Here is a 288,358-nt window from a genome sequence, read left to right on the forward strand (position 1 = left end):
TGATCTCATGTCTGATAAAAATACTTTGAAGATACATTAAGGACAAGTTTCGATTGTGATGGCCATCCCTCAGGGCTTCCTGCGCAGCCCAGCCCTATTTTGGTGAGAGTGGTTTCGTGGCATCTTCCTCCAGGCCATTTAATGAGGATCACACCTTCGTGGGTATTGTGACCGCAGGAACCACACCTGTAGGACCTGTTTTGGGACAACCTTCAGGGACAGATATGTACTGAATTTGCAGAGGGTACTTGTAAGCATGTAACTAGGTGGAGTTAATAATTCAAAATATCAATGAAAATACCAGGGGTTAATGCTGTGCAGTTTGTTTGGGGGGGGGGCTCCAATCACCTGGTGAACCCTCCATTCCTACACTGGACACTCTCTCAGTCACTGGATGTCCTTTCACTTCTTCTTGCTTCAACAGCTTTCAACTTTACTGTTCAAGATCTTTATCTAACAATCCTTCATAAACATAGACATCATCCACACCTGCTTCACAACCCCACACTCCGGAAACAATTCTGGAGATAAGGGCCATAAAAACAGTCGGTGTCGGATTCTTCTATGTGTGTGGGCTTGTTCCAAGCCTGAGCCAAACACACAACACACCTCAAAGGGCTTAAATAAGTCAAGGGCAGTCTGCCAAGTAGGTTGTGGGAGGGTTCTCAACAGGAAAGACAAGCGCAATATATGGGCCACGGTTTTGTTTCTCTCAATGCAACAACATGACGGGTAGAGGGAGACCACCAAAAGACACTAAAGGTACCATTGGCCCTTCTAGATCTGCTGAGACAAAACAAAGCTCTCTGGCTGGATGTCAAGGAAAAAAAAATACGCTAAAGTGAAGCGGAATGGAACCACAAAGGAAGACAAACAAAATAAATCGAGCAGAAAAAAAGCAAACCAAAATGAGGAGACACCATCCCCGCGGAGCGCTCAGAATGAAAAGACTACAAAACAGCTGAAAGAGGAGATCGTCAAGATGAAACAAACGCCTGCAAACTACAACAGCCAAATCCTGTGCTAGCAGGGCAAAACCAGAGATGACACATAAGTAGGCAGAGACACCAAACAGCACCGAAAAGGGTATTCTACTCCACAAGCAAAGGTGCGTACTGGCTGAGGTGAATACAAGCAATTACTGGAAGAAACAGGGAAGAGACAACCAGCATCACAAAAGGATTCTGTACCCACCACAAAGGCAAAAGCAACAGAAACGCTTGCAGAGGTGAGAAAGCCAGAAAATGCCACCCCAAAGGATTCTGCACAGGTCAAGAAAGCTTCTGCAGGCAAAGCCTAATCACTGAAGCGTTTCCAAGATGAGACAATGAGAGAGAAACCAGAGATGGTCTGGAATCTGAGTGAATGTTTTTCTATGCTCCTTCAAGATTTTGAAGATCATCTGAAAAATGAAGAGCTTTTCAACTTCTTCATTCCAACACAGAACCTATTCTCTGGTCTTAGCGAGAAATGCTGCAGAATCTGGCTACTCGTATCAGGGAGGAGCAAGAAAATGGCTTTCCAATTTTCAAGTGACCACTTCAAATTCAATATGTGGTGTCCTGTATGAAGAAATCTGGTTACTAAAGAATTACCAAAAACAACAACAAAAAAGGTAAAAGAATGAAAAAGGCGAAATAATGCGAATCTCATCCCCAAGTCGACTTTAATCTGTTGGCGGAAACTGACTGTTTGGAAGGACCTAAATATATTTGAATGAGCCCAAAACAATATAATACAGCAGCTGAAGGAGCTGGGGGGGGGCTCCTCTTAAAAAAATGACCTGACTTAATGTACATTTCGAAACGCAGTTCCCAGTGGGACCCTGGATATGTACCGCTAAGCGGCATCTTACCTGATGCGGAGCTGAACATCGTTCACACACAGCAGAAGCAGACAAAGCAGGAAGCAGCAGCTCAATCTGTAATGTAAATGTGACAGAATTATTTCAGTGTCCTTAAAAATTTGGAATTTGAACTGGTGCCATCAATACCCCCCCCCCCCCCCCAAAAAAAAAGATGCATAAAAGTGTGAACGTCAATGTAAAGTAAATTCAGTCGCTTCACATCTTCAGGCAGCATTCTGCTCCTCAGCTCTGGCTCAGACTTAACAAAACCAGGCTTTCGCCATTAGCGCCCCCCAGGCTTGCCTGAACCCCAAGTGCTGGTTTTTAAAATGTGCTTCAACAATCTAAATCCACGTGGTGTTTTTCATTTGAATTGTATGTATTTTTGGGGCCTTGTCAAAGGAGAATTAATGTCACCTGTAAAAACAGTCTCTTGCAACATTTCCAGGTTCAGGTTTTGCTGATTTTAACATTTTATCAGATTTTGTGTATGATTGCGTTTGCTCAATATATCCTGATGGTTTGTGTGAATATTGCTTCTTTGTAAAGCACTTTACAGCTTTTTAAAAAGGAGCCAAATAAAGAAATATAAATGTGTGAAATGACTGAAAACCAAGGTCAACACCTAGTAGTTGTTTCCACTGCAACTCAGTCCTCACTTAATTTTGCAATCCTTGCTGTCAGTGATGCTGACACACTCAATTCCAACTACAGCCATGGCCACCACAATTAAATAAACTTAATTTTGCAGAAAAAAATAATTTCAAAATGGTTCATGATAAGGAAGCGCACAGTTGTGTGTCTTTGATTTAAAGCTTGTTTTTATTTTCAAGAAACCTTACATGTAAGCAAGTTCCTGTGACGATCTGTGGACTCCTGCAAGGCATCACTTCCTAAAGGAAAACCCAAACACAAAAGCCCGTTTAAGTATTTTTATCTTAAGTGGAATCAAATCTTAAATGATTCAAGGATAAATGCTCTTTTACCTTCCATTCCTAACTGTAACTTGAGTGTAAATTCAATGAAAAAAACAAAAACATTTAATGATGACTACATAATGACACATTTAAAAAGTACCAACTGAGTAAAACATGTACACGTCTCAAAATGAGAATTTATTAGTTTTTTCCTGCCCAAATTAAGACATTACATAAAAGAAACAATATTAAACATAATGGCAGATACAGAACAGTCTAACATCTTCAAAGCAGAGGACAAAGAAGTTAGTCTAACAGCGTCTTAACTATGTTGGATTAGAATCAAGCCCATAAACCAAAAATCCTGTCAATCAAAAAGAGATTCTATACTTAAAAACACAGAAACAAACATACAAACTCAAAACAAAATGAAAAAACAGAGTTTATCAAATTAGAAAATCAAGGCAACAAAGCATCAACATTAGTTCTAGTTATTAAATGAGGGTAACAAACAAGAACCTATAAATCCTATAGACTGTCCTACCGACTTGGGTTAATGTGTGTGTGTGTGCGTGTGTGTGCGCGCGCTGTGGTGGTTTTTGTTTCTGTACATCAGGAGTCCTGGATCAGACCTGTGCAGTGATTATCAAAGTTTAGAATCCCCAATCTTGGCTGTGAGCCCATCCTCCCCTCCCTCCACCATCTCGCCTCCCCCTTCCTCCTCCCCTCCCTCCTCCCGGTCCTCCCCTTGGACCAAACATCTCCTTCTCCCTCTTGTGCTTCTCGTATCTTTCTGCCATCAAAACCAGCTCCTCAGGAACCTCCTGCAACAAGTTAGACGTGTCTTATTATGGTGTGACAAGTAGATGTTCTACAACAATAAGATGGAAAGGGTAGAATTTTCACATACATGGTAGCAGTGTGTGTGTAGCAGCCAGCACCATGTCAATCATTTTTGATGAACTGATTTCTAAGGTTCTTATTGTGTAAGGCGGATATTCCCAAAAATAATGTAGACAAAGACACTGAATACAAAACAAGATCACAGTGAGGAGCGCTGACCTGCCCTGCTCGCTCCAGGATGGGAATCAGCTCTGGGGCCATCCTCCAATTTTCTCTTGTTACCAGGGTAACAGCGGCACCTGTTCGTCTGAACAGCCACATAGTGGTCGTGACTGTCACCATATGATCCCAGATAATAACAAACATATGATTTACAAACACCGTTACCCTGCTCGGCCGGTGCGGCCCACACGATGGACATACTCCTCTATGTTTCTTGGGAAGTCAAAGTTGAAAACGTGTGTGATGTCATGAACGTCCAACCCTCGAGATGCCAAATCTGTAGCAACCAGGATGCGAACTCGACCTGCAGGAATCATACAGTTCTTACATGCTCAAGCAGGGAAATCGCAGCCATTAAAACCCACTAAACTTACTCTCTTTAAAGTCCTTGAGAGCTTCCTCCCGGTCACACTGCTCCCGGTCACCATGAAGGCTTTGCACAGACAGACCCTGAAGACACAAGTCACTGGACAGGTCATCAGCCCTGAGGACGAATGCAAATAGAAACAAACGTTCACAGTGAAATTAGTAAGTAGAGGTAGTACACACTGTCATTTTCAATGTCCAGACACTGTGATTTTCACAGCAGTGAAACAGTTGGTTGTAGATAAATCCACAATTTCCTCCCTTGCTTACAAGCAATGTTTCACTGCCCACTCACATAAGCTTCTTGCCAACAAAGATGAGGACTTTATCCTGGGGCAGCATGTTTCTGATGAAGTTATACACGTAGGACTTTTTCTCCTCTTCCTGGACAATCAAGACTGTCTGATGCACTGTGTTAACTGCCTGCACACCAGAGAGACACGAGCCACTCAATGATTCAACAGGGCCTTCTCAGCATCAGAAATTAACATTCTACAAGACACAACTAGAGTTACTACCCTGCAATTCACATGAAGTCGCAGCAACCTTTAATCGACCAAAGTTCATAACCCAAAAAAACCACACAGCACTGAGGCATAAAACAGAAAGTCTGCAATGATTAATCAATAAGTCTTCAAATGTTTACTGCAGCAGAATGAAGGAATTTCTTAATTTGCCTTAATTGACTGTCTCACAGGTAAATAATCTTCCTTCAGGATACATGCGGGACAGAACCTAACAGTGCATTTAACCGTTTATTTCCACTTACCGCCAAGTCCAGAGTGCCAACATAGACCATCATGGGATTCTTCAGGTAGGATTTGGCCAGTCGTCTCACACCGCTGGGCCAGGTGGCACTGAAGGCCGACAGATGAGTAGATCGAAACGTGGAAGATGGAAAAAAGAAAAAAAAAAGAAAGGCTTAAATATTTCCAAAACATTTCAAAGGCATCTCCTCATCTGTCTGTCACAACAGTTGAGCATAAACAATCAAATCAGGCTGCACTTGAAAATGTTCCTTCATTTCTCTCCTTCATTTGCTTTGTGCAAAAGTAGATCAATCTTACTGTTGTGATGCAGAACATTAAACCTTTCTATTTTTACAAAATACTGGATTTTCATCGAATGACATTGCACACCTATACATTGCTAAACATCCTGGGTGTTCTGGTTTTTCTCTGAGGAATAAATGTGCTGTCATCATCATGTGATGACAAACATATTGACAGGAGGGCTTCTTCTAACTCTATCCATACCTGGTCATGACAGTCTGACGGTCTGGACGGATATCCAGGAGAATCTTCATAATCTGGGGCTCAAATCCCATATCCAGCATTCTGTCTGCCTCATCCAGAACCTATTTGGTCAGGCATGCAGAATTAACATGGATTTATTATCAGAAGGGTCATACACACAGAGTTAAAAAGTGACCAATAAATGACGACACGACTACTGTGAGGAAGTTTGAATAGTATTAAGCATACAAGATGGAAGAGGAGCATTGCAGATGATAAACGCAACTCAGGTTCTCCAAATTCTCAGTCATTTTCACAGAAAAACAACATGCACGAAGTGGCGAACCAAGTAAGTGATGGAGCGAAGACTGATGAGCTCATTCATCTGAAGGTCGTTTAGTCGGCCTGGTGTGGCGATCACAATGTCCACCCCGCCCTTCACCAGATTGATCTGGCCTGTCCTATCCCCTCCGCCGTAGATACAGACACTGAGAGAATGGATAGAGGAAACAGTCATCACTTCGACTCCACACCACAGATGACTACTGCTTTCAATTCAGCCTTTTTTCACTGCTGATAATACGAGCTCAATGACCTTTTGTAGCCCTTGTAGCGATACTTATTGCACTCAGTTTCAATTTGTAGGGCGAGCTCTCTGGTGGGAGTCAGGACCAACATGCCAGGACCTCCCCGCTCAGCTCTTGGCCTTGAGAGAAAGAGCAAAACAACTTGACGAGCATATTGGGACAACAGTCAAAACTTCTCATGCCTGAGAGAAATTAAAGACGCAGCATTAAAACCATTTCATCAAAGTTTTCAAGCACTATGGAGAGTTCAAAAGCAATAAAAGTAATTCTGTGTAATCACACAGGTGAAACTCAGAAATAAGAATTTAAGAAACTGTTCCTGTGCTCACATGGGCTGTCCGTCCATGTGGATGAACCCCGGCAGCAGGTAGGCCAAGGTCTTCCCTGTTCCTGTCTGAGCGATGGCTATGAGGTCCTCGCCCATCAGCAACACTGGCCAAGCCTGAGACTGCGGAGAGCAACTAATTGTATTTTTATACCGACATAAATGCACAATGGCACAACTTGGCAAATGTGCTGAATCAAAAGTTAGATTATGGACAGAAATCATATTGTCATGGAAAACTGTAGCATATTGATATTTCTTTAGTAGCTTTGATTGCTACATGAATAAGACTGGAATAATATCCATTAGCTCAGATGTTATCGCCTGTCCTATTGGTGTTGTGACATATCACATGTAAAGCGCAATATACAGCATCTTGCCCTGTATTGTCTTATTCACATATACATACATGCATCTCAAATCATTATTAGCTGTTTTATATTTTTTGTATTGGGGAGAAGAAAATCTGCATTGACAAAAAGAAATACAACATTTGGGGATATGCACTTTATGAATGTTCTGAACACAAGATCAAAGATTAATGAATCAACCTTGCGTTTATCCAGTCAGGAAAGTTTTAGCATGGAGACCTTCACCATCAGACTTTAGAACATACTTGTAGCCGCAGCTTTGATAGCCTCTGTTATTTGAGAACAAAATCAAATATCTACTAATTCCATCCATGTTCCACTTCTATGCATTTCAAATAAATCTGTCTGATTATTTCAAACAACAGTACATGTCATCATTTCACATTCAAATAATTTGTATTTGACATTCCTCAACTGAAGTTAAAAATAGCAGCATGCTTCAAAACAACAATTCTGGGAAGAACTCTTTATTTACCGGCAGCACATGAACACCACGTTGTGCAAAATAAAACTAGAAGCCAGTAATTACATTGAATTGTACACACCTTTTATTGTGAAATGAAAGAGACACCAGAGAGATGACTAGCTGTTGCTCTATCCCGGTTCAGGGATAGATTGACATCTCTGGTGTCACCCTCCCCTTTAGTGGGCATAAGAACTCACTTCCTTTTGCTGATCTGCACTCCAACTCCGAGTCAGTACAAGGTGATACGAGAGTTGTACCGGATGGAGATGACTCAGTCAAATAGAGCAGGTTACATAAACAAATGCCTCACTGGAAGTCACGTGACAACGGTAAAGCACACACAACGCATAAGAAAGGTCAACTCACAAACACGTGGAACTGTTTTACTCTGAAATTACCTGGTGAAGGAGAGGGCTGTTCAGTGAGAACTAAAAATTTGGAAAATTTAAGTGTCACTCTACAGAGGACTCACTCAGTTGTGTTCACATTTGACATTTGCACACATGTAGCCACACCTAAATGTGAAACCACAATCAGCTTAACTGAGCAAATGGTAACCACTTGGTCTACGACTGGACTTAAACAACTTATTTGCTTTTCTTGTTTGAAACAAATGTGGGATCTTTTGTTTCCAATATATCACTCAGGCAACTTTAAAATATGATTAGACGGATGAAAAAATATAGATATATAACCATAATCTACTCCCCAGGTGCCAGGCTCATACCTGAATGGGGGTTGGTCTGTCGAAGCCAACACGGTCTATATTCTCCATGATCTCTGGATAAAGCTCAAAGGCCTCCAGGAAAGTGCGACATGGATTAGGAAAGGGCCGCTTCTCCCCATCCTCCTTTAGGTCATCAACAAAAATGTTGTTATTTTCCTTCCTGTGGAGAAATGTAACAAAATGAACATTGTGATAGCAGCTTAAAGGGGAGAGGAGCTGATTCTCAACCACACAACTGGGTGTGACATCTTTAGCTTTACTGCATGAGACCATAAAATACCACCACAAAATAACAAGAATTCCAGAAATCAAAAGATTATAAGCAGTTTTGTGTATAAGTCAGACAATGAATATTCTTCAAAGAAAAAAAAATTCAATCAAAACCATCTAAATGGAAAGGATATTACCTGAGCAGGGATTTGTCAGGATGTTATAAAACCTCCCTCTCTCTGTTCACGACGCCATTAGAAAGAGATCTAATGACCCATTGACTATCAGTTCAAACATGTTTACTGACAGTGAGCTTTTTCTCACCGATAGCCAAGGCTGAAACATTAACAATCCTGCTGTAAGTACTTCCCCTCATTAGGATGATAAAATACCGTTTTTATATATAGTAAGGAGGAGTTTATTTCAAAGGTGATTTTGAAGACTTAGAGTGGTACGTAGTGCTGCTGAAAGTACTGGGTTCTACTGTGACATGTTCCAGATATGTTGTCCATCCAATCTATATGAATTAAATTATCAAAATTTTAGGAACAGATCCCAGTGTAAGTCAGAAACATTCAACAGCGCCACATATTACAGACTCTAAAAAAAGATCAACAATTAAATACAAAGTAAACATTATAGTCTTCATGTCTAGTAATCAATACAAACCTGTGAGTGGTTTTAATATTTAGCTGATCGTTTATTTAACTGTACTCTTGATGAATCTTTTAAACACTGGTGTCTACAATGTTAAAATATGAAGGTTTTTAATTATTCTCAAATTTACCTCCATTCACTGACTTCTTCTGATGAGAGCAGAGACACGCTCTTGGCCTCAGTGTAGAATTTCTTCTTCATGGGTAGAAGGTCTGATGAAATATTACAGAAAGTGATTCAAATCATAGGTGAGGCACATTTGCCTTTGCAGATGACGTTTTGGTGTAACATCATTAATAAAAGGATAAACTAATGAGCAAAGACCTGCAAAAACAACAGAAGTAGAGATTAAAAACACAAGTCATGCTTTGACCCTTTTATTTCAATTATACAGTGTAATTTATGCCTCCAAGTTGTTATTAAGGTCAAAGGTCAGTCCTTTGAATTAGACTATCTTTAATCAATTATGCTAAAGTGGGGCCAAAGCTGATAAAACAGTCTGGTATCACATCCTCACCCTTCCACTTCAGCTCGTCATACTTGTCCTTGTTCTCACGAACATCGTTCCAATCTATAGTTGGGCGGGGCGGGGCAAATTTGGAGCCCTCTAGTTCAGAAGAAGACCAGACAGAACCACCCCTTCTTTCTCCAGCGGCTCCACCCCTTGTGAAACCTGAAAAATGGATTAGAAAATAAATAAATGGGGGAAGAAAAGAAAAAAAAAAATCACAAATACATGTTTGGGTTCTGAAAATGAGAAGCCTGTTTACAGTAACTGTAGCCATACTTCATACCATTTCGGAATTGAGAGTTGCCCTCTGCCACCAGGTCTTCAATCATCTCCTTGGCCTTCTGCTGGGCGCCAGAGGACCCAAAGATGACCACCTCCCCTTCACAGTCTCCTTTATTTATCTAAAAGTTTAACAGCAGTTATAACTACAGCAAGACGCTTGCATCCTAAATACACTCAGAAAACAACTCCAGGGGGCTGTGCTACTAAGCATGATTGGGAGTTAGCCAGTTAGCTCCAGGGCCGACCCAGGTTTCTTGGTACTACATAGGTGGTTGGCTTTCAGCTGAGTACATATAACCACAATGCAGACATGACCACTCCGGAGCGAGCCAAGCGGTCCAAATATGAGGTCACAACATATAAAAGCAGCACCCACTGACCGATAAGGTTTCAAAGACAACGTTGTTGCCAGTCAGCTCCGTCAATCTGGGAGGGTCTCATGAGTTCGACAGGCAAAATCCCCTGAGCTTTTCTGACAAAAACCTCCATGAAGCATTCAGATTTTTCTACTAATTAACTTAATTTGGCAGTCAGTGGATCCGTGCATGCCCAGTGAGATGGACTGCAGTCAGATTCTCACAGTCTGTGTCCACTGAATTTCTTCAACTGGCACATTTATGTAAAAAGACCTTTGATTAAGACGCAGCTGAACTAAGGAATTCTGCTGGATCCTCACTGATGAGTCTTTGCACAATACATCCACAATAATACTGAATGTTTTTATTGTGAATTTTAATTCATTTTTTGCATTGAAAACAGCTCTATGACCACTCCTTTTCATGTTTCCACCCCCACACTGGATCACTTGACACTGTTGACCAATAGCTGGAAGAAGCAGCAGGTCTAGGGAGTCCTGGGTAATTGTTATCAGTGTGTATATTTTCACAGAAAAAATACTTTATTGATCATCTAAATGGTACCTTAATATGTATACACAGATACTACAAATGTAAATGTATTAATACACAGGAAAAAGAAGATTAACTTCCATTTGTTACTGCCTCTTCATACCTCTATGGTTCTTTTGGAAGTAAAAATAGATTAGTCAGTATCTAATTATGCTACACTGACAGTAATGTTGCAAAGTAACTAATAAGAGTAACTTTTAATACATTACATTTTGGAAGCAACGAGGCCTAACTTGCTTCTCGGCAGACATTTATGGAAAGTTCCAAGTTCTGTGCACAACTTCCCTTGTCCTCAACACAAGTTTCATTTCAATATAATCACCAAAAGCACAACAGCATTTGCTCACATTTTGCAGTGGCACAAAAACTCTACTCTGTTCGGCACATCGATTTACCTTAATTCTGGCGCCACTGTCCTCTTGGAGTTCACGAATTCTGGCTCCTCCTCGCCCTTCAACCAAATTCATGCTAATTAGAAGAAACTAGTAAATTTCTCCTGTATTTGTTACATTAATTCCGGATGTAACTTACAGTGTAACTTTACAGCCATTTCCTACTCATCTGGTATCATGTAAGGCCGCCATGCATGTTAATTTCAGAAAATCTCAACAGCTACGTGCTTACTTAGCATCGTTAGCCGTTAGCAAGATAGCTGTCACAGCTAGCAGCGAGTAAAAAAAAAAACTACTTTTTTAAAGACCTTAGTGTGGCAATAATGGTCTTTTTTGTGTATTATTTTACCTCTGAGTGAGAAACTAACCTATAATTCTTCCGACCATTCCATTTTCCACGTGGATAATAACAGGCTCCGATTTGTCATCCCTGAAATTTCGGCTCTCCTGGCTCGAGCCTCTGCCATCCGTAGTCCGGGAGAATTTGCGGCCCTCCCAGTCACGTCTCCCGCTGTTGTAGGATGGATCCCCGTAGTCAGCTCTGCCCCTCCTCGAAGCTCCAAACCTGGTTCCATTTCTAACACCGAAGGATACACTCTCGTCTCTACGGTCAGGCAGTTTCCATTCAGGGAGAGGCGGAGTAGCGATGGACTCCTGTGGGGCAGCACCGTTTCCGTTGTACTCATCCTCCCAGTCTTCCATTTTAAATTTGGCTCGCCACCTGCAGCTAGGTGACTAATTACGCAGTAACCGCCGAGCTGTCAATCAACAACATGCCCTTCACTTCCTCTTTGCCGGCTCCTCCTTCCGTTGTGGTTAATTTTTGGCAAAACAGTAAAATAAATAAATAAATAAATAACAATATGGTGGATACAGTGGTAGACAAGTTACTTCCAGAGTGTAATTTATGTTACTGATTACACTACTGTATTATTTTCACCATAATAACTGCAGAAGTACGACAACATATTAAAACAACTGAAGAACAAAATATTTTTTAAAGCAATAACAAATCACAAGAGGTTTAATTTGTGGGTGGTAATGCGTTACTGGACACAGAAACTGTAGTAATAGTACATACGTTTTACCAGAAATGTGTTATATTACTCTGCTACTGCCTAAACTTATAACTGTAGCAGGTTTCGCCCAACAGTGGTAAGATATCATAACAAAAGGCACTCAGTTAAACAGTTCATTTAATCTGTACTTTATTAATGAATAATAAAATCATTTTTGCATTTCTCATCCAGAGAATATAATGTGCACTTTTAATAAATTAATTCAAAAGAAATAACAATGTTAACATTATCAAGCTTTAAGGCCAGTTGTGTAATAAATTACTGTTCAAGCAGTAGGTATTAATAGTTATCAATGCCTTCGAAAGAAAAACTCGGTGGCTAAAGCTAAAGTGAATCAGAAACTATACTGTACGCTAGTCAGGCTGTGGGTAAAACAGACCTTTATAGCCCCCTTGAGGAAAAAAAAACTAATATGCAAGAAAGGCACCATTAAGCAATTTACAGATTGCAAACATGAGCATGTTTTATGAAGGAAATAATTCATCCAGTTTCCCGGATTGGTTGAATCCATTAGCTCTCTGCTACGTGTCCACTGTGTTGCTGTTCAGTAGGCCGACTGACAGTTTTGACTGGTGTCTTTATGGTAGATCTCAAACAACAGGCAACCTAAAACAAATCTATACCAACATTAAGCATCAAACTACCGTGTCACATTTTCAGGCTCCTCTCAGACTCTCCAAAAACAACTGTGCTTTTATGTTGATAATATATTGCATCATACCAGAGGAACTCCTGCATGGATTATAGAATATTAAAAAAAAAAAAAAAATCAATTACAATTGTTAACCATTTCCATTTGCTAGAAAATAAAACTTTTCATATTCTACAACAGAATATTAATTTGCTAAGCAATGCTCTTATTCAATCATCCAAAATCAGGGGAATATCATGAGGAATTAATGTTCTCAGTAACACATGAAAATACATTTAAGACTGCTGTGACCGTGTACCCCTTAAAATGTAAACCTGCGGAAAAAACAAAACAAAACAAAACATTGCGGACAGTTTTGTGCATAATTCTCACCGAAGAGTGTCTGACATATGCAGGAGCAGGGTGGCACTGGCAGCAGAGCGTCTAGCAGGTGGAGTGCGAGGACAGTTTAATCTAAGACACTTCCTATGCACCACTTTTCAAATAAACCTGCATCGTATTTGTTTAATCTTAACATGGGCGCCAAATTATGAACTTGTCTGCTTCCTAATGTGTTTCAAGTTATTACAATCTTCCAAAAGTGGACAAATATTGTAGTTACGATCATGACTTTGAAATCCTGGTTGTAGTGCGAAGGTAATACTTTAGTGGAACAGCCGGAAAGATTAAAAGGGGCTGCACACAAAACTCCATTTTGATCTCGAATGCAGAAGAGATTCAGCTTGGCTTCCTGTCAAAGTTTGAAGCCCTGGATAAGAGCATGCTGCAAATATAGAGATCACTAAAACACTGTTGAGGAATTTGCACCAACTCTTTTTTTTTTTTTTTTGTTCAACAAATTATATTTCCGCGAGGGTCACAGTGCTTTTACGGCACACATTTCTAACAGTAACACCGGTACACCTGCTCAAGAATGGAAGGAGGGAATAATATCCATTCCTGGCCTTTAATCATCATTTAAGCACATGTTGCAACCAGCACCCAGTGGAGGGTTTGTCCAAACGTTAGATGACATTAAAAAGGTTGCATGTTTGTCACTAAATATATTAAATTGGTTATCCTTATAAATTGGCAGCTACAGCTATCAAATTAGTTAAGATTAGGAGATAATATTCTTCATGTTGGCAGACTTTGTTCCTTTTCTGTGTGAATGTTCAGAGCAAACGTGAGCATGCAGACACGAGTGTGTCCTGACTTAAAGTATTGCAACAGCTTAGACATGCAGCATTAAATGCTTGGCTGAGAAAACGCACTCGATTTACTCACTGCAATTCATGAGGGATTAACTCATCAGGCTACTGTGCAAAGCAACTTGGACGTGGTCCAACACAGGATGACGTGCAATTTTGCCTCAGTGGATTTCAATATCCGTATTTAATGACAAATTGCAGCTCTTTCAAACGAAGTAACCCCATTAGTCATCTCTGTAAAAGTAGAAAATGAAGAGACTGAGGTGTTTCTGGTCTGAATACATGCTGATAACTCTTTTTTTTTTTTAAATAAATCTATTCCCATCACATCCATTATTATTCTTTCAGTAATTTGTTTTTGCAAACAGTCCATGCAATGAGTAATGACAACAGAATTAAACACATTTACATTACAAAATACAGGCATTGAATAAGAGAGACCCTCGGCTTTTTTTTCATTTCTTCCCCCAAATAGTTTCTAAATGCAAGAAATTGTATGAAATAATGGGCCATGACTCAGTCTTCGGGTCCAAGTACACCAACTTGTTTTGGGTCGTAAACATCAGTGTGTGTTTCTTGTGTGTGAGAGTGGTCGTACATGTATAACAGAGTGTTTTGGTTTCATGATAGGAGAAGAATCGAAGAGAATTGACTGATTTTAGCAGTCAAATTTTGGAGATAAAATAAATCAATGGCCCACTTCTGAGAAGCCAAAACGAGGTTCTTTGGTTCTGGTTTTAGGTTCGGGTCTAAGTGAAAATATAAGACTCCAGGAAGGAGCATTCTGAGAATATTCTCAAACTGAACGCTCCTGATTTAGTCTGCAAACAATGTAGCACGTATGTGCTTAGGAGATATTTAGGAACATTCTCAAGATCATCTCTGAGCAAAGACGGGACAGAAACATTCAGCCCACTGCAAGGTATGACTCATCCTTTCTCTTTTAAAAGCATGTCACTTGATTGACAAAAATAAAAATAATTTCTGCAATAAAGTCTACATTCACAACAAAAAAAGTGTATAGCATCCTGTAAAAAATATTTTAAAGTGGCTTCCCCAAGAGTATGTGTGCCTGTGTGTGTGTGTGTGTGTGTGTGTGTATGTGTGTGTGTGTTGCTTGGTGTTAGTGTGGTTATGCCAGCTGTATATGTGGCGACTGACTGAGAAACTCTGAGGTTCCCCTGGAGTGAGTCGCGGCCTCCTCCACAGTCTGTAAAAGGTGTGGGGGGGTGCTGTCAGGTCCGTGGGGCAGGAAGTTGAAATGATCCTCCACTGGCTGTAACTTGGACTCGCTAATAAAGAGTTCACTTCCATCCCAGTTGCTAAGGTCACCGTGGGTGTCGCCACGTTCGCTACTGTTGCTGGTATTGTTGAGTGTGGAGGGGAGACCAGGGCCACGGTGATTCAAAGGCTGACTAAGATTGTGCATGGAGAGGGATTTCCCGAGACTGCCCGAAGGCTTCTCATCTGGGTTAGACGAGAGTAGCAGCAGGGGGTTCACCTCCAAGCTCATATGCCTCCTCCAGACCCCATCAGATTTCAGGCCGGGCTTCTCCCGCAGCTGCACCCGTTCATGGGCAAAGCCTGACTCACTGTCCTCTGCCTGGTCAGCCTCTACACTGGATCCAACAACAACTGAGGGGCCCAGGCTCCCTCGGTGTGCAACGACCTCATCCGCTATCTCATCGGGGATGGGGTCAGCGGGGCATTGGAAGTGAGAGGGGTGCATCATGGGGGGCAGCTGGAGGGTAAAACTTCCTGTTGAAGGAGGAGGCGGTGGCAGGTCAGGGAAGTGTGCTCTTTTGGTGGTGCCATTAGGGGTGACCAGGGTTGGGTAGGGGCTGTCAGGAGGCAGGAGGGGCGATGGGGAGAGCGAGGCTGTGGACGGGGGGTAGGATGGAGGAGCGGAATCTGGTGGTCCGTCATCATCGGCAGGAGCCAGGATGAGCCGCAGGCCTCTGGGGTTAGCGCTAAGGGAGTGGCATACGCTGCCAGTGTTATCCCCACTGCCTTCCACCAGATCACCTCCTTGGGGAGAGGGAAGGTCCCTGCCCAGAATGGAAGTCTGGTAGTCCGAGGTGCGGTGCTGGTGGTTGTCCAGCTCGAAAAGGGGCAGAGAGGACAAAGCGAGCGCGGAGGGACCTTTCTGTAGGACCTGGCGGTAAACATCTAGCAAAGAGTCCAACTTTGACTCGATGGAGGTAACCTAGGAAGAAGGGACAGGTGTAAAAACAAAAACAGTCAATAGAGGGAAAGCAAGAATTCCATCACTGGGCTTTATAGTGTTGCAAATCATCTTCTAAGGATTGTTTTTTCCAGTAAAATCAAGTTTTTTACTAACTCACCTGTCTCTCCACCTTACACACTCGACCTAACATGCTCATGCCATCGTGAGAATCACCATCAGGGTGCAGTTTGTCCCTCATCTTCTTATCCACAGGAATCTGGCCTTTTCCTAAGATCTGATCCACCCTGACACACACACACACACACACACACACACACACACACACACACACACACACACACACACACACACACAAATACTAGTGTTAGAAAGTAATAATGCTGTAATAGGAGTTTGTCAGCATCCGAGTTTCTTGCAGGTTATCCAGGTTCCAGCAACAAACCTAAAGCAACAACAGGATGTTTCCCGGGTTAGTAAAACACAGCACACATGGCTGGGCAGTTAGATGAAAAGTCTGCATCCCCGAAAACCTCAGTTCTTCAAGAAATAAAGAAGATAAAAGATTCTGGTTGTCATTCATGTAGTCTTTCATTTGACTTCAGTACATTGCTGTGAGTTAAGATGCGGCGATATGAAGAAATAATGATTTCTTTCTACAAGGTAAAATAAATAAGAAAACAAGGAGGAAATGTTTTCACTATTTTTAGACATCTGGAAATTAAGTGTGATGCTAAATGAGAAATTTTAAATTACAGGAAACTTTCTAGTCAGATTTTTTTAAATACAATAATTATGAATTTGTGAAATTAATTTAAAAAGTATATACAGTTTATATATAACTCTAAATTGAAAGCCATCTATGATAGAACAGCACCCGGGAGATACCACACACAGAATGTTGCTGTATCTATCAACAACACACAAATGCACAACTGCACACGTTAGTAACATACACAACTTTCCCGTCTGCAGGGGAGGTCAAAGGGGTGAAGTACGGATCAACCCGACAGGATCGGGTGCAGTAAGAGGGGTGATATAGTCTGGCTCGTGTGTGAGTGTGTTTGCATGTTAGTATAGACTGCATTTGAATAAAATGCAAATATCAGTGTATTTCAGGTCTAATTATCTAATATGTTAATACCAAGTGGGTGGAGTTAAACACATCAAGATGAACCAACATGTCAACTGACATTCAATGCAGCTCAGATTATTAGATTCAATTTTGAAATCTCCTTTTGGTGATTTGTGATGTAATTTGAAGACGCTCATGTTAACTCCAGCCATCTGGTAGACAGTCAATGCAAATAGTGATTACTTGAGCCCCTGCAAGCACATTTGTTCCAGTGTCAGATTTCAAGGTCAGTTGGATGCTTTTGGCAACTGCAGGGGAGCTACAGGTCACAACAAGGGGAGCTAATGGGATTCTAGTTAAAACTCAAATTAAGTGAAATAAAAGCAACCCTGAGCCAGAGAGCTTCTTCCTGTTGTTGTAATAATAATGCAGGGCGGGAGAGGACATGTTCCTGGAACGGCTACTCAGGCTGGGACCAGAGCCCGGTGCACTGGCCAGTCTAGAGACAGAAGAGAGGCTGGGTCAGATACATTTCTGCGTGCGCGCGCACGCACACACACACACACACACAGACACACACACACACACACACACACACACACACACACACACACACACTCGCAGTTTTAAGCACAAATGAATGCATCAGTGTATGGGCATGTAGATGCACAGAGGTGAAAAATGGCACTTGTTGCATCCCATCATGTTAGTAAAGTTGAGGTCTATCATCCATAAACTGTTACACAAACACGACCATACACCACATTCAAAAAGACAAGGTATGGTTACTCTGTGCATCCACTGCCTCTGCTGATATAAAAAAAACAACCCTTTGTACACAAACTTAAACCTAATCCTTTTATCATTCCTTGTATCATTAATACTGGCTTTACCTGAAGCATTGTCATTCATCAAGCACAACACCCGACAGTCAATACTTAGTAAAATGACGCCCCTGTATGACAAGGTTTGGTCAGTGTAAATGTTCCAATCCATAACTGCATCATAGCACCCCCTGCTGAAACTTAGCTGAACAGGATTTTGAGAAAATACCTGCTGTATTTTAATAAATCGATACCATAATTTCCCGATAATTAACGATGGACGTGTCAAGCATTTACAGAGGTTAGGGGGGGCTTTGTTTGAAATACTGTACATTATGGATTGGAGCTTTCACAAGAGGAGAATATCAGCTGCAGAACCTCGACACGTAGCACCGAGAGGTCCGTGTTAGGTCTACCTACGTTAGCCAACACACTCTTCCACATAGAAGAGGTCTTCAAGGTGCTCGGATTTGGATAATCAACTTTTTTTCTCAGTGTGTGTTAGAATGTGGAAGTTTTATAATGTTTATGAATTAAATTTAAAAAAATGGTGTGATAAACGGACACTTCCTTAGTGGTAAGACCATCGGCACATGATCTATTTGGCCTACATGTAAATACGACGCAATCTACAAATATCTGGACTGAGTTTGAATCATGAAGGTGAGAGGCTACATTTTTTTGGTTGTTCTTGTAAAGTTGTGTCCTTAATCTTTTCTTTGAGCTCACTGAAGACCTCGACAGCCAAACCTGGGTCAAACTATCAAATGTGGTAGATTTCATCAGTGACAGTTTATGCATATTCAATAAACCCCTCCTCCCTGTTCTTATGTTTACTTCTTAGTCAACACATTGTTATACAAAAAAAGACATTGATTGGTTTGGCCTCTTCCTGTTGGAAATGCCTTTAAAGTGTTCAAAAAAGTGTAAGTTGTGTAGACTGCATATACGGAAGAGGACAGCCATTTATTTTTAGCTTGAGGCAAACAGAGACTCGCTACTAACAGCGAAACTGTCCAAAATGTTCATTCATGAACTCTCGCATCATTCAGCGTAATTCAAGTCTTCTTAAATCTGATCCATGCGAATGCTGAGCATACGGCTGGATTATGCTGGATGATGCGTTTGAGTCTTTAAACTCACATTTTGCTGCTGTTTGTAGTCGGTTGCCACTGCAGGAAGTAAAGCAGGAGAGAGCCATTGTGAGTACTTGAAAGGAAGTGTCAATCTTCCACATTGGCTGAAGTTGTGTTTGAAAGGACAGGTTAATACAGAACAGAGGAAGACTGAATTTTGTGTATTTTGCATCGCGCCTTGTCACCGCACACTCAACTAAACAGCCTAACTATGAATATTCGAATGCTGACGGTCATGCGTATGCGTGCATGTGTGGAGAGAATGTTTCTTCCTGATGCACAAGCAGACAACTGCATGCAGTTTGACCCAGGTATAAAGACCTGATTACAGTATCTACTTATGTTAGTGGGAGAGCAGTGAGCGAGCAGAGCAGGAAGGGGCAGGTCTAACCCCGGTGCAGAGTGTTTCCTCCGGGCCTGACTGTAATATAAATGCAGGGAGGGAGAGGAAAAGGTCTTGACCCGGCTGTTGAAGGGCCTCGGAGGCGGACCGACTACAGTGTCTAGTCTGAGAGAGAGAGGACAATACAGGTATGGTGTATACAGACACACTGGGTAAGGAAGCTGTATAAAAGTGTGTTAATCCTGTTTAATGGAATCATCTATGAGAGCTAGTAGAGACTACAGCAACCATGGCAGCAACATCCACCTGTGTAACTTTATCGCAAAAGTCAAAACGCTTACAACAAACAGGAATAGTAGACATGAAGATAAGGACAGTGAATAAATATTTCAGCAAGGAAATGATATTTTAGGATTTATGATCTTGCGCATGTGCTGACCTGGTCTGCAGGCTCTTGATGCGACAGAGCATGTCCAGGTGTCCTGCAGAGTACTGCTCGATGACGTCCTTCACATCGTACGGACGCAACGTCTCTTTGAACTTCTTCTTTGCCACATGGAACTTCATGATTCTACACAAACAACACACACAGGCAAACACATCAGAAATAGAGGCTAAAGTGTAATTACCCTAACTAACCACAAGATGGCAGCAGCAACTTTTGGAAGCTCAGAGAAAGCCTCTTAGTTTGACCTGTCTGTTTTTGAGCGAAATAAAGCAAACATTGTTGAAATATCAGGTAACTTCAGGAGTATCCAACAGGAAACCAAAGCTCCCTGGTACTTTTGCCAACCCATAACAACCAACATGAAGGACTCTGAGAGCTGAGCGTGAGCCTGAGTTTTTGGCCCGCTGAGCCACTGCTGAGTGAAAAATATTGATACAGGTAAGGAGATCTATGTCTTTGATTCGTGAGGAATCCCTGATGGTTCCTGCTTTTCTCCAGCTGCCTGTTTTTCTCGCTGTCTAAATGGACACAAGGTTGACAGATGACCCTCTGTAATAACAGTCCTGACAGGGGAAAGGGTGTCTAACCCTCAACCCGACACCCTGGGAAAGGCCTGGGCTCTGGTTGCCCATGGAGGAGGCCTGCTGGGTGGGCAGGTTGGCCATTGTTGCCTTGTAGTGGGGTGCTGGAGTTGCTGGCGTGTGTGTCAGTGTGGAAAAACCTTATATTTTAAACCTAAATATGACGAAGAACAACGGTTCAGACCAGCTCTGGCTGTGTGACCACTGAAACATTGTTCTACACCGTCAGCCTTTGTCGCATGAAAACCATATTCATCTTTCAAGCCTTTGATTTTAACCATGTAAAGCATAAAGCGCAATATAGATAAATTATTAACATTGTTATTATTGTTAAAAATCAAGAAGAGTTTTAGCACTGAGTGGCTGGATATGACTGTCAATCACTTGGAGAATGCTACTGTGCCCAGATTGGGTTTTTTGAAAATGGATCCCCCAAAGATTCCACTTACAATGTACAATACTTGAGAGAATAAAATGTTCATAAAGTAGCTCTCTTAACTGGATTGATGGAGAATATACAGACTTGTAGTTCAGAAGAAATATAACTAAAAAAAACACTGATGACTAAAATGCACACGTACTGAATGACAACTGACGATAACGGGGATTCCAAATTCACAAAGATGGGGTGTACTGTACGCGAGAACAAGTCTGGAGGCCAGAAACGGATGTAAAAATAGCGTTGGAGAATATCAAACGCTGAGACACATTTATTTATTCCATATATGAATCTGTTCATACTCAAACTTATGTAAATTCGGTTTATGATGAATAAAGTAATAGGGGAAGAATGTGAAGAAAAAAAAATATCCTCAGATGTGGAAAAACTGTCATCAGAGAGAATAGCACAGCAGCAAAGAATTCCGGAGAGGGGGAGCTGAAAAAGACCCCGTCCATCGACTGAGAGGATAAAAAGAATAAGGGAGAAACCTTGTAAATCATACAAATGTAGGCAATTTCGGACAAAAGCTTAGCAAATATAAACATCAGGCGCCACCATATGAACGTGTACTGTGGCTTTAAGAGATGTTAATAGCAGGGTAACACCTTCTGCACTTTTTAATTTTTTTACAAAAAAAAAAATTGACGACTTTGTGGAAAAGGAGGAATGCAAGAAAAGATGTGATTCATCCAGCGTGCACGCTCAAACCTAGAATGCATAAAACATGCGAGCATTATTCGCTGATCGAAAAACGCTAAAAAGTAAAACCATTTGAGTGAAAAATTGACATTTTTTTTTATATTGAAAAATATGAGGAGGGCGAGGAGAAGCGGCGGAGTGAGAGAATCAGTCGGCGCCAGTTGAATAAACATTCATTCACGCCGGGGTGCTGGTGCCAACGCAAGAGAGCAGGGTCTGCTAAAACGCACATTCATTCACACACACGGAACAAAAAAACTGAGCAGCTCGATCCCCCACAAGTAAACCTCACACACAGCAGTAGGTTGAACAGATGAAGAGACAGAAAGGATGAGGGAAAGGTAAAGAAAATGAGGACATCCATTTATTTGGTGTTTTTGCCATCCAGGATTACAGGGACAGACACGGGAAGACAACAAAAAAAAAGGATCCATTAAAAAAATGGAATTGTCTAAAATAACACCAGCTCATGATCTTTACAGCAACTATGGAACGTGTGATAAAATACCTCCTTCAATCAATTAATCCTTGTGGTATTTGGTAGTGTTTTCATACACTGATTGGATTTCAACTCATTACTCCTTCAGAGGCCTGCATACCTAATCATTCATGGGAGATAAAAAAAGATCATGCACACCGAATAAAAAAAGGTGGAGGTTCAATCCATCTACAAGATACCCACTCCCATCAAACGAGAGCTCCGTTTTACAAAACATTGTTTTCCAGATCAAAATTAAAGCCCGACTGGCTCGACTTATCGAACCCACCGCAGGAATCCAATCATCATTTATCATGAAAATGTTATTTTCTTATTGATGTGCCAACAAGCTCCGCAGCTCTGCTTTGTTTTACGTTGATTTATAGCAAACGATTGCTTATAATCTGTTTTTAGATTTTATCATTTGGTTGTTTTAAACTAAACCAGGCAGCCATTATTTGTGAAAAGTTGACCTTTTCTCTAAAAATTGCAGGGAAAAAAAAGGAAAACGGCAACAGCAACATTCCCTGCTCAGCACTAAGTGGCAGCCCTTCCTCCATGAGCTGAGTGACATCCAAAACAGAGCTGAAGGAAAGTTAAGTTACGACGTGGACGTAAACACGAGTCCAGATGAACAGCACTCAACGTGATGTACAGTGAGACTTCCATTTGAGTCCTCGTAGGTCTCCAGGATGTTTGTCTGAGTGCCTCAGCAGCAGGGACTCACCTGACGGCTCTGATGACGGCCTTGAGGGGAGTCGACAGATCCTCCACCGTAACGTCACAATGACAGCCTCGTTCGTCGAGGGACTCCTCTGTGGTCATGCTGGTGTCCACTGGAAGAGACGGACAGCGGCTCCATCAATAAATGAAGCACGGCAAAAACCATTTCCACTCCTGAAACTCATAAAACACTTTCCATAAAGGATCTGACAGCAATTGCCAAGATGGCTTAAAGCTGTACTTTTTTTTTTTTGCCTTTTAGGAGGGAAAATTTATGATCTGCTTGGATGGGTTCTTTGGGAATGGGCAGCTTTTTTGCCAGCTCAGCTAATGTGAGAGATTAGTGTATATTATATATATATATATATATATATATATATATATATATATATATATATATATATATATATATACACACACTTTATGTTGCCAATAATCATGAGAGTGGGATAGAAACACAAAGAGAACAAGAAAGGAGTGTAGGGTAAAAAACAGAAAGAGACTGAGTCATGACATGGTGTGTATTCATTCATAGTAAAGAAATCATTCTAAATAAACAATATTAGGGAATTTGAGGAGAAACAGAAGTGCTGTTAAAACAGTCAGCATTTATTTCATATGCTACAATATGTGTGGAAATTACTCATTCACACCAGGCCGTAGACTATTTTAGTCATAACCATAAATGTGTTCTCCCTAGAAAGCGCCACAGGACAGAATGTTGGAATTTAGATCATGAAAACTGTTAAGGATCGTTACCAAAAGTGTGGTCCCTGCATCTTGACTGAATCATCAGGTGTGCGTTCTCAGTCAGAGGTGGAGTTTGCTGCTTGTCATACTGGATGAGGTCCTACTCGCAGAGATGCCTGGGCTGACTGTTTTCCCTCAACTTTTTCATGTGTGCAGAACAAGAGGGTTCCATCGATTCTGTAGTCCAGCTTACCGTCAGAGACAGTAGTCCGAGTCTGGCTCTTCAGCCTCAGCGATGGCCTAAACCTGGTTCGGTCGTTGAAGCTCCAGCTCTTCTGTACTTTGGCTGGGCTCCCGGTCATCAGCTCAGCCCCGCCCACCACATCGTTACCAGGGGAACAGCGTTGGCGGTCATTGATTGATGTCTGTCTGCTCTTCAGACTCTGTCCACGAGGACTCGCCATGCGGACCCGCTCTTTGAAACTCAACTTCTGACTGCAGAGAGGAATGCAAGAGAGACACGGGAAGAGGAAAGAGGGAGAAGGATGTGGAAAGAGGAAGAGAAAATGATTTGAAGAAGGAGGAGAGATTTTAGATGACGAATAGGAAAAAGAGAAGGAAATGGTGGGGGGGGGTTGAGGAAACCGGGTTTAGACAGAAAGAGAGGGAAAGAGAAAGAGAAAGAAAGGAATACTGTCAATATTGATTCCCCATCAGAGAGGGAGAAGAGTTCAGAGAGCAGACAAAGGGCAAAGTTCTGTCTATTCCTTCAGCCCAAACATCACCCATCTCAGTGACATGCTGCCAGAACACCTGAACAAAGCCAGACTGTCACCAAGCCACCTAAACAAACTCCACCTGGATGGGCTGCAGTCCACACTGATCCGCTTAGAATTCAATCCGTGGTCATGTTTAAAAAAACAAAACAAAACAAACCAAAAACTTTTAAAGCTGTTTTTTTTTTTCCACAGGAATATCTTGCCTTTCTAATAGTACATTAGTCCTGAAAAATTGGGTTTTGGTTTGGATTAGTTCAGGCTGCTGCTTAATTTACATTACTGAAAATAAAGATAAATTGCTGTGGCAAATATAAAACTCAAGGTTGGATTCACAACTGCAAATGAGGATTAAACAGCCCTCGCCTACGACCTCAAACATACGCTGTTAAATAGATCACACGGGATAACTGCCATTAAATGCAGTGATAATATTCAAATATGTGGTTTTACTTCATCAGATTTGTGCTCCTTTCTCTGCGCACAGCTGAAGAAAACTGTTTGTCATGAGTGAAAAAAGATGTGAATCTTTCAAAGTTTGTGGGAATGATGGTAAAACTGCTAAATAAAGTATAATAAATGCCACAGAAAGCAGAATAGTGTAAAGATATATGATCCTAACAGTGCAAACCACAAGTCTGTTATCCAAATAACACAGCAAGCCTGTAATATGTTAATGACTATAATTATAAGTGCAGTATGTAGAAAGTACAATGTAATTCCTCAGTTTCTTTGCTAGCTATCACATGAAGTGCAACATCTGTAGCCGTCTGAACATGGTGGTTACAAGGACTTGAAAAGTGCATGTATCCACAAATTGTTTAGATCTGGTAACCTTCAGGGGGTCGCTGAAGATGCAGAAAATCTTTAATGAGATTCACTGCAGTGCAACATATTATATATATATTATGTTGCTAATGCGAATACACCAACATGCAATGCAGCAGGCCAATGAAAGAAAAATGCAGGGTTCCCGCACATTTTTCATGCCATGATTCAACACAGACACTGCTTTTTCACTTGGATTGGACTCTTTCAAGCTGAAGAGATCAGTCGCTTGTCCTCCTTCAGAAGAGGAGGATCATGGCTCTTGCCTGGTGTTGTTGAACTTGTGATCTTGAGGATGTAGCGCTTAGTGATAAACCCTTCTCAAGTCTATGGATATTGTGTGTGCAAAGATCGCTGTGACAGCTCATTGACTCTATTGGTCCTGCATTGCTTGATTTGATAAATAGCCCCCTCGCTGCTGGCTGTGTTCCTGACTATTTCAAATTGCTAGTTGTGCAGCCTCTGTTGAATAAACCTAACCTGGATGCTTCACAACCCTGCAATTACAGGCTTTAGTCAAAGCTTCCATTTAGAAAGCTGTAGCTAAGCAGCTACTTACGGTATTAAAGCATAATGACATTTTTGAAAAATTTCCGTCATGCTCCAGGCAGCATCAATGCGCTAAAAATACTCTTCTTAGTGTCTGGAACGACCCAATTACAGATGCTGGGGACGTGCTGATTTTAATTTTGCCCTTTGACGTGTAGACCACATTCTTTCAGCTGACAGCCTGAGTCAATAGATGGGAATCACCGGATCTAAATTTAGCCGGCTCACATTTTACCTTAATAGATGATTTAAGGTATCAGAGGGTGGTAAGATATTATCGTCCTACCGGTTGTCCCTCAGAGATCTATTTTAGGACCCTTGCTTTTCACCCTGTACGTGCCAAATCTGAGGTTTTACACCGACAATGTTCAATGTCACATTATTTGGAAAATTTGCATATTGTACAGGAGTGCATAGCTGATGACAATAACTGGATGTCCAGCGATCTCTTTCAAGTCAACTCCTAAAAAAAACTTTTCATTTATCAAGGCCTTTCATCAAACCGGTTCAATCGACCCCTCAGGGATTTGTCTGTCACTCTGAGCAGGTGTCCACAAACAGGTGTGATATTTGACTCGGAGTTCTGTCTGTCAGATCACGTTAACAGCAGTCTTGTTTTTATCAACTCGTAAATATTGCCAAAGTGAGGTCATTTTTAGACCATGGAGATACCAAGAAGTGCACCCATGCATCTACTAATCACTTTGAGTCAAACATGTATGTTCCAAAGACTATGAAGAGTAATTTTCTATTTCTGAAGACCAAGAGATGAATGAATTTGACAAGAGGTTTCCTGTACTTTGACTCTCGAATGGAGAAATCTAAAAATGAAGCCCTCTTCACTGTTCAAGGCAGAAAAAATATCATAAGTATGTCGTAAAGCAGACTCCATTTTCTGCATCTGCTAAATCCTGTACTTTTCACTACTAATAAAACAATGACGTGCTCTTCTTAAATGCTGCAGAAGCAGTACTAAAACTACTAGTATTTGTATTTCTGATGGCAAGAAATAACAGAAAAGAGCAGTGCAGCTACGATGCAGGACACATGCAGTAAAATGAGGAGAAGCTGGAGTTGTATAAATATGCACAAAGGCTATACTGTATGTCGTTGGGGATAATTTATGTCCAGCCCCATGAATTGCTCGTTATCCCTCGTCTGTAGTGTCATGTGACTCCATCCTTTTTGACTCCGTTGAGGGTCAAGTTGAAGATGGTTGTGATGCGAGCAAGAGGGCAGCAAAAGGGGGGTAGAAAGTATGCAAGTGACCAATGCCCCCAATCTATGAATGAATAATAATATAATAGTATAAAAAAACAAGATATTAATGTGGCTGGACGTTTTTAGTGTGCTAAGGGGCCCATATGGATAAAAAGTGAAGTAAAGGGGAATATTAATATTGCAAAATGGATATTCAATTCAAAATTTGGAGTCGTTTTACCAAGAAAGTAAAACATCTCCCATAATCAGCTGACATTTTCTTTGAAAGTCTCCGTGATGCTTGTCTATTCAGTCTTTTCAGAATGGCAGCTGCTCAGCATGCAATTTGCGGATTCCTGCAGTTTCAACAACATTATGCAACTACAGTTGATGGCATTTTTCCTTTATCTAAAAAAAAAACCTTCTATTTTCTTTAAAATGACAGCTTTTTAAAAACACTTCCACAGTTTTAAAAAACAAACAGTTGGAATTCCCCTTTAATTTTTTTTTTACATAGTAACCAGGTCTTGTTCGCATTCGCCAGGCAGCAGGCAGCAGTTTTCTGAGACTAAGCCCTTGGTGGATTTGAGGAGGGAGGTAATAAGGAAGCTAAGTTAAATTTTTTTGTTCTCTTCCATGCTATTAGTCGATCATTCCCACAGGTTATTAAGCAAATGGCTGGGACGATGCTGTGTAGTACCGTAGGTACCTCCTGTATTTCCGAGTACACCTTCTGAAGAATTTCCCATTACCTTGACCCTTACTAGAGTGAAGGAGGGAAGGATGGATGTAGAAGAGGATGAATAGAGGGAGATAAAAGGTGGAAGGAGATTAAAAGGGAGAAGACAAATTCTCTGCTGTCAATATTGGTGCAGAGTAAACACACAGAGAAAAGGATGGGCACATCATTCAGAGAGGGGATGGGATGGAAACAGTGAAGCTGTGGTTTTGACTCATCTTGGAGAGGAAAAAAAAATGTTTACCAGCGTGTGCCTGATATTGTTTTCGACTTGTGTGTATGCATATGTGTCATGCAATGAAATGAGGTGCTAATGGAGCAAGAACTACCACTACTTCAATTTTTACACAAGCAGCAACCTCTGGGGCTGAAGTTAATGTCTGCCTAGATGTTGCAGTTCCTTGAGTGGCCACTGGAGGCTAACTACAAAAACTAGTCTAACGCCACAGACCCCATATGCCCACTTTTACAGTCAGGCACAAAAGGGGCCTGAGAAGTTATGCATAATTAATGGTGCGGTCTCGTGGTGTAGCAGGTGGGGGTGCTGTCACTGCTGTAACTAACTGCCAGCCTAAGCCAGAGCCCCCTTGCCCCTAAAACGGACCACCAGCTCTGACATTTCCTCAGGGCTTCAGGTTTCATCTGTGTGAATGCACCTCTTGAAACTGAAATCACGGTCCTGGCTTCTTGACGTAAAAAGAAGGTGGTCCAGGCAGGTTTCAGTCCTGTCTCCCCTACCTCAGAACCAACAGGTTCATTTAGAGGCAAATTACAGTACCATTCGCATGCAAAAGTGACACTCGCATGTGGGAAACTTCAAGAGGGCGGCTGCTTTGTTCCTCAATTAAGCCTCGTCTAGTCTGCTTGATTGGTGAGAATTCTTTAACTGAGAACAACTGAGAGCTAAACAGTTCTCAACAACACCAACATGTTTGGCATAAATGGGAATGATTTTCTGCGGGGAGAGTGAGAGAAGTTTGAACGGGGTCTTTAAACGAAGAGGGAAAGGGTTAATTACACTTTTTTAAAAAAACATCAGTTTGGATTTATGTTGTTACAGAGCTCCGCTGAAGCAGGAGATAAAAACGCACCGACACTCAGCATGATGTCCACTAGAGTAGTTTGGTGGTGTGCCTAATGTTTACTACTGTTGGTGTTTACAAGTCTGCCATAACAAAAAACACCAGCTGTTTACTATGGCACCTACCGCCGCCGACCAGCCGGCAGTCTGTAAAACCACTAATAACGGGGAGCATTGTTTCCTCACAGTGGAAGATAAGACACAAGGAAGAAATCAGGCCCTAAAAAAAGAGTGCGTAATTATGATTTCACAAGTGCAAATTGGTTGCAAAAAAGTGTCTAAGAAAGGAAAGTTTAATTAAATGCAGCCTTTAAACAGCAGGATTTTGGTGTACGAGCGCTGCTGTGGATGCAACAAGGCCTAATTAAATGCTTTTTCTGTTGAAAGATGAGAAGCGCGTTTGTTTGTGTGTTTGACTGAGGGTATAACCTTATTTTTAAGTGTGTGTGTGTGTGTGTGTCTGACTTAAGTTTAAATGCCTCTGTAAGCTGTTGGCTCACCATGAGGCCCTTGAATGTTGCCAAAGGAGCGCTACACTGTAAAAACTATACAAGCATAATTAAAGTCACAAGTCTCTCTCTTCTTCTACACTCTGAAATCCCCTATCTCTCCCCCACCACCCCTGCCGCCCCCGTTTCAACTGCGCTGTGTCTCTCTTAGACTTGTGTTTGATGAGTTATATAAATACCATCCCAATGGAAAAAGTGCGTCATGGTACAGACATGGTACAGACTCCTGTCTTTGAAGGGTGTGCACACGGATACGTACACACACGCTCGCAAAGAATGGAGACCATCACCCTTCCCCGCATGGGAGTCAAGTGCAGAGAGAAGAGGAAGACAAGTTCAGAGGCAGACCAATAAATGGTGGGAAAATGAGATATATGAGTAGGGAAAGTATATGTAAAGGAGAGGAAGCAGATTTTACACTCACAAGAGATCATTGTTTTATTTGATCTGTGATTCCATTTAAAAAAAAGTCATCCATCCCCCCCAAACATCAGCTGGCTCTGGTAGCCAAGACAGAGGAGGCGACATAGGCAACAAGTGAACTCCTCCACAGTAACTCATCCGACATGTGAATTAATGCGTTGACATTACTCTCGGTGAGTTCACCCTGAGAGGAGGGAAACCCTTGGCTCCAGAAAGTCAGGTCCCTCATAGTCTGTGTCAGTTGCCGTGGTAACAGGCTCGGTGAACATAACCTTCTCATGAGCAGGTTTTCTTCTATAGAGCCAGGCTGTCTTTCTGTCTCTCGTCTGAGCCAGAAACCTGATTTCACTTCCTCATTCATTAAGTCTGGATCAAAAGTGTCGGAATCAAAATCCGGGTTGACAGTTTATCACTTTTATATGCACATCAGTCTGTTATTTGACTGTTTTTGTTTTTGCCTTCACATTCAATTATCATTTAGCATCAAATCCCCCCAGCTCAGAATAAAACCTCTCCATGTGCTTAAGAGGGGAAGTTATTTTTATAACACCTTGACTGTGACAGCTGTCAGACTAGGAAAGTTCTACGGAAATGTTGCTTCCATGTGGTGTATCGTCAGCTAAACTATCAGATTATATTCTCATATTTCTGAGTGCGCAAGACTGCGGCTGCAAAATTAGTTGTTTGTTTTTTTTTCATTTAAAATAGAGCGCACGGCCATAGTTTGCTTGAACAGCGATGACAGTTAGCTACTTCAGTAAATTTAGTTTAGATTTACTGAAGTAGCCAAAATAAATTCACTGCTTGAAGCCGAGACATTAAAGATCTACGGTACATTCGCCTCAATGCCCTCTCAACATTTGTCTCCAATCATCCAACAGAGGCCGACTTTGTAAGAGAGGATGAGGAAGATGACTTCTGGACAAACTAAAACTGATCTATTTGGAACCAGAATACACTGAGGAACTACAGTTTTTGTGAGCTAAGGGGGTAAGATGGAGGTACGCTACAAAGACCAATCTACTCCCACTCACTGTGCTAAGCTACGAGCTGTTAGTGGGTCTTTGCGGGTATCTATGGTTGCTTTTATCTGAATTCTCTTGAAACCAATACACAAAAATCAGATTTTTTCTTTAACCCACAGAAGAGAAACCTGACCAGTGACCTGGGACTTAAATACCTTAAAAGTTAACCTTTTTATTTCATCAGAACACAGCAAGCAGGTTTATTATCTAGCTACAACATCAGGCTTGCATGTTTTGTTTCACAGTACTGCAATACTGTACATTTTTTCTCCTTCCATTCGGAACATCTTACAAGGCCATTCTAGTGAAGCACGACTAGCGCTAATAACGGCCGCAGAAGCCCCAAACGGTACGATAATGAGTGTTTACAACATCAGTCAATAAACCTCGAAACTAACAAACCAGCCGATCAATGCGTGCCAGCCGTTCAACTGCAATCTTTGATAGATTCACTTATCATTTCGGCTCACAGCCCTCCACCAACCTGCTACCTAGTAGGCAAATAAATAGTTGAGAGAATTTAAATAAACCGTGAACCAAACAAGCGTCAACAAACAGCATTTACCTCGTCATAACAAAAGAAAGCATGTTCGTGTTGCAACACATGTTGAGTGTGTGTCTGTTTTGATGAGTTGAATGTGAATCATACAAACCTGTAAGTAGTCTCGCCCTGCTCTTTCCTTCAAAGGTTAGTGCGATGAAAAGGAGACAAAGGGAAAGAAATCAGTATTCCAGCAGATTAAAATAGCATTATAACAGAAGTCTGTACTAATGGATACAGGATGCATCGAAGGCAGCGGAGACGCATGCAAGCCACGGCCGTGCACGAGAAGGCTCTAGATGTTAGCTGAAAGACATGCGGAAAGTTAATGATCTAAATGTGGCGTGTTGTGTGTGTGTGAAAGTCGTGATGGAAAACTAAATACTTCAACAAATATCCTCCAAATATTTAGAGAGCATTTGCTAGCAAACCGCTAAATCAACAAACTGACTTCCAATGTAAAATGTATCTCACAAATATTTGATTTGATCAAAGTGTCCAAAGCCGCTGAGGAGCTCAATGCTTGATCATTTTTTTGTTGAATTTTGCAGCATTTAGTGTATCAACATTGGACATTTTAACACGTACACATGTTCAGTTTCAATGTCCATAGGCGTGAAATGATGCAGAGGTGCGGCGTGTTTGTTTCTACTTACTGGACCTTTGCCCAATCAATTAGAAGTTGCTTAGGCAAAGTCAAAATTTTACACTAAAACAAAAAGTACTGCATGGGGAAACTGATTTCGTTTGACTTTCTTTGGTGGAATCCAACTTTTTGGGGAGCTAAAAAAAAATTACCATGTGAAGATGGAACTGATGTGATGAATTCAGTTTCAATACGACTAAACACTGATTAGCCGACTGAATTGCTTCAATACCATCAGGTGTCAAAAGATGTCGCATCATTTAATACCAAAAGGAGCAAATCTCTAAGTTCTAGTTTACTTTTTCTACAATGTAAAACTGCTTTGAGTGGAAAAATGTGCTGGATCATAAAAATCAAAGAACAGAAACAAAAACTATGATTTGGAAAATTAGCTTTCCCACGCTATGAGAATTTTTCAGGTATGTGAATGTTCCACTGCAGTGGATTTTAAACAAGTAGCATTCAAGAACCAGTATCAAAGTCAAGATATCGGTTCTGGTATTAATCATTTTTGAATGATATCCAGCCTTTGGCTAAAGGTGTTCGATTGATTTATTTTGCAACTATTGTTAATCTTTAATTTGCCTGTGCCAATCTAATTACCTTCCATCCCTCCACCATCACTAATAAAGCCAACATGGTTGACATTATGTGTCTTCCAGGTGTGAGAAACCAGGGTGTTACGTGATGCATGCTAAGCTAAACATCCTTCAGTGTAAAGGATGGTTACAGATACAAGTCACAGTGCAACACAATGGTGAAGTACATGATCGAAAATGAGAGGAGTGGAAGCTACATGGATGGAGCCGAGCAAACAGCGCTGATGGGGAAACAGGAGAAGGGCTGAACAGCAGCGGCCATGTTGTAAGTCTGTAAGTTGTTACCTACTTGGCGGGGCTGCAGGTATGCAATGCCTTCAAATGAGGCGTCCAGGTAGCAATGGAAACCGAGTTCTCATCAGCAGCATAACTACGCCAGACACACTACACGTGCAGAGTCGACAGGATGAATCAAATCATGGTAAATGAAACAATTAACAGGGGTGGGAGGGAAACAGAGGGTGAGGGAGGGGGGAGTTGAAGTTGTGAGGAGAGGAAGTGAGAAAAGGAAAATGAGGAGGGGGAAAAAAGAAATAGCCGATTAGCTTTTTGGGTAGTGTTGATGCATTGAGGGGAGGGGGGGTTGACGGAGGGTGGTGTGGGGAGGAGAGGGGGTGATGGTGGTGCTGGTGGAGGTGGTGCAGGTGGGGATACATGCCTGAGGGGGGGGAGGGCGCTTTGGTAGTGGTACCAGGTGGCTCTGAGGTAGGGACGAGCACCGTCAGTGGAGTACAGACGCCAAGCCGCCTGGGTGGTGGAGGTAACAGAGATGGACAGGACACACACACACACACACACACGCACACACACACACACACACACACACACACACGTTGACATGTATACACACATACAACCACACAGACGTGGCACAAAAAGGCAATGGCACAGGCACGGTGAGTGAAGAGGGAGTGTGATACATGTGATCATGTGACATTCCCAGGCCTTTCATGTTTGTAACCAGCTGGCAGCCAAACTGGAGCTCCTCATCAGATGAGGATGACTAGCAGACACATTTTTTTGCGTGCTTTATTTGTTGCACCAAAAAAGGAAAAAAAGACAAGAGCACGAGAGAAAGAATCAACCATGTTGATGTTTGTTCAGAGTTTCCAAGTGTTTTCAAATGTGTTCACTCTCACAATGTGTTCAGATCAAACGTTCAGATCATTTACACAGAAATGGTTTTGTTTGTTTGGGTTTTTTTACATTCCCTCCCCAATGTATTTATCTCCATCATTGTTCTTCTTAAAGAACCCATGTTGACTATGACAGCTCAGATATATACAGTAAACAAATCCACAAGGATGAGAACTCCAGAACTTGGTGACTAACGGGTGACAGTCCAGTCATGACGATGGACACTAGGCCCCGCGATCACGTTACTTCGTCAGTGTAACAACTCAAATGTACTCCGTTCTTGAAAAACCAACTCATGTACTCACTCATGACTGAACTCCTGTGATGGCCCCTGGTATGGTTACAACATTTTGGACACAACTGGAAGGCTTTTACACGAATAAACACACAAGCAGGGTTGGATATCAACAGCAGCCAGACGCTAGTCAGTTTGGTCTGGAAGCTTCTCTAGAGAGCCCTCCTCTTCCTCCAAATACAGTTAGAGGCTGATTTAGTGAACAAGAAGGTGAAATTTAGACGAAACCAGCTACTGAGGCTTGTGGTAATATCCGTCCCTGCACACTGACGACACACAATAGTGGTTTGAAGCGTGGAGTTGTGTGTGATGGGGGTGTGGGGTGTGTGAAGTGACAGACAGATAGATGGACAGTAAAGACATCTTCTTATGAAATACATAAAAGCTGCTTCCAAGTCCCCCTTTACCTGTTGAGGAAAACGTTATGAGCTTGGAAGATAACACACAGTCATCAAGTGGCACAGAAAACAATATCAACACTCACAGGATTCGTTCTCACACACACACACACACACACACACACACACACACACACACACACACACACACACACACACACACACGTCATCACGGTATTTATACACCCTGACGAAATGATGGAGTCATAACAAGATTTATTAGCGTGCCTAATCTTTGTCATTGAGAACGTGGCCTGGATTATGATTGATAGGAGACGTGAGCTGCCTCTGGCTTTATTCCCGGACTTCACTGATGGAACAATCCATGCGCGGGTGGCGAAGACGTGCCAGGTGAGGTGACTGGAGAGGTGTATGTGGCGGCCGCCGCCGTCTCCGGAGTACTGGGCCACGTTCATCGATGTGATAGAAACTAAAATTCTACACGCACAAGATTAGAAGATATTAAAAACTATTTCCACTCTCTAATGACGTTTTAGGTTGGATTTTTACAAGTAATGATGCTAACTTTATCTCTGGTGGAGGAATGTGATGGTGATGAAATATTCAGCAGACTCATTTGAGTCGGTTGATACCATTTCAAATTAAAAAGGTGCGCATGGAATATTTATGGCGTAATATAAGTGCAAGTACACATAACATCGCCGGTTTGGTTTATGATAGGTGGGTAATTCATGTTTGATAACGTGTGAAATTGAATATCAGGTGCGCCATCTGCGTCAGTGTCTCCAAAGTGTTTATACACATGGATCAGATTTTATTTACAGGTGCAAACATTCGAACGTCACGTTTGTTTTTGTGTGGAAAGCGGGATAGGGCTCAGTGCAATGTGCAAAAAATGTTAAAGTGGAAGACCTGAACCGGGGTGGGCTCATTCAGTGGCTTCTTGCCTCAAGGCTAGACTAGGTCACCGAAGCTCACCGCAGCCAGACGTTGATCGATCGGCCCGGCGTGTTCGGGGTCTGAGAAGCACATATTGTGCAACCTGTAATCACTCCTCCATTATGCTGAATTTTCTATTGGTCTACTTTAAATGGATGCTGCAATAAATGACTTCAACAATAGCTTTTGGCATATTGAGGGCAGACACGTTTCATCGTAATTCTGCAGTCGTTTACAGGGGAGGAAGGTCCAGTCAGCCTGTTGTGATGAATTTAATCTTAATTCAGACTCAGACTTTGACTTAACAGTGGATTTCTCATTACAAATTTTGGGAGATTGATCTGGTTAAATACAATCTCAACTGATTGACAACCCAATTTACAACAATGACTTTTTTTTCCGGAAACTGTCTTTTACTTTAAGGTACCACCGTGTGCGATTTAGGCGGGATCTGCTGGCAGGGATTAAATGAGATATTCCCGATTTTGTCATAAATGTGTCATCACTGTACTCTAAGGATCACTGCATCAGCGAGGCTACGGTGGCGCAGAATGAACAAAGAAAAACACTGCAGATAAATGCGCTTAGGGGTGTCAAGCACAGCTGCAATATGTCTAAAATATTTAAGTGTGTTTGAAGGATTTAAAAATATCCCTGCATATATAGCTACACAGTATATTCAGCAGCATGGCTGACATTTCCCCTGCAAACCCTCCAAGGAAGCAGGGGGATTCAGTTAGCTGCATTATGCAACTTCAGCGCTAGATTCTCCTAAATCCTACACACTGGCGCTTTCAGAATGAAAAAAATGAAGTTGTGCAGCGGGCAGATTTGAAGGTAATCCAAGGTATGCATACATGGCAAAACAGGGGCACGAGGTTGAGACAGTCAACAAGCTGGCTCGTACATGAAACACAGATACGTGAAAACGCCACAGAAAAGGAAAGGTTTTCTCTCGTCTCTGTGGTCGTCTGCTGTTGCTGCAAATATACATATATCTATATATCACTGTATAAATATTCACACACACAGACACACACACACACACACACACACACAGAAATGTGTCTTTTGTCAGCACGTACCTGGATGAGGCTGGCAGCTGGGTTCCTCCTCTTTTCAAAGTGCTTCTGCCGATGCTGCTCCTGCACCTTCAGGGCAAAACCTGACCCGAGGATACCCTGCAGTCAAAAACAGACCCCGGGAGGTTTAGGGAAAACAACCCTGAAGACAATCCTGCCTGGCATAAGCATCAAGGATGGACTGCGGTAAAGAATAGCACTGGTATGCAAGTGTATCTTACAGCTGGCAGGGCAAAGAACGAGATCCCCAGAAGTGCGAACCCAGCTGACAACAGCCGTCCTGTCCAGGTCTGCGGGGTCTTGTCACCGTAGCCGATGGTTGTTAGGGTGATCTGAGGAGTCAAATCAAACCGCTCAGTCTGAAATCTGACTCATTTACTCTGATTCTAAACTGTGAGTTTGGACACCTTTGAGTCAGCATTAATTTGCGTCATCACGGACAGATGTAACATCTCCCACAACTGTGATTAATTAACTGTAATTGTGAACAGAAGAGAGGCCTCCTGGATGCCTCTCTTTTGTCAAGTTACGCCTTATAAGTTGTGCTCTTCACCCAGTGATATGACAGCCTCCGTACGTCTTTGCTGTCGATCAGGGAGGAAGACGCTCCGAGTCCACAGAACGTGCGAACACCGAGTGTCATCCTCACACGACACCAGGCCAATTTCACCTCGCAGCAGCGGAAAATTGAATATATTGATCTGCCTGTTTCTCACTGGTGTGTTTGCTCTCAAAGCGTGATGGGTTTCAGATGTGGGGGGAAACAGTGCAGTGAAACCAGCCAAGTGTGACTTTAAAGGCCATTCCTGTCGGTTTTTGTAGCGCAGGCGTCATTAAGGTCGCTCAGACACTGCAAACGAAAATACATCACACTTGTTAGATTAAAAACAGCATCACTGGGAAGCAGTTTGCACTACATTGGGCGGGGAAGTTTTCTCTGCACTTATTATAATGTGCCAGAAGAAGTCGGGATTCTTTGACTGCTAATAGTGTGTATGGTTCACGCAATTTGAATACACAAATAAAAAGGCATAAATCAAACCACACACGAAGAGGAAATTATTCCGGGTACAGGCTGTTGGACAAGTTAAATGTTTGATGCAGCAAATTTCTGGCTGTTTTCATGATGAATTATAGTTGAACAAAAATGAGTAACTCATCAGATAACACATGTGATTTTGAGGCAGGAGGGGAATTTCAATCATTTTCAGCGAGACATCAGGATATTTTCAAGTGTTTCTAGCAGGATGACAAGGACTTTTTTTTTTTTTTGCTGCCTTTTTGGAGAGTAAAAGAGTTGTGAGAAAACATAAAAATGTTTCATAAGAACAGGTTGAGAGTCACAATCCTCCCTTGCAAACTTTGACTGACCGCACGTGCACTCACCGTCCCCCACCACAGCGCGTCGGCATAGGTGGCAAAGTCCTTGTTGTATTTGTTCTCCACCAGGTAGACCAGGAAGGAGGAAAAGATGAGGACCAGGAAGCCAATGTACCAGGCTGTCACCAGCTCCTACAAGACACACACACCATCATTTTAAACACCTTTATGCAAAGATTATGTTTATGTCACTGACAAACACACAGTTAAAATAGCCATGACTTACTTTAACATATTTCTTCAGCACAGAACTATGAAACCACACACACACACACACACAAACACACACACACACACACACACACACACACACACACACACATATAGACGACACTGTTTTCCATAAAACAAACTGCACAGAGAGGATATAAGCCAGCTTGTATAGAGCACATAAGGCAAGAGCATATGATGCGCCTGTGGCGACGCTGAAATAAAACTAGCAGCAGAGGATGTATTGCATCTAAAATTAGAAATACAGCATGGCGGTTGTATGTCTCTGCGCAACGTGTACGACAGCGGCCTCGACCTTCGGCCGACCGACGCGTCCCGGCTGATGTTTTTGCCCTATTTGAAGATGTTTCCTCGAGGTTTTCTGAGACATTCTCCTCATGCGAGATGACAGTGACCTTTGACTACCAGAATCTTTTCAGCTTATCCTTAAATCCCAGTGGCCAATTTGGAGAACTTCCCACACGGCGTTCCAGTGATATCGTTTTGACGAGGAAAAAAAAAATCTTTTTTTTTTACAGACTTCATGCAACAACAATAACGGCTTTTATATGTGATGTCTTCATCTCCTAACTCCAACTTTTCATCTCAAAATTCTAAATATATCATTGGAACATTTTTACCATAAACACTGTGTTTTGTTTTTGTTTTGTTTTTCATACACTTGTATTAGCTTCCATAACCATCAGTGAATACAGCGACTGAGGTGCTTGGCTGACAGCGGTCCCTGAGGGGTGCTGACTCACTGCGGTACCAAATAACAACCACTCTGGATATGGGGACAACATAATTTTGAGGAGGAGGAGGAGGCGAGAGAGTTCTGATGATCATACCTTACTGTGTGCATAAACTACAGATCCCAGCAGCTTCCAAGTGCCTCCCCTGCGGTCCATACGCACCATGCGCAGGATCTGAAGGAATCGAAGGCTCCGCAGCGCGGAAGTGGCAAAGATGTTTCCCTGGCTCCCAGCTGAAACCACTGCAACTGAGGCGATGAGTACGATAATATCTGGGGAGTAAGAGAGTGGAATAGAAAAGTGACAGGTCTCACAAAACAGGAATTATGGTTGACTCACCCACTTTCTAAATCCACCCACCCGTCCATCCACAACCTCTAAACAACTATTGATTTAATACAAGCCCCCGCCACCTCTATATCTCTGTTACCTTAAAATCCCCCACTTTTACCTCTCCTTTATTTCCCAGCAGGCTGCCTTCCTTCACACTTGACTGATACGAGGGGAGACAGCTGTTTACCATGTATGTGTGTTTTCATTCTCTTTTTAATACCAGCTGCAATCATCTGGAGTCTGATGGCTGATGATGATGATGATGATGATGATGATGATGATGATGATCAAAAAAATCTTGAAAATCACTTTTAATCACACTTTAAGTATTTTTCTATTTGAAGAAATTAATCCAAATTAATTATCCATCCGTTTTCTATTCAGCTTATCCTTTAAGGGTTTCGCGCGGGGGGGGGGGGGGGGGGCGCAGGAGCCTAACCCAGCTGACAGTGGGCAAGAGGCGGTGCTTGAGGATCATACATAGTTGACATGGAGTGATATCATTTGTATTTATCCAAATTTAGCTTCGTTCCTGCTGTGTTTTTTTTTTTTTTTTTTCTGGACAAACTTACCTATGACACAGAACGGTTTTCTGGCGAAGCGGAGGCGTCCCTGCCAGCCCCGGTAGCGGCAGCAGCAGCCGGCGCTCCATATCCTGATGATGTACTCCAGGCCAAACACCACAATCATCACAAACTCCTGCAGGACAGACAGACACAGCCTACATATTTAAATCTAAATAAAAGACACAGCAGTGAGAAGAGAAGTGTGAAGTATTTAGTTAAGTTCGTCCCTCTTGCGCTACACCACATACACAAACTCATACTACCAGTGTGGCACTTGACTACATCTTTGTGATGTGTTCCTACGTCACTAATAAGCCTCTGTCAAGGTAAAACTGTTCCATGAGCTTTCAGCAAAACCATAAGTGTAGTTAATAGTATTTATAATGGAGACGTTCCATTTTGGAGCACCAGTTCCGGGACTGTCCTCCTACGCAAGCTGGTTTACTGGCTTGACCTACTTTGACACTTCCGCGGAGCAGAGCTATCATTAATATTATTGGGATTTTATTTTCCAAGGCTGGGGAGACTCAACATGTCCAATAACAAACACAATCCCAGCTAATAACCACAACAAATATGGACACGATTTGTCAAACAACAGAACTGTCGTTGAAAGTTGAAAGCTGACATGAAAACAAAGAGCCAACAATTCAACAATAGGTGTCCATCCATGCATCGTCATCTTCCGCTTATTCCTACACATTAAGGGTCGCGGGGGGGCAGGAGCCTATCCCAGCGTCAACGGGCGAGAGGCGGGGTTCACCCTGAACAGGTCGCCAGTCCATCGCAGGGCCAACACATAGAGAGACGAACAACCATTCACACTCACATTCATACCTACGGTCAATTTAGAGTATCAATCAGCCTCGTCCCCAAATTGAATGTTTTTGGACTGTGGGAGGAAGCCGGAGTACCAGAGAGAACCCACGCAGGAACAGGGAGAACATGGAGACTCCACACAGAAAGATCCTGTGTCCGAGCTGGGACTTGAACCAGGAACCTTCTTGCTGTGAGGTGACAGTGCTGACCACTGCACCACCGTGTAGCCTCCTTGTTTCAGAGTTCCAAACAAATTCCTCCCCATGTCATTTCCCTCCTTTCTACACTGTATCACTTGGAAAAACACCTGAAATTCCTTTTTCATTTCACAAGTGCAGCTACCGTTCGTTCCAGAAATGATACCCTCACTGTCTGGATTATTCAAAGACCGCACTGCGACCAAGGTCCATTGGATTATTTCCTACCAAAAGAGATATTCCTATGCAAGCAGACAATGTGCTCCACGGACGATTGATTTTGGAAGGAGTTGCAGCCTTTAATTTTTAAAATGTATTTTTTAATGCTTTGAGCAGCATATAATAAATCCATTTTATTAAGGCAGAAGCAGATAACCCAATGCTTGGAAAATGAAAACAAACCTGTCTGCATGACTACTTACAGTAAGTGGCAAAATGGAGAATGCATTTATTTTATGTGCGACTTAGATGAGCCGACTCTGATATTTTCCGTACTTCTCTGAATATAAACAGCGCTCGAGCTGCAGTAAGACATGTTGATGCTCTTTCCACCTCTGCTTCCAGTTTTTTTTCTTTTTTCCTACTCCGAGCGATGATTTCTGCTTAATCACATCGGAGGAACAGACTGTTAATGCAAACTGAATTACAGTAAAGTGATTTTAATCTAGATTAGTAAGAGACAATTAAAGCAATGAGAGAACAGTTCTAAAGCAGAAACACACACATTTAATCACGTCACACAGATGCACGCCTGTACGCACGCGTGCACAATAATTAGCGATAAAAAATAATAACACAGTAGACTCAATAAAGGTCCTCGTGTCACACACTGGCCCCCGGTTCATTAAATTTTGATAAGCACAAATTTGTTCTCAAATATCAGAGGGCCTTTTCAAAGCTTGGCAGGTATTTTCACTGCTTGCTTCTTATATCTATGGTGTACCATTTACAACAATAGAGGCTTTAGGAGCCTGGGTGATTGACAGTTAAAAGAGAGGCAAGGTGTCACAGTAAGCCATCAGGCTTTGCTTCCTGTCTGTAAGACTTAACGGAGGGCTAAAAAGTCCTATAGATTGTAAGAAGAAATGTATGCATGCCAGTTTCATGAGGGAGGCCCATCTTCTGTGTGTGTGTGTGTGTGTGTTTATGTATCTTACCAGGATGAGCAGGCAATGGGAGGAGAATTCCTGGTGAGCAGGAATAGTAGAAAACACAGAGAGAACCAGACATCCAAACACCAGGATGAACCTGTGGAGAGCAAACACACACACAAATGAGCCACGTAATAAGAAATATGATATGATAAAAGGTTACTGGAGTTATGGAATTTGACCACACACTTCATTATCCTTTGACCAGGACTTAAAGTAAAGGGATCAGTCTGCAATAAAACAAAACAAGCCCAAAAACCCCTCAACGACAATAAAACAACTATATGTGAAAACTGAGACTGAATCTCCATATACGTAAGCATGTTTTTGAGCAGAATGCACACACAAATCTGCAGCTCTCTTCCTTTTGGCACATTCAGTCGTCTCCCTCCTCGTTGCCTGGTTGACCCAAAATGCTTCTCCGCTGCTGCCCACAAGGAAATCACTCAGTCTCTTGTATATCATATGGTAAGTTGGTTAATGAGCAAACACAAATTAAAATTCATAAGGAAGCTTCCAGGCAACATATGCACTGGCTAGAAGCCCCAGCTCGCAGTTCTTCAGAGTATCTTGGAAACCCTTTTTTTTTTTCCAAAGATGCCATCTGTCTTTCTGAGATGTTCCGTCTTCTCATCTCCATAGATCTCTGAGTGTTTGCTATTTGTGTACAAAATGTGTTCAAGGCTTGCCTCCTTCTCTTCTACTTTCTCTTTAATCTTTCATGTTATGAGTTTTTCCCCTCCCTCCTTGTGTCTGCCTCTGTTTTTCTTTTCTTTCCCTCCCTCATAATCACTTTGTCTCCGTCTTGGCTCCCCTGCAATGATTGATGCCTTTTGTTTTCAGCGTGATCTACGAGGAATAAGGAAATAAGGAGGTGTACGTGTGCACCTGTACATGAATCGTGTGTGTGTACCTGAGGCCTGCATCTGCAGCTGACATGACCTGAGGAAGAGCAGCTATACAAACTAGATTCGAACAACATCACCCTCCAAAGCAGACATAGTCAGTTTAGCCTCGACTCAATGCTTGATTAGCATTAAAACAAGTACAGTTTGTGGTGATTTTTGAAGTCGGTTCAAATTGCATCACGTTTTGACTTTTGCACTCCTGCACATCCACATCTGACACTTGAAGGGTTCGTGCAGCGTCATAGTTGGACATTAAGAGTCAAAGTAAACAAGTTTGGCTTGAAAACAAAGAACATGCGGGATGTGTATTCGAAACAACAACAAAAGATATTGAATTAAGTAATTTCAATTAATACAAAATAATACAGGGCGGCACAGTTGTGCACTTGTCAGCATTGTGGCCTCACAGCAAGAAGGTTCCGGGTTCGAGTCCCGACTGGAACACGGGATCTTTCTGTGTGAGTCTGCATGTTCTCCCTGTTCCTGCTGGGTTCTCTCTGGTACTCCAGCTTCCTCCACAGTCCAAAGACATCAAGAGGGACCAGGTTAATCCAGACTCTAAATTGACTGTAGGTGTGACTGTGAGAGCCAATGGTTGTCTGCCTCTATGTGTTGGCCCTGCCATGGACTGGTGACCTGTCCAGGCTGAACCCAGCCTCATGCCCGAAGGCTGCTGGGATAGGCTCCACCCCCCGCCACCCTAACAGGATAAGAGGTCGAATGGATGGACAAAGTAATATAAAGATCCGTTGAATGTCACTGTGCAGCTGAAATCCCTGGGGAGGGAACATGCCCGTCTCTCTCTGTCTCTCTCTCTCCACATTACAGTAAAGACTGTACTCCTGGAAAAAAATGGTCCCATTTTAGCCTGAGACCTTAATCACAGTCACACAATCAGCCCATTATATTTAGATGAATAGCTCAGCTCTTCACCATGAGGAACTACATGTGGGATTCAGAAACACACCTTGTTTCATGGAAGCAGCAACACTGACTGCAGTCATTACATCAATTATGAAAAATCACATTCATTATAACAGCAATTATTCCAACTAGGAAGAATGAAATCTGACATTTCGCTTTTATCTTTCCATATTGTGCAATGTTTTGACGAATTAGATCAGGAATTCTGAGAAATGAATGAACAAATGAATGTCTTCTGGATACTTCAGTATCTTAAAATGAAATGTCGTCATCATGTGGTCTCATCTCTTTATTCGGCCAGCCTCGTTGCGTGTTTGGTGATAAAATCAAACAATAAGTGAGGACAGACTCCGTGTTTTGCTCGCCACAGTGTGAGTGTGATGACACACCCAGCCGATCATGCTGATTGATCAGTCTCTGGGTGCATCTTGATCGGTCTCGCTTGAACTGCTGAGAATGTTGCCCGGGTGGTGGTGTTTGGGCGAGACGAGTGTGTGTGGTCACTGCCTGCTCAGCGGATCGATCTGAGGTTTTCTGTTGGGTTTATTTTGCCTTTCTCCAAGAGGAAAAGCACACTTGGATTGATAATAAACGCAACAATCGATCAGGTTGTCAGCTGCTCAAACCTGCATCCTTTGTGCCAAATTTCTTTACATTTTGGTATAAAAGATGAACTGGAAAGATTCTGATTCATCAAAGGTCACGTAACCCGATAATTTAGGAATGCTTACGGTAAAAATCATCACATTTGTTGCAAACATCCACACGACATATATTTATGGCCATCAGACATTGCGTTGTACACAAAATTGCACACATACAACTGCAATGTGGTATTTCTGTTCCAAAGCACGCTCTTACTATATTGCTCAAACTGACATTCATGCGTAGCAGACATCAATAATAAGGCTGCTGCTTAATAATGGTAAGTGCCTGTCAAAAGCAGACATATTATTCCCCACCGGTGACACACACGTGAGCTCACTGCATTCATTTGCATTAAATGCTTCATTCTAAATGCAAATAATCTTTCTTTATGGAATATCTCAGCCTGCATTTGCTGCTGATGGACAGCGTCTGGTGAAGTCGATGGTCGGAGGACAGTGTGACTTTGCTGCGTAGTACGGACAAATAATCTGAGACTTGTTGTTGAACGACTTGCTGATGAGGCAGTGACGAGTTTTCAGAACTCAGAAGCGAGCGAGAAAGTTGAGAAGCCAAAACTTGGAGAGAAAAAAAAATCCTCCATGTAAAGACTTCCATCAGAATAAAAACGCTCCAAATTTGGTTCAATGACAGGGTGAGAATGAAACTTTTTATCATCTGATCACAAGAATTATCGCACCAACTGAGCGGATTAAACTACATCCTCCGTCAGGATGCACATGCATAGCAGTGCTTGGTGTGGTGATTGTTTTTTTTAATGGTTTGTTATTTATTTCCTGATTTATAATTTCTGTTTTTGAGGAGGATTTAATCATCAGAATAAAATAAAAAATAAAATTAATATGGGATTTATGAGGACCCAAGGACAAAAACACAACAAATAACAATTATAATATCACATGTGATCGCGTGTATTTACAGCTTCCCAGATCATTTTTATTATGAGAACGTTGCTTTAAAGGCAAACAAAGAGGAGTTTTATTATACAATAAAAAATGACTTATAACTCACCCATAACTTTTAATGGTGTCTTCAAACATTCACTTTAAATCAAGAAACATTTTTAGCATCTTTAATGGCCTTATCTGTAGTGTTCACCTGTTCGTATTGTGAATGTGTCAGAGTTGTTTCACTGTGGGGGGCGCAGTGTAAAAGAGAAACTCGCCTTTTTACTGTCAGGGATTTTGAGCAGACCTGGGTTCTGTGAGGGCGGCCATCTGCCTCGACCGTCTGGGGTGAAAGAGAGCAGGACAGCGAGGGAAAGGGGATGGGGTGAGCGAGTACTTTCATGATGTCCGTTCCATCTTCAAACTCTGTTTTATGGTGCTGATGTTGTTTGCTTTTGTATTCTGTTTTTATGTGAACCCTCATTAAAAAAAAGTAATTTCCCCTGGTGACAGAATAAAGATAACCTGAACCTGTTGTGAGACAGAAACTTCCCTTTGGGATTATTAAAGTACTCCTGTCATTTATGAGGCTACAGCACTGGATTATTCACTTTCTCGGATCCATCCATCCATCCATCCATTGTCTTCCACTTATTCCTGTTAAGGGTCGCGGGGGGGGGGGGGGGGGCTGGAGCCTATCCCAGCGTCAACGGGCGAGAGGCGGGGTTCACCCTGGACAGGTCGCCAGTCCATCGCAGGGCCAACATAGAGAGACAAACAACCATTCACACTCACATTCATACCTACGGTCAATTTAGAGAATCAATCAGCCTCGTCCCCAATTGCATGTTGGATGGTGGGAAAAAGCCAAGGTACCAGAGAGAACCCACGCAGGCACGGGGAGAACATGGAGACTCCACACAGAAAGATCCCGTGCCTGAGCCAGGACTCGAACCTGGAACCTTCTTGCTGTGAGGCCACAGTGCTGACCACTGCACCACCGTGCAGCCCCACTTTCTCGGATAAGTGATAGATTTGAAATCTTTTATTGTATTGTTTATATATCGGGATGGTATGGTGGTGCAGTGGTCAGCACTGTGGCCTCACAGCAAGAAGGTTCCGGGTTCGAGCCCCAGCTGGAGCGCGGGGTCTTTCTGCTTCCTCCAAAGTCCAAAGACATCAAGAGGGGACCAGGTTAATCCAGACTCTAAATTGACCGTAAGTAGGAATGTGAGTGTGAATGGTTGTCTCTCTCTATGTGTTGGCCCTGTGATGGACTGGTGACCTGTCCAGGGTGAACCCCGCCTCTCGCCTGAAGGCAGCTGAGATAGGCTCCACCCCCCCGCGACCCTCAACAGAATAAGCAGAAGAAAATGGATGGATGTTTATACGTCTTAACATGTAGTTCAGCAAATATTCCTGCTTGTAAAGAACTCCTCGCTCAGGAAGAGGCTTTACTATTATTGTACTAACAGAAGTTGTATGTAAATAATCGCAAAATGCAATACTGGACAGCACCACAGTCATCAACAATTCCTAATCTCCATTTCTATCAGTCTACCAAATCTGATCAAAATCAACCCACAAACTTTTGAGTTATTCTGCTGACAGAAAGACAAACCCATGCACGTCACCCTAAAATAATAAAAGCATGCAAAATTGGTAACGACAGAAATCGTGTCAAGAGTTTTGAGCTCATTGATATACAATAAACACACGCAGCCCTCAAGACCACTTCAGAAAGAGCTATATTTAATGTTGCTTTTTTTCATGAGGGTAATAAATTCCCTCTTAGTCGACACATCTAAGTGGAAGAAGATTTAAAATCAAACAGACTCTCAGCACAGAGAAAGAAAGAAAGAGAGAGAGAGAGAGTGTGTGTGTGTGTGTGTGTGTGTGTGAAAGAGAGAGAGAGAGAGAGAGACTGTAATCTCCTCATGGAGTCATGGATAGGTATCACGCTATGATGGAGTACATGGATGTACTTGTCTATGTAAAACGATATCTTATAGCAGGGGCTTTTAAAAATAAGGGATCATCATCAAGGGAGTGAACGAAGTTTTCCTATATTTATTTATATTTCAATAAGCTGTGTTCTGTGTGTGTGTGTGTGTGTGTGTGTGAAAGAGAGGGAAGGATACGTGAGAGGTCAAGGTTTTCCACGCAGTATGGGCTGCTATCATTATCTATTTCCTTCTTTCTTACTGTGCCAACCAAGCATACCCTTTCAATCAAGGCTGAGGGAGGGAACGGAAATAAGAGTGAAAGATTGAAAGAGAGGAAAGACAGAGAGAAACTGGTTCCTCTGGACCAGAGGAGGCACAGAACAAAAGAAACAGTTGAAGATGTCAGTGAATATAAGCGGGCCATACACAGAGAGGAGGAGCAACACATTAATCCAAACGGCAAAAAAGGAAAAATGCTGAAGTTTTGTTATGTTAACTAGATTTAACGCTGAGTCAGCATGTGTGGCTATTTTATGGCAAAAAAGATATTGTAAAATCCATAAATAGTCTCGAGAGCACTAAGAGAGCGCACATCTCTGCCAGGGTGAACTCTCGGCCCCTGGCACGTCCATACTCGAGCCTAATTACTGCTGCAGGCGGCGATGAGAGGCCCCTCACACTGGGTTTGGCACGAGGGAGAAGACAAATACTGCAACGTGGTGCAGATATCACTTCCTGCCTTCCTCTAGGTGGCCCTAGAGAACACACACTTAAAATATAATAGCTTGCTGTGCATGAGGACATCAATTTCTTGAAATGAAACGATGCTTTTATACATCACGATTACGTCCTGTAACCCCTATGTGGCGCTGTGTCTACGACTTGAATTCGGCTTGTCATCAAATGTGTTTCGACTGATCATGTGGGGTCCAGCAACAACAATTTCCTGTTCTAAGGCTTAAAACTTGATCCCGGTATTGCAGACCGATTGGGTAACCAACACCAGGGCTGCAGGTTGTTTTTTTTTGGGGGGGGGGGTGCATAATCCTCTCACATATTATGTCCTCGTGGTGAAGTTCCTCGCCATCAGATAATGCGATGGACGATGACTTCGCATGTGATGGGGGAAGCAGGACACCTCGGTGAGGTGAATTGATGCAGAATTAGAGTGAAAAAGAAAAAAAAATGAACGAAAAATGAACGAACGTCACCTTGCCGTGGTAACACCGTTTGAGGCAAACAATCATCAAACCAGCGAGAATTAGTCTCACAATTTTTGCGTCATCCGGCTGAAACGCCACCAAAGCCACAACTTTCTCGGTGGAGGTGATCATTCGACATAGTTTGAGATGAAAAACACTTAAATTGTGATGTAACTTTGTGACGTCTCCTTTTTAAAAACATCGACAGAAGTACTTTGTGAATCAACTCGTTGCCTGGATGCCTTTAGCGCAGGAAATGATGAGAAGTGAATCAAAATGAACGGAGAGCTGAGATCAGCAGCTTCTCCTGGACGAGCTCAGCAGAGCGAGCGGAGGATGTGACGGGGAGATAAAGACTGAGCTTGGCGGTGAATAACATTTCTCCTTCGAAGAAAAGGCCTGGATCACCGCTACATCAGGGAGGAGAAAACAAGAAAGAAAAGGGGATGAATAAAGAAATGAGAAACTGCACTGGGCACCTCAGTCACTAAGCCAACTTTTATTGTATTGATCTGGCTTTTATTCTAGTCTGCGCGGCTCACACTGTCACATCTACCTTTTGGTATGATGTACGACAGACTGATAGATGAGAGAGAAGCCTGAAAACACACCGGCAGATAAAGAGAGAAAGAGGAGAAGACAAGGACTGAGGAGAGGAAGCCATGATGAGGTAAAGAGAGAGTGAACGAGTGAGAAAGATGGATGGAGTCAGGCCGACTCCTTGCCAACCGTCTACGAGTTGATCCTTGTGTTTATTCACTCGAGTGCAGTATCTTCCCTGATGATGGCAGCGATAAAACACAAGGTTTTATTTCTAAGCAACTACTTGACCAAACACAGCCGGGCCAAGGACGTGTGGCTGCTCAGGCCAGCTTTCTCTGCACACTTGTGAGACATCTACCTCCAACAAAAGTAAGGTGGAACTGTAACCACGCTCATTCTCGCCTGCTCTTCAGAGAGATGGAGGAGCAGCTGGAGGTGGTGGGAAATCAATGTCTCACTTATGGAAGCTTCAGCAAGACCAGTTTGAAGAGTTGCGGCTCGAAAGATTAGAAAACGTCTTACACTGAGGTGCGCAACCTGAAATTTCAGGTCTGCAAATATTAACAACCTTCTCACTAATCTTTCTACATAAGCGACTAGATTAGTGACTTTAACTACCCGTGATTATGTATCTGCAGTGTCTTCCAGTCACTGGGGATTTATCATTGCGCGTTTTTAGAGTTGTGCAGTGCTCTTCCTTTGCGCCGCAGCGCCCTCTAACGTATGACTATGATAACGCAGCTTACCGAATTTTTCTTTTTGTCTTTTTTTTCTGGGTAAAGAGACAATTTCATGGTTTTTATTCTGATCCCTTATTTGCTAATTCTGGTCAAACCGACCCACCTCAGACGATGCTAACAATCCAGACACACCAGTTGCCTCCAAATGAACCACTCGCCGCTCATAACGTTGAAGCTAACGGCAAGTGACAGCTAAGAAAAGCAGAACTGTCCAAAAATATAATGTTTACCCACTCAGAAGCCCACTGTCCGGTACTATTCATGTCTTCCTTATCGAGCCGTATCCCCAGTGATTCCACAAACACTTTGATTTGAGCTAAAAACAAGAAGAGATGTATCACCGACTCATTTGTGGTGTGCTGCTAGCTTTGTGCTGCTAGCTTTGTCCGCTACATACCAACGGCCCTCGTCTGGTGGAGGTGACCGAAGCTTTTATGAACCAATGTGACCAGAGTTCCCACTGCATGGAAGTGTTGTAAATTACGGCCCAACCATGTTTTAGCAGAAACAGAATGTATTGTTATTTTGTACCAGACTTCTAAAAAAAAAAAAAAAAAAAAGCAAAAAGCAAAAATTCAAAAAACATGTTTGAAAATCTGAAGAAATTCTCATGAAATTAGGACGAATCCTGAAATATCGTGAAGTAAAATACAATGACCGAGTCTGAGGAAAGTTGAACGCAATTAAAAGGTGGATTAAAACCTGAAATGTCTAGACCCAGCGGCATGTCTGAGCATAACTAATCATAAGTAGTACGCTAGCTTAAGAAGCAGCTGTTTGCTGTCTTATTCCACATCTAGAAGCCATGTGATCACAGTGAGGAGAGACAGAGATAATAAAGTTTGGGAGAGCGGTAAAGAGAGAAAGAAACAGCCTGACAGGAGCCAATTTTCCATGATGTGGGATGCACTGAGGATGGGTGAAGGGTGCGAGAAGACTCGGAAAGCTTTTTAGTGCATCTGCATGTGTGTGCGTGTATGTGTGCTCTCACTAACTAGATGCAGACTGACATACTGTTGAGCGAAGCCAACAGCTAACAGGGTTCATAAAAACACTGCAGGCTCCCTCTCTCTCCCTCTCCCTCTCACCCGCACGCACGCCATACATCAGATTCCTATCAGCACCCATCTTTGCACTAATAAGACTCCAAGACTCCTGTTGAGAGTGCTGCACAGCAGATGTCAGCACGACAGAACAAGTGAGAGAGGGAGAGAGAGAGAGGGAGGAAGACAGGGTTGAAATGCATATATCAAAACTGGTATTTCAAACTTAAAATGTTTATTTTTATTGTCTGGATACTTTTGATGAAGTTTTACTGAAAACATCAGGTACGCTTCCCCAAAAGATGACAGTCTGGGGAGGAGGTTCAGCTTCTGTGTCTCTTTTTCCTTGAACCTTATATCAAAGGCTTTTGTTTTTTTTATCATTTCTTTTACAAGAAATGAGAGTGCACATAAACAAGCTTGAATCAAACCTCCGAGCCAAAAGAATAAGAGGCGCAACTCTGATGTTTGCTGCGCAGTTTAAGAGCTGAAGTTATTTAACAGTAAAATATAGCGCACACGCTTCCCTCCTGCTCGCTGTGGTCTCGACTCTTCCATTTCCCACTTAGCTTAGCCAGCATTATCGTGCACATCATAACAAAAGGCGTAGCACTTTTTGTTTTTAAGGAAATCCACTGGGATCAGTGGGCAGTTTTGATTAATGCTTCTCAACTAGTGGCCGTCACTTTGTTCACAAAGACTCACTACTCAGACTAAGCCAGTTGAACTCAGAGAGAGCTGTGACTGAGCAAATGTAAAGCCTGCACAGCTTTATTGAGCTCAGTTAAGCCAGGACTCAAATGTGGTTTGTCAGGAATCCATCCCTGCTTTTTGTACTCCCTATTTTGGCAAGCCGGGCCTTTTCTGACACTAATTTAATTGGCAGGGGTTAGATAAACCAAGTCTTTTTCAAAAGAAGGAAGCTTAACTGTAATTTCCAGACAGAAATCTGTTTAACGTTTCAATTACCGTGCACTTGGTTTATTTGATTCTGTGCGTAGTGCCTTCAGATCAGAGGCAAATGCAGTGTCTGTTGTTGCTGCAAGTGAAGGATCTCAGACTTGTGTTTCAGTAGTGAAACACCTATGATACGCCAGGTGTGATACCGGAAATGCAGGGGAAACTATTTTATGACGTCATAGATCAAGTCTGCGTGTTCTAAGGCTCCCAGCACCAGCGTGAATTTGATGAGGTTGAATGGTTGCACTTTTTTCTGAAAAAATTGACATTGAGATTTGTGACCATTTAAGAAAACCGATCACGACATTTAATCACCTTTCAACCTGTGCAAGAGACAGATTCTTCTGGTCAAGAACAAATAATTGCTGAAGGAAGTCTGGAGAGCTGTAGGATGTTTCAATGACAACAACATCTTCAGGAAATGAGAGACCAGTTGCTTTTTGTCGCCTTCTTTTATCATTTGTTGTTTATTTAACCTGGTGTTGCTTGGCCTCATGCTCTCTAAGAATGGGCTAAAAGCTGCATAGCCAGGAGGAAGTGTGTGTGTGTGTGTGTGTGTGTGTGTGTGTGTGTGTGTGTGTGTGTGTGTTGGAGACAACAATGATTAAACAAAACTCGGCATTAACATTCAGTGCTGATCTACTCTCTTCTCTCTCACTAAAATCACTGCTTCTATCAGACATACATCTGTATAAACAGATGCTGCAATGATTGATTGAAAAACCTCCATACGTCCCGCATCTCCTTGGATACGATTACAATTTTTTTTTCATGAAAAAGAAAACCTATCATAACACAAGCCCAACAAAGAAATTTACGGGATGAATGTGACAGAAATAAATCCTGAGGGCAGAACAAATCTTCTACTTGAGCAGATTGAAAATGCAACATTTAGCATTGGTACTGTACTTTTGCTCAGTGCACGAGTACATAAACTCGATTCGTTACACCAGGGTTGAGTCTGGCGACAGGTTCAGGTGACATAACGCATCTTCACCGAATTAAAGAAGTAAGATATAAAAATAAGAACTTCAACCCTGTGCAGAAGAAGACAAGGGTCTCAAACATGTTGTACAGCCATGGACTTGGAGGGCTGAACCGGCGCTGCTGACTTGCTTTGGCGGAGTCGACTGGGCTCATTAGGCCAACAGATGGTCGACTGGTTCTCCGAGCGCGGAGACGGAGCAACTCAAGAGGCTGACTCTGAACGGCTCATGACACTGCAAGTGCGTGAGAGCATACTATATATACGCGCTGCTCATAGCTTCTAATGCATTGAGTGTGTCTTCATAAATATGCATATCAGCTGTTACTGCACACTCAGTCCAAGCACCTATCGATTGCGTAAATGCATGTCCCGGCCCACACAGCTCCATCTGCTGCCTCTCCTGCCCCGTCGCTCCTGCCGCGACTGCCTAGGTGCATGTTTGAACTTCACACACAGAAGAAGAAATGCTGTTAGGAGTTAGGATGGATTTGATCTGGGGTCTTTTTTTGTAATTTCCTATTCTTCAGTGGATTGGAGCTCTGCGGGATGAGGTGAATGATGCTCCACATACTAAGTGCCCATCATATAAAAAAAGAAATTTTGAAGTAACTGGAAGTTGAACTAAGATAAACTTGATTTTATCTCTCAGACCTCTCAATGTTTGGCGCTTGGCACTCATGGATGTGCTGTTTTTACGCCACACTTCATTAGCGGATCGGTGCGACCTGAGCGATGACGCTTCGTCCTGTAGGTCTCCATCACTGCGGTCAAAAACGATGGATTGCCATCTACCTTCTGCTGGCATCACATCATGTGCTCCAGATGATTTCTCCCCATGAAAACCACATCAATTGGTATTTCATTTGATTTTTATTAGAAACAGTTGCGAGTTCTAAACAAAGGAATGCGCCAAAATCGAAAAAAAGACACGATAGCCAGTAGATTCCAAGCTACTGGATGTTACCTTGATCATTTTGATCCCTAAAAACCTCCAAACCATCTCTGTTCTGTTACTGACGAACCTCTGTTCATGTGAAAATTAGCACACAACAACATAAACAATTAGAACCGACTGACACAAACTACGGATGACTTATTAGTGTGTGTGTGTGTGTGTGTGTGTGTGTGTGTGTGTGTGTGGGCGGGGGGGTTTGAAGCGCCCGACAGAAAAGATGAGAGGACTTAATAAGGAAATAGAGGATGAAAAATAAACAGGCTAAGAAAGACAGAGAGAGGGTCAAAGAGGGAATTAATGTCAGATATAAAACAAACAGAGAGAGAGAGAGAGAGAGAGAGAGAGAAAGAGGAAAGAAGAAATTTTCCCATTTCCAGTCTGGTGGAAATGGGACGCAGTCAGCCTGCAGGCTACAAAGAAATCAGCTGTTATTGTCTCTTTTCTCTCTCCCTCCTTCTGCCCCCCCCTCTTTCCTGAACAAACATAATGAAAAAAACAAAATCTGTGGTGCTGTTTTCTGTTTCATTGTGATCAACGGAGCATGGAAAAATACAAAAAACATTCATATTCAAGGGGGAAAGTCTATAAGTAGTAGAAAGACAGACATTCCAGGAGGAAAAGACGGAATTCTGAGAATGCTCCAATCAGCCAAGTTGATTGTCTCCAGATTAGATGGATAATCAGCAATAGAGAGACAGAGGCCTGCTGCTGATGGAGAGAGATGTGAGAAATTTGTTCATTCATTCATTCATTCATTTATCCAGGTCCAAGTCCTCAGACCAGACTCTCATGTCTGACTGGCTGGTAAATGAAGGGCGAACTCGCGTGTGTGTGTGTGTTTGAAGGCATTTATCACGAAGATGATAAACGTGCGTGTGTGTGTCACACAGAAAGACCCCGTGCTCCAGCCGGGACTCGAACCCGGAACCTTCTTGCTGTGAGGCCACAGTGCTGAAATGAAATGAAACTATCTTTCAACATAAAATATGAACGAAGATAAAACCTTGGTCTTACAGAAAGCAGCGCGGGGACTGGGTCACGTTAGAAAGTCCCTCACAATGTCACTGAGAAGTAGCTTTTTTCTTCTTCTTTGAAACTCAAACTTTCATTTCAGTAACAGCTGAAGCGGTTGAGTATCTCACCAAGAAGTCTGGAAGTGCCATTTCTTCTTCTTTCTTTTGTCATAAATAATCTCAAGAAGGGTCCGAGTGACATCATCAGCTGATTCATGATACATAGAATGAGTACAGTGACACGGTACGACAACTAAAAAAAACACAACACTTTTCACTGTATGCTGCATTCCACAATAATTATTCATTTGATAGAGCCTCATCAGAAGGAAATAAGTGTTTTGGAGGTTTACTCTTGCGCGCTATCGTTGGCATGCACTTACAAACTTGTTTCTTTACCTTTGCAAAGGAAGTCACACGATCATGAGTTTCACTTGTTTGTCAGCAGGTGATCTCAATTAAGAGGAAAGAATGTTAATATTTCAACAAACAAGTGACTGACCTCTGAAGGTGATCTGGATCTGACAGCAGATCCTGAGAACCCTTCTTGGCCATCCACTGGGTTGAACTACTGGCTGGATAAAATTCAAACAAATTTCTTGAGCCCATGCGAGACGGACGAAGACGAGCACTTTCGGAAATCACTTCATCCCTCAGTCTGGACTCGCGATCCAGGAAACCTGATTATGATACAATGCTCACTTTCTCTGAAAAAGTGCGAGTGGCACATTGATGACACTGTGTTCACAGTGTCCTCGGTGGAGGTGTGGGCTCTGGGGGGGCCTCCTCGTCCCTTTACTTTTTAAGGTCTTCATCAAGAAGGGTGGAGGCTGCGTGCTGCTTTGCTTTGCCCCGTTGTGTAGTCCCCAATTTCTTGCCGCGCACACAGGCCCACAGACCTACCTCCCACTCCGTCCCACAGGACTGTGTCACAGCCCAAACATTATTCCAGCTGATTACACGCCAATACCTATCAAGCGCAGCCTGCGAGGCTCTTCCCCGCCCTGATTAACACTAACCGCCACACACTGCAATGTCTCCAGTATGTGTCTTTTTCCATCAATTCCTTCCTTTGCTGCTGTCTTTTGTTAGTGTTTAATCTTTTTCCGTTTATCTATCTTTTAACTTGCATTTTATATATTTTTCTCTCCAGGCACTCAAGGTCTGTTTTTCCTTTCATTTACTCTTTTCCTAATTTCTTTCTTTGTGCTTTTCAATCTTTGTAATGATTTCCATGTAAACCGTATTCTCAGGATTCAAGCCACCAACAGTTCCAAGTATAGAAAACAGACATTGAGTATCCAAAAGGGCTGGAGGAGAGATATATAGTTTAGTATAATTTCCTTTCACAATCTTGTGTTGATTTGAGGAGACAGGTTAAAAACAAGGAGGAGGAGAGAGGCCATTGATACTGATCAATTCAGGAAGGACGACCGTCCTCTAGGAAAGAAAAACTGGACTGTTTTCATCGTAAACAAAAACAACAACAACAAAAAAATCAACCTAAGAGTGATCAGACAGCCTTCATTGAAGGCGATTCGCCATCTGCGTGTGGTTTAATGCCACTTCAAGCCAATTCATGCATATTGTCTCTTCCTATCCTCACCTGCAGCTGCGACAGATGTGCAGCCTCGATGATCAAACAGGACTGATCTAATACCAACCTCTCATCAGTCACAACTCCACCTCGAGATAACGGAAAATGACTGAGAGGGAGCACATCAAACAAGTGGAAGACAACAAGGAGAGAATGCCGCATCGTGCTACACAGTTTCATGATGCTTGTAGAAGAATTTTTTAAAAGAATTGGGAAAAAAAAGGCATATTTGTGCCAATTCTGCTCAAAAAGATGTATTACAGTTTAGCCGTGACGTGCGCCTTCTTGTCTCAGCTGGGACCAAAGCTAAGTTGCTTTTATTTATAAGCTGCATCACCAAACAAACACACGGGTCCTTTTTCTGCGGTGACCCACAACGGTCCTGTCAGTGGGAAGGGATGTGGCAGAGTTGGTGGCTCGACAGGTTTTGTAAGCCAACGTCACTCGGTTTAGGTTCAAATAAGCACTTTACACTGACATAAGTAAGAGGGAGGCAGCATGAGACCACGCGAGCAGCGTCAACTGACAGTTTCTGCTCCCATGAGTGTGGAGAGAGGCTTTACCAACCATGTATCCAGATTTGATCGACTCATTGGGAGCTATGGGCCTCATTTTTTCTGACCTCCATCCTGGGGGAGCATCGCCAGACAACCTGAGGGAGGTCTAATCGTTGGAAGAGGAGATACAGGTCTTCATGGATACGGATGACAAAAACATTAAATATTCATATGTTATTGATGGGGCGGCACGGTGGTGCAGAGGTCAACAGGTGAACCCTGCCTCTCACCCAAAAGCCGCTGGGATAGGCTCCACCCCCCCATGATCCTTTACAGGATAAGCGGAAGAAAATGAATGAATGGATGGATGGATGGATGGATATTATTGATGGAGGACCACAGGTTTTCTTGGAGTATCTCCTGAAGCTATCTAGGAAAGTCCATCGGGTACGTCTGAGGACTTTTCCCTCTGGGAACGAGGGCCAGTAATTTGAGGTTTTCGGTGTACCCAGCGGATATCCGGGCCAGGACTTCCTTGTCGGTCTGATGGTCATTATTTACAGTCCATATAGCAACTTAAGAAATTAGCATTGAGTTGAAAGATGATAAATACAAACAGATTGTGTCAAAAAGATCCGTTTAATCATTAGACTACAGACTCTTTCATGCTCCACACAGACTGACTGCGTGGGCGCAACAGAGGCCGTTCAAACGTGATTGGTCAGCACTACTCTGAAGGAAAACAGAAACCAGAGGCTCCCGTGTCCAGACATTTTTGCCGTTGCCTACAGAATCTGTTTATTGAGATCATTCCAGAGGAAACTGTACGTACCCCGTTTTGGTGATGGTGGCTGTAGGACACGGTAAAAAGGCCTGAGAGATACTGGCCACGTAGCAGAGCATCCTGCTCATAATTATCAGCTCGGACACTCAGTTGGAAACCTAAAACCAGCACCTTGCAAACGACACCTTTAGGGGACAGTGTTACAGTATAACAGTATTGAACAGCAACGGCAGTCTCCTTCTGCAGTGTCTGGTGGTTTGAGAACCCCTCCATCCACCGTGACCTCCCCCTGCTAGACTCTCATGCTATATATAGACGCTATCTGATTTCCTCCTTTGCCCTGTCATATCAAATATGGCCACTAGAGGCCATCTGTCACATAAACCTTCATATGAATTGATTTAGGATGCTTACATCTCTCTTTGTTTTTCTAGGAGGACAGTCTCAGTATAACTGGAGACGTTTGAGATGCAACAACAACAAACAAAGTATATGGGCAGAATTATCTGTGCACGACAACCTCAGAGGACTTGGCTGCCGCTGGTGTGCACGTGTTTACCAAAACACACGCATGCACACAATAGCAATGAGCCTCAAATGCCTTTTACACTTGCGCCTATGACTTAAGCTTCGCCCAGCTGTTGCACATTGACATGAGTGTAGCCAGCAGTCTGTGTGTGAGGCAGATATTCCTCCAGTTGTGGGGACAGATATACACACTCTCACACTGCGTGAACCCACGTGCACACGCGACATTCCCCATCATTTTATTTCGGGTCAAGTCTTAAAGTAAGGTAAGTTTAGGCTTGGTAAGCAATGACAACAGTTCAAGTAAGTCTCCAGGAAATGAACACAACTCAATGGAATGTCCTCTGAAGTGATGAAAATACACCGTGCGTGTGTTAGCGCTTGTGTGCGTGTTTGCGTGTGTGTGCAGGACTGCTTGCTATTTCCTGAGCTGTTTGTTGTGACAGCAAGTGCAGCTGCTTTCCTCTGCGCTTCCATATAATAGACAAGAGATTGAGACAGTGACTCCTGTGCAGTTTTATAGAGTGTGTGTGTGTGTGTGTGTTATCGTGTGTTTGTTTCATTATGTGTTGCTAAAATGTACATTCATGTGAGGTACAGTGTCATCGCTCATTTCCATTCACCCATCATCTTAAAGTTACCCTACAATTGAAGAGGTCTCTATCATAGAGTACAACACCACCTAATGTCAATTTATATCAGTTATGGTGGTTTATTTTTACAGGGGTGCTGCATTTTTAAAGGAACTTTTTGGGAATTAAACTTCTTTGCTGGCCTCCCCAGAGCCAGACGAGAGGATAGAAAGATACTCTTCTTTCCTCGATGCAGGAAGACCCATGGACACCGGTGCTGCTAGTTAGCTTAGCACAATAAATGGAAGTGGATGGGCAGTTAAGCATACCGCCAAAGCCTGTAGTTCCAAATCACTGCACGCAGTCAGGAAAGTAGTTCCAGCTCTGAGTGTGTTGCTCAACGACAGTTTTACTAATGCAGGAAAAGATGGATTTGGAAAGAAGTGCATTTAAGAACTTTTCACTGAGTTATCCACAACCCATCCGCTACCATTCATTGTGCTAAGCTAACTAGCAGTCAGCCGGTGTCCCTGGGTCTCAGCTCTCTAATGCAGCACACAGAAGGGAAGGGTTTCTATCTTCTTGTCTAACTCTGTGGAGGATGACATATAAGCCCCCCTAAAAAAGTTGGCATATCCCTTTAAGAGTTTTACAATTGATTTCCCATCCATCAAGTTTTTATTGCACTCCGTTATATCTGCTTTCAAACAGTATCCTTAAAGTATAAAGCTTGACTTCAATTTAGTCCAGCTATGTTAGCTTAAAAAAACTACAGACGCATTGTAATGAAATGCTGAAACTTTGCTTTGCAAGTGTGACGGATCAGTTAAATCATTTTGACATAACAGGTCAGTGTGTGCACGCTGCTGAAGCCATCACATAGTCTCATTACATCAGCTAATCTAAACTATTTTTATTCTCCTTGTCTTCTGAATGCCAGACATTCTGACTGAGGGGAAAAAAACACTACTAATTTTCTTTATATGAAGTACTTTTGGTTGAAATAACTCAGCAGGACTTGGAGTACGACAGCGTTCTTCGATTCTGCCAAAAGACAAGAAAAGAGATTTGTGTGCGGACGTGTGTGTTGGTCCCATACAGAGAGTAAACAAGAGTGATAGTCAGAGACACGGAGAGCAGCACATCGTGTGCGTGTACTTGTGTATGTGAATATGAGTGTGTGAGTGTGTGCGTGTGTGTGTGTGTAAGGGACGAGTTGATCTTGTGTTGGAGAGTGTAAAGAGATTTTCCATCCATTAGGGTGGACGCACTCCCAGACACACACACACACACACACACACACACACACACACACACACACACACACACACTTTCTCTGAAGGCAAAGTCACACTGAGATCATAACTCAGCTTCGTCAGTAAAATCCTCTGCAAGCTTTATCAACCTCCGGGTGGTTGGTAGATTATATACACGCATCTGCATGAAACGACAAAATAATAGGAGTACAAGAGAGTGGATAAATATATGCAAAACAGCGGTCATGTTTCCATCCTTCCACATCGCCACTTTTGCTGCACATTTATTTTAGTATCTTCAAAGGTCGACGATTGAAGCTGGTGGAATTTCAACTCCTGGCTGTCTGGTTTGCTGTATGAACCTCTGTGAAAACACACGGCTTGCATGTTTTGACAGTGTTAAACATGATTGCATAACAACATCATAACATCATTTTCACTCGCCACATGAAAAATAAACTCTCTGGAGCTGGTTTGCTTCTGCATCTCTCAGACTGCAGGTGTGTTTCCCTCCAACAATTACAACCAGGAGACAATTATTCACAGACCTGAAACATGCAACACTCTTGGTGAACTATCACACATGCTCTTCCTGGATCGTACAGTACGTTTACTTAATGAATCTCAGAGCAACAGAGGAGTTTTTATTGCTACTGAGTGAGATGATAAAATGTCACCATGACGGTTCTAATTTACAAACCTGCGGGCATCACCACCTACATGGTTTCATTTCAGACACGCAGATTTGTTCAGGAGGGATAGCTAAGAGTTTGTAAAGAGAAAATCCTGAAGAAGAAACCATAGATGCTGTCATTAGTACTTCAACACATAACAGCTAAAAGCCCAAACAGAAACGTACTTCATATTTCAACAGTGTTCATCTTTAATTTCGCTTTTTTTTTTTTTTTTTTTTTTTAATTGTACCACCTACTTTAAATACTCTGAGTGCTTTCATAAGCTAGAAAGCGGGTATTTATCTGAGAGCAGCATCGCTCGTAACGTAAAACGCAGGTTGGGAGGAGCAGTCTGAGTTCCTCCGTCAAGAAGGAGGAATGAAGTCTTGCCTCCTGAGCTGGTAACCTCCATGACTTTTTGTCATCAAAGCCACTGACTCATGCAGCAACGCTCTAACATCCTTGAGTCCGGGTTGAGCTTGAAAAACACTCCACAGAAACTCTGCCACTGTCCTCCATGCTGCCTTTACAACAGTCACAAGTCCAACATACGAGCCTGCTGTGTCAGTTTCATAGCATCAAGCACATCTTTCCAGTGTGACTTTTTGTGATGTCAAATGTGACAGACAAGGACCAGAAAGAGAAAGGCAACTCTTTGCTTCATCCCAATAGGAGCAAGATGAATGGGCTTTAATTAGTGCAGTCTGAAAACCCTGCATGGGTGTGTGCAGTGAGGAAGGAGCACTAATAAAGTCACCATCAACAAAAGGAAGCACGTTGATGTGAGAAAATTGCATCACTAAATTATCATGAATTCATGCCTGGCAATGGAAACAACACAAGCCATTTGAAAATCAGCCAAAACCTCAGTGAGCGATGATGATTGTGCTCGTGGAAGGTCCTCCCGCCTCAGTGTGCACAGCTGGAGGCTGAGATGACGCACGAGCTTCACCTGCGTTCTAATGGACTGAACAAACTGCAGCCCAGGACTTGTGAATGTGTTTATTGAGTGGTGGAAGAAAATAAAAGTGCCTGACACCAACTTTGTTTTGAGATAACTTTTGCAAAGTAGGTCGCATGAGACGGTTCCACAGTCACGTTGACGTGTCATCGTGTAGCATTGTGAGCCTGTGTGTGTGTGTGTGTGTGTGAATATAACATTATTTAGACTTACACAGCTTTCCTTTACATTGATACACTGAGGGGTGCCACTTCATGTTTTTGCAGAGGGTTGGACGCCATATTCCCTGATGGAATTTCAAGCCCATGCCTATTTTTTCTGTTTCAAATCAAAGCTCACGATGCATCGTTGCACCATTTGTATTTTAGCGAAACCAGACATCAGATATCGCCCCCCATCCAAAGTGTGGGGATATCTGTATGCTACATAGATGTCTGGATGGCGAGAACCACTGACACCTAGCAAAGCACTTCATAACAAAGAGAAAGCTTTCAATGCATTAAAAATGGACTTCCAGAGCAGTTAACTGATTCATTTGGGCACAAACAAAGTTTTAGGGAGAAATCTTCACGGTGCCGTTCCACAAGGCCCTTGGATACGACTGCTGCCTGTCACCACAGTGCCCCCCTAAAGACTTCTCCCTGCATCTGCAGGATTTGGTCAAATTCTTGACTTTTACTTTCTACAAGAAAGGCCTTTAGAGACCCCCCGTACGGCTGCACCTCTTGCATAGAATTTAAAGAAAGTCTCTCTCTCTCTCCTCTCTCTCTCTATATATGAGAACTACTTGTACTCTCTAAAGCTATTTTGCAGAAATGCTGACTTGTGGCAGACATGTAAGAAATAAAAGGTTGGCCAGACAATGTAGACCACATCAAGTATTTTTTTTTTTTAAATTAAGCCAACATAATCACATATTCTTATTACTTAAACAGAACAGTCTGCTCATCGCAAGAGCAACAATCTCAACAGTAACACAACTATATTTCAAACTGGCTGTAATTCTGAGCTCCATGTCTTTCAAGTGAAGGTGCCAGATTAGAAAATTCCATTTGAACAGAGCCAGGTCCTATTAATCCGATGATCCTGGATAACTGGTTTAATAAAATATCGGACTAACTGAAGCCAGATGAGTCGAGGAGATTGAACCAGTTTTGTGCTCTGTGACAGGTTATAACTGCCATCAACAGTAATCAAACTCACCTGACTCTCGGTTTCTGTAGGTTTTATTAATCTTAGTTCTAGTCTAGACGTCACCATCCACAGTCATGATTTCAGAGTTGGTGTAAATATTTGGCATTAACTTCTCCTGTCGATCACAATCTCAGATCTTCTCTGGTCTCAAATCTGAAACAAATTACAGCTTCTGTTTTATTGTTAAAGTTATAAGTCTCTCTGGAAAAGAATGTCAGCAAAAAGGCTCAAATGTAAAGGACTGTGAATGTAATCACCGTCTCCCTGGAGGCCACTAATCTGCAGAGTAAATGTTTAATCATGGCAGTATGATGCGACTGAAGCCGTGTTGCGGAAAAGAGCACTACGTAATGGAATCTTAGTGGGTCTCGTGTCTGGCTTACTACTGTCGCTGCATTTCATCTCCTGTAGAAACACACATAAACGCACACACACACACACACACACACACACACACACACACACACACAGTAGTGGTGTCTGTGAGCTGCCTGCGGTCTGGAGAGCATCACAGGCTGTGGTCGACACCGCGGTGTCTGGGTTATACACAATTTACACTTGTCTTCAAAGACACACACACACACACACACTGAACTGAGGCCATGTAACATTGTGTGTTTTACAGTCCCGCAACTCAAGAGTCATTCAAGGTGCAAACACACAGAGGATACACAGGTAGATCGTTTACAATGAGCTCTGGCTATTTTCCAACCCTTAAAACCAGATTAGCTACACCACAATCATGGTTGCACATTTCTAACGAGATCAGATGTGAGGAGAAATGTGCGTGAAAGGATCCAGAGGACGCTGCAACTGTGCATCACATGTACACGCATGCATGCAAATCGTCACGATCTGGTATTTTCATGATCAGAAGTATGATTTACGAGGAAACACTGCAGCAGCTGCATTCTCTCTGGCTCAAAGCTAGCAGCTGATCCAACTGGTCTAGATACGTCCATGTTGGTGAAGACTCATCATTTACTGAGTACAGTTCAGCCTTTAAAGCAATTCCATTTTTTAAAAAATGACATTTTTGCCAAAATCTAACTTGGGGCATTACTGAGATGGCCTTGAATATTGGCCAGAAAAGTGTTTGGCACCTCCTCACCAATGACGTCAGCTGTCACGGAAGGTGCCAACGGGCTCGGTGAGGATTCTTAGTCACTTTGACACGGTCGCTGCAGTGCCGGGGGATGGAACCATCAACCCTCCAATTACTAGATTATTAGACACTTCTCGTTTTATTGCCTCCTATATTTTAAAAAAGGAAAAAGCAGGCGGATCCAAGCCGGTGTCAGTCGGTGTTGAGTTGAAAGAAACAGAGGAGTAGAGAGAGAGAGGAGGAAGGAGGAGGCGGAAGGGTGCAGCACAACTGCTGCGTGATCAAGCTTCTCATACATTTCATAGGACTATTTTAGTGCAAAATCCATTGATTTTCATAAAAGTAACTGTTAGCTATAAGGGACGCTTGCATTTTATGGCCTGGGATACGTTATATGAACATTTTGGTGCAAAATCAATTGTTGTTTGTGTTCATTGTTCAGTGTTTCGATGCTTCTGTTCATGCTATAGCCAAGAGACGGGGGGGGGGGGGGGGGGGGGGACACTATCTTCAGGTTGTCTGTCCCCTTCTTTACACTTTCAAGAGAATTCCTTCAAATTTGACAAAAAAAAAAAAAAAACGCCCACTGGGACTCAAAGATGAACTTAGAAGATTTTGGTGGTCAAAGGTCAAGGTCAGCTAATGAATGCGGTACCTCAGGAACGCCTCAGCACACAACTGAGATGCTGTGTTTCTAATTTCTTGAATTTTAAGACATTCATCCACTTCAAGGCTACTGCTGCTCTCCGTGAACCCCCCCCCCTTTTTTTTCCTGCATATTTTCTTTTTCAGTGAGAGACCGTGTCAAGTGATATTAATGTTTTTAATTCTCTGTGTTTACATTTTTGGCATAAGCCATCCTCAATTTACCTCTTGAGGCCACTTCTCTGGCTTCTGTGTAGTAGCCATATACAAATACTACTGCTTTCAGAGGGAAGGGTACCTCCAGCCGCAGCCTTGAGCTGAAACGCATGAGCAAGGATGCATATTCATTCATATTCATATTCATTACAGTGTGAAAAATAGTCTGGGAATCCCCTTCTAGTAATAATTTCCTGCATTCTGGGGGAATTTAGCCATCGTTAAAGCCGAAATAACGAGCCAGTGACTGCTTAGCACAATGCAGTCCTACGTAGTAAACTTTAAAGTGAGGATTCAAGGGGATGACATATTTTCCAAAGTATTGCTACAATTTAAGTAATCACTCTCTAAAAAAACAGAGCCGGAACCCACTCTTCTTTGCGAGGTGCACCATCGACGGTTAACACAGCGCTCTCACCAAAACACACATTAAATAACTAACAAATGTTGGCTGTGAATTGATGAATTCTGGTTTGGAAACATATTTTTAAGTCAGCAACTTAACCTCTAACACATGCTAGGCGTTACTAAGTGGCGAGTTAATTTGTTAAAATGATGATTACTGCGTTTTTTTGGTCTATCTAGTTTAAAAATGCTATCAGATCTTGCTATTTTGCCGCTTAAATTAAAATCGTATGGGATACTTTCATCTTGCCAAATAGTGACGCTACATTGATGTATAGGAAATTAGGCTGTAAGTCATTTTCAACTCTTAATTAATGGTTTATGAAGTGTTTACAATGCAAATAACAAGGCACTTACACCCGTTTACTGACCCCTTAAAAGGGGAGGATTTCATTGTGGTGGTAATTTGATGGATGTGAGCTGCAGTAAAAGCTCAAGATAGAAGAGTTTAACTGAGGATGGGTGGATGGATGGACGTCCTGGTTCAGGACACACGGATTCAACAGGGACCAGACACTTTAACCTCCTAAGTTCCTACTGGGGGTCTGCTACCGCTAGCACACCTTCACTCCACAGACACTCACACCTGGGACAAATGTGTGTGTGTGTGTGTGTGTGTGTGTGTGTGTGTATGATACAGGGATGGCAGACAGGTGGGCCAAACCACAGTGAGGCATATTAAGGGGAGCAGGGGATTGAGCGGGGAATTCTACCCAGGCAGGAAAGTCCGGACCCAGCTGTCCCCCCCACCACCCGTCCACCCATAATTTCCAGCCATGCTCATGAGTATGCGGACGTAAAGACCGACCGTTCAAATTCTTAACATTTAGTTCCAGTACAGAGTGACGCTACTGTCATGTGGTTAAGCAGAAATCCCAATCAAAACTTGAGAAAAGTGAGTATCTGAACTACATGAACTGGATCTTTCCCTGAACCACCGCTCGTTACCCCAGCCAGGGAGCCAGTGCTGTTAAATTGAAGTGTTGGTTTGTCCTCCTGTCTACTGACTCAAAAAGTTGAGGCTGGATTCAGATACAACCACACAAAATGAAAGAATTTAGCATCGATGGATTCGATTTTGGAATTCTGATTTTAGAATTTTAGATCTGATGATGTAATTTGGTCGGGGCGGAGGCGGCAGGCGCTCTCCAAGTGCCCTCTTGTTTTTGAGCGTCAACGCACAGTATTTTAGCCTCCGATAGGTGTGCTTTTACAGTACGTGTGTTAACCTCTTCTATTAGTCATCTGTTAGCAGTATATTAGCTTGTGTTAGCCGTGTTCCAGGCAGCAGCAGCTTGTTTCTTCCGACCGCGCTGAGGTAAAACATCTCACTCCTGCGAATATTAAACAATCTTCCTCACTGACAAGGCGGTGAACGTCTCAGCAGACCAACAGAAAAACAAAGCCAGGTCTAAAGATAGTGACAGTTTGTAAGCATGGGATGACAAACAGCAGAACTAGCCAGGACCAGGATCTGGTGCCTGTGGTGTGAATCCAAGTCAGCTGTGAATTCTTCAGTGATCACTGTAAGTCATTATATGTGTGCGTGCGTGCGTGCGTGTAAAACAGGGCAAGATCAAGAGGTAGAAAGAGAGAGTGCTGGGGGAGAGGGTCTTTATCTGCTCTGTCCGTCTAGATGAGGACAGGCTAGAAACTCTCTTTGTAGATTAGAGTCAGATATCAAACTATATTAAAACATTGGCAGCCTTGTGTGTGGCTTTTTTGTGCCTCTCCTGTTATGAAAATGTCATAATCACCTGCTTGAATAACTGTCTGGGGGCTAACTTGCCTCTCGCGGTATCACAACAGCTGCTTGGGAGGTAGCGGTGTAGCCACAGAGTATCAGACGCTTGCCATTAAGCATATGCAACAGGCAGGGTGTGGTGGTGTAAAAGATACACCTTCCCTTTTTAACTGCCCTACATTCCCTCTATCCCCCCCCCCTCCCACACATACACACACACACACACACACGCACACAATGCTGTCTGTACATGAGTAATGTCCGAACAATCTCATGTGGTCTTTGACCTTTGAACTTTCATCTCCATGCCTCTTCCTCGGGGCCCACACTGGTAGCGTGTGTGTGAGGCTTCGTTTTTCTTCGTGGTTGAAACGTTCATTTCATGTGTGCATTTGTGTGTGTGTGTGTGTGTGTGTGTGTGTGGGAGAGCATCCCCCCCCCCCCCCCACACACACACACACACACACCAGCATCTGGAACCTATTCCCACTTCACCACCGTTTATGGTAGAGCCATCACCGGCAGGATGCATGGACATCTATGGTGCTCCCGGCCCCCAGCTTTCAGCATTTAAGAGCCCCTGGAAGAGAGGCCCTGCTCAGGGGAGCAGTCGGCCAAGTTGTGCCCCACAGATGCATCCATTAACGGGCTCACTAGCCGGGGTCGTGGCCCTATTTACCAGCCTTAATAGCGAGAGAGGTCGCGGAGGGGGTGATGACACCTTGGAGAAATGTGACACGAAGGAACGTTTGGAGTTAGAATCCCGTCCGTGTGGTGCCTGAGTGCTAAACGCAGGTGTCTGATGCAAAGTCGACGTTTGGCTCGACAAACTTGTTAATGAGGTTAAAAAACACTTGTACCTCATCTTTTATTTCCACTGTTTTGTTTGCCATCACCAGCTATAAAGTCACCGAGCCGTAAACACGAGAGGACTTCAGTTTTATTAATGAGGACTCGCTGAGCTTCACGTATGTTTGAAGTAAATAACGTAAAACTACACGCCCCAGAAAAGCCACAAAGTTCATTTGTTGTCACAATAATGTCTCCATACTTGTTAGCACGCCGTGATACACTTTTATGAGACTTGTAATGAGCTGTAGTAATTATTTGGTTACTAGAGGAAAATTAATTTCACATTGTAACAAGTTAGCGAGTAAACAAATGAGCTCTACATCACAGCAGGCGTCTGTACTCGGTAATACTGCATTTGGTTAGTACTGCTTGTACTGCACAGATGTATTCTGTCCAGTTTGTGACTCAGTTTGTATGTTTTACGTCTTGCGTCATCTCAAGAATTTTCCACTGTATTCTGTAACTTTCATAAATCTGCCTCTTACACAAATACTGTGATACATCTACGACAGCAAATACAAACCTGCGCTGGTACTGCGTTCTTTATTACTTATACTTTGGCTGCCGCTAATCCATTACTTTAATTCTGACAAACATTTCAGGAAAAAAAGGCACTTTGCTGAGTTAAAGAGTCTGGAGCTTTTTAGATGTCATCCCAGTGACGCCTCACCGGGATTACAGCGGGATTACGCTACTTAAATCACTATATTACTTACTATACTGGTCAATGGCTTCCTGAAATATTCAATGGACCATCACTAATAAACTCTGTACTCTACTAAGCAGTCGGTGGAAATGTCTGCCATTCCCCTGCTGGATTTAGATTGGCCACCTAGGGATTCCCATGTAATCTAGTATAATTTTACCCCCCCCCCCCCCCCAAAAAAAACAGCTTAAGTGCTCACCGTTTACTGTTCGCTCTCTTCTCCGTGTCAGAGCATTCAGCTGTAGCAGACTTACTGTGATTTCGTTACAGTTTGCAGCAAGTGTGGCATTTGATAAAAACAAAAGACCTGTCATTCTCTGCATTAGTGGATCGGCGCATATTTTACTTCCCACCTGAGTAAAGGAACAAAACACAGTCCAAGCGTCAAAACCGCAGGGAGTAAACTGCCACCTTCAAGTCCACAGCAAAGCAACCACCTCTGCCCATGTGCGGCCTAAAATCAGACGGCAGATGGAAGTTTGATATTATCATTATTGCTATTATTATTGACAAAAGAGAGGTGTTCTCATTAGTGACATTAGTGCTGCTGCAGTTAAGAACTTTCTCTGGCGTAAACTCTTGGATGTGGGAGGAGTTTAAATGCCAGGGAGAGACTTTAAGTGACATGACTTCAGTCTTTTTTGCATCCAATTAAAGGATTCTGAATTGACCGTGGTCTCCAGAAGTTTTTCATCATGCTGCAATACACAGATGGAGATAGGCTTTCTGCTAAATCTGGTGCACACATCTTTTTAACCCCTGTGAATAATTAATAATAAATTACACATTGTCCTTTTCCAAAGAAACTTAACTATTTTGCTAACCTCAAAAACAGCCTGCAAACAACATCAAATCATCAGAGGACCATCCTGCTGGAAAGACTGGTATGGAGTGGCGTTTCTGAGGAATATTGATGATGAGGAGGACATGACGCAAAAAAGTGTTACTGGTTTGTGATGTACAGCCAAGCCTCCAGCCATTCCTCGGATTTATCCAAGGATTTAGTGTCGGCCCTTACTGACATTAAATCACGTCATCCATCCAGTTTGACATTTGTCACAAATGACACTACTTCATTACCCTCTCTTTTCTCCTGGGTTCATCCCAGTCACAAGTTTGAATCATAAACTTCCTCGCGGTAAACTGTCGACCTGTTCTGTCCACTCATGGGCTCGGTCCAACGTTACCTGGACGTTAGAGGACCGGCTGTTTAGCTCTGGGTTCTATTAATCTGGACTCTTTTGGATGCAAGCGTCCGTCTAGATACCTACAGGGTTGCATGTGTGAACGCAGCTCCTGGTGCAACTCTGTGGTTTAACTGCTCCTCAAAAACCTGTAACCAGGGTACAACATCAAGGTTTGAAGTTCGTCTCCTATTCTCTGTCTTTTATTGACTCCATTTCTCCACTGAACTCAAGATAACCCCTCCAAGCAAGCGGAGGGCTAAGTGAATAGCTTTGTCATGTCACTGAGGCAATTTGTTTGGATTTTTTTTTCCTTGCAGAACGGGCTCATTAAACTTTAATGCCAGCAGTGAGGGGAGCGAGGGAGTCTGCCAGGGAAGGAGAGCGAGGAAGGTGGGTCATGGTTGCAGACTGGGCTACATTTTATTATTATTTAGTATAAGTTTGTTAAGGACATGTACTTTGTCCTTCCAGCTGCTGTCAATCAAACACTGACACCTAAATACCTTTCTAGCCTGCTGAAAAAGACAGGAGCATTCATTGACATTTCCCCAAACATCCTTTGAAAAAAAAAAAAAGATCAGCTCATTTCAACACACACAACATAAACAGATAAATCCAGTTGGATTCATGCATGACAACCGCATTTACGTTGACGACAAATCATATTCTCTTCGTACCATCTCAGGCTATGGGGGTAGGATATGAGATCAGGACTAAATTATTAATCTGGCCCAGAGAGGCTAATCGGATTCCAACTGTTCAAAGAAGTGAATGTGGCTCTATGAGTCACAAGCCAAAATGAAAGTGTGACTCATTTTATGAGGGTGTAAATATCATGTGTTTCTTCTCTGAGACAGATGCTGACGCTGGTATTCCAAAACAGAAACCACCCTCCATTGTTTCTGCTGCATAATGCCACAGCCCATCAAAAAAAAAAAAAAAAAGGGGGGGGGGGGGGCAAACTGAGGGAATCCCTGGAGGGAGCTGCATGTGAACAGGGTGCAGCTAGAAGAAAATGATGTCTCACCTGATCTCAGAGAAATAAATGAAACGGCCACGACCTTATCCAGGCTGCAGGCAAATGTGATCTTTTCCTCTCAGCACAGCACAGCGATGAGGCGGCACCATCGCATCACCTCATGAACACGCAGGTTGCCGTGGTAACTCTGCAACTGTCGGTAAGAACGTACGTCGATGACACAGCTTTCAGTTTCAAAGGCGCGACCCACAAAACGTCAACGCCTCTCCCGTCACCAAGTCTGTGGGTCATCATGGCGATCTTCACGAGAGGTGTGCCATCACCGAGGTAGTGAGTGTGTGGAATGTGTCGCCCTCCACACTTGCTGTTGGAATATCCATTCACACACACACACAACATTTTGTGAAGTCCAACTTCCATCACGTATTTTTCTTCACACACTGAGACGCATCAATGGAAATCTGACTGGAATCGTATTCTAATTCCACCCGCAAACATGGTTTGCACTGATTAAAAAAAAAAAAGAGCGTTTTCCGCTGTCCAGACTGTTAAACACCAGTCTGGATAATATTCCAAAAATCATATTTGGCTGGTAATCTGAACAACGCTTTACTGTAACACTCCACTACGCGGTGGTTGCATCTGTTGAAAATTACGTGCCAGCACCAGGAGAACAACACCAACAGAGCAGGAGACAGATTTGGTGGTGGAGATGTGAAATCCCTGGTTTACCAATATAAAGCCATGGAGGTGGTTGTTGTTGGTTGGCAGTTTGGAAAACTTTATGGCATCATTATTCCCTGTCAACAGCATCTTGAAATGAAATCCACTGTGTGAAAATACGGTTTTATGAGGTCAGTTAAGGTCTAGTTAAGTTAAGGCTTAAAAAAAACAACACTTGATTGAGGATAGAAAAATCATCCTGGTTTAGTTTACTATTGTGATATTTTAAGTTGTAAAAAGGATTGAAAAGGTACTTTGTCTCCTACTGTAAAATGTCTGCCTCCAGATGCGGACCCAAGAACCTCTCAGGTCATGTGAAACCCTGACACTGAGTCAGGAAATTCGTGCTGATAATTCATTTACACTGGCATTGTTTCCTTGGTGCCACCGCCTGACTTTAACACATTTTGTGCCGCCACCATCACTTCGAGACGTCACCGTCTTTTAACGGAGAACCTGTAGACTGTAACTGGTGGCGTGTTATCACATAAATGCACTACGCTGCTGCCGTTATATTTTCTGAGTGTGTGAGCTCAGAGCGAAGCAGCGCTGTGTCTGTGTGTTTGCAGAGAGTTGGAGGGACTAAAACATCAGCGGCTGCGGTGCAGCTGGTTGGAGCGGCATTGCGAGCGATGTGGGGGTTGCCTGGCTGTTTACATCAACAAATCATGGTGCTGTGACTCAGATAGTATTTTTAACATCTGTTCATTGCATGTGGAGTTCATGATCGTTGTAATTTATGTAGAACAGGGTGCAACAGGCACGTCACCTTGATCTCAGTACTGCAGTTCTCTTCTACACAGGTTCTACTACAGTATGTGTACTGATGGGCAATAATACTCTTGATTTAACATACAAAAACTACAACAGAGGCATTTTCCATCCCACATGAGCAGTTCCGATTTTACCGTGCAAATAAATTTCAAGTTTTGTTCAAACTTTTGCTCTTATAATAAGAAATGCTCAGCGGTGAAGGTAATAACAATATAATCACCAATAATAATATTGGATCTGTGCAGGAAAACACCCAAACTCAGGTATTGGATCCATCCATCATCAAGCACTTATCCAAAATGGAGTTGCAGAGGTAGCAGCTCAGAGAGGGAACCCCAAACTTCTCTGTCCTTGGCCACATCAACCAGATTTCACTGGTTCCCAGGCCTGGTTCTCCCCAGGGTGGCGCTCAGGCTGCATCTATCTAGACGCTTGAACCACCTAAACTGGCTCCTTTCGATCCCTCAGGGAGACGCCAGCCACCCTTCTAAAGCCGTTTCGGCTGCATGTATTCTTTAATCACAGTGGCGGTCACAACCCATAGTTCACCGCCACTGCGTAAGTTACTGAATAAGAGCGGTAGAAGGTCAAACTTTGTCCTCTATGTCCCGTCGCTACTTGCTGATCTGTGTAGAGCGTTTGGAAGCAGCTGCTCTGATGCTCTGCAGACTCCGAGGACACAATCCCAAATGGAAATGCATGCAAGTATACGTATGAACTATGTGAAGACCAAGGCTGAAAGGCACAGGCTTATGGATTTTACACACACACACACACACACACACACACACACACACACACAAAGATCCATCGGGAAATCGATTCGTTGAATAACCTGAAACATGCCTATTTTCTGTCAGCTGGTTTGTGAAATTAAAGAGTTCTTTCCCATTCAATATTTCAGCAGCTATTTAAGAACCACACACACGCACATGTGCGCGCGCACACACACACACACGCAGGCACACACACTGTCCAAACCCAGTAGAATACAAAGATTCCAAGTGTAACAGATTCTAAATCACTCAGCAGCCAGAACAGTTAAGGTCCATCTGAGTCAACACTTTCTTGATCTAATGAATCAGAAACATGTTACAGGACCAGAGCGACCGAGAGGGAAATTCATTAAAGAGCTCCCTCGTCCTGCATCCAGCTGGACCCCCTCCATCTCCACGGCTCTCACTCATTCATCAACATGGTATAATTAGCATGTTGATGAATGAGCGGAAGTATCGAAACGACATCAAACCCCACTGGTGTCCTGTCACTGCAGCGTGTACAGTGTCTTCCGAATGAAGTTCTATTGAGTCCCGTTGTTTCCCCCTGCAGTTGTTTACAAGGTCCCGGCGACAGATTCATTTGTTTTATGGTTAATTTGTCTGTCAGGCTTCAGCGCTCCAACAATATCTCACCACATTGTTTGTTGACTTATTTTTTAAAAATACAGACTGCAGAAGAACACACTGATCATTTGTTCATCGCAGAGTGATGGAAATACAGTAAATTAGCATGTCGGTGTCTCTGGTTTAAACAAGCTATTGTTACATTTTCAAGTTTTGTTCTATGGCACAAAACATGTCAGAGATACCATACTCTGGACTTAATTTGTTTTAATTTTAAACAGACGCAGCTAAAAAAGTGGCTAAAGAAGACTGCAGGAGCTGTCAAGGTCATTCGATATCATGCTGAACACACAGTAGCATAAGGTTAGCTGTTTAACGGTGATTCCATTTACTCTTCAAAAATCATAGAAGTGGTGTTCATTTATACAAAATTACCTTGGTGAACAAAAAATGTAAATTGCATAAACTTTTACAGCGCTTATTTCCTGCAGTGATTCTTGGGGCGAGGGAACCGATGGCGATGGCGACGTCGGGGTTAAATCTGTCGTCCCCGCCGTGCTCTTGAAATCTTAAGACTAGTTCAAGTACATCCATTCACCCATTTTCTACCTCTTATCCTGTTGAGGGTCACTAGGGGGGTGGAGCCTATCCCAGCGGCTTTCAGGCGAGACGCGGGTTTCCCCCTGGACAGGTCACCAGTCCATGGCAGGGCCAACACATACAGGCAGACAACCATTGGCTCTCACAGCCACGCCTACGGTCAATTTAGAGTCTGGATTAACCTGGTCCCCTCTTGATGTCTTTGGACTGTGGGAGGAAGCTGGAGTACCGGAGAGAACCCAGCAGGAACAGGGAGAACATGCAGACTCACACAGAAAGACCCCATGTTCCAGCCGGGACTCGAACCCGGAACCTTCTTGCTGTGAGGCGACAGTGCTGACCACTGCCCCCCCGACCCTTAACAAACAAGTGGTATAGAAAATGGCTGGATGAATGATTGTTGGCAGGGTGAAGGTCTTGGTTATTTGAGTGAATATATTTGTTCATCAAGTGAATTCAACAATCAAAATCAGTTGTTGATCAAATGTTGATGAAAACCGTTTCTACCTGAGCTTTCATTCTAATTGGTGTGGGATAGAACTGCTGTCGCTCCTTTAGCTCATCCCTCTTTCCTCTTTCCCCTGCTTCTTTCCAACGCCTCCCGTCTCCTTCCTACACATTTTGCCTTCTGCTGATATTTATAGACTGCCTGGGTCTGCTGTCAGTGTGGAGCTGTGGATGTGACAGTCATAGTGGATCTGATCGAGTTACACACAACAGCCTCCTACATACATGTGCGCTGACATGTTTTTCAAGTCTGCTTTTCTAACTTGAGCTGAAAGTTTGCAGGCTCGTGTCTATAATCCAGGTTGTTGTTGATCATCCTCGGGAGGTAAACCGCTGTGATTCACACAAGTTTTCTCCGAGTCTGAAGCCTTATGGCCAGATCGTGTTGAAGGAATCCCTCGAGTGGACTCAGGAAGCCATTAGAAACAGCTGAAAGCTTTTTTCATGACGGAAAACATTCTAAAAACTGAAGTGCGCTGGCAGACCTCCACCAGGCCTAACTGTCCGCACTTCTATGCAGATCCACAGCTATGATTTATACGTCTGGTTACATTTCCAAAACTTTTTTTTCCCCCTAAAGGTCCATGTAATATTTCCTGAAGAACAGGCGTGGACTGGTCCAACTGGTGCTTCTGAAACTGGCCCACACTAAATGGCCAGGAGAGCATCTATTTTTAATATAAATGACAGAATGATTAATAAGAACTGATGAATTGTAGCAACATGAATGCAATGAATCGCACTCTTGCACCTTAAAGTGCAGAGCAGAACGCCTTAGCTGCACCTAATCTGCAGGCATTAAAAGAAGAAGAAGAACCCCATGCATCATTGCACGCGCTCACTGGATTCCCACCTTATTCACTTATTTACCTAAATCGCTATGAACTGTAACAAGGATATGAGATGAATTTCAATAAATTAATTACAAAATAATGCAGTATAATGAATTTCATAATCTTTTTGTAGTCAGAGGGGCAGCCCTAAATATAAATTATTTAAATTAATATTCAAATATACAATAAAGTTGGTTTTGTTTTGTTTTGTTTTTTTTTAAAAAGAAGAAGAATGTGACATTATAAACAGTAAAATACAACATCAGGAGGCCCTGGGAGTTTGTGAAGCACAGATGTGTGTGTGTGGGTATGTGTGTGTGTGTGTGTGGGGGGGGGGGGTGCCACAAGCTGGTTCCTTGAAAGTAAAAAAGATTTTAAAATATTTTTCCAAAGGCCCTTATTGTTTTATAGCAGCTTAATTTCAAATTCTTTCTAATTGAACACTTCATCCACCTCAGAGAACCATGGGGTTGGGTTGGGGGGGGGGGGGGTCGCAAGCCTGTGACACCTTCATCGTGTGTGTAAAAGCTCCATTCTGTGAAACCCTCGCACAGATTCCGAAGTCCAGAGGTCCTTCGGCAACAGATCACGACATTAAAAAAACTGAAAAGTCTCGTAAAGTCCATCTGCCATGACTCATTGTTTTAGCACAACCAGCATCGATTTATAAGAATAACCTGTAGCAGTTTTGCCTCCAGAGCCTCATGTTCAGAAACACCTGGAGATGTTTGGCATCTCCAAAGTGCTCAGAACCTCCTAAATACTCGATTAAATGAACCTTCTCTTTTACCAAGGAAAGGAATTTGAGTGTCTGCAGCACAGAGCACAGCTCAAGTGTTGCTCGCCCATCGGTCGACCCTGAAGACAGTTTCAGCTCATCAAGCCAAACAGGGCGTCAGTGTTCTACATGAACAGAGGTGCTGGTCGGCCGCATCAAACACTCATCACGGATGGATTTGTATGTTTCATTTCTGCACGTTTTTTTTTTTTTTTTTTTTTAGGCAAACACCTGAAAAACATCAATTGTGGCATTAAAAACATAAGCATGTATAAACCGGTATTGATGAGCGTCCCAATCGATAAGACACACTAGCCCTCTGCATGCTTATGTATTTTTGAACTGGTGATTTGGAAGCATCATGTGCTACTTACATTATTATAGAGTACAACTGGAGGGTAATTGTGTGACAAATGTCAAAAGGCCAAGAAAGAAAACAAACATTGTATGGTGCGTGTGGAGGAGACGTCTTATGACTAAAACATGATGAGCCTTGTGTCGGAGGAGCAACAGCATCAGCTTTGTTCGCCTCGTAGACGCCGCATTTCTGAGGTGTTCTGTGTTTCCAGGCAGTCGTGAATGGAGGTGGGAGACCAGAACACTTGGGTACCTACAGGTGCAGTTCAGAGGACCGTTCAGTCGACTCACGGAAAGGGTGCCAAGTGGACTGGGGTGCACATCTGGATCCAGACTTCAAGGGTTAAAGCGGGTTTACAAGTTTGGATGAACACATGAAGCGATGAGAAACTGACCACTGGAATTCACGCCGACGGTTTACTGTCAGTGTTTTCAATCAATCATTCTTTACAACTTCCTTTGCATGCCGATTGTTGAGCGAAGCAGAGAATGTTCTAAATATAGCCTGCACGTGTGCAGACACTGATTCTTCAACGCGGACAAAACATGTTCTTTTTTTGGGGTTTTTGACGGCAGTTCAGTGCTGCCGTTGTTGTCTCTGCACCCAAGACACACCGACCCACATCTACCTCAGTTATGACCCTAACTAAGTTTAAATACTTCATGCAACCCCTCTTCAAACAAGGCAGAGATTCCCAAACTTTCCTGCTCAGGACCCCCAAAATAAAGCCCCCAGAGACTTACGACCCCGAAGCGTACACATGCTGCACACACCAACTAATAATCCTGTCTGAACTGCCATCTCTGTAGTATACTTTAATTTCTTTAGGTTAGAAGCAATTGAAGGCTTTTTAAAATATTTCTAATTTCATTTTATTTCTGGGGCTCATCTTGTAACACATCCCATTTGTGTCTCGTAAGGTGTTTTACCCCTGCTTCAAGATCGGGCACCAAAATGGTTGGTATGAGAAAAAAGCAGAAATTTGGGCCGTAATGTTCTTTATTTTCAGGGGAAGGACCACATGTGTGTTGCTCTACTCCACACCCCTCATGGAATTCAGTTTTGCATGACAACCTAGCTCAATCCCTTCGTGTGTGTGTGTGTGTGTGTGTGTGTGTTTTTGGAGCTGCTGACAGTTTCTCTGGCTCAGTTATGTGTCCATTCAGCAAGAGGTCTTATATCAGCGATGCAGTTACACACACTTACCATATAGGTCACTCACAAACCCTGGGAACTACACACACACACACACACACACACACACACACACACACACACACACACACACACACACACACACACACACACACACTGAGAGCAACAAGTTATTACAAACACAGGGCACCCGTACAGTAGGGAGTAGAAGATGAACCACTGTTTCAAGGCTGGATCAGGCGTGATGAAGTGCCCGCTCCAAACACAACCGAATGACATCAATCAAAGGTCACGGTTAAACATGCTTGTTCATGTCTGATACATTTATAAACATCCGTAATCCTGCTTGGATTAGGAGAGGATTAGTGAGGCTGGACAGAGACATCAATCTCGACTCAGAGACTTCTTTTTCTGATCTTTCTCATCCATCTTCAGCTCAGAAGCTCAGGGCCAAAGATGGAAACATTAAATGTCCGGAAACCTCTCCTACATATCCTATGTTTCCCATGTCGGTGGTGTTTGACCATCAGCAGAACATAAAATATGAGGCTAACTTTCATCAAAACTTACTGGAAGGGTTTACTATTGACCAAGAAAGGATCTATTCATTTTTAAGGCAGATAAGTCATAGCACCGCCTAGTGAGAACAGGGAATAGTGTGTTTCTTTAAACTTTGTTGCAGTGGGTTGACCAAGTCCACTGCCTGAAGCTTTGATCGGGGACCAAACACAGCAGTGGCGGGGGCCCACAGCTCACCTGAGCTCAGGTATGTGCTCTCTGAGTGCTTTCTAAGTCCTTCTGGGACAGTTTTCACAACCTGAAACTTTTCTCAATCCAGGTCTCACTGTCCTGGTGTTGTTTTCTTTTGAGATATGATCTACCTCATATCTTTGCCCTTCACTAAGTCCGGTTTGTCTTGTATAACAAAGTGAGCGTGTGTGTGTGTGTGTGTGTGATGCCATGTGACAGGTAATGTCCCCAGGCTAATAAAGGATTAGGTCCCCTCACCGGTCTGCTATCATAAGCCTGAGACCACACCAGTCTGACCTCTAAACCCAACCCATTCACACACATTAATCCTGTCTGTGAGACCCAGAGTGTGTGAGTCAGTCTTTGCGATGTGTGTACATCTGTGTGTATCTGTGTATTCACCATCAATGTTGCATAATCAGAGAAACAGGAGAAATTAAAAAGAAGACAGCGATGCATTCACTTAAAGCTGCTGGAGCCAAAAACGAACGGATTCTAATGAATAAAGAGTGAAATACCAACTACGACCTCAGCTTTTTTTTTTTTTTTTGCCATCCTCCTGTTAAATTACACTACAATACCCACAATCCCAAGCTGTCGTATGAATCAGCATGAGGGAGACCGTCTGGCCGTTAGTTTGAAGAGCAGTAAAAATCCCGTAAAAGAAATTTACAAGCCCTAAGAATTTTTATACACTCCTGACTAGATTTTGTTTCTAGAGAAGAGCATGTAGTGAAATTAGAGAGATTAATTAAGCAAATTTAGATTTGTGAACGATTTGTGGACACAGTGAAAGAAACATAAAGACCAAAAGAAAACTGAGTGCAGTGAAAAAGACAAATAGGGTGCAGACGCTTGAATGAGGCAATAAAGGAAGACGGAAAGCAAAGGGTAGTAAATGAGAGTTTCCTCTAGCATCCATTGAAACAAGTGGATCCAAATTTCACCGTTGACACAATTGTTACAATGATATTTACAGATAAACGGCAGTATATGATTTCTGGCATGAAAATACACTCTAGGCCTGCAGGGTATCGATCAATAGCCGGCAGCTTCAGTGTAATGTAGATGGAAAGGGCTGTTGGGAGAAGCAATTGCCGAGTGTGCAACTATTTCTGGACTCTGTATCAATCAGCTCTTTCTCTCTGGCGACCGCAGTGTTAACTGGGGCGGCGGCATGAAATATGTGCAGCATCATTAGGAGGAACCACCGAGCCTTTAATCACGCGTCACAGTCAGGGAGTAGCATCGTATTATCTTTAGTTAATGGTTTAATATAGCAAAAACCGGATGAGGATCCCTTTGTCTTGTATTATTCGACACTGTTGCTGCACAGTGAACACGCTGCACTTGAGGCCACGCCCAAGACGATGATGTCAACGCGAGGAGCTCGTGGAAACCGTATCACTGACCGCACTGCAGCACAGCCAGGAAGTGCAATATCTTTCAATCTACTTATTTTTATTCAATTTTTTTTGACGGGCGCTGCCTTTTCCCCACACAGAAACGGGACATAAAGTGCCTATATATTTTTATTAAACTGCAGCTATGCAGGAAATGACTCCGGCTTACTGACACTCTGAAAGTTGCTCTTTGCTTCCTGCCACCTGCATCCCCGGTAACAGCTGATGACATAAATGCTTTGAAAGGCAGACTGAATGAAAGCAGCTTAAATAGTAAAAGATCCGAGCTTGCTGACCTCAAGTTAACTCCCTGGTGATAATGACAGGCATACAAATTCAGATACAAATGTCCCTGTTTAATGGGTACAGCTGGATAATGTCTCATATTAGGACTTGAGCCTTGTTCTAATCACCTGTTCTCGCTGTGCTAATCAACCAGTCTGCACTTTCCACAGACAGGCAGCGAAAGATCCCGACACTTGGAAAGAGAGAGCGCGGCAGATCTCATCCGGTATGAACCCTGATTTATTCGTGATTGTGAGTTGTTGAATTCAGGGACATCGAATAGAAGAGTAAGAATCGTCCTCTTGTTAAGAAAGTGACTATCAGAAATTAAATAAAACTATCTGCCGGGCAGCCTGCCGCTGATGCAGTAAGAGTCCAAGACCCATAACTCGCCAAACTGAAAGCAATCAAAACCAGAGAACACTTGAAGATCACATCCTGTACCTGCGCCAGGGCACACTCAGCCAAACACAACGTAAAAAAGAAATATACTCATTTTCTGTTACGTTGAAGGGATCTGCCTGACAGTTGAACAGATTTTTCCTTACAACCCTTCACCAGCTTTGGTGAAATTCAGCCTCATTTTTTAACATAATCCTGCTAAAAGCTGAACAAACCGCAATGAAAAAACCCGACATCACAACGGTGATATGACATACAACCACTGTTGCAATTCAATCAACACGCCATTTTCTTCCGTCACACTCTCAGTACAACACACTACCAGTGTGAGACAACCTTGAGATGCTTCGCTGGAACACGTGGCGGCTGCGATGGGGTGCAGGCTGCACTAATGCTTGTAAAAGCACAGCCAGTACTCGTCAGCCGTAACGTCCCACAGACAAGAGTCAAGATAGTAAATTCAGAGACTGGTTAGGAGAGAAGAAGCTCTAAATGTCTGCTGCGTCACGAGAGGCGATGCTTGCTGCTGAAGTGAGGCGCAACAAAACAACTCCATCTTTTTATTAACCTGACCAGATGTTCCACCTTTGCTGTTGTCCTCATTTTTGACAACCTCTTGTGGGATTCCTTATTTCAACTTGTTTTTTGGGACATTTGCTGAAACGACTGACTTCCTTTCCTTGCACTTCCAGTCCAATCTGGGATGTAGTGTGGCGAGGTCAGGTGAGGTAGAACCCACCTATTCTAGACCAGCACAGCTTTATTTTTTTTAACGCTTCAGTGCAGCTGACGACTTGCTGCTGCTGCTGCAAGAACAAAAATGTTGGCACGAAGAAGAGAAAACAGAGCAGATCAGGTTATTACAGAAGCCACATTGAAAAATACCGACGGTTTTGTTTGCGACCAGCCTCTCACTTCTCACTCTATTCCATCGGAGAAAGGAAACTCAGCTCAATAAGCAGGCATATGAGGCCAAGATGCAGAAACCGTGGCAGATTTTAAATATATAATTAACATTTAAAGGACGAACTGTGTGTGAAGGTCAGACAGGCATTCGGCAGAAGATGATGAGTCTGGACTTGATTTAATGACCGACTAACTGGAGCATGGCCAGACATGTCACAGTTCAGACAAAAAATATCTGTCGTAAATAAACTAGAAGGGCACTCCGAGGGCACACACCCCCTAGAAGACAAACAGACCCCACACCTGACCCGATGTACTATATTCCTCTGTCAGAACCAAACTTTCAGAAGACAGATTTTTTCTTAAAACTCAATGGGAAATGAAGGTAAATGGACATAAAAGCCCTTTTCTGGCATTGTTGAAATAAAATTAGAAATCCTGACTCAACATCCACTCTGATAATTAATGACATATTCCTGATAAATCATAAACGCCGAATGTTGCCCAAAGATAAAACTAGGAATTGGAGAGATTTTGATGAAATTTTGTGGAAACTGGTGATGTTGCAAAGAACAAGTGCTTCACTTTCGGGGTCAATCTGGATCACATTGTAGATCTGGATCCTGAAGACTGTTCTAAGCCATTGGCAGAGTATTAGGGGTATTCTGGACTTGTCAGACAAATTCTTTGGCAATGGATTGTCCAAAAGACCTAATTTTTGTGGTTGGGGAGAAAATTTATGAATTGATTCTGACGGCACTGTGTTCGTATTCTGTATCCACGTAGCGTCTTTGGCAGAGGAACAACTGCATAGTAATTAATCAGCTGGTAATCAGTATTTATACTCTGTATTTTTCTTTTTTTAACCATGATTTTGTCCTCCTTTCAACATATCATCGCCATACCCATCAATTCAAATTAAGAAGACTGAAATGTGGACGTGTGGACCGAGGGAAGGTGAAACTACGAAAGCACCCCCGTTTCACCCGCAGGTGATTGAGTTCAGAGCAGAAACATCCGCCCAAACACCAAATATGTTTGTGGGTTTAATGGATAACCCTGACATCCCCAGGTCTTTCTGAGAGATGAGGGAAAAAAACCAACAACAAAAACGAGCTCAGAGATAAAACCTCAGACAAGTTGGGGTTGGATTTTACAATAAAATCTATATTTAACTTTGTGCTTCTCCGTTTAAAAAAAAAAACCAAAACATTTTAGTGACTTAAGCTGCCAAGAATAACAAGTGAAATGGCCAAGATGATATAAAAACTGCAGCAAGAGCCTCTGCTCAAAACCTCCAACACAGACAAGGCTGCTGTATCACCGCTCTCCTCTCAGCAATCGACCCTGCCGCTGTTTATGATTTAACTGCCTTTTACTGGGATGTCAAATGTCTCTCTTTTACTTTCCACGCATGCATTGGGGAAAAAAAAAAATCCAGGTATATGGGAGAGAGATAGAGAGAGAGAGACCCGGCGCACAGAGAAGAGGAGAATTGTATTTTTAAATCAGCTGGAGGGCAGGAAGTGTAACCCAATAAGCAGAGCAGTTAGAGGGAACAAATCACCTCGAACACAATGTAAAACACAGTCTGCCCTGTTATTGAGCCCGCACATCTCTCACTTCGGCTGCTGCTTCTTCACACTGTACAGATATATTGGAAAACAAAAATTGTAGTCTATATTTGTTCCCCTCTCTGGCTGTCAAAACCCTGAATAATATGGCAATAATATGGCATCGCTATACGTTGGAAAAATTCTTCCAATTGGATTTGCTCTACACGAACCATGATACATGTTGTGATGTGAAAATAAAAGTCAGAATTTTGGAACTTAAAAAGTTTATCTGGAGTCCATTACATGAGATAAATCCCATCACCAAACAATAATTGCCAATTTAGCTGGATGTAATCATGTGACCTGCACCAAAGCTGAGAACTCTGTGGTCCGTGTGGAGGAACCCCAAAGCAGGCCACGATGTCATCCAGTGGTCAACTGGGTACCATCACATTGAGCCCACTAAGAGTGCATTTTCTCCCACACTGATACACTGAGATTGTTATCATAATTGCATGTCCACAGCAGGTCTGTCGGAGTAGTGTTTTGCTGTAGGAAAAGGTACTTAGTATTTGTTCTTGTGTTTGACTGGCAGTCGTTATTCCGGTGAAAAATTATTGCTGCAGACCCGAGGGAGGTGAGGAACAGTGTATCAACAGGAGGTGTTAGCATCTAGCACAACTAGCCACAACTTCTGTGTGTTACAGCATAATTTGTTGCAACAATTTGGAAACAAGCACACACAAACATTGTTGTTGTTTTTTAACAACTTTTAGAAAAACACTCTCACGACGCATTCTGTAATCCAACACAATTGCGTGATTTCCTGCAACAACTCCACCGACCATAACAAGCATGGCAGCGTCCAGCCTAAGGTCAAATCTGAGGTCATTTCACCTTATCATTTAGTTGTCAGGAAATTATAAAAACAATCTGAGTGCATAAAAGCGCAACTTTAGAGGGCTTAATTTGACGATAGCCACTTGCCCCATTGGATTACATTATAGTTTGAACATCTGCCCCTGCTACATACTGGAGCCATTTCCAAAATGGTCATTTCCATCACTCACTCAGACTATAAAACGTAGAAAAATAGACTCCGGCGTGAAAAAAAAAGTGCCCCTTTAACAACTTCCTGTATCCATCTGTATGTGATGTCACCCACGCAGGCCTCTGAACATTTTCTCGCTAAACGTCACAGTTTGACTTAAGTTAAAAATTATTCGCACTAAGACTTGGATCTACACCAAATGGGGGTTTTTATGCCTCCCAACAGATAAATGGCACTGACAAGTTATCAAACGCGCAGACACTGCTGGGCTGTGCAGACGATTCCCGCAGCCCTACCTGGCTGAGTCACTGCACAGGCTACAGTAGAGAAAAGGTCAGAGCTGTTTGAAAGCAGTCGCGTTATCGTCTTCACTTTTATTCATTAAAAAAGAGCTCCAATTCTTTGTTTGGTTTTTTTTTTTTTTTTAAATCTGATAAGCACATATACCAGAACCCAACACCTCTCAATTAAACATTTTTTACAATAATCATAACCTTTATTGACACTTTAAAGCGCAAGAAAAGCCTTAACTGCAACTTTTACAGCCTGTGCAGCTCTCAGTGCCGTAGGCTTAGATATGTATGGTGTTGTTATCAGTGCGCCCAGAGCCTGGGCATCGGAACGGTTCGGTCCAACAGGCACTAATTATGGCTTTAAATGAAGAAAACATACGGTTGATTTTTCATCTCGAACCGAACAGAACAAATGTCGACCTTTTTCACCTCAAGTATTTTCTCATCTGCTGTTAACAAGCTTGTCCATCCCAGAACTACCATTGTTTTACCACTTTTCCCATCAATCAAGCTCTTCACGGCCTGTGGTTGTTTTTGGCCAAGCGGTTCGGCTCAGCTGGGACACAGATCAGCAAATTTCCAGTAACAAATCATCTGCTCTCTGAAGCAATTTCACATTTAATTGCCTTTATTGACCTGACAGCTCCGGACTTATGGCTGCCCTTTTTGTTTTTTTGGTTTACAGGGAAAAAGTTATCGGGGCAAAAAAAAAAAAAAAAAAAAAAAAGTGAAGGAGGATGAAAAAATAAAGATGGATTTTCTGGTGTCATTAACTTGTGGCGAGTCGGACTGTCAGGATTTCAGGATTTTCATTTCTGATTGAGTTCAAAATGCTGATTAAGCGTTTAAAGACTTGGCACTTTGGGTCTCAGTTCTCAGAAAATATTGGATCATTTTGGATTGTTCAGAGCATTCAGTTAAGATATTCAATGTAAAGATGCTGACACAATTTCATTCTCTCCACAAAGTTATAAAATATGACAGAACTAAACCAACATTACCGCAACAAATGAAATAATTCTGTGTATGTATTCCAACTATCGAACCGTAGCAGTGAGATATTAAAGAAACTGGTTCAAGTATTGAAGCAGTTGGAACTTAAACATGAGGAACTTTATGAATACTTTATCGTGAAAGCTCAAACAAACTTGAGGACGTAAACAATCGCCCTTGTTGCATTATTCGTTTTTATTTTCATTGATCTATTTCTCTGTTTAGCACAGAGGCAAATCTCACCCTGCAAGCAAAGTGGTAATCAATTGAAACCCCTCTTGAATTAAGAAGAGCATCGGTTTTGAAAGTGTTGGGTGTTGTCATGGAAACAGCCATGGCCTGGAGACATGGATGCTTCAGGTTGGATGAGAGATAGAGAGAGAGAGAGAAAGGTGGGGACATTTTTTTGTGAGTGAATAGATCCACGTTATGACAGCATCTGAGCATGCCATTTACAGACCGGCGCAATATCCCAGTACCTGAGCGTGAGAGTGGGTGACCCCATATGGCCGGCGTAATTAGCCACAGCAGTAATCATCATCAAGGGTCTCTCAGTATCGTTAGAATTAATAATGCATGGAACACAAAGGGCACGGGTAAGCATGCCTGAGATCTCTCTGAGGCAACTTTTTTCAATGGATCTGGGTAATGCCAATCCATTACCGCTAGGAAATCTGAAATCATTCTTCAAACATGGGTCACACACTTGGTTTATGAAACTTAATCCGAATAGAAATACGGCTTGATGTGGTTTTCCAAGGACGGTACAATATTTAAAAGTGTAATTGTGAGTCAGAATTACTATTTTAGAATTAAATGTTGTGGCGCGGTCAACACAGGATTTAATACAGTAATCAGAAAACATATTAGTTAGATAGAAATCTCCATAACGACAACAACAACAACAACAAAAAACACACCGTAATGTTTTTAATGGGGTTTTTCAATGAAAATGAGATTAATGATGCAAAAAAACAACGCTACCTCAAATAATGCAAATCATATCACGATTGCAGTATTAGTCAAAGCTTAATAGAAAAAATATTCATCAGACAACCAGGACAAAATTGAATGAGAACATTTTCATTTCATTATCGTCACGACTAGTTTTTCAATTCCTGCTCTCATTATTGTCACACTGTGAAAACTACACCCACAAGAGGAGGAACCCACCAGCCAAAATGGGATTTTTGCTTTTTATGGAAATAGATTAATGTGCAAAAAAAAAAAAAAAAAAAAATCCAAAAATTACTAAAATGCATCACGGGAAATGGAAACAACTCATGCAAATAAACTCTGACCTTAAAACTCTCATGGCTGACCAGCTGTTTCCACCCAACCGAGCCTTCGAGAGACGCGTCCGATACACGAACCGGCACAAAAAGAACCATCACAACTTGTCCAAATCAAAGTGATTCCTCCAGACTGCTGGCGTCCATTTTTCACCAGTAAACTGCTGTGAATCTCATTCCCTCTTTTGTGGCACTCCTACAATCTGATTAAAATTCCCTTGAAATTTTATGGTAACATTAGTAGAAAATCCCACCTCAGCAGGGGTCCAAGTCGAAATTCCCAGATAGGGACTGTGAAATTCTGACTTCAGAGTTCAAATGAAACGCGTCAAAGTGTGATGACGTGTCTCTCCCCCCCCCCCTGCAGCGGGCCGGACTTAATTGCGCTCTGTCTGTATTACTATTAATGTTGTTGGTATTACTATTACTAACAGCACGAATGATACGTAATGTTATCATTATCTTGCTATGACCATCTGCAACTCTGTGTCGGACCAAAGTTTGTATAAACCAAATTGCTTTGCCAAATACATTATGGAAGAAATGTAATTGCTCCCTCGATGATGCTAACGGTCAACATTTGTTCCAGGACATTAGGCGAAGTCAGACTCCGACACCAGAGACCAACACTAACATCCTGAGAAAAATGGACGTTCTGAATGAAGAAAAACTCTTTTTACTCTTCCAACATTTCGCCAAGACCACAATCTTTCCCTCATCAAGTACTCTGACTTACTTACATGCGAGACACGTAAATCAAGCAGCAAATTCTCAGTGGCCTCTGTTAAGTTTCATTTGTAATTACAGAGATAGAACAGATCTTAAGTCCTAAAAATGCAAAGGAACATTTGTAGCATATGAGTTTAGTTTCAAGCAGACAGGCTTGAATTCAGATTTGTCACAACTTGCGTGCATTTACTACGAACCTCCCAACGCCTCCCTCCACAATCAATATGGATGTTTGATCTCCTTCACTAATCTTCCAATTAGAGAAAGGGATTACTGGCCATCTGAGTAACCCAACGGGGTGTGCGTTTTTGTTTTTCTTTGTAGTATAGCCTCACTGCTTTTCTTAATTATGAATCATAAAAATGATTCATAATGGAAAAACATAACAACCTCACTCTCACAGGAACAAGAGTCAAGTGTCTGCCAGAGATGCTGAGTTAAAAGGGTATTTCTTGGCTGCCAAACATTGTTTTTCATCTATTATTTCAAGACTAATGAAACAAAAATGTTTTTCTTATTTCTGTTAATGCGCCACAACACTACAGTATGTACACGCAGGAGGAGGAGTGATGTGGTGACCAGACACCACAGGATATCAATGAAATTGGGCAACTTGGGAGTGATGACAGCTGTGGGCTGAGAACAACACGACAGAGGCGACTGGAGAGGAGAATTATGGGAGATACCCGAGGGTTACCGCGGCAACCACAGACGGGAGTATTCGTGAGCAACGTCAAAGACAAAGCAATGGCAGATGAGTAAATTGCTTTACACAACAACAAACACACAAGCAAAGTACCTCCCACTCTCTGTCTCTCAGACACACGCACACAGCGAGTTCATCAAAAGGCAACATGGAGCCTGGTAATAGCATGGGGGGGGACATTTGTCGTCATTGTGGTATTCGGTATGATGAGACTTCCATATTCTTCATGCCTGCAAAGGGAAGCGGGGGAACTGGACTCCGTCGGTAGAGTTAGACTGGTGTGTGTCCCCATCCTGCGTTCACCGGCAGACGGCAAATCAGAAAATCACTTTCAGTGAATGAGAGCAGGGCGGTGAGACGAGACGAGGCACAGAAGAGAATATCAGCATGATAAAGTTTCAACTTTTCCCAACCTCCGAAGTGACCTTCGAACTTCTCACACGAGGAGAAAACGTGGCCGAGCTGGGGAACAAGAACCTAAACACTTCGGTGCAACAACGCCCAGAATTGGACGATAAAAAAACCCGAAATCCAACCATGATGTTTAAAGAAGAGCTGGCAAGTCAGGCGGTCAGCGCAGAGCCAGTTGGTGAGTGCAGCATGCAGTTCTCTCTTATTGTTCTCGTTCCTCCACGACCCTCTCACGTTCCTCCACGGAACACCTGGGCCCGCCACACCTTGCTGACATCATGCCTCACAGATGACCCGAGTGTATTTCAGGCATCATTCTTCCACTCAAATGTTTTATTAAGGATTTTTCAATCAATTGAGTCATAAAGAGACAAGAAGCCTGTCATCGATTGAGTCCCTCCAGGTCTCATTTACATCATAATCCACTCAAACAGTGGGCCACAAAGCGGTAAAATCATAAATAATGAAACAATGTAGTTTTTGGTCTGGGAATTTTGTTGCACTCGAAAAAGAAGCCTTCTAGTTCTCTGTATGTTGGCCCATATTCACACAATAACAACGCCTCATTTGGTAGAAGGTAATACGGCTTAGCAAGATGGAGAGCTTCATTCAGAAGTCACTAAATCAAGTTTTGAAAAAGTGTCCTTCCAGGGTTGCGCTGCCAAAATTATTGCGCAGGATGAGAAAACCCAAACTGACAGACCCTACTTATTTCCTGCTAATCTGCTTTAGGACCGGGTGGCGAGGTCCAAGTGTGGTCACAATATACCTCTTGGGATTTAGAGGAGAATGAAATCTGAGAGGATGAGATTATAAAGTCACCTCTGCTGCTGTTGGCTCACCTGAATGAACACAAAATGAAGAGGAAGAGAAGTGAAGTAAGAAGAGCACAGAACATTTTTGGAGCAGAGGAGGGGAAAGGAATGATAAGTGATTGGATAAAATAAACAAAGACGAATTTGACTGCAAGAAGTACACATAATATCCGGTGTTTCAGGTTTTATGGTACAGCGAAGCTGTGACTTCAGTGATGACTTGGACCATCCGCAGCTCTGTTACTGGGCTGTAAACCAGGTCTGGAACAGCTCTTTTGTGAAGAGTCTGTCCTAATGTCTTTAATAAGCTTTAGTCTAGGCCAAGTGCATAATTTCCCCCTGAAATCGTCAACGTATTTTTATCCACCAGCCTCTGACACACAATGCTTCCCCTCCTTCTGTTACCTCACCCAAAAAAAAAATTTTTTTTTTTTAGCCTGTCAAGTATTCACAACCAATGTTCCCTCTAAGCTGTGCGCTTGCGCAATCGCGCACCGCTCGCACATTCTCAGCGCACAAGAAAATCTCTGCAGCGCGTCGAGTCAGTGAGTGACAGGTGTCCAGCCAATGATACGATACAGTTCACTTAGGCTACGCAGCCAATCATAGCATTGGCAGTGCCCGCGTATGTGCCCTGCTCACACGCGGCGTGGATCGTGCAGGTTAGCTAGCTGACAACAGTACGGCAGAGATAAGAGACGGCGACGGGCCAGGGCCGGTAGCTCAGCGGTTGAGAGGTAAACCGTCGAAAATATTAAAAGTAAACTAATAGAAATTGCTGCTGTAATTTGATTCTTTTAATAAGCCCTGTACCTTGCTATACTCACAGGTGTCTAACAGGTGTGTGGCCACAGCCTGCACGACTCATGTTGCTCACCGTGATCCTCAGTGTGCTCAGGGAGCTTGCGTGTGCCCGGACACATGAGACGTCAGAGGGACCATTGTTCACAACTATTCTTGAGCTTATTCTTGCATCACTTCTTTGTGAGTCCATAAAAACAGAGAGAGACAGCCACATACATTTAGCTTGATACTAATGGTGGCTAACAGCTACAGCGAAGAAAAATACAAAAACAACAACAACAAAAAAAACCAGCAACAGCAGCAAAACCATACATTTGTAAACTGTCGACCATAGTGTTCATTGTAGCTGATGCGTTTCCTATCCAGCCATATGCTCAGTAATCCCCAAACAGTAATTTGAATAAAAACCAGCAAAAACCGTTCTGGAACAGTGATTATGGTAGCCCTGTTGGACCAAGTCCTAAGCTACGAGCTTGAACTTTGTTTATTAGCTTAAAGCGAAGTGTTTTAGAATACAACCGGATAGAGAAAATAGGTCCTACACTGTGAAACACATTTCAGAGTTTATGAACAGACATTTTTGGACGTCTATGCTGTTGTTTTGTTGCTACAGCCATTGTTAGCCATAAGTCCCCATTAGCTTCAAGCTAAAAGTACAAGACTGGCACTTTCTGTGTTTTAGAGTCACACAAAAGAAACGCAGGGGTGGAAACATCTGTGTGAGCTCAGTGGACCTAATTGTTAGTACTTGAAAGGCTAAAACACTTTTAGGGTGAAGTATCACTTTAACAATGTCAGGAGACGCACGGTGGGGTGTATCACCGGCCGCCATGGCTCCTCTTTGCTCCCCGTGTTTTTACTGTGCAAGTGGCAAACATGGAAAATAGGAGTTGCAGCTACTGTAAGCTCATTTTAGGCTAGCGATCTTTCTGCTGTTGTGTTATTATTTAAAAAATGAGTCATAATTATAAAGGACCTTTTTTAACTAATGTCATCACCTTCGGGGTGTTTGTTTGTGTTCATGCATACTTGTGTAATTCATTAATTCATAAAGGGTTGAGGCTCAAGGAGAATGAGCTCCGAAGGTTTTCCAAACACACCGTTTTCTCTTACTTCCCTGCAGGCCATAGTCAATAACGGTCTTACTGGATTAGAAACCGAGAACTGAATAAACACTCTATATAAATTCAATGGAGGGTTTTATATCTGGGAGGAAGCGCCAGGAACAGTAACTCCTCTTTAAAAACCAGAACGGAGCCCAAACAAACATAAATTATGTGAGTATATTAGCCCAGTTTCCACAGCTCTGCTCCTCTGCTGCTGCTCGTGTTATTTGGTTATGCTGCAATTGTAGTCAAGGGATCTATTGGTTTGGGTTAAATGTTCCCTACTGTTGTGGTTTCAGGTTTACTTTTATTTCAAGTTAAGAGTCAGAAAGGGGGCATATTTTGTCTTCTTGCTCTGATATTTTGGGGTATTGAGACTTTTTTGGGGGGGGGGGGGGATTGCTTTTGAAATAATATATTTCTATTGTGTATTGGAAAATAAACACTCAGTTTGAACCAGCAAATGTGCTTTAGCCTCTTTCCCACACTTGGAAACTGGCAGGAAGCCTTACAGAAGAGAATGGAGCCATTTTCCTTTTCCTGTCGCCGAAGAGTCCATCTTCTGCTCCACTGGCTGATGACCTTCTCGCCGTATAAATTGAGATGTGGTTCCACCACATCAACTGGTACTTAAGTACAAATTTTAGGTACCTTCTAAAATTTTGTCCTGGTTTTACTCATTCTTTTTCTAGCTTCCGCCACCAATAGACTGGAAACCTGCCCCTCTCTTCATATTTTTCCTACATACTTTATGAACCCTAGACATGTGCGTGAAAATAAATCACTTCAATCACTTTTTCCCCCTTGTCTAAAGTTTGGTTTGAGCAGATGCTCATAGCCACGTCTACATGCCAATGAGCGACACGATTGGATGGCTTTATAGCGTATATGCAATGGCCCGATCGTTGTGTGAGGATTTTATTTTAGAAAAACGGTTTATTTTCTTTGAATTTTATGGTTCTATGGATCCCCGCTGAGCCATGTCCTTCATAAAATCTGAACTGAATTAAACAAAACTCCGCATATTGGTCGTCTATCCAACAATGTACTTACCAAACCAAAACGCCCATGATTATTTGCTTGTGTTTTTTTTTTTTTTTAATTTCCTTCTTAGCAACACAGAGCAACAATTCTTCAGGAGGTCCAGCTGATATGCATTAGCAGCACTCGTGATAAGAGAATACACCTGCACAGAAAAACAGCCTAAATACTGGAGGCATGTCTGATGATGGTATTTGCCTCCTAACCAGCAGACACAAAGGTCGACATGAAATTATGTGTCTAATGGAATGCAAAAATGGTCAGCGCATTTATAAATCCATTAGTTCCTAACCCCGCCGCTTGCTCCGCAGTGTTAAATCTGTTCAATCTCACAAACCACTAATACCAAACACAGCTGTTTTTGTGGTCGGAAATGATTGCGACCGTAATGTCTTTTTAATTTCCAGTTTCATCGCAGAGGTGGTGGTGTTGTGCAACCGTGGGGTGATTTATAGCAAGGAGAGCTGTGTTCTGAAGAATTCAAAATAGTCTGTTGTGTGAGTAAAAGAGAGACAGATTTGAGCCGAGAAGTGAATCAGAATCAGATTTAATAGCCAAGTATGTGTGCACATTCAAGAAATGCGACTCTGGGTTTTCCATTGCTCTCAAAGCAGTTAGACAGAACAGAAGTACAGCTGAAACAAGAAGGCTGGACAAGTAAAAGTACTATGAAGATATAAGCCGTGGGACATTTCATCAATGACAAATTAGTGGCTAATAAATTCAATTTTCTGTAACTAGTTGCTATCTAAATCATTTTTTCGCGGTGGAGATGAACCATTTTACTGGAGTTGAGCGACGGCGTGAGCCATCAAGCTTCTTTTCCATCTTTGATGGAAGGAGCGCAAGTGCACCAGCAAGCGCAAGGTGACGGGTGAACGAAACATAGCAGCGGCGTCGGAAATCTTTCCGAGAATTTCACCGTCAACAGAAGGATTAATTGGGCGGTAAAATCATGATACATTTGGGGACGAAAACACTGTGTCAATACTCCAACCACCAAAGTACTGATATCATCCCGCGATGTATTAAATCATATTTGAAGGTCCTTGTCAATTTTTCAACCCTAAGAAGAACCACTGGATACTTTTTCTATTCAAACCCAGTAGACACACAACTTAGAAACAATGACGACAATCGTGTCGACACTTAGTTTGTGACAGGAGGTCATAGGATGGTATCTTGAGTGTTCGGTCATGGAGTTGACATCAATCCTCCTCTTGCACTCGTGGTTTAATATCATGCCCTGATGAGCAGAAACGAGAGTTTCGTGCAGTTCTATACCCCCCCCCCCACACACACACACACACACCAACCCACGCACAAGCCATACTGACAAAAACACAGCACTCCTCTCTCGCACGCACACGTACACACAAATCTAACCCATTCAGTAGCCACACACAAATCTACACATAACTCTGGTTGCTGGTCAACTGCGTCTATTTTGGATTAATCAGATGTTAAAAGCCCCCCACCCCACACTGACACACACACACACACACACACACACACACAGTGAGAAGGTGTGATGTTATCCAAACAGCCAGCTGTCTTGTTGTGTCAGGCTGCTTGCTCTGTTGGCTGCAGGCCTGGGAGAAGGCTTACTTAGAGAAAACAGAGACTCACTCTACATTAGACTGACTCCCGTCAATGGACTGGGCCTAGCGCCTGCACACACACACCCACACACACACACACCCTCGTGCCAGGGAAAATTTCACACACACACACAAATGATTTCACAGGGACATTCTCGCTCTCCTCTTGGCTCATTCCTCCTCACAGCCTTGCACACACACACACACACACACGTTCATGCACACTAATGTGGGGCTTTTCATGCTGTTTAACATGAGTAGCAGATCAATGCTCTGGTTGCTAGGGGCAACATCTTATTTAGCAACCTCTACAGTGGGGGGGGGGGGGGGGGGCACTCTGTTGGGAGCTTACATCCAGCAAGCGTTGTTCTGTTCAACGGATCTGCCAAAAAGTTTTATGGATCCTCCTTCGGTCCACGCTACATCATCAGACATCTGCCACATAGTCGTCCAACTCCTCTTTAATTACGTCCTTGTTTTTTTATCATGATCATTCACATCGCAGGAACTGCCACAAGACTTCCATCTGAAGTCACATGACAGAAAATAAGTCAATCTGTGACCTCAATCAACCTCTACTGGTTTCCAGTAACAGCATCAAAACAACATCTGATCCTCTTTAACATTTGTGCATTTATTTTTGAGAGCAATAACACAACAAAATACTTACCAAGATGAAACTAAATTAGCCTGTGCAAGGAAAGAAGGAGAGTAGACAGAATAATAAATAAAAACAAACATTGAGTGACTCTTCATGAAAAGGACTTTGAATTTATGTGTGGATTTGCTGGAGAAAGTTCTGGAAAAGAATAAACCCCGTATAACACTCTGAGTAACATTTCAGTCTCCGATTTTATCCTAACCGCTTCAGGTCAGCAGCTCAAGGCGCCAGGCAGCACTGACGGTGAGAACCGTGAAAGAAAACCAATCAAACCATTTCGTGGTTGCTCATTAACAGATCCGCAGAACAACATCTCAGCATTCTAACAGAGTTCACATCACCTCACCTGAGCCTCTCTCCTCATTCTTTGTAGCCCGACTCACAGGCTTGAGTTCGGACATGGCGAGAAGCGCGTAGACGTGCAGAAATAATTGGAAGTGTAGGATACCCAGCAGGTACTTGGCATGTACTAATAAAATGAACTGCTGCATGAATAATTGAATCAGCCTGTACAATTACATTCCCACATACACGATTTTTTTTTTTAACTGTGCTGCATAAATGTTGCAGAAATAGCTTTATTTTTCCAAGATATTTTTTTAAATCCCCTTTCATTTAGTAAAATATTGACTGCACTACTGCACAGTATTTTTTGGCTACTTTCAGTTTGTACATTTAGAGTTGAGAAACAGACATTTCAAAACTATTGGTAATTTTGCCTTCATTTTTCTTGATCTCTTTTGATTCCGTACACATAAAAAAAAAAAAAAACCCAGGCAACCCTGCTTTCTGTTTTCCATGCCTGCAGCTGCACCGCTAACGTGAACGCGTCGCTACCGTTGCTCCTGCTGTTAATGTTACGTGTCATCCTGCTTCCACCTGCACGCTGAAAGTCTCCTGGGGTGAAAATCCTTACTGTCACTCCCTCTGCTCTGCTGGCTTTTGTTTCTATTCTTGTTGAGACCTACCAGGTATAAGAATGCCAGAAAAAAAAAAAAGTAAGTTTGCACAAGAGGGAGTGACTGATTTTTAAAGTGAGAACGAATGTAAATTTCCCCCCTGGCCTCTCTTTTCTGTATTAAGGGAAGAGAGAAGTGAGAGTTGTCTTAAGCGCTACTCTAGCGCCTTTTTGGGGTCACTTTGAGAGTGCTGGAGTGCAACCAAGTGATGCACCAGTCACTCAATTTCAATCAGGATCTGACATTTAATCAAGCAAATGAGAGACCCCTCCATATCACAGTGCTGGGAAATAAACATATTATGGACAGCGCTCGCATTCCACAGGGGGAAAAAAAAGAAAATCCGTGGACAGAATATTTCTCATGATAGCTTTTAACAGAACATATATTCCAAAATCACGGCAGCCACGGTCGAAAGCAACCTGGTCACCAGGAGAAAATGTTGGCATCGAAAGTTTCTGCAAACCACAGATATGTTTAATCTCAGTCTTTCTGAACCAAAACATTTCTGGGTATGTGTGCGACTACACAGTCTAACAGGATGTTTCAGGTGTCGGAGCTGCAGTTGAGGTCCGGTTGGTAAAAGTCACAACAACGAAACACCTTGTTGAGGGAAAAACATGTGGCTCGGGTGCAAAAAATCTGATTTTTTTTGGGATCCATCAACTCCCATAACCTGCCTTGTATATAGCGGATGTATGTCAACATGACGACATGATCGCCTTCGCTCTTGTCATTTACAGGAGTCGACTTGAGTATCAGCGGTGTGCAGAAACCGTACCGTATAAAGCCCATATACTGAAGTGGTTGTTTAAGGTTGTTAAGGTCCTACCGTCGTGAGTTTACAATCTAAACCCAGCAGCACCTACCCGCCAAGGAAAGGGACATAAGAAATCGAATGGGGGGGAGACTACTTTATTTTGAAATTATTTTGTCAAAGTCCATTGCCTCATCTCTCTCTCTCTCACACACACACACACACACACACACACACACACACACACGCATTGTAAAACTCGAGGGATTGCCTAGGACTGCCGTTGTACTTTTTGGATTTCTAACATTGAATGTCATAAATATTTAACTGCACTGTTGACTCCAGCTGTGATCATTTGCACAATTTACTCAAAACATTGCAGAAATATTTTTTTTATGCTCATGACGCAGATGTGACCAAAACAGTAGAATTCCCATGCTGGGTAGGTGAATTCCCGGTGTAGCAGGATTCGTCTGTGGATGCGGCGCTCTTCCATGCTGCTGGTGTATCCCTAGAAAACTACCATCTCTGGGATGAATGATGCATTTGTTTATTTCCCGGAAATTTCAGAAATATCTAAAGATGACGACTTCTAGCTGGATAACTGCTTCACATGAATGGGAGCAGGATGCCGGATGTATGTCAAGAAAGGAAGAGTGGATGCAGTTTTGATGTGAAGCTCCATCCATCCATCCACCTTGAGCTGTTTATCTGAAGTAAGGTAGCAGCTCCAGCAGGGAACCTCAAACCTCCCTTTCTCTGGACACATCAGCAAACTCTAACTAGGAGGTCCAGACGGGACGGCAGGGAGATAGAGTCCTTAAACCTGGTGCTCAGTTTTTCCTGCAACCTCTCCTTATGGGAGACACCTGCCAGCCTCCCGAGGAAGCCAATTTTATCCCCTCTTACTCTCGATCGCATTCTTTCAGTCGCGGTTCATATTTCGTGACCAAATGTGACATTAGGGAACTAATACTGACGGGTACAACAAGCTTTGCCTTCTTTTCCTCACAACGGGGCAGTAAAGCAAAACCACTCACGCAGCTCGGATTTTCCCCTTTACCACGCTTGAACTTATTTTATCCTCCCTTAAAAAATACAAAACTGCTCCTTAATCTTGTGATTAATCACATAATATTTTTGCAACGATCTCAATCACATGCCGAATCAATTCACAGCCCTAATACGTGTACTAAATAAACATATAAACGCACTGTTAATGCAGAGGGTTGTTCGCCAGCTGTCCGTCTTATATTGGGGAGGTAAATACTGCAATATAGACCTTTCCAAGTGAAGCAGCCGGGTTGTTCTGGATCCAGAGTAAGACAGTCAAGTGGTAGCAAGCTCTTTGTTTTGTACAGTCCTGTGGAACAAATTGGGGACTGTGGGAAAATGGCCATCTTGACGTGTCACATTGGCCTGAGAAGCTGCAGCGTGCATTCACTTGGAAGCTCTCTACCATGTCATCTGTAAGTAGTCAAAAATGTCACAAAATATTCTCTATCTGTAATATTTTCTTTGAGCGTGTATCCGCATGGTTCTCATTTATGTCCTCTCATTGCATTGTGTTTTTCCTTTCGAGCAACAATAACTTTTGTGTTCATTCCATGCGTTCTGAAGTTTTCATGAGGCAAAGTGTAAGTAAGCTGTGAGTCCAGGAAACTGAAATCAGAGAGGGGGTTTTCTCAGGCTTAGACTCATGTGTTTGTGTTTTAGGGCAGCAAATAAGTACCATCTTTATTTTTTCTAATCAATTATCAATCGGACACTTTTTATTTAACCTTATATTTTGTCAAAAAAAATTTTTTAAAAAGCACTGAGCATTGTACACGAGTGAACAAATGTGTTGTCCATGAGTGTATTGGGTCTTTAACTGTTAGTATCTTTTGGAGCAGTAATATCACTGCTTGAAAAGCTTGGCTTGCCTCTTGATCATTCGAGGTCAGGGAGGTCACACCAGAAGTATGTTACTGTCTTAAATAAAATGGTCTTTCAAAGTAATGATATTTTATGATGTGTGAACATTAAGCACAAAAACACTTGGTTGGGAAACACTGCGGCCAGGATTTAAGGGTATTACTTCCTCAACAACACAATACGTGGCTTTTGTTTTCATGGTTACTGTAACTCAATATGTGGCTTTCGTTAAGTTTCAGCTGTTTAAACCAAAAAAAAAAAAAAAACAGGCCCATGACACGCAAAAGACCCCTGAACAACAGACACAAATTAATAATTCACTTGTGTTTTCTATTATGTTAACTTATGTTCCTCTTACAAACTTCCACTCTGCTGCCTGACATTCCATTAAACATGGCACTGGGGGGCATATTGATAATTAACAGATATCACTATTCAGTACTCAGTGACCTTACTAAGGTCTCTGTGGTGTGTGTGTGTGTGTTACATGAAAATATATCCTAATATTCAAACCTACATAAATTCTACTTAAGGACGGAGGCACCTTGTCCTAAGTTTTGTAAAAGGGGGAACAGCATCTTGGCCTGCAGCGTAAATTTGGCTTGGGGAGTTACGCCCTCTCATTCCTGGCTGGAGCAAAGGATTCTAAAATATTGGTGCAGGAGCTGTTAAAAACACCGACAAGCTCCTGGATATTGAGGTTAATTCTTTTCAAAAGTTTTAAAAACACCAACTGGAGGCAGTAGAAGCTTGACAACTGCAGTAAACAGAACTTTACTGTGCAGTACTGAGTATAGAGTGAATGACGAAGACGCACAATAAAAAAAACCTGACACTGAAATCTTCCTTGTGGACCACCTTTGTTGATGCTAACATGTCGAGAGGCGGCTCTCCGACTCAACACGAGTAATCGATAACTTTGACGGGATATGAGCACGCGTGCGGATTTCAACATAATCATACACGTACGCTCTCCCTTTTCTGAGAACAGATACACACAACAACCTCAGAGAGGTTCAGTCAGAGCTTGAAAGACACACTCAGATCTGATGACGTCTACTAACAAGGTGGCGTCTGGAAAGATCGGTGATGAGAAACAGGTGATTCAATCCCTTGAGCAGGAAGTTCGGAAGCTCGGGCTCGATAAGCAGGAGCTGTGGGGTGAAGCGATGCAGAAGAAAGCAGAAAAACTGCGTCTGCAGCATCACGTCCCACAGCTTTGACAGTGATAAGGAATTTTATCTGGTATCCACTGTTTGAACTTTCTTGTGCCCCATCCTCATAGTTTGGCTGGAAAGTTAATAACTGGCCTGAACCCAGGGCCTTGACCAGGGTCGGGAGAGAACCTGCGGTGCCTTTTCATAATCGTAAATTTGTAGTTAGAACACCGACTGGTAGTGAAGCTGACACTCACGGCGCCAGCGTTGTCTGCATGCGTAGCTGTGTTTAGACTACGTGAACGTCACATCTGTGCAGAATGTTCTAGTTCGGTATTACTGGGTCGTGCCAGACAGACTGTTTACGGGGGTCGGACACAGATGTTCTGGGGGAGTCAACCTCGTCTCACTGCCAACCTCATACACCTGCCGTGGACGTCCAGTTAAGAGGTCCGGTGTAAGCCATGTCTGAGTCTCCAGCCTGTTTCTTGTGTCTGACGAATTCCCTCTCCACACAGAATTCCTCTACAGACAGCAACCGTACAATGAAGAGCTCCTGAGAAAACACGAGGAACGTTTGGTGTCCAAACTGGAGATGGAGCTGCAACAAAGAGACCTGACGGTGGTTGAGGCCAGAGAAAATATCAAGCAGCTAAAGCAGGTAACATAATCCAGTACATCCACAAACTTGTACACAGTTTGATACAATTACTTATATTTACTGGTGGATACAGTGGCCTGAGTTTACAAGGCAACCAGCTGTGACGCTACACAGATGCGATGCTCCTGAACTGCTCCCTTCACCCCCGGCTGCTGCTGGGACAGATTCCCAGCTCCCTCCGTCATTTTGTGCCTTTTCTATTTTTGTGCATATTTGTAAAGGTATAAAAATGGGCTGAATATCAAGTCCACCTCAGCCCAAACCAAACTGCTGCACTTGATATGCACCGCTTGTTACAGGAAGAACAGGAAATTGTTCAGGTTTATAGTGGGTCTTGTGTGTTGCTACCTGACTTAAGGAACTGGATACTACATGACTGATGGTGATGCATCCTGAGTGAAGCTACACCACTGAGCTTGTGTGTATGCAGTGTGTGTGCTGATATGTGTGTGTGTGTGTGCATCCAGAACTGTGTGAATGTGTCCTTTGAGAAACTGGATGATCTTGTTCACAGCGTTAACAGGGTAACATCCAAGGTGTATGTGGCAGGGTACTGGGGGCTGGCGTGACGCAAGCCCAGCAGTGGTGCCCTCCGTGAGGGGAGGAGGACTGACCAGCTCAGCCTGTCTCCATCCATCAGTGCTCAGTCTGCTCAGCAAGCTGGCACCTACGCTGATGTACGAGAGGGCTGCCGGATGACTAACGAGCACACACACACACACACACACACACACACACACACACACACACACACACACTGTGTCGTTAACTCGCAAAGACCTTGAAGAAGCTTAAAGACACTATATGGGATTAGTTTAACATCAATTATTCTCAAGTGAAATACTTAAAATGGGAGCAAAGAAATCTGTATATTAATCCGGTGTAACGAGGTCCGTTTCTCCTCTTCCCAAAAACCTGTTTCTCAATCGGTTGTCAAACGGTAAACCAGAAGTGGGCGTGGCCTTGCCTGAAAGTGTGTGTTTTTATTTGTTTAATGATTTTATTTTTTTTTAGATGAATGGTCATTGAACAATCAGAAAAACAATCTCTCCCTCTCTGTCTCTTGTTTTGCCTGAAAATCTGAGTAAAACGAAAGAAAGAAAATATTTCTTTCTCTTTATTTAAAAACTCGTTGTTTCCCTTGTTTTTTTGGACAGTTACGGTTTTTGCCGTCCTTTAATGAACCTCCAGGCTTTCTTTAACTCAAAAGTGCTTTGGTAAATGAAAGGAATGCTCACATCTTCTGTATTAGATAAATACAAAGACAGTGCAAACATTTGAGAGGTTGTAGGCTCGTTGGTCCACGCGGCTAAAAACTACAAGTTTTGGGGTTCAGGTGATATATAGATGACGTGGGTCTGAATGAAATGCAGCGGGCAGAACGTCTCACAATCTTCTCATGTCATCAGCTGAAGATGCTCCGCTAATTTCTTCGTGAATGGGGGCGGGGTTTAGATCATGACGACGGCACAAAGATTCAAAGGAATGTCAATATGGTTTCATTTTTTTTTTTGCTGTTGCATTGATTTGTGTTGGTTAGTTTTGGTTCCAAATTAATGCCTGGCTCCATTTTCTAACATTTGTACGCCCGATCTTGTCTGGTTGGTGATTGGATGAGAGACCACATGAGGTGCTACTGGTGTCACGGCCCCAGGAGAGCCACGCTCCCTCATTTCACAACTTACACATTTCACCAACTGCTCTCGCATCACGTTTTTATTGAGATAAGGCTTAACACCTTAGAACACTACCCTTCTTCAACTGTGGTAATATGTCACCCCCTTACATGTACAACCTTCACCCAGTGGTTTGATATATTGACGTGCGTGTGCACACACACACACACAACATATAATTGATCATACATACACAAGCTTATGCACATAAACACATTACTTCTCAAAACCATGCTGGAATTTTCCGCTGACTTACATAGATGTACAAGTATGCACTCAAAAAGGGAACAGACTCTCCCTTTCTCTCTCAAAGCTTTACACCCAGCGCATGTGCAAACACACACACACACACACACACACACACACTTCCTGTGTGACCTCCTCGGATGTCACAGTGTATTTGTCACTGAAGTCAATCTCGCACCTTCTCACCAATAAGCTCTGACTGATGTAGCCGACTGGTTCTTTGATGAAGTTGACATTAAAGCTGATCGTCCAACAAATCTGACACGTATAATTGGGTTTTTTACACTTCAGCAAGTGTATCTGATACAGGAAGTTAGAGAATATGTCATGGGTGCGCACGTGACTTCGAAGAGCGAAACATGCCGTTGAAACGTGCCGAGTTAGGATTAATGGGATTAGGATTCATAGATTTATCCGCAGTGATACAACTATGATAAACCCCTCGCTGCCGAAGTCCTGCTTGGAGCCGGGAGGAACTCCATAAAACTATTTCTGTAGCGAGAATCATTTTTTAAAGTATCAGCTGACTCTTGAAGATGGTCGGCGCTGGCAGGTGCAACCTCATCCTCTAATGGCCTCTCGAATGTTTCTAGTCGCAAAGCTGATTTTAATACTGCGCTCAGATGAAGTCAAACCAGCGGCTGTGTCTTGGAGGTAAGAAGGCAATGCTGACAACTCGTGCCAGGCTTCTGAAAAAGGAACAGATGGTTTGCAGATATGTCACCACATTTCCTGTCATCAGCAGGCTCACGTGATTGGCCTATGTGATCTGAAACAACACATGATTCTCTTGATGTCTATTTCAGATTAAAAAAAAAAACCAAACAAAATAAACAGGCTCTGAGCAACATTCTGTCATTCTGATGGCTTCCACTAACAAGCCGAGGGCTGTGCAGCCGAGTAACCAAGAGAAAGTTGTGGTAGCGTTTGTGTATTTAGTCAACCTGGATGTCACTATTCACCTACTCTCATCTGAACAGCTGAATAATTTATGCTGAAATACACGAGCAAAGTGCTCTGTTGGCTGTTGTAAAAGAGGAAACCTCCGCTGAGACGGAGAAAACAATGTAAAGAGAGGATCTACGTTTGATTAGCAGCCCAGACTGTTCTTGATGTTGGCCAAGTTAGGGACTTTTTTCAGATATAAGAGTTTTTTGTTGTTGTTGTTGTTGTTGTTGTTGTTTTTTAAAGAAAACTGCATCACGTAGAGTTGCATTTCTTGATATTATCTGTTACTTTTTGAAGGGAACCGCACAACACTGGCAGCTGAACTGGCCGGGTTTGTGCAGCCTTCTGCTTCTGTGAGGGAACTGAATACATTTGTTGAGGTTTTATTCCAGATCTTCCCCGGCATGGCTCAGAGGTAGAGTGGCCGTCTAGCAACCAAAGGGTCGCTGGTTCGATCCTCACTTCCCCCGGTGACCATGTCCAAGTATCCTTGAGCGAGATACTGAGCTCCTAACTGCCCCTGATGGCCCTGCGATGGACCCTTAACATGATAACCCGAAGAAAATGGATGGATGAACGGATGGATATCTGGATGAACTTGCTAATCTTGTCTTTCATTTTGTATTTCAGACTGTTAAAGACGCAAGAGCTCATATTTACTTCATGACAGATGTTTCTTTCCCTCCTGAACAGTCGCTTTCTGCGTGATTCTCTTCTCTTGCACAGGATCCTTTGAAAGCCTCAGTCCTCATCTCGACCCCCCCCCCTTTGCCCTCTCTTCTTTTTAAAGTCCCTGTGCTTCTGTTTGCCCTCAGTTGACACAGCTATTGGTGACCTCGACAGACAGACACACACACACACACACACACACACACACACACACACACACACACACACACACACACACACACAGTCTTTGCTGTGTAAGAAGATATCTGACATAAAATACACCCTCTCTTTAATAGGGTACGTCCTCTATACCCATTCATGCCAACACCGGAACACGTTATGACAGTATTTACACACACACACACACACACACACACCTTTCTCATCATCCTATCTAATGGGTTCTTCGCATTTTCCATTAGGTGCCGGCCAACATCCTCCTCCCTACCTGGAAGAAGCACTGAAGCTAAACACAGAGACACTTTTATGTGTCTCTGATGTCTTCATGCTCAGCCTCCGTCAAATGTCTTTGATGTTCTTCAGGGGTCCTGGAGAACTCCAAGTGTGGGGAGTAAATCTTTAGAAGTGAAAGTCATTTCAAGAGATGTGACCTTCACTTACTCACATTTCCACTTCTATCAGTAACACTCGGAAAGAGCCAAAGCACCATGTTACACTGTTTCTCAACTTAAAAAAAAAAAAAAAAAAAAAAAAAACTGCTAATGAAATGCGCTGCCTACCATATCGTTACATAACTCGCTAAGAATAAGATCTGACATTGCCAGCGCTGTAAATCAAAGGCTGCCATCTAAACGTCACATTATCTGCATCAACTCTGAGCGGCGCTGCTGATCCCTGAATGAGTCCAAGCTGCGCAGCTGAGATGAGGACTGACTCTGAAGTGAGGCAGCTTTACATTCCCACATTCGAAAACTTTATTTTACAAAAACACAGTAAGACCTTGAATCACCGTGTAATAAAATATGAGTTCGCAATGGCTGATAGAAATCACTCCACAGGCCACAACAACCGAAACGCTCCGCAGTTTCTCTGCTTTCTACAGTTGGATTAGTGGAACAAACCGTCTGACACACTTGTACCTGAGGAACAAGCTCTTCAAAAATTATCACCTGACATGTAACCATTTAAAAAAATAATAATAAGGAAACGCATGTTTTCTCATCTGCCACCTGCTGCCATGGTTACAGTCTGGTAGTATAGTCTCAGCTTTAATTCATGTGAAGGAACGATCATTTTTATGGTTAAAAAAAAAAAAAAGAAAAATTTAACAACAGCAGGTGGAAATGAAGGGAGTCTTAACATCTGAGTCGGATATTTTTCACAACAAAGGAAGGTTTTGTGGTACTACTTTCACTGAGAGAGAGAGCGACAGACTCACAACCACTAGAAGACACCACTTGGTCGCTTTAAACACGCAGCACAGACTCTCAACACCTCTAAGAATGAAACTGGACTGAGTTGGACCGTTAGAACCCTCATTGATGAGCTACGTGTCGATGAGCCAGAGCACCGCTGGGATCCATGAGGCTCTCAAACCATGTGGTTGAATCAATCAATCAATCAAACACACACACACACACACAAAATTGAGGTTACAAAAGTTTTTGAAAAAAAATAGCTGAGACATCATCTGTGAAAATGCAAAAACGCACATCTCTTTGAGTATAATAATGCAGACTGTGGCTGGAACCCATTTCAGTAAATGTGATTAGCCCAACACACGCCATCTCATTAAGAGATTGGATTTGAATGCCAACAGGGTTCCAGTGTGGGAGCATTATTTGGCAGGAAGCAACTCCAGATGTTTTATCAGTGTCTTGATTTCTATTGCGCCCATCAGCAGATATCAGCAACCCCAACAGGGATTCCTACACACTCACATCCATACCAAGAACATCGACACAAACACACGCACCGCCAAGCTGTTTCCTGACATATTTGCACAGCATGGTTCTGCGCGCGCGCGCACACACACACAATGAAACACAGCAGCATCTGCTTCAAAAGAACTAATTAAACGATCAAAGAGAATGTTTCCTTTGTAAATGGTGTTCTTTCTTTTGTTTGTGTTTGATTATCTCTCACCAAGTGTGATTGTGTGTGCGCCACACGTGTGTTGCATGTGACTCTGTTTGCATATATTGCGTCTAAAAGGATGAGCAATGATGAGCTGAAACCTAGGGTGAGGTTCCAGGTGTGGCCCCGTGTGATCGGCAGGTACCTCGCTCATCTGCAGCTCCAGGGTCTTGCCCATATATGGTCGTCTACAGTTGCACAGGTCAACACCGCTTAAACGCCGAACCCAAAACTGAAGTCTATAAAACAGTCTGCAGAATGAACCTTTGATGGTAGTTTTTCTGAGAGGTGCAACAGTCACCAGATTTTGCTCATCGACGAGTCATTGTGTTTAAAAAAAACAAAAAAACAAAGGCCTAAATATGATTTATATCAACTTTCAGTCTTTATTAGCTCCTCCCTTAAAACCACAGTATGAAGTCCTGAGCTTATCAAGACTTGACAATCCTACAACTAAGTGATGCGTGAGCAGAGAGGATGGAAAGACAATCAACCATTCAGAGAAAGCCTCTTAAATCCAACCCTAACATAACCATAATAATACACTTTGGCTGCTTTTAGCACGGCCCAGGATTACTTAGACCGGACGCGTAGCAAGCTCTTATACGTTTGGAGGCAGCATTTTGTATGCAACTGATCCAGGATCACGCACGACAACACACGCAAACACAGAAAAGATTTTAGGACTTGATCCGTTGTCAGCGGAACGTGTCAGATGTCAGTTCGGCTGACGAATCATTGCTAGCTTTCAAGTTTGAAGCTGGTGCTCGCTCTCCCATAGTACCTCCATGGCGTCTCTGGATGACAGTCAGGACATCCGGGTCGCTCCATTTCACTGTTTTTTGGCACATTTTGCATTTCAAATTTTGCATCAACAAGCCCCATCTTTTTTTACGCACGTATATTATCTGTGATAACTATGCATGTTTGGTGGTGTGACATCAATTCCTTCACCGTCTGTCTGTCAACAGCTTGAGGAAATGAAGGGGGAAGACAGGAGAGAGGGGGAGTGATTGTACTGTTGGAGCCAGGGAGCAGAGATGCAAAGAGAGAGGAAACAAAAAACACAGCGAGGTGAAGCACCAAGAAGTGGAGTTTGTTGATGCCGAGAATAAAAACGCCTAGACGCGCTTCTTCACTTTGACACTGGCTAAACCAATGTAGCTGCAGCTTATGTCGAGGTGCAGCGTCTGTCTTCAGCATAAATGTGCATGGATCTCTGTAAAATTATACATGTTTCTGTTTGCGTGGGTGGGTTCGGATGTGTAGTACCTGCCTTCTCGTGCAGAAAAGCACAAGTAGCCATGTCTGTGCGTGCGTGCGTGTGTGTGTGTGTGTGTGTGTGTGTGTGTGTGTGTGTGTGTCAACAGCTCTCGTGTCTTTGTGGTACTTCTATAAGTTTACCACGTTTGGGGGTTTAACCCTGCTTTTTTTCTCTGCATATGTGGCACATATCAATATGTACGAGAGTGCACACGTGTGCACTCTCAATCCACAGTTACCCAGCGTCTCTGACTCACTGCAAGTGTTCACTGAAGAAATCTTTTTACATTTAATGTCATCTGACAGACTGAAAGAACTCCGTTCATACAGGACATGAAGTCCTGAGTAATTTGCCATCTGTTGACGCTAACATAAATGACATTATATTCACTCTAGAGAGCTTTTGTTTGCAACCTGGAAAAATCAGAACTGTTCAAACGAGTATTACATCAGGTGGGATTCAGCAATGAAATCAAAACTTCAGTCTATATTCGATATAAAGGCTGGGCTACGTAAGTCAACATCAACAGCAAGTGCCAGGATATTTAGAAAATCACTGCAAAGTATGGGAAAGTAAAGGCAACCTACTTTTCCATGATGAGGAACAAGTACCTCCATTATCTTTAAATCACCAAGAACAAAGTCTAACCCTGCTAATCAAAAGGCCATTCAGTGCGAGTGTGGTCTTCTTTTTTTTTTTCCTCTTTCTTGTATGTCTTCGCCTTGATCATCTGTGTAATTTACCGCTTTAAATTTTTACAGCTATCGCTCTCTGCCGCAAGAGGCTTTCGAAGTACAAATGCCCTGAAAACCTTGACATGATTGATTGCTGCGATGCGATTAAATTCCTCCAAAAACAAAAGTTGTTTGATATTTGCCGAATCTGACAAAATAAAAGAATAAAAGAAATAAATAAATAAACCTGAACAACAATTAGAAATAAACTGCATCACAGTTGTATGGATCTGCGATGAGTGACCTTTGACCACCTAAATGTTTTCAGGTCGCCCTCGTGTCCCGGTGGACGTTTATACTCTATATACACAGTATAAATACACTACTAGGAAGTTCTTTAGTTGTGTGACAGTTCATCCTTGAATTCCAGGAAATTTGTGCCATGATGGCGTTTGTGAGACAACGCATTAAGGAGAAAGGGTCGGCTGGACAGCACACAAACGCTTCTGTACTCCCTCCCTCCGTGTTCACTGCTGCTCGGGAGCCGAATCGTGAATTATTGGCGTTTTATTTTTGTCAAACTCTCACAGCCAACACGCTTTTAGTGACAAATCCTCCGAGGAAGTTGTCGGCGTCTAAGGGCGAAGCGTTCCGACTGACCTGCGAGTCCGACACCTGACTTTACTCCAACAAAACTGAACCCAGATCATCATCAACCACTATCATCCACACCGCCTGTCCTGTTCAGGGTCGCGGGGGCTGGAGAAGCAAAAACCCCGATTCAAAGCCAGAACCTCCCTGCTAGTGAGGCGACAGTGCAGGAACCAAGCACTACAAGTCACGCTGGGTAAAATCGTAACAGAAGAATTGACTCAGAAACCTAAAATCTTTCATTCTTCATGACAAAAATGTAAAGAAAAAGGCTTTTGATCTGTAAAAATCATGCAGATATACTTAGAAGCACAATACGGATGATGGATTTGGAACGATATATCGAATACGATATAATACAGCTCAACCCTACTTCCTGTCGTTCCCTCCACCAAAACAAAAGTACAGATTCTTTTTCCTGAACTCACTACGGTTTCTTAAAGAAACAGTTTGAATAAGACTTATTGTTTTATACATGCAGCTGATCCAAACTGTGGGAGGCTGCGGTCGGGAGCAGATGTAACGACTTAACCCCTGCGACCTCAGCTGTCCCGCCTGAGCAAATAAAACTTCTACATCCGGCAGTGCAGCCCCTCCTCTGACAGCTTCACTTCCTCCTTCATTTCTCACACTGCTCCTCTTCCAATAGGAGCAGGGAGGGATGTGGTACATCATCACTCATGCTGCAGTCGGTTGTTGTACTGGTGTGTGTGTGTGTGTGTGTGTGTGTGTGTGTGTGTGTGACAGAGATTCACATATATTCATTTATACATGCTGTATACTGGACACACCACAAAAAAGGGACAAAAAGTGTGGAATAAACCCAGATAAACATCTCTTCCATAAACGCTGGCTACTTCCTCCTCAAAGTACAAGACGCTTTTTTTCCCCCCCCTCTCTTTTTTACATTTCCGAGTGTTTTGAATGAACAGAACAAGTAAATCAATAGTAAACATGAGCGCCGACAACCACAGCAGAGCAAAGCAAACAGCGCCACTTACAGGAACCCAAACTTCATCAGGCAACAGGAGTCCCAGCACCGCCTACACTCAACGTGCAGAGCAGAAAGAGCCCTGATATTTCATGAGGAGAAAAGGAGAGGCCACTTAAGATGTGAAACAATTCAAGTTTTCAGCTGTTTTCAGTGCGTGTGTGACATCCATCAGAATCAGATAATAGAGCGACATCCTTTTACATCGGCTGGGTCTTGACAGGCTAAGACAGAAACGTTCAGTTGAATTTTAGCAATCATCTGCAAAAAGGTTAATGGAAACTGCATGAGAGAGGAAGCTGAATGTTGGGGTTTCTTTCTTTTTCTTTTCTCTTCTTTTTTTTTTTTGAAAGGAGAATTAAAATCAGAAATTTTGGCCTTGAAGGAGCTATTTCACACCAGAAAAAACAAGCTGCGGTCAGCTGAAGGCTGTTTTGAATTTAAGTCATCTTTAAAAGTGTCTCTCCAGGACTTTTCCCAGCGCTACTTTCTGTCCAAACCAGACACGAGAGACTCAAAAATCATGCAAGGGAGTTTAATATTACATTTAGCCTTTTCAGTTGACAGCTCGCTGACCTTCTCTAAGAGCTTCAAATGTCTTACATAAAGGATTAAGAAGAGCTGAACACAGACTTTTGTGTGTTTTGTGTGTGTGTGTGTCTTGAATATGGAGATGAATTACATAAAATCTTAATTGAAAGTGGGGTGTTCATCGTTAACTCATCGGCTGACAGCGACAGGTGGTGGGTTAACAAAAGATCTGGTATGGAAGTGGAGTGATGCGGTTGTAAATCATTGAAAAGGTGACAAGGCTGTGACATCAGCTCAGAAGCAGCAGCAGCAGCAGCACCCCCCCCCCCCCCCCCCACACACACACACACACACCACACCAGTGGAAAACTGAATCAAGTCTCAAAGTGCAGGCTATGGTGTTATTGTGCATGTTGAAGTCAGGGATGTGTGTTGGATGCACATGAGGGAGGAAAAGAAGTTGTACGTCCCATCACCATAAAAGTTTCAAGCTAATAGCAGCAGCTATTAGCCTCACCTGTTATGATTAAAACTTCCTGTTAAAAGAAGTCAAACTAATCTTTACGTGCTGTATGAACAGTTGTGTACTTACACAAAAGCGTGGTAGACAAAAGCCCATTCTCTCGGTCTCTCCAACACGTTGTAGAGGTAATTCTGGAGCCACCGGTACCGCGCGTTCCTGCGGCCGCTCTGCGCGCTGTACGTCAGCGGTTTCCCCAGCAGGCTGAGCCGGGCACCCTGCTTCCTCTCCGCACCTGACACGGCGGGAGACAGGAGACCGTCCCCGACTCGCACCGCGTTATTCATCGTCCTCTGTCCCGATTCCACATCTTTCAGTGTGTAGTCCGACGTATTGCGTCCCGTCGAGGTCTTCAGCCAGAGCCCGGGGCCACCGCTCTCGTCGCCGGTGTGGCTTCGCGGCATGGCATCACCAGCGCGGGCGTGGAGTGCGCTGGAAGACCGGCGGACATTCACATGCACATGCAGCCAAGTGCTCTTGTGCTAGAGGGTGTTTGGATAGTTTGGGTTTTCACTGTGCAATGAAGAGAACAAACCAAGCGGGTGGAGACAACAACCAGATTACTCTGCTTTCATCCTGCCGCCCCTGCAGCAGATTCACACTTCCACTTGGACACTTTGGTCATCTGCGCGCGGCAGGAGAAGAGTTGGGTTATGAAGGGTTGAAACCATCGAGACGTTTGGCTAAGAGAAGGAGGAGGAGGAGGAGGCGGAGGGGTTGGGGGGCTCTCCCACTCTCCCACCCTCCCACACTGTCTGTCTTACCACTCTCAGTTTCTGTAAGAGTGAGAAGCCAGACAGCGCCGCTCCAAACGCGCACCAGAACCGCTGGTAAAGTCGCTCACCTCCACACACGGACGCGCACAGCTCGAGGAGCTACACGTGTGACTTCCCCTCTCCCCGGTGAACGTGAACGACAAAGGCGTCAAAAGTCACCGGCGCGCCGATGACGCAGATTACTACGCAGACACCGAAAGCAGCCAGTATGAATCGAGTTATTTCAGAAATTCGAAATATGCTGCATCTGCCACACAAGTCAGATTTAGAACACAAGCAGACAGAGAGCCGCTGCTGATGTGTCTGAAGACTTGGTTTCCGGGAATTGACTGGACTCTTGATTAAAAAAAAAAAAAAGAAGAAGAAGAAGAAAAAAAAGATACTGAGGTGGTTTGACTCGCTTCCATCGCACGTGCTTCGACATCACGATAGCCTGCGCGTTCGCTCGGCAGCGTGTCCGGTAACAGCACAGGCACCGATCTGATCCGCTTCCCAAACTTTTCCAACCGGAACCGAACATGTTTTTGATTGCAGCTGCCTCACCGTCTTCCCGGCTGACCGATCACGTGACCCACGGAGACGCACTTGATTGTTTGGCTGCTTAAATCATAGACACACACACACATATATACACATATGTATGTATGTGTGTGTGAGAGAGAGAGAATCATGCTGTGATTGATGCCATGTATGTATAAAAAGAGGCTTAACTTGAAGAATGAAATACAAACCTTTCTTGGGTGTTTTGAGAGACACCGGTTCAAAAACCTCGTATCTGAGTTTCTTTCTTGTCTTTTTCTCTTCGGGAGTTTAACACCAACCATCACATGCAGTTTCTTCGATATCCAAATGAGGAGAGTTTTTTTTTTTTTTAAGGGGGAAACGGTTCTCCTGGTAATCTAATCCTGCCCTCTAGTGGTCAAACATTGATATTACACATTGACGCACATGTGAGGCGTTAAAGACGTCCTCGGCTGCTGTGTCAAACTGCAGTTTCCTCTCATATATTTTCTCTAAACCCACCAATTTCTTACCTATAATGACATTCATTATGGGGGGCGGTTAATAGCGGGATTAACAATTTACAGATGTATTTCTTGAATTTAAACGTTTTTTGATGCTCTGGCAGTAGAGAATCAGCTCACCTTTTGTTTCTAGGCAACGCTTGTCATGTAATTAATCTGAGCTTTATTTTGTGCTTCGTTTTGTCTGACAATTGATTGCGTGCTATAATGGTAATTGTCACTCGTTTCTTCTTCTTCTTCTTCTTCAATCTGCTTCGTTATTCCTGACTTTTTCAAGGTCTTGGAGAAATCAGTCAGTTTTAATTAACAGGACTTCAGAACCATGGACAGCGTCAGCCATTTTGGATTGAAAGTTCAATGTGAGTTGATCGTGAGAGAGAGAGAGAGAGAGAGAGAGAGAGAGAGAGAGAGAGAGAGAGAGAGAGAGAGAGAGAGAGAGAGAGGATGGGATTAGGCCTATGCTGCAGGTTGGTTGGGATTATGGAGTGTAGCGCTGCGCAATTCCCTGTCCAGGCTGTGCGCGCTGCCAGGGGTTTCTACTCACAGCATTCCTGCCCCTGAACAAACCTCAACGCCCGCACACACACGCACTCACAGTCACACACACACACGCATCCCGCTCATCCTGGATTTATGGAAAAATGGCCGACGTTCCACAGCTCGTCAAAATTGGGATTTCCTTGAAGATGCTTCCTAATAACACCGCGGTCTACTTCAAATCCGACGGGGCCCGGTTCGGACAAACCCGGACCATCAAGCTGCTGACCGGGTCCAAGTACAAAATCGAAGTGGTTGTGAAACCTGGAGCGGTGGAAGCCACGTAGGTAGCTCCGATTTTTATTTCAGGTGTAGGACAGATTATCCAGATTTGATCGTAAACCATTGATTCCTATTTACATTTCAGTTGATTGTCGCGTGTTATTATTATTATTATTATTATTATATTATCATTATTATTATCATCATTATTTTATGTTGGGAGTGTTTTAGTTGCTTCGTGTTTCTCTTGATTGTTCTGGTCAAGTTTATTTCTCATAAAGTGACATCAGGGCTGGAGGATGCGGGTTTGCCTGCGCGCTGCTGCTGTACGTGTTCTCTCTCTCTCTCTCTCTCTCTCGTTCTCTCTTTTAACGCACACATTATTTACGTCTCCTGCGGTTAATTAAAGAGCCGGAGGATGGAGCTTCTTCCTCGCGTGACTGGTGATTTAACGGGTTCGGTACCTGGACTTTGCAGATGCATTCAGGAGAGAAACTAACTGAGAGAAAAGGTGACGGGGTGTGATGGAAGGTGCTGAAACGATACGTTTTGATTCTACAAGGCTTTGATTCTTAATGTGGATTTTGTTTTTTCTAAATTTGCAAACCTTTTCAAATTATTTTTTTTCATGACAAAAAGATCGACGCGCGCTGTTCTGTGCTATTATTTCTAATCAATATTCCCTCGCTTGAGCTCTGAACAAACCACTTCTTCAATGTGAAACACTCGAAAGTCAGATTTTACGAGGAGCACTAGAAGGCAGCATAAAGCTTAATTGGCCGCATGTCAAATCCACCACAGATTAGGACTCTGGGGGTTTGGGTTTTGCGTCAGCACCGCCCTCGTGTGATTTGCCTGACAATTCACGATTATGTAATGATCGTTGTTGTACGTTCATCTCCAAATAAGGATTAGTCTCCATATCTAAATATCAGGCTGTCAAACACGCCGGCCCGAATCAAGGCCACGGTTTAAAAATAGGTCACACAGGATGATGCATAGGAGATGTTCAGAGAGTTGGGGGCCACAGCTGTAGACCGACTTCCTCCCTGATTTACACCCTGGCAGGAAAACGATGCGTTTCCATTCTGACTCTTTTCTTTTACGTATTGCGAAAAATCACAAGATTTTAAATCTGTGAGCCTCTTTGGTTGCAGGTCAATGAGTGTGGGTGGGGTGACCTTCCCCCTGGAGCAGCAGTCTAAAGACCCGCAGTCGGTGATCTATTCTGGCCAGTATGACACTGAGGGGGTGGCACATACCAAGAGCGGAGAGAGACAACCCGTCCAGATCAGCATACAGGTAGGTGTGATTTCAACAGGACAGGAAGTAGACGTCAATAGCCGCATCAGGCTCAGAGGACAGGATTCTGAGACACTTGTCCCCCTTAAAGGCTCAACCTCTTGTACTTTGTTAATTTTTGTGTATCATGATTATAACTGTGCTACATAATTGATAGATTTCCTAAACACCATATCAAGCAGGGTGTGGCGTATCAATCATCACGACGGTCAGGCAGCACAGGCTTTTTAAACCTACAATTCAACCAAGACGATCTGTGCAACACGTTTTGGTTCCCATATCAAGCGGGAAACACACGTCTCTGCCGTCCAGGGGGGAATCATTTGAATCCCCCAAAAAAACCAGGAAAGATACGTTTCAGTTTAAAATGATGACGCGCTCGACACGCTCACTCGTGTTCTGACAAACCACGTCTGGTGTTTTGGGAGAGAAATATTACGAAGAATGTTGTGAAGAGCCTCTTCCTAGAGTGTACCAACGCGTATGTAGTTTACCCATCTGTCCTGTTCACACCCAGGGGCCTCTGGGAATATAGTGTGTGTGTGTGTGTGTGTGTGTGTGTGTGTGTGTGTGTGTGTGTGTGTGTGTGTATCCAGCTGTACAGCCTCTATGCTTCCTCTTCATTTCTCCTTCACATATAAGATGGCGTCAATGTTCATGAACATCTTCTTTAAACCGAGTGCAACCAGTATCTTATTCGTAACACCGATCAGCTGCTCACACGTGGCGTGAAAGGCGTAGCTCATAGCTGTGAACCACGTTTCCAACCAACCCTGCATGTGTTTCTGTCTCTCAGTTTACGGAAGCGGGGATGTTTGAAACAGTGTGGCAGGTGAAGTACTACAACTACAACAAGAGGGACCACTGCCAGTGGGGAAACAGCTTCAACAGCATCGAGTACGAGTGCAAACCCAACGACACGCGCACACTGATGTGGGTCAACAAGGAGATGTTTGTCTGATGGAGGAGCAGCTTTGCAGTCTGCAAAACAACAACAACCCCCCCCCCAAAAAAAAAACAAACCCAGGAGGTGTGACGTTTCTACTCCCAGTACGTCATGTTTCATTTTCTCTGAGTCTCTGTCGCTGAGAGGATGTTTGTATTTGTCCTCCATCAGCACCTTGCATTTGTTTGCAGCCTTTATATCTTCTATAACATCAGCAGGGGTGGAGGAAGTACATTGTACTCTGGCGAAAGTGTATCTCAAAATTTTACTTAGATGTAGAGATGTATTTGATGTAGGTATCAGAAGTAAAAGTACACATTGTACATGATATGCGTGTAAATCGGGAGTGTCGAATCGTCTTGAAAGTTCGTCATCGCCATCAGATTTTCGACGCAAAATTGTTCCCTTCAAAGCCATGGATGGGGCTGGATACTGAAGCAGACGTAGTGCAGTAAAAGTACAGAGCCATCTTAACCACAAATACTCAAGCGAAGTAGTGATACCTAGACGTTGAACTTAAAGCACAGCACTTGAGTAGAAACGCATGGGACAAGTCGTCAGAATTCCCGTTAAATTGGATCTCGTGGCAGTTGATGTCAAGTGTGAGGTTGCCTTGTCTTTGTAGTGTCGGTAGAAATGAACAGATCAGAGTCACAACCTTAAAATTAGTTTAAACAACGACTGAGAAGTTTAATTACCCCCCCCCCCCCCCAGTACAGTTAATCAGTAACATCTGCTGACCCTCAAGTGTGTTCTGGTGTGTGTACAGGATGTACAGTACTGCGTTAGAGCGTTTGTGATTGCGAGTTTGACCGTGTACACATTCTACAAATGGTGCTAAAACAAATGTCTATATTCATCACAACCAGGGAGGAAACTTCACCAGTTTGTCTGGGAGATTGCGAGCATGAAATGGCTTTTTATGGGGCACAGAGATAAACTGCAGCGCTGATTCAAAGGGCAGCTGGAGGATTTTTCTTTGGTTAACGCTGCAAGTTTGGGGAATCTTATCTGTTTATCAGAGAATATTACTCACAGTTTTATGAAGAAGAATCCTGCATGTGGGTTTGCCGCGCTGCATGAAATGTTGTGGACACACACAGAGTCACACAGTTGTGTTCCGAAGCCTGCGTGTGAGGACGGCAATTCCACATATCCCTTGATTCTTGGGAAATATTGACAGTAGAATATTATAATGCAGTATTCATGACTCAAGTCAGTGCAGATGACCTTTGACCTAATCAGCCGCAAGCAGGATTTGTTTTTACCAGCTTTCCTTGTTCCAGAAACATCGGCAGCTTCATTGAAGTGGTGTTGATTTTACTGGTATTTTCTGCAACAAACAGCTTAATTTTTGCGCAAGAATAAGAAAACAACAGGCAACGATTTTACTTGTTCAGGGATTTTATACCCCGATTAATCACGTTTTTGCACTTCAGTTGTGTAAGGAATAGAAAGCCCCTTTCCGCCTGTGTGCAATGAAGAATCATGAACACACACACACACACACACGCTTGTGCGCAAACACACACACCTGATGAGTGTTTTCATCCTATTTCATTTTACAGCAACACTTAAACACCTCTACTATTTAATTACCCAAATGCTGCTGTGAATTTGAGTGACTTTGGCTTAAAACACTGGGGGGAAAAAGGACTCCTGGTGTTCTGGACTGGGACTCTGTGTAGCTACGCGCGTTCTTTTGTGTCACATTTTCAGTACAATATCATGCAGATTTTGAAATGGACATTTTGTATTTTGGGTGAAGTTTTCGGGGTTAAGTTTAATGTGCAGTGCGTGTTCTCTACCTCTTCCGATGGATTTACCCATGATTTATTAGTGTTCATTTGAGAGAAAAAAAAAATCAAATATTTGTAAGATTCAGAACATGAACTGTCGGTGACAAATGTTTTTCTATTTCTCGTGGTAAATGTTGTGGTAAATATTTGTAAAAAAAAATTTTTAATTGTATTTTTTTGTACAAGTACAACATTTGAAATGTTTTCGTATGATTATGTATATTTTCGTAGAAACAGCTGTAAAATTATTTTACTGAAATATTTAATGGAACTATGCAAGAAATCACAGCAGCATAATAATCATGAAATGATGCAATATAATGGTGACTATTACATTTAATCCCATTCTGACCTTTTTGTGAACATGTTGTATACAATGTTGTTAATAGTAAAATTTAAAGAGCATTTGTGTGTCGAATGTGTTCATTTGACTTTAGCCTAGCGATGAAATACACTATGGGCATGTTACCGAAACACAAGTGAGCGGTTCAGGTAAATTATTATTCCAAAGCGATTTTTTTTAAGTGAGTTAATAATCACATAGTGGAAGCTTTTATACTCCTGATTCCATTTTATGGGTTTGTTTCACAGCAGCAATGGGGACAAGAACAATTACAGCCTCTTGAATTTTTGAAGCTTCGCTTCTTGGACTGGCAAGTCCAGCATTTTCTAATCGGGGGGACGACAGCATGAAAAACAAAGGTTATTAAATTATCGGTCGTTTACACTCTCCGAATAGAAATAAATGCTGTTACATATCACAGTGAAAGCAATGAAAAACTTCTAAGTATGTAGCAATTGTTAGTTGCTCTTTTACAAGGTATTTTACTTGGTAATGACTGTTGACACTGGCTGCTAGCAGCTTATGCTAATTGCTACCGCTAATATTAGCTCACCAGTTGCTATTTCTGCCCATAAGCACCCTTGCATGCGAACCCTGATTGTGTTATTTGTTCCATTTTGTTTGTCGCAATCGAAGTTTCATTTAGATTTCTAAGTGGATGTATAATTGACACTGCAAAGCTTGAGCGCCCTCTACTGACCTTTCTCCATATTAGTGCTAATATGAAATTAGCTATGCAGGCATCAACCAGCCAGCCGACATTAAAGTCTTTTCAGTTTCCTCATTCTTTTTTTTTTCCTCCGACAAGACTGCCACAATCCCGCAAGAACTGGCACAGCTAAAATAATCCTGGGACTTTTTATGAAGATGACAGTGTTGGAGGTCATCGCCATACATCAGCTAGTACTACTACCTGTATTGGCACGTGACCCTGGCATCCAGAGTGAGGATTCATTAGGTTGCACTACAAGGAAAGTGAGCAGATTAGAGGTTTAATTTAAACTGGAGGTGGTGGTGGTGGTGGTGGTGGGGGGGGGGGGGGTCTATGCTCGCTGAATAAGATTATATCTGTTATATACTGGATTAGGTTTCTTTGTTAAGCAGGTCCAATGGGCTACACATGTAACAGAAAAGAGTCATGAAATGCTGCTGTGCATAAAGCAAGACAGATTTTTGATAAAACTTTACGATGCCCCAAAGAACCCATGTCCCGGTGCTAAGTGTGTCATTTACAGAGCAGTGTATTCACTTGTGTACTACTTTTTCAGCACCTAAACAGGCCCTTTCTCATCATATTTATATTGTGCAACTACCTGCTGCAACTGCAAGTTTACCTGGCCCTGCCACAATGCTACAATGCTATTAGTATACTGTATGTGCTGTAGTGTCCATAGCGGTTTCCTTATATGAAAAGTACAGATTTCCTTGTCAGTGTAGCTCTTCTTTATCTTTAAAGCCACTTAAAATCTCACTGTGGCTTACAAACGCTTAGCATGGATTTAGTGTCTGTGCATGAGGCAAAATCTGTACTATTGATGAACTGACTTAGTGCGGTGGGGATTACATAAAATTGAGCCCATCTGCCAATCGTGTACATCGAGGGTCTCAGGGTGCAAAGGCTCACGTGATTCTCTGCTGGCCCGGTCACAACTGACTCTCTCAGATTGGGAAAACATAAATAAACCTTTATGAATTTTAATTTGTACCATTACTATCTGGGATACATATAAACAGGTACACAAAACTGCATGTTGTTAAGAGTTGATTTTTCTTTTTTTAACGGTTACTACAATATGTCCTACCTTTTTCACATCTATTATGTTTTCATATATAAAACTGAAAAACAGGGGTTTTCTTTATTCTGCTAAAATGTCACATGTTGAAACAATTGCTTTAAAAAAAAACTGATGTTAAAAAATGTCAAAGCAGGAAGCAACATGTAGTCGACGTGCGTAACAGCGCAAGTAAATGTATGTACACACACAAGAAAGAGAAAGAAATGGACTAGAAATGGTTTATGTTTGTCAAGTTGAACAATCTCCATTTTTTATACCTTGTTGTACTTCTACAGCTATTTTGGTGGAAGTAAAATGAAAGTTACTTTTATCAGTAACTTAATACTCCACAGGTAGTAATACTGAATCACAACTTATTACCTTCAAATGAAATAAACTAGTATTATCCAATAAATTACATTTTGGAAGCTTGAGCAATCACTAATCAGTACCGCGATACTACCAACAGGGGGCGCACAAACACAAACCAGTTCAAGAGGTGAAACTATAAATAAATAAATAAGCTGGAGTTCCCGGATGTACAGTACAGCTGCACCTCCCCCCCTCTTGTCTCCTCCCCTCTGCCACCGCCTGCTTGTCAAACCGAGCCTCCTCCTCCGCTTACTGTCCCCTCCCAGCGGGTCTCCCTGCCTTTGCCACTGCAGTGGAAGCTTCGGTGAAGGGGAGAGAGAGAGAGAGAGAGAGAGAGAGAGAGAGAGAGAGAGAGAGAGAGAGAGAGAGGCAGAGAAGAAGAAAGCAGAAAGCTGAGTCTATAAAGCCCGGAGGAGACCTCGGAGACACACACAACCGTATTTTCTGGGTGTTCCTCGCCACGCTACGGCGGCATACCGACTCCCCCCTCCCTCCCTCCCCGTTGTACCTCTTTTCCGTTCACATCGTCTGGATTTCGTCATCCGACCTGCAAGATGGTAAGCGGCTCTTATGTTTTGTTTTGTTTTTTTTTTTGTTTTCTTTTCAACCTCCGCCGTCTGGTAAACACACCAGCGGGCAGGCCTGCGCTTGAATATGTCGAATAAACGTGTGGTTTGACAGGTTGTCGGAGCTTTGCTGTGAGTTGTCGGTCGACAGCGTAGAGCTCCGGAGAGGAGGAAACGCGTTCTCACCCACTTTTGGCTCCTTGTGCAATACCCCGAGGCTGACAGTAGCCTGAAGCCTGTGGCCCACATATTTCTCGCCCCCCCCCCCCCCTCCTCTTCCCCTCATAGTTGTAGCGTTCACTCTTACAGCACCCGGGCTGCTCTTTGCAAATTAGTTTTCAAAATGCACGAAAAAAAAAAGAAAGAAAAATCGGTGGCACGTTTTACTCAGCAGACAGGAAAAATGTAACGTACGTGATCTTTGCAACTTAATAAATAAACCCAACCGTGCAGTGGAGGGGTTTTTCTAACAATAAGCCGTGTCCATAGTTGCAGAATTGTTTTATGTTTCCAAAATAAAAAGACTTCCCCCCCCCCCTTACATTTGTGTCCATCTACAACGGCACTATAGTCGCCATAGCAGGCCAGGGGATTGGATCATGCTGTACCCATGAACTGCTCAGTGGACCATAGGTGCTGTGTACGTGTGTACATGTGTGTATAAATACATAAAGTACTATAACCTTCAGATTAGGCAGCAGGCCTGGATCCACATTCGACACAAGCGGGACTGTCATGAGGGTGACCGGTGACAGGGGTGTAGGTAGGAGGGTTCTATGTAGGATTGGAGTCCCCCTTTTACTGTAATACTCGTAGTACTTTTGCTTCCACCCACCAGTTCGGCTGCATTGCCAGTTAATTTCATCGCCGTCAACCCCGTGGAGAGTAAAAATATAAAAGAATGTATTCACACCCCCCCCCCCCCATTTGTCTCAGTTAAAAGTTGTCTTGTATTCAAAATGGTCTTCATTTGGAATTTGATACATGTTTCCGACCTTTGGTACACCCTTCGAATACCAGCAAATATCGTGTCAGAGTATAAGAAGTGATGGTTTACTGTCATGGTGACGTTGTTGTCAGAGCTGGCTTTGAAAAATTCTGACTGGAGTGATTCTTGTGCTCCATTGCTAAGTTAACAACACTTTTGTTTGCACTCTACTCTGTGCAGAGCTCTAGTAGTGTGTTTATAAAGTGTTTACTCGTCCCTCTCCTGTTTTTACTAACATTACCACACACACACACACACACACACACACACACACACACACACACACACCATTACTTATAATAACCTGGTGGTCCTACCAGGGGTGGAACAGTTTCAGCGTGATTCGGTTATTTGGGTCACGGTTTCGCTTTTGAATCCTTTTGAATGAACATTACGGAGAGAGAGAGAGAGAGAGAGAGAGAGAAAAGATCTCCAGCATAAGCAGAAGTGATTAAACATCATAAATAGCCATAACGGCTTTTTTTTTTTTTTTTTTACTGTTCACATGGAGGTTCGAGGTTAAATCAGCTCGCCTTACAAGCTGGATTAAGCTTCAGGTTTGTAATAACCCCAGTTTAGTAAATCGATATTTACATTTGTTTGACACGAACATAGGCTTGTGTCTTAAGGGGAACGACTCCTCTGTAAATGTGTCAGGCGTGTTGACAAGCAAACAGCTGTTGCTGACATCACCCATGGGAAAATAATTAATAATTTGAAATTAATAACTGAAGCATTCACTGTGGAGTTTGACATCCAGCTTAGCCAGACGGATAGATCAGCTGATATTATGTTAGCATGTACCAGCGATGAGAGAAAAGAAACTTTGTAAAACAAACAAAAACAAAGGGGCCTTTATTGTAGTTTTTATACTGTGAAACATCAGTAAGACTGTGTACTGAAGCCTACATTGATTTAATAATAGCAAAAATTCACATTTTGAATTGTCCTTGGTGCGCTTAATGCTAACCGCTCAGAGGAAGACCTTATCATTGCCTGTTCTAACAATCAGGCTGACTGTTTTCTGGACAAGTCTGATGTGCAAAACCACAACCTCCCCTCATACTGGAACATGAACTGATCTGGGAAGACGAGCTCACAGCCGTCCCAGGTTGACCAGGAGCTCCTGCATACAAGGAGACTTTGGTTATAGCCGTCATGCCACCAGATGGGAATCCACCTCCAGCGATTGTGGCGTCTGGAGTTTTCTACAGTAACACACACAAACCAGAGGTGGTTACATTGAAAGTGCTCATGCATGTCAACATTGCTGTCATGCCATCTTTCTGCCAGAGGCTTTTGAAACTCGGGGTGTGCGCATACTACAGACACTCTGACAACTTATAGCCTGTCAAAAAGCATGGCTCTCAGCTGCACTGGGAGGATGGGGGCAGGGATGCACGTTTGCTTAAGCATGTAGTCGAAATGATCTGATGCTAAGGGGACCATATGCTGCCTCGCAATCAAGCACCACCCACATAAGAATCGAGCTGTAGCTAATGTAAAAGAGATAAAAGCCACATCATACCAGCGGCAGGAGTGATGATCAACACTACGTGATCCACACTGCTCGTCCTGCCAGCCCACTCAATCTGGATTTATTCTCCTCACTGATGGTTGCATGGCTGCAGTCTTTGGCAAGCACTGGAGCCAACAGTCCCCAGCACGAGACGAACCCAGATTGCTCAGGTAGCGCATGCTTGCCTGGATTTAGGGTTTAGAGTTACTTTGAAAGGGTAGATTACTTCTGTAGCAAGAGATTGGAAGTTAAGCGTGAATGTAGTGCTCTCAGGTTGGAAGACTTATTCTAGCATGGCGCAGTCTGACTGGGATGAATAGGAGGTTAAGCTGAGTTTAAAGTGCTAAATTTGATATTGGCTGGCAGCTCACTGGGGTCTGACAGCCGGGATGGAGAAGGAACGTAAGCTCTGATATGTACGACTTTGATTCTCAGAGTTAAAGACACATGATCTCAGTCCACATTCGTATTAAGCATTTGGGTAAATTGCACAATTTGTTTTTCAGTTTTAAATGTCCTCTTCAAATCCGATGTTGTTGTTTGGTTTTCTTTCATCGTGTTTGTTATTGTTGTCGAACCCTGAAAAAGACACACGACCTTTCTCGTGGAAACAACAACAGACTATCCGCATCTTTTCTCCTCTCGCTTCCACAGGAATCTGTTCTCCGTGCTGTCTCAGCTCGGCAGTTAATCGCTTACGGCGTGTCAGACAGACAGGAGGCATTAATCTCGTTGTCATATTGTTATTACTGATGCAGTACAAGTTTGATTTGGCACCGTGACGCGGCAGCACAGGTTGATGTTTAATTTGTCATGTGTGTCATCATGACAAATGCCGGTTTGTGTAACCACAGTCATCCCTGCAGTCAGGATGGCTTGGATTGAGTCCAGCCTGATGTATGAAACCACCGTGCTGCCTGTGCTCGTAGGTGACGGCAGCATCCACGAGTCTGAGATGTAAATGTCATCATTGGAATGTCGGGGAATCATCTTGGGATTTCGCTGACAACCAACCAACCACGAGCTGTAAAACCTTTACTCGCTGCTGCAGTGAGTATGAAATTCACAAGCACGTCCGTCATCAGAGAAGGTGGATGTCTGCCTGCAGGCAGCGGTTTTGAACGTCCGATCATATTTGTCATTAAATTTGGTCACATGGATGCGCTTGGGTTGGTGTGGAGTCCGATGCGCTAAGACGGGTGAGGCAGTTCCTGGTTACGACACATTAAGAGTTAGATTCTGGTCACCGGCTGATCAGTTCGTTCTTCTCTACTCTTAATGATGCTCCCCTAAAAGTTAGTTGTCAAGTTCTGTTCTTACGTTCTACTGATCTGCCAAAGAGTAGTTGTGTTCTACTGCCTCCAGGAGACACCCCCCCCCCCCCCCGCAGGTTAGATGTTAGATGTTTTTTGCATGGCTGGCTAACATAGCTTTGTGAGGCCTTCAAAGTCTTTGAAGGTAAGCCGAGGTCAAGGATAAAAATGGCTGAGAGGATTAGGCATGTGCGAGAGTTCTTTCAGGCTGTTGAGATTTGGGTAATTATTTTCATATTTGCACTTGACTTCTTAATCTGGTTCAGATCCTTGAGACACACACACACACACACAAACACACACACACACACACGTGTTTCTGTGTGTGCGCGCAGAAAAACATTTTCTGTGTTTTTCTGCACACGCGCGCACACACACACACACACGCACACGCACACAAAGAAACACGTGCGCACTCTATTTACAGACCATCCTGACAGTGTAGCACTCTGCTGTGACTCCAGAGGCTTGAGTGTGTTGATCATAAGGCTGGGCTATACGGCACACGCCCGACACATTGGAGTGGAGGAGGGGGGTTTTGTAATCCCTGAACCGAGCAAATACAGCCATTATTTCCTTCCTCCTTCTACATAACATGTCAGTATTACGTCGTTACTACAGACAGAGTCAAGAGGGCAGATTTTGATTGATTTTCAATTTATATACACATGGAAGACTTGTGTTTTTTAAGTGGCAAGTGTACCATTTTTGCCCCCTACATGTTGCCACAGCTCATGGGGTCATTACCTAACAGTACCAACAGAGCTGCAACAGTAGTGTTCAATCCATATTGACATAATACGAAAGCAGCAACCCCCAGTGTTTGATGAGCTGAAACGGAAAACCTTGTCGCTTCAAAAATTGAAAAAAAAAAGACAAAGAAAATGTATATCCGGTGATCAACTAATCATTTTAATGTACGGCGTTTTCTTGTAGTTCTTGTTGAAATTTGCAAATCAGCATCTGAAGTTTTGGCTTTTTATATTCAGTCGCAACTTCTATTTTCGTCATTGGATTCTCACAGGCGGCGAGGGTTCAGGAGGTAGAGCAGGTAATTCACGGTTCAATTCCCCACACGTGTCACGACACCATGAGTTGATCCTGGCAGGGGAGGCCGGCACCGTGAATGCTTGTCAGCTGTAGAAGTCCCCTTTTTAGTAGAAAAAGCCATAAACAAATGGCCTTTAAATCAATTATTTAACTACTGGTGGTGTATTTGATTTTAGTTATTAATCTAATTATTTATCCAAGTTACAAATGGGTAATTAATTAACTTAAATGGTGCAGAATTAGTAGATAAGCCATTTCCTTGTCTTCCAGGGGGAGTGCCTGGAGTTGGACTTTATAAAAAATTAGATCTAATCACTTAATAAATTGATCTAGAATAGGATTTTTTTCTTATAGCAAACAAAAAACAAAAAACAAAAACCTCAACAGACTGATAACCAAACTGTCCTAAGTGACCCTTCTCCTTCACCCTCGGATGTTTGCTTTCCTCTGGTTACAAATAACGGATCTCTCAAACACGCCCACTCGCTCGCCATGAATTTTCTAGACAATGACCCGCTCTGTTCACACGTGGGCTCAATCGACATTAAACTATTATACTGCCGTACATATCACTATTATAAGGAGCTGCCTGTTCCACTAATGCAGACATTTGTGCCCTCAGTCCAGCTCCTGGGTTAGTCTCCCGGTACGTTCAGGATACGCTCAGATTTAAAAAGCGTGTGCGTCCATGTGTAAGGCCTGTTCTGTTAGCGGCCTTTCACTGTGCTTCCTGTTTAAAATGAGTCAACGTTTGTTTAGAGATGCAAATACTGGTGTTGCCTCTGTGGTGTTTGCTCTGCAGATTTCGAGCTCTTGCTTACTTTAAAATGCAGGATGGTGAAGATCTGTTCTGCCGACACTGACACAGAGAAATATCGGAAAACACACACACGGAGACTTAAGATACTGCTCATACTAGAGGAGCCGGGCCTCTAAATACAGTTTTCTTAATACAAAAGTCTGATTTGTGAGGCTGAAACTGTTCTCTCTAATGAATCTAGAGAGCCAGTAGATCTGTCCCGTTCCATCCATCACCGTGTTCAATATCTCAGGCACCTCTCATGGGATTCAGGGAGTGACGTGCATCACTCCCTCCCTTAGTATCGCACTCTCTGCACTGCTGCTACGTTGATCGAGCGGATTTATGCAAGTCATTGCTCCAGGTTGCGTCGACTGCGCCGTATTTGAATATCAGCATCATCAGGGATCTTGTTAGATTGGGACTTTACCATACAGGTTTTCATGTCATGATGCTGAAATTAAAAAGCAGTCTTAATACAGCAGTGAAAATGAACAACGGCTAACAACACTGGCGCACACCTGGGGTACCTCGCCACACCGCACCGCACGATGAGGGGTTGAGGGGGACGTGACGCGGCGAAACGTGAAACGGTGCTCACATCAAGCCAGCCGATCATCCTGAAACACCGGCGGCTTTGTGGAAGTTTGCCAGGTTGACCAGAAGTCTGTGATGCTTTGCCTGTGGGATTCCCCGATCCTGGCGGAAATCCAGCTGCAGGCCCTCCCTCTCCCCGCGGTGTTTTAATCTACCAAATGATCGACGGCCTTCAGGTTATTCCAACGTTAAAAGATATTTCAGTAATGGATGGAAAATATACAGTGAATGCCACTTTGCAAGTAGCATCCAGGTGTAGGGACTGTAGCTATGTGAGAACGTGGAAAGAAAATGGTAAGAGATGAAGATGTTTTGATTTCAGTAGAGTGAGCAAGTTATGACTCTCCTCCTCCTCTACTTGGCTTGGCTTGTTTGATATGAAAATGCATTTTGAATGACCTCACAGATGCCTCCAAAACTCCCAAGTCTGCAGCCCTCCGAGCTCTGTGCTCCCCGCTCTTTCATGTGATGACCGGGTTGGTCTATAATTAGCTGTGTTTTCGGGATGGCTGTAGCCTCGCTGCTGAAACAGCAACAACGCCAGACTCTTCAATATGCAAAACGCGTTTTGTGTGCTAAGGCCTAATTGATTCTGAATGAAGCATGAATTATTGATGAGGCAACACAAGTCTCCCTCTCTTTCTGCTTCGATTCCTCTATGTACGCGGGATGCTTTTTGACTCCGTGCATCTCTTGTTTCTATATTAGTTTATAGTAAACCCATCTGTTTGCGTGTGAAAAGGCAGCTGAATAGGAACTGCATGAGGCGTTTTATTGTGGAAGTCATGACACGAGTTACTCCTAACCCTGTAAACCTGTAATCCTCAACACCAAATCTGCTTTGCTGTAAGTCTCCTCTCTTCAAGGTACTGTTGTAACTGACAGGTAATGTCAGGTGTTTTTGTTGAGAGCATTCATCTTTTTTTCACAATGAACACGGGGATTAAATTATCACACCATTACACTATCAGTCTTGTAGTATTCACAACCTCGCGGATATTTTCCATCAGCTCTCCAGCTCGCTGCTTGTGTGCATAACCTCTCGTGTTGTAAACACGAGTTCCACTTGAAGGCGGCCGCTATCACAATCTCTCTCAGCTTCTGTCTGCATGTAGTCGCCATGGCAACAAACAAGGGGAAACACCTCAGCAGAGACAAAATATATCTAAAACTGAAAACTGAAGCGTGGACCATATTTGATGACCTAATGTTAGAAGCATGCCTGGAAATTCCTATATATATATATATATATACAATTGAAATACATGTTTGTTCAAATATAGGTACCAAAAAACAACAACAACAAAAAAAGTACTGCTGTTTGGAGTGAAAGTTTTTTTTTTGTTAGCACGGTTCTCAGGACTGTGTTCTGGTGTTATAATGTCTTTTTATGTACAATTTTAATTTAATTCAGAAAATGCAGTGAAATTCAGTGTTAGATTTACGTTAGTTCAAGGCAATTTAATTTTATAGCAAGTGTTTTTATCAGCCGTGCCACTGTGGAGATGATCAAGCTCAGTTTAGTGGAGCAAACAAAAGGACGTTTCCCTGTAGGGATCAATAAAATACCACACTGTCACTATTACCCACTGAGCCAAACAGGCAATGGGACAGGACACCCAACCCCAGTAATGTGGAGTCATGTGCTACACATTCAGCTGGACTGGAATTCAACCCCTTAAATTAGCAGTCAACTTGTTGTTCCATAGAGGAAAACCACGTATAAGTCAACCTCTATCAGGAGAGCCGAGTCAGCCCCTGGTGCCGTAATCAGTGTCAAATGCTAAGTTGCTCTCCTGGCTAATCCCGTGTCACCTCTGTCTCCTCACTGTTCTTAAAATACCACAGCCTCTCTGAGGTAAGTCTGCTGGTGTACGGCAGCGCTGAGATAAGCCAGATGACATAATTGGCGCTTAACTTTTTTCTCGCCAGGTCAGTGTGTATAGATTATCTGGTTGTTATTTCAGGCAAAGACAAATGTCATAACGAATAATTTATATTCTTTGTGGGAAATTTTTTAATTCTCTCTGGTCTGAACCACAGGGGGAAAGTTGGTTTTGGCAAACGAGTCATGAGTCAGTGACCTCGTTACATAATTTGTTTCACCAAGTACGAATTTGCGAAGAAATGGTGCCCTACGAGAAACATTTCAGCTTGCAGCGTGGCCTAATCTTTGCGCCCTCAAAAATGAAACATTTTATGTATTGCTCTAATTTGTTGATCTGGATCCATTTTTTTGCATTTCGTTGCCTGAGGGTTCTCAGTGTGGTTTTGTGGCTCAAATGTAGTTTCCAGGCATTCACGCTTCGAATGCACTCAGGGCTCAAACTTTTGTGGGATTGGATGGTCGCCCACTGACTAAAATTCCTTCCTACTATCTTTTCTAGTGGTGATCTCAAATAAGCAGCAGACAGTATCGCTTGCTGTAATGCGAGACTGTATTCAAATGAAAACTCCATGTGTAGAGGTTTTGAATCCAGCAGCTTCACTGGAGCGGCTCTTAATCGTGGATGCTCCATCTCAAGGCCTGGCTGCAGGTTGAGATGATTGAAGTTGCTAGTTAGCATGTCCAGTTTACTAAAAACAGTCTCTTTCTCCATGAAGCTGGGGGACAATTCCAGTTGATTTGCTTCCTGGCCTGGAGAGGATCAGCTGTGGGATCTCAGTCCCATCAGCCCCGCCTCTCTGCAACAGGGAGACCCTCCCTGATGCCCATGTGAGCATTCAGCCTCGCTCTGCCAGCAATCATGCTGTGGCTGGGTGGACACTGCAGTGCTGGCTAGGATGTGATGCGGATGTGACTGTTGAACATGAGCCAAACACACACACACACACACACACACACACACACACACACACACACACACACACACACACACACACAAAACCATCCAGTGTCTCTGAATGGTATGGCTCATTTAAAGAGCGTTTGCACTGTAGGAGAAGTTTAGATGCCATGCATGATGCATTGCTGGGCATGTCGAAGGCCTTGGGGTGTTTGAAAGAAACGTTATTTTGAAATCCTCACAGAATTTTTTTTTTTTAAGTACAGGGAGGAGGAGCTGCCATTTACTGCTCACTCACAGGACGAACACGTTTTGACCCTAATCTCATTTAAATCGGTACTTTTTAAAATGTTATCTAATGATTAATTATGAACTGTAGCCGCAGGATTGACCTTCACTAAAGTACAAGTATCATGAGGCCTCCAATTAGGCGATATAACGTCAGTAATCTTGCGCACAGACTGACGTTTAAAGAGATTCTTCCCTGGCCGATGCTGTTCCTCCCCACCAAGTTTGCTGAAAATCTGCCCTCATAGTTTTTAAATAATCCTGAACAGCACTGTCGTCAGAGGTAAAAATAAGTCTGACTCAGGTCAGGTGGAGTGGATTTTTCTGGGTTGTGCCCATAAATCAACTTTGTGGACGATTACGTAATCATTTATAAACGCATCATTAACTTTTAACATTGATATATGTGCCTTTTTTTTTCTTCTCCTTTTCCTTTTTTTGATGCCCAAACTGTGTTTCATAAATAAGCAGAAAGAAACATACAGTGCCTTCAACATCGTTCACAACCAAACTGTGTGCAAGAGCTAAACTTTATCTGTCCTGACATGTGAAATGAATTATGGGGCTGTACTTAGAGGGCACGATTGCATGCAGGCTATCAGAGGAATTCACATACATACACAATGAGGATGTTTAGTTTTGAAAAGCAGCAATTTCTGCATGGATGCTTTTCAAAGGCAGTGTTTAAAAAAGAAAAGAAAAGACGTGGTGATGCATGACTCAGTTGAGTTTTAGTTTTGGAAATACCAGCCACACCAGTGATCCATTTAGAGAGAATCAGAGGACCGTGACTTCATGCCAGAGAGCACAAATGCTACATGTCAACATGGATACACCACAGCAGTTATTGGCTGAAGTTTCAACTGAAACTAGAGCCTCGACATAAAGAGGGAGCCGAGAAGGCGTACTTCACGTTGTTGAGAAAACATCTGGTATGAAAAGCGAATCCTGTGCTCATCACTGATCAGCGGGGAGTTTTGTCGGTTAGCTTTCCCAGCAGGTGCCGTTTTGTGTGTTTGACTTACAAGGACGCGCTTCAGTAATAAGAGCTGATTTTAGATGTTTTGCTGCAATTTGTCATCAATTTGAATGTATTAAGACGGACTGAAGAGCTTTGAATCGTTCCGTTTGTCAGAAACGTCCCAGTTTTACCACAAATAAGAGAAAAAGAAAGAGAAAGGTTGATGTGCAGATTTCCGAGAGTTAAATTGACTTCTTCCTGTCAGTCTCATCATGACGCCAAACAATATTTCCTTATTTTACTCAGAAAGATATTTCATGTATGAACAAGTGAACAAGGAAGCTAATATAGCCACTGCTGCAGCACGGATACTAAACTTAATACCTGAGAAGAGTTCCAATCACAGGATCTCCAGCAGGACTCCAGTTGTTAGTTTCTATCCTCTGTCAGCTTCTCGTCTTCACCAAACTTTTTGAACTGAACTGAAAATTAAATCCTGAATGATCAATTAGAATACCAGCGTTTACCTCGAGACTGCTGCAACCCTGATCATAAAAAGACACCGTGGTTCTGTCAGACTTGAAGTTCGATTGCTCATCTAAGTTTTGCGATGTATAATGTTAATAAACATCTCCTGTATTTCTTTCTTTAGGGAAATGAAGCCAGTTACCCCCTGGAGATGTGCTCACATTGTAAGTATTTTGAGTTTTGTTTAAGGTTTAATATGTTGTTGGTATTTATCAGTAATTTGTTAAGCAGAGGTGGGATTTGTCAAGTTGCTGAGATCCGGACTTGCTGTCTTTTGGGTTCTCGGAAAATTCTTATCATAAGAGAAGGACTTGGGAGTATTTGGGATTTTGAGTGCGTGGTTAAGTAGCATTACTTTATTATCAGGTACTTACATGAACCAAAAGTGTGCACTGCTGTCCTTCTTATTATTTTCTCGTTTGAATTTCCATAAAATGTTCTATATCACAACATGCATATGGCTATCGTGACACAAGATTACAGTGACATGATGAAATGAAAAAGCTCACTCCTGCCAAATCTGATGCCTCTGTGTCATTTCCAGGTTTATCGTATTACTCACAATAGTTTCATGTGGGAGTGACATATTTCTGCAATCGTGTCATTTTTGCCACTATTTGATTACAAAATGTCTGCCTGTCAGACATCTTTAAGCTGCTCAGCTGTCTGAAGGAGGAGGAGAGCCGAGGAAATGATTCAGAATCCTTCTTTGTGCCCCTCCTTCACCTTCTCTTCCTGATGATGATACATCAGCATAAAATTTCTGCCCTGTGGTATTTAAACCGTCCTCAGAGATGCTGATTCCTCACCAGCTCGCTGTGGCGCAAACGGCACGCTTAACACCAGGAAGTTGTAAAGAATCAGGCTAAAATCGGCCCGCTGCTGCACAGATTTAATGAGTGCTGAGACTGTGATGGGTCCCTGTGTAGCGCTGAAGTGCTTCAGGGACCACATCACTGCTGAGCCCGACCTCATCCAGTCCCAGAACCAGTTACACCTGAAACCTGGTGTGTTGTACAGATATTTTTGGCTCTGCAAATGTCTCTCTAGCATTTTATCTTCTGTAATCTCTCTGTAAATTACCGCAGAATGAAAAATGTGCGATTGGCAAAGGTAGACCTTCCCTGCAGAAAACTGATGTTACAGAAGCACTTATAAGCGTTATCTTCAATGGCCAGTAGGGGGCGACTCCACTGGTTTCCATTAAGAATTCAACCCCTCCATTCTATGCCCACTTGTATGAGACTCTGAGACTCAGATATTTAGACATTCCAATGTCATCCATGGCTGATTCTGCATCCATTTGGCTTTTGAAATGCAATGAAAGGCCCCGTCACTGTGCAGCATGTTGGGCGTCCGTCCTGAGACAAGCTGATCTTTGTTCAGGCAAAAAATCGGTATCATATTCCTGGCACCAATAGAACAACTCGAATTGGGTCAAATCAGTATAATTTAGAGACGTATCATATATGCTGAGAAATATATTGATATTGTCTTGATGTTGTGATCGGAGACTAGATATCGTTTCTAGATTTTGGTGATTGTTAGATAGATAGATTACTTTATTCATCCCCGAAGGGAAATGATGTCGTCGTAGCAGAATACAATAAAAAAAAAAAAGTACAATGGAATAAAATAAATATGGAATGAAATACTCATGTAGAAGAAGAGTAGAAACAGAAATAAGAATAGGACAAAAACACTTAAAAAAAACACAATAAAACAAAAGATAAGTTATTTTATGAAACAGCGCGAGTGTTGATGTCTTTTTCTGTTTTAGCTCTTCTAATATTTGCCTCTACCCACTTAGCCATAAAATCCATGTTACTGATGACTATTTGTCAAAAATCTCATTGTGTTAACGTTTAGTGAAAGCACTGATTAGTCATCCTTACAGCAGTTTAACAATATTTATATTGCAATATTTGGACAAAAATAACCCAGACCAAGTTTAAACTCGAAAGAAATAATGATTAAATGTTTATCGTGACATTGTCCTGCAGTATTTATCGTCTTTGGCCCGTTTATCGCCCAGCTCCGGGGTGACAGGTATGACAGCCACAAATGTGGCAACTCTGGGTTGCAAAACTCCAAATGTTGCTCAAAAGATTGCTGGAATCAAGACTTAAATGTCTGGCTGTGTGATTTCATCCAGCCTACAGATCACCTGCACTTACACACTCAGTCCAAACGAAACGCTTGTCGAGTGAGCAGAGCTGTGGACATCGTCTGGCTTGTCTGTACTTAAATTGTATGTTGGTAACATCATGGGGGACAGGACCTTGGCCTGCCAGGCCTTCCAGACATTCCTCCCCAGGATTATGCCACCATGGGGGGGGGGGGGGGGGGGGGGTTTGGATGATGCACGGCCCTGAACTGAACCCTTCGCTGTCGGTGATATTTACAGCCTCTCTTGCTTTCTCTGTCTGTCTCTCACCTCATCTCTTTTACCGTCCCAAAACATTCCCAGACGTTAGATCGCTTTAGTGGCATGGTTCAGATCAAATTAACCAAACCATGGTCCACTTGGAGAGGAAGTCCAGATTTTGTCTGGAGCACCAAGATCTGGTTGTTTGGTTCAGATCCTGGTGCTCGGTGGAGCTTTCACACTCGTCGATTTGGTCATCACCAAATGTCATCACCAAAGTGTAGATGGAACATGCAAATATGCAATCTATGCATACGAACATACGTTTATGTTCCTGCAGATGTTTCCTTCGTTTCCTCAAGTTGGAAACGTTTTCAGTAGTCTAACCCCTTTTGACCCCCCTCTTAGTTTGTCTTTAATTTCTCCCTCTTTCTTAGTCTTCTCCTTTGGCGTTCTCCCCACGTCCCTCTCCCTTCTCGAATGAAGCAGCTGTTCAGCTCATCAAGTGCTGCTTCGGTGGGTGTAGCATTAGCGGTGGAGAAACTGGTCAGATAGATTGACTCTGCTGCAGCTCAGCGTTACCGCCCCCTAAACGAGATACGAACCAGCACAATCTAACACCCACTTGCTTGTATCTGTCATCAGACATTTCAGTTAGTTGATGTACAAAAGAGCAGAATCACAAGTTAGTGGGCTGGTGGATGAGTCTTCTCAAGGCTACAATCCTCCCCTCAGTGCAGCGTCTCACCGCAGTTAGCTTATTCAAGCTCAACTCAGGCGAAAGTTAATGTGTACTTGTGGGAATGTGCATCCCCCCCCCCCCCCCACACACACACACACACACATACACACACACACTCTGTCCCCGCCTAACACCACAACACCCTAAACGCATCATGCTCTCACTGAGAAATTCAGCGGAGAGCTTGAACCCATCGCAGGCCTGTCTGGAGCTTCCGAAAATAAACAGCAGGCAGCTTGCTGGAGTTCCTTGTTGCTAGGGGTTTCCCTGAGGGCGGGAGCCAGAAGCACTGTTGGTGGGGGTGGTGGGGTGAGTTGGGGGTTTTCTGATGATGGCGCGGCTATAAATACACAGCGTGTGTGTGCTGCCCTGCTTTGTCCTGCGTTCAGGCCATGCAGGTGAGCTGTACATTATCTGAACGGCCAGGGCAATCAGCCTAATGCACTAAGTGCCAGCACTCTCCTGTGGAGCGCACACACTCCGGTGTATGGCCTGGTCTTAGCAGTGGCTGCATTCAGATAAAACCAAGGCAGTGTGTGAGGGAAGGGGTGAATATGTGTGCCGCTTTTTTTAGTCCTAGAAATGACCTGATTTTCAAAGCTACGGTTACACCAGAATTTGCTCTGTTTCTGCCGCTTGATAATTACAGCATGAAAACATCTTCAGCTTTTTAAAAATGCAGCTGTAAGCATAATTGTGGCTCACTAAATTTTGCTTTTGCAACATGTTCAGTACAGCTGGACTTTCCTGAATTGAGAAACAAAATTGTTATATACAGTAGGAGTGGGAATTACAGAGTATCTCAGGATGTGATACTTCTCCTGTGATAGTATCCTCATACAGTGAGTTTGTACTAGAATCAATAAATCGCTGGTTGATTGCTGTACAGTACAGTGTACTTCAAGATATCTGTGTAACTGAAGAAAATAGTGTACTGTATCCCTAAAGAGGACACATGGAAAAATTATGCATTTTGTCTTAGTTCCACAGGAGTTGATGACTTTGTGGATTAAGAAGCTTTTATGCAACGTATAAAAGACAACTGCTAACAGACTACAGAGGTCGTTGCCAAATTGAGAACTCACTTTGTTGCAGTGTCGTTGAAGCCATGCGTCTTTGGTGTATTCATTTTGTAGCCTTGCACTTACGTTTAGAAAAAAAATAAAAATCATACAGTTTAATTTGTGGGGATTTTTCTTGCTGAACAAAATGTGCAAGTCTCCTACACGTTTGTTTGCCACAGAACCTACTTTCAGCAGTGATTCTTAAACCCTGTTTGCTTTTTGGTAAGAGAACCGAGTGTACGGCGGTGCTCACATCTGGGTTGGCCTACAAAATATCATGCCTGCAGCACTCAACAATATGACCAAGGTTGGCATTTTCCAGCTGTCCCCATAATCCAATTTGATCGTCTCTTCATTACGCCTCCCTTCCTGGTGAGTGCCCTTGTTTGTAATATTCCATGCTCCAAGCTGGACACACGGTCTCTCTGTAAAATCTTTAGGTGTCCTTGCTCAGCCTGAGCTGTCCTTACATCTCCAGAGGCATTTTTCAGACAAGTGTAAACTCCCTCTGGGCTACAAAGGATGCTAAATATGTGTTGTGCAGCAGTGCCCTCTGGAATGACTGAGACTCAAGTGGACTGTGAGTTCCTGTTTCATGATTGCAATCTGTGTCTTTTTCTGTCATCCAGTATCCATCCATCCGGTGCTTTCAATACCACTCAGCCCTTATTGGCTCAGCGTCACCCCATTATACTAATTGGCACAGTGTCATGTGTCAGACACATGTAATCACTATGTATGTAACCTTCTCGTGTTTGCCCACCCTCACACCTTATCTTGTGTGTTTGGGTGAGCTATATACAGCAGCGGGCCGTAACCATCGGGAACATGCCGGCTGAAATTTGCTCTGTATACGATATCACTCTCCCCTGTCCGTCTGGGTCCAGGCTGGCTGTGTTAATGCAGTCACATGTCTCCATTAATGTGCAGGGTGAGCTGTTAGAGGGCTGTGCATGCTTAAGTGGACACATTCATTAATGACATTTTGGGAACATTGTGTTTTATAGTTTAACAAAAGTGGGAAGGAAAAGCCAGTTGCACTTAGCAGCCTTTTCTGTCGCACAGCTGTGCGGCTGCAGAGCTCCTTTATACTTTTCATAAATTCTGGGTCATCTGTTTTTAATTTGTATTGTTCTATTTTTAAGCACTGCTTGTCAGATGTCTTACTGTGAGGTGGATGAATCACATTAAAGCATTTTAGTACTGAAGTATTCCAAAATGGGTAAGGTTGGATTGGGTTTTTAAAGGAGGTCCAGGCGTAGGAGGAAAATAGCCCAATGATGACATATAGTCTGGTAATTGTTTAATAAAAATCCTCAACAGAACTTGAACATTTTATTGTAGTGTGATATCAAGTCTACTGTTTTAATTCTGATCAGAAAATTGTAGCCTGGCGTTTTTGTCTCCATCTTCTGGCAGTGAGTAGTATGACAAGTCACTCTCCACATGTCTTAAACTGTACTTCATAACCTCCTCAGTTGGCGTCAAGCGGTGGCTACCTTGTTTTGAGTATCAGACAGTCCCTGTGAAATTACAAGTTCCCCAGAAATAGTCTCATTTTGGGGGAGATAACATTTGAAACTGCGGAAGAGCCGCATCAGTCCAAATTCAAGTTAGCGGGGCGCTAACTGGAAGTAGCCTGCCTGTTCGCTGTAGTTTCTGGTGCCCCTGCCCTGCCCATAGAGCCCAGTATGATTTACCTGGCTGTGACGAGCTTAATGAGCATCGTGTGATCTCGTCTGGTGAGGGCGAGCATGGAAGGGACTCTTATGTTATGCACTATAGCTTGACTTCAGAGGGAAGTCACTACTTCATCAGGGAGTTTAAATAACTGAATAATTAAATACAGTCAGAAAATGATTTAAATCTGAGTGGGAGTTTTGTATCCAAATAAAATAATTGGCCTGTAAATGTCCCCTTATATCCATTGGTTATGGAGAAGCACATTATTTGATGCATTAGCATATGTGAACCTGTTTTCATGGATACGCCTCCGGAACAATTGTTTAAATACTCCTCTTCGTTGTGCATGCATGTTCTTTGAGTGTCGATGGGCTACTTTAGGGGGGAGGGGTTGACAGGTTCCAGTTGCCTAGTAACACTGTTGAGGGTGCATACAGTGTTTATGAAAGTGTGTATTGGTGTGTGCGTGCGTGTGTTTGTTGCGCTCTGCTGTGGAGTCTATGAGATTATTACCATAATCATCTCACAGTTACATTGGGTCTCCCTCAAAGCTGCTAATTAGCATAGCAGTGTGAGGAGCCTCTGCTGTGCAGCCCTCAGAAAACCATCCATCACTTGGGAACTTTTTAATTAGAAATTAGATCATTTTCTCCTCAATGTTCAACGAACTGAAAAGGTCCTCGATGTGAAATCCTGCTGCAGCGTTTATCCCTACTCTATAAATGACGTTTATCTATTCCTTCGCATCAGAGTGACATCTTTTTCTCTACTTTGTGAAAGTCGTATGCTGAACCATGCAATAAAGGCCAAAGAAAGGAACAGTTGGAATGCTAGTTTGCTTTCACTGCTGCCAAAAGCTCAAACATGCAGCTACGGCCGGGTTGAAAACACATCCGTCCACCATGACCGTCTCATTTATTGGAGAAATTTCAAACCGAATCCCTCCCAGCATCTTGTTTCATGAAGACACATAGATGATAAATTCGACAAATGCCCCCCCCCCCCCCCCAAAAAAGGGCTGGAAATGTGCAATATTGGATATTTCACGGGATGTCAATCAGGTCTGCTGCATCTGTAAGTCCCTCTCCTGTCTGTAACTGCACAGGTTGTTGTTGGTTTTCTCTCTGACTTTCATATTCATGCCGAGCACTTCAAGCCTGCTCATTTCTGGAGCACAGCCGTCCTTTTATTACAGCGGACATTTATTTGATTCAGCTCTCCTGCTTCATAACTCACCACCGGCTCCTACCTGCAATTGCATCACATTTTTAGATTTGGGCTGCAGGAATAGAGAGTGGCGGTCAATGCTTGTGATGCTGGCGATCGAGGAATTAAAGCTTATTTTACTGCACTCGCAGAAGAGAGTTTGCATAAGAGCATGAGATAATTGAGAGTGAACCAGGGTAATGTCAGTAGTTCAAGGAGACTAAACCGTAGCCGTAAAACTCCAGCCATGATGTTATTCCGGACTCTCCACATTTAGACAATTTCCAGAAAGGAAATTCTGTGTTTGATAATTAAAGTCACAGCGGAGGTTTGTGAGTGAGTAACTTATTCAACATGTCAAAATGCAGCAGGGCGCGAGGGGAAAATATTCCATCGTCTCTGTATCTTCTAACGACCTGACATCGTCTCTGTATCTTATGAGAGCGTGTGATCGTCCTCTGCTTAGGCGCACTGCAGCAAATCTGGAGGGACGACCACTGAATCCACCGACAATGGCGTCGTTCTCACGGCTACACAAAACAGAAATGACTAAAAGGCGTCAGCGCATCAAAAATTTGAGGGTGTTTTTAAAAATTACCGGAACGTGGAGGGAGCCAGTGAGTGTGTGTTGCTGTGGGGTCCTTTTGCTGGCACAGTTTGGACCCCTTTTGCCTTTTAGAGTGAAGGGCTACAGCAAATCAATAGGAAGTCTTCACCTTTGACCTGTGATGAAACACAGGCTGGGATTGATACAGGAGCCGTCTGTGCCAAGTCGATGTCAAACCTGTTTTCTGTCATACAGGAAGCACTGAAGATACTTGACTGGCTAAATGGTACGAAAATGCAGTTGTTTTCTAAGCCAGACTTTAAAAAAAATACAAATAATTTACCAGTTGTACTTTGAGGTCACAGTTTCATAATGAAACAAATCTGTATTGACATAAGATATACTGAGTGTTGTGTTTTGCACATTTGCCCTCGTACAGCATCTCTCACTTCCTCTAAGTCTTACGCATGGACGTGTCCTCACACCTCCCGGAGAATGAGCAGGTGCGGGAGGGGGGATTTGTTGGATTGTGCTAATAAAAGTCAAACGCTACCATGAGCCATCAAATATGCCCGAGTGTGTCTGTACGTAACAGATCTGTAACATGTTTTTTTTTTTTTCCCCTTATCCTCATCCTTACCCTTAGTCTCAGCTTAACTTACCCTCAATTCATACCTTAACCAAAATCTAAGACGTTTCGCCGTGTCAGGACTGGTCTTTGGTCGCCATGAGGACGAGGGGTTCTAATCAGGTTGGTGTTTGTGTGTCGTTCATAATGAAACTGTGGCGGGGCTCCACTAATTAATGAATGAGAAACATTTGGCTCAGCCGGGAGCCACGTTCATGTTTGATGCTGGCAGATGCGGTTCGAGACACAGGGGAGGGGACTGTTGTTCTTGCTGTCGTGAATAATACATGTACCTACTGACTTGGCGGCGAGAGCGGATCTGAGCGCAGAGATGCTTCCCTCTCACTGACTGGACCGCAGTTTGTGTGTTATAAATGTCTAAGTGATTATTCATGTGCGCTACAGCTTATCCCAGTGACCGCTGCGTGCAGCAGCGACCGTGACAAAAATCGGCTTTAATATCCGTCTGAGTCTGGTTTTTAAGTTCAAATTCAGCCTAAAGCAGGCCAAAATATCTAATTACAATTTTGGCTTCCGATGACTATGAAAACAAGATTATGGAGATAAAAAGATTATTGTGCTCTCAGTTTCTTGTGACAGAATGATGTAAAAAGAGCCTTTAGCTAACAGGAAAACCACATTTTGATTTCGAGGAATCTGATGAGGATCAAGCATCAGATCCTTCCGTCTCCCCAAATAATCATCATTGTACAAAGGTCAGAGATAAACCGACAGGTTTCACTTGTCCCCTAACTTAGTTTGTTGATTGATAAACATGGCTTTGATTTGAATGGATTCTACACGGTGTTCAACCCTGTATGGTGATTATGTGTAGCGTGTCATCTGCTGTGAGCAGGAAGCTGCTGATAAGGAGGTGTTTAGTGTCAGAGGACAGCGGCTGCTGATAAATGGCGCGCGGTGGACACAGAAACCCTGAAGCCGACGTCAGATTGTGTATCGGGAGCTGGCAGGAGCACAAAAACAAAGCAAGTAAACAGACAAGTCTCATTAAAAATACATCGATTTGTAAAACGAGTGGAAACGAGGAGATGCAGCGTAACAAACATCCAGCGCATCAAAGTCCTGACCTTTGACCTTGTCAGGCACCAACTGCAACACCTCTGGTTCTGGGCGACCGCACGTTTATTCAAACGACTGAAAAAAGATGCTGCCACTCATACAATGTGTGGATGTGTGTGTAGATACACACACCAGCCAGCCATAACATTACAACCACTGACAGATAAGCACAGTAGCACCAGTCGTTGGGAGGATAGAGGGCTGGGCAGTTGATCAAGATGTCACTGAAATCTGGTTTCTGCCTTTGCCAAAGTCTTGGTGTGTCATAACGAAGCAGCGTAGCTCTGCAGAGACGTTCCAGCCTGCACAGTCAAAGAAAACGTCTCTGCTTGGTACAGATTCCTCATTTCAGGAGGCCTCCAATTCAACTTTGAGTAATGACACAAGGGTCATGACTCTGTCTGACATCGTGACTTGCGTCACAATCACAAAAGGCAATTCGATATTCTTTTGAACACCTAAATAAAAAAATAAAAAAAACAACCCTATTGGGGATGGTTTTATACGGTTATGACTTTCCTTTTAATAGCTCTGCATATTCGCAGTTTCGAGCTTGTCAGAGAACTATCAGGACAGTGTAAAATATAATTGTTAATGATCATAATTCAGGAAAACATATGAAGGTAAAGGGCCAAACTCAAAGTTGATGTTTGTAGCTCATTGGTTTGGAGACCTTCAGTCGATGGAGTGTCTCTCGCTCTCCTGCATATTCAGCCTGAGCACAGAGCCGATCTAGGTGTCCTAACTTCCTCTTTCTCAAGCTCTTTATCTGGCGCTCTGGTTTTCTCCCCTACTCCTCCACCACACTCGCACTCTGATTAGTCATCCAGCTGATGGAGCGCAGCAGCGTGTCCCAGCATTAAAACCCAAAATACAGCCCACACCCCTGGCTCACTCTCTCTCTTTCGGACATAAATCAGGACACTGAATTAACATCCCATTTCTATAGCATGGGACTGTTGACGTCTTGTCGGAAGGTGGAAAGTGAAATAAGAAAATTCAGACTCGACTAATAATACAGGAAGAAAAAGTAATTTGATTAAAAACATCAGTCAGTGATTTTTTTGGGGGGGGGGATGTATTTGCTTTGTCCTCCTCAGTTACCTGAGTTGGCTTCTGTCTTGGAGGTCAATAAACCCTCTCAGAACTGGAGTGAACTGACTTCTCCACCTGATAAACCTTTCACACCCATCCAATGTCCCACGCCTTCCCTTTATTAACTCCCCAGTAGATAAATCTCATTTAGGGCCTCAGAATAAAGCAGGTGTTGGTGTAGTTAGCGGTTGGCCAGCTGGGTCATGTGACTACGCATGAATAAGCTTATATAGTGTTGTTATTGCTGCTGGATTACTCCTTGCCATTGTCGAGTCTGGCCAGGGAGTCAGGGGCCGTTTCTGATGGCAGGGAAACCAAAGATCCAGAACCACTCACTGGACAACAAAGGCCGTAAGTCTGCCAACGCCTCTGCCCCTCCACCTCTTGTATTTTTCACTTGATTTCTTATTTTAGGTGGTTTGTCAGAGGACTAACTGGGCTCTTTGTTGCATCCACTACTGGTGCTGTTGCAGCTTTTTTCAACTGTTTCAGGTCTGTGGAGAAGAGCAGAATGAAAGCAGTGGCTGCCGCGGCTCTGCAGCTCGGAGCAGTTAGCTCAGTCCTGTGCAGGCCGGAAGTTGTGTCCTTGACCCAGTTGCAAGAGTGGGCTGCTAAAATTTATGACTGTAGTTCATGCAGGTGTTAGCAGGGATATTTATATTCTGCAGTATCTACTGCTTTATGGTATGTAAATATCCTTCTTTGGAGAAGCCTGCTGCAGGCGAACCGGGTGCTGCTTTCTTCTTGATGCCCATTTTCTTTTCCTTGTCTGAGCTCAGGTTTAAGAGGAGTGCCAGAGCTCCCTGCATCTCTTGATGTGGTTTAAGTTTCTTGTAATTTTGATGATCCTGAAGACGAACTGATCGTCTCTCAACTTCATCTTCTCCCTCTTTCTCTCCCTGCCCCCCCCCCCCTCTCTGCTCCCCCCCCCCCCAGTCGATGCTGATGAGATTAAGAGGCTAGGCAAGAGATTTAAAAAACTCGACCTAGATAATTCTGGCTCACTCAGCGTGGAAGAGTTCATGTCGCTGCCGGAGCTGCAACAGAACCCGCTGGTGCAAAGGGTCATCGACATATTCGACACGGACGGGAACGGAGAAGTGGACTTCAAAGGTGGGCATTGAACTCTGGTGGAGAGACACAACAGACATTTTAATTTTCTCAATGTACTACAGCACCACTAATATTATTCTAAATTACATAACAGATTTCAGAGCTCCTGTTTAACACAAACAAAGGTGATTTGTAGTCCGACTAGAAGCAAGTTTTTGTAAAGGCTTTGCTTTGATCTGTATTTGTCCTCTGAGGCCTTTATATCTTCAGACCACATCGCCGAGGTATAACGCATTTATGATGTGAACACAGTGCAGTGTATTGAGTTAATATTTGCCCTCGACACTCTCATGCTGTCATTGCTCGGAAGCACATGAGCAGATGAGTTTTTCTGCACGTCTCCAGCGACTGAGACAACAGAAATATTACTTATGTGAGAACCGTGTGTCTGAGGTGGTCTGTGAGAGGGGGCAGCACATTCACCATAGGCACTTAAATTGGTTTAAATAATAAACTCATGCATTAAATTCAGTCCTGGTCTGTTGATTAAGCTCAAACTCATTATATTATCTCACTGAAATGTACTTTAACAACAGGACTAAAGGAAACGGGTTATTTTGGTAGGTAGGTAACGTGCTCACCCAGGGAATTCCTCCTCTACTTGTTATGTTGGTGGGAGATAGTTGACCTCTGATCGTTGTATTTCCGCATATTAGAGTAAATATAGTTGCATTAAATTAAGCTTTCTGACCTTCCCTCCCCTCCTAATGTTCTGATATGACTTGTGGTACACTGATGTGTTAAAAGTAGTTATGAACAGACTTTTTTTCTATGTTTTGTGATATTTGTTGATTCAGATGACTTGCTGCCGTCAGTATACAAGTGCCATGCATCCACCCAGAACATGTGGTTCAAAATCCTACGGGCAATATTGCTGCCTGAACCCAGCGTACTGACTCTTTGTTCTCATGTGTGCTCAGAGTTCATCGAGGGAGTCTCACAGTTCAGCGTCAAGGGGGACAAGGAACAGAAGCTCCGATGTGAGTAGAGCAGTCGCCCGAAGCACCGGTGGACCCGCGCGGTGCCTCAGGTTTATAGAGGAAGACCACTGGGGCTTCGTCTGCTGTTTGTCTCACCTGGTCCTGTGGTTACAGCCAAGAAAAAAAGAAAAAGAAAAAAAAAGCAGTGCTGATTAACTGCTGGGTGCTGGGCCTTAAGTGGATCCCTAGTGGGAATATGATGTTATTCTCAAAACATGATGAAAGTCATCAAGATGCTTGAGTCAAGTCATGTTTATAGAAATTGATGAAGGTTTTTAGAAAAATCCATCTTCATCATCAATCTGAGTTGCTCATTTTGTCAAGCTAGCGGCTAACGTTAACATTCAGTGTGTGTAGATTTGGGATCTGTTCTTGCGAACGTTCTTATGGTATATTCACCCCGCCGCGACCGCAGCCTCCTATCGCAATTAGACAACCAGAGAGCCAAGCCTCCGTCAGCTGATACATTCGGACACAATGTCACTCTGTGAGAAGCTGCTTTCTGTCATTGTTTTGTTACTTAAATTATTCAGTACTTCCAGTATCGTATTTGAATCTCAAAATCCAACAAAAGCAAAAAGGCAACAACTTATATTAGCAGTAGTTTGACTAATAAATCAAGACTTGGTGACTTCTCTACCAGGAGGGTTTCTGTTGACATGTCACCGCAGCACCTTGTGGTGCCGTCAGAAACTCTCAACCAAACCTGAAACAAAAGAGGAGGACAAAAGTCGAGAGGATCAGGAAGCTGAACTGACGCTTGCTGGGGAAGGCGAACAGGGACGGTGTTTACGTACGGGGGTGTGTGTCCAAAGTCCGACTGTCTTGAATCGTTGCTCATCAGGGAGAGAAGCAAACACTGGACATGAATCTGTCAAAGGTAATTTACTCCTAACGCGCTCTCTCTCTCTCTCTCTCCTTCTCTTCTTCTGCTCGTCAACGCCACAGTCGCCTTCAGGATTTACGACATGGACAAGGACGGCTACATCTCCAACGGCGAGCTCTTTCAAGTGCTGAAGATGATGGTAGGCAACAACCTCAAGGACACGCAGCTCCAGCAGATCGTGGACAAGACTATTATCAACGCAGACAAGGACGGAGACGGCAGGATATCCTTTGAAGAGTTCTGTGCAGTGAGTAGAAGCCTGGGGGGGGGGGCTTTTCTGACATTTCTGCTGACGCGGCCTGTTGGCCTGAAGGCAAATGTCAAAGGAGCAAAAACCTCTGAAATTACAAGTTTTTTGTTTTTTTGCTTTGGCTCGACAGCAGCGGGCTCCAGTTCCACGCTTCCTGCATATCTGATCACTACATACGACTGATATTACATCCTGATGTATTCTATTCCAGCCACTTCTAGCTGACACCTTTTACCATGAGTACAACAATAAAACAAGCATGTATTTATAGCAGTAAAGGGCGTTGACATAATTCTTATGTGCCGAAATGGTCTTGTGATTATGAGTTTTACTGCATTGGAAAATGAGGAGTGCACAACCGTCCAGGAAACCTTTGACCCAGTTATAAATTTGGTAAGCCGGTATTATTTATAAAGTGCTCCCATCACAACAAAGCAGACGGATGCATGTGACCGAGGCAGATCCTCGCTTTCACTGAGAGGAGGAAACGTCTGACGCGTCTGAAAAGACTTCAAATGGTTTTTAGTCTCCGGGCCTGATTAGCTGAAGGGTTAGATCACATTCAGAACCAGGTCAGAGATGCCTCCAACTTTCCAGTACTCACACGCTACTGATCTCAGTTCAGGTCAGAGTATTGCAGTGTTACTCCTTTTTCACAGCAGAATCTTTGACATGATATAGTAGTAGTAGTAGTAGTAGTAGCAGTAGTAGTAGCAGCAGCTGCTAGTATTACAGGTGTTCACTTTATAAGACCTCATTCCCAAATTCCCAGTCATCAGACTCTACATCCAGAGGCGGTCAGAGATTAAAGTCACCAGCCATGGCCCCGCCCCTCAAACCTCTTGCATCGCAATCCGATTACCAACATTCCTTTCAACGCCACAAATATTTTTGACACGTTCTCGTCAGATTAAGAAACGTTCCGAGTATACTAGTCATGCATCTGAGGAGTCGGGACGGACAGCAGCGGGACCTGGTGCTGACTGTTATGGTCTATAAATAAGTATGAAAGTATGCTGAAGCGAGCACCGGTCACACACAAGGAGCCACACCCAGGAAAACATATCCACACACTCGCGCTGGTGTTAAACTCTGAGACAGGTGCACACACACACACACACGGCGGCTCAGAAGCAAGGTGCTGCAGCTCGGGGTGGGTCGTGTAGTCACCGGAAGGTTCCTGGTTCGACCAACGTGCCCTTGAGCAGGAACCTGTAACTGCTCCTGATGCCATCAATGTGTGAATGCTTTAGCAGGTTAGCGCCTTCCATCGCAGCCACAGCTAACAGATTATGAACGTGTATGTGGATGGGTGAATGAAAATGTGAAGCGGGTCGTTAGCGCCACACAAACGCAGTTTATTAACATAAATGTAACAGAAGCGGCTCCGTCAATCCACGTCTGTCTCTTATTAGGATGCTAAAGCTAACACTCACATTTAGGAGCGTCAATCCAAGACCGGAAACTAGGATGATCCCGCACGTATCCCTGTCATCCTGAGTTAAACAGCAGCTGAATGAATCCCAATGTTCCTAATGAACTAATTCAAGATCAAAGTGTCTCTCGGCCTGATTAGCTCCTCCCTCGGTGAAGAATATCCACATCGCTTATCCCTCCTCGGACCCAGTGGAACCTTCCTTGCTTCCAGACATTTTCTGAAATGAAAGGCAGCAGATGTAACTCTGACGGACACGAGGCTCGTGCTTGACAACCACCGAGCGTCTCTGGAGGCTTGAACTAAAAAGCCTCCTGCAGAGTTCTGAGGATGTGCAGGAGAACATCAGATCCTGTTTATAAAAAAAGCGGCGCAGCTCAAATGCTGATCTAAGTTTGTGTGAAACAAGGATTTATATAAATAGATCTGTCAAAAGGTTGATAGTAATTGGATGGAATAGTATTTGTACCTCTAGTGTTGCTGCAGCGGCGCAAAACATTCTAGTATTAAAACGTGGAAAGATTAAAGCCGTTCTGCACCCGGTTAACCTTTAAAGTTCAGTTGTCCTTCAATGCAGGAAGCAGTTGAAGCAGTTAGTTGTGTTTCCATTTTCTGATCAAATGAGCTTCGAGGGAAATTTGGAAAAATTGAGTCAACTGAGAAAATAAATGAGGCTACGCAGTATTTACTTCATCAGAAGAAGGCCTCTAGGAGAGGTTATGCGTGGCTGCAATAAACACAGTAGAAGAAGAAGTCCTGAGCCAAGGAACAAACATGCTAATAGCTTGAGCTGTGTTAACTGCACACCACATCCCTTCCATTTATCCCAAAACACACACACACACACACACACACACACACACACACACACACACACACACACACACAGCCTGACGTGCAGGTTGAACAATGCTAACTTCTCTTCATTCCTCTGTCACTGTTCTGAAAATGTATGTTTATTCTTTTTCCTCAGAAGGATAAAAACCCCTTAAGTGAGTGTAAAAACAAACAAACAACCAAACCCACAACTAATTGTAAACCTGACGAGTGAGAACAAGAATCTTCGTGTCAGCGTCGATCCGTGAGCCTGCTGAGAGAAGTCACGGCTTCTGCTGCTGTTTTAGAGACCACAGATGTCAACTTCCTGGGTCGAACAGTGTTGGACTGACGAATTCTCTCCCTCCCTCCCTCCCTCTCTCCCTCCGCTAGGTGGTTGGTGGCCTCGATATACACAAAAAGATGGTGGTGGACGTGTGAGTGCTCCTCCGCTCGCCGAATCTCCCCCTTCCTCCTCGACACTCGCTTCCTCCACCACCTCTGAAGACCTGCTCAAAGACGTCTGGCAAAAACGCTCTCTGTAACTCAATGGAAGTATTCTCTCTCTCTGTTCCTCTCTCTCTCTGTTCTCTCTCTCTCTGTTCCTCTCTCTCTGTTCCTCTCTCTCTCTGTTCCTCTCTCTCGCTCTGTTCCTCTCTCTCTGTTCCTCTCTCTATTGTCTCTCTCTCTCTTTCCGTGAAGCCACTTTTTCTTTGACAAACCAAGGGCCTCGTGCAGCCGACCTTGAAGTGTTATTGAACTGTTAAGTCCTCTCAATAACCAGGTCGTGGCACTTTAAAAGACTGAAGGACATCAGTGTCATTTACAAGAGCATCTCTGATATTTGGAGAGGGAGGGGGGAGAAGGGGGGGCATAGAGAAGAGGCTGGCTGACTTGTTCATATTTCATCTTTTTTTTTTTTGTTAATTGTTTTTTTTTATATTTATTTTTTTTTGTTCTTGTCTTTTATAAAGAAGAAAAACAAGTATATCTACGGTTGTGTCGTGAGGGGAAGTGTGTAGTAAATGAACACTTGACTTACAGTACAACTAGAAAGTAGGGTATGAAGTGCCAACCAGTACATATCCAGAAACCAGTCCCAGTTATTACCTATCATCACAGCCACACACACACACACACACACACACACACACACACACACACACACACACACACACACACACACACAGGCGGGGAACACTTCCAAAATGCAGCAGTGAGTTGTCTGATGTCCCGCTCACACACACGATTAGACCGGTGAAGCTTCCCATCACTCTTTGGAAAGCAAATCCTTTTTTTTTATGTTTTGGTGTGTGTTTGTTACAATGTTGCTAGTTTTATTTATATTTGAAACCATGTTTATACTGTCGGGGGATTAACCCTTGGTGTTCCTGTCATGAGATTAGAGCATTCTAGCTAGAAACATTTATGCCAAGAAAATGTCTTTCAAAAAACAACAAAAAAAACAAACAAAACCAAAAAAAAACAACAACAAAGCAAACAATGTGTGGCTGCGAACTCGGTTTACTCTCAAAGTTTAACATCCATGAGACAATCTGCACTCACGCCGACTGCAAACTAGACTGGGATCAGTTTCTGTGAGGAGCAAACACAGAGCAGACGCCCTGCGCTGGGAGATGGCAAATTAAGAGACTTGTATCTGCCGGCAGCGCTTTTTTTTGTTTTTACCGACATGTGTAGTGAGTGCTCATGGTCTTTAACAGCAGCAGGCGGTGGCGGCGGTGCTGTGGCACGTGCGTATTTCTCCTGACACCGCAGGATGGGTTCGTTTTCTTTAGCGCGACAGGAACACGGAAAATCTTAACATGTCGGCGTGGTGGGTGAAGGATTGACTGTATATTATATTGTTTTACTTGTACATTTCAAAAAAAGTTGGCTTCTTCTCACACTTTCACTCTTATTATTGTTACTTTTCTGTCAGTCACCTCATTTTCTTACGCAGGGATGAATTTGACTTTGAGGGAATCACGCGTCCTCGGACATTAACAGCATTGGGATAGCTTCTTGTTTGCCGCGGAGGCCGACGGCTGGTGTGAACGGGAGTTTTCAGTCAGACGTGAAACTGGAGTGCCCCATCCCCCCCCCCCCCCCCCCCCCCCCCCCCGTCCCAGAGCTCTGCACGGCTTGGGCCTCCCTGTGCTTGCATGACATGGAATTTTATTTTTTAGGTTTTGTTTTTTGTGCATGTAGATCAATTTTTTGAAATAATCCTCGTTTACACATGGATGGTGATGTTAATATATTTAAGACTTTAATGGTATACAATATGGATGTTGCCAAACTTTGGTAAATGTACTCCTATTATGAGAGGTAATCCAAATGAACTGAACTACATGTAACTTTTGTATTTTACCCGGGTCAGCCAGATGCTTCTATTTCAGTGAAAGTTGCATATCTGATCCTGTCTCAAACTGCCACACACTGTACTCAGCTTCAAAGGAGAAGTTCCTTTCTTTTGTATATAGGTCTTTGTAAAATGCAGTTCTGGCTCTCTGTATAGTTCAGACCACGCTTTAGTTTGTAAGTGCTACTTTTTCTCTGAGGGATTTGGGTTCTTTTTAGTTTGTGTGGGGAAATCTGACAAGACTCCAGTTTGAAATCTTTGATTTTCTTTTCTTTTCTGCATGCTGCATCTTATGCTGTGGGACTGTTGGAAACTTGATACTGTATGAAAATTCAATAAAATTTAAATAAACTTTGAAATGTGGAAAATAACTGATTTTATGAGCCCCCCACCCCCAACCTCATTTCAGGAGCTGAGCGATAAACGAGACTACAGAAGTCCATTCTTGTCACAGGAAAATAAATTCCCCACATTTTAGAATTTTTTTTTTTTTTTTTCAAAAAGGGCGCCAGTTCCTCTGGAGTTATTTCAGGACATACACTTCTTATTATTTTAGAGCAAGGTGCCTTTGTTTCTCCCCTGCATGCTGGAACGCTTCAGTTAAAGCCTAAGAGGAAGCACCTACATAAAACAATCATAATTCAACATCCATTTTTATTTTTATTTACACAAACCCATTTCCATTCAGCTGCACCACGTTTCTGATTAAAAACCAGATGACTCACTGTGAGTCCGGTGAAGAACAATGGGCATCTGTCCTAAACCTCCAGCAGCCAATGAGGGGAGAGATAAATAATCCAGGCAACCAATCATCACTCTTCAGAATCTCTCTGCAGCTCTGCTGGCCACCACTCTGATGTTGCCGTAGACCTTTGAAGGTGGACTTCCTGTGGGGGGGGGGGATTTAAAGGTCACTCGTGTGGGTCCAAAAGTTCCTTTACAAACAGAACATCAAGGCTCATCATACGGTCCAAACATGGAGTCGTTCTTACCTAAAATTAAGTTGCAAACGGCCGTCCGGGCCATCTTAATATTCTGGAAAGATCCTAGTATGTGAACCTTCCTGTGAAGACACGGAGGGAGCGGCCATTTAGCAACAACCAGAGCCGTTAACCGACTCATCAAAAACACCCGACGGATCGATGCATCGCAGTTTAACAGGTTTTGAAGCTGTAAACTCAACTTAATGACCACTGAGGCTGCTTCATAAAACGGCTTCACACCAACTCTTCACTCTGGCAGCTTTTGAAGTCAGCGTTGCTGCCGCTGGGTCTTCGTATAGATTACAGATTACAGATTACCTTTGCTTCCAGACAAATCTCTGGCTCACTGGTACTTGGTGAATAAATAATTCAGATTCTAATAGCATCGACATTTCTGAGCAACTTTGTCTCACGGGTTGAAAGCAGCTTGATACGCCACTAGGAAATCTGTTGTGAGCCGCGGGAGCTGGAGAGGCCTGACGCAGCCTGGCGCCGCTCCACCACACTAGCATCCACTTCAGCTGGGTTCATCAGATGAAACTGCTCTTAATTTCAGAAAACCTGCATTACAACGTACGTCTCATAAATGCATCTATTCAATACAGACGGTAGCGTCTGGTTCCAGCGGTGCCGGGAGAGCTGAGCACTCACGTGTCGGCTAAGACGATCCGAGTCTTTGTGACGTTTTCAATGGTGAACTTGGTTTTGCCCCCCTTCCCTGCGATCCTTCCAATGGCTCTGGATAAGTGGTCTCCCTTCAAGGGTTTCACTGCAGACAGGAAACGAGGAGGTAATTAAAGCAGGAAATAAAACCTACAGATCACCTGGCAATTAAAAAAAAAAAAAAAGCTTCAGTGCAGGCGGCGTCAGGGCGGTGCTCTCTTACCATCTGTGACATCAAAGCTTTCTAGAAAGAGTTCATCCAATCTGATGAGAGCCAGGGCGTCCTGGGGGGAGACGGAGGGCCGCAGAACTCAAACAGGGTTTGCAGCATTTAGGAGAAGTCTCACTTTTCTTTATCAGAGAACCCAAAATACCAAAGAGTCCTGATTTTACATGACAACCGTTTCCCCCACATTAGAAGTTGGCGAGGCTTTTAAGGGATGTTTTGCAAACCTTGACAGGAGCAGACACTCACCTCAACCTGGAATCCCAGGACAAAGGCTTTGACAAAATCGGCTGCTTTTGTGAGCGAGGCGATGTCCTGCGTCTCTTTGCACGTCTGAAAGCGAAAAGGCTTATTAAAATTTTTAAAAAAGGCATAGAAACAACTGCGGGTCTGAGCGATGACAACGGCCATTAGTGTTCAAATCCAGGCTGAACAAACTCACCTTGATTTCAACGTTACGAGTTTTGAGGTTGAATCTGACTTGAAGCTGCAGGTTTTCCACGATGGGGGTGAAGATCTTCAGCCAGTTCTCTTTCAGGGGCGTGTACCTGTGAGCCGGGACGGCAATTTTTCGCATCTCATCTGGGCCCTGAAACACACACACACACACACACGGAATAATTACATACAACAATCAACGCACGGTGACGGTCACGTTAGATTCATTCAATCATGTAATGACGCTACAAGTCCAAGTTTGCGATCGTGGGCCAATGGAACGTAGACGGAGTCTGAGCAGAAATGGGAGCTGCATGAGGTCCAACCCTTAGCACCCAGCGTCTGCCTGAGCGCAGTACACGGAGGGTGAGGATGCTTGTACTGGAAGGTAGTATGAAGTATTTTAGTTGAGATTTACTTGAGTCAAGGTTTTTGTCTTTTGACATCAAACATGTATTTCCAGTTCAAACTGCTCACAAATATGAACATGCAAAGGTAGAGATTCTAACAGCACGATTTCAGGGATGAAATCAAAACCCATCATTTTTAAATGGTAAATGGACTCAGTTTTATATCGCGCTTTTCTACCTTGGCGGTACTCAAAGTGCTTTACAGTGTCGTCTCATTCACCCATTCACACACACACGCTCACACACTGATGGTGGAGGCTACCATGCAAGGCGCCAACCTACTCATCAGGAGCAATTATGGGTTCAGTATCTTGCTCAAGGACACTTGGACATGGTCACCAGGGTCGGGGATCGAACTAGCGACCCTTTGGTTGCTAGACGGCCACTCTACCCTGAGGGGTAGAGCTCCCACACTAACATCAAACTAACCACAAATGGAGGTGATTTCACTGCAGGAATGATACTTAAATCTAAAAGTACGCAACGAAAACAATCAACTACACATAAATGCTCAATTTATACTTGGAGAAGTGTAAACACGAACACCCACTTTTACGTAATCACGTACAGACGCTTTGAACTGCCACCTATCGTTTCTTGTCAGTTACTGCCACCATCTCGAATTCTAAAATGTCCTTTTCATGTTCTTCTAGTGAGAAAAGTTGTGTTTAGTGAAGAAAAATTAGCTCCGCGTTGACAAAACCATTTACTTTACTGCCGTAGGACCATTTGCGCAACAAACAAAACAGCGCAGGCGCATTACCTTCAGGGGGTCTTTTAATAACAACCGTGTATTTGGATACTAGATTAAATTAAAATATAATCCATGCCAGTAGTCAGTACTTACCCTTAGTTTGTCTCCAGAAATGGGTGGGAATTGTGGCCTCTTGCTCGCCCCGGGCCCCTCCGTGTCCATATCAGCTGCCTCTTGTTCACGTTTCCGTTTCTGGCTCTTTTTCGATTTAACTTTTGTAAAACTGTCCGTGTCATCTCTGCTCTCCGTAGCCGCTTCTGTGGCTGTATTTGTCTCAGTGTCCATCCCGGAACCAGCTCTAAAAACGATTTGTGCGATTAAATTTTGGGAAACCACGTCCAAAGAGGCGTGAGGGAGTCCTCGTGCGACGGAAAGGACCCAAACAGCATCTTCGCCGTCGCCTGTGGGCAGAAAATAATAAATATAATCGTTTACAATAATATTTTCACAATTTAATTCAGTTGGTGTAGACCATATGTACGTGCATTATTTTTAGGCACCACACAGGTATTAGATTTTAACTTTAAAAAGTAAATATTTTGGTCAGGCACATTCTCAGACAGCCGTACGCTCAACCGTTAAGGTCCCGACGTCGTTTGTTTTGGCAGCGAGCTACGTTCAACACTTTCCCCGATACGTTGAAGGAGGTTTTCCCCAGCCAGTAAAGATGTCATCGCCACTGTCAAAACCACAGATAATCGCGCACCTTCAGAAAAGTTTGAACTACACCGTGTTTGACTGCAAGTGGATTCCTTGTAGCGCCAAGTTCGTCTGTCTCGGGAACTTTCCGAGAGGAACCGGAGTCATGCAAATATACGAAGTGCAACACGGGGAGGCTCAGCTGGTCAGAGAGGTAGATGTTACCCGGTAGCTTACTGTTGCTCCTGTACACAGATGTTTATTCCTCAGCGGGTTAAGTTCCGGGGGGCAAATGTGAGGTGTCTAGAAAGGTCTTGCCAGAAGTCACTGTCTCCATAGCAACGGTCAACGTGAGGATCCCTTTTCGGTGGCAGAAGTTTTTGTACACATCAGTATATTTTTGGGCAGTGTCTATTCTACATAATTGCCTCACGTAAACGTCAGTTAACGTGACAAAATGTACGCTCCCCAAACGTTGCTAAATAATGTAACAGTCGGACAGTGACAGAGTAGAAATCTGACGCCAGGGAACGTCTACGGGATGTGCTGGAGCAGGTGACTGACAGCACGACTGGCCAGATGCTAAATCTACTGACATGCAACGATGCCAAGGTTGATAAGAACACCGGAAAAATAGCTCTATTAACTTCATTCACGCCATTAGTAATTGAGTCGGTTTTGGAAGAATTTTGTTCAAAATTTGTCTCAAATCTCAACTGGAAGTCAAATATGGACAAAGAACATTTCGGTGGTCAGAGGTGAAGCTTGCTGGGACAGGCACAGTTGCTGACATTGTTTACTTTTAGTTTCTTTTTTTTTTAAATTCAAGTTGAATCGAACGATCATGTCTGATCTCTGTATTTCAGGTAGAGAAACCTAAACCAATCAAGTGTGGGACGTTTGGGGCCACATCTCTTCGGCAAAGACACGTAGCAACTGGGGACTTTGATGGAAATCTCAACATATGGTATATAAAGCACATCCAGTGATGCCATCTTTTCTGTGTTTGCTGTGTAGAGCCTAAATTCTAATGCGCTTATTATCGATACAAAAGAATCTTATTCAAGACTCATTGCACTTTTCTGAGATGAATAATCGTGTATTTCTGTCGTTCACAGGGATCTGGAGGAGGTGAAAGTGCCGGTGTACACTGTGAAGGCCCACAAAGAGATAGTGAACTGCATCGATGGTGTTGGAGGGCTTGGGATTGGCGATGGCGCACCTGAGATCGTCACCGGAAGCAGAGATGGTAAATGATTTCAACTTTAACTTGGAGAAAAATGTGCAGAACGAATTTGCCGAAAACATCCGACGTCCTTGGCTGCTGCAGGGACGGTGAAAGTGTGGGATCCTCGACAGAAAGACTCGCCTGTCGCCAACATGGAGCCTGTGGAGGGAGAAACCAAGAGGGACTGCTGGACTGTTGCATTCGGTGTGTGAAATATTGAACTTCTAGATAACTTTGCACTTTCTGATGAGTGACATCAATACTAAGGAAAGACATCTAGAATATCTACTAGTTACTAATGACCCCAAGTTCTTTATGCTTTCTTTTTTTGAAACTTGCCCAAGTCCAGGTTTATCTATGCCATCTGTGTAAAATGGGCTGACGTTTGTTGTGTAAAGGAAAAACTTCCCTCTTCCTTGTCCGGCACCAAATTAGCTGGCACTCTTAAAGGTCAGGAAAATGGCAGCAGGCTGAGGTCCTGATTGCACCGATGAAACGCGCTACTCAAACCACGTCTGAGGTGTTTTGTTTTTTTTCCCTGTGATCTTTTTCCATTTAAAACAAAATTCCGAAACAGCGAGTGTTCCTTTAGCATCGTGAACTAATTTGGAGACTGTGATTACAGGTCACGCCTTCAATGATCAGGATCGCTGTGTGTGTGCTGGCTATGACAACGGGGACATCAAACTCTTTGACCTGAGGAATATGTCTCTACGGTGGGAGACCAACATTAAAAACGGGGTGAGGTGAACACACAAAAACAGAATCAAGAGAGGAGCAGCCTTCGTGCTGCACTGAAACTCTGAAGAATATCAGGATTTAGAGATTGTCGTCACATTAAAAAAAACAAATTTGAATGTCTGCAGCTTGGCAGCACGGATATTTCTTCCTGTCAAGAGTTAGAAGGGACAGAAGTCATCGAGGAAATGTGAATGTTCCTGTGTGCTTCTCTTTATTATTTGGTCCATTTCAACACATTTTGCTGCACGTAAATGAGTGTGTGGTGGAGCAGAGCGCGTGATAAAGGTCCTGACGGGATGGCCTCTCCCCCTCTCAGGTCTGCTGTGTGGAGTTCGACAGGAAAGACATCAACATGAACAAGCTGGTGGCCACCTCGCTGGAGGGGAAATTCCATGTCTTTGACATGAGGACTCAGCACCCTACCAAGGGCTTCGCCTCTGTTTCCGAAAAGGTAATTGACTCGGGTGGAGGGAGCCAGATGGATGATTGGCTCCAACCTACGGGAAAAATGTCAAAAGATTCTTATTATTTTTACGTTTGAAAGGTTCAGCGGGAAAGGGTGGCACACGTCATTTCAACCATTTTCACAGCTGGAAGTGTTTGACTGTGCCTCTGTGTCACCTGCCAAAAATGACAGTGGGCTGGCGAGGTGTGTGTGTGTGTGTGTGTGTGGGGGGGCTCTTGAGGGAAAATACAAGAAAAACACACTTAAATCAGCATTAATGCACAGCAGGACTCGCCAGGAGTTTGCAGGGTCCGAGACATGAAAGGCTTCTGCTTTCTAAGTATTTATCCAGTTCTTCTGAGCGATCAACAGTTGGCACGTCGATGTCTCCGTGAGTCACCACGCTCCAGCATATATTTGGGTCCTTAATCACGCATCTGAGTCGTTGGGGAAAGACGTGTGATGGCAGAGGTGGCACCAGTGACAGAAGCTGAAGCAGGGCTGAAAGTTAATGTCGGTGGCAAGCGAAGAGCCCAGACTTGCACAACCGTGTCAAGATGTGACTTGTTTAAATGCTTTCAGCATGCGTTGACATCATCATTAATGAGAACTACAATATTCCTGGGAAGTAATTGATCTGTTTGACTTCTTTTAGGCTCATAAATCAACCATCTGGCAGGTGAAGCATTTACCTCAGAACAGAGAGGTCTTTATGACTGCAGGGGGAGCCGGAAACCTCCATCTGTGGAAATAGTAAGTCATCCATCTTTAACGGCAACAATGACTGCTGTTACATTCACTCAATATCCCACTATTATTCTGCTTTTTTGCCTTTATTCTGAAATCACGGCTGAGGAAATATTCTACTGTTATTCTTGTTTAAATGCAGCCGCTCAAATTGGACATTGTCACACAAGACGAACTGCGGAACTGAAATGTGCTGTCGTTGTTTCCCTCCTGTCTGGTTAGAGAGTGACACATTATGAGACTCATTCAACATACTTCTGCTAACATGCATTCACAAATATCAAGAGTTTGAATGTATTTCAGGAGGTTCAATGAGTTTTATGGCTTGTTAGCGGTCTACATGTTAGCGTTTAGCTTATACATTTTCCCGTTTCATGGCAGTAAAAATGTCTAGAGAACGCTCCTACGGCATAAATGCTGAAAATTCCAAAAGTCCAGCCAGAATATGCTTTTTACTCAACGCTTGTCAATGAGACTTAAACTTTCTTCATTGATATAATTTTGCGATGTCATTACCAGCGAGTATCCTGCCCAGAGGAGCAAGAAGGACTCTGGTGGCGTGGATGTGGGCGTAGCCGGATCAGTCAACCTCTTACAGAACGTCACTCTATCCACCCAGCCCATCGCCAGTCTGGACTGGAGCCCGGACAAGCAGGGCCTGTGTGTGTGCGCAGGCTTCGACCAGTCTGTGCGCGTGCTCATTGTTACCAAACTCAATTTGCTGTGAAGAGAACGTTCCCAAGTCGGAGATCCAGGCACGTCGAAGTTTAAATGGCTGCCTGCGTGTCATGCTGAACAGTGTCTGCGGTCTCTCTGTACCTGTGAAAAAAGCTCAGCTGAGCCCCGAAACCTCATCATCCAGGGTGCGCCAACCAATGGCGCCTCAGACCAGTGGATCCAGTTAGCGTAGAATCTGTTTAGAAGTCGAATGAATGTTGATAACATGTTTGTTATCTTGCTAATTAGCATAACCTGACCTAGCAGCTTGCACTCATGTGCATGAGAGCCCGCGTCAGCGGCGGTAACCCCACGGTAGAAACCTGTTAGTTTCCTGGCGTTGCTCTTGAGAGCAGGATTAGACGAGTTCAGATCTCTCCACAACACAGCAGCCGAAAACCAGAATGAGATTCTGAGCTGTTCCCTGGATGTACTGGTCTGAGTCGCCAGGCTCTGTGGTGGGAAACCTGCTCCTCTGTAGTCGCTCCTGCTCTGATGGAAAGCCTCTATCAGGGTGCAGACGTTTCCTTTGGCTTGGGATAAAAACAGAAGCTGTGGCTCAGGACCTGAAATAAGATGAAGGATGTTCCATCTTTTGTTGTGTATTTGTTTTACTGCAATTATTAAAATTGTCTCTTTTGATATGATGTTTATATTAGGATTTTTTTTTAAGTTTTCTGATTAAATTTGACTTTATTTAAAAAAAAAACAACAACAACTGAGTGGACTTGAATGTTCTTTTATGACCAAGCGCTGAAATCAGGACAGAAACAGGCGAAAAATGAGTTTGGTATCGAAGAAAATGATGCGTTCATGAGAATAATCACGTCCAGCATTTGAGACGGAAGAAGTCCTGCAGGTCGGGTCGTCCCTCGAGTCACATCGATACACTTCTATACATTTATTTTAAAATAACTGTCAAAATATTTGTTCTGAAGAGCTGCAAATGTTCCTCTGGTACAGCCTGGACTTGATCGATGATGAATACATAGCAGAGCAAAACCGAATCAAGTGCATCCACGGGATATATATAATATATATTATATATTCCAGCGTTTTATATATTAAATATATAAAACGCTGGAAAAGTCCCCAGACAACTGCAAATGCTTTGCTGTCAACAAAACTCACCCGGCAGTTGGAGGACGCGGCTGCTGCCACCCTCCCGAGAGCTCGAGCTCTTTGGTCCTGTCAGCTTTATAGGAGGGAAGCAAAGCAGAAGACATTCATGAGACAGTCACCGTACATGTGCACGGTCACCTGCTCCTGACAGGGGGCGATAGAGGTGAGGGCCCCGACCCCCCTCTGAGACCAAAGACCACATCAGTCCTGTCCCCTTGGGCCCTTGCTCTGTTGAACCAGCTGCAGCAGCAGAGCCAAGTGAGCATCCAGCAGCACTCACACCCACCCTGCCCACGTATGCGCGCTCTCTCTCTCTCTCACAATCACACACACAATCACACACACACACACACACACACTGTTCACTCAAACACAGGACAGTTTCACTATAAAGCTGTACTTTACAAAAGGCACCTTTAAATAAAGGATGAGAGGAGTCGATGGCACCGATTCCAGCAACTCAGAGTGAGGTTTAATCTTTCACACTGACCTTTGCATCTAGCTTCCCTCCGGGCTCCCATGGACAGTCAGGAGGGTGTGACCCCCCCTGGGATTGTTCCATTACATGTCAGGGCCTTTGTTAAAAAAAGAAAGAAAAAAAAAAGATCAAAGACATGATGAATCACAGCAGAAGAGGCGGAGCCTGGCGGTATCTCTCACTCTGTATATGGAGCCATATTTAGAGGCAAATCATGGATGGTCTCACACAGTCCAAGATATGAAAGAAAAAAATCAAATAACATCATATTGAAGTAATATTACATTTAACTATATATTTATAATTGTTTAATTAAATTGAGTGAGCAAGTTACATCCTGTGGGTCCCAAAATATGATTTGTTTTTCCCCTTCTATGACCTCTCCAGGGCTCCGAGGGAGATTCTGATTTAATTCAGTTGGTGTTTATGTTACTGTTGCATCCTACTGAGGACAGAGGTTGACTGCTACTGCTAATGTTTTCTTATATTTGATAGCTGATAGCTGATAGATACAGGCCTATAAAAAGAACTCAGAGGTCGGCGTTCTTTGTCCAGCTGCTGCTTCCCATCAGTGAAGGTCACAGGTCTCCAGTCACCACCGCTGTGAACACCTGACAGAGTTAAAGGGGTGACAGGTTGAAGGTGTTTGTACACATGGAGTCTCTCAGCGCTCAAAACAAACTCAGGCCGATGAGTCAGCATCATATGTCAACACTGCGAGTGAAATAAGATTCTGTAAAGCGAAATAAACTGAGACCGCCTCAGTGAGTTCTCTCAGTTTGGGTTTTAAAAAACTACACTGGGGAAAAAAAAACAAAAACAACCAACACAGCAGCACAGCTCCCCCTCATGAAAGAGAATCATACAAATAAGCCATTCTGGAGGCTTGCCAGTATCTAGGTGCGTGGAAAAAAGAAACCAGTGTGCAAAACTTTAGTAAAATGTCACCAGTTTGGTCACATTAAACATACAAGTACCCAGTTCACCTGGCATCCCATCACCTGTGAATTGCTGCCATCTGCTGGGCAAACACTGATCTACACCACAGGGTCTTCAAAATCCAGAGGAAGAGCTTCTGAATAAATTAAACTATTAACATAGAGGAGAGAAGTACGCGATAAATAGTACAATAGTCACAACAACTACACGTATCTAAATACAAATGTGTTTGATTTATGCTCTGAAACTTGTACTCCACTCCACCTGGTGGCGGTAATGTACTTCTAAGCTAGTTTGGTCACTGACAAACACTAAAGAAGAACAACACTTCTTACTCGCGTTATCAGCGTGGTGTGAGCTTCAAAGGTGAGGCATTTACTGATGTGAATTTTTTTTTGTTTTTGAATGAACTGTTTGTGATTGTTTAACCAGTCAGTTGTTGTTTCCGATGCAAATTGAGACGTTATCGTCAACTCGAGTGAATTGTCGCGACACGCTAGCTACCTTGCTACCATTGCTAATCGTTATGTGCGACACAGCCGCGCAGCACTCAAATGTAACGGCGTTATCTTACAGGAGAATGTCGGGGGAGACGAAAACCGAGGACTACCCTCATGAGATAGACGAACAGCTGACGGGCTTCGACTCCTCCGTCTCCTCAGTCAAGGACATGCTGGATAAGCTGATGTCGGTGCCCAGAAATGACCTGCTTGAAAAAGTAAGACGAAGACCTTCTTCACAATATTCACTTAACGTGTTCACATATGTGTTATATAAATGGTTCTAACGCAAGTAAGTCTGGCTTCTTGACAGCTGGATCCTTTGGATCAAGCCAAGCTGGATCTGATGTCTGCGTACACCCTCAATTCCTTATTCTGGAGTAAGTTATATACTAATTATCTAAGCATTCACAGAGTCGTGAACTGATACATTTTAATTTTGCTTGCAATATATTCAACGCTGCTGAATTTACTCTTGTCTTAGTTTTGAGATAACTTGCAGATGCATTCGAGGAGTCTCAGTAGGAAAGCGAAATGATGTTGGCAGGATAAGTCAGATTATCTCCACACATGGAAGCAATTTGAAACTACATGTGTTCATATCACAATATGAAAGTTTTCTCCTGATGCATTATTTTGGACTGACCATCCCTGGAAAGAAAAGGAGTTTGGGAGGGAATAAACATGCAAGTGCCAGCATTCTGGTCTCTTCTTGATGAAAAAAATCAATGTGGGTCAGAATACAAAGAGGTCAAAAGGAAGGATGGATGTGCCTGAATTCTCCTCTCAGTCATTTAAAGTAAAATCTGCAAAACAATGAAGAGAAACTGATCATAATAGCATAATATATATTTCATATTTTACTTATGCTTTGACTTTTGGGGGATTTATTTTTGCAGTGTTGAATGTTGACAGATTGTTTTAGACATCTGCCTTTCACTGTGGGCCTTTTTCTTCTTGTTAGATTGATTGTCTTTGTCTCGTTTACAGTGTATTTGGTAACACAGGGAATGAATCCCAGAGATCATGGAATCAAACAGGAGCTGGTACGTCTGTTTTCACTGCGCGAGCCATTCATCTGAGCTGTTGATGCTAGTTAGGGTCTAATTCCTCTGGTACCGTTCTGTGTTGCTCAGGAACGAATCCGCTCCTACATGAACAGAGTGAAAGAGATCACAGACAAGAAGAAAGCTGCCCGTCTGGATAAGAAAGCTGCGGCGCGCTTTGTCAGGAATGCCCTTTACGATTCCGAGGAAAGAGATTCTCAGAAAAAAGCAGCATCCAAGAAAGCTTCAAGTACGCCGCCAACAAAGCGTCTAAAGCAGAGCTGAGCTGAGGGGAGGAGCTCGCCACTCTTCAGGACGACTGAAGTAGGAGTACTGGCTCAGGAGGGAGCTTGTGATATGCTGCGGTGGGGAGTCACTTTCTCCAATAAAACTGTCTCACCTGTCATGACCTCAGCCTGAAGTCAGAGGTTCGCCGTTGCCATAGAAACATGAGGCTGATTCCCATCCATGCCAGCGCCAGCAGGTCTGCTGCACATTCTTCTGGGCTCTGCAGGATAGCAAACAGTGTTGTAATATTTTTTTTTTTATAAATCTTTTTTTGTCAGACTGTCGTGTGTGGAAAAGACTTCATTTCAAATGTTGTGTTTTCAAGGTTAAGTGTTTAAATTTGAACGATAAATTCTTCATAATCGGGTTTCATCGGCGTCGCTTTTTGTTTTAAAAAAAGTGTATTTTTTTTGTAGTTGCAGAAAAAATATCAAAACATACAATCAGAGTTCATGTGAGCAGCATTGGGGCAACATACAGTGACAAGCAGGAATTATGTGCACCTAATTGCATTCTCAATCACTTTGAAACCATCAGGTTTGGAAATAGAAGGTTTAGGTACACTGAAAGTGCTGATGTTAGAATCTTCCACCTGAAGCTGTACAAACCTCATCTAACTAAAATGAGACTGTTTCATCCAGAAATATTTTTTTCTCTATTTTGAAAGCGATTCTATGAATCAAGATCTTACTTGTGCTTTACACCAATGCCACATTTCTAAAATGTTATCTTCCATCTTTGTTGTACTTATGAACAATACTAACACTCTAAAAGAAGAGCTTGGCAGGTCATTGAGTTATATTTGCTCAAAGTATACGTGGCTGACTCAGCATCCTGGAGTCACAAAGAAGTGATACAGCAGTGGAAAAAATGTATTTATGAGTTCAACACCAATTCATGAGTACTTGAAAGTCAAAATCCACTTTTATGGTGCAGTATTGCTGTAATAAACATGACTGCAAATTAGCTAAAAGGCTGTAACAGCAGTCAATGGACAACAGATGAAATGCTCAGTCGAAAAAAGTGAGAATATACAATAAAAGTAGCAGAAGCTACAGAACCACACAAGACTACATAGAAGGGGGGGAGTGGAGAAATAAAGGCTGACTTTATGATCTGGTTTCTATCCTGGTGAATACAAATGAAGCAGAACATGACTCCCTGAGAGTCTCACTCATGGTAACAATTTAGACTTGTGCGGGTCAAACACGCGACCTTGTGATTACAAAATAACCTCTTCAACCATCACATACAGTACGTAGTAGAGCTGCACGACTGCTCGGCGTTCTCGTAGGACTTAATGAGACTTCCCTTTATAAAAACCAACGTCACATTTAATAAAGACACTCATATTGCTTCCTTTTTGTAATTCCCTCTGGAAAGGCAAGATCTTAATCCTAATGTACCCACAAGTCACTGCATCCCTCTAATCAAGGCCAGGAAGCAGTGAGGCAGTGAGTTAGATTCTCAGGAATGTATCTTTTCATTCTTTTCATCATCTTTTCCCCTTCTCATCCTCCCTGCAGCAGCCTCCAAAAATGACATTTGTTTAGCCAAACCACTCCACTTCATCCTTTTACTTTATTCTGCCAATTTGTTGTTTCTAACTCTGTTCAAAGATGTGTCAAAGTTTGTCTGATGAACAGCCGTGTCTGCATATTGGAAAAATATGGATGTTTCCAGTACCCCCCCCCCCCCCCCTTCTGTAACGTACGCCTTCCTATGCCCCCGTCTCCACATGTGCTCACTATAACAGTCGGGTCACCGCGCGAGCAAATTTGAACAAACAAACTCACGTTGAAATCGTGCGTCGCAACAACCTCCAAGCCGGCTTTGTCCCGCTGTTGTTTATTTATGCTGTTTGTGAGCAGCTTGTGGTGAGGATGTTTAGATTATGTGGAGCAAAAAGGCATCAGACCAAATGACCCCCTCAGGCCAGAGCGGGTAGCAGACGCCGTCCTCCAGACTTCTCCTGGAAGGATTAGCACACTGGCAACAAGCTGCAGAAACCTGCTGGGATGATGAAATACATCATGAAACGTACTGTGAGGTAGAGTAATCCTTCATTATCGGATGTAAACTGGTGTGATAGTACACTCAGTACATCAATACTGTTAATTACTCACCAAAAACCCACCACATGGAACTCTTTTTTTCTTTCAAGCTGCATGAAGAGGATCTCAAAATCCTCAAGAACTTGCGCTGCTCTGGAAAGGGGAACCCCAGGAGTCCTCAGAAAAACTGTTGTTTACTGAATTCTTTTCATTCTATTAATTTTCAATATTAAAAAATATAATTAACCTTCTTCTTTGAAAAATGCATTTTTTTTGTTTCTAATTTTCGTAACTTGAGACTATTTTTTGGGATAATTTATGAATGTCCTACAAAAAAGGACAAAGGATAATCAAGTTTTTTGGTGATGGGTTTTTTTTTGGAAGAAAAACTTGCTATATTTTAAGGGATAAAAGTTATTGATTGTCTTTACTCTTGACATGGGGAACAGAAGTTAACAAAATAAGTTTGTGACTACGTCTATTTAAGAGAAGCTGACTTTCTATTTCCTTAGAATTCAAACGTTGCGATACATGTAATGACTTGTCTGGACGGCCTGGCTGAACCTGAAAAGCATGCTGGGAAAAGGATCTTTTCCCCTTTAGATATTTGTCTTTTGCAGTAATAATTTAAAAAAACCAACAAAACTTTACAGAGATTTGTGCACCAAAACAAAAACGTGTTGTTTCGTAACACGATGGATGCGAGTCTAGTAGAGAAAGAACAGAATCTTTACACTCCAGAGCCGCTTTCACTCCATCTTTCACTCTTTCTGCCTGTGCAGCCTTCAGCATGTTCAGGCTGGTGTGTCTTAGTCAGGTATCACACACATTTTCATAACCAGGAGTAAGAAAAGCTGACAGTTATGACAGGTAACCCTGTGACTCGCTAATTTTTTTTTTTTCCCCCATTTTTATGATTTACAAACCTACGGACTTAAAAGTGATCTTGGCCTGTTCAGCAGGAAAAGGCGAGGAAGTGCGACGCCCACTGGAACAAGCTTTGCTTTGAATAAATGCAGTGAAATGAAGAGAGAGTGAAGGACGGACATTTCAGCGTTATTCTGTCTGACACGCCAGAAATTCCATGCAGTCATTTGTGCCACTTCCTATTCACCTCGGCGCAGCTGACAGAGCTGCTGATGAATCATGATAACAATGTTTTGCTTTTATTTAGCCCTCACCTCGCAGCGCCGGGACAAATTACTTTCTCAATAGTCAGCAGGTGAGAGTGAATGTGGGACCACCAGGACGTCCAATACAAACTGGCCTCCGATTATTTTTCCTCTCTTTAGTTTTTAGTATGTTTTTGGACGGTCAGACCCGTTCTCGTGAAACACAATATCTCCGTCAGGAAATTTACTTCAAATTGTGCACAAATGTTCACTTGGACTCAACGATGAGCTGATGAGACTGAAGGGGTCAAGGGTCAGGGTCACTGTGACCAACAAATCATACCTATTTTGCTAATTAGGACAACATTTTCACACGACCATGAAACTAAGTGAGGAGCTATGAATCCTGGAGCTCGACTGTTGGTGTCTTTACTGACTTCATTTGTAACTACACTCCTCCACTCTAACTGCTCCAACTCTAGATTTTTTATGATTCAGTATGAAAGGAAACCAAAAACACAAAGAATGGATCGACAGTTATGGCTTTCTGGCTTTTTTTAATGGCCACGTTATTGCTTTTTCCACTCTTGCACGTTTTCTTCCTTATTGTCTCCTTAAACTGTCTTCATTTGATTCCCAGTGATATTGTGCAGAAGCCATTGTTACACATCCCATCTGACACTTTAGTAAAATAGATTTGCCCTCTCTCTTTATATAAGATTTCATTTGTCTGGGATTTTTCCTAAATCCTCAACAATTATTTGAAAGAAAAAAAAAAAGGTGAGCAGCTGTACCTGGACAGTATCATCAGAAAGAATGCAAAGCTCTAAATGCCCCCCCCCCCTCCTTTAAACCCCAGGGGGCTTGGCCTTATGGAATAGTGACGCCATACTGAAAACATGCTCAGACCGAGACCTTGAACCCTCCTCGCTAAATACATCACATCATCATCACACTTCATTGAGTTTCCATCCCTTACGTTACCTTATTCCCGCCAGCGTGTTAAATCTACAGAGAGAAATGGACAGAAATAGCCCAGGGAGACTGTGCAAGGATTGGCCTGCCATCTATCAAGCCTGAGAGAGCTATTAGTAATGAAAACACCCTGTTATTTTTACCAATCAAGCTCGGGCATTGAAGGTATACAGGACGAGGTGTCTCTCATGATTAAATGTTGTCCTTTCTTTCAACGTTGAAACTTGAATGTGAAGTAGGAAATAGCTTTCAATTTTCTTTCCACGGATAAATACAAGACTGGAAATCAAGCACTCTGGGATTACACCCCATCTTTCTGCAGACCACTGAAGAGCTCGTCTGTTACCGTGGCCTGATATTTACCTCTGCTTTTCAGAGGGAAAGTAAATACTCCACAGCCACAATGTGAAATCAGGGCTTTTCTCCTTTAAACTGATGCATAAAACCGCAGGGTAACCATTAACCCATCAAAGAGCTGGGTGCAAAACAATCCTCCACACACACACACACACACACACACACACACACACACACACACACACACTGAAGGCAGCTGTGAGCACATTGTGAATGCAGGGAAATGCTAACCATTACACATGTTGAGAGAAAATGGCTTACATGTGCATATTAGCACACTCAAGAGTTGAGGTGTGTAATGGATTGGATCTCCCTCGTAATCCCGGGACAGTGTTGTCTTCGAGGTCCGTGTAGAGGCGGATGAGACCACAGCTGTCTGGACATAAATTTCCAGAGGAATGTCTTGAGTCCAAGCCTTCCGCATGAAGACTGTAGATTCCTCTCCAGATGACAAAGGATGGCCCTCAGCACCATGCGTGTGTGAGTGTTTCTCATGCAGGCATGTGCAAAAAGTCCCTGCATGCTTCTGTTTGTGTGCTTCTCATGCACAAGTGTGTATTTATACCTTTGCTGATGCACTGAGACTCAACAGCTGGTGGAGGGGATGGGGGCAGCTGGCCAGCTCTCGTAAAAAACTCTGAATCTCACTTTCCTCTCCAAACAGTAGCTAATGCTGGAGTCGTGTTATTTAAGTGTTCAGTTTTACAGGAATATTTGGGATAGATTAGGTTACATGCAGCTTGTAGCATGTGATATTGTTTTTCCAACTAGGAAAAGTGTCAGTTCTCCTCCCATCATATGTCTTCATTCAGAGATACTGCAGGGCTACACCGATATTTGCTGCAGATGTACTGTAAAATATTTAGCTGCTGTTATGGAAATGCCGGGACTGAATTTTAGTTAAAGTTGGTCACTGGGAAAAAAACAATAGCAATGCTGTTGTAGTTAAATAGACCTTTCAGCTTTCTTTTAACACTCATGTATGTATTTTCTACTCTTTTGCATTTTCACTTTAGTTTAAGTTGATTTCAGCAGAATTAACATGCCTGCATCTGCATTAGTTAGGCTTGCACAGAAATAGCTGTGTCAAATAGCTACTTTTGTACTTTGAGTACATGTCAGAGCAGCTGTACTTACACACGTCTTTCTTTGCACAAGTATCAGGACGTCTAATTTCAACAATGTGTACTTGGTACTTGTGAATGTAAAATGTTCAACAGAATATCAATAGTGGCACTAACTGCAAATCAGCATAAAAGCACATTATAAATATACAAGTTTCAGTGTCCTTTACTACCCAGGGTACACTCCATCCCTCCCTTCATACCTGGCTCAAAAGCAGCCAATCACATCTCTCCATCATCGAGCATGCTGAGAGAGAGAGAGAGAGAGAGAGAGAGAGAGAGAGCACGCAGCAAACAGCCAATCAATTGAGAGGCGCATTGGTCAGTTGCACCGTCAACTTGTGACACATTGGAAAGAGCAAATGAAAGGAGACGTGATGATGGCTAATGTAATCAGCTAATCTCACCAGTAGGACGGGTTTGTACGCTTCTGTGCTGCTGACAGAGACAGGACGGAGGCATCATGGTTCCAGCTTCCATCGGCTCGTCCCATTTGTGTTACCGTCGAATCTCTGAAATGCCATGAGGAGGTTTCTTCAAATTTGGCTCCAATATCCACTGGAATTCCAGGATGACCTGAAAACATTTTGGGGGGGGTCACTGTTACGGAGGCATTCAAATACGATGCCATAAGGGGTGATGACATTTTTTAGCTAATGATGTTAATATGGTGTGACAACCAAAGTATTGTTGTTGTTTTTTTAAGCCTTTTGAGGTTTCTTCCTAAGAGAGTTTCACAAGCACACACACACACACACACACACACACACACACACACACACACACACACACACACACACACACACACACACAAAAACACCCTTTAGTGTGCAGATCCACGACCCACTGACAGACGAGGCTGAATTATTATGTTGATATCGTGTTTGTGGATACAATTCAGTCATAAAGTGAAGGTTGGAGGCTGATCTGAATGGAAACCAGGTAACGACCACTGGGAAGATATAAACCAACAAATTACAAATAGAATTCCAGACTTGTTGCACTTCATGCTGCTCTTGAGTAAACACACACACACACACACACACACACACACACACACACACACACACACACACACACACACACACACACACACACACACACACACCATAGCCTTCTTTCTCATCCATGTGGCTCAAAAGAAACACACACCTGCTGAGGATGGCCAGTTAGAGTGCCTCCTCTCCTCACCATACACCTAGTTTCCTCTTTCCCTCGATAAAATAAAGGGGTTTATTGCACATCAATAACTCCTCTCATCCCTCCATCTACACTCAGGGCCGAGTTTTACTTTACTGCTAGTGTGAGGAGGAAGGCTGCAGGCCTTGATGTGAGAGCCCAGGGCTAACGGTAGCGCTGGGTCTTGTAAAGTGATGACGGGCCGGCGCTTTTATGATGATGTGAATGATGTAGCCTGAGAGAGTAAAAGAGCTTGTGAGACTGGACTGCAGAGGAAGAACTGGCTAGATTATATGCTCTGCTACTAAATATTTACTCTGCTATTACCCCCAATGATGTGCAGCAGGCTGGCGGAGCTGGAAAGCTTCAATAAAGGACATGGAATAATCTAGTCACTTAAATCTTACACATTACTGCAAATTCAATAGAATAGAAGGTCACATCCATCTGATTAGGAGGAAAGCTATAAGCTTGGAGCTGCAAATGTATAAGAACACTGACTTAAATACAAAAAACAACTATAAGTTCACTTCCTAAAATGTATGCTCCAAATCAGTGTATCATATTTGGACTATAGCATGTATCACATTTCCTAGCTTGTCTTTAAGTTCGGTGTATTTTATCTGAATATTTGCAAAAATCACAAATGTACAGTTGCTGTTTATGACGCCGAGTCAATAGTAAAAGTGTTTCTAATATTTCATATGTTCAAGATATAACTGGCTTTAAAGGTGAAAACCTGCTTGTTTCTTTGTCTCAAATTTCTCCTACAAGAAACGTGATTTTAATATTGATAATTAAGTGCAAGTGCACGTTAGGGTTTAAACCTGGTCAACAGTTGTAGCTAGCAGCCACTAGGGGGCAGTCCAACACAGCTGAACAGGCCTGCTCTCTGGTCAAGCTTGAGTGGCAAGCTGAGGTTTTTGCTTTTTCCTTCAACACAAAGCAGATCAGAGAAGATTAGCCCTCGCCTGGCCAGTAATCGGCCCTTATCACACAAGAAAACAACAACAATACAGAGAGTTTAATGACACAAGTAATTGTTGTGGAAGTCTCACGTTATGCTGCGGCGGTGTGATGAATGACGGCCACAATGCACGGCGCTGTGAAGAGCTTCCTGCAGCATGGTTGTTATTTAAACCCATTTGTTATCGTTGCAACTCTCCTCTGGGGCTGATTTGCTGAGGGAAGTGACTTGATTTCAAAGAGGAGAATAGAAATGTTGCAAGTTGAAGTGTTTTAGATTTTTTTTGCTTTTTCCCTTCTGTGCGTTTCTCTGTCCTGAAAGATGAGTAGAAACTTCTATACAAAAATATAGAAATGGAAATTCATACTGCACAGCCTACAGAGGGACAACCTGAGAAGACCCCCACACACACACTCACATATATAGGGGGTCTTGTGTGTGCGCTTCTTTTTCTTATCTGTCTATAACTTATTCCCACATGTTGATTAATTTGTGGCCAAAAGACAAAACTTGTTCCCTAAAAATTTTTTAAAAAAAATAAAAATATCTTGTGGCTTCAAATTAGGGCAGCACGGTGGTGCAGTGGTCAGCGCTGTCGCCTCACTGTAAGAAGGTTCCGGGTTGGAGCCCCAGCTCCATCACGGGATCTTTCTGTGTGACTCTGCATGTTCTCCCTGTTCCTGCGTGGGTTCTCTCTGGTACTCCAGCTTCCTCCCACAGTCCAAAGACATCAAGAGGGACCAGGTTAATCCAGACTCTAAATTGACCTTAGGTGTGGCTGGGAGAGCCAATGGTTGTTTGTCTATATGTGTTGGCCCTGCCACGGACTGGCGACCAGTCCAGGGTGAACCCCGCCTCTCAACCGAAAGCTGCTGGGATAGGCTCCACCCCCCGTCACCCTTAACAGGATAAGCAGTATAGAAAATGGATGGAAGGCTTCAAATTACTCAAATTGTGGGCACAAGTTATAGTTCCAGAAATGAAGTGTGGAAAAAACGTATAGCTTGTGGCCACAATCAAAGCTTGGGAACAAGTTACCTCGTAGCCACATGTGAATCAAGTTGTGGCTACTAATTAATCAAAGTGTGGGAACAACCTACATCATGTGGCCTAAAATATATATATATTTTTTTTTTTATCTCCATATGACCACTCCAGGGCTCCTTACCATTGCAACCAGATTTAAACCTGTTTGTACTAATATCCACAGGAGTTTCGCATATAAAATGTGTTTTCATAGCACATGCTTATCTGCTCTGCTGCTCATCTGTGAATCCACATGAAAAGTACAATAAAACCGGGGAAAAAACTGACAACTTCAATGAAAGTTGACATAAGACATTCAAGGAAAGTCTGTGGTGTGATTAACAGTATAAATCCCCGAGCAAAAATCTTAGGAAAAGAAAAGAAATAAAATCTGGATGTGCTGCGCGCTGCACGCTGCAGGCGGTGCGGGCTAATCACGAGCTAATACACAGCCACGGCATGCTTGGATTAACATCAATTGGCTGTTTTCTCTGTGAACATAACTTTGTGCAAATCCATGTAACTGTGTATTTGTAGGTATCAGTGCAGGTGTGTTTCTTCCTGAGTGGTTTTCACATACAGTAATGTATTAATTTGTGTGTGTGTGTGTGTGTGTGTGTGTGTGTGTGTGTGTGTGTGTGTGTGGTGTGAGTGGGAGAGAGAGAGAGATTGCAGTGCTTTTCAGTGAAGGTTTGGAATGCTTCGCACCGAGACAGCTGCAGTCTAGACTGTCATTCTCACATCACTTTATCACTTCAAGCCCACAAGACAAATAAGAAGGAGTGTTCAGATATGCAGCCTCATCAGATAAGAGCGCTGGTAAAAGGATCAACTGATGACTTCTCTACACTAGGAGGAAAAGTCAGCTCTGGAGTCTGATATGGCCGCCAATGTCAGAGGGCCGGGTGGTGACTGAGGAGCAGGAGCTGGTGGACACATGTGGCTGCGAACCAACACTTTTGGAAGAGAATATACATCTTGTAAAAGTGGTTTGCATTGAAAAAAACTGCAGAAGCTGAAGAAAATGGATTTTTGTTCCTAGTGGGAGCTGTGAGAAACTCTTCGATGCAGCCAGAGAAGGAAATGCCAGTCCTAATGTCAGCAGGCTGCTCCATCCTATTACGGCAAATCGAAGCCGAATGTGTCATTAGCTGATGGGGGGGGGGGGGGGGGGGGGTTCTTCCCTTCTTCAAAACACCAGACAGAGGGTAGAGTGTGTCCCTGCTGCTTCAAAGCCCCTGATTATACTTCAGCAGAGGCTAAACAGCGGCTCCCCAAAATGACGGTTTCCTAAGTTTAAAGCAACACACATCACGCGGACAGCTTGTTCAGGTGTGACCCCCACCCGCACTTCAATAAAGTCACCTGGGGAGGTGAGAATTGAACCAGCAACCTTTGGCAAACTTTGGTTAGTAGAAGGCTACTCTACCACTGAGCAATGTTGCCCCACCCTTCTTGCAATTTAGAGGAAATTATACTGTCGGTAAATCAAATCTAATCTACCTTTAACATGACACACATGTCAAATTCTGGCACTTAGAGGGAATATATATATATATGGTGTCTTCTTTAAAGTGTAAATTATACAGTTGATAATCTATTACATTTGCCTTTCCAGTAAATGTTTGACACGAGGACAACTCTTCGGTAGCTGCAGTATTACTCACAGCTCTTCCCACGTTTCCCCAGATGACTTAAGGTTTGAACCGGTAACCTTCCAGTCCCAGTGTGTGTGTGTGTGTGTGTGTGTGTGTGTGTGTGTGTGTGTGTGTGTGTGTAAATGTGTGCTCAAGGCAGCCGGACACAGCTGCTCATCCTGCTGTGTGGCTGTGACAGAGTCTTTATCTGGGAACATGTGTGTTATCAACTGTTTGTCCTCCGTTCGGTTTAATTAACAGGGGTCTTTTGAACCAATGCCGTCAGAGTCAAGGTGATGAAGGCGGCCGTGCAGGTGGAAAATCGATGAGATCGGCTCACATGGAGCGCATCGAACCGGTGGTCAAACATAGCTGCTATTGATTGACACGTCCACAGTGGAAGTGTGTTTAACTGTGCAGTTTGTGTGTTGGGAACACATCGGTTATGGACTGAGAAGTGTTACCAATATAAAATAAATATACAAGAAGTCTACGCTAAACAGTTGTCCTCAGTTACTAGGGATTTTGTTGGATTGGATGATAGAGCTTTTTTAATCATCCTTCCACTTTTTCCTTCAGTCAGATCTTCGAGACACGAGTGTGAAACACGTGAGTGAAAACATGACTGATATGTTGATGATGATAGTTATTAGCATGTTAGGCTGTAAGGCTCAAGGTTATCAGGAGTGAGCGGCGAAAATACCAGTTGACTTGGTTTACAGCTTTATTTGAAAATGATAAAAGAACATTTTTCTTAACCTACGACTAACAATAATGATAACGATTAAATAAGAACAAAATAAAGCCTATTTCAATGTTTAGGCATCATTTCTTCTCAGATAAAACAAATAAATCAGAAGCACATGCAAGCCTCCACGCATGACGTAGAACATTTAGGGACATGACAACACACACATTGATCAGCACTAAGCTCATTCTGGCACAGAGAAAAAATCAAGTGCATAACTCAGTTTGAACTGATATTTGCCATATGTAAATAAGTTGAAGCCAAACTACATGATAAAGCTCCAATAAAACAGGTGAAATGTGAGCAAGCAAACCAACTTAAAAAGAAAAGACTGGTGTCACGTCTTTACTTGAAATGTTTGTGTTACCTGCGCTAAAAACTAAAACTGGCGTTGGCCAGTTGGTGTGACCATCCTATTGCTGAAGTCTTCCCTCTATTCACGGCTGCGCTCCCCTCTGATCCATATGAATACAACATGAATGGCTACAGGCTTTTCCACTACGTCCCTCTGCTCTGATCCTTCGTCAGACCTCAGAATGAAAGGGCAGCTGATGCAAAAACGGTGCCATTTTTCATGATTTTACTTAGTTCTACTGATCAAAAATGTACTGAAGTAAAAACTCCTTGAATACCTGGGTTCTGGGCATTGGGCAAGAGACACAGGAGGGCAGGAAGAGGAGAGAGAGTGTATGGGGGAGATGAGGCTAAGGGAGGGTGAGAAACAGACTCGGGGGTAGATTAAGTAGCCTTGAAAAGGCTGGCTTCCCCACACACACATATAAAGCCCCTATGAAAACACAAGCTAATTATTAAGAAAACAAAGGGGTAACCGCAGTGACGTGCCAACGCACACAGATCCCCGGCGGTGTAATTGTGCGTGAGCTATTTGGGCTGAAAGCAGCATGATTTGGTGCTCTTCCTCAGCTCAGACTGAACATCTGTTCCATGCAATGGTTAGAAAGTCAGCACAACAAAACGCTCTCTCCTATTCTGTTCATTAGCGTCTGATCAAAGACAATAAGCACTGATGTTTGAGTTCACTTTACTTAAATCTATAAAGCCAATATAGCCTTATCAGTTCAAGTCCGTTCAACAACTCATATACATTGTTCACTTGGCGTCTATTTTGATATTTGAGGAACTTGTTGTAAAAATGTTTACTTTTATGTTAATAAGACAAGTAGTCATCTTCCTGTTCAATAGAATAAAACATTAATTTGGCATTAAATTCAAAATACACAACTGTGATGCCAAATTCCGTGTTTTTGCGTTAATTAAGAAATTAAAGCTTGGAGTCACGATATCTGGACAAAAATTGTTGAAGAATGGGTGTTAATTTAGGTTTACAGGGTATCATCATTTACTAATACTAACCAATCAGTTTCTCTTTGTTACAACTAAATATAACATTTTCTACTGAGAATAAAAGAAATTGTTCAACATTTTCCTTCAGAATCTCACTGCAGGCGTTTGCACAAGCGCACTGGTTGCTGTTGTCGCTGGACATTCGCAGGATTACGTGCGAGCACACACACACACACACACACAAAATCACAGGTCCGTTTTTGTAAGATGTATAAAATTTTTCATAGGTGTTCATATATTGGGCTTTTTATTTGCAACATTAGTGGGATAATGTAAGCAGAAGTCATTAGTGAAGACGTGAAGAGCCAAGCTCATAAAGCTAGTCTTAATAACAACGCTGTCACTCCCACTGAGGCGCACTGAGGGATGGCGGGGGCTAAAACATAAACCTTCAGTGTTTTTCAATAGGCACTGACTGGTTTTGTATTGCTCTCTTTCATGCTAGATTAAGTTATACAATCTAAGAGCCTTTTTGCGCGTCCCCTGTGCTTTTCCAATTTTTACACGGCATCAAAATGATCTCTGTCCTGCACTGCTTGAGCATATTACCTCCAATCTCCCTCTGCATTTTAAGCTGTGAAGGAAGTGTTGCTGGGAATTTGATAATACTCAGCCGCTCAGTGGATGCCTTGGTGGAGAGCCATGTTTTGAATTGGGTTTTGAAGCTGCAGCATTAACCTCAGCGAGACGCCAAGAGCACGGTTCCATTTGACTTCTGACGCAGACAAAACAATTGATGTCAGCTCATGAGAAATGGCGGTAAAAGCTCGAAGAGTCCCTGTTTTTCTTTTGTGATCAGGCTCACTTAAGTAAGCATGTGGTGAGCTGTGGACGCTGGGATTAGTGTTAGTGGTTTGTGAAGTGGTCCTTCTTTTTTTACAGTGCGTGTGTTGTTTTGTATCTGTTATTAAGTCACTGGCTGTGTGAAGAGCTATATGGTGAACCTGTTTGAAAAAACACTTAAGAAGAACTTAAAGCACCTCAATGGTAATTGAGGACGACAGAGGCGAAGAATATAGTGAGTCAGTGGGTGGGTGTGGGGGGGGGGTTAAGAGTTATTATCATATCACCCACAAAGTCTTCCTCCATGCATCCTTTGTCCCACAGGGGTCAGCCTGTCCTGGGGTTACTTCATAAGGCTTGCTGGGCATGACTCTGATCAATCAAATTTTATGTATTAAGTCCTAAATGACAATTCAGAATATGGCCTGATGACTTTATAATCTGTAAATAATCCTGAAAAATGCTAATTTTTCACCTATTTTGTTTAGTTTTTGGACGAGACGGTGGATAACACCATGATAGCGGCGGTCACATCCACAGAAACACCTCGGAATGCATTCACTAACTGTAACTGCACCTTTCAGATTCTAACAAGGTTTTTACAGGAGAGGATCGGGTAGATGCTCTACTAGTTACGCTACCCAAACCAAACCAAAAGGTTTTGGGCTTTTAACTTTATTCACTATTTTTCTAAAATGTTACATTGTCTAATTGCAGCTTTGCTTGTCACCTCACCAATTGTGACTGTCTCACCCTCACACACCAGTTAACTCCTCACTGTACACGTCCTAATGGAAACTATGCCAGTTGTGTGTGTGTGTGTTATTGTGAAGCCTATCAGACTGCAGCTGATGAACTATGTTAAGTGCAGCAGCACCAAGTGATCTCAGAGACTTGCAATCTCCAGACACACAACATTCCTCCAAAACATGCTTGTTTGTTAAGGTCACACACTCGCACACGTACACAAATGTCAGTCTATATATATTCATATATACATATACACTCAGATATTTCATAAATATATGTGCATGCCCAGTGGCAAAAATGAGCAGTCAACACACATACACTTAACATACATACACAAGCACATGCGCGCACACACGCTTATGTACACACTTTCTGGCCCTGTATTTCTCTGGTCAGCCATGGCAACAATTAGCTACAATAGCCAAAGATAATAACAGCAATTTTTATACTTACGGGAATGATTAAACGCCTGAGAAATATGCAGCGAATTATGATTTAAGTAGCATGTGGTGGTTTGTTTGTGTGTTTTATGCGAACATGTGTTTTCTTTATCGTCTCAGTGTCAATCAAGGAGTATGCCAATTACTCCCGGATTTCTGGCCAGATAAGAGTAGTTCTGGATGAAATGCTGCAAATTATGTGTAAATCCTGATGGAATAAAAGTACAAAGCACAATGCGCTGATATTCTCCCAACATTAAATTTCATAAGGCAAACATCTGAAGCCGTTCAAGTCAACTTCGTTAGGTAGGAGTCGTCTATCAAAAGAAAAAAAAAGGCAAATAACTGCAACCGACATAAACCTGATAAAGTAAAGCAGAACTCAATCAACAAATGGCTTATTTTAAGATAAACTGATTGTGTATTTTTATGTGAAGTTGAATAGCACAAGTCAGAAGCCTGTGATGTCATAAAAGTAGACAAACATCTTTGACTAATATGCAAGATTTGGCTTTTAATCTAGTTGGATTTCTTGCAAAATCCATGGCACAAAACTAGAATGCATTAAGAAAAAACAGAATTTAAAAAATGGCTACATCCCACCAGATGGTCTGTATTTTGTTACTGTTTATGGTAGTTGGATTACGAGGTGACTTTTTTTTTTTTTTTTTTTTTTTTTTTTTTTTAGAGGTGACCACTTGTGCAAAGTGTGTTAACTTAACCCCGACGCACTTCAAGACCAGCAGCAGGAGAGTCGAGCAATAATTCACGGATGAGGTTGTGAGACCACCCAAAAACTTGGGCCAATTCACAGCTGCTCACCGAGGGGAACACACACACACACACACACACACACACACACACACACACACACACACACACACACACACACACACACACACACGTATTGATACAAATGTATATTTTTAGACATGCAAACACACACACATACACACTTACACACTCACCCTAAAATTTCCACAAAATCATTTTCATCGTGGGAAATGTTTTTTTAACTTCCCCCAAAAAAGAAGGTGAGACCCCACAATGTGACTGTGTAAAAAGATTCATATTCCCATGGCGTGAGTAATAAAAGTTCACACACACACACAAATATGCACCTGTGCTTCAGACACTGAGAAAGTTCAAGTCACGTGGTAATACGTTACCATGCAAATATTCAATTTTCAAAACATTTTTTTGAGCCTTTTCATGTTAATTCTGTTTTTCTTCTTCTTTTTAAATCATACTAGCTGAGAGTGTAAAATGTGCCTTTGTGTGATTTCTTCTTGCTGACAAGTGTCAGGCAACAAATGACACCGATGCTCCATTGATTGGACCTGCACTCTGCTACTTGGGTCAGGATAAAAGCGTATTATCTCTTGTGAGTACCAGTAAAGCAGTACGCTACTTGGCCCGCTCCTCGCGCTTTCACACCATAATGGAGACTCAAAAATGTGTACAAATAAGCTTTGATCAAATGAATAGATGTAAGCCTTGAACAAGCATGCATTTGTCCTCACATCTCACCCTGGCACACACATCAGAGGTACAACCAGTGGTACCTTTCTGATAACCAGACCTGCGCTGCAAACGATAGGTCTGCTGGCCTAGGAGGCAAAAAAAAAAAAGCTCATCTCTTTATTGTGCGATCCAATCGCTCCTGAGACAGAATCCCCAGATAGTTCACCTGCATCTATTCAAGCTGGTGGGCACCTGTAGACAAAGAATCATATCTGCTGGGAGTGGGGCGAGGATTAACTTCTGCAAAAGAAAAGACTGGGACTTGGGTGACTGTTTCCTTGAAAACCAACTCGTTTTGGCTCCAGGCGCCCTTCTCATCCTCTTATCCTCTCGTCTATCGCTCCCATCTTCTGTCCCTCAGGACTGCACCAAGGGAGATAAGTGAAAAAAACGCATGTAATTGGAGGGGTTTTGTGTCTGTGCAGGTGTGTGAGTGAGCAAATCGCTCTGTAATGTAATGTAACATGTTCAGTTACAGTTCCCTATGTCTGATGCATCTTTCGATTTACACACTTATTAAGCCTTGCTGCTCCATTTACAGGTATTGTACTTGTTCTTAAGTGTATTTGTGCATGCATGCAGTATTGCATGTGTGTGTGTTCCAAGTCAAAGGCTTCTTTGATCTTTTAAGACTCCACTGAGACAGGAGCTGTAATATCTACCGGTGCTCTATTCTGTGAAAGGTCACTCGGGGGGTGGGGGTGCAGGGAAGGTCTGGCCTTGTTCCCTGTGGGCCTAACGTCACTCAGTACACTTTTACAAATCCGCTAAGACCCTCTACGCTTGAGGTGGCACACCAGACATGTGCTCTGTAGTGCAGTTGGTCAGCGTTACTTGAAGGAATCAAGCAATAGGTTTGTGCACTCTGGGGTTTGTTTTGTTACATTACAAGATCAGTAGCTTCTGCATGCTGGCAGGAATCGTTGCCTTTGTGTGACTTCAAATATCCATTTAGCACAATCCATGTGCATCCTTGTGCACATTAGGGTGTGTGAAACTGTTAATAGTTGGATTTTGCATGAAGGAGCAGCATGATGATTCACACTTGCCATGTGTGTGACCTCAGGTTTACTTCCTGTAACCACTTGGTGGCACTGTGGCTGAAATTCGATATAGAAATTTAGATTTTTATACTATGACACACACGCACATCAGTATGTGAATATAGGGAGTACCAGCAGTGTTTTCCCACTTCAAGCACTGGTTGTCAAAGCTGTTTAATGTATATATGTGTATGTAGCCTGTGAGCATACATGTATGTGTATTTTCCCACATGCTAAAAGTGATTAATCTTGATACCGTTCCACAGTTTAAAGCATAGCTTATCTCAAGCTCTCTCTTTCACTCATCATGTTAAGGAGGGAGTTTATTTTCTCTTTTCTGTGCTCAGATTAGCCGTAATTCATTCAAGTCCAGGGGAGATTGTGTTGAAGAGTGTAATATTTCAGCCTCTTTGACCTCTGACTGATTTCAGCCAGCAGGGCTCGCGTGTCTCAGTGATCATACACAAAGCAAATGGCTGCTATTAACGGATTTGTTTATGACCGTTGGTTTAGTACTTGAAATATGATTGTATGTGCCAGAATATGTTGACACATTCAACATACCTGAATTTATGGGTTGACAAATGATGAATTTCCCTCCACATCTACTCTGGCGATCTCTGACAAATCTTCTTTATCAGTGCTCATGTAGTACAATGCCTATTCAGTGCTTTGACTTCTTCTAACCTTGGTTTCTGACCTTTTATCTGTGTGTATCTACCAAAGGCTCCAAGTTAAATCATCTTGGAATTTGGGATGTATAGAAATAATATAGCAATAATTAACTTACTGTGATGGGTACTACGTGGGCATCATGGGCCTATGTTCATGAGTGTGACTCTCTCATGTCCTGTTCAACCACAGACCTGTTGTCACACTGACAATATTACGTGCTACACCCTCTATCAGCTGTATAAATAACTAACAAGAACATTTTCACAGTGTGTTTGTCAGATTTTAAGGGGTCAACTCTATGAAAGATACAGTTGCCCGTTAATGTTTTGTTTAGTTGGTTTTCAAATATCCATATTTATTAGAGGAGAAAAGAGGCAAAAACACTTTGGTCCTGTTTGTCTGTGATAAAGTCTAATGTGGAAGTGTTTGATGGCAAGCACACATCATTATGTTGTTTGTGTGTATGTGTGTGTAGTTATATATATGTACGTATATGAGTGTGTGTATGTGTGTGTGTGTGTATGTCCAGTCATTAAATATTCACCAGACAGCGTCATTGTTTTTGGAGGACTACATATGGGGTAATTAGAGCAATAGTTTATATCTACATAAACAACAGCCTGCTGGTGCAGAGGGACTGAGCTTTAATGTCAAACAGACTGAGACAGAGGCATTGTGAGTGTGTGTGTGTGTGTGTGTGTGTGTGTGTGTGTGCGTCTGCATATTTGTCAGTTAGTGGGGGATGAATGTACGAGTTGTACGAATGCATGCATGCATGTGTTTGTAATGTGAAACAGGCAATGTCAGTGTAAGCGTGTGTGTGTGTGTGTGCTTGTGTGTGTGTGTGTGTGTGTGTGTGTGCACGCGTGTGTGTTTTGGGGGCTGGGGATATGGGGGGATGCCATGTTAAATGCGAAACAGACAGTGGCAATGCCTCAGTGGCACATTGGGAACAGCGTGACCATTTAAACGACCCCCTGGAGAACTAAAGAATCCATCCCTAGCCACTGGTTATTGACTGTGAGTGTGAGTGTGAGTGTGTGTGAGTGTGTGTGCAGCTGCAGGAGATCTGAAAGGTCAGGTGATGCATTAGTGTTTGTATGATACCAGTAGGACTTTTAACACTGAAGAACACAGAATAATTGGGCTTCTTTGACCAGGAGATCATGATTGTCATCACTTTAAACTTGAACCCTATTCATTACTAATAAAATAACGATATGAGAGAAAAGTTGAGAATGCAGCTCTCAACCCTTTGTATGCACAGCACGTCAAATACCTTGCTTCACTTGGCTGTCTCCACGAAGGCTTTAGAGAAGGAAAATGTGTGTATTAGACAATGAAACGTTTGAATACGCTACAAGTCAACAGCCATAATAATTTCAGTGAAGTAATTCTGCATGTGGAATGTGTAGGACAAGAAGTTTCACAGTTGAAAATATAGAGACAAAGGGCTGTCTGAAGGCAACATTAACATGCTCAAACATATTACAATAATAGTCTGCGTGTAAATGGATATTGATATATTTTTAATGGATGAGCATACACTGTTACTGCATCCAAATATCCCTCCAAAAATACTCCACCAACCACTCCCTCTACCTCTTTATACAGATTTTCCTCACGTTTCATTCGTCTCATGTGACGTCCTACTTTCATGTGGTCATAACAACTAGACCCACTAGATGGCATCAGTCACTTTTACATCTACGGGTCTGCTGGTTCTTCTAGGAATGAAAGACTGACCTTTCATATACTGCTGTTTTTATGTTACATGTTGATTTCATTGTTATTTTTTACCAAACTCTCGCGCAGGTTAAGATGAATGACATCATTGTGTGATCGCGCTTCTTTACATGCCTGGATTGCAGCATTGTTACGGTCGCTGGTGAAGTGATGTTTGTATCTAAACTGGTGAAGGTCAGCTCTCCTGTGTGCTGTCTTTCAGGTGTCTCCTACACATTTAGTCAGTTGTGTGTTGCATGTTATTTGATAGACGTGGATGCAATTACTTGCATGTTACGTGTGTTCTTGGGGTTGAATGTCTGCAAAATGAGAATTTGTTTAATTGTACACACATGCTGATACAGTGATTACATTAAGGCTTTCTGCTAGTTGCATCAAATTCCTTTCTTGCTGAATTTGGCAGATATAAAGAGGTTGTACTCAGTATGGTCCGTGTGAATGTGTGTGTGTGTGTGTGTGTGTGTGTGTGTGTGTGTTCGACAAATGCATTGACATTTAACTTTTGCCATCACATCTACAAACACCTCCTTTCAATGAGTTCTCAATGCCCTGCATGAAACAAAACCTTTGTCAGCTTGGGAAAATCCCACCACAGCAGCCTCATCGATATAACTCACTGACATTTCATGGCTTTCCAAAACCGTTTGCATCATAGGAAGAAGAGTGTGTGTTTCTTTGTATCATAAATCTTTTTTTTTTTTTTTTTTTGCATACTTTATTTATGGTTGGCAACCTGACCACTACAAATTAGATTAAACCTGGGTGAAACAGAGAGTGGGGTGGGAGCGCTTAAATTCAGACCATAAATCAAAGTGAAACTGGAGTTTCCATTTTGTTGTAAAAGTTGACAGTGCTGTTGTCCTGTGGCGAATATATGGAGTTCGTTTTTATCTCCACCAAGGAGGTTGTGTTTTCACCTGCATCTGGTAGTTTGTCCGTCTCCCTTTCTACCGGATTTTGCAAAAAAAAAAAAGCCTCAATGGAAGGGTGTAGCAGGAGCCAAGAAAGAAGCATTAAAATTTGAAGCAGGTCCATTTAACATATAATGAAAAACAGCGTTTCACTGTATTGGCCTTGGTGGAGACCTGTAATCACTGAGTGTCTTACTGTCAGCAAGATTAGACAAAAACTACCAGGCGGATTTTCAGAAAATTTGGTTGAGGGTTCATGGGGCCGATCTGATGAACATCAACACATCCTTTTTCCACTGGCTTTGGCGGAGACCTCTCTACAGAGTGCCAGTCTAATTTGGGACGCTATGACATTTTCGATCTTCGCTCACAGCATTTACTATCCTGCCTACACCGACATCATTCTTGTTTATTATGGCCCAGGCGCTGACCAGTGTGAAGGCTCTATTCAAACTGAAGGAATTCCTCTTCCAATTGTTCATTTTTTTTAAATGGATTATACAAATGCTTTAAAACTAATGAGACTAATTATTGTGTCTACTGTCTACGTCGCGTCTCTTTCCTTTGCCACTCTTGTCTCATCATACCAGTGTGTCAGGTGAGCAGAGGCATTTATTCTCCAGGCAGACCTGGCTCGCCCAGAGTCAGACCAGAATGAGCCTGCGGCCAGATGCACAAGTGGAAGCGAGGGGAGGGGAGGGCTGGGGGTGACCCTCAGCTGGAAATGTGAGTTGAGACAGAGAAAGCTAAACTGAGAAAAACAGTAGAGTGGTTGTGTATCCACGGCCTTGAGGGCGTACATGCAAATGTGTACTTTAGGTTTCTTTTTAACTTTTGGTGGAAGACCAAACAAGATTAAACCACAGGAATTATACACAGTACTATGGATGAAGTGGTTTTATAAAAAAAAAAAAAATCCAGAAAGTAGAAATATTCACATTAATATGAGAGATCTATCCAAGTAGGAGAAAAATGTTCAAACCTACGAAACTGTTAAACAACATGAATCAAAATCAAAGAAGCTTCAATGACTGCAACAAATCAGGTTTCACTATTTGGTTGTCCAAATTCTGCTTTTCTTAAAATCCACACTGATTATGGATTTAAACAACAGAAGTTTTTGTGTGTCGACATGTTGGAGGCATTGAAGGATGAATTGTTGGGCTTAAAATAAAAAGTAGGAGTACACGTGTTAAATGTAACCAGACAACGCAAACACATCACGCCTCTGGCTTCGGTGAGAAGAGTGGCGGGTAGGAAGTATGAATGTGAATCACAAAACACAAAGAGAGATGGAGTGATGTTAGCTTAGCTGCTAATAAGCTAGCAACAAGGCCTGACTACCAATCAGAATTTTCCATCAACATAAAAAAGTGTTACTGCTTTGATTTTGAAGGCAAACTCACTGCACATGTGATATTGTCTGCATTCTTCTTGAACATGTTGAATAGGCCATGTTGGAAAATAGTTAAGTTAAAAAAGGTTTCAGTCCTCTGCTGTTGACATGGAGAATGCAGTGTCACACCCCTAGCATGTATGCATGTATGTATGCGTGCGTAGTAGTACGTACTTGGTTGCAGTTGTGTGTTCGTCGTATGTGCATAAATCATGAATCAAAGATCCTACTGTGGCTCAATATCATGAAGCTGCCATAGTGACCTGCAAGTATGCGCCTGATTTAGACGTTTATTCTGTTTGGGTTTCTAAAGAAAAACCCAACTGCTGCCGTGCAAATTGGAAAATACTCTTCAATATTCTTGAAATGTATAATGCAATGAAATTTCCTATCTGGAACACACACACAAAATTACAGAAATCATACAACTCGGCATATTTTCATTCAGTCCATTTATGCATCTGTGAGATGTGTGTGTATCTGGCTCCATACGGATATAGTAATAATGTACTTTATGAAAACACCCTACACACACATATGGAGCTCCTTACTGTCGGTTGATTATAATGATGTTGATCCTGGAATTGAAGCTTCACTCAGTGCTGCTCGGGGTAAAAGCGTCAGCAAAAGGCATAAATGTAAGCACTAGAAAATTACTGTTTCTGTGCTCCTGCTGCCACTCTATACACAAACACACTCACATCCCCCGCTCCTGCTTTCCCTGATCATCCAAGCCCGGCGTTTTCATGCCAGAGGAAACACTAGCCCTCACCAGCTGGCCACCCTGACCACCAATCAGGTCATCTGCCTCATCACGCACGCACGCACGCACGCACGCACGCACGCACACTTATATGTAAATATGTGCACTGCAAACACACTGACACACTCACTCACACCCTCAGGCATAAAAACAAGCACGGACATTACAGCGAGCAGACATGTACACATAAACAGTCGACATTGTCAACACTCTGGTATAGAGAAATGCAGTGTGTGTATGTCTGCAAAGGTGCGGTAAAGTATGTAGGTATGCAGGTATACAAATCACATCAGGATAATATGCTTTTTGAGAAGCACCGGTGAAATGAGAAGCTCTCTTTCGGAGTCTAAAGGCCACCAGGGAGCTGGGTATGGCTGCGAGTAACAACAAGCTCCAAGTCAGCATTCCAACCTCAGGGACCTCATTATTTATAACAATGCTGCATTGTAAATATATGAAGTATAAATAGAAGTTTATCCACCTGTGTACTGATAAGTCCACAGAATCTGTGATGGAGCAACATTCTTAAATTACTCAGGATTTACTCTACGTGATAACGTGACTTCACAACTTGTAAGAGTGATAGCGAAAATGTACTGTTGTGTATTTTTTGGTCATAAATAATTAGTTTAAAGAGAAAGTTCAAACTAAGTTGACAGAAATAAATGAATACAAAATAAAATACCTCTTAACACCATATTTTCTCATGACATCTGTTAAAATGAGGTACCAGCACCAGGGAACCAATAAAAGTAAAAAAAAATCCTTTTGTTATGGGTTCCTGGTTCAAAAGCTTCTGGCAGCGTTTTTTGTTTGTTTTTTTGAGCAAACTTTATTTCAGTTTTATTTTTTCATTTACCACAGTGTTACGCTCTCTAACTGCCTAGAACCTTGAGGCAACCCCGCACAACCGGCTGTCTCACTCTGCCCACAGCACAGCAACAACAGTGATAATAACTTTGCAACGAGCTTCCTGGTTCTTTCAGAACTGATTCACGGGCCAGCTTTCAGCTGAGGCTGACAACACACTTAATTAAAATTAGGAAAACAGCACTTGAAAGCCTGGTTCCCACTTCAAAGCCTTGCATTTAATCTTAATACACTGTGTGCCACCACCATGATGTACAGTATTAAGGAAGTTGTGGCAACTTCACATATTTTCTGGGAGAAGTAGGCTATGAATAGTTGGAGCTTCACAACAGAACTTGAACCACTTGAGGTTTTGCTGTTGATGGGGGAAACACTCCTTTATTTTCTCTACCAATGACTGTGTGACTCTCAAATGGTTTACTCCAGATTGTGAAGTATTTAAATTCCAAGTACAGCAAAAAAAACAGGGATACTGGTCTAAGTGACATAGTTTCCACCAGTGACACACATGGTGCAAGAGAAACACAACTCAAGTTTCACATTGGTGAACTGCTCCATAAATTTTACTAACCACTTCTCTCTTCATCCTGAAACACTGTTTTGACTGTGCAAAACAATGGGTGAAATTCAATCACCACACAAGTCACATAAAGCAGAAGAGCTGGTTTTCGCGGCGTGGCTTTTCTCTCTGTTTCGGTTCCAAGTCTGACCAGAGTTCTGGGTCTGATTTCGATCTCCAGATACTTCTGCAGTGGACAGGGCTTTCAGTGTCAGGGGGAAAAGAGCTCAATACTGAGCAAAGAAAAAAAAAAAAAAACATTGCAAGATGTAATCAGATATGCCACATGACATTTTCTTCTTCGGAACTCTCACACACACAAAAATGGAAAAGCACTCACATGCACGCGTATGGATGCAAACACAGAGTACACTCCGGCACTCAACATGAATGTGCACAATAACCCACAACTGCATGCACTGTCTGCAAGAGTACCAGAAAGTCATGGCCTTTTATACGTTTTTTTTTTTTGGGGTGCAGACAATCCTTCACTGTTTCCTCTACTCTCCTAATTGGCTTTACCCAAACCCAGCCCACAGACCCGAGTCAGAAACAATTAAAAACTCCATTTATATTCCTGCAGCAACCACATGAGCTCTCACAGTGTGTTTGACTACTCACATAGGCCTTCATCATCTGTGTGTGATTTTAAACTTCAGGCCGTTTTCCATATTTATTTGAACGCGGCCTGAGTTGAAAGGATTGAGGGTTGAACGGCGAAAAAGCACTTTTTGATCACACAAATCATCTGTAGCTCGTCCAATGTTATCTTTTAAATAAATATCGGATTTGGAAAATATTAGCTTTCTGAGTGGCCCGTTTATTGTTTGACTTTTCTGAGGCTCAAATTGGCAAAGAAAACACTTTGACTGTTACATTGTCATCAATGATTGAAAAGCTTGGGTTTTCTCAAGGGGGCCTGACAGATGTAATAACCACGTTTGACAAATAAATACCACCCCCCCACATCCTAACAAACAGAGTACCTCCAGTATGACTCGGTCCAACCCTGCACACGAGTGCTGCTTTCCAGGCCTTAATAACAATTTCCAGTGTATACCACAAAAGTATAAATGAATGCATACCAAGGAAAAACACTGGAGAACAAAATCAGTGTGTAACCAAATCCAGCATATGGAAATAGATTCTTATCTGAGTCCATTTGGTCTTTGCTTTGAACGTGTGGAGTAGTCGACTAGTTTAATGACAGCAGTGGATCTAAATAGGATGTGGCAGCATCTGAATGTTAAGATTTGAGATCAGACTGTCAGCATTAGAGGAGCGATGACAATCACGACCTTTCCTGCATCGTTTGGATGCAGAGCTTGTAACATGTACCAGCGAACTTCCTGCTGCTGGAACAACAAGAACAAAAAAAAGATATCTATGCCTGATTATATTGTACCTGAATAAAAGCCCCGGGCCAATTCATGTGAGATTACTAACTTATACTACAACTGTACAACCTGATTGTGTCTGACAGCGAATTTCATTCTCTGTAGAGGCCATAAAATTTGTGAAATGACCCCATGCTTTTGTAAATAAATGGTTTAACAACAACACACAACAGTTTTTTTTCCAACAAACACCAGGCTTAACAGCAAGAGGCGTGTTTCATTACACCTGGTTTCATGACATAAGTTTCATCGTTGATATTTTCCTTACTTTACTGAATCAACATGTCATGAAACATCTCTTAATTTCTGTCTCTTTAAGCACCCCCTCCCAAAAAGCCCGCTTTCGTCTGATTGGAAGCCCGCTGAGATGAAGCATTTCTGTACTTAGGTTCTTCGTCAGGCCCTGAGCGTTTAGCTTACAGGGTTTACATTATTATTTGAAACTTTGGTCACGTTTAATATGAACATCTGACACTGTAATATTATACATGTGATAGGACATAAGGAATTGCATAACCACATCCCCTAATAGCCATTTCCTCACCGGACACCCGCTACTTCAGTGTATCACAGCTGCTCTACATTTCAGTCAGTTTTTTTTCCTCAAGGAAATGTTCTGACTTAAAACAAAAACCAGTTGACAGCAATAAAAGTTTTGCTCTTCCAAAGCTTGGAAGCTTCTAAACAAACTGAGCAACTAAGACACTGACGACACAATAAGTAAAGAAACCAAATGATAAACTAGAGCTGGTGTGTACATATGCATGAGGGTGTCTATAATGTATGAGGTGTTTGTGGAGACGAGCTTTGCATGCCAGGGGCCACAGCAGGTGCAGTGAGTCTCTGGAGTGCCGTATCCTGGTGTGTGTCGAGTGGGTAGGTGGTTGGTATCCGTCCCCCTCATCATCTCAGCTTTCTGCACCTCTCCTCACTGTCGATATAAATAAAAGCAGACAGCTCACTGTGGAGCAGCAGGGAACCTTTGGAGAGGAGGCAAGTGGCAGCGCAGTGGTTTTTCTCTGGTTATCTAAGGACACTTGATCTTATTCCTAACTGCAGGTCCTCCTCATTAGACATTTTAACCTGATTAGAATTCAAATGGCTCAGTTTATATGTATGATGTGGGAGAGCAGCGTGTGATTTAATGTCCGTCCATCCATCCATCCATCCATCCATCCATCCATCCATATTCTATACCGCTTATCCGTTAAGGGTTTTAGAGGTGGTTTAATGTGTGGTCATGCATGGAAGGGTGGCATGCATCGTATAGTTATGGTATGGTCAAGGTTACACTAATAGCTTGGTAAAGGTTTGGGAATGTTTAGATCATGATTAAAGGGGACCAACCTTTACTGTTGGCAGGAGACAGCACACAAAATCCAGTTTAAAGTACAAAAAAATGCACTATTTTGTAGCCTACTTATTCATCTAAACCCTTTTTTCAGTTGACAGTATTCCTTATGACCAAAATGCAGGGACTGTTGTGTGACCCTGTGAATATAGACAGAAGATGATAAATTCTAATTAGTGAACTCAACTGAAAAAGAGTGTTTGGTACAGCTCACCACAGAGTTTTCTACTTTAGGAACAACTGGCTTGGCTGGAAGGTTAAAAGGATGGGTATAGATCTTTCGCTTAGTAGGCAGTTGGCAAGAGATCCAGTGAGCAGGTGGTGAAAAATGAAGCAAACAAACATAAATGGTAGACGTAATGAAAACAGCACAGATATTTCAGGCAAGCATAATTTCAACCACAAGGCAATATAAAGTTGTGTCTTTATATTCCGTGTTGAAATAAAACAACTATTTATCAGGAGCAGGAAGTGAGGAGGTGTAGGAGAGACACTCAGTGATGACAACTGCAAAAGTGTTTAAAAAAAGTTGAGAATTTCTTAGATAGAGCCGTGTCTTCCGCGACAGTGCAAGATGAACCTCCAGGATTTGCAGAGTAGTTCTACAGATGTATACATGGTAAATAACCACGCTTACTATCCGCGCATATGCAACTAGTTGGAAGGATGTAATAACGTGCTTCAAAAAGCCTGAATCCCATTACCACAGACACAAGAAGAGACAAATACTGGCACCCTCTTGAAGGTAAGATTATTAAATTGATTTTTGCTCATAAAGATAAGTCATGTCTTACTTTCTTCGTTCTACGAGTACAACAAGCTCTGAGGAAAAAAGGCTAGCAACAGATGCAAACAAAGATGGCGACAAGATGGCCTCGGTTACTCACACTTGACATGATAACAGGTATTTTCCCCCCACTCATATTTGCCACTTCTCGGCTCTGTCTTCTTGACTGTGATGTTTGAGTTGATGCTTTAAGGAGAACTTCTTTTTTGTGACTTGGACCCTATTTTACCAACATTTTTTTGTTGAATTCAGCGATGGAAATAAACTTTATTTGGAATCCCTTGGAACAAGGGCAGAGCTGCTTGCAGCCTCAGAGCACACTATAAGCTCATCTAACGGGGCAACTGACTAGTCAGACATGACCATGAAAGGTTAATTTTTTTCACTCTGACAGGCTCAGATTGTTATTATAATTGTCTGGCAACATAATGGAACATAGTTTGGAAGATGGGCCCAGGTTGTAAAAAATGAACTTCCTCTTCAAATCTGCTGGAGACGCCAAGGACAACCCTACACTCCAAGATGGTACCACACTGGTTGTTGCAGATTCTGGTGTCCTTTCACACTTAAATTACACCTTGGATGACTGACTGTACAACTCCATGTCCCAAGAAACAATTCTTTTAAATAGATGAAGACCTTTCATTCTGCTGCACCCTACCTTACCGCAGCATCCCCACTTGTGGAAATCCTGTTATGAACTGTTAAGAGGCTAGCATACCCCCTCCTCTTCTTCACAAATCTCTTATCCACTCTTCTCCCACCCCCACACCTTCTTTTCCCTTCTACCCTCTTCTGTCTCCCGGAGTAATGGATTACAAGTCTCCACTCAGCCTTTCCTGTCCTCAGTGAATCATGGGCCCCAAGCCACAAGTGGACTTAAGGGGTCTGTGGGAAACCAAGGGGAAACTCCAGATATTGGGTTACTGTGTTCTTAGCTCCAGATATGATGTAGTGAGTGTGAGTATGGGTACATAGCAGGGCCATCCAGTATCCACCCATTCATCACCGGGTGAGGTCGGGAAGATGGAAGGAGAGACAAGAGGGTGATGCTGGAAAGACTCAAGAGAGGAATACTCCAATATTTCCACTATATTTCTTGCAGACTGAGGTGTGCATGAAGTACTTTTGTGTACACAACCTTTATATTGAATTGCACCTCATTTTGCACAAGCATCACTTTTGCCAATAAGGCTTAAGAATCTATCATTAAAAGTGTTGTGATGCTCTCCTTTCGTCTAACTCCAGTTATAAGTCAGTGATTTTTACAGTGAATCCTCTTTAGAGTACCTAAACTAATTAAGAACTGAAACTGCATCAAGGACAACAAGCATCTGTAATATGACATTAATTCAGATGCAGCTGGATATCTGGCATGACTTAAATATAATCAACATCAGAGATCCCTGTCATGTCCGATGTGAATTATTTGCTGGGCCTCCCTGCTGTTAGTTGTGTCTGCAGCGGCTGCCTGTGGTTGTGTGGGACACCAGGACTTCATTGGCTTGATTCTGTCTTTGGCTACAGACTCCTGCAAATGTCAAGCTCAAAGCTAGACGCAGCAGTAGATTTGTTGGGCGGCGGTAAAATACTATTACAGTGAGGACAGCGCTGAAAGCTAGCGTAGCTGTAGTTCATCGTCTAACGTGTTAACTCCCCTTCTTCATCCTTGTAAATCAGACTAGTCAGGGGCTTAAGTGCCTGATTCAGCCAAGGGACACACCGGTCAGACATTGTTGAGGAGGAGGAGGAGGAGGAAGAAGAAGGGAGTACGAGAAGACGGATCGAGTTGTTCCAGCATATGAAATTTCCACAGTGAGTCTAAATGGTGAAATATGAAAAGCCTTTAGTTTTTCCATTCTCAAACTGAGAAATTTATCCTTGAACATCATCAATAAAATGACAACATCCCATAATCTTTGACAGCAGACCAATAATACAACTGATTCAACATAAATCAGTAAACCTGACAGGCATTCATGATACTGAAGAAGGTTAAATAGTGGAAAGATTGTTTAGTTCAATTCCTTCTTCAAGTAAGATTGGAAATATTTCATGTTTTTATTATATATCGTTATTTATTTTATTCTTCTTTATTTTTTCATTAATATTGAATAAAACCACAGTGAAAATAAAATTTGTTGTTTCACAAATATTTTAAGATAAAATAATTCCAAAATAATTAGTTTGTGTTTGTTATGAGATGCAAGTGATGCACTCAGGTACATAGACAGCGACATGACAGGTATACTGACAGGTTCTGATTAAAAAAATAAATTAATTGTAATTTGCCTTGTTCTGAATACAGCCCACACTGAGTTTAAGTGGTGGAAATATGAGAAATAGAAATCTTTTTCTTTATGAAAAATAATGTCAGAATTTGCATCGTAACCCTTTTTCCCCCACACAGAAGCCTGAATAGTCACAATTAGGTTATCTGTTGTCCTAATGATATTCAAGTTAATTACAGCAACATGTATGCTAACACTAGCGGCAGCGCTGTGATGACCCGTCCTGCAGCTAACACGCTCATTTTAATTGGCTGCCTGTGAGAGGAGTCATGCTTAATTCCACACCGGTTTGCTTTGACTCATCCACCTCTATGAAGGTTCTCTGTTCCTCGACTTGGAATTAATGAAACTAACCACGTTCCTTCCCGACATCAAATGGGCAGATACAGTCTGAAGTGCCAAAATCTCTGTACCAGCAAGTCCTTAATGAGCTCAGAGCTGCCGTTTTCACCTGACTCCCCACTATTTATTACCTGTGGAACATGTGAAATAATGAGTTGACTCTCAGATTGGGGGCAGCCACGGTCTTTTCATCAGAGTTATATGAGTTGCATCACTTGATTGTACCCGGCAGCCATATAAACCTCCGCTACTCCCGAAAGATTACTGAACCTGGTAAAGGACATACTGTGTGAGGAGTGGCCAAATAAGACACCACATATGATTATCACTTTCAGGATTATTGGAAGTCTGCAAACATAAACAAAAATGAATGCAGTCAATATTTAAATAAAGGACATGATAAAATGTTATATTTCAGATTTTAAATTAGTTGCAGTTTTTGTCTCTCTTTCTGCTTACCAGAATCATGATCATTACCTCAGAGCACATGCCTTTGTTTTGGAAGGGAGCAAAAAAAATAGGGATGCACATATTTTGAAGGATGCAGTAAGGTCATTTATCGTATTTATGACTGTGTGCCAGATAAATAACTAAGATGATGACATTGAAATGTGTCAGATGGTAGCTGAAAAGGCTGGTTTCATTTTGGCCCTGCAGTTTGGGAGTGTCACTGTGACATACTGTATGTTGTAAACCTTCGCCTGGTGTCAGTGTGAAAACAGGCTAATTTTTCTTCCCCCCGCATACTGTTGGTAGTAATATAATGTTATATTGCATTCAACATCAGAGCACGTAACAGCAGCCTTTTTAATTCTGAAGCCACACAAATGTAGAAAACAAAGATGTACTTAAATATACACTTAAGCTTGATTCTAACATACAACCTTTTTCTCAGTTATTTTGCATTGTTAAAAGAACTCAAGTGCATGCATCATTGCAGCACATGTAATAGCAGTAGAGCATTTGACTGAACCAATCACTTTTTCTGTAACTCTTGAAGGTTATAAAGTGGATGGCAATGAATTGTGTTCTCCAACTTTCCTTTGCAAAGGCATGCAGCACCTTTACGAGCCAAAAACTCACTTTCTCTCCTTCATTGGCCACATTAACTGGCCTGCACATTAAATTTTTGGCTTGGTGTCAATGAAATGCTGTAAAATAAATGAAATCAACTAAATTAAGTTCGATTTGCAAGACTTGCCCTCTACAAAATGAACAAATAAAGCTGTTGGAATAAATTAGCATTTCTGCAAATGGTCCCAAGCACTCTTTGATATTAAGTGTCGTGCAAATGTACTTAAATTACCACAACAAATGCATTTACATTTTAGTCATCTGATATCTCCTTTGAAATGACCTGCATTGAGTCTAAACGTGAAGAGTAAAGCTAGTTTTCATAAAGCCAGACAACAGAAATACAACAAATCAACAATGAGCAAAGTAAACTAAACACATCTTCTGTTCCTTCATATTAGACATTCCTCCCGGGTTTGGGATTCCCCTGCATCCACCATGGCCTTCATAGAGTTTTAATATGAAGAATGGCCAGTGTGTGAAGCCCTGATGTTTCCTATGTGCTGCCCCTGGTTAAACGGACAGATGTGTAGCAGGAGTAAATGAGGTGCTGAAAGAAGAAACCCTGCATTTTCCTTCTCACTCCTACCTTCAACCACTGACATATTAAATCATTTGCTTTCTTCATCCCCCTTTCTTGAATGTCATGATCTGGTTATCATGCTCAATCTTAAAAATCTGCTTTCTGCAGAGTGTACAGAGCATCTTTTATTCTCTACAACACACAGACACACACACACACACACACACACACACACTAATAGTAACTTGTGTCTGATGGTGACAATATGTTGAAATAATGGTCAAGCACAAGTGAAAGCTTTCAACTGTTGTTACTCCAGCTCATTACTCAAAATCATACACAAATGATCAATGTGTTAAATTAATAATCTTAGTTAAGAGATGAGATAAATTGACAGAAATGTCAGTCAACTGTTTTGTAAACACCATAGAAATCAGAAAAGCAGTCTAATCAGCTGACCTGAAAGAAGCTGGGAAGCTTCAACTGGAGTTTGAGGTTGCCATAGTGATACTAACTGCTTACTTTATATGTGACAAGGGTTCAGCTTCAAACTTATCATTCTAAGACTGTAATGACTTCAACTGTCGCTTTCATATTGTGGGAGAGAGGAAACTCTGCTAAACATATAAACATGATATAAATCAATTAATGGGAGTGTCAAAAATAGGCCATAGCAAGTTCAAAAAACCTTAAATTTATCATTTCCCTCCTGAAATTTACTCTCAGTCAATGCTTTTGTGCCTCTTTCAGCCTGTATTACAGCATCTGAGCCGAAAAGACTGGTATATAGCAAAACATAATGCCTTTCCACATGATTAAGGAAAATGAAGTCACATATCATAGCTTGCCTGCGTACTCTGCCAACTGGCAATTGGAAAATGGTCCATGACCCATTTCGCAACTCAGTCTTTTGGAAAAGGTAGTGCAGGAATTATCCTGTAATTCATCTTTAAAAAAAATTCAAATAAAAAAATGTAATGTAATGACCTAAAAATTTGAACTTTGCTACATAAGTGTGAAGTATATTGTTAATTCCAACAGTGACAATCCAGGGTGGCTGACTACAACTGCAGATCTTAAACAACCTACACCATCTCTGACATAAAGAAAATGACGTCTTGCTTTGCCTGTTTCGCCTCAAAAACCCTGCACGTCTTCAGGTTCTTGGACAGCGTTGGCTTTCCCCGGAGCCAACGGTGCAGCAGGGGGGCAGCTCGCCTCCGCGGGAGACGTCACATTAATAACACAGTGGAGTATTCTGCCTCCCCTCGTTCTGCTATTCGCTCACAAGCAGAGACGGTTTCATTTTGTTTCGTTTTGTATTGCAAAGGACGTTTGGCATCAATTAATCTACCTTTTGTCTTAGGTTTAACTTTTTGGAATATAATAACTCCACATTTTCCACTCTAAATCAATCAGAAATTTAAAAATTGTGAGTTTTTCAGAATTGAAATTGTACTTTGAAATGTAATCCCATAAAATCAAATTGAAATGTCAGATCTGAAAGATCCAAACTTAGAGAAGCAATCTTTGATGATGCCAGCATGAAGTGAAGCCATCATGGATACATACAAGCTTCATTGGTTCCAAGTTTGCTTTGTTAGTTTTTCAGAAACGAATCAAGATTGGCCTTTTAGTCAGAGTGAGTTTTTCTTTTGTCTGGCTCTTGTGAAGCAGGAATGTGCTTTAAACTGTCTCATCAACCTTCTGTTTATCGGCCAAACCTTTACTTAAGAATGAATATAAAAAGGATAAATGTTGCACATGTAGTCCAAGTGTGAAAACTGTTAACCTGAGTCGGGGTCTTGATTTAACCCTGTGAAAGGCGTGTTCAGTCCAACTGCACCTAATTCCATTTCAATCAGAGTCTGGCCTGCCACAGTGGCCTCGACAGCCAGAGCAGCCTGAGAAATATGTGCCTGGACTCGCCTAATGACATTTTACACGTGATAAACTTACACTTGGATACCATTTACCACTACAGGGAGCCAGTTTGAGAATTTGACACTAAATTTTACGAGGCCCAGGGTAGTTGCCTTTCTCCAAACTGCATTTACCAGAGGCCTAAACGAAGCGAGTGATAAAGCTTTGTCAGTGCAGCATGTTCAGCCAATGGTCAGCACTGATGAAGACACAGGACACCAATGCAAGATATAATGGTTAATGTCGTTCTGTAGGTCAGAAAACTGTATTGTCAATGAAAACAGCTTCTTGAGATTAAAATCGTTGAAGTAAAACAGTATTTTCAACAAAGTTAAGGTAAAACATGCTGACTTGATGTGTGATGGATTCAACAACTACCCCAATCTTAGTCTCATAATACTGGACGCTGCAAATCTCTGCCTGCCACACCTCTTACAACCTTACAAGAAAAGATGCACACCCCCAGGTGTCCTCCACAGTGAGACAAGCAAAACAATTTGTAACATGGATAGAGCTTTTTAGAGTGTTTAAACTTATTCAGATTTTCATTTTGAAGTGACTGTGCTTCGCCACAAACGTGTATGTACACGACTGCTGCACATCATTGACGTGCCGCCCTAAAGTCTTTGGTTCTTTGTAATTGTTTCCACCCACTTCCAGCAACAGATTCTTCTTGTCTCTACAGGCAAAGCCCTTCGAGTCTGACCCCTGAGTCTGGACTCCTTCATGTTTTACCAATAGTAAGCATCGCCCGTCATGTGATGTTGTTGAACCAGGGAGGTAGTTCAGGCATGAAATAAACTTACAACTGAAAGGCACGACTTAGAAAATCACACAAAAAAAGAAGCAACTTTAAATTGTCCAGTTTACAAATAACTACATTAAATTCAGTGACTATTGCACAAACTGCAGTGAGACTGGGCTCAATGGGAATACTGTATTAGTTGTTAAGGGACAGGGCAGTTTGAGTTTTGCAAATATATTGTAAATTATTATAGAGGCAGGTGGAATTTCAGCCTAATTTTGTGATTATCCTTAGTAATACAGGTGCATACGTACACATTTTGTATGTTCATTTCCAGCTCAACTGCAAATCAACAAAAAGAGCATGAAAAACAGCAGAGAGAGAGAGAGAGAGAGAGAGAGAGAGAGAGAAGAGAGAGAGAATTGAGTGCACAGGAAAATTGACCCCCCAAAAAGCTGCCATTGTCAATGATGGATTCTCCCCTAATCGAAACAGTTTGCCCAGTTGCCCAGCTGGGCTTCATGTGCTTTTGATTACTCTCCGCCATTTAGTTCCACAAAATTACATGCTGCCTAATGGCCTTTTAATGGTTATAGGTTTCTCTGCTCTTTAATGAGCCTGCACCAGTTGGTTGCTAATGCCCTATGGAAATTTGGCAAACGTCCAGTGTGGTTAACTATATTTCCTGCAAGTTTACAACTTTGTTGTGTGAAATCACAAACAAGGTGGTTGGGTGTGAGGTGTGGAAATGCAGCTTGTTTTGTTTTAAGGAGGCAATCTGCACAGCTCCATAAATGTGCTATTAGGCGTTTGATTGTTTGCACTCTTGTGCTCCCTGTGATTCTTTGGAGCTGATAATGTGCAACTATTCCATCTTAACACACACGTGCAAACGCCACACAGCACGCTAGGATAACACACAACAGAATGCCAAAACATCTCTTTTGTCACTCCCTTTTAAATCTACGTGGAAGAAGTGGTGAAGGTGAGACAGTGCACTGACCGTAATCATCACCATTGCTGATGTGTGATTTTTATCTCTGTGGCACGTCTGTTTTTGTGACCTTACGTGTGTGTACGTGTATCCGTGTGTTTGAGTCCTAATGGGGATGTTAGCAGCTGCTTTCTGATGAGTGCCTGTTTACTGGACCTAATTAAGCAGAAAACGGCCACACATCTCCCCTGCTAAAGTAGGACCCCAAACAGATGGCCCGAGGACCCGAGAGGCCGTCTGACACTTTGCCCACCCTGGATGGTCACTCAGCAGCCAGTCAGAAAAAAAAGAGGCCTACAGTACTCCTTTCAACACCATCCCAAGATCATTATCATGCCAAAAGTTGCCATCTGATAAAAAGCCATATTAGTAGAAAGTTTGACACACATAGATATATTTCACTCTATCTTATATCTGTAAACACATCAACCTGACATGATTAATATTCGGCTTTAGAAGAAGAACATACTGTACATAGTTCCACTGAAAAGTTGTAAGAGTGAACGTCTGGTTTCTGTTACGTTTTTTGCTCATCTCTCGGGGTTATTCCCCTCTTTAAGCCCTTCTTCAGAATTTTGACAGGTCTCAAGGAAAAACAAACTGCCCCATTGCCTCCAGGAGGAACTATGTGATATGTCTTCCGCTTTGTTATTCTTCATATTGCTTTATCAGTCTGGAGTCTGACAGAGGCTTACCTGAGGGGACGTGCAGGACTTTTGCCGACACTAAATGGATCACGGAAGCAGCTCGCTACATGCCTGGTTGATGAAGACATCACCGCATAGCTATGCACAGGGAGAGATGACTCCCCACACCACAGGCACCGTCATGTTTTCAGGAGTTACAATGGTGAAGTAGGGAGCCGACACTAGATCTAATACTTTTATGACCTGCATAAATGTACATAGCAACTTTGTACGAATGTATATTTTGTCTTTAAGAAAAGAAAACAAGTAGACTCAACCTGAGATGAATGGTCCTGTCTTACTAGGATTATCAATCGGTAGTCTGGAACCCTACTTTGACTGGAATATCTTTGTGTGTGTGTGTGTGTGTGTGTGTGTGTGTGTGTGTGTGTGTGTGTGTGTGTGTGTGTGTGTGTGTGAGTGTGTGTGTGTGTGTGTGTGACAGGAGCGGGTGTAGCAGTACTCTAGGGGGCAGCAAGAGACCATGTAGGATGAGCGGTGGTTGCAGGATTTTCTAAATAGGTTGGGGAACAGTGGCTGCGGGTTATATGAGGGTGGCAACCTACTTTAGGTTGAAGGCACAACTTGCATTTTTTAATTTTCTACCAACTTTGATATATCCATAAAAACATAAGATAACAAACGGATAAACATCTATCCAGCAGTGAAAAAGGGGCAAGTTTTTTTTGTTAATTGTTGGGAGGGTGACCAATCGTTTTTCAGGGGTGGAGCTGGACACTTCACCCTGTCGGATGTTCAGAAAGGAGAATTTTTGAGGGCTTAATGTTTAAAATAATAGAAATTGTTTAAACCCCTGTGATAGACTTGCACCATAATTTAGTGATGTGGCACTTGCCTGAGATATGAATAAAAGTTTAACTAAAAGGTAAGTGAATGAAACTTATGTTTGAATTTAAAAGAGAATTATGATTTCTTTACATCCATTGTTTTACTAAAAACCTATGACAGATGTAGCCTAGCTAGTTTTCTAGCTAATTCGTTTCACAAAAACAATCTACACCTGCTATAAAATAAATTAGAATTATAGAATGAATAGTGGACATTTGTGCCAGATGTATTCGATATGAGGTCAACCCTTCATTCACCAATTTATTAGGTGCATCTGGACATAAAAGAATGCAGTACAATATAACAGCCCTGCAATAAATAAACAATATATACTGACTGGTCTTCCTAATACTTTGTCTGTTCCATTTAGCAATATGCATTCTATATTGCTAGACTTATTTGGAATACTTCTCAGTACAACCTTGTACAGTACAACTGAGGTAAATCAATACCTCTGCATTTGAATTAAAACGGAACATAAACTAAAGTCCTCATGCAGGGAGGCTGTTGTTAATATACTGCACTTTACATGTATCAACTGAATCAACAAGTGCATTTAAGTCCATGAAAATCACCTTCATAAAGATAATAAGAGCCGACCGGTATTGTAGGATTGTCCGCTGTCAACGCAGTAAACTGAGGAGCTCTGGAAACCCGACTCTGCTGTTAGTGGGTTCAGGGATGAACAAGCAGGATTAGTGAAGGAATGATAAGGCTGCTGAACACTGTGAGCTAGTCTTGACTCTCTAGCCGCTGCTCAATATGCTGTGTTTTAACATGATGTTCCTGTGCTGTGTGTATACCATAAATCACTGTATATAAGAAGCTTGGAATAGCACAGGGTGATACCAGGCTCAGCGGTCCACTGTCAGTGAGTTAACAGGGCATATGAAGGTAATGGCACATGACCGTATGTGTCTTGTAAGGGAAAATACGCTGTTGGAAGTTCACATTAGCACTGGGGCGAAATTGTTTTGAAGTTTTATAAGGGTTTGGAGCAAGTGTAGCCTAATATACTTAAATTCTTACTTGCAAATATAAAGTGGATGACATGCCATAAACTGATACTGAACATTCTGGAAGTGTGCAATTAAATGTGAGCCTCTTCATTATGTGTCAGTCCAGCTGCACCGGTGTCTATCCAGAGAGATTACTTCAAGGATACATTTGACCTTTCCTGATGTAAACACTGCCACTGTTGCACCAGCCCTCTCACAAGTGCAAAGATGCCAACATAACAAACTATATTTGGGAGAGAAAAAAGGTCAGTGACACATGTCGTGACAACAGGCGGGTTTTGGCAAACAGCGCTGCCATAAACAGGGTGATCCGTGTGAAAATGTCTTGAGAGCTGCATAGGGATTTTAATTTGTTTGCTTTTATTATCTATCAGAGAGACAAGATGTCTGTTATGTGCTGCCAAATCCACTTGACATGCTCAAACAGCCCCTTGACCTTTTATACCCAGGTTTACAGCATGGAAACACAGTACAGTAGCCCATAATTTACCATATAATAAATGAAAGCCCTATCAAAGGGCAACCTGGGGCCCTGTTAAACATCTCAGTTTAAGACTCAAGGCTACAAATAGAGCCAGATTAAAAAAACGTCTCCTGAGTCAAAGCAAAAACCTGATTACCTAAATATCTCAAACTAAACAGTAAGAGCAGTGTCCGAGGTGCTCGCACAATGAGGATATTCATTGTCTTTCTTCCTTAATGCCAAGCACACATTAACCTGCTGTTAAAACTAATGGAACATCGTGGCTTGAGACTGGAAAAACTGGACATCATCCCAGTTGAGAATATATTTGCAAACAGTCAAACACACACACACACACACACACACACACACACACACACACACACACACACACACACACCGTTTTGCAGACTCAAAGTGACTCAAGCAGAACAATGAGATTATGTCACGTTTCTTTACACACATGCAGGGTAGTAATCTGAATACAATGCAAATAACACAGATCCAAATTGGAAACACTGATAAACAGCTCTGAAATTGACTACTGGTAATTGATCTCTGAAGGCCCAAAATCCAATTTTAAATTTATTTTTTCCATTTGAATCTATACAGTGGTCAACTAAATGCAGATTCAAATAATTCTTGCAAATCGTGTGAAACGGGCTGCGTGCAGATGAACCGAGCTTCTTAAAGCTTTTATTAAGGCAAATTTTAAAGCTATGGTGCAGCACTTCCGTCTCCATCGTCTGTCAGTTCAAAGTATCGCCAACACCTGTTGACAGGTGCTTAAATCTTACGCTCCGGATGTTAGCATTGACTACCGAAGAGTGGATGAATGGTTTGAGCATTACATAAGCCCTGTGAAATTATTTGACTGTCAGATTTTACATCGATGCAATATAACAAAGTACTTTACAAAAAAAAATATATAAATGCACAACAGCAAAGCCCAGTACAAACACTAGAGGGCACACAGAGAGCATTTAACTCAGCAAAGGTGAACTCGGCCGAACTCAATGCAGAAAAATCCCACATCTACAATGTTGATCCGACCTGCCTCAAAATGTATTGGGTTTCTCTTTGGCCCATGTTGCACCCCTCCACTAAATGTCTTGAATCTCAGCGACAGAGTTTTTATATAACCTGCCAACAGTCAAACAAACAACTAAGAGTAATCACATAACCTCCTTAGCAGGTGTAAGAAAGCAACTGTTAGCATCACAGGTCTGAATAGTGACACTCAAGGTCAAACTTCTGACTATCTAACTCAAGGTCAAACTTGCATTGTGTTACCTCTCAACAAGACATTAATAACTTGTATAACTGTGTGTTTCTATTGAACACAATACTCCTGGAAAGTGACGCAAATGCAGGCTATCTGAAAGTGGAGTGTTGAAAATGACACCTTGTGTTTTAAGGGTGCATCTTTATTTAGCAAGATGCTTTCCATGTTGGCTTTATAGGCTCAGTGCTGTCTGACTGGATCACCCCTTTTAGTTAGAAAGGCCATTAACAGCTACTGCTGTCCAGCGCTAAACTGTGCCGGAGGTAATGAAACCTCGGAGTCATGGCACTTATCTCCCGACGCTGTTGCAGCTCTAACATGGCTGCCAGCTCGGCCTCGTATGGTGTGAGAAGAACTCAAGACAGTGTGAAATATCAACGTTTCCATCTCCGCTCACAGTAGCAGTGCTTACCACCATCTTGTATTTTGTAGGGGTCAGTGTAGTGGTGGCTCACACGGGTATGTCTGGCTCTGTGTCCCATCATTCCAGGCAGTGTATCGGGTAAACATATACTCAAGGATTGTGTCTCTGTGGGTCAGCAGAAAAAAATGATAGAAGACATCAGTCATGATAGAGGAAAAAGGCTAATAAAACATTAACTGAAATTTACAGAGCAATAGGAAGGGATTACAACAAGTGAGGTCTGTTACAAATCTGCACACTGAGCACTGCCCCAGCAGCGTGGGAATATCACCAGTCACACACTCCTTGTACTGTAAAATGCAGCAATGAGTTTAATGAGAATTGTCTAAACTGATTTGGTAAATGTTTTAACGTAAGGGACATTTGTGTATTTGAAAATACGATAGACTACTGTAACTTTAAATGAAGATATAAAAACATGCTGTCAAACATGATTATACTCAAAAATGTCAACTAAGATGGTCACTTCACACACACACACACACACACACACACACACACACACACACACACACACACACACACACACACACACAAAGAGACTTATGTTGAACTGAACCCAGTGATTAAAACACTGTTCTGTTTTTTTTTTTTCAAGAAAATACTTGTACGACTAAATGAGGATGAGCTGAGATTTTGTATGGTTGAAGCAGTTTGACTAATGACGTCATGTTAGAGTAAGACCTAGCTTTGAGTCCAGTTTAAGTTTCTGACCAGCAGTTACCATTAGACAATGTATATCAAAAAAAGATAGAAAATATGTTGTTACAGCTCGTTATTCGTGAGTTTTATTTAGCAATAAAATAACCGTTTTACTTACCCCCCCCCCCCCCCCCAAAAAAAAAAAACGTTACAGGAAGAAACTTACCGCTGCGCCGCTCTCCATCCGGTCCGGAGTGAATGTATCCCTCTCAGAAGCTTAATGAACCAGCCTGGAACTCGAGTGACTCTAAGGCTTAGTACAATATAAATCCGTAATGACAATGAACGTCTTTTGTGAGTTTTAATAATTTTGTATTGGCCGTAAAACAGTCCCCTCACTTCTCGGTTCGTTGATTACGCCGACGTGTTGTATCACGTGACCCTGTCGACCAATCAGAGCTGTTACAGGAAGCAGGACCAATTAGTTTGTGTACCGATGTTCCGTTTTTTTTAACAGCAAGTTATACTTCTGAGGTTTTATGCTATACTGAAGTAGTGTGATTAATAATTTATCCTCCTACGCGTAATTGATATTCTATAACTAATATTTTAAAGTAATTGATTGCTTTGAAAGAAGAGTAAGTAGTCACGAGTAACTTGTGATTTTTTTAGTCTTTTATATTTGAATTTTTAAATGAGGAATGAAAGAGGTTATAAAATAATCTGGTGTGCATATACAAAGATAGTGGTATAAATCTAATATTTACTAAATGATTTATCAACCAGCACCCTCAATTTGACAGATGAAAACTCTGCAACATTAAAAGCGGTTTGATTTCAGCGCAGCCCTGCTGGCTCAGCTCTTGGCCTGGTCAGGAGAGGTGTTAAAGAGAGAAGGCAGATCTGTGCTGGCGTGAGTTACATGAGCTCTGGTACTTAGTGTGACTGAGGATTTGGGAGTAAGTAGGAGCAGAGTGATCCAGGGCAAGGGTGATGACTCAAGATGGATTTGCGACACAGAAAATAGTTTATACACATCCCTCAGGTGTTAGTTCAGGATTTCAGCTTCCTTCACGAATATGACTTCAAAGCTTATAACACTCATCTTTTTTACTTTTTAAGTGGAATTTTGTTTGAATGTATACTGGATTTTATTTCACTGTGTTAAGTAGTTTCATAGTTGAAACGATAGAGAAATTGTCTCGCTGAGTACTTGTACAACTACCCAGCTTCAAGAAGCTTTCCGAAATTCAGCTTCATCTCCATGCAGAATTTCTAAAAAACGTCATTTAAATACTTTGCATGATTTATTTCTATATGTACAATGAAAGGTAACATTTCTGGGAGCGGCTTGTTTAATCACACAATCCTCTTTCAAAACCCTCCATTTTTTGTTCTGTGGTTAATACCTTACATGCCATACTGCAATTTTTTTTGGCATATGAAAACTGTCTTGTCCTAGCTGCCTGTAAAAGCAATTTTTTTGTCACAAATAAGTGATATTAGTAAATTGGAAGTAGTAATATCCTGACATCATGGAGTCATTTTCAATATCGTACACATCAGAAGATGTAGACCTTAGCGTCTCTCTTTGCCGCATCAGCTGACAGATTTCTCTACTTTGGCACGAGGCAACAGCAAGACAGGTGGCAGGAAGTTATTTCAATAATAAGTAACAATATCATCATCTCTCACCCCTCGCACACAAACACACAACTTCATGCCAGCACATGCTGATCGCTGCTCAACGGGGTGTCAATGTATCCCAGCGTGCCATTTGGATGTCTAAAATAGACTCCGGCACAGCTGGGGCTACATGAATAGTGGGAGAAGCAGATTACCAGCTAGTTCCAGATTGCAAAACCTTATGAGCATGTGCTCCGCGGTCGTCACGCTTCATGTGGACCGTTTGGGGACGATGCTTCAAGTTCCCTGGCAGCCACGAAGGACAGAACAGCCATCAAGGAAAGCAGTGGCCTTCATTGTCTTCTTGACAACGTTGCACCTGTCTAATTGTTATGCACTGACGCTACCTTTGATCTGCACATGCTATTGTTAGAGCGTACTGACACTCCAGAGAAGGTAACCCTTGATGAGTAATTAGTTTGCAGGCATCCCACAGGGAGGCAATACACCCTATACATTAAGCAAAATGGGTGAACAATAATTATTTCTCTCATGAGTAAGAGATGAGATCATCATACCCTCTAATATAAAATGGGCCATCTTGAAAAAGTCTAAATAAACTGATTAAAATGGTCAGAATGTTTCTGGAAGATGAGAGCAAAGTCTTTGAAAGATAGAACAAATAAATACATGAAGGATGAAAGATGAAGAAATGTCTTTTCTCTCCCCCCCTTTTTTTTTGACATATTTTATTATTTCCTCTTGAGAATTCCAGTATTCCCACTGTGGTTCTTGAATGGAGCTTTTAATCACTGAGCTAAACAATGTATCTCTATTAATTCAACCCAGAGAGACAGAAAGTTTTTTCATACTTTACATTTTCCACTTCAGCAGCTGGTTTCAACCAAGTGGACATTTTGTTTGAGTTCAAAAAATTACTGTTGAACAATTAAAATAAATCTTGACTTGAACTTCCATTAACCTCAGCTTGGTTTGGGTTTCAGCTCTCCCGACCCTGAGGATGGAGGCCCTTCGTTTGATTTATATCTTTGCGTCCTCTTTGCTTGAACCAAAAGTCGGGGGGAAAATTGCAAAGTTGTGCTGGAAACACCGACAGATTAAACAGCTTCCCTTTTGTGATGGAATGAAATCATCAAAATGTTCAAAACCAGATTAGATCAGCAGCAGGTGGGGGAATAGTTGCTTTTATTTTTACCATTTCAACTAATAATTAAAATGCAGCCGCCCACTCTGACAGTACGTCATTCAGAGGGACCAGTGGTTTTAACACAATATGGGTCCACTCTGTTCCCATTTAATTAATTAAAAAAAAAAGATTAAATGATCCAGAAGCCCCTCTCTCCGTGTTCTAGGTCTGCCTTCACATCTTGTGGTGCTTGGACAGCTCCAATTAAACACATCACCCCTCACAAATTCTGGTTTAAGAACTGGACCACTGTTCTAAAGTTGTGACATAATCCAGCTTGTCCCATCAGAATCTGAGTCCTGGTGTAAGCTATCCTTGGTCCCTTGGTGGCTGTCCCCCATTTCAGCAACCACAGGTGTACCCATCCACATGTGTAGTCCCTGACCTCCACGCCATGCTGAGGCCTGTCATTCAACTTACCTAGCCCAACAATGTCCAGAACCGTCATCGTCTCAGGGTGAATCTGTTCACACAGAAAAAAACTGTTCCTGGTTTAGGTTGAACCTTTCAGGAAATGAAGACAACTGGACCAAGTTTAAGGTGATTTTAATGTACAGTCTTGGTAATGGAGGTTTGGGTCACGAGTCGCAGGTGAGAAAGAACTCTGGAGGAAAAAACCAGGTTAAGAACCGCAGGCAAGACAACGCAGATCCAGACCAGGGTGCAGGGTTGACTGGAGCAGGGGGACACCAGGTGTGCAGATGACAAGCAGGAGAGAGAAGGCAGCGTGGAACCGGGAGAGTTAACCTCTCACATGGTGCTGCAACAAACACAGGCAGACAGAGGAGGAGGAGACACGAGGGAATTGGGAACAGAAATAGACACACAAGGAAGAAAACTCACTCCGACCGTGACGAAAACACTTGTTTAGGGTTTGAGGAAGATCATGGTTTGGGTTCAAATAAGCACTTTTGTTAAAGTCACGGTACCATTGTGGTTTTTAAAACACAGTCTTAACTTGAAAACGGCTAACAAACAGTGGTTTTCCTGGACTTGTGGTTAACACAGGAAATGCACAGTGATCTCCTGCTGCAAGGTCTGTCAAAAAAATAGTGTTGACTTGCGGCTGGCAACGTGGATGGAACAGCAGTTTTCCACACCAAAGTCTCATGTTTGTGGGACCCGTCCACCACTCCAATCTGCCTCTTTACATGAACTTTCTCTGTATGTTCATATCCTCCCATATACAGCTTTTCTTTGGTCATAACTACGGCCGCTAGATGGAGTCTGCCTCTTAAACACCAGTATAAGTTGTTTTCAGCGTTGCATTCGGGGCCAGTCCGCTCATTTTTCTTGAGTGGACCATCTCTTTGGATTACATTGCATGATTTAACAGTAATAAAGTGCACACATTATTATAGCAGTTATTTCCTGTTGCCATTTACTCACCAGAATATAAAGTTGAAATCAAAGTGAAAAGTATAAAAACATAATGGCCTTCTGTCTCCCAGTGATCACTCAGAATATTTCAAAACAAATGTTCCGCTGCATAAGATTTCCAGCTAAAAGTCTAAAGGGCAAATGTAAAATGTAGTTCACCCACCTTTTTATACGTCTATATCAGTAGTTAAATCAACTGTGTTTAGGTTTGGAAGGCCATGCTGATGTGGTCAGAGTCCAGTCTTTGGGGAAGTTGGCTCCTTTGATTGCTGTGTACTGATGTAAACTGGTTCATGTTTCAGCCCTGAAGGCCAAAGTGGCAGGTCTGTGGTGAGACATATAAGCACTCACATGCCGACACACAAGCGCACATCTTCAAGCACAAACACAGATGGACATGCACGGACCTCCAAATGTCACACATACACACACACACACACACACACACACACACACACACACACACACACACACACACACACACACACACACACACGCACGCACACCCATTTGTGCACATAAACAGACACTGACCATGAGGAACATGATGTGGGTCATGACATCAGACGGCCTCTAATTTAAGAAGGCTGTGTAATGCGTAAATTATGTGCGTTTACTTGCCTGTCAGTACATTCCCAGGTGAGAATAACATCAGTCTACCGATCCTATAGCAAGCATGCAAGCATCGGCCTCACATAATAGTGTCTCCGTTTCTTCTTAATGCACCTTGTTAATTCTGCTCTTGTAGCTTCTCCTGACTTGTGCAACACTGATGAATACATGAATAAATGCAGAAAGGAATAAATGCAACTTTTGTTTGACCACAACGGCTGAAATATTTACGTAAAAATAAACAAATGCCCAAATCCCAAAGTACAACAGAGGAAGTGTTTTATCCCCAAAGATTCATCTACAAACAAGAAGGAAACAGAGCAAATAACTACCAGATGTTGGAAGGTGATTAACATTTTATCACTTATCCCTAAAATGCAAAACCCCAACAAAACAGTTTTTAACAGTGCCTTGAAATATTAATCTCAACTCCGTCAACCTTTTCTTCTCAGGTTTAGGGTGATGCTTCGCTCACAAAGTGAAATATGATCACCAGTTAGTAGAGAAGTCAGAAAACACTAGCCTCGTTTTTTTTTTGCTAGAAGCTAATGAAGACTGAGATGTAAAAACAGAAAAACTATACAAAAATTTAATTTACAAATTCTTCTTTATCTCGTTGTACACTCAGAACACCGCAACTAAAAATTGCCTACTTAAACAGTTCCGGTTCTACACTCCTAAACACAAACATTATATTATATTGGTTTGAATGCACCTGTTCATTAGCCAGATACTTCTGTTCATGCGGTACTCAGTGAGACTGAGCCGAGTCCTATTTGGGCTCCCCAGTTCTGGACTTGCGGTCCAGCGTCACCGCAAACTTGACTAGACTCTGCTCGGATCTTGGATTTAGCCACAAACACAGTAGATTGTCTTGGTCTCTAAACTAACATGTGGCATCTGGGGTGGTCGACCAGATTGTATTGGGGGCACTGGCACCCTGACCACCCCTTTAAAACTGGATCAATTCAGCCAAAGAGGGCAAATTTTCTGCGACCCAGTTAACTTTAGCCCCGCCTCATGCACATTCTTGCTATCAGCAATAATGCCATGGCTGCTTCTCCTGACTACCACAACAGCTGCTGCGGTGACAAATGTGGTATATGTGTGGTAGTTTGGTTCATAACTCATCATGTGAGAGGGAAACATGCTTGGTATGATTTGGATGTTGTCTGCACCTGGCAACTGAAACATCTTAGCTACAACATACATGTCACACAGTAACGTGTGGATGTAAAGACAACTGTAGGAGAAACATTTATAGACCTAATTTTGTGGCATGCATGTCAGCGGCCACGTTCAGACCTGGTATTAACACGTGTCGATCCGACCACAAGCGGACAGCAGCTCTGAAAACATCAGTTTACACCTGGCGTCGGGTTACATATCACTTCCCTGCTCTTTAACGTGTGCGTCAATTCCTTTTACCAAAAACAAATGCACTGAATATTCAGCAGAGGAGAGGAAGCCATGCTTTATGTGTCTGGAATGTCTGGAATAAGAAAAAAATCATCGCCAATCGGGTTCATTCCTCTGAACCCAAAACAAGTCACCTGAGATGTGTGACGCACTCTAAACATGTCTCTGTAAGCCTTTCAAAAAGATTTCAGACATCCTGCAATGTTAATGATATAATGGTATCTAGTAGGAAGCCAGTTTAGTTAATGGCAATGGCACATTTGCATACACACAGTTAAAAAGTCGTCTTGGCCTCATGCAGCAGCCCAGGATCAGATATTAACCTCAGCTGTCTCCTTGTCAGACCCGAGCCAGCGATGAAACAAACTCATGTTCTCTAACAGAGAAAACCTAGAGCTTTAAATGTGATGTTGTGGAATGTTTTCAGACTGCATGAAATTATCACTATGCGTGATGCTCTAGTTCTTATCAGGTGAGGCCGTTCGACGGATGTTTTTTCACTCTAAAAAATGCGGTAAGTTCATTTAAAGTGTGCGTTTTTGTATATCAGTGCATTTACTTGATTTACAGCCAATGATTTGCTTTGCCTCTAATGTTTTTGAAGGGGAAAAAAAAGTGGTTGGAGGGCAGGGAGAATTTGAGTGGCTTTAACTTCTTCAGCACTTACTGCTCATTTGTCACGGACGCCGGGTGCTGCAGTCACAGAAACTGTCTTCCATCGCATTTAGCAACACAATTTACCTTTGCCACTTTGCACACAGAGTCTATTTGTCACCCGAATCTGTACGTTTATCTTCCCTTAGTCACTTTAATGCAGGAGGTGGTTGGCTGAGGCAGTCTGTCAACTCATGGCTGCATTAGCCCTCTAATGAGAATTAGGGGTCCATTCTTCAATAAGATGCATGAGCGCACATGCAAAATCACATGAGTAAATACACGTCGTGGATATTTCACACATTCTTGTGTGCACTCGTAGATAACATAAGCTGGGGCACTCGTGAAACATTCACGTCACCACTAACACACACACACACACACACACACACACACACACACACACACACACACACACACACACACTCTTATACTGGTTGCTAAAGCCCTTCATAGAGGCGAGATGTCCCAGGAAGTATCCGATTCAATCAGGGCTGATATGAGCAAATATTAACATATTTAAAATTTAAAAAAAATCAGAATACTGAATTAGCAGTTTCTCATTTCAAACCAGTGTTGACTGTTGCACAATTGATAAGTCAGTTTAGAAAGTTTTATGAAATACTTATTTGATTTGATTATTTGTTTAAATTATTCCTGTACAGATTTTAAAAAGAAGTAATTAGCAACAAATATTTTTACCGATGTAATCCATCACTGCGAATATCACATCTGTCTTGGACTTTTAATACAACATCATCTTTACAGCCAAAGTCTTTATATACAAAATACAGTGTGAAAAAAAAAAAAATCCGAGCCAGCATTACTAAAATGACTTCAACATTTAAATCACTGGGAAAAGAGAGATTTGCAATTAGCAAAAAATTTTTTATATATATATATATATATGTATATATATATATATATATATATATATATATATATATATATATATATATATATATATACAGTATATATATATGCACATACATACACACATACATATATATATAAATTTGGCACAAATCTGAAGGGAATGAAAAAGATTGAAAAAATTCATGAATAAAACATTTGGTAAATAAGATATAAAATAACTTGTAAAAAATACTTTAAAATGTATTCCTTTGAACATTATATATGCTATTTGTTTCTAATGATATAAATTACTTAAAAAAAATCAGGGTAAAAGAACATGAAAGGGAAAGAAAAGTACAATATGACCATATATTGATGACCCCTGGTCCAAAGCGTGCAAAAATATTTAACGAATATTGAACAAATCCAAATGAACTACATTCCCGTCTCCTATGTTATTTGTACCTCCAGAGGTGGTGATGAATATCTGAGGCCAGCACGCAAGACAACTGAATCCAGCACAAGCCCATAATACTGAGGGACACCTTTTGCCACCTTGCAGGTTTTTATATAAATGGCAGCTTTATACACTGCTACTGTATATCTCCATGTAGGCTTCATCACCTTTGGGAAATGATTTTGAAATGATATCTTAAGTCTGTATTTTGAATTCACTGAGGCCTTGAGTTGATGGTAGCTGTCTGCTATGTTCCAGGCTCCTGTGAGTGCTCTGAATCCAGGTCAGGCTGCTCTGCTGATTATGCTGTCTCCTTCTCTTTGATTTCCTGTCTGGGACAAGGAGTCAGTGATGATCTTCACTAGCCTATAAACCATATAAATCAACCAGAATATCCAGACAGTGGGGATAACACTAGACAACCTGTGTCTGCACAGTGTCAGGAGTAGTTACAGCAGGGGAAAATCGTATGAGTCGAGGTGAAAGGATGTTGCAATAAATCTGAAGAATCTCCCTTCCTCTGCTGATGAAAGTTAAAAACAGAAGGGAGTTATCAGGATGCTGCTGAAGTCCAGGGAACAAATACAAGGCAAACACAACAACTAATCTGGAATTATGTGCTTTTGTCCATAAAAGAGCAGGTTTTAAATTCAGTTTTGTTCTTGCTAACATTGATCAAGGGCCTTTTTGGGCAGGTGCAGCAAGTGGGATGGAGCTCCAACAGCTGCGACGGGATCCTGGGAGGGGAGAGAGAGGGAGTGAGAGACAGAGAGGCAGAGAGAGAGAGAGAGGCTGCTGCCATGTCATGTGCATCTCTCATAAATCTCTGTCCAGAGGAGAGAAAGAGCAGCTAGCGTTTGCATTTCATTCACTGGCCTTCTCGTCATTCTGCCCCTCCACTCCCTCAACTCCACACCTCTCATCTAGGGCTGTTTATTTTCAGCCCTCGACATACTCCGAAGGCCTGTGAAGTAATTATTTCATAAAGTTACACCTCTGCTGTCACAGATGACCACAGGTGGCTCACACTTAAAAGCCCGAGCCAGTGATTAACGTCTGAATGCAGGCGGCGAGGGAGGAGAGCACGACAACCTCCATTTGTTGAAGTAGCTTCTGCATGACAAGTAGATGGAGGGAGGGCGACTAATGGCATCAAATGCAGGAGCATATTACCCTCCCCTTCCAATGCCAAACAATTAATTATTACTCCTGACATTCAGTGGAAATCTGTATGGTTGCTTTTGGGACTTCACCATTTGTGTCTTTTATAACTGTTACAGAACTGTGTTTATTGCACATCTTACATTTTCTGCGCAGAATTTATTACAATTGACAGATAAAACGCATAACATAATAGAAACCATGCGTTCCTTTTCATCATACAGGCTCACAAAACTGGACAAACGGGCTGACGGAACATTGAGTTTGATCTCTGTCTCCGATTGCTGCATTGTATTGAAACTTGAACTACAAGGGGGGGGGTTGTAAATGTTGGCTTTAACAAAACTATTCATAATGGAGACGAGAGGCTTCCGTGTGTTCTATGTGGGCATGCACTCCATAATGACAGTTTAAAAATAATAAAGATATCGGACATAAACTTACGTATCAGTATCAAGGTAGTTGAAAAAAAATCTTGGAAAAATTGGAGGCAATAAAATAAGACATTTTTAAAAAAAGTATGCCCGTCTAGCAGCTGGAGCTGAGACCCTCGATCACACGACATGGAAATAAAACTACAATTTTACTGTGTGTCTGAGGAAATTTTATATATATATATATATATATATATATATATATATATATATATATATATATATATATATATATATATATATATATATATATATATATGTACACACACACACACACACACACACACACACACACACATAATGATTTGTATACTGATTTGGAGCCTGTAGGTCACATGACATGGAAGCTAAAAAAAAAATGCCACAAAAATGCTGATGTAGAAATTATTTTCCTGTCAAGAATTAAGACAGTTCTCAGAAAACCAAATCATTTTAGGAATTCCCTGTCACTTATTGGGTGCCAATGACACTCCATAAAATAACTTAATAGAAACATCTCCATCATCTTCAAGACATATGTCAGTAAATATTTCCTCTTTTTCTTCTTCTTCTTTTTTTTTTTTTTTGGACTGAATGGAAGACCCTTAGGCACAGTCAATTTCCGGTATTTTTAGTTTGCTCTCTCCTGTTTCAAATTTGTGTTGATTTATACACTTGCAGATAAAAGCCTGTCACGACCTCCCGTCCTAAATCACATGACACCCCACAGCAGCTGTGTATATGAGAGTGGAACGGAAAGAGGCCACGGATAAGTGTCTGTGATATAAGAGCAAGGAGTCCAGTGGAAATATGAAAGTACTTATGTCTAAATACCAAAAACCCGACTGACTCAGTCATGCACAAACATAAATACTTACACACACACACACACACACACACACACACACACACATATTTGCCTACAGTGGTTGCTCAGAGTTGCTTGTCATTCTCACCTAGATCATAAAAGTGCAGAGACACAAGGGCGTAGTCAGGCCCATCATGATTTTCAGAAGTTATAAATAGAAGAAAAGCTAATAAACATTTATGAGGTGGCTGTAAATCGCCTGCAGTGTAAACGCTCCACAATAAGTTCTGTTATCCTCGCAATGTCATTTGAATGCCCTTTACTAGTGAGGCCATTACTCATCCGTCCCCCTCTGTGTTTTCAACCAGTTCTCCCACTGGCCCCGGCTCCAGGGCTCTCCAATCAGGTGAGGCGATGTATCCGAATGTAACGTCCACCTGACTGGCGTCCTCTGGATGACATCATGACTCTGGCTGTTATTACAATTCTCTGAAGTGTTAAAGGGGAAGAAGAATGTTACCAAGTCGTAAATGTGATGTGTTTAGGGACAAGCATTGTGCTTTTTTTGTTGTTTTTGTTTTTTAGAAAAAAGACGATGATCGTCGTTTTGTCTAAGAAAATATTAACTGTGTGAAAATGGTTGGAACATGACGTGAAACCACTAACACACATTCATTTAACCGTTTTTGTGTTAAACAGAGTTTAAATTTACTTTTGAGCGCAAAAAGGTGGCACTCATCATGCCTGTGCAGAATTTTATGTTCGTTCTGTTGGATTTGAGCGTATTTTTATTTTTAATCAAGGTTTGTATCTCAGATCATAAAGTTTAAATCCACAAAATCAACTGAAGCAGAAGTTTCAAATAATACATTTTGCATTGTCAATGACGAGCGTTTACAAATTTTAAAAAATCAAATAAATGATAGCACATTAAAACGTAAAAACAGATGTTTACTTTAAGAGCAAAGAACCTTTATCAAGCTATGATTATACTCTTGATGTCGTTTACTTGTTAGTTAATTATTTGTGAGGGACAAACAGTGTCTATATGCTGCACAGGTCAAGATGGCCGAAGCTAATTGTCTCTTGATGAGTTTTGATATCTTTAAAATGACAATATCGCCATCATAATTACATGTTTCAGTTCAGTTATTGTCAAAATATTGCATTTCTTAATGAAAACAAGATAAACACAGTATCAAAGCAATCATTAAATTACATACTAAAGCTTGAAAGTACTAAAACAAGATTTGCAGCCATCCGTAACAACACATGGGCGCGCACGCACACACACAGACACACACACACCACAAAATAGTTAAAACAGAAACAATAGATCACAGGACGTTTGATAAATCAAAGGAATGACAGATAATGTAAAACAGAGCACAAAGCATTTTCAGTCTGGGATCGTGACTGCAGTTCTGGAGCGCTTTTAACAATAACTTTATTGTGGAAAAAGCTTTAAAATCCTGAATCTTCTGAAGGAGTTCTGATTTATTCATGCAAATACTAGCATGTACCTAGGAAATTCCCTCTAGCCTTCACTGTCCTCTATGTACAGACAGCAGCAAAGGATGATGGGATTGTTCTCTAGACCAGTCCTGGGCAGTGATGGAGTGTGTTATGTTTTAAAAGCTAATTAGCGTCACTAGCACTACAAGGAGCCATCAATCTCAGGCTCAGTAAATAACCAAAATGGAGCAAATAACCAAGTTTGGCTGATGATGGTGGATGTAGCCTTTGTTGCTAATGGCGGTCATTAACCTCTCAATGGCTAAATAATAGCATCTTAATTAATTTGTTTCAAAGGGAAAGTTTGCAGTAGAATTTAATTATATTAATGGAGGGATGGGGCGCAAGGTGCAGAGCAAGTATATTGGCAAACATATATACAGACGTATACTCAGATACGATTACACAGTTTGCAGTATGTGCTGCCTGCGAGCAGCTACATTCGAGATTGAATACATCATCGCTAAAGACCAATTCCTATATTTTCCTCAACTGATTCCATCCTACTGCACATTTTGAACCTCTTCTAATGAAAATATAAGAGATCTGATTTGTTCCCTCTCAAACGCTGACCTCTGACCCCCTGCAAGTCACAACGGGCTCTTTCAATTCTGTCCCTAACAAAATTTAATGCTACATTTATATACTGTCTCTCAGTGCAGTCATTCAGAATTTAATTCAGCAAAAATGAATCCATCTCATTCAAAATCACATCCAAGAGAATTGTTGGTGAATGATGTTTGTCAGTCGATTCAGTTTTTTTTATACATCTTTTATTCTGCCTTTACTATTCTAATTCATTTATACTTATTTTTGTTGTTTGAAATTTATTTTATTTTTTCAAAATTCGCAGTATTTTTTATTTTTTGGTTAAAGTTGCATTGGTTCACGGACTTATTAAAAAAAGAACCAATTTGTTTCCTTCAAACCTCAAGGGTCTAGAATCCTAGTTATTGTGAGGACACAAGAGAACATTATATCCGTTATATATATTTTAAATTATAGGATCACCTTGGGTGTTTTTTTTGGTTTTTTTTGGTAAACATATTTTAAAAAAGGCTTACAAGTACAAGAGTAATATTCTGTAAATGAGTCTGGGTGATGTCATCATATTGAAGCACATTCCTTCAGTCTGCACAGACAGATATTTTTATTCCCGTTTTACTTATTTAGGTGTTGCTACGGGCAGACGTGCCTCAGCCTTGAAGCGCAGGATCTTATGACCACTGCCCGCTGTGCTTTACTATTCCTGTCGCTCTGCTGCTGCTGCTGCTGCCAGATAAAGACCTTCTAATTCAGTAAATTCGCTTTCAGTCCACACGCCGGGTTCCTTACATCCTGATTAACTTTCTATATCTGCTGCTTTTATGCTAACCATTTTACTCCTCTTTACATCCTCTTCATCTACTTCCTTCATTCCTCCCTTTTTTTTATCTTCTTCTTTCTCTTCTTCATCCCCTTCTCCGGATATAAGTTCAGCCAGATCTATTACCAGGCCCTGCGGATATCCAGAGACAAAATGAGAGACTTTGATTTTCTAATACCATTAGACTATGTGTGTGTGTGTGTGTGTGTGTGTGTGTGTGTGTGTGTGTGTGTGTGTGTGTGAGAGAGAGAGAGAGAGAGAGAGAAAGAGAGAGAGAGAGAGAGCAAGAGAAAGAGAGAGCTCATGCATGATTATGTGTGTTGGGTTGGGGGTGGGGGGGTGGAGATCCGATGGAGGACTCAATAAGAGAAGAAGAGCTGAGATTTATTAGTGGACACAAGTCCAAAATCAATCAGGTGATTGAATCAGGATATTATTGGTCGTAAATTAGAGAGTTGTTTATGTCAGAGAGGGGATGGCGGGGGTGGGGGGATGTGGTGGGGGGCACTGAGTGCAAAACAAGGAACAGCAAGGTAAGCTAGTCGGTGAGCTTATGTGATTCTTTATGTCATGACCAATACACACGCCCTGGGGAGTTGGCCTGGCTGGACTGTCCTCTGCAGGAACATGGGCCAACTTTTTTTTTTTTATAGTAAGAAGAACTGCATTGTGCACTTTCTCAACCCAGTTCAATTCATTCTGGAGGTTGTAACTGTCTTTGTCAAAGGAAAGCTGAGATAATAGAACCAGGAATTAACAATCGCACTGGTCCACCAGGGGAAATACATCAATCAAACCCCATCAAGACATGTCTTATCATGCATTTCTCAAATGATGGGGGACAGGAAGTGAGCAAGAAAAACCACAAACAAAACAAGGGTTGAGTTTAGACCATATCTAGGCTGAGTTTAGACCATATCTAAAACTTTGAAAGTTTCACTGAGTGATGAAAAGTTTCTTAAGGACAAGAACGGCGAGCAGTCATGAGTTCCTGGGGGAGGACATCTTAAAAAATCCATTTCAGTGGCTTCAAACACACAACTTTCACTGTTATCCCTGTTTCTGAGGACCAGTCAAGGATTTGGACAGCCACGTCCCTCCATCAACCGGCTCTTTACGTTGCTGTTTTTCATACAGTTTATCAGCCGCTGCTACATTGGATGCATTTTGGGGTGCTTGACACGTTTTTCATTGTCTTATGTGGCAAACTCCATCATCTGGCTCTCAAACTGAGTTAAAACAAACCATCAGTACTGTTTGCAAATGCTTTTTGAACCAGGTCTGGACTTCATTTAGTAATTCTCATGTCTGAGTCTCCCAACTGTTGGAAAAGTCCATTCTTCTCTCCATCAATAGTGCAGGAAACAGATTATTATTATAGCAACAATTTTCAAAGAGCTTTTGAACCCTTCTCTGCTTCCCTCGTTTCTCTCTCTGTAAGTCTGGGATGCACTTTCTTTCCTTTCTTGGACTTCCTGTTTCTGTTTTCTTCACAATTCCCTTTATTTTCTCTCTGTTGCTCTCTCTTTACTTTGACATAATCATTTGTTAAACTGTCAACTAACAGTCTCTGTCACGTTGGATTTTTATTTTTGTTTTTTCATATCTTGCACGCTTGCCTACTCATTTGACGGCCAGATGTTTCAAAGAAAATATCCTGTCAAATAGTAACGAAACAATCTGGTCAACAATTGTTCTCCAGCAAAAATCAAAGTACAGTTTTCTTCTCTTGCGAATATTATGTGAAACAGAAACTAGTGTTTTTCCACCTGCACTACTTCAACATACAATAGGATTGGTATATTTTAATAACAAACATCATAAAATGTGGCTGCATGTGCACAGACATGGACAACCAACCACTGTGACAGCTGAACATTTTATTTCCAAACAAGAGGCATTAACATCCCACTATAATCGCCTCCGGTCTTCTGGGAAAGCTTTTCCACTGGATCCACTCCCACTCAGTCTCAGGAGCATTGGTGAGGTCGACCGCTGGTTCTGGGCAATAAGGTCTGACTGTGTTCTAGTTAAACTCAAAGGTGTTGAAGGGGGTTTAAATCCGCGCAGGCAAGTTCTTCAACACCTAAGGCAGATAAACACGTCGTTGTTTACGTGGCATATATGCACAGGAACATTGCCATGTTGAGATAGGGAAGGGCCGTCCCCAAAGTGCTACCGCAAATTTGGAAGCTGCTGCATTACCCAGGGGAAAAGTCAGAGTAAGCCCTCTCTTTTTGTGTGTGTGTGTGTGCGTGCGTGCGTGTGTGCGCACGCGCGCGTGTGTGTTCAACTTATGTCTCCCGGACGTAACTGAGGACACAACTTTCAGTTTGTCCTTTTAAGACACTCTTAGCCTTCTCGTCTGATCTTAACACACTTCTATTAAAAAGAGAAGAAAATAACATGTAAAGTCCCATTTTTCATTGTTGTTTTTTTTTCCCCCACAAATTGCATTTCAATTAACTTACAATAAGCACAGTTGTCATACGGCAGATGCCTTTCAGCTGGTGAGAAGGATTGAGATCACCAGCTTGACAGGTCTCATTGCAATCCAACGAATACATTTAGAAATAAGCTGCAAAATACAAAGAGTCCTAAAATGATACTTCACCCAAAAAAGTGCTTTTTGCCTTTTAAATATTCACGAAAAGGAATCTTAAGCCTCAGAAGATGTTTTTTTTTATCACCATTGTCTCTTTGTGAGTTACTGGTGCCATGTGTTGTTTGGTCCTAAAATCTCCGGCGTATTCCAGAAATGACAACAAAAACAGGACCAAGGATGCTACACAAATCAACACTGCAGACACTGGAATACTTTGCCGCTTGCAGTAGTTTTTAATCTGTCTCAGATGAAATAAATCAACCTGTAGGAGAACCTTTATACTTTTTATTTACATCAAATGGAGACATTTGCTCATTTTTAGCTATGGGCCAAATCTTATTCTCCTGATCTCCACTAGCAGGCTTCGCTATGGAGCGTGGTGTCTGTCTTTTAAAGGTCTGTCATTTTGCTCCCTCCATCCTTCTATTTCCTCCTTCCTCCATCACCAAGGCCCACCATTATTCCTCTCACCCTCCATACCTCCTTCATTCCCTCCTCACTGTTATCTTTTCTATTTCCATCTGTTTCTGCTCGCATTTCCTCCCTTGCTCTTCTATTTCTCCCGCCCTTCGTTCCTCATTTCCTCTCATTTTCCCTTGCTCCCTCCTTTCTTTCCCCTCCCCTTCTCCCTCATTCTTTCCATCTGTAACAAGGCTCAATCAGTCACAGTAGGGTTATTTGTCTATCAGTTACAAGAGCATGTCTTTGCCAAGAGTGAGATAACAGTGGATGAAACCATGTGGTCCTCTCCCTGTCCGTCCTTCTCCTTTGTCTGTTCTCCCTCCTTCAACCCTCCTTATCTGTCCCCACTTCCTCAATCTTCTGTTTTACTCCCTTTCTCTCAGCTTGCAAGGGCACGCGCGTGCGCACACGCACGCACGCACACACACACACACACACACACACACACACACACACACACAGATTCATATTCTCTCTTTTTCTTTTCTGTGCGTTCATTAGTACAGCAGGCATGGGTCTGGCTGGGGCCTGAACAGTAGAACACTGGTCTGGCACGGAGCCTGGTGCTGGCCCTGATCCTGTGTGTGAGTAACACACGTTCATGCAGGCCTGTGTGTGTGTGTGCACATATGCATCGAGACTGGACTCTCACACACACACACACACACACACACACACACACACACACACACACACACACACACACACATCACAAAAAAGCTTTAGATGCACCAGTAAGTATATTACGATGAAACACAAACATGTATGGAGAGTCACATAGGTGAAGGCATACACACACAAACAACTGCACACTCACAAACACACAGACATACAGACAAGCACAGGCACACAGACACACAGACACACAGACACACACACACACACACACACACACACACACACACACACACACACACACGCACAGAGCCTCCCATCCATCCATCTTAGCTCCTTGATTAGATTAGGCATTATTAATGGAGGGCCTGTGAGCCAAGCAGACAGCGGGGTCACACCGAGTTTAATTCCATTCTCAGATAACTTCATTTGGCCTGATGCGATTGTTATTGCCCCGGTGCTAGATGTTTATAGGAAACAATAGCCCCCATAACACATCCAGACATCCTATTTAAAGAGGGTCAGCCTGGGGCATTGGATACAGCAGCTCCTCTTCCTGCTGCACGGACTCTGGTTGATTTAAGGGGTTGGCCGTTTGAAATGCTGGGGAAAAGAGGATTAACTGGCATATTGAAATGTATTACCTTAGTGAGTGAGCGTGTGCGCCATCAACGTGCGCTTCCAATGCACACAGGGGGGCAAACAAAAAGGAGGAGTACTGGAATTCACTGATATCCCTCTGCGAGTAGTAAATCTAGCTTATTCTTGTTCGTGACAGGGAGCTCTCCCACAAAGAAAAAACATTAAGCATAGATGGCACAAATTTACGGTTGTTGACAAGGCGAATTAAGCTGTCGAAGGGGGAGTGACGAAGGAGGCAGATTGATATGCACACTTCATCAGAAAGGAGAATTTACTCTGCTTGTTAAGTTACAATCAAAAAGAAGTAACGGCGTGGAAAGCCATTATCAATTTTTTTCAATCCATCACTTGATGCTGCTCTATTTACTGTGACTCTAACCACATGAAAGTACCCTGAAATTGTGCTCTTTAAAACAAAAGCTAAACCAACTCGCTGCCCCAAATTGTTTTCAACTCACATCACTGCCCATGAAGCACCACCGCTTGGTTTTCATTTAGAAATTTTGTATGCCACATCACATTAATATTACATTCCCTGATGTTGCAGTCATCACCTCATCAGCACTGAGAGGAGAAAAAGAGTGAAAACAATGAAATAGGATTGGAATCAGTCCAAAGAGCTGTTAGAAGAAAGCTTATCAGGTATCGCATTGCTGCTCTGTAGGCCTGCTAGCATTAGCGCGCCGCTGATGGAGCGCTCTGTGCGGGTGGGTTGGTCACTGCAGAGTCAGAGCGGAGGGCCCCTGCAGATCGTTTCCCCATGATGGATGAGTTTGGCTGGAAACTGTCGGTGGAGCCATGACCCTGTTGATTGCATGCATGTTTCATGGGGTGATGCTGTGGATTGAGGCTACAGCTCCCATCTCACCCAAAACCTGCACTGTTCTCTCCAGACTTCCTCTCTTTCCCTGATACAATCAGCACAGCTGTAATTGCCAAGTTGTAATAAATGAGAGGGAATTCTCAGAGTTCTACTCCATGTTCTAATATACTCAGTAAATGAAGTCAAGGGGACACTGTTGTAGTTGATTTACACGCCAGATTATTCACATCCCTCATAAAGACCATGGTGAGTGTTTATCTATTCTTTTAAGAAATTACCTCCTGAATTTGTAATTCCAAACAAATTGAATATCAAAATGACAGTAAATGTGCTGTCCAGTGTGAGTGTCAATAAATAAAGACTTATAGACTTATAGCACGGTAGAGTTAAGTCAGTTCAAGACAGTTTTAAACATGTCATGCCGAAGTCCACCAACCCACCACTTTCCATACATTAAAATGACCTCAAATCAACTGAATTTCTTCGTTTATCCAGAATATATTGAACACATCACAAAGCAAAATAGAAAGCACTCAGAAAGCACCTTCCTCTGGCACGTTCAAGCTGCAGGTAGTGACGAGGAAGCAGCCACACACCCCAACGCACATCAGGGAGTTTGGCTGCTCCACAGAGAAGGAAGGAAACCCAGCAATATCTAGATTTTCTTTAAAAGAGGAAACTGATGCATACGATGTGGTGCAAATGTACCTCCCTGCAGCCACAAGGTGGCGCTAGAAAACAAATACACTTGTACACAATTTTATTTTGACATAAAATGAAATTATGTCTATAATGTTCACTCCTCACTAGGAGAAGTACATCAAAGTGTAATAAAAACGCATAGTATTTTCTGTTGCCACCTGGTGGCGCTATGTCTAACTTGTGCCAACACTTGGTTCTTCTTTACCACATTCTGCACCGTCTGCCATGTTTGGTGAAACGCCGTTATGTAATTTTTGCATAATCCTGCTGACAGACAGACTGACAGACAGACAGACAGACAGACAGCACCAAAACATTTCCTCTTTGGCAGCAGTAACAGGAAGTACAACCACCAAAACTTCCTATTTGAATTAGAAAACTCCCAGGAATTTAAGTATTGGGAGTGAGGCTAGAAAAGTAATTTCATAACTGACACTGGTGCAAGTAAATAAGCTTTGTGCTTTTGTACCTGAAGAAAATAAAGTGACTCTGGCTCTAGGATCCATGTGGCAGTACAGGAAGGGGGAGAGGGAGCTCCGGTTTCTCCTCACACCTGGCACTAGCTTGCAGCCATGCCCATACCTCTGAGCGCTATGGGAGACCAGACTCACCGCGGAGTGAACAAGCTGTTGGAAAACCCTCTGTGGCCACGATCAGAACAGAGTGTAATGTATCACACTGCTGGCACTATTGAAACTAGAGGAATGCTGGGCTTGCAGCAGTCGGGATGAAAGTTAATCACTGACTTAAGGGTTATTTTCAAAAGTTTCAGTCTGAGAGAAGCTTCATAGTTGTGATACTATTTAAAGCTTTGGCTGTCAGGATTTTAACCATAACTCCCCTGTGTCCTCGGCCTAAACTATTAAGTGGCTCTGCAACACAGACTTCTCTTTAAAACCCTGTCAAATGTATGAAATCAACGTATGACACAGAACTTGAAAATACATCTTTCGTGGCACTGACAGCAGTGATGTAATTTCTAACTGCCGGTTTGAATCGGTTTTTATACATTAAGATGGATTTTTCCTTTAGCGACATATAGGCCATACAGTGGAATGACATGAGAGGAGGTTTCTGCATGTGGATGTGATACATACACCTTTTGGAAAGACCCTGACAGCCACAATCTACAGACATGTCATCACTGATGAACATAAGAAAGACGTCACGTTTTGATATTCCTCTTAAGATCATTTCAAGGTAGCTTTTGCTTTGTGTGAGGTTCTTCAGTCCCAGAGGGAACAAATCTGGCTTTGTTCTATCTTGCGACCTGTGCTGCTGCTTTGGTCTGTAGTTGATCCCCTGTGCAAGAGAGTGGAAGGCAGCTTTGTCTCACCGCTGCACCGATCACCACTGTGCATCGCTTCTTTGCTCATTTTGAAAGGGCAGCATCAACACCGGACCGCTGCACCACTCAGCTTTCTATTCAGTTACAAACTTCTAGTTTTTGTCATTGTTCAATGATTTCTAATATTAGTTAGTTGCAAACTAATAGACTTTTAACAATTTCCTTTAACGCAGACCAGAACTTTCCATCATTAGTTTCTTTGAAGCTGCCTAACTCATCATTTCAAAATCCCTCATCCCTCACTGAAGTATCTGCACTCTTTATTATTCTTCACTAATTTCCATTAAGTTGTCAACTGTCTGTAACTCCAGATTTTAAAAAAACCCAAAATGGTTCCTGCGTGACTGTTAAAAGTAATTAGTATTTTGTCATTAAGGTATAAAGGGCTCCAGATTGCTCATACCTGTAAGAACAATGATCTGACTACCAGCATTTATCATCCAGAACAGGCGCACATCTCAAACCCCGTACATATTGCATCTTTATTCAAGAATTTATTATGACTGAGTAAAAGAGGGCATGTAAGCATTTGTTTTCTGAGTACTTTAGATAATAGATGCAGTACTGACTCAGATATACACATTTATACACTGAAATATGTCGAGGATCACTGCAGATGTGAGCTGAAATTACCCACAAGTAATTATGTTCCTCTGTTTGCCAGCGCGGTTGCAGTTTGATCACATACTGAGTGAGTTTGATACTGTCTACTTTACCGCACCATAATTGATGGTTGTATTCCAATCAGAGGCTGTAAAGCTGTCATCATCAGTCTGGGCTGCCAGAGGTCACTTCCTCACTTCTCTCCCTTGACTGCTTATGTTTGGTGTTCAAAACAAACATTTGATAACAACTTATTCCAGATAAAGGAGTGGTATTTCAAACTGAGAGAGAAGTCGATAATGACGCTCAGGTTTCCTAGAATGATTAGTTACTGTGTGTGTACACTGTTGGGAGCGGAGATGATCTCCGCACGGCAATGATTAAAAGTCAGAAGATGAGTAGAACAGGGTTTGGTTTTTGTGTGTGAATGTGTGTGCGGGGGGAAAGAGTAAAATATTTCCATATTCATAAGGCTTTTATTGAGTGCCTGAATCGCTTGCATTAATTCATGTCTTCTATATATGCATGCGTGTACATTATTTATATGGCATATTTGTATTTATGTGCAATATAACTATAAATACAGTTTATCATGTGCATGCAGACGTCAGCGGTGCATGTGTGTGTGTGTGTGTGTTAGGGAAAGGCTTAATGTCTGTATGTGAGGGGCCGAGGAGGAGTTTCAGCCTAAGTGGCAGGCAGACCACATAATGGAGTAGCCATGCTGGAGTGAATAATTCATATCAGGATGGGAGCTCAGATGAGGATATTCAACATTTTCATATATTAATTTATTGCATGGCAGATGAAGGGTAGAATATGCTAGAGTGCTTTATCAGCTGAAAATCTATGTCACTAACAGACCTTTGTTTGAGTGAGGTTATAGGCAAAAATTGGCAGGTTACTGGCATTTTGGTTTTTATCTCTTTGGGTTAGAATAGTTTGATTAGGAGTGAATGCATGGGGCCATTACGCCTCTTCATTTTCACCTTGCTTTGGAAAGAATACATGCATAAAGCGACAGCTACATGAAATGACTAGAGGCTGGTAGGTTGATATTTATCGACATTATTTGCTAATAAAGTCGATTAGGATGCTTTGGTGGGTACATGAAATCCCTGGTTCAACAACACATGAGCAGTGAATAATGTCCTTTTGTATTTTCTAATACAGTGACAACAGCTACTTGAAAGCAAGGCCCAGCTAGCTAGCTAGCTAGCTGGGCAGCCTCCAGGTAGCTGCATGTAGCGCCACTGTATTAAACAGCCCCAAGTTGGGAAATAATCCTCAAAAAATTCCCTGCCAGCTCCAATGTTTGAATAAAAGAGAGGCTGTAATTCATTTTAGGAGAAGCCAGTCTTACTTTAGGAGGCACTCCCTGTACGGCTAGCATTAGCATGCCTTGCTGCTAGTGATCGTACGGCAGGGAAAAAGTGCTTTTGTGTAATAAAGACTTATTTGTGAGTACTTAAACAGCAAACTACACATCTTTGGACAATATATTACTTTAATCCATATTAACCAGCAAACACTAAAGATGATTTCTCCCAGTGTGTTTCTGGCTCAATGTCCTTGTGAGACAGACTAAATACTTTCTCTCTGCAGCTCTCCGCGACCTCTTCAGTTAATGTGTTCAAGTCTATCAGATGCGTATGTGAGTTTGAAATAAATGACTAATTACCCTCCGTGCAATAAGGTGATCGAATGCTCTGAGAAAGTCTCCTCTGCATACACCAGGAGACTCTTTATAGACACATGTTATGTGCAAATCCATTGCATTGGAATGGAGGAAAACAGCATTAACCCAGAACGAGACGGCATGAATATTGCATCAGAGCTTTGTTATGCTCAGGCTCTAGTCTCTCTTAATGGTGCACTTTACCAAGTAGCTTTATCCATTAAATGAGTGGGCTTAATGTGAGTGCATGTGCAGGAGGGATATTTGGTGTATATGTACGTGCATGTGTTTAAGGGAAAAGACAGAGCCTTCATTTATGTGTGTCCATGCACGTGTGTTTCCTCACGTGTGTGGAACATTTGTGTTCTTGTGTGAAACTGATGGAAATTATCTAGTAGAAATTGTTAAACCTTAAACAAATTATCTTAAAAAAAAAAATGTTTACGGTTTCTATGGAGTTCAGGGAAACCACCGGGGGGAAAAAAAAGAAAAAAGAAAAAAAAAGTGCAGTGTAAATGTTCCATATCATGTCACCTGCAAGGAACGTCGCACAGTAAACGCAGCATCAACGGGACATGTGAACAATCAACAAGATAATTCCCAACGCTTATCTTCTAAGATAACAACGATGGCTGTTTGTTTAACTTCTACAGTGACCTCTTTGTAGTCACTTCTGCTTCCCCCCCCCCTTAACTCTTCCCCTGCCATCAAGGTCGGGAAACTCAATATCACCGATGGGCTCTGTTTTCACCTGGTCGTCACGGCAACCCCAAAACACGAGGCGGTCATGAATGAAATTCCTGTGTGTCATCAATCACCGGGCAACAAAGACACGATTGTTGTGATGTTTGAGTGACGCGGGGGGAATGTGCTGGCTGACGCTGAGGTTGAGGGCCTTGTGCGGTCTGGACCGGCCGACCCTGACTGAGACCTGGATGTTTACACTGCTCTCCTGACACTGGCGCTGATTCAGGTTCAGCTGCGAGAGGGTGAAAGAGAGAAGACTGTCCCTTCAGTGTCTGCATGGAGGACCGTGCGGCCTTGACAAGGAAGAGCCAGAATTAATTAAGTTTATTTATGGCGCAAAACCTAACACAGGAGCGCATTAGACAACATGCTATTCACGAATTAAATGTACATTAACAATTCAGGATTAACTTTATGACTCGTTTTTGACGTCAACACTTTTAGGAACGAGTATAATTGAAGGGTGAAAACAGATAGTCAAGCATTTACGCAGCGTTGTTGTACAAACTTATGAAACTCATCTCGGTTTTATTTTCAGCAGTTTAAATGCATCCTAAAATTACAGGCATGACAAGAATTCAAACACTTCTGACAGACTGCTTCTGTTGTTGAACTTCAAACTGCTTTATCATACTTCATAGCAGAGACTGACCGTGATTCTCACTCAGTGTTTTTTTTTTGTTTTTTCTAAATCTTCTTTCTCAGCTCACGGGCTCATTACAGCATCAGCACTCATGTCCTCTTGCCTTTCCCTAATCATCCATGCTTAAACCTAGCAATTAGCATGTATGAGTGTTAACAAGGCTATCAAGGAGGACGGCCACGAGCCGCAATCCTCCGCAGTCTGGTTCACATTTGCGTTGCTCGTTGAGCTGATGCGGAGGATTTGGGCTCAAATGGTTTTAAGATCAAACAATCTTCCTCCTACAATGATGTTGATATTCTGTTGCTATCTTATTTTACGCTCGTTAGGTCATAGTTTATGTGTAAATGTATGGGTTTTTTTTAAGTATAAAGAAGTGAATAATTATTTTACAATTTGGGTTGAAGTGCTGCATATGTGCTGGTCATGAAATTTGGACAGAGCAACTCATAAAGACACACACAAACGTGAAAAAAATGCATTTGGATGCAGGTTATTTTTTTAAAAATTTCTAAACGTTATTTTTACTGAAACTTACACTGTTAAGGATTCTGACACCAAACAGCGTGTATTTGTTTTTTTTAGGTCCCTTCCTCTTCTGCCACTTTCTGCTGTCACTGCACAGAACCAGTTATACCTGCCATGCGCAAAACAGACGTTACACAAGCTAATGCTTTTTGTCTGGCAGCGACCTTTCCGCTTACAGTGAATTCTCTCCCCAAAGCTCATGGAGAAATATCAGCCCCTATTTCCCTCTCGATGCAGGACAATAAGGGTCATCAGCACCTGCACTTTTGTTTCTGTTTTAGCTGATCTTTGACACAAATAGTGTAACACCAGCTACACACACACACACACACACGTGCGCAGGCGCGCGTCTGGCTTCTTTTCCTGCTAACACCTCTATTGTCAACAGTCAGAGTGATGACATCTCTCCTCTCTCCCCCCTCCCAGCTCTCTCTCCCTCCCCCTGATTTACAGAAGCCAATATGTTCAGGCATTCTTGTTTTCTCCAGCAGGATGTCTAGCCCTGACAATAAATCTCTATCACCAATACTCCTCCATATGGCTGCATGAAAATTTTATCATGGAGAGCCCCGAGGCTAAAGGGCTAGCTGGTGGAAGACAAGTGTGTGTCAGAGGGGAGGTTTAGGGTTACTTGGTATTTGTTGTGTTGGGGAGTTACAGGGGGAGGCCGTCCTCCCGAGAACATGACTTCATTGGTTGTAAATGCAAACCGTGGAAATGAGCCGTATTTAAGTATGATTGACAGATGTTATCTAGTTGCCGTGGTGATTGTGACCACAAGAAAATAGAAATTGCATCAACATATGTTGTGGAAAGGAGGTGGGATTCGCTGGTGGATGGTTCCCACACATACTGGGCTTTGACAGTTGTAACTGGGGTGCTGTTTTGATGGACGTTTGAGCGGGAGACGGCTGGGGGTTTTTTCCCGGTTGCCAGCGGCGAGTGGAGACTGCGGTTTTGACGTACACTGCAGAGGGATATAGCTGTTCATTTCCTGTTTTCAACTGCAAGTCAAAACAGTGTTTTAAAGCCCGCGATTGTCCCTTGAACTTAACAAAAGTGCTTATTTGAACCCAAACTGTGATTTTTCCCTAACAATAACCAGTGCTTTTGTGCCTAAACCTCACCAGACGGTCATCAAATAGTGATTTGTAACAGGAAACGCGTTGTAAAGGAGTCATGCAAGAGCGTACAGGACTTGAGTTGGAGGACCTGTTGCTCAAGGTCTTTGTCTTTGCCTGCAGTACCGTGTTTGAAGTATGAACGCGTATAAAACCAGGCATCAAGATTTATGATTTAGTTACACATTTATTGCCATTTCGCTACTTAAACTTGCCAAGTACTTTTGAGATGACACATGGTACAATACTGAGAAGTGTTTGTGTCCTTGTGTGTATCAAGCAGTGCCTACACATGAAAGCTATAAAAGCTAGTATAAGCTTTCAAAATTATCTGAACAGATTTTACACTTTCCCCAGTCTTTCCACTGTTGTTCTTTTAGGTGCACATGTTGACGGTGCCGTTGTTTTAATAAATTTGTGGAAATGGAATTTATTATTCGGTCTGCAGGCAAAAAAAAAAAAAAAAAAAAAAAGTACAAGGAGCCGGGTGGGTCACCAATACTCCTGATTATCTTGTGGGGGGGTTGTTGTCCTTCTTTATCTCTGTCCCTCTCTTTCCTTCTGTATATCTGTCTTCCTCCATTATCTGTCTTTGTCTCTGCCCCGCTCTCTCCTGCTCTCTTTCCCCCCAACCGGTCAAAGCAGAAGGCCGTCCCCACTGATCCTGGATCTGCTCGACGTTCCTGCCTGTTAAAAGGAAGGTTTTCGTCGCTGCTGTTGCAGGATGTGCTTGCTGATGGAGAACTGTTGGGTGTAAATTCATTGAAGGAGTGTGGTACTGGACCTGCTCTGCTCGTAAAATGTCTTGTGAGAACATTTGTTGTGATTTGGCGCCATACAAATAAAACTGACTTGGCTTGTTTATCTGACAAAGCAGAACTAATAGAAATGACTGAAATTTAGCGATAATCCTCAGTGTCCTGTGGGATGTTGAGAGGCTTCATGACCTGCAGGGATGCAGCCATGCTAGAGGTCACTGTTGCGGACCGTTCAGAGGAACACCAGCAGGAGGTGAGTGGAGAATATGAAGCATAAATCAACGTCTAAGAGAAAATAAATTCATTTCATAAATTGTTGAAGTCACACAGTAGCTTCCTACAATGTGAGGTGACTGTCTAGTGATTTTCAACCTGGACACAGACAAACTTATTGCTGTGGAAACCTCTTTTGACTTGACCTTACATAACTCTGCCTACTAAATTACCAATGTCAGTCCTCTAAAACATGTATTATATAATAATTTTTCCTTCTATTTTCCCTCCATAAAAAAACTTGTTTATCATGTTGTTCCTGACAAATAGGGGAGAGGAGGGTGTTTAATATTTCAAATGAATATGGAGGAAGTATGATGCATTACGTGGCGCTCATAAATAAAAAATACTCCGCTCTAATACGGCCTTCATCACACTCAGTGTGTGTTCTATAACCAAAAAGTAGAAGAAAAGGTCAGTACTTTTTAAGGATACGTTTGCTATCTTAAACATATTGTACTTGTTCTCACAAAAGCAAGAACGTAGTATAGAAGAATCACATGAAATTACAACTGCAGCCTAATTCTGCTTCAGATTAAGCAAATTTTATACCCTTCAACCAAAGTCCAAAGAAATTAAGGGCATAAAGCTAATCTATTATTCAGAGAATATACCTTCGAGTTGTGACTGGCTGGCTGTGAACTACATCACCTATTATTAATCATTCATAGGCTCCATCTGTGGTCCTGGTGATTCAGACTCCTGGGCTCTATAACAGCAGTGAAACTGAGCGACACACTCCTCACATCCATAAATGAGGCACACAGACTATTGAGGGGGACAAGAAAATACGGTCCCTGTATTGAGTATGAACCTCACGAGACTCCCATTGTTCATGTTATTGGGCCACCATGGATACAGGCAACAAAAGGTCTCCAAAAATTCTGTCAGTAGCGACCCTTTGAATGTTTCTTGTGCAAGATGAAGTTATTCTATCTGTGTGAGTGATGAGGTTCAGTGTCGGTCCAGTTCTGATTTTGTTTTGCTTCCCTGTGCAGTAATATTTCATGACGGTTTCATTAATTGAAGTAGGAGGTCTTATTACCACACACACACACACACACACACACACACACACACACACACACACACACACACACACACACTGAAAATGTACCGTTGTTTCTCTTGTTTTTTCATTTGAAATAAAAACAGCAATGACTGAAGCAAATGCGCTGACTGTTCAATGATTCCACAAATTTTATTTGTGTAATTTTCTATACAGTTTTCTTTGTGATGAACAACGAACAGAGCAACATGATTAACTCGTCATTTGGAGCGGCGCTTGAAAACTCTCAACAGCCAATTTCTCATCTTGGGCCTTTAAGTCTGCAGCCCTCAGCTCCTGCGTGTCCTGAAATGCCGTCTTCAGGGACATCGTCTCCTGTTGTCTTCGATGATCCCCTTGGATATCAAAGGTTTGATAGACTTCATCAGGTCAGAATGCGTCTTTTACACACACACACACACACACACACACACACACACACACACACACACACACACACACACACACACAGGTTTGCTGTCCTTGTTAGCACATTCCATTGACTTTCGTTGATATGAACAGCATAACCCAAGCCCCAATCCTAATCCTAACCCTGACCAATTAATGAGTGTTCCTCACTTCAATAAAGTTATGTCACACCTTCATACAGAAATTATGTTTCGCCACGGTAGAACTGGTCTTCGGTTCCTATCAAGCTTAAGGGTCCTGCTAGGATGAGTGTTTATGTCAGAAAAGGGTCCAATAGGCTGCAAACACCATCACACCAGCACACACACACACACACACACACACACACACACACACACACACACTAACACATTCACTGAGCTGCAGCTCTGTGCTTGATTGTCTTACCATCAGTCATTCTACCAAGTGGTAATTGAAAACACATCTCCCACAGCCCCTGGCACCCATTACAAATAAGACACATTGGGGTTTTCTCCACACAGCACAAATCCTGATAACAAATCGAGCCGGAACGACCAACAGAGAAATAGAAGCATGCTGTAGATTTTGGCACGACATGAAGAGAACATGCTCACAGTGATTGGTGGAAGGTCAAATCCATTTTTCCAAAAAGAAATATATGTTTCTCTGACAAACAGACGCTGCACTTGTCCCAGGCTGATTCATAAATCGTCATATTCCGAGCTCAAGTGTTCAGAAAGTCTATTAGTTCCGGATGTCTTCTTATCCTCTGGTTCCTCTGAAATGTTAAAACGTGAAGAATCCACAGAGTCAGATGTACACAGAGATGGGCAGGAAAGACTTACTGATATAGTTTACATTATACTAAAACATTATTTTCACAAATCACTGTTTTATCATCGTTAATATATTAATATATTTTAATTAAATAGCATAACCCACCAACCACAACTCTAAAACAAGTTCATTTCTACTGGAAACATGTTAAACACACGTTAAACAATGTAACTGCACCAACAGATTTAATTTACATTTAGTTTGTTTTGACTTGTACACTTAAAGACAGCTGGAAAGGGCATGACCTTTCAGTAGAAGAGAAGGAAAAATGTGTTTTCTGCTCACAAGCAGGCGAGGATCATCGCTCCATACATACACGCCACACACACACACACACACACACACACACACACACACACACACACACACACACACACACACACACACGACATGCTTATAGAAGTCAACAGGTCCCAAATGCTTATCACATGTAAAACCAATTAAAATGTTTGTCATGACCTGGAGGAACGAGAGTAAACGTCAGGAGACATAATTGGCGGCTCAGAGCGATAACACCTGCAAACAGCCCGTGTCTTGTCCATGTGGTCTGGCTGCATTCTCTGTGCATGCGCGCATGCACACACACACACACACACACACACACACACACACACACACACACACACACACACACACACACACAACCACCACCATTCAAAACAAAGACTGATCAGTGAAGCAGAAGAAAAGTGAGAGGTGGTGGTGGTGGGTGTGGGGGTAAAAAAAGGCGAGGCTGACAAGCAGTGATTGATGTTCACCCATCACGCTAGGCCTGACACTCATCCCTCTCCCTCCCTCCATTTGCAACAAAGTCACCAGTGTGTGTATGTGTGTGTGTGTGTGTGTATGTGTATGTGTTTTCAGAATGATTGGATGTTTTCCAGTGACTGTGTGTTCCAGACTAAAACCATTCAATCAATAAATGGAGGCTCCCTGAATCACAGGGCAATAGCCAGATTGCTGACGAGACAGAAGAAGAGGCGTAGGGGAGCACATTTCACATGTAGATTAAAATCCCGGCATGATAACCTTTAGCGTGGGCTGTGTGTGAGCCGTTTAGTGGAAGTGCGTGTGAGTGTGTGTGTGTGTGTGTGTGTGTGTGTGTGTGTGTGTGTGTGTGTGTGTGTGTGTGTCTGGGTGTGGGGCAGCAGCATGTACACAGCCCTTATATGTCAAAGTGGCATGTGTGACATGGGACAGACATGTTTCTGTGCTATTGATAGAGAAAACCACCTTCAGGTTGACTTAGTCACATGTTGAAGGGCAATGTAACCAGATAAGTGAGAAGCAGGCGCCAGCATATCTCACAAAAAGCTGTAAAAACGTCACATACGCCCAGTCACCACTGCAAGAATAAAACACAATAGATGTCTGTTATTAAATTCCTCATCCAACTGTCCACAAATGCAGGGTGTCATACACCTGAGATTGATTTTTTGCAGTTTGCTTATATCGTAGTGAATCTGTAATGAATTAGCCATAAAGATATGCTTTGGTGTCCTCTCCTCTCTTGTAAACAATGCACATTCAGCATTAAAAATGTAGTCTGTAGGTCTCGTCATAACTGCAGCGTGTCCCCGTGAGAAACAGTCAAACAAGTCGTCAATACAGGTATTCTTTAAGAAAAAATTTGGCTTTGAATGAATCTCAGAATCCTGAAGCGTCATGCAGTTTCATTTTCAAAGAAACAGATTTTTGTTTATATTCCAAAATGCTTTGTTTAAACAGGTTGCGTCCGACTGAAAGAAATTCCGTCAAGGTGTGAGTGAGATAATGCATTGATGTCAAGTGTTTTCGACTGTGACGTCAAATTGTTTCAGTTCATCAGTGGTCCCAGTGGACGTTTGAGCCAAATTTGAGGGAATTTCCTGAGAGTCCCTGAGGGACCACGTTAATGAGAGTGGGATGTACGGAGGGGTGGAAGCACGTGCGTCAAAAAACACGTGCCTGTTAAAAGTAGGTACAAGAGTTGGTACAATCAAGCATCAATCACTCTGCGTCGAAGGAAACGATGCACCCATACAGCTTTTTAAAGTATTTCATGCAAAAGCTAAAACCTACATCACCCTGGACACTGAATACCAACCTTCATTCTGAGAATATATTAGCTGTTTCAAACCTCTTTCTCCGCACTACAGCTGCGCCAACTGTCTAACTCAACAAAAATGTGGCTGTTTGAGGAACGTGTGGCAAATTCCCACGCTGCCAGAAGGGCCCCAGCCCCCCCTCTGAAGACCTGAATCTTCAAACAAAAGCATACAAATCTGTGTCTGACTCTAAGCAAAGAAAGCAAAGTCTTGATGGAAATGTTTAATTTTCTTTTCCTCCCAACAGATTCCAATTGAACAGCACGCTTGTCTCGATTTGCATCTTTAGTTGCTTTGTTGATTTGGTAACACATATTTGCATTTGGAAACAGCTCGTGTAATTTGACTGGGGACTTCAGAGTTGCCTTTGAGGAGGACTATGGTGCAAACATTGCTTCAGTGAGTGCTGGCTTTCCAACACTGTAGCTCGCTAGAAGCTCTTTGTGAACATAACAATGAGTTATCATGTTATAAATGAGAAAGTTGTTGATCTTCTGTCTATATGAGCCTCTTTCCACCTCTTCTATTTGTTTCTCTTCTGTTTTTCTGTGCCAGGACATGGAATTACTGACGAGCAGGGAGGTCTGGACCTGGACCAGATCCTGGCTCGGTACAGGGATTTGTGTTTGTGTTTGTGTGTTCTTGCACCATGATGCTTACAAGAATACCTCCAAGTTAAGTTTCCAACTCTTAAACAAACTATGTGAAGGTCAAATATCTTTTTTTCTGAGTCCAGGTTGGAATTAGGATTAGGATAAAACTGGGTAAAGGTTAGGGTTGGGGAATTTCTCGTGGCTGTTGTGCAAGTGCGCCGATTACTAGTCTAAATCCTGTAAGAGGAACACATTAACATGAAGGTATTTTTTTCTCTTCTACGAGCTCAAGTTGTTACATTTGGAAGACATTGTGCCAAAAGCTGTTTTGTCGAAAAAAAATTAGGAAAAACATCTAGAAGGGATAAAGTTCAGCAAAACCAAAATTTCATTTGTGGGAAACTACCAAGTATCCAGAAAGACTATCTGCAAATAACACCGACTTGTCATTTAATATACCATTCAACTAAAGAAACCAAGAAATATGTGGAATGACCACAAAAAATGATTATGACCGTTTAACCCCTCGTTACTGCTACATTCCAAAGCCAATACAAAGTTGATTTGGATGGTTCTGTTGTTTTGGAGACAAAATATGGGATTTGAGAACGTTGTGCGGTGGGCAGCAGTCAAGACCGTTTTGTAGTTTCAAAAACTATAATGATTCACTGACAAGGGCTTCTTGAAATTATATTCACTGTCATGAAATGATGCGCAATGATGAGCCAGTAGAGGTCTGGTTGGTTACACTTGGTTAGGGTGATGAAAACTTTCTCATAAAAAGTGGATGGGGCAGGAAACACACACGCTGGTCTCCTGCAATTAAATCTGGTGTGTGACACCGCTCCCAGCTGCCGACTGTTGCAGGCATCCTTGTGTTTTTACACCAGTAACCTCCACCTGTCATGTGACCTTTTTTTGACTGGGGACGTATGTGTCGTTAAGGGGTGGTGGCCACTTATATGCAGTTCAGGAGATGTAGCCTTCTATTTTTATTTTTTTTAACCATCGTGTTTTAATGACATCTCAATACACGGAAATCTCCCCATTAGCTATTTACCATCAGTCCCAGCATGACCCCAGAGGGGTCACAATGACCAATATGTGTGTGGCTTTGGAGAACTTCGGAACCTTGGGAGCAACAGGAGATGGTCAGCTGACAGTTGCTCGTGTGTTCTGTTTGTATGTGTACGCTTGATCTGCTTTGCACATTGCTGAGGGAACCTCCTGGGCCCAGCAGCCTTGCTTTCCCTTGCATTCTCCCTGCTGCGTTTCTACAATGAATCTGTGTGTACGTGTGTGTCCAGCAGCTGGAGTTCCACTCAGCTGGCCTCTCTTTATGCAGTCCTGCTGCAAATAATGAACTGTGTCTCTGCACAGTAGGGGCCGTTTTAACTTGACAGCACACAACTTACAGAAGCTAGCACCACTTAACATCTTTGCACCCGGCTAACATCTTTCTGCAAAACAGCTCCTTGAAGATGAAGCTATGATATCTGAAAGCCCTGATATAAAAATGATTTGCAGCTCCTTTTCTTCCTCAAACTTTTATGATAACAACTGGCCAATAACAAAGTGTGCATTCGAAAGCTTGCTTCCTTGCATCTGCTGCTCCTTTTTTTTTTTCCACAGGGGAAGATTTGGCACCTCACCGTAAAGCCCAGCAACAAAATTACCTCAGCCTAAACCTGTCAACAGACCATTACAGCCCACGCTGACTATTACAGGCTGGGGGGAAAAGGGCCAAAGCCATTGTAGCGCAAAGGTGTTGGCAGACAGAGGCTGGAGGAATGTGGCAATGGGGATATTTGTTGGCTGTGTGAAAGAAAGTCTCGCTTCTAAAAACACAGTTTAGACTGCACACCCTTATCAGCATGCTTAATAAAGCGTGATGATGCTGGGATATCAATACAGGATCTGTTTGGATGGGGAAGATATTTGAAAAAACAGTGATAATCCAGGGTTGAGCGGTGTACAACACATGGAATTTTATAAAGCTGATTTCAGAGCTTTCAGTGGGCTAATAAATCCTTCACAAGGGGTGTTTTTCTGGTACTCCCTCCATTCCAAAGCAATGATTTAAATTATAATAACAAGACTTTGTTTGACACCTCTTTACTCCTTATCACGTACAGTACGTCTGGGTGACTTTGACCTGTACATGACTTATTTTCCTTGAAAAAGACATTTTAGTTGTGAATCAAGAGAGTCAACAACAAAAATGTAATATCTGTGTCAAGTGGGTGAAAAAAAAAACCCCAGCAAGCTTTATGAGCATGAAAAATCATGAATTTGAAGGAATGATGTTTTCCCACTGTCCATCCAATATCACTTTCTCTAAAATACTGAGTACATCATGTCCAGAGAGCAAATCTTTAAAAATCAAAATTTAATCCAGGTCTTAACCTAACTATGTTTCAAGTGATTAAATTCTTATTAACTCTTCTGTTTGCAGGAATTTTGTTTATTCTGCAATGAGCAAGACTCGTTTCCAGTGAAACAACAGGATAACTAAAGTTACTGAAGTGACTCAAATTCAGTTTGTAGATGTCTTCAGCCCGGGACTCTCATGAAATGAGCTGTTAGCAAAAGTTACAATCACCCATCATCAAGTCCTTGTGATATTAGGACCAAATCAGAGATGGATCTGTCGACCCACTCCGTGAAAGTCACTAGGTGGCGCTATGAGTGTGAGTTCTTGCTTAATCTTGCTGACAAAAATAGACAAACAAAAAAAGGCAACTGAGAAAAGAACCCCCTTATAGAGAAGTAAACAATATAGACAAACATCCAATTTACATCAAGACTTCTGTCATTCACGATTCAAAAACACCCTTTACTCTACATTTCTCCCTGTCATGCTCATAGGTTTTCCGTCATGGAAGCAGTAGGGGTATTTTGCACCCCCCCCCCCCCCCCCCCCACTCCAGCACCCAGTGAGGAGAGCAGTCATACCTGGGGGCCCATGAATGGAGCCCTCAGGTAAAGCGCTGTTGAAACAAATCTAAAGCTGCCTAATGACACGCACTGTGAAACTCTTCACAGGTCATTTAAGCTGCTGACAGGGTGCTGCCACGGAGCTGCACACCGCCTCTCCGTGTGTGTTTGTGTGTGTGTGTGTGTGTGTGTGTGTGAGTGTGTGAGTGTGACAGAGAGAGAGAGAGAGAGAAAGAGAGAGAGATGAGCAGGACATACGTATACAAACACAGGAGAGAGAAATAGTGGAAAGAAGAAACTGATGTGTGTGTGATATGTATTAGTCATACCCGCGGAGGTTATCTCTGAGCTGTGTTTCTGCAGCGCAGCCGGGATTAGAGATGCTATCTCCAGTGGCTGTTCTGCACTACAGCACCTCCGCTCATATTTCCATAGATAGTTAGCTTGTTGTTCTTGGAAAGTATTTTGCTGAATAGCAGATGCTATTGGAAAATGTTGGTTCATCTTCATCGACTGAAAAAGTATCATAGCACACTAGAATGCCTCTGGGTCTCATTACTCACTTCCGCCACTTCGGCCCCATACGGGAGTAAGTGCAGAAAGGAGGCAGGGGAGAATAAATGCTAATCTTCCGGCTCTGGTTTTGTCCAGTATCACTTTACTAGATTGCCAGATTGAATCTATTTTAAGGAGAGGAGTATAACTGGGTTCATATCCCCACTTTCATCCATTAAGTAAGGGGATTTGGAGCGGCCCTGAGAGAGGTACATGAGCTCTCAAGACTTCCTCCACTAACATGGAACTTGTTTGGATGCATCAGGGAGTAAACTGGGATTTAACTAAGAATACTTTTGTCTTTTCCTCATATTTATACGGGGTCGCTCATCACAAGTCCCTCCCCGCTTTTCTTGAGCGGTTTCGTTTTGGGATGTTATCAGGCACCTATTCAAGCTTTACAATGAGCTTCTTTTGAATGATGTTTTTTCTAAAATTGACACTAGCTGATAAAAAAACAACAACTTAAGTGTACTCAGTGAGGATATTTGTCGCCAAAGAAAAAAATAACAGCAGTTTCTCCGACAAGGCCCAGTTACTGAGGGTCATCAGGAGAATTTTTTTGGACATTGCAGTTCCGTTTTCAAGAGGCCAAATATCGCTTCAGTCAGTTGCTCAAAAACAACAGCAATACATACCAAAAGGATCCAGATCAGGGGCTTTGAGGCGTCAGCCCTGTTTTTACTCTGAAGACCTCAAATCACCTTGAACAAAAGGAAAAATACATTTGTTTGATTTCAGGATGAGCTGTGGCTTTAAACTCTGTATTTCTCCATTTCTAAAAAAAAAAAAAAGAAAAAAAAAAAAGAAAAACAGTCCCGTCAGACTAGACAGTGTAAACTGCAGGTCATCTGTGTTGGACAGATCAAAGGCAGAGGGGCTTGTTTACCTGCCAACAAATCCTCGGGGTCCATTTCCATCTAACGGGGAGCTCCACGGCACTTTCAGAGGAAGAAGAAATCACAGCGCATTCAATTTACACACCCAAGGGGAGTGTGGTTTCACAGAGAAGATGATTTCCCAGACCAGGCTGGGAAAGTGCTGGGGAACAAGTTTAAAACAAAGACAAACTGTTTTGATCCACGAAGAAGAAGAAGAAGAAGAAGAAGAAGAAGAAGAAGAAGAAGAAGAAGAAGAAGAAGAAGAAGAAGAAGAAGAAATCCTCACTGAAACACCAAACACAAGGAGGTCAAAGGTCACAGAGCAACAGCCCCTAAGCGCATTACTGACTAATGAAAGTGTATAACTTGAGTATCATGTAACCAAGAATGTGAAGTTACGTTACTGCTTCTAGCTTATGTGTCATATGGAAGAAGATGCATACAAGAGCACAATCTGAAATCAGACCCATCAGGTGAGCTGGAATTGTGGGATTAAATCCTTCTCTCCTCCAAAGTTCATGATAAAATTCCTGGTCATTTTTGTGTTTTAACGAATATATCGAATGACACAACACAAATACTTCCATCCTATACTTTTTCCACCCTAAATTGTTACCACACTTTCTCAAACTTCAATTTATGTCTCCACATGTCACTTTCAAGCTGCAAATTCTCCTTTAACCAAAATGAAAACATTCACATAAGAATGGACAGTTTTAACAGGTGCCATGGTAACATAATCGTCACTGCAGCAATTACTGCCTTATGGCTGACTAACAGCCATTAATCATTCCCTCTCCACAAAGAGCACGTTGTGGCACTAAACTCACATCCAATAATCAGAAATTGCTGCGTGTACGGCGTGACGAGCAGGCGCTGAAACAGCCCATTCTTCTATTTAGCGGACGATATTTCGCTCTCTATGGCGACATTACAGGGATCCTTCAGCGAGCGCGATATTGTACCTGCTCGACACCTGTTAGCTTTAGCCAAGGGTTTCATCAGATAGTTGAAATAAATACTAGTCATCATCATAACCATAATCATAGTCATAAAAACCAGAGGCCTTTATGCTGCTGCCAAATTGCCCTACCATCTGATTTACAGTCCGACTGGGTGGGGAAAGAGACAGGCTACGGAAGAAGATGGGGTCTATTACGTGCTCAGAATGGGATAAATACTCCAACATACACACCTGCAGACCACCCGTCTCATACACACACACACAAACACACCTGGGAACTCTCACAGGCATGTAATAGCTTGGGATGGGCTTGCAGGCGGAACACTGAGGAATTCTCCAGGGATTTACAAAGACCAGCATTGTGCTACCCTCACACATACCGCAGCAGGTGAGCAGGGTGATAAGAGGCCAGAGGACAAATTAGCCCTCATATTAAAATAATACCTCACGTCTAATACCTGTAATATGTTCCACTATCGCGAGCTCACAATGGTGTTCCTTTCCAGCCGGCAACCTGTTCGAAACAGCTCTGATTGTTTGTGTAATGGTCCCATCATACTGGCCTGACCTGTCAACAGTCATCATACACACCGAGGGTAGAGTCATGGATGGAGTCAGGAGCCCCGTCCAGACCAGCTGCTTCACACACGAGGTGACGCAATGAAAAGACACACTCCGAGTGTGTTTACACGTGAGACTCCATCTTAAAAAGGTTGTCTTCTTAAGTAGTGTTCAATTTGGGTCTTTTTTGCAGTTTTTTTTTTCCCCAAGTGTCCAATGTCCTCGGTAGATTTCAACATGTTTATTCCTCTTTAGTCAGGTTTTTTCACCCATGGGTACACCAATGGGTGCGCGTATGAAAATGGGGCCCATGAGGATCAAGTTGCTGGTTGTGTGGAGAACTGCTGAGCCTGTAAAAAGCGTTTTATGTGGTCCTCCGTGGTTCTTAAGGGGTTTTTGAGAATTTGAATACAATTCTGATGATGTCAGGGTTTGAGCTTGGCATTAGAGCAAGGCTGCCAAAAGTTGGGCCCGGGGGCCAAATTCAGCTGCCATCTTTTTGTGAGGTAAATTCTCTTCAAATACACAGGATCCCTTAGCATTCTTTTTGAATTTGGCCTGGCAGCTGAACAGAATTCTGCTGGGGGCCAATTTTAAGGGAGAGACTGTGGTTAACAAGCTTTTCAACAGTTTGACCTTTGACCCTTCAGGGGAAGAAGTGTGGTCACCCCTCCACTGGAGAACAGAATTCTATTACGGGAAATGTAAAGACACCATTTCTTTAAAAGATGCAGTAACACCGAGTATGATTAGGGATTCATGTCTGACACGTTTATTCATCTGTTTTGTTCCTGGAAGGAAAAACAAAACACTGAGCAACAGCACAAGGAATCAAATATCAGTGAGACAACCAAAAAAACCCGGGGTAGATAAACTTCTTCTGTTCATACAGAGCTTAAACATCATGAGAAGAACAGAAAAAAAAAGGAAAAAAGACCAGCACGCTGTTTGGAAGAAGCAGAGACTGTCTTAGATTTATTGAAGAGACTGCATTTGGTCATAGAAGTTTCCCGTGAATCTTATCAGATCATTGTTTCACCAGACTGCTGACAGAATCTGGCACCAGAACAACTTCCTCAATTCCTTCTGACCCCGTGGGAGATATATTTCCATTGTTATGTTTTTTATTGTTATTGTATTAACACTTGTTCTCCTAGGTGCAGAGTGTGGCTGTAAATTCTGCTGGGCTGTAACACTGTCTTCATATCACTCACTCACTTCACACTTGTGCAAAATTGAAAAAGGACAAAATGAAAATGTAACATGCACAAAGTATAAAGAAAAACTGCAAAGGCAGAAATTTGAAGTTTGGCCACAAACAGCTCATCTACATTGTGTCAATGCGGCTAAAGCAGTGCTATTCTGATTAAAAAAACTATGAAGATGTCTTTTAAACAAACGTCAAAAGAGTTGAAGGAGCATAATTTGGCTTTCCAAACACATCTGCTGGCCAGTCTGTAATACTTCAGTTTGAAGAATAATACTGAAATGGAGCTATGTACCTTTAAGCCTCAAGCAAAAATGCTCTTTTTGCAAAACATCTGCAGAAATTCTTTAAATCTTATTCTGGCACCAGATCAAAAACTTCAGTTTATGCATAAAAATGTTTCTTGTAAACATTGCAATAGCAGCCAAACGTGTACTGTAAAGGTCCATCTTTCAGGAGGGAGCTCTTTTAAGGTTTTGCTGTGTTCTGCATTCGCAGTCGTTTCCGGGCCAAGGCTTCCTGTTTCTTCCTCTCAATCTCTGCTGCGGAACACTTTCCCGTCATCTGGCTGGTGACAAAAACTGGAGAGGAGGGAGGAAAAGTTAAAAAAAAAACAAAACCAAAAAACAAAAAAGAAACGTGGCTGTAAAACCTGAGCAGCTTCTGTTTGGATATACTGATCAACTATACACTTGAAGAAAAATCCAGGAAACTGCCGTACCTCCCAACTACATGTTGCCGTCAACAACAACAAATCAGTTTTACTTTACAGAAATTCTGCTTCTGTAAAGTAAACACTTACGGTAACCATGGTGACGCTTAAAAAAAGCCTATCCAATCATGTCCAGAGGAATCAGTCTGTAATTTTCTTTGGCGACGACGCTTCCTGAGTTTTGGGCTCTTGACAGCATCACAAACTAAAGGCATGACGTGATGTTTAATTGCTGTGGGGGAGAATTGTTCATGTACACATGCACTGATTATGGGTGATCATGTGACATTTATATTACCCAGGAGTTTTCACCTCAATATCCACTTATGCAGCGTGCCAAAATAACCACGAAGGGTGAAAGCAATGAACTCTCTCTTGATAGACATGTTGCTCCAATTTTCTTTTGGTAATTATATAAAATTGGCTACTACCAGTGATATTTTCTTCAGGTATTTTTCTTGAAACTGTTCATAAACTTTCCTTATTGGGTCTTTTTGATGAAAAACCTTTGTTGAAACTTGTCTCAAAGAGCAGAGAGCATGGGGATGTGACATCAGACGATGCTATGCAGCATGTAAATGGGAGTAAGCGTTGCGTTTTCTAAAAGCAACTCATGTAAACACCTCCATGTTGTGTTATTGAGAACATGGCACATTGGGAGTGAGGCAGTCCCTGTAAAGGCAGTCACAGATACAGATCAAGCACCGCGTGTAGACTCACTAATTACCTTTGTTGCTTACATACGCTGAGTCTGATACGTTTCTCTTGAAGGCTGTGGGATGGGGCTTCTGTGACAGCGCTGCTTTCACTGTATGTGGCTTCACATCCGTATTCTGGAATGTTCCAGAGGAATCCTGGCTGCGGGTGAATGTGCCCAAGCTCGGGCGGCTTCCTGGGAGGCTCTGTGACATCTGGGGTTGGCCGTTGGCGCCTCTCATGGGAATGCTCCACCCTTGGTAGTTACGAGTTTCAGAGCTAGTTCCTGGTAACGAATTAGAACGAGTGAAGGTGCAGGGGGACTTCTTGCTAACACTGGCATTGATGGGCCTGGCACCGTTGATTGGTAAACGTGCAGAGGTTTTTGATGATCTGTCAAGAGCAGTATCTTGATTGAGGTTGCCGGGGCTCGCTTGCAGTGGCTGACTGTTGGAGATCCTCTCCACACTGTCACATACCTGGTAGAACAGCGCATCATCATCCCCGTCATCCCATAAACTGTCTGAAATGTCTTTTAGAGAATCTGCAGAAATGCAAGGCCTGGTCTGAGCATTAGTTACACTGGCAGGTTGAGGGGTAGAAAGTGTCGTTGTGGTGGTAGCAGTGTTTTGCCCTGACGGCTGTAATTTTGGCTGCACGGCAGTGAAGCCCGACTTTTTGGCAGCTGTCCTGGGGTGGAAGTTAGGGTTGGGCCCTAACTTGAAAGTGCTTCTGTTGGTCGTCTTTGTTTTGGGACACAATTCCTGTAGAGCACTGCAGCTTGAGACTTGTTGTGATGAGTTCGTACTTGCAGTGGCCTTGCGAGGGGAGATGAGCTGTGCAGTGTTTGTCTTAGTGTCGGCCTGCAAAGGAGCTTTAAGATTGGTGTTGTGTTGCTGGTCAGGAATCTGGGTCATCGCCAGCACCAAAGAGTCATTAAGTAGGTCATCATTCTCCCAGTCATCATCAAAGTCATCAGGGTTGCTCGCACTAAAAGCTTCCGTTTCTTCAGCAGGATGTGAACTTGAGCCAGACTTGTCAGCTGACTTGAGCTCTGACCGACGGGGCTCAACTGGAGTCGCAGGTTGTTCCGTTCTGTCCTGGGAACACGCTGATTTAAAGGAACCTTGACTTAGCGCACCGCTGACTCTTTGAGTGGAGCAGTCAAAAAGAGCGTGCAGCTCTGCCTCCACCTGATCTGGCGAGGATAAACACTTGGGGTTCTTCACATTGCTAGGGACTGATGTCTCTGCCAGTTTCGTGCTGGAAGTGGTCACATGTTCATTGAGGCTATTGTTGATTGTGTTCAGCTGCTCTGAAGTCTCTTTGTTTTGCTGCATGTTCTTGTCAAACTGCCTGGCCAGTTTCACCAGGTCGTCCACGCTGCTCTGCCTGCGGAGAGGAGAAAATAAACAAGACAAGAATTTAAACAGGAGGAACTTTCGTAACGCCTCATTTCAACATATGTACGTCTGGTGTCTTTACGCTGAAAGCCAATTCATTTCCTATGGAAACCTCAACAATCTCAGATGTGTTTGCTCCAGTTTTTCTCTATTTTGTATTTGCCTCAAGGAAAAAAAAACGTAGCTAATGCTGTGGATTTCAGGCCACGATGGAGCCAACAGGCTATTGCTAACCCTGCTGTATTCACGTGCATATATTCCACACAACTAGATATCAAAAAAAAAAATATCAAAACTAGCCTATCACCTCGGACTAATCAGGGATGTATCTGCTCTTGCAGGGACCTACTTGTATGTACTTGGTGGAAATGAGGCTGTTGCAGCCCAGGACTTCTTGAGGTACTCTGGGTCTCAAGGAACTTCTTAATCTGAGGCAACCACTGAGGGACTACACTAAGTTCCCGAGGGATAGTCAGATATTTGCTGCTTTTCATACCAAGTTCACTTGTTCCTGTTGTTCCAAAGTTTTTGGAACTTTTGGTCACAATAAGCCCAAGACAAATAAAACAAAAAAACAGAATGAGCAGTACTAATCAAAAATTATGTGATACATGTCAAACTGAGATATAACACTTTTATACACTGCAAGGTAACGTGTAGAAAAAGGATGCAGGTCCCCATTTAGAGGCTATGGGGGTCAATACACACCGGGATGACTTCTTCCTGACTCTTGGCTTTGGAATCTCGGGTGTACAGGGGACGGCGCTGTCGCCTATCCACTGCAGCAGAGGGGACTCAGTCCCTTTGGGTTTCAAATCCTGTGAAAGAAAAGGACAAAGTTGACTAATTTCACTCAAAAAAATATTTACTGTATGAGACAACAACCCACAGTTCATAAGGCTCACTGAAGATGACATCATTTCTGGCCCAGTTTCGCAATATTTGAAATTTCTATTCTTTTTTTTTTTTTTTACATGTTTATTTATTTGGAAATGACAAACATTGACAATACAATATGCATTTCACATTATTAGGCCACAATGACCTTTCATTTCCAGTTTACATGTTTATACAAAAATACAAACATTCCCAACCCACCCCCAACCACGCCAATACTAAAATAAAGGTGGGGAAAAGAGAAAAAAAAAAGTACTAGGGACAGAAGGAGAAAGTAGGAAAGAGAAAGAGAGAGGGGGGAGAGGGCCAATCAGCTAATCAGTAGGCAGGGTTTGTAGGGAATTGAAGTATTTTATGAAAGGGTTCCATTTTCGGAAAAACTTGCTACAGGACCCTTGTACTGTTAAGTTTATTTTTTCCAATTTAATGAAGGACATGACATCTCTGAGCCACAGCGACGTGGACGGAGGTTTAGGAGACTTCCATGACAGCAGAATACGGCGTCTAGCCAGAAGGGAAGTGAAAGCCAACACTTGCATCTGCAAGGGGGTTAATTTAAGTTTTTCATTTGGGATTCCAAATATGGCCACAAGAGGGTCCATCTTTATGAAATTTCTATTCTAAATCCATAGAACTTTGCACTTGCGTAACGTTTCAGTTAGAAACTGACCTTTGGAGCAATGCGATTCACAATATCTGAGATTTCAACAACTCTGGTGTTTCTGAACCCCGGCCCTAAAAAAAAAAAACCAACATTTGTTACATCATTTTACACACGATAAATATGTTTTGTAAGAGCGATAAAAAACAAACAAACAAAACCAAACAGATTCTGTTTAAGTTCTGTGCAATTCTCTACTTAAAAAGATTGTCAGTGCATTCAGCGTTCATAATCAGAAATTGGACGCCCAATTCTTGACGTTAAAATCAGCTGTGAAACGGATCTACATTTAATATTGGGAGTAGTGCGACAGCAGGGCAGAGTGTGTGCCTCCACACTCTCCCACTGCAGCTTGGCGGCTTGGAGATGGAGGGCATCCACTTTCTACTTGTCACTCACTGTAAACACCTACATCAGGTTACTTCAATAAAGAACCTGCGATGTGACTTTTGGGACTTTTACCCGTGTTACTGGGAGACGTGGGATCCCAGATAATGTCTTGTGACGCCTCCACATCACCTGGAGAGTCGCCATTGTTCAAGAAGCCGGGGTATCGGCTGCTGCCTCGGTGCTGAGGACTCTGGAAATCTGCATCAAACACAAAAGTAATATCTGTAGTGTCAACATAAAAATGACACCATGAAACAAGCAATTAAGTGTTCCTCATATATTTGAGGGATGAAACAACAGATATCATATCATTTATACTGATTTAGCCTTTACTTTGTCATCCATCCGTCGATGCAGTCCATCATTAGCGTTGTGCAACAGATGTTACAGAGAAAAGTCAAATGTAGTAGAAACACTCGGTCGTTTGTTATTTCTGGCAGGACATTGTTCGGTGGAAAAGTTCCTGACACTCACAAGCACAAACAAAGACATTTACAGTTCAGGAAAACCTTATCATGTTGTCTAAGGCTGTTACATCAAATGGCATTAACAACCTCACCAGCCAAATACAAACTATAAAGAAATTTCCCTGCGACTTTATTTTACACTTCTAAAATGACGTGAGCCAGAGCGATTCCTGAAGCCTGTGGTTTCCTGTGAGGGTTTGTGCAAAGCACTGGCAGTTGTCACCATCAGACTGAAGGTGTAATGGCCGCCTCGTCTCCTGCGGGGGGTGGAGGCGGGGCCACAGGTTTACAGGCCACAAGTTTATTTAATTCAGCTTATTTTAACACAGAGAAATGCAAAGTTCCCAACTTTAACGGAGACGCACCCTCACCTTTACACATGGCTGGAGTTGGTGAGTGTTTCCCCGTTCTCTTGTCTTGTGTTTTGTTGTGACACAGTTTGGAGGCATTCCTCCACAGCTCAGTGAAGGCAGGAGAGCCAGCAGCGACGGCAGAATCGTTACGGCTCCCCGGCTCGGACATGATTCACTAACACGGCGGCAACGGCGAAGCCTCGGCCGGACATTATTACATCTACAGCTTCTTTAATGTCCGACAACACGGAGCGTCGCTGGTGAGAAGTGACATCCACAGCCTGTTCGTGTCTCTACAAAAAACTTTTGTTGTGTTTTTCAGTTCTATGATTTGAAGAACGGCGCCATGTTTGATGGTGACGTCGGCGGTCTACGGATGCCTGGAAGTTTTTCTTCACTGTCCTTCTCGGGCGCCAGCCGAAGAGCGAAGCAACGCAGTGAGTTACAAATGTTTGGATACCCCCCCCCCCCCCTAACACACACTCACAAACACACAAACACAAAAACTGTTTCATAAAATACGAATATTAACTAATTTAATACGATGCAAACAGATATTTCAAGTTTGTTTTTTTTTGTCTTTTGTTTCCACTCATAGCCGTTTTTCATTCATAAAAAATAAACCAACACTTGGAGAGGAAGCTTTCAATCCTACTCCTCAATACTCCTATAGTTCAAAAGTAGTTTGTGGAGTGAATAAATCAAAATAAGTATGCGATAAAATAATGCAATTTTACTCAAAACCATCAACATGCAATTCAGTCAGTGTCGATTAATCACCTTGAGAGTCAAACAGCAGAAATCCTTTGCATTTGCTGAGAAAACATTTGGATTCCTATCCATTTAATCCCAAATTTGCTTTGCTTATAATAAAACAAATCATTTTATTGTGGTGTTATGAGTCTTACTCTCAAATTGATGTTTTGATTGAGAACCTATTTAATACAAAAGTAACAATTACAACGAAACAGTCGGGGGATATTAGAAGATGGATGACAGAATGTGCTGCATCATATCAGCTCTTGGCAAAATTACCATTATTACCCAGTAAATGGGGGGGGGGGGGGAGGGCAAACTTTAATCAGTGTTGCTTTTTTAATTCAAACATTTCAGGAAAATCATGGCACCAAATGCACATGAACCTTTCTGACTTCTGCTCTTCATCTCCAAAACACAGACATCAGAGCAGAGCTGGTATAAGTCATGGTGATTTGGCAGTAAATGTTACAGTAGACAGCGGCCTGGTACTACCAAGTAAACCCACGTATGCTCAGTAATTGTTCTCAGGCTTCATTCGGCCTCAAGTGACTTTGACTCTGGAAGCTTGTTGTGAAAGTTGTTGTTGCTGTGGATTTCATGCATATTGTCAATTAAATCCACCACACTTTACTTTTCTTTTCTTTTTTTGTTAGGATGTGATTTAAATAGATTTGTTGAGGCAATTCTTTTGACATGTTGTTTGTAAAAAGGGAAGACCTGCTGAGCTCACTAATGTGTTAAAGCTGTAACTGTGTCTGCCGCCGCTTCCTTAGAGGAACATCACTGCGGTGTGGAGCGTTCTTTGCTAGACTCTTTCCAGCTATAAAATAGGATAAGAAAACAATGTAGAATAGTGGCAAATATTAAAACAAAACATCCTGTTCAAGCATTTTGAAAAAAAAAACTGCCTATACGCAGTGAACCAACAATAATTTCCCTAGTCCCACCTCTATTTTCTACTTTATCAATTAAAAAAAGTAGGTTAAAAAAAAAAATCAAAACTTTCACAACAAAACAAGAAAAACAAGACTCACTACACATCGTATAAATCCCCCCACTTGTTCATCCACCTAAATCTGTACTGTTTTTACATGAAAGATTTGTGTAAATGTAGATCGGATTATTTTAGATTCTTTTTAAAAAAATTCAGATTTAAAAAAAAAAAAAGCGATTTAAAGATTCAATGTCACAATGTCAAGATCTCCTTTGAATCAACACTCTTATTTACTCTAATGAAAACATATCAAAGTTCCAGCAGGTTGATCTCAGTTTTTTGCAGGATTTTTTTCCCTTTTTATATTCAATTTTTTATTGCTTTCAAAGATCTGCGGTTTGAGTAATTAGACATTAATACTTTGGAGCTGCTGATGGTTTCCTGCCTCTGAAACTGCATCGGAAAAGACATCTAAAACATTTTTATTGCCTGTTTTAGTGCTCAGTCAGAGTCAGATGAGTCAGGGGGTTGAATTAGGTTGGCGAAACCTTTGCAATATAAATCCCTAGAACTATATTTGGCATTTTGCTGTGTGAGCTTCCAAAAATTGGGATTTTGCCCACGTGTATCAAATGACTGATGACCTCATTGGTAACCGGTATGAGACATGCGAGCAGACGAGTCCAGATACGGTGTTGAAACGATTCCATGTTTCCACCATCATCCTCTTATCAGTGATACGCTGAGGAAAAACAGCACTAAATGCTAATGGTATTTATTTAACTGTGTCATCTGTGCACACGCATGTTCACTAGACACACACTCAAACCATATTTAAGGGTTCTATTAGTCACCAAAGGACTCCTTCAGCCAAGGAGGAAATATTTAGTTTAAAAAAAATAGTCATTTCACCTTATGTCTGAAGGGAAAACAAACTTTGACATGAAATTGATGAAGTTTTCATGCCTTTTTTTTTTAAAGTGACTTTCAGAAAGTGCAGTTCCTTTTTAATCTTATCACAATAATGAAAATCAAGAGGATGAGTCAGAAGGTCAAGGGCGTAAAGTTTTTGGCATCTGACTCAACTCGTGCTTTTTTTTCTTTCCCGTTTTCCATTGATGCAGATTTCCTGGCAATGACACGTAGAATCCTGTTTTTCAAATCGTTTTCTCATCGTGTGCCACAAAATTAACTCACCGTCTCTTTGCATTGAGCATCTTGTGATGTTAACATCACATCATTTCTGAACAAAATGAAAAATAACGACGGACAATGAGGAAAGGTCTGAAGACTTCCTTCACAAAATTTGTGACAAGGCAATTTCCTGAGTAAAGCACTAGATGGTGCTTGTATACCTCCTTGGTATTTTGTGTGTGTGTGTAGCTGTGTGTGTGTGTGTAGCTGTGTGAGTGTGTAGCTGTGTGAGTGTGTGTGAGGGAGAACGCTGCAGTAAGTGAAGTCACTGTAGACTCATAGACGCATATAAACCCACATACACTCACAAGCTGCACTGAATTACTACTCCTGATTCTGGTTTGATTGTTTTCATTTGGAAACAGTTTATCAATATAGAGAATTGGGAACGCCAATTAACTGTGTTTCTTTGATTGAATGCCAGAAACTGTAAGAAACAGATGACCTGCAGTCAGAGCCTCCACTTTCCTGGTTAAAATGTAGTTCCTGTTTCATCAAAACATCAACAGATATTAAAGCAGCGCTAATGATAAATGCATGGGAGTGGAGGGCCACTGTATCATGTCATCTTTGGCACAAGTCATTCACTTTTAGTGAGTACAATGTAATTCAGTTACAGTGAAGATATATGAGGGAGAGAAGGCCTCTAAGTAGGGCTGCAAGTAATGATTATTTTCATCAGCGATTTATCCGCCCGTTATTTTCAAGATTCATCTGTGAATCGTTTAGTCTCTGAAATATGCGCATCGCAGTTTCCCAGAGCCCAAAACGCTGTGGTCAGGTTGCTTCCCTTGTCCGTCAAACAGTCCAAAACCTAAAGACTCTTCATTTTTTTTTTTGTCATAAATAATTTTCAAAAACTCAGTGAATCTTAGATTTGGAGTCAAGAACCACCACATGTTTGACGCCTTTGCTTGGTAATGATTAATTGATTATCAAGATAGTTTATCGTTTGCTTTGGATCAAAAAAATTGATGAGTTGTCGCAGGTCTGCCTCAAAGCAAGTAGTGGGAAGAGAGAAAAGCTGCGATTCCTTAAAGTTGAAAGGCCAAAAACAATGAATATCAGCATTTTTGACGAAACTTTATATGTCAATCAACTTTCTGACTTGTAACTAATCAGTTCAATTAACAATTATTTATCTAAACACCGCCGTATTTATTCTTCATCCATCATTTTTTTGATGAACGTTGAGGCCGTGATGTCATTCACACCAGACAGCACATTCAGGCCTGGAGGCTGTTGTCATTTTCGTGGTGTCAGTGTTAAAGAGGTTAACTAGAACCAGCCGTTCAGATGGAACAGCGACTTCATCAACACCTTAATAACATCCAGTTAATTCTGGCGTATCCTCATTGCTGTCTCGTATCACGCTGCCATGCAAATCCGTGCCTGAGGGGGCGCCATCTCCTGCCCGTCTAAAAGTCTCTCTGTCACAATCAGTGTTAGCACTACTCAGAAGTGATCGTTCGACCACGGATTAAAGGGCAGCGATGATGTCGGATTCAATTTCAAATAGAAGGCATCTGCAGCCCTGCTCCATCTTGTGTTTTCACCCAGTTTTTCTTTCCACCTCCTCCACAAGCCTTTCCAAACCGTGGCACAGCAGAGAAAACATACCCGTGGGGAGGGGAGAGGAAGAAGTCCGGGTGTTCCAAGCTTGCTCAGTTCCTCCCCAAAAGCCTGTCTCTTTACCTAACAACCGTCTTCTATTTATTGGATACGCCCGGGTTGGTTACAAGCAATTAAGGAGCTAATTGTGTAGATTACTGTGGACTGGGTATTATAGTAAAAAGTAAAGAGCTAATGGCTAATTGCTCCAGCAGCTGCTAGTGTTTATGAAGGAGGAGTAAAGAAGCTGAGGGATCTACCAGGCGTAGACAGCAGAGGAGTAAGTGTGTGTGTGTGTGTGTGTGTGTGTGTGTGTGCGCGCACGCTGTGGATCCCAGTGATGGTTCAAACTGGGTAGATGCCAGTTTAGCAAGAGAATACAAAGCTCAACCCAGAATAACAGAAAAGTGTCTGCGTAAAACATAATCACCTCAGCAGGCCTGTGGTGGTGTATCTCTAAGGACGTCAGGGTATATCCCAATATTTACGCCACCTCCATCCTCCTCTCACACCTCCAGCTATTCTACCAGACCCCCTTTGGGCTAACAGTGCCTCATGGACGACAGTTAGCATGTGGCAGAGCTCTGAGGTGGAGGGGATCCAGGATTCAGGCTTTCTGTGCCAGTTTCACCGAGCTGGGATTTCACCCATTTCACAGTGTCTGCCAACGGCTGGGACTGTGAATGAAAGCACTTGAAACAATGCCTGGCTCTACAGTGTCAGATCAGTGGGCTTCAGCAGTGGTTAGATGCAGCCTAAGGTGCTTTGGCGTCTATCTAAAAGAATCCCAGAAGCCCTTTTTGGTCACACGGGGTGAAAAGGAAGCGCTGAAGGGCATCCAACTGTGCTTTTGCCCAACAGTGGAGATGAAGAGGAGGAGGAAGAGAAGAGAGCATCAAAGCAGGACAGCTCATTTTGATTTGCCGTCTGATTGTGACGTGGCTGAAGTCAACTGCTCTCAGTCAGGAAGTGATCTGAAAACAGTTTGACTTCAAAACTATGAACCATCCTACTGCCTTGACCTCAGACTTTGACTTAACTTTTACACTCGTAAACATAAAATCATAAACTGGAAGGAAATATTTCAATTTAACAGCTTTGACTCAACTTGTATCATATCATATTGCAACGTATTGTGATAAATCGCAATGGTGACCTGTAATGTATGGCAAGGTCCTCGCCAGTAACCAGCCCGACCAACAACTAGGTCACCGGAGGAGAAAAATCCTGTAAAAACTTCATCAGCGGAAGGAGAAAGACATCAACCAGCCAACTGAAACTGTTTGATTGACAGGTGACCTCTAGGGAGTGCAATGCAGAGGTCAACAGCATGAAGATAGTCATATTTAACCAACACCTTTAGTTTTAAAAATTCATCCTTTTTATTAGGCTAACCTCCAAAACCTAATATCTGTAATGAAATAACATAATTTTAGAATATCCAATTAACCCCTGTCTCGACCCCCTGAGGGCTTCACTTAACATAGATTCAACTAAGGTTGTCTTGACTGCGGCTCTGCTCTAGGTGATTGCAGTTTAGGCGCAAGACCTTGCTGTTATCGTCTGAGTGTGGAAGAAAACAGCGCAATTGTAAATCTTTTAAGTGCCAGAAGAGACCGTGTGAAGGACGCAGCGAAGAGGAAGCCATTTTGCAGAAGTAAGGCAGCAGAAGCAGCCGTAGAAACAAGGCGGCGGCAGGCGGCGGTGTGTATGCGCGCGGTGGTAGCAGCCTACTTTCACTGCTCATTTATTCTGTTTATAATAGCAAAGCTGATGATAAATGTCCCACGGAGTGCACATGTGCTAAAATATTCATCAATTGGAGGCCCCCTAATTTGCAGAGGAGGAAAACCAATAAATTCAGATGTGAGCGGCAGTCATGTCATATTTATATGAATATGCAAGACCATGGGTGGGACATTAAGATTAATCTGGTATGTATGCGCTTTTAACCAATTCCACTGTTCTGTTCGGGGATGTGTGAGAGGAAGGTGAGAAGGCGGGAAGCTAAGTGGGCCTCGGTGGAAATTCGGACACGGTTTCTCTAATGATGCTTCTGAATTTTCATGTGAGATGTCAGGGGGTAAAAAAGTGATAATAAAATAACTTAATCAGCATGGTTTAGTCTGATTAAAGGACAAGTGAGAGCTGCTTTCTTTTCACTCTGATTGAGAAACTAATAAAGCAGAAAGCACCTCTGACGAGGAGGATACAGAATATGAACGAATCATCAGATTCTGTTGGTACATTTTCTTCCCGACTGCCACAAAATCTCCTCGGGGTCACTGATTTAGAGCAGGAACACCAGCAGCGTCCTGGACATATAAAAGGATTAATAAATTAAAATAGATCAATTCAACCAGTTTCATCCAAATATGTTAAAACATTTTTTGAGATATCAACCATTTTACCAAAAAAAAAAAGAAATATCTTCCAGATGTCTTGGTTGAAGTTAGGACATAAAACATCCCTGCATCCTTTAGATTTTGCCTCCCGTCATCCGCTGCCCGCCAACCACTGACGGTATTTCTGGATTGACCAGTTTAGTAGCACCTTCGTCTGCCAGGCTCATTCTCTCTTGAGTCTTCTGTCCTTTTCTATGTCTTCACCTTTGTCTCACTCTGTCCCGCTCTTGTCTCCTGCTTTTGTTTTTCTCCCTGTGTGTGTGTGTTTTTTTCCCCCCTCACCCTTTCTGCTCAGGTGTGTAGGAGACAGGCAGGGGGAGGTTGAGGAGGGGAGGGATTCCTCCAGTCATATACCCTGCAGAGCCATACTCTCCTGGGGTATGGCTGACAGGAAGTCAGCCAGATGGCACGAAGCAGGTCTGCAGCATGTGACCTCCTCTCTGGAGAGACAGGAAACAAGGAGGAGAGTAGGGAGGAGTGAGGAGGAGGAGGAGAGAGAGAGAGAGGAGGAGGGGGAGTGAGATTAACCAAAGGAGGTGAAGAGATGGAAGAAAGATGTGAGGAGTGCAGGCGACTGAGCCTCTCATATATCAGAGTTAGCGTTTGTGTTCTGGTAAGACCAGGAGCTTGGAGATTGTGATTTATGGTAATACGTAATATTCTCTGGTAGAAATCGATAGCATTTTTATAAACATAAATCTGAATTGTTTTGATTTACATGTTTGTGTGATTTAACAATTATAAAAGCTTTTTACATTTGTGCACACCAGCATTGGTGATTTTACACTTTTAGGGGGCTCAGGCAAATCTCTAAAAGGAAGCACGGTGTGTATGTATATGTATATGTATATGTATATATATATATATATATATATATATATATATATATATAAAATCTCCAAAGCAAATGGTATATATTTATCTCCATGTATAGAAGACAAACTGCATGTTTATGTTTCACACCTACCCTTTTTTCTCAGTATTAAATCACGGTGGACATTCTAAATCATACATTTTCATCAAAACACTTTTTTGTACATGTAAAAAAAGCAGTGTCTTTATTTTCACAATGCAAAGAGGAAGGCAAAGCCCTGGGGGGTGAGCGAGAGCAGTTCAGACATGAAAATATTATGGCGTGAGTGATTTGGAGAGTTGAACACAGATTCTGATTAGAGTCTGAACACTTGGAAAAACTCTGGTCCTAAAATAGTCTCTGACACCAAGAGATGGTTTATTTATATGTAGCTTCTTTCTTTGTGAAATGGACATCCACACTCAGCCAACAAATAAAAGATGCCACATTTTGGACATTTGCGTACAACTCTGGTGTCCTGCTGTCTTAAGGAAATTAATGAGAGATTGGCATCTAGTTTCCACAGGAACAAATGAGTTTGGAGCGCTGCAGGTGGACTTTGGGCCAGATATGTGAATAATTAAGAGGATAGCATGAGCCTCATCCAGGCGGAATCCAGAAACACCTGTGAGATTTTGATTCGTGGAGGCTGGCAGGAGGTGTAGTGATGGTGATGAACATTGAAAATATAGGTTCATCTTAAAGTCTTATGTAGTTGTTTTTGGCTGGTACTGGGCATGGTGGCTTCCAGGGTTACATCAGTGTGTGTGTGTGTGTGAAAATGAGGTAGCATTGTGCCATAAAGGTAGAAAGTCGTGATATAAATTGAGTCCGTTTGCCATTTACCATTAGTAGTCTGTGTACACTACAGCAGATGACGGATGTACTGTCTCCCCACCTCCAGCGTGAGATTGAAATGTGGGGAAACAACCCTAATGTAAGTCAAAACATCAAAAGCCAATTTGCATCTGGTGCTACATGTCGCTCAAATTCAACCCTGCAGACTCTGTACAGTATAACTGGACCAGTTTGGTGACCTGGAAAAGACACAACCTCGTCTCACCCCGCTGGAAGTCACATCAGACGTTAGCAGCTCCAGTCTGCTATTGATATCCTCAGTGTAAAGTGGAAAAAATAAATTGACAAATTTCCCCACTTATTATTATTAACGTTCCCATGCACAGGCAGATTTGCTCATCACATTGCACAAACTTACATTTCATGCACAACTCCCAGTCTGCCCCAAACCTACCCCGCCCCTCTCCCTCTGCACCCCTCCTGCCCGGGCTCGCCTTTGATCTAAATTTGGCCTCAGTAGAAGTCTTGTACACAGTGATTTTCATATGGAGGCTTTGATGGAGGGCCCGCCGCTGCTGCACTCACTTTTATCCTCTGAGCCCCCTTTCCCTCGGAACCCAGTGAGCATATGGTGAACACTCCTCACCGGAGTTTCCTACAACAGGAGGGAGTGCCCATTCTTAACATATCCTATTCCCCAAGTCCTTCCATCACCCTGGTGATACGCTGTTGTATTATGATTGATTCATCAGACCTCTGAATGTCAGTGAGTGTGAAATACAAGCAAAATTAGGAAAATTTGAGAGACAGGAATACATTTTTTGGGGATATATATACTGTATATATATATATTTATATATTTTACTTGTGGCCATAACATTTGATCTGTTTAAGCCTCGTGGGCACAAATGAATAAATTGTGGGAACTTGTTATATAGTGTGGTCACAAATTAATAAAAAAGTCTGGGGACAAGTCTTGTCTTATAACCACAAATGCACCAAATTATGGGAACACGTAGCAGCCCATGGCAATGAATTAATCAAATAGTGTGCATGTGTGTGTGTGTGTGTGTGTGTGTGGGGATCTATCTTGTGGCCACAAATGAATCAAATTGTGGGAACAAGTTAAAACTTATGGCCACGATTTAGCCAGACCGAGAGAGAAGGAGAAGAGAGAGACAAGTTAATCAAAGCATGAGAAGAAGTCATGTCTCGTGGCCACAGCCTGCGTGTTCACCTCCATCCTCAAGCAGATTCTTTGCTGGTGGTCTTCCAAAACATCCAACACTGAAAGGTCGTGCTATCAACGTTTGAGGGGAAATCTGTATTTACACATCAGATTTTTCGTTTCTCCCAGCGCGTTGCGGGACATGGCCATCGCCTGCCTCTCTGGTCTTTCACTTTACTGAAACACAAACCTGGCCATTATTTGTTACCAGAGAGCCACAGTCTTTTAGTCTCCTTGTCTGAAACCGAGGAGCCACACAATCCGTCGCTGCCAAAATGTCCGTCAAGAGACAACGACCAAAGCAGATCCGCGGTAACTCGGGCTTGTTGTTGGAGATGTCCGTGAATACAGTTTGACTGCTGTTCCCTCGATGCCCCCAGAATGTTCACTCTGAGAATCGTGTTCCTCTCATGAAGGGACAAAGTTTTTAATGAAGCAGTTGATGAAATATCGGGGAGGGAAACTCATCACCTACAAAAACAGTTATTGCACGTTTCACTGGCAGCGTCTTCAATGAAACCCGTAATATTTTATCCTAAAACAAAACCTGTACTTTTATAAAAGAAAAAATTACAGTTCAGAACCAATTAGAACAAATCAATTTAGTTTAGTTATTTTGCAGTGATTAAGATTTTAATCCCTCTGTCTTTTAGTCTTATCCGCGTGAGAGCTGTTGTAATTTAAGCTTATGAACAAAAATACATGTGAAAGCCAGAGGGGATACGGCGTTTATCTGATTACTATTTCTTAAATGTTTACAGTACAAACACGTACATGTGAAACCGCTGCCGGGGTTGTTTTCATGCTTTTATCTTAAATGCATTCTTCCCAGATTGTTCAGCCCTAGAAACCGGTAATTACCATATATTATCACATCCACAAGATCCACAACTAGGCTTGCCATGTTTGAGGTAATTATATCACTCCCAAGTTGTTTGTATATTCACTTAACAGGAGAGGCATCCCTGTATTTATGGCAGCGCTGACACAAACTTAGAAATGTTCTGACAATTCTTCTCTCTCGCCTCAGGGATGCAACATATTTTAAAGACACACGCATGTGAGATTTGTCGTCTGGCGTCATTGTTGCGACTCTCAAGCTGGAAGGTTTTCGCGTACGCAAAGTAAGAGATACTGTCAAGGTGAGAGTAGGCTTATATTCGTTTATCTTGTGTTTGACTGTGATCCTGACAGTCAAATGTTCATTTTCGTCGACATTTTTAGGGCCCGTGTGTGATTCTATATGACCAAAATACATCGCCAAATGTGAGGGTGATATGACCGCGACCTCCTAACACCACATTTTGTGTTGGTAACATGTAATGTTTTAAAATTACGTGGCTGCACCGCAGGGCCAATGTAAATCATTAGGATCCTTTCTCGTGGTGGGAACACAAATTCCCTGGTTTAACGATGTCACGCGACGGCCGGTGGTTACTGTTGGTGAAACACATGAAAGTGTGTGTCAGAGGGCAGGTTGGGATGGTGGTTGGTGCCAATAAACTGGAATTTGCAGCAGGAGACAGGCAGGTGTTTTCGTCCTAACCCGTGATGACGTCCTTATACCTCAGCCGGGTGTTTTTTCCGTTCCTAAAGCTAACTCTGCCGTGGGAGACGGCTCTTCATGTCACGTTTGAGCCTGGTTCACGGCGCTGTGCCTCACTAACGCGAGGCAAAGAGCAACGCTTCCCTCACGTAACTGAAGTTCTAACTGGACTGAAAAAGCTGACCGCACTTTGTTAAGAAGTCCTGGTCATTTTTGCGGCCATTTCATGTTGTTGTTTTTTTTTTTTTTAAATCGGAAACAGGTTGAATATCATGTCATCCAACATCTATTCCATGTGATAGAGAAAACTTAGTTCACTTTCCATGATTCGGACTCATACATTGCAGTCGTTGATGTTTATTGATGGAAACATTTTTTTATACAACCCTATTTCCAAACTGTTCTGAAGACAACTGCATGCCCTCCCCATCTTCTCACCTGACAGTGAGGAGTCTCACCAGGAGGTGAAGGGTGTGGGAGGTCCATCATATTCCCTGTAGTTCCCCTCCTCCAAACAGGCAACCACAGGAAGTGCAACTGGGAGACCCCCCCATCCAGCACACCTTCATCCAGCTCGTCAAGGTGTCAAAACATGCCAGAAATATACTGTAACTGTTCAATAGAAGTAATGATCTGGAAATAAATCCTGATATTTCTGCCTTTATCTCTGTACATACGTCCAAAAAAAGAGGTTCAAATCTCAGAGACAGATACCAAAAAAAAAAAAAAAAACTCAAAAAACCAAAAAACCTGGATCCAAAAAGAAGAAATGAAGAGTTCTTGTTGAGTTATTATATGGAAGATTTTCAGGATTCTGAGTTGAAACTCACCTTTGCTGTTGTCACTGAATTATCAGAGGACCTTAATATCTCCCATATTAAGACAGCAAATATTTCGTAAAATAACAAGTTTTGTGATGGAACTGGAGTCTATTCTTAGAAGTGAACCTCGCCCTTACCCGGAGCTCATTTGAGGACTTTTGGATTGTAAACAGCACAGGAATGTTGAGACACATCAGTCGCTTCCCCTGCACCACAGACACCATTATCATTCCAGCACTCATTTCAGCTGACTGTGATATTGTGCTCCGTGTTTGGTGCTGTCTATTTCCATCGTGCCAGCTGTTGGGTTATTTATAACTGTGGTAGCTGATCTAAATGAGCTTGTAATTAGGCAGCAATGTTTTCGAGGACGCATCCACTCCCTCCCATCCATCCATCCATCCATCCATCTCCCCGTCCATCCCTCCTTAACGCCTTCACTCTCTCCTCGCAGGAGAAATTCAAGAGATAAAGAGAGGACTTGACTCCACTGAATTATTGAAGTGAATCAACTCCCTGTATGGCCCTGTTAGGGCAAGATCCTGTCCCAGCTAAACACACACGCATACACAGCAGGTGTTATTAGGTCAAAGGCTCAGCCAAAAAACACAGGCAGGTTTTAATTGGCTGCAGCTAGCAGCATCACCTCAGCGCACCGCTGGCATGGCTCCAGCAAACACCAATGGGGTTGTATTTGTATTTTTTTCTCGTAGTTTGAGCAGCGACACTCCCCACACTCCCCCACAAACACCACTGCCACCTCGCTGTCATCACAAAAGCCGTCAGGAACATGCCTGTAAGCCGGTTCCTTCCCTCTCCCCGGTGAGAGCCCCTTTTACCTCATGCTAATTTCCAACTTTCAAAGCTTGTAAACTTTATCTAATTATACTCAAGTCGATAGAGTCCCTCGCCCAGATTTTTGGCAGGTTGCGGTGTTAATTTATGAAAAACAAATCTGAAATATGCAGATGTCTTTTGTTTGAAGCAGCTGTTTGGTCCTGTTGCCAGGTTTCAATCAGGCAGTCTCCAGGGATGCTCACATGTACGATCTGTGGCCAAGGCCCCCTGTTTGATGTCTGACAGGGATGGAGGGACAAGGCTTAAGTGCGGGTGCTCATCCACAGCCAAACTACAATTACTGTACAGGGTGTTTGTGATTCTTTTTTTTTTTATTGCAGATGTTTGTTTTTTTTAACAATGACATATAATGGCAGGGTATTTCCAGTCGTTTATTAAAATAATGAGGAATAATGAACTGTAGAAAAATATTTCCTGAAAGCGATCATGAAAAAAATTAGCAGATGATTATTCCCTCAAAAAAATGGAAACTTTTTAAAAAGGTCACAATGACATCAGGAGGAATAACTTTGCAATATTCCCAAGAACTGAAAAAAAAAGAAACGTACTAAATGAGAACGATCTTTCTCATTTTGACCTTTTTTTTTTTTGTTATAACAAAGTGTGTCCCTTCACTCTCACAGTTCCTATTAGATTTCAGCGGATTCATTTCTCATCAAAATGCACGAAGTGACGTCTGTAATGAACTCTCACATGAACTTGGATTTTTTTTTTTTTCTGTATTCTGAATTAAAGGAAGCAGCTGAAGCCTTAAGACATGCAGAGAAGACACCAAGTTTAAACCATCGGGATGCGGAGGCTCATTTTCATCTGCCGTGTTCTGACAAACGCTGTCAGCTGTATTCATTGCTAATTTATGGCGCTCATTAAGTGATGCGGAACACATAAAAAATCGGAGCAATTATCATTTATCTTGATATATTATTTACTAGGGATCATTTTCCTGCTTGGTTGGGGACTGGGGTGAGAGACGTCGAGGGTGGGAGGAGAGGGGGGAGGAGGAGGAGGAGGAGCGGGGGTGGGGGTGGAGAGAAGAAGGACCATAGAGGTTATGAGACAGCTGGCAGTGAGGAAATAGTGGAGGGAGAAGGAGACAGAAGACGAGAACGAGACAATGTGATCAGGATGTTTGAGATGATAAAGAATTTGTAGGACAAATATTTATCAGAGGCTCCACCAGGAATCATTTTTTTATATAAAATATTAGGCCTAAGTCTCAAAATATCACTACAGCGGATGATAGACGCGCCGTCTGAATTGAGGCCACGCAGAAGACAAATATCCGTCTTTGTTACAGGAATAAAAACACATCAAAGCTTCAAATACTGAGTGAGAGCAGGAAGCAACTTGGCTTTTTCTGCAGCCTCCATGCATTTGTCCACTAAAAGTCACTCCAATGCCCTCTTGGCCAATCATACTAGTGGAATATAGTAGCACATATCATACGTCTTTATCCATGCCCGACGACAGAGGCAGTCTCACTGTGTAGATCTCCAACCTGCCATAATCAGCCCCCTTCTATGAAGACGTGGAGGCTGCGACATACTGAAGAGAAAGTATGTCTCATGAGGTGCAGAAAAAAAAATTATCAATTTGATTTTGTGAAACAGGAAGAGCTGAATGGTATCCAGACCCAGACCATCAGATCAATTGTTCCTCAGCGTGAGTTCTATCAGCCTCACAAATGCAATCAGAAAACATTCGGCAACTTTCTGAGTGTTCCCTCAACGACAACGACAACCAACAAGCCAACACCCGTGATCGCCGGGTTCTCGGAAGAGTGTGAGTTTCTGATGAGAGTTCAGAACTCCTGAATGTTGTCCACAGAAGAGCAAATCAAGCATCATCAAAGGTCAGGCTCCACTGACTTGCTCATCTCTACTTTTAATGAGAAATGAGAGATTTTACATTAATTTGCTCATTAATGCGGTGCTTGAAGCCGATGACCCCCCCCCCAAGATCATAATAATAAGAACAATAAGAAGGAATCCTCAAAATTTGCCTCATAGTTTTTTACATAATCCTTCAAAAAGACAAACAAACAACGCTGATCCCGTGATCCTTGAGGTAACAACGCTGATCCCGTGATCCTGGAGGTAACAACGCTGATCCCGTGATCCTTGAGGTAACAACGCTGATCCCGTGATCCTGGAGGTAACAACGCTGATCCCGTGATCCTGGAGGTAACAACGCTGATCCCGTGATCCTTGAGGTAACAACGCTGATCCCGTGATCCTGGAGGTAACAACACTGATCCCGCGATCCTTGAGGTAACAACGCTGATCCCGTGATCCTGGAGGTAACAACGCTGATCCCGTGATCCTTGAGGTAACAACGCTGATCCCGTGATCCTGGAGGTAACAACGCTGATCCCGTGATCCTGGAGGTCAAAACACTGGTGGGGTGAAGCATTTGAATGATGAATGGCTTCATTTGTTCCTCACTTATACCAACATATGTGTTTTAGAGGTTTTACTGTTCATTTTAAGTTGCAGAAGCTCTCTGTAACTTGGAGACTCTACTTTTTGTTTTGTTTTTTTGTTTTTAACGTTATAAGCCACACGGTTTGGTGTATTGTTTTCCCTGGGAAAGGATGAGAATGGAACAAATCTTGGCCGGCTGATTACAGAGGAACTTCTCAAACTGGCAGAAGTTGAGATGATAACTTGCGCAGCGGCAGATGATCTCCTCCATGTCTCTGATGTCCCGATGTGTTTCTCTGCTCCTAATTACAGACGAGCTGGCACAACAAGGACACAGTGATGGCACTGTAATTAACGCTATGAATATTTTGTGTCCCTGTCTTGTTTTCTTAAACTCTGCAACATTTATGTTCTTCTTTCCCCCCCCCATCTCTCTGTCGTTTATTCATTTATTTATTTCTCATTTTTATCTCCACCTTCTGTCCAGACCTTGTGTTTTTGTTTGATTGCCAAGCCAAATTATAAGCATTGTGGAAGTCGTAATTGTTCGTTCGTGCCAGTTGGTTTCGGCCTTGTTGCATCTGGAGACGGAGACAAAGCTGGAGTCCTTGCAGAAAGAGTCACATAAGTTAAAGATTTACTGTGTTGGAGCTTATTCAAAAACAGGGGGTTTCCATCATTTTCTGCATTTACTCTTCTTGAAAACGGCAAAAACCAGCCTCTGTTTTTTTGTTTTTGTTTTTTTTTTTGCAACACTGAGGCAGTAATTTTGAAATCTGCCATTTCCATCAACCTTTTCTGTTGTTAAATTTTAAAGCTAAGCAGTAATACTAGCCTTCCTCTTTTCCCTGCTGGAATAGTAACTTCCACCCCCAAGAGAGTTCTAAATGACTTGGGGAAGTTCAAATATTCCCATTTAGTTTTTTTCTAAAAAGGCAAAAAACCACCTTAAGTGTTTTTTTTTTTAATTTGTTTTGTTAAACTGCATATTGTAAATTTCAAATTTGATGTGATACTTCAGAATGTGCATCAAACTTGACTCGTATTATCCCTTGTCCCTCTTATCCACCCATTAGATCTGTTTATCATCTTCATACAACATCCTTTTCTTTTATTTTCCTCAGATTTTTTTTAGAACTCTTTCTTTCTATCTCATCCCTTCTTTCTGCCTCTCTTTTTTTACATCTTCCCTCCTTTGTGACCTGGTGACAGACGCCTAATTGAATGATGGATGTCCCTTTATTATTCTCTAATTGATCTGTCGGCTCTTTGGTTGGCTGATGCGACTGCAGCTGGGCTCGTCTGATTGGTTGGAGGGTGTGTTGAGGGCTCAGGGTTGGATGGGCGGCGGCTGGCAGCAGTGGCGTCTCTACTCTCCATCTGGCCTCGAACACACACACACACACACACACACACACACACACACACACACACACACACACTCATACTGGGGTGATGAGAAACCTACGCCCATCACCCCAGCTTTGCTTCTCACTGCTCACACAGGAGAGTGACATGCAGAGTGCTTGTGTGAATCTTGATAAATAATGTAGACGCCTAGAGTTAGAAGGCCAAATATTAATCGTAAACATTTTGTGTGGGTGTGTGTGTATTTTGATGTTTTGACCTTGTGCTTTTGTCCAGTTTGATGTTGTTCCACTACTTCTATCCTCCTCCTCTCACTTTGCCTCTCACTTTCACACACGCTCTCTCAAACACGCATGTTTAATCTCGCTCACAAGCAAGGACACGTAACATACACGCAACCTGTATTATCACACACACAGACATGCATTAAAGGCACAAACATATGGACACACACTAGTGGGTGTCTTGAACGGGCCCTGACCTGACAAGCGGGCGATGAAGATTAATGCGTCCTCTCTGAGTGACAGGCTAGGGAATTGAAGGGCAGAGGGCCTCGTTAATCAAGAGCCTGACAGGTGCCATTCAGGCCTTCTGAACAATTGCAGCTCCCACCGCCCACACACACACGCACACACACGCACACGCACACTTAAAACAAGAACATAAGGCCTCACTAAAGCAAACCTGCACACACATACACATTCCTCACTATCACAACTCTCATTCTCTCCGCCTTTTCTTACCACATCCACTTTTCCAGTTGAGCAGGCCAGCCTTAAGCACAAGCAGACTTAATCATGCACCCTCAGAATTAAAAGTCATTCCTCAGAGCTTGGCTGCCGGCGTGAAAATAAGAAAATCAATCGGGAGCTTGGCAGGGCTGCCGTACTCGCCGACTATGGGTCTTTTCCACTGTCATTTGTTGGGGCCTCGGAGCTAGAAGGTCCTCACTGGGACCAGACTTTATGATCATTCATTAGAACTTACCAATAGTGCCAAATCGCAGGCCCATTGTGGGCCAAACACGAATGATTAACTCTTTACTGCTCACCGTTGCTATTCTGGTTTTTTTTTTGATGAGTGGGGGAGGGGAGGGGGTACCCCAATGATCTGCTTTGGTTAAATGAACTGACTTACAGCAGCATTTAGGAGTTCTTAACCGATGGTGTCTTTGTAGTGCTGGTGTCTACGTGAACTACAGAGACAAAGGTGTCCTTCTCCCAGCAGATTTGACGCTTCAGTGCCTCTAAAAGCCTGTTTGGGTCCCTGCAAAATCAGATGAAACCAAAAAAACATAAAAGAAATGGAGCACCAGGAGCTCAGCTGTCAGGTTTAAGCTTTTGTCATGTGCAGTGATAAACCAGAACTACAACAGCAGTCTTAAAATGTGTCATCATGGTAGTTATTTATCTCTCATGGTCGAGAGATTCTTTCTTCTCTAACTCTCAGCAGCTTGAGTCAGGTGGATCGAGCTGTTTACTGGTCCGGGTGCTGCAGCAGTCTGTTGCTCCGCCTCGCTCGGGGGTCGCTGGTTCGGTTCCCTGTGTTGCTTCTGGCTCGGTTGTGCGGCTGCAAGGACGCAGTTGGCCGTGCCTGCAGGTGAGAAGCTGGATGAGTCTGTTCCAGGAAGAGGGGGAAACGGTTTGATCCTCCCAGGTGCTACGACAACCGCCCCCTTGCGGTCAGGTGAAAAGATGCGGTTGATGACTCCACATGTGACGGAGGAAGCAGACAGAAACAGACCTTTTCATCAGGTGTTCCAGTCCCATTTACAACCCTGTTAACAAAGTGTTTATTTGTTAATAAACCGAGGCAGAGCTCAGATGTATTGACATATCATAAAAACTTATTTTCCAACGGTGAATTGCATTTCTAGAAGCTGTTGACACTGAGTAATTCAAGTTTTCTGAAGTATGTGCGCCGTAATGCTGGATCAGGAATTTTGTAAGCCCACCTTGACGGGGACAGATTTGTTTCCAGCACAAAAGGATCCCAACTGACCATTTAAATGATTTGTCTACGGATTCCATGACGCTGGCACCAACTTGTAGTTACCGATCTGATTTCGACATTTGCTGCTCAGGATGAGAGGTCTTGCTAAATGATTCAGTTTCTCATCAGTGGATTAAATTTTCTTGCAAATGTAAACTCAAAATGAGGGGATTTCCACTTTGTGATATAATCGAGACAAATCGTGCAAACGTGGGCACACGTCAGTATTTTGAGGCAGTTTCTGTTACTTTGTGTTCTATTTGTCATTGTTAGAGAAACTGCCAGAGTGCAGCATAAGCAGGAGAGGAGAACTTAACCGGGATAGATGTGAAAACGCATCAGTGGAGCAACGGCGCTCCAGCGTCTACAGTTTTTGTGGAATCCTTACAGTGAAACAGTATTAAAGCTGCTTGAGAAATTCAGGTTTTATGTGGGAAAAGAGTCATTCTCGCGGTGTTTTGATAGCTGACTATGAGTTTCATCATACCCGGCCATAAAAGAAGACCTTGTCCTGAATCTCTGTGTGTTCCAGTGAGCACGGCTGCCTTAGTTTTTGCAGTCTTATTTTATTAGCTAATGGAACTTAATATTTCATGAGCTATTAATGGAAGCCTGGCTCGTAATTAGCATTGTGTCAGAGAAATATGGGCATGTATCTTCATTAGGCATCGGAGGCAAGTCTTTTCATCTTCATTACAAGTGCTCTGCATCGTTTTTCACTGGCTTATTAGGGTTCTTGTTTTTGTTTCCGCGGCTGTCCCAGCTTGCTCGTTATGCACTGAGATCGCAGATGACGACAAAAGCGGAAAACAGGGGAAAAAAACCCCAAAATTACCATCTTTTTCATATGAATTCCAAAGTCTTTAAGTGGCGTTGTTTCTGCGTTTAGAGACGTTTTAGGTTTGTCGCGGGTAAATACTGCTGATAACGGCGGGAGCCCGGATCCGACAAACCTCCTGTGTATCTCCAGTATCGCCCTGATAGAGACGAGGGAGGTATTAAGCAAATCGTGCGCAGATCATTTCGGCATCTTAAGGTTTTCATCTCAGTGATGCAGTGAGAGAGTTAATGACAGACAAGACCATTGACCTTTGGACGCTCCTCTCACTGTAGTAGTATCTGAAATGTCAAGCTCTCTCATGATAAAACCATGAAAATACCGGTAGATGATGTTTTCACAGGACAAATTACTCCTGCGAAGGTAAAAGAGACATTTCCTTTGAAGCCTTTTACATTTTTTTGGACATGAAATCACACCTGGGATTATATTATCCCTGATTTTACAATTAAGTCTATGAGATTCCTGCTTAAATATCCTGACTCAAAATGTCCTTTTCTTGTTAACTTACCAGCAAGTCGTGTGTGATTGTTCCAACTTAATCGCTGCTCATATCTGGAAAAGACGAATGAGGATTTCCAGCGCGAGGCCTCAAGGGCGTGCATCACGGCGAGGCGACCAATGCTCTTTACCATGGCGATTCATGGAGCCTCTATTTCCAGTTGTATTATCTTAATTGTCCTGGCAAGGATGTTCAATGGTTATATTATCAATTTATGGCCCCTCTTGCCACCCCATTAATCCAGCCGTTAAAACACAGTAACCAGTGGTTCACATTCTCAGCGAGAGGAGCATAAACCTGTCCCAGGATGGCCTGTGGCTGTGGAGGCAAGATAGTGCTCCAATCAAGGAAGGAGGGGGACATTTTTCTTAAATTCTTTCAGGTACCTGCTTGGCGACATTAACTGAAGTTAAATGATCGTACAATGAAATAGGAGGCAGTATAGGAAAGGATAGAGTTCTCTTCATTTCTGTTGTCATGGCACTGAATAAGTTATCATTACCTCTCAAGGTTACGCATGCACACATGGCCCGATAAGAAACGGGTAATGTAGAGCAAGCAGTTTCTTAGAACAAATTCACAATGCTTCAACGCAAGAATGCCATTTGACACTTTTATCCACACCAATGCAGATGCTGGAATAAGCATTTAAACTGAAAGGTCTGTTCAGGACGAAGAGCAAGATGATGCATCAGTTTAACAACTGCTGTCGCTGTTCAACGTCGTCGTCGTCCCGTTTGAAACTTGGGCTGCAAGCTCATTGATCCTGACTCGGTTTGCAGTCGCGATCCTCTGGGTCGGATTCACACGGGCAGCCACGGCACCGCCGACGTAGGAACAAGTGGCTGACCTGAATACTCCTTAATTAATTAATACAGATCGAAGCCTTTTTCTTTTCCTCTCACATCATTTTCACACGCAGCAATGGTTGTTTTTGGAAGCGTTTTATGGCACTTGCATATGTGGTTAATTGCATCTGCTAAATTCAGCAACGGTATCATTGCGTCTTGGTTTTTGCTTTCGGTTTATTCATATTTGCACCATCTATCCGCTTGTTGGCTGTTGGCTTGTTCGGAGGCTTAAAGCTACTGTTCGATATCATGCTCGTACAACATAGAGGCCCTCTTAACCAAACCACTTCCTCAAAGTTCTTTATTTGTTTGCAAGGAGGGCGGTCGTCCCTGAACTGCTCCAGCCTCCATCTAACAGGTGCACCTGCTGTAGATGGATCCAGGTTTTCCATCTATTCCGACTATCCCGTACGCTCCTGAACCTCTTTTGGTTAGAACTGTGAGAGACGCATATACACAGCATCTCGGTGATGTCATATGCCAAAGGTCAAAGGTCCAAAGCCTGATCCAATTACAGGCTTGTCATGTACTGCACATGATTGGGATGACTGGGAAGTCACCTGCTATTTTACCACACGCCTCCTCCAACTCATCCGACCATCAGTGCACAAAACTGAAGCTGCAAGTTCCAACTAAAAAAAAAAGGTTATTGATTACTGACATAAAAGATTACAAATACATGAGAATTGAGCTAAGACTGGAGATTCATCAAATAGTGATGAATACCAAGTCGCCTGTTTGTTTGTGTGTGTGTGTGTGTGTGTGTGTGTGTGTATACTATCTATTTTGCCTTCATCTCTCTCCAGCCTCTTTGCATCTCCAGGCTGAAAACTGCACCAGCAGTAATTGCCTGACCTTTACAGCAGCGAGATGGTCTCATTAAGCCTGATGGATAATGATGGTGCCTCTCCATGCTACGTGAACCTCTGTGATAATGAAACAACAGAGCAGCCCTGCTGCACCACCGAGGGGGTCAGGGGAGAAGGCTGATAACCTAGAGAGTGCAGCCCTTTCGCGGCTAAGAACAAGACCCAGAGCCCCCTGTGCTGTCACCCTTCTCCCTTACATCCACACGGGAGGTGGCGATGTCACGGTAATGTGCCGTCTGCGTCTCCGCTGACACATTCCTGCCTTTGATTCGAGGCTTGATGTTATGGAGCTGGTGGATCTTCCGTTGAGGTGTCCATTAAGAAGTAGGAGAGTTCATATGCAAATCGAAGGGGAACACCGGTGGCATTTTAGCTGGGGCCCTTTTCTTCATCTTTGTGTTACAGATTTAACAAACAGTTCATTTGGTTCGCATGTAACAAATTCCACCAGCCTGGCTGTGTGGTCATTAATGAATCAATCAATTAAACAATCAATCAATCAGTGTCGGCTGATGTGTTGGAAACACATTATAAAATAATACAGATATAACTGAAACACAGAATATCCATGGTTATATTTTGGTTGAACTGAACTTTTCAATCAACACTTTTTTTTTTGCTTAAAATTGCCTTCAACTTTTTCTGACCTAAAATGTGAGCACAAAAAAAAAAAAAAAAAGTAAAAGCAAAACAGTTTATTCACTCCTGAGATGTTTAATCAGCTGGAGTGAATAAAAACACCTGTGTGTGTGTGTGTGTGTGTGTGTCAGACTTTAACGATTCACGCTCATGTGATGGATCGTGTGTCTCCTTTGATTTTAAAGTCTGCGAGAGGTTGGGTTTTTTTTTTTAATCCTGGACTGACTGACTGTACACGGAGCTTCGCCAAGTTTCATTCACAAGAGCAGAAATTATATGATGTGACTCAAAAGTAGAGCTAACTGCTGTCCCCACATAATCATTAGCTCTCATTGCTCACTCTGTAACATTGCTCAGAGACCACAAAATATATTTATGGCTTCTTTTTTTGTTTGTTTGTTTGGTTTTCGGTTGTCGGCTCTCTGCAGGTGTCACTTATCGTCAAAATGGAAGCTTTTATGTATGAATTTAACTTGGCCAGCGGGGGTTAACTGTTAGGTCTGTTTCTGCCTAAGTGCATGAATGATATTAGTAAGAGTGAAGGAAAAAAAAAACCCATAATAAAAAAGACAGTAATACTTTCCAGTTGTAGTCATGACACTCAACTTTGTGAAAATGAAGACGGCATCGCTAAACTCATCCCTGTCATGAAACCCATAAAATAAAAGTAACATGAATGTGACAAAAATATACAGGAAATTGATGTATCTTCTATGTCATATTATGTGTGTGTTCAGTATTCTTGTAGTTGTGTACGTTAATGTTAAAAGAAGGCGCTCTAAAGCTGCCCTATTTAAGATTGTAGCGTCTGACAACATTTTGGAAACGTGCCCATAGAGAAGAGCATTTTTCCTCAGGTAAAAAAAAGTAGTGCTTGGGTGTAGGATTTCTTGACTGGCAGTAGTCGTCCCGGTCACTGCTAACACGGTGGTGTGTGAGACGTAGTGCACGGACGGAGTGTTTTCAACCATGTGTTGCACAACTAGCCACAACTTCAGCGTGTCCCTCATTGTCCCCTGTAGGGGTCCTTTCCATGATGTTGTCAGGCACCTAAAATAACAACCTGAGCCTGAAACAAGCAGCTTTTACTTTGGACGACCGCCCTGATGCGTCTGTTTCACGGTTTCTGGTCGTAGCGTTCTCACTCTGTACTGACTGGTTCTTTGTCCGTCTGGTCCATATTCATCATTTAGACACCAAACCATGAGAAATTTTGGATTTAAAAAAAAAAAAAATCACAATTTTCCTGTAATAAACAACTCATTTTTAGACTTGACTTTGGCCGAAACACAAAATGCAATCATAATTTTTTAAATTATGTTGAGATATGTACACAATTTATTATCATTTTCTTCCGCAGAAAATATTACATTTATTTTCTTACACAGAAATACACAGAGAAAGGCACAAATGATTAAAGTTACTGTGCAGTACTGCCATCCGTCAACATCTGTCAGCAAATGAAACAAAAGAAAAAGAGCAAGAAGTTGTTGCAACCTCTATTAATCAAGCGTTTTTCAATTGTTGTTGTTTTTTTTAAAGCATTTAACTTGGTGTCCAAATAGTGTCGTCTCTTAAGTAAAACCAAACGCACGCAGCTGGGTGTGAGACGGAGATGAGAGGGAGTGCTGGTGCTGATTTGTGCGTCTAAAATTACGATTCTACTAAAAGATCATAAAACCCAGTCGGTCTTCTCTTCACTTTTGTCTTTTGTTCCATTTCATGGTGACTTTTTTTTTTTTATCTGTTAAAAACCTCCTGAGCAGCTCCAAGATGCTGTAAGTTGCTGCAGAAGTGGAGATTTGGGTGAAAGGGTGGGCGGTGGGGGCTGAAAACAGGGTAGACGTCCCTTTTAGGAAGCTGAAACCAGCAGGGGGTGCTGACACCCTGACAACCACTCTTGACTCCCCCCCCCCCCCCCCCCCCCTTCTCCTCTGTGAATGTGGCTTGCGGTCCACAGCTTCTCTTCTGGCTCTGGGATTTGGTGGATATTCAAGCTTGCTGGAGAGTTGGAGTGTAAACTGACTGCAGTGTGTCTGGTATTGACACAGAACGTACTGCCGAATGGTGCAAAAACCAACAACTTCTAGGAAGAGGTAAAACTGCACAGTCGTTCAGGATTTTTGTTTCTTTTTTAAATAAAAAAAAAAAAAAGAACTTCTAATAAATTGCCTTCTTCACTTACTAAACCCACACGAGAAATTAATGAGTAAAAACACAGATCTGGCAACTTTTTTTGTGATTAAGCTGCTGATTTTCTTGCATGAAAAGATGTGAGCTGGTGTTTATCCGTACAATTTGTTAAATGTCATGTCTCACACTCTCCTGTATTCACACTAAATTGGTTCTCTTTTACAGATGGCAGTGATTAAGGGTATACCTTCCCTGGACTGTTCATAATGCACGTGGTAATAAGTTGAAATATCAGGTCACGTAGTCACCACTGAAATGTTCCGTTAATCATGAAATAATAATTATTAATGTGATTTGCCTTTTAATTATTAAAAAATACAGCTTACCTACCAATAATGCTCGGATTAATATTTTAATTACTGTACAGCCGAGGTGTCGGAGAATTAAAACAAACTGATTTATTGAATGCATGGAAGTTTAATAAGAGAACATAAAATTAATGTAGATTAATTGATCGTAAATACTGATGGAATACACCAGCGTTCTAGGGATGGATATTATTTGAAACAAAAACAATTATGGAGAGAGTTTATGATGTTAAGAACACACACACACACACACACACACACACACAAGATATATTTTGAAATAAAGAAGGATTTTACTGAAAAAAGATTAGATTATTTTGATTTGCTGTCATGTAACTCTCAAAACCTGATAAATCAAAATGTTTGATTTTTGTTTTTGTGTTAAAAATATCACTATTTTTTTTGACCGTACAAATGAACACCTTTTAATCTTTAAAGTCTCTCTGCATATCCACGTAGGTATTGATTATTTCATTGATGTCAGATTCTGATGATAGATGTACCTTACAGACTAATAATTCCTATACGTCTCTATACATATACCTTTTATCATGTATTAATATTAATAAGCCTTCGTCCTTGAGTTATTTCACTAGTTTAAATGCCCCACCTTTCAAATTAATGCGATCATTTTATATCTGTGAGCTCGTGTTGTAATATCGAGCTCTATGGTCTATTAATTGATGTATGATCGCAATATTACATTTATGAGTTAATTTGGGCTCATTTAGAAATGTAAACTCCACAGTGACTGCTGTGCCGGATGACAGATGACACGCATTTAACGTGACGAGTGAAATTTCCTCAGTCACACTTTCAGCTCCGTCATGGCGATATTGTATCAGCGAGCTCATCTGAGGCCTATTGAAGCAGATTAGCTTCTACTGGGTGCGCTGCGTTATTATATGACAAATATATTCAGCCTAGGAGGGAACAAATGGGTTGTGCACTTAAGAATTTATCTTACTGCAATCATTGCAAATCAGTGACAAGGGAGCAAAATGAAGGATACAGGTTGCCTTTGACTGCTCGTGTTCATTTTGCTGTAAATGCAGCGTGCGCTTTTTCTTTTCCAAATTAAACTTTGCACACAATATTATTTTCTAATTCCATACGCGAATGTTAATAAGTTGGGTTGCCATAAAACCATTAAGACATATGAAAACCACACCCATATGACCAACAAGTACATTTTCAATGGTAATATTCAAAAAATTCCATTTATTTATTTTTTTTAATTCCTTTTCTTTTATCCACATTTCTACGCGCTCCTCTGAACGTCACAACACTGTGTCGTATCTATCGCAGTATTCTATGTCCAGGATTGTCTCAGCGCTGGTGCTGCATCACGCCATCAGCTCATGCAGAGCTGCTGCAAGGCGCTCCATCGGCTACACACTGAGTGCTGTGTGCTATATGCCAGCTGTGGGAGTGGGTGGGCAGCCCCGAGCCAAAGCAGGCGGGCTGGAGTGGATCAGCTCTGTGATACTGAAACCCCCGGGGCCTCACACCCCAGGGAGGGGTCACAAGTTCAGCTCCCTCATCTGCTGGTCACAGAAGAACACCGGGCCTCCCTCTCTGTATTGTGTTGGACTATGTGTGGCTAAACATCAGAGTTTACCTCATGATTAAAAACACAAATCGGCGATGCACCTCAACCCTATTAATGATTGATTTAACGTCAGGTCTTAAGGGTTTCTGGTCCTGTTTGCATTCCACACCACCTATCCGTCTCAACATAGCTGGGGTGCGTACATCATCGCTGTGTTGAAACAGCGACCTTACAAATACCCCTCAGAGGAGAAGATGTGAAACATGCCAGCTCCTCTGTATATGTGTTCAGTCTCACATGAGGTGAGCACAGTGGTGGAAATGCCACGAGGCAGCGCCTCGACTAACCGTTACTTGGGACTACCCAACAAACGCTTTTGGGTTCAAGTCATCTGTCGCCATCTCCGAAACCCCGCCGCTGTTTGACTTTCATATGGAGGTGCTAAAAGGAGATTTAGAGTGGGTAATCCCTCCTTGGAAAGCATCCATTTGGGTAACTGTGATATCGTAACATGAGAAAAATACAAAGGGGTTAGCCTTTCAGGGCGCACTGTTGAAACTGTTAAAACTCTCCTGCTTAACTGATCTTGATTGATTGCGCCGTCGTCCTACAAGTGTGAAACGGACCTCCGCACTCATAAATTATAACGTACCTCCTGTTAGGACCAGCGGTGTTCTGGTGAAAATCCCCCCATTTTGATTCGATGAAAATATTTTCTATTTTAAGATACTCAGCACCCGCATTTTCTCACCCTTCAACACAGCCCAAAGTTTCTCAAGGACTGCGGCCATGGAGAGAGAGAAACTAATGTTGTGGCTTCTAGAGCTAAATTGTTCCCACACTTTGATTTATTTATGAATTATATGATGCAGATGAGTTGTTGGCGTGGGAGCAAATTACATCATCTGACCACAAATTAGTCAAAACATGGAACAAGCTAAATCTTGTGGCTACAAATTCATTAAATCTTGAGAAAAAGCTGTATGTTGCAGGCAATGAGTACTCAAATTGTGGGAGCAAGTTAAACATCATGGCTCCAAATTTAATAAAAAACTTATATCTAATCTCCACTCTTCCAGCTTAAAAAAAAAAAAAAAATCAATCCAGTGCAGCAAAACGCTAACTTGATAGCAACTTATTTGAATTGTTTTGTAATTTAGATAAAGTTATCTGATGTTGTAAATACTTAAAGACGTGGGTTACACAAAGTGTTTTGCTCTCCAGATTTCTAAACTTCTCAAAGATCATGTATCATTGTCATAGTGGGAGTTTTTTGAGCCTTGTCTCAATATGGCCGACTGCTGGGACCAGACAGCTCCAGCTATCAATCGCTCGCAAATGCTTCTCCTCTCAGAGGCAGGAACATGCTTACCAGAGGCCGCGGCGCAGTGATAGATATCCACAATACTTCGTCGGCCAGACCTTTGCAAATAGAATGCCCTGCTGTGCTAAAGAAAACAATGTGTTTCTGAGGAGCAAAATACAATCCATCACTAAATCCGTTAGGACCAAGAAATGGGAGTGAAGCAGGAAAGGCATGAGGCTACAGAGTCAGGTGGGGGGTTATAGGGGGCTACCTGGTTTTCACATCAGAGGCGTTTGGGAGGGTAGACAGATTTGTGGTGTCTCGAGGCCTCCGAGCCACAAGATCAGGATCGAGCCGTCCACATGGCTTCTCCTGTTGGTGAAACTCTAGCCAGGTTCAGCCACGCCAGCGCCAGCTTTAATCAATCATCGGCGGAGGTGAGAGGAGGTGTTCAGGGAGATTAATTGTAGTCCTTAATTCAAGACCTGATGTAAACAAGGAAGGGCTCTCGCTCCGAGTGATTAGCATGCAGCACAGGGGGTTGTGGGGGATTTAGTAGTTTAAGGGTTAGACGGCAAATAAGACAAGAGCTGGAGCTTTGGATATAGTGCACATTCAAAGGTGAGGGAGATAGCACTCAGGCGTTATCTCCCCCAAGACACAAAGGGATTCTGTAGTATTTCTGTTTTTCTTTTACTCATATACATCAGGCACGCTCAACAGATATTACATGGAAATGGAAACAAACGCAGCAAATGAGGAAGGGGAGTAAAGCAGATACATGAAGAGCATCGATGTACAGAGCACGTAAACACGTCCGCCTACGAGGAAACCCTGTCTGAAAAAACAACAATCGACAATTGTGATGGAAGCAGGAATGAAAACCTAAACAGATAAAGGTTTGCGTGAAAAATAAATGAAATGCAAATACATAAATAAACGTTTTTAAAAAAAAAAATGAAAGTAGATCTAATCAGGAATGATAAATAAAATAGACACATTGTGGTTTACCTTTACTTTTTTTTATGCTAATAAACAGTCTGTAGATTCAAAAGGTTCTTGGCAACATTTGTAGCAGAAACCGTGTGTTTTAAGTTTTGGCACCATATTTTCAAAGCTGCTATTTATAACAGTAAAAAAACAAAACAAAAACAAAAACACACCCCTCATCAACCACAATCTGATGGAAGCAGTGATGACATCATAACAGTAATTAATGTTACATTCTCTGAAATTTCAGTTTACACGTGTAAAGTAAACCAAGAAATCACTGACATACGTACCGGGGTACATTTAACTCAAATTAGTGAAAAGCTAAATGAACAAAAGCAACAGAGATTGTCTTTGTCTTTTTTTTTTTTCTAGGGTTATCATGACTGCGTTTATTATCTAAAAAAAAAAAAAAAAAAAAAACTGGCATAGATGTGAATTCAACATCCATGTACAGAGAATTTTGAAGTAGGTTGACAACGTTTTATCAGGTGTTTCTTGTAAATGTAGCGCATCGTATTCTAGACTTTGTGGATCTACATCAGAAACAGTAGAAAATGCAGCCACATTATTGTGTCCGTACACGTTTAAACGTCATTTTCCCTTTCAAACACAACACCGGTGTTAGAACTCAAAAGAGTTTGGTTTGATCTGAACCAGGAAGGAAGTATCGCGAGCATTTAGGTCATCCTCTTGAAGAGATGAAAGTTTCATCCTGACATTTTTTTTCTTATTAAACCGTCTTCAGGCAACTGTGCACATGCAGGAATGATATTTCCCATTCCCCGGGGCACCCCAGGGCACCCCCACCATATGGATAGTGGATAGTACCCACTCTTGCCTCCCCATGTCCGCTCTGATCGACCTCGCCTCTCATTTCCTGAGTGAGCCCCACAACCAAAAAACATTATGCTGATTTTCTTTACAATGACCTGTGGGGGACAAGCAAAGACACCTCAGACATTACGCATGATAACTAATCTATTAATGTTGAATGATGGCCTCATTAAAAGGTTCAAATATAAGTCTAAGCTTATGTGTTAATGACATGTTAATGCTTCTGTCAATTATGAGCCGGGGTAATGACACCTGCAATGAGATGATATCGCTAGTTGAAGTCAAACTTGTAATTCCATCCCCCAAGAGGTTAAGTGGAGCATTGATTCTCGGGCAGCCAACAGAAGATGAATGTTTCGCTGTGGTTTAGAGTATCGCACACGTGTAATTGTTGGCGAAAGTTATATGAAGAAATGAAAGTTTGAAGTAATGGTGGAAATGAGGTGTGATGAATGGCGTTTTGAAAGATGGAATATCCCGCGGAGTTGCATGATGGGAAGTGTGGAATCCAGCGTTGTGTGCTTGACCCACGCTGGGGGGTAAAGTTAGGATAGTTCTACCGATGGTAACTCAGCCAACCTTATCACAGTGTGTTATGGAATAACTGCCATTTATGAGATGGATTTTCATTTCTAAATTGAGAAAACTTTACGTAAAATAACTTCTTTTAAAAAAAATTATTTATCCTCTTATAAAATAGAATATGGATGATTTTTAAAACTGGACGAACTGTTTTTTTTTTTTTTTTAAATAATGAATTTCCCCTTCAGAATTATTATGTAATATTGTATTTCAAGTAAAATCTTAAAATGCAATGATTAGCAAATTCCATCAACTAGTTTGGAGCTAATATGCGACTATTAATTTTGTAAGTAGTTGGCGGGTACAGGTAAAGCTATGCCGTAACAGAGGAGGAAGAAGAAGAAGGAGGAGAAGGAGAAGAAGGAGAAGGAGAAGGAGAAGAAGAAGAAGAAGAGGAAGAAGAGGAAGAAGAAGAAGAAGAAGAAGAAGAAGTGGTCTTGGTTGTTTGCAGCCATCGCTCGCAAAATAACGGAGGAACTCCTCAGGAACGGCTGACAGTTAGCAAGCTGTGGTTGTCGTATTGAGCCGGTGAGGATCGATCATGCGGGATGCAAATTGTCCCGAGACAAAGACAAAGTTTCGGAGAATCCGGGAAGACGGCGGAAACACCGGTCGCGCCAGTTCAGAGCTGATTTGAACCCCCCCCCCCCCCCCCATTTTGTTTCTGTGTTTGCTCTTTTACAAGAAAGCAGGGAAACAAACTCCTCAGCCGAGCGTAAAAACTTGTTTGTGATGTTTGGATTTGGCCATTAAAGTCAATACTTTAAAATGCACAGAGGGATACGTCGATGGCTGCCATCGCTTTGACCCAACGACACTCGATAGACTCCCGTGGCTGTGGAGAGCTGTGATTCTTGGTTTTCAGTTGATGCAAACCTATTGTGTTTCTGGGTTATCGGTCCAGTTTAAAGTCATCTACAAGCATCTGTTTACTGTCAGAAATACCAAAAACAGAAAGAAGACACCAGACCCACACACCGGGTAGGCCTTAGACCGCCGCTTTAGATTTTCCAGGTACGTACAGGAGGGGGTTTTCAATAACCTGAGCCAAAGTTGAGGCGGAATAAAAAAACTTGAGTGTGCAGCGGAATATGCTTACAGGGCGATATGCAGATGTTAATTAAATGATTATTAGATTTGTATTCAGATTTATTTGGGATGTTAAATCTTATCTGTAAAGGCATGGCACCATCCTGAGCCGCCCGGATGCAAGCCTGTCTTCATGTCATATGGCGCTCGTATCATCAGCTCGTGCCAGCTGTGCGATCAGTGGGATTGATCTGCTGGCAGCAGGAACGTATTCATCAATCCTCTCCCTGTCTCATTCTCTTCCTCTCTGAAAACTCATCTCTCTCCCCCTCTTTTTCTTCAGTTTTTTTTAAGCCACTCTTCTCTCTCTCTCTCTTTTTCTCTCTCTCTTTTTCTCTCTCTCTCTCTCTCTCTCTCTCCCTCTCTGTCTCTAGTTGCCTTTTTTTTCTGGCCAGGCAGACTGTCTCAATGTGAAATCATGGTTAATGCGCCATGACAATCTGACACAACGCACAGTCCAGGCCCTGCTCCATCTGGTTTCAATTTAATTTGGTCAGGGAAGTGGGGGTGAGTGTGGTGATGGTGGAGGGATGGGAGGCGAGATGAAGGGATGGAGGACCGGGTGCTTGTTGGGGGGGCGGTGGTGGGGGTGGACAAGATGAAAGCTCGGCATGTTATTCACCGCCAAATCGTCTCACCATCCTTCATTCTTCCCCAATTGCCCCCGCCTTTCCGCACGTATAGCATTAACCGCCCCCCCCCCCAAAAAAAAAGTTTAAAATGATAGCTGTTCGATCAAAGGTCTCCAAAAATATGTTAAAGATCTGTAAGGGGAACAGGCCATGGGTTGGCTCATTAAGACCATTAGAAGGCTCTGTGTGTGTGTGTGTGTGTGTGTGTGTGTGTGTGTGTGTGTGAGTGTGATTGTGTGTGTGTGGTGATGGATCAGGCCATGCTGAATGGACACAGGAGGGGTTTAGCCTTGGTGCAAAGAGTTAATGGGGACATCTTCTTGCAGTTTGCTCTCGTCAGAGTGAGATGGAAGAAATGAGACCATTACTAAACGGTGGACCTGTTAAGAGCAATTTTCCCAATTATGGGGATGGAGCGATGTGTCAGTTGCCACGGCAGACGTGTCAGCCCATTGGGTTGGGGAGACAGAAAGTGTTAACTCTTTAATGTGACTAACTAACAGGCCTCGCTTAGGCTGAGGCTTAATGACTTAATGGAGGTAATGATCTAAGGAAAGCCATATGTGTTAATGCTGAAAGGGCATCGAGGTGGCAGCAGCCGTGCAGCAGAACACCGCGTGATGGGCTCCCAGTTCTCATGAGGCGTAGTGCCACATGGTACCATCCATAACTGAGGCAATTCCACCACTGCCCCCGGTACCAGGAAGTTAATACTGGTACACAACAGTAGTTCTAGACGCTACGGAAAATGTATTCTAGTCTGTAGTTTGCTGCAACAATCGAATCAAACGCTGTGATATTTCACCGTTCGTTAAAACTCGTCAGAAATCGACAACATCGGTGTTTTATTCACACAACACGTATTTGCATTTTGTGCAGTGTTAAATTTTTTTAAAAAAAGACAGAGGGAAAAAAGCGTCATTGTGCAATTTAATTACACGTTAAATCAATGCAAAGAGATTCAAATTGGCTTTAGGCTCCGCCCAGCGGGACTCACGGAGCCAAACGTCTAAACACCCACATTCTCACCTGAAAGAGGCTTGAAATGTACCGAAACAGAAGAAGTACCACTCCCACTGATGAGAACTGACAGTCCAGCCAACAATCCGCCACAACTGAATCAACGTGAAAACACCATTGGAGGGAAATGTAACTAATTGCCTGGATCCCTGATACAAATTTTACAAATTTGTTTTGATGATAATTATTAGTTGCAATCAGGATGAATGGCTTTCACCAACAACTCCCTGATAGAAACATGTCACAAAACATCACTCCTGCGACCTCCGTGAAGTCCAGCGTAAAACGCTATTTTTTTTCCAAAAGTGAAACTAATTTCAAGAAGCTTCTGTCACTTGATAGAGATAAAGCAACGTTCTTAAAACATCCGACGCCAGCCAGAGTGCTGCGGTGTGTTTCTGAGTGGCCCGCTTGGTGGCCCGCTTGGTGGCCATTGAACATGTTTGTGTGAGATGGGATTTGGTACATTTGATGTGATTATGTCAGGCGTGCTTTATGACTGAGGTGATGCCGTCTCTTCCCGTTTTTAGTGTGCAGCTTTCAGCGTCTTGCCAGGTAACTGCATCCAACTTCTATTCCTGGATAAATTAATGTGTTTCTCCCCATTAACTTGTCAACTCATTTGTCGTGTCTTGAAGGTGCTGAAACCCTCCCCTAACCTCCAGCTCTTCACCTCTATATTCCCCCAAATGAAGCGTCTACTAAATGATCTGTTGGCTGAGACAGAAACTCCCTAAACCTGCTTGCAGAGCCATGCTCGCTCCCTAAGGGTGAGGGTCTGCACAGCATGCAGCTGTAGCAACATCGCCTTGTTTCCTTATGGAGGTCAGGAATGCACGCATGTCTCTCCTAATCCCAGTGGAAGGAGATGGAATAGGCCGCAGAGATGGAGAGTAAGAGAGAGAGAAAAGGCAGGACTCCCACCTCATCCATCACTCTTCACGCAGGGGTCAGCCTCCTCACCGCAGCTCTCAGACTTACACACCAGCTACCCTCCTCGCCGTCAGCCAATCACAGCGAAGGGATCAGGGAACGCTCCGGAAGAAATTAATTCACGTCAGCTCTCATTTATGATGCGTTTAACTAGTAGGTACTACTGAGAGGAGACAGATTCATGCATCTCCATATTTCTGCACTCCCGCTCCTATAGTCAAATACGCATGGCCATTTCCATCTAAGGTTATCGGGTCAATAAAACCTGGCGACCTCGGACAATCATAAAACAGTCAATGCAAAGGGAGCACAGATTGATTAAGTTCATAACTCGATTGGAGCTGCCTTGAGAACAGGCGATAAAAAAAAAAAATGCAATGAGTGTAAATCTATTGGCGGGACATAATTTAAGAAAATCAAAATGTAAAGTTTTTAATGGCGTCTTTTTTTCTTCTTCTTCTTCTTCTTCTTCTTTTTTTTTTTCCATCGTTGATATCTTTGATCAGCCGGCGTGACCCCGTCTTATCACATGTTCTTATCAGGTCTCCATGGCAGAGAAATCCATTAAAGTTATCGGCTTGTTTATGCTTCCAGGGGGGCTAAAGCCCACCAGACCAGGTATATCTGAGCCATATGTTAGCGAACCCCAGATTACGCTCAGCTAACCTTGGGCTCTGACTACCTCAACTTATTCAATTTAAGAGGTCAAAAGTTGATGGTGCTAATTCTCCACACTAATTAAGTCTTTTTTGGGGATTCTATATGCTTGAATGTTCCATGTTCCAAAGCTTTAAACATAATCAGATAAGCTAGCCGGCAATTAGGAACGCAAAGAAGGGGGTTTCTGCTAAATGACGTTTGACCTTATATGACGGAACATAAACAGGAGGCTGGTAGAAATAATGGTAATTATTAAGAATTTTGAAAGCCGGAAGAATCCGTCCCTCAAATTTTTTTTTTTTTAAGTCATTTACAGCAGTTACAGCAGCAAAAACATCAACCAACCCTGAAATGTTCTGAAAATTAAAGTACTAAAGAAGTCAGGAGCACTTCCTGATCTCTGCAGGACATAATTCTGCTCTTAAATGTCATTAATCAGTTTTCTAAAATCCACATGTTTTCCTGACAGTGCTTTAAATCGAGGCCTAGATAGGTTTAGGAACAGAACATTGGTGGATTAAAATAAATAATTTGGTAAGAAATATTGTGGTTTGGGTTAATATTCCCTCTTCTTTATCTTAATTTTAAGCTTTAGCTCATTGTTGTAGATGAGAAACAAAACGAGAATAAAGCTGAATCCTTTATTTTTTTTCCCCTCGTCCATTCACTCCAGTCTCAGCCTCCTCAGATCCTGAGCCCATGTAAATACTGTCGTCAGAGATGCAGTGTGTCAGGCTCCACCTCTTGTGTTTGCTTGGTTGACTCCAACCTGTGATAAGCAGGTGGTTCATCCAATCACCCGCCAGCTACTTTTTGACCACTCTTATTTCCACCCAGACAATTTCAGCTGGCAACTTCTTAACTTGAACGAAAGCGGGACAACCCGTGTTGCCCTGCAGAAATGATGTCACTTTTGTGAGAAGGAACTCTCCAAATGCTCATGTGACAGGTCGTTAGTTTCTCTTCACCGCTTGTTCCTCCTACCCCCCCCCCCGCCAAAAAAAACAAACAAACCCAAAAACATAACAACAACAACAACAGCACAGAAATAAGCAAACTTAAACTGAGGGACTTATCAATAATCTTTCTGGAAGCTCACCATATAATAACGCGTTGATTGTGTCATTTGGAGGTGCGGGTCTTGGCAGTGAGCACCGTGGTGGCCTTGTACCCATACAGCCACACTGATGGCGCCCATCATCCAACCTGGCAGATGGCTGGTAGCTTGAACAGCTTTCTGGTGTTTAATTATGATCATAATCAAGGGAAATAAAGATCAATTAAAGCCCAAGTGAAACTAATGAAACACGAGCACCATAAGCAGCCGGACAGTTGTCCAAAATGTTTCTCATAATAAATGCAAACGGCAGCCGGTGTTTGGCCTTACATAACATCCGTATGAAGCACCGGGTCCTACTGTTGACGGCCTGAGTACAGGAGCAGTAGTTTGATGTGAAGGGCGGTGTTTTCTAGAGTCGTGTGAATGTGTGTGTTTACAGTTTAGATGGTTGAGCAGCACTAGCAGCGTCTAAAATGACAGAAACGAGTCAAACCGGTGACTTTGACTTCTTCTTTTTTTTGGCTTTGTTTCCTCAGTGCAACACGGAACGTTTAAGATTCCCAGCTGCCTTCACTTTGAAGGAAGTTAATGAATATTTTGCAGTTTCCATCAATTTACTCTTTAGTGATGAAATAGCCGGAGCAGCATGTGGCCGCTGGCAACCGTTCAACTGCCTTTCACCAAGCTGCCTGTCGAACCGCAAGAGTGCACAGTCCGTCCGAGAGAGCTGGAGAAGGACACAAAAAAAGAGAAGAGAAGGTGAGGAAGATCCAGGGGGGGAGGGAGGGAAAAAAAAGGGGGGGAGGCCCAAGAAGACAGATGCCACCACTGTGGTCATGGCATTGTGGGATATTAATAGTCCAGAGCCACATTGTGCCAAGCTCATTGGAAATGTGGATGCTGTCGTGCTGTGCCGCCATCACATGCTAGCATCAAAATGAAATGAGTAGAGGTGTGAAAAAAAAAATAAAAATCTGGTCAGGGGAGACTTCCATCGCCACTGTGGAGAAGTTGTGTTGCAACACGCCGTCAAGAAAAACCATAGAAAGACGAATTCCTCGTTCACGAATATCGATGCCTTGTTTTAAATGCAGCATCCAGTAAAATGTGCGTTGAAATAAATGTGGTTTAAAACAATCACCACATCTGACGGGTAGAATAGGAGCTCAAATTCAGGAATTAGCAAAATAAAAGCACGCCGTGACATCATCTCTCAGATTTAATCTAAAAAATATGGATTAAAAAGAGTGGTTTTTGTGGTATTTAAATCCAATTCATTTTTTTTTTTATAAACCAAAAGCCTAATCGATCCGACTGAATCATTCTGTAGTGAAACAAAGTTGCAAATTGTGAGGGAGTGTGTAGAGTTGTGTGCAAGCACACTCACATATGGCACACACTGTAGGTTGTGTTATTACTTTGTGTCCAAGCCATATGTTACCACCCCAGCTGACACACCTCAAAGCATCGTGTGTGTGTGTGTGTGTGTGTGTGTGTGTGTGTGTTTAGGCTGTTCATGTTCCATTACAGCAAGCGTTTGACCTGACAGAAGTTGCATTAAATTAGAGCAAAGTAATTATTTCAGTCTCTTTTCGGGTAGATGGAGGTGTGTGTTCTGCAGGTGGATTGTTGTGGGCTGAGATGGTGAACGTGCGTGTGAGTCAGTTGTTGTTATCTGAAGATGGAGACAGGTGGATCTAAGTGAAGAAGCAGCGAGGCAGGATTTAATCTCCAAGGTTTATTAGATAAAGCAAAGACTGAAAATACTAAATGACCAGAATAACTGGAGAAACTCAAAGAAACATGTGGCTTTGTGTGGCTGAGTTTACTCACTTTTGCTACACAAAATAGCAGGCGGTCATGAGAAGGATCCAGAATATCCCAACGTCAGCAGGCAACTAGTGAAACAACCTGCACTGGGAGGAGCCCATAGATTGAAAGTAACGGTGAAGGAATTCGCCTTCAAAGATTCATCGATCACTTATAAAAACCTTCCCAGGTCTAGAGCTCATTTATATTTTACACAAATGCGTTAATTGCTTTCATCTAATTAAAATGAGCCAATTCACTCAAGAGTATTTCAATCTCGTTTATCACAGAACCGCACCAAACAGACGAAGAAAGCCAAGTTCCTCCTTTTTTATTTTCTTCTTCTTGCTAAATAAAGCTTTCACGTGATGCTCTTTATTGTTTCTTCTCCGTCTCTCAGTCTGTTATAATTCTGACTTGGCAGTCCCATGATGTCCCTCACAGGACCCCTAACAGCAGTGCAGTATAACACATCAGCCCTGCGCCGTTATTCCTAGTACCCCTGAATAATTCAACCACGCACCACTACCCCTCACACACTGTTTGGAAAATGCAGTAATGAGAAAAGCTATAAAATGCCTCAATGGTCTTTGCTGCTGAAAAAAAAAAAGGGAAAAGAAAAACTGGACTCAGTCATAAATGAAAGACAGCAAAGATGATAGCTTACTGGGTGTTTTTCCCAGATTTACTGTAAATGGAGGGAAAGCTCAAAAAGACCACAAAGAAGGGAGGGAGGGGGGACTTCAGAAGGATGACCTGCATATTTTTACTCAATTAGATATTTCTAATGTTACTTTTGAGGTGTGATGCTCAGCCAAGCGTCCTCTGGCAGAACAAAGGAAGGAAACGTCTCTTCCCTCTTGATCATTCAGCGATTTTCAAGGTGTAAACATGAAACTGCTCAGGGAGGAATTATCTAGACGAGGGAAATGCTGGCAGCAGTTCAGAGGAGGCTTTGTAAAGTAAACCAGATTTGTTCAGGGGTCTGTGATCAGTTTATTTTCCCAGTCCCCCGGTCTTTATGCTAGGCCTTCTTGTAATTGTCCTCATGTTTCAGCTAATTTCACATTTCCAGAGAGAAAGGGAGAGGGAGAGCTGGAGGAAGGGAAGGAAGGAATCTGGCAATTTGAGGGCGAGCACCCTGAGACTTTCATATTTTTTGTTGATGTCATTTTGAATGGATGTGGGAGCTTTTAGGGGCGGTGCCATCACTAAACCTCAGGACCTTTTCTACCGTTTATTACCCCCAAAAAATCCAAATTCCGTTGCTTTTCTTGGATTATAACTCCCCATTTTAAGGAATTTAAAGTCAAATAAAGGCGCTCCTCTGATGAGTGATGAAGAATATCAGTGTAGGGTGAACAACGCGGTCCAAAATATGAATCTAAATCTTCAATATAATTGCAGATATATTAGCAAAATATGAGCTTATTTTAAATGGATTCATCAAGATCATGTGTGTGTGTGTCCCATCAGCTGGAGATGGTATGGACCGCGACCTGGATCGGTGTTCTGAAACATCAGTTGTTGGTGGTTAGGAAGTAAATTCATGAGGCGATGATGAAGATCGTATCCTATATCCACGCAGCCTCTTTGGCAGGTGGACGCTCTCTCTTAGTTCTTTCTTGATCAGTCTTGTTTCTTTTCTTTGGCATAAATGAATTATCACATCCAACAGTGCTATAAAACACACACACACACACACTCACGCACACACACTTCTTTGTTGTGCCTCACATTTTGGACGTTCTGTCCAGATGTTACTGTCATTACAAAAGTCAAAATCCTGTTTGTGTAACTTTTAAAATCACTTGTTGAATCCACACATGAATTGTGAATGGCATTCATTTCACTCGCACCGTTACACACCAGTTGTGTGAACATGCAACATGGAAACCCTGAACACCAATCTCCTTCAAACAACACAAAGATCCAACGAGCAAACGCTTTCTGTTTCCCATCTTTTTTTTAAAAAAACCTCTCTTCAGCTGGTGAAACTTTCCACATAATCAAAGTTCTTCTTGGTGGGACAAAAAAATGACCCAACAGACAAAAAATTAGCACCGTCTCTGAGAAGCAGGCCCGCGTGTGATTTGAAACCAGTTCAAGTGGAGCAACCCACTACAATGTCGCAAACTTTTCAGCGTCTTGCATCTTATGTTTCCTTTGAAAGTCTGCGGCTGGATTAGGGTACATAATGTGAAACCCAATGAGGCGTGCTTGCAGGTCCCATGCGCCGACAGGCCAACCGAAAACAGCGTCTCATTTCACAGACATGATGTAAGCGCTGTTAGAGCTGAACTCTTCCTCAGTCTAAATGACGTGGAGTCTTTCATGTGTGAAACTTGGTTTGAAATGAAAGTGCAACTGCAATTAACAGGTTTTTGGATACCGTTACTTAGGTGATGTCACGCATTCTCAACAAATTGCAAATATTTTGCGTTGCCAGTGACCCCACTTTGAATCCTGAACAGAGGTTGCAATTGACTCTCTGACAGGGTTGTAAAAATTCCATCATAATTTTTTATTAGGTTTCATTGTAATGATTATTTCAAATAATGAGACATGGCTTATTTTTTTCTTCCTCTTTTTTTTATTACCATTTCATTTTCAAACAGCTTGATCACAGGAACATTGAATTTCCAGGAAAATTATTCATTCATGAAGGCATGAAGAGAAAAGATGAACAGACACATTGACTGTGCGGTTACTTTGTCATGTCAACACTGGAATTACCAGCCCCACCTCAGCCGGAGCTTTGAATTCGGGGAACATTTCTCCCAGGAAAATCTGAAGTTAACTCCAACTCCGACTGGGATTTTCCACCATCCTGAAAGTTTCACAGGGAGGAATCCCACAGCTCCCTCTGCACCGGGGGTGTGGCTGTTCACGGCGGATCGTCCTCGCTGTTCTGATCTGTGAGAACGACGATGACCTTCAGAGTCATTACTGAAAAACAAAAATCATTGGAGGAAAAATGTGCTGCTGCTCGCGAAGATTCTCCCCTTTCCTGATGGAGTATGTAGCAAGTACATTAGGGCATCCAGGACGTAACAACTAGTGTCCATAGAATAATTAAAAAAACAACCCATCATATTTCCTGTTGTGAATCTAAAACAGCAGGTTTGACAAGCAATATCTGATTTAACCGTAATGCATGTAAACGCCCCGTGAAGGCAAGACAAGATTATAGACAGTGCACTACTCAGAAACAAGGCAACTCACACAGTATCATTAAAAACTGCATCAATAATGGCGCTAAAAATAGATTAAAAAGCGAAAGCAAGTAGATGCATATTATTGTTTGGCAGTCCTGCTGTTTGTAGTCGCTGGGAATTTCCGGCTACGACGCTTTTGACCGACAACAGTGCTCGCGTGGGAAAATGTGTTTTCTTCACAATTTTTACGGCTAAAACGACAACAAGGTGTTAGGAGAAATTTTGGTTCAAGGTTCATTAAAAATAAAGATCATGCAGTGTGTGTGCTGGGAAGCAAAGTCTGGTCTCTGCCTGGAAGTCTGACCGCCATATTTTCAATATGGAAGGAGTGTGACGTAGGAATATCTTACGTTGGCATGTAACCGCCAAAAGAGGGCTCGTCATCGTGTTTTTATTGTCGTGCCTTTAAAATGAAGAAAATGCCACAACTGTATATTTAAATGTTGTCTTCTCAACACCTACATTATTGTCAATAATCAGCCAGCGTGAGTCTTGTGAGGCTTTATTCATTTTCAGTCATATTTCATCACACATCCAGAAGATTTGAGATGCAAATATACGTGAAGGAGCTCAACCTGGGTTTTGTTGGTTCAGCTCCTGCAGGGCTTTGGAAAGAAATGAATGAATGTCTGATAAACACCATCACTCCTCACAATCAGTTCAATCCTCCAGGCAAACACTCTCACCCTCCCTGAACTCAGCTAAAACTCCGGGGACAGATGAGAAGGAGGCAGGAGGGAGGATGCCTTTTGAAACTGAGAGGAGCTTCTCTGAACCATTACCCATCAGCCCCTCCACTCCCAGTGGGCTAATCCCAGGGGGAGAGTGGGCGTTCACGGAGAATACGTTGTCTCATATGCGTTAATGGGGGATTACACATGTTAACATCTAACTCACAGTGTGCTTGGCCAAAGGGGCTCTGCTATAGGGGTTTAGCATATGAATAAGGAATAAGGGGATGATTGAATAGAGGCTATGGTGAGAGTGAGAGCTGCCACTCGAGGTGGAGCGATGGGGGAGTGATTAGGATGAGACACAAAGACCTAAAGCTCTCGCCGAGACGGAGGAGCCGGATGAGAGATCTGAAAGATTTTCTCTGACTAGGCTGTGGAATTTTAGTTGCTGGATTTATGGTTTGCTTTTGAGGTGAATTGGCCACAAGTATGGACCCTGTTCACAACCAGAAAGTTATCAAATGAAATAGAGGTCAGGTTTTTGTAGAGATTATTAAGTGTGTATGTAATCCAGCGGAGGCGTGGTAACAAATACTTTGAGATACAAGACACA

At 42.5% G+C, this 288,358-nt stretch overlaps 8 protein-coding genes and 2 long non-coding RNA genes across 12 annotated transcripts; 4 read left to right on the forward strand and 6 right to left on the reverse strand.

Moving 5' to 3' along the window:
• Positions 1-2,931: 2,931 nt before the first annotated feature.
• On the reverse strand, positions 2,932-11,632 carry ddx43 (DEAD (Asp-Glu-Ala-Asp) box polypeptide 43). The gene is made up of 16 exons (XM_086180134.1): positions 11,234-11,632; positions 10,869-10,924; positions 9,567-9,684; positions 9,290-9,445; positions 8,903-8,984; positions 7,906-8,065; positions 6,346-6,464; positions 6,025-6,135; positions 5,776-5,917; positions 5,451-5,551; positions 4,964-5,051; positions 4,490-4,617; positions 4,203-4,312; positions 3,994-4,132; positions 3,826-3,913; positions 2,932-3,587 (listed from the first exon to the last, which is right to left on the reverse strand). The coding sequence occupies exons 1-16, from the start codon at positions 11,565-11,567 to the stop codon at positions 3,417-3,419; spliced, it is 2,103 nt and encodes a 700-aa protein (XP_086036260.1). The 5' UTR covers positions 11,568-11,632; the 3' UTR covers positions 2,932-3,416.
• A 424-nt stretch (positions 11,633-12,056) lies between these two features.
• Positions 12,057-111,436, reverse strand: kcnq5a (potassium voltage-gated channel, KQT-like subfamily, member 5a). Its single transcript, XM_086179889.1, has 15 exons — positions 111,328-111,436; positions 109,893-110,333; positions 41,556-41,646; positions 39,389-39,515; positions 38,580-38,755; positions 37,525-37,650; positions 36,360-36,470; positions 36,142-36,237; positions 32,616-32,710; positions 31,194-31,220; positions 23,664-23,905; positions 22,725-22,833; positions 19,789-19,920; positions 16,132-16,258; positions 12,057-15,992 (listed from the first exon to the last, which is right to left on the reverse strand). Exons 2-15 carry the CDS (start codon positions 110,222-110,224, stop codon positions 14,919-14,921), a joined length of 2,865 nt encoding a protein of 954 aa, XP_086036015.1. The 5' UTR covers positions 110,225-110,333; positions 111,328-111,436; the 3' UTR covers positions 12,057-14,918.
• Positions 111,437-111,921: 485 nt separating this feature from the next.
• cnrip1b (cannabinoid receptor interacting protein 1b) lies at positions 111,922-117,268 on the forward strand. Its single transcript, XM_086179895.1, has 3 exons — positions 111,922-112,441; positions 113,538-113,682; positions 114,479-117,268. The coding sequence occupies exons 1-3, from the start codon at positions 112,263-112,265 to the stop codon at positions 114,641-114,643; spliced, it is 489 nt and encodes a 162-aa protein (XP_086036021.1). The 5' UTR covers positions 111,922-112,262; the 3' UTR covers positions 114,644-117,268.
• Positions 117,269-119,195: 1,927 nt separating this feature from the next.
• LOC147247243 (calcineurin subunit B type 1) lies at positions 119,196-148,941 on the forward strand. The gene is made up of 6 exons (XM_086179894.1): positions 119,196-119,474; positions 130,437-130,476; positions 141,662-141,838; positions 142,759-142,818; positions 143,767-143,951; positions 146,599-148,941. Exons 1-6 carry the CDS (start codon positions 119,472-119,474, stop codon positions 146,644-146,646), a joined length of 513 nt encoding a protein of 170 aa, XP_086036020.1. The 5' UTR covers positions 119,196-119,471; the 3' UTR covers positions 146,647-148,941.
• pno1 (partner of NOB1 homolog) lies at positions 148,440-153,051 on the reverse strand. 2 transcript variants are annotated; one of them, XM_086179893.1, is made up of 8 exons: positions 152,921-153,051; positions 152,138-152,445; positions 150,885-151,031; positions 150,692-150,775; positions 150,440-150,500; positions 150,205-150,322; positions 149,563-149,633; positions 148,440-149,457 (listed from the first exon to the last, which is right to left on the reverse strand). In XM_086179893.1, the coding sequence occupies exons 2-8, from the start codon at positions 152,327-152,329 to the stop codon at positions 149,390-149,392; spliced, it is 741 nt and encodes a 246-aa protein (XP_086036019.1). In that variant the 5' UTR covers positions 152,330-152,445; positions 152,921-153,051; the 3' UTR covers positions 148,440-149,389. The 2 variants fall into 2 exon arrangements, with proteins under 2 accessions (XP_086036019.1, XP_086036018.1); XM_086179892.1 differs by having other exon boundaries at positions 152,909-153,043.
• Positions 152,618-157,253, forward strand: dnaaf10 (dynein axonemal assembly factor 10). The gene is made up of 8 exons (XM_086179891.1): positions 152,618-152,897; positions 153,550-153,650; positions 153,802-153,932; positions 154,014-154,115; positions 154,537-154,652; positions 154,969-155,103; positions 155,753-155,850; positions 156,364-157,253. The coding sequence occupies exons 1-8, from the start codon at positions 152,712-152,714 to the stop codon at positions 156,569-156,571; spliced, it is 1,077 nt and encodes a 358-aa protein (XP_086036017.1). The 5' UTR covers positions 152,618-152,711; the 3' UTR covers positions 156,572-157,253.
• On the reverse strand, positions 154,460-161,328 carry LOC147247246 (uncharacterized). Its single transcript, XR_015109365.1, has 5 exons — positions 161,047-161,328; positions 158,174-158,258; positions 157,693-157,756; positions 156,361-157,127; positions 154,460-155,839 (listed from the first exon to the last, which is right to left on the reverse strand). It is a non-coding gene; the product is annotated as an uncharacterized LOC147247246 (long non-coding RNA).
• Positions 159,329-161,353, forward strand: c1d (C1D nuclear receptor corepressor). The gene is made up of 5 exons (XM_086179896.1): positions 159,329-159,466; positions 159,677-159,818; positions 159,914-159,980; positions 160,591-160,646; positions 160,737-161,353. The coding sequence occupies exons 2-5, from the start codon at positions 159,681-159,683 to the stop codon at positions 160,929-160,931; spliced, it is 456 nt and encodes a 151-aa protein (XP_086036022.1). The 5' UTR covers positions 159,329-159,466; positions 159,677-159,680; the 3' UTR covers positions 160,932-161,353.
• Positions 161,354-162,736: 1,383 nt separating this feature from the next.
• LOC147247248 (uncharacterized) lies at positions 162,737-202,169 on the reverse strand. The gene is made up of 4 exons (XR_015109364.1): positions 201,960-202,169; positions 201,080-201,196; positions 166,964-167,132; positions 162,737-166,803 (listed from the first exon to the last, which is right to left on the reverse strand). It is a non-coding gene; the product is annotated as an uncharacterized LOC147247248 (long non-coding RNA).
• Positions 202,170-240,230: 38,061 nt separating this feature from the next.
• etaa1b (ETAA1 activator of ATR kinase b) lies at positions 240,231-246,800 on the reverse strand. 2 transcript variants are annotated; one of them, XM_086180264.1, is made up of 6 exons: positions 246,412-246,800; positions 245,703-245,771; positions 245,193-245,257; positions 244,334-244,443; positions 242,254-243,614; positions 240,231-241,395 (listed from the first exon to the last, which is right to left on the reverse strand). In XM_086180264.1, the coding sequence occupies exons 1-6, from the start codon at positions 246,560-246,562 to the stop codon at positions 241,283-241,285; spliced, it is 1,869 nt and encodes a 622-aa protein (XP_086036390.1). In that variant the 5' UTR covers positions 246,563-246,800; the 3' UTR covers positions 240,231-241,282. The 2 variants fall into 2 exon arrangements, with proteins under 2 accessions (XP_086036390.1, XP_086036389.1); XM_086180263.1 differs by having other exon boundaries at positions 245,646-245,771; positions 246,412-246,799.
• Between the last annotated feature and the right edge of the window lie 41,558 nt (positions 246,801-288,358).

Source organism: Aulostomus chinensis, chromosome 16 (assembly GCF_037954235.1).
Source record: "Aulostomus chinensis isolate RoL2024-O1b breed Wild chromosome 16, RoL_Achi_v1.0, whole genome shotgun sequence".
NCBI classification, from domain to species: domain Eukaryota; kingdom Metazoa; phylum Chordata; class Actinopteri; order Syngnathiformes; family Aulostomidae; genus Aulostomus; species Aulostomus chinensis.

Bases quoted from the DNA above. Each gene is read 5' to 3' on its own strand.
- LOC147247243 (XM_086179894.1), top strand. The intron at 141,839-142,758 runs GTGGGCATTGAA...ATGTGTGCTCAG, and splicing joins CGGAGAAGTGGACTTCAAAG to AGTTCATCGAGGGAGTCTCA. The intron at 142,819-143,766 runs GTGAGTAGAGCA...TCAACGCCACAG, and splicing joins CAAGGAACAGAAGCTCCGAT to TCGCCTTCAGGATTTACGAC.
- etaa1b (XM_086180263.1), bottom strand. From the start codon at position 246,562: ATGTCCGAGCCGGGGAGCCGTAACGATTCTGCCGTCGCTGCTGGCTCT. The intron at 245,772-246,411 runs GTGAGGGTGCGT...TGTTTGATGCAG, and splicing joins AACTCCAGCCATGTGTAAAG to ATTTCCAGAGTCCTCAGCAC. The intron at 244,444-245,192 runs GTCAGTTTCTAA...TTTCTTTCACAG, and splicing joins TGAATCGCATTGCTCCAAAG to GATTTGAAACCCAAAGGGAC.
- pno1 (XM_086179893.1), bottom strand. From the start codon at position 152,329: ATGGACACTGAGACAAATACAGCCACAGAAGCGGCTACGGAGAGCAGA. The intron at 151,032-152,137 runs GTAAGTACTGAC...TGTGTGTTTCAG, and splicing joins TTTCTGGAGACAAACTAAGG to GGCCCAGATGAGATGCGAAA. The intron at 150,776-150,884 runs GTGAGTTTGTTC...TTTCGCTTTCAG, and splicing joins CTCGTAACGTTGAAATCAAG to ACGTGCAAAGAGACGCAGGA.
- cnrip1b (XM_086179895.1), top strand. From the start codon at position 112,263: ATGGCCGACGTTCCACAGCTCGTCAAAATTGGGATTTCCTTGAAGATG. The intron at 112,442-113,537 runs GTAGGTAGCTCC...CTTTGGTTGCAG, and splicing joins CCTGGAGCGGTGGAAGCCAC to GTCAATGAGTGTGGGTGGGG. The intron at 113,683-114,478 runs GTAGGTGTGATT...TCTGTCTCTCAG, and splicing joins CCGTCCAGATCAGCATACAG to TTTACGGAAGCGGGGATGTT.
- c1d (XM_086179896.1), top strand. From the start codon at position 159,681: ATGTCGGGGGAGACGAAAACCGAGGACTACCCTCATGAGATAGACGAA. The intron at 159,819-159,913 runs GTAAGACGAAGA...GCTTCTTGACAG, and splicing joins GAAATGACCTGCTTGAAAAA to CTGGATCCTTTGGATCAAGC. The intron at 160,647-160,736 runs GTACGTCTGTTT...TGTGTTGCTCAG, and splicing joins ATGGAATCAAACAGGAGCTG to GAACGAATCCGCTCCTACAT.
- dnaaf10 (XM_086179891.1), top strand. From the start codon at position 152,712: ATGTCATCGCCACTGTCAAAACCACAGATAATCGCGCACCTTCAGAAA. The intron at 154,653-154,968 runs GTGAGGTGAACA...TCCCCCTCTCAG, and splicing joins AGACCAACATTAAAAACGGG to GTCTGCTGTGTGGAGTTCGA. The intron at 155,851-156,363 runs GTAAGTCATCCA...TGTCATTACCAG, and splicing joins AACCTCCATCTGTGGAAATA to CGAGTATCCTGCCCAGAGGA.
- kcnq5a (XM_086179889.1), bottom strand. From the start codon at position 110,224: ATGCCGCGAAGCCACACCGGCGACGAGAGCGGTGGCCCCGGGCTCTGG. The intron at 32,711-36,141 runs GTACGTGCTGAC...CTGCACGTGTAG, and splicing joins CAGCTGCCAGCCTCATCCAG to TGTGTCTGGCGTAGTTATGC. The intron at 22,834-23,663 runs GTAAGCTGGACT...CGTCTCTTCCAG, and splicing joins TCGGACTACTGTCTCTGACG to TGGACACCAGCATGACCACA.
- ddx43 (XM_086180134.1), bottom strand. From the start codon at position 11,567: ATGGAAGACTGGGAGGATGAGTACAACGGAAACGGTGCTGCCCCACAG. The intron at 9,685-10,868 runs GTAAATCGATGT...TTAAACTTTTAG, and splicing joins ACAGTGGCGCCAGAATTAAG to ATAAATAAAGGAGACTGTGA. The intron at 6,136-6,345 runs GTGAGCACAGGA...CTTTCTCTCAAG, and splicing joins CACATGGACGGACAGCCCAT to GCCAAGAGCTGAGCGGGGAG.